The sequence below is a fragment of the Lathamus discolor genome, chromosome Z (genome assembly GCF_037157495.1).
Source record: "Lathamus discolor isolate bLatDis1 chromosome Z, bLatDis1.hap1, whole genome shotgun sequence".
Taxonomy (NCBI): Eukaryota; Metazoa; Chordata; class Aves; order Psittaciformes; family Psittacidae; genus Lathamus; species Lathamus discolor.
In genome coordinates, this window is record NC_088909.1 from 49843313 (window position 1) to 50092912 (window position 249600).

The 249600-nt window shown below is 40.5% G+C and overlaps 3 protein-coding genes across 6 annotated transcripts; all 3 read right to left on the bottom strand.

Moving 5' to 3' along the window:
• Positions 1 to 43517: 43517 nt before the first annotated feature.
• COMMD10 (COMM domain containing 10) lies at positions 43518 to 165255 on the bottom strand. Its single transcript, XM_065663327.1, has 7 exons — positions 165046 to 165255; positions 164807 to 164897; positions 162159 to 162269; positions 160858 to 161013; positions 137834 to 137944; positions 44667 to 44726; positions 43518 to 44034 (listed from the first exon to the last, which is right to left on the bottom strand). The coding sequence occupies exons 1-7, from the start codon at positions 165075 to 165077 to the stop codon at positions 43996 to 43998; spliced, it is 600 nt and encodes a 199-aa protein (XP_065519399.1). The 5' UTR covers positions 165078 to 165255; the 3' UTR covers positions 43518 to 43995.
• A 4459-nt stretch (positions 165256 to 169714) lies between these two features.
• On the bottom strand, positions 169715 to 176571 carry ARL14EPL (ADP ribosylation factor like GTPase 14 effector protein like). Its single transcript, XM_065661968.1, has 5 exons — positions 176396 to 176571; positions 175465 to 175562; positions 171881 to 172002; positions 170304 to 170440; positions 169715 to 170014 (listed from the first exon to the last, which is right to left on the bottom strand). Exons 3-5 carry the CDS (start codon positions 171989 to 171991, stop codon positions 169792 to 169794), a joined length of 471 nt encoding a protein of 156 aa, XP_065518040.1. The 5' UTR covers positions 171992 to 172002; positions 175465 to 175562; positions 176396 to 176571; the 3' UTR covers positions 169715 to 169791.
• Positions 176572 to 183447: 6876 nt separating this feature from the next.
• Positions 183448 to 218079, bottom strand: LVRN (laeverin). 4 transcript variants are annotated; one of them, XM_065663081.1, is made up of 21 exons: positions 217475 to 218079; positions 210967 to 211109; positions 209578 to 209717; positions 207294 to 207420; positions 203488 to 203642; positions 202077 to 202190; positions 201268 to 201411; positions 200883 to 200948; positions 200681 to 200746; positions 199443 to 199612; positions 197917 to 197993; positions 196954 to 197093; positions 195427 to 195482; positions 193427 to 193580; positions 192361 to 192455; positions 191298 to 191405; positions 186850 to 187020; positions 186375 to 186515; positions 185086 to 185161; positions 183808 to 183968; positions 183596 to 183683 (listed from the first exon to the last, which is right to left on the bottom strand). In XM_065663081.1, exons 1-20 carry the CDS (start codon positions 218077 to 218079, stop codon positions 183843 to 183845), a joined length of 2874 nt encoding a protein of 957 aa, XP_065519153.1. In that variant the 3' UTR covers positions 183596 to 183683; positions 183808 to 183842. The 4 variants fall into 4 exon arrangements, with proteins under 4 accessions (XP_065519151.1, XP_065519153.1, XP_065519154.1 ...); XM_065663079.1 differs by lacking the exon at positions 183808 to 183968 and having other exon boundaries at positions 183448 to 183683; XM_065663082.1 differs by lacking the exon at positions 183808 to 183968 and having other exon boundaries at positions 183619 to 183683; positions 185047 to 185161.
• Positions 218080 to 249600: the final 31521 nt, after the last annotated feature.

The window sequence follows — 249600 nt, forward strand, 5'->3', positions numbered from 1 at the left end:
AGTTAATTTACTTAAAAGTAGAAACTGCGTTCACTCAAACATGATAGTAAAAGCCAAGGAGGTGGAGATCTTTAAAAAGAGACATTTTAAATAATATTTAACCAACTTCTGAAATTCTTCAGCCAACATCAAAATAAAAGTTAAAGAAAAGGAAGAAAAAAATACCAATTCTTTTGAAAATTTCCTTGAAACAGCCCCACTTTCATTCCTAGCTTGTTACACTTCACAACCATCTTGAATTAGCTCTTTGTTAAATCGACTGAATCTTTACTGTTAGACCAAAATGATGGGTCAGATGTCAGGATTCATCCACCTCTTTGCTTTACAAAACAGACCATTTGCCAAATGCTGTTGTATTTAGCAGGCTTAATTTTGGTTCATCATCTTATTTGAATTTTGTTTGAATTGTAGAAATTCATTCTTTCGTCTTCTGCAGTTCAGTATATGCTTCAGGGCTTGCGTGTATGATTTATGTGCATGTGTACACACTCCCAGCACTGGCTCGAGTGTTACCCCATCTCTGCAGCTTGAGCTGCTGCATTCACATCCCCCGCTAAGCTGATGGAGACCAGAGCAAACAGACGAGAGCAAGTGATGGTCTTCTGGGGACCACTCTCCAACAATGGAGCCTTGGGGAACAGAGAAGCTCTCCAGGAGGACATTTTCTGCCTTAAATGCATCCATTATTCAAGGAACCTCTTTTGTATCCTGTTTTGCTCTGAAATCTCTTAAGCTGCTTCTGGTCCTCCACAGCTCCAGGATGTATGGTGTTGTGGGATGACTGCTTGCAGCCTGGCTACAGCCCAGGACACCAGGTGGTTTTGATCCTCTGTAGCCTAAAGCAGAAACTCTAGTAACTGGCAAAACCCTTCTTGAGCACAAATTCCGTTTTGAAGATTAAAGAATACATCTACATGCCCCATTGACTCCCCTGATTCCCCATCTCTTTTGAAATCTCATCTGAAAACATATATTTTCTCCTTCATCTGTACCTCTAATTTCTCACTCACTCAGGTAATATTTATGTTTCTGCTTTACAACTGCATCATTTAACTGTACTGAAATCTGTAATTGAGGTGTGCACAGAAGATTATAGATAAAATAAACCAGTATTATATATGTTAACCTAGGGAAATATGTTAAAGATAAGCACATAAAATACAACTCCAAATGTACTACACAGCCAATTGACTCGTGGCATTCTTAGTCCTGGTGAGGTGTAACATCTTGGGCTCCTGAAGTACACGTGAGCTGGGTGAGCAGCTCAGGGTAATGAAGAAATCTGGGGCCAGGCTTGAGGGATTACTCCACCTATGACATCTCTGCAGGTGAAAGGACCGTATTCTGGCTCTCCACCAGAAGGATACCTTTGGGACCAAATTCCCCATCCTTCCATGCGCTGAACTGATTACAGCAAAGCATGAACAGTGTGCTATGCAGTTGAAGAGCAGCTGAAATATGCCTTCAGCAAACACATGAAACAAAACATTAATGGGGAAAAGGGTAATTTTTAATTAAAGGAAAAGGTGGAGTGGCTAGCTATCTGGAAGCTCTGCTTTCCTTAGGGTTGTATTTCATTAATATTTGTCTCCCATAGTAATGTGGGACCTGTGTCTATGAAATTTCTATAAGCTTTATTTCTACACCAAGAGCCATATCCTTACACTTCAGCCTACAGGACTGATTTTATACAAGCCTCTGATACCCAGCAACAACTTTGAATAGACTCACATTAGATAATTAAATGGTTTCTTTCCTCGTGGAATCCAACAACTTCATGATTCTTTCAATGGACTATCTCTTAACAACAGCTTTTGAGGCATGAAAATGCTGCCCCATTACACGACCAGGGGAGCCAGCCAAGGAGAAACCAAAAAGAAAGACAGTGCTGGAGCAGGATTTAGAGGCAGGACACAGCCCAAAGCTGCCACTTCTCCTATGGCTGACAAGATCTGCTGAGCTCACAGAGGCATGGGGGACGCAGCACGACCTGACCAGTGTGCATTAGCTAATTCAGCAGTCGTAACTTGGCATACCTCTGCTGGCTTCAGTGGTGCTCTTTCAGCCTACATCCACCGGGGCTCTTGGATCTATGTCTAAAAAGTATATATTTCATCTACCTTTGATAGTTGTTGTAACAGAATACTGTAAAGTGCATTGCTGGAACCAAATCTGCCCCAACAGGACACCAGAGTGGAAAACCTAAGATTTCTTTCTGTCTCTCTGATAACTACCCTCACTCACAGATGTGATAACATATACCAGCAAATGCTTTCTGCATACCTTTGCATTTCTCTGAAGGACAAAAATATTTTGCAATTCATTTCTATTGTTACTATTCATTATGCTATTCAATTACGTTAAGTGCCCTAATTACTTATTTACAAAGGGTTAGTAACTCTGTACTTTGTACCTGACCTATGTACTAAGCTTGGAGGCGACAAATGCTTCTATGCATTCATCTCTTGCTAGTAGCTGTTTTCAATAGCCCTTTCTTTCCCACAAGGCATGAGGTCAGCAGAGTCTTAGAGGGAAAGTACAGCTTTTGGCTGACAGTGATCCCAGACCTGGGTGAGCCCGGGAGGTCTGGTGCTTTCCTGCACTATTGTCACTGTGGTCATACTTATCTGCCTGGCTTGTGTTTCCAGCAATGTCATGTGTAGACTGTGGGATGTGACCTCCTCAAGATGCCCACAGACAGGAGGCTGTGAGGAATGTTGTGTGCCAGGGCCACCACTGGGAGACAGCGGCCTGGTAGCACCAGCCCTGGTGTACTGGAGACCCCACTACCCCCATGGGCTGGCAGCCTACCCCATGGCCTCATTCATTCCTCCTGTTTCTGTTCATTTAAGGCGTCCCTCAAGGTTCCTTTTCTTTCTATGTAAGTAAGGTATGTTGGGTTTTAGGTGAAGTGTCCAAAATTGGACCCAGATAGTTCAAGAACTGTTTTCTGTGTAAAGCAGAAGATGCATATCCTGTACCTTGGCTTCTTACAGTCTTGTTTGTGTACTGTAGGCAAATGGGTTGTCATTTAACACTATGTCTGTATACTACTGTCCATTTCCATTGAAAGTCATATTTTCCTCTGCTGCTGTTCTCCAGCTAGTGTGTTTCTTATGTGTGTACCTTAGAGTCATCCCTATTGAGTTATATCCTTTTTTTTTTCAGTCCATATGTCTAATTTGTCAACATTATGTGGAAGTCTAATCCAGAATTTCAACTCCCTTGCAGTAACACTGATAAGCATGATCACTACTCCCATATTCAGGCAATCACTGAATTACTGAATAGTCCAAGTGTTCAGAGCTGCTGAACAGGTAGCTTGACAGCTGCAAGGCTGCTGACACTCTGTTCCCAGATCCGCACAGCAGCAAGGCTGAACATGTATTCCCAATAGGGACAGAACAGTCATCCAAATCGGAAGCATGCAGATGGCCCTATCGTGTTCCTCCTCTCCTTCCAGTAAGTGGCCCTAGATGTGCAGTCTCTACAGTAGCTGGTCCTGGATTCCCAGGCCCCATCTGCATTAGAAGCCACAGTCCCACCCCAGCTCCTGGTATCCAGAGTCCCTCGCACACACAAGTGTGTGCATACTCTGATCTCCGCATGTGCCTGAATCTCAGACAGGAAAGTGACCCCTTGACCACGGTCTGACTCCCACAGGGAGGTGTGACTCCCACTCACACCACGTGCATGCACAGGCATGCAGAACAGAGGCAATCACCTGTAAAAAGTGCACTCACTCTTCCTGTTCACACACACTTGGCCCCTTTCATCCCTTCTGTTTTTCCCACAATTGTTCCTTTCTAACCCATTTTGGTCCACCCCTTTCTCTACCTGTGTTTCTTCCCTGATCACAAGTCTTGCACATCACTGCAGCTACCCTGCAAATATCCCATAGCAAGTGTTGCACAATCCCTACATGCTCTGCCTCAGCACTCCATTGCCTCCAGGCAGCAAGGGAAAGGCTGTCAAGGACTCCAGGGAGCCTCTCCCATCTACCAGCAGGTCTCACTCTGCACCCCGGGGCCCATTGCTTGCCAGATGCTTGATTATCTTTCCATCCACTCCATAGTAGACCATGATTTTAGCTTGCCAAAGACAACTACTATGTGATATAGCAAATACTGTACATACTGAGACACACCTGTGAGAGGAAAAGGAGCCAGATACGTTCCTCAGATCAAACTGTGACCTCTGCTCTGCCTAAACCAATGCAATTTTTGCCTTCACCCCTTGATGAACAAAATCTGCTCTTCAGCTCTCACCATGGGGACTGGAGCCTCACATGGGTCCATGCACATCCCCAGGGATAGCCAAATAGAAGGCAGACATTCCAACAGCAAGGGTCTCTTGTCAGTTTCTGGCAGTCCATGTGAGGCACAAGCATGACATCTAATCACAAGCTGAGATCTATGCTAGGCTTGGCTACTATGGGGCTGTCAGCCCGGGAAACTCAGTTTCTGTCTTGGGGAGAGCCCCTGTGGTCAAGCAATGCCACACTGAGGGCATGGATGCACACACATCAAAGAGGTTTGTGATGCCAAGTGTCTCCTGGATTTGGCCAGCTAATCACCTACTCCTGTAGCTAAAGAAGCAGGCAACCCCCAGCCCCCAAAGTATTCACCTCTCAGCTTGAGACATCTCTCCCCACTTGCACATTAAATTTGAAACTAGTCCATATGTCCACAAATGCACTGAAACATCAATATCCATATGGGATAGATATGCAGAGCACAAAGCTGGCTTGCAGCCGGCCACAGCTTTAGTCAGCCACTCACCAGTGTGAGCTTAGCCTCCCACAGCAGCTTTCCTCGGGCCAAACCAAGGCAAGAGGATGAATGAACATTTGTGCCTCCATAGCATAAATACTCACAAAGCTCGAAGAGCTGGAAAGGCCCCTTTTTGCTGGAGCACTGGATAAAATTCGGAGGGCAGATCACAAAGTGCTGGCGGGGAAAAGCTATCGGCAGGAGAAAGCCCATCCTCATGCATGTGATGAGAGTGCTAGCTGCATTTTTCACATCTCTGTAAATATTGCTCTAAAGAGAAAGTCAGTTTATTTCCACAAGCATAGGCTGTTTTGATGTTATTACCCAGCATGTGGTAGGTGAACCGGGAGTACAGATCATCTTGTGACACGTCTGTAAAGTTCCCTAAACCAATAACACATGTTATTGGAAGAGTGGAAGCGAGAATATAGAAAATAAGGGCATGAAGTGTGACACCTAAGCACCACAGAAATGTTAAGGCATTCTAGAAATGCTAATGCTAATTTTAACATAAATCTACTGAAACTGACATTATTTCATTATGTGGTTTTGTGTTGTGAAGAGGATTTGACTGGCAAAATAATTATTTTGAGATGTATTTAAACCCTGTGTTCAGAGTGAAGCAAATTAAGACCTATCCAAAGAGCAATACTTTTAAATGAGAAAACAACTTCCCCACCATGCATCCACGCATAGCAAAGTGAACATTGCCAGCTAGCAACATCCTTCAGACTTGCTGGATATAAATCCATGCAAATAGACAAAATGGCATACACCTAAATGCAACATATAACCAGCTTAGTTATAAAAATAAGTATCAGCAGAATTCTAATTCATGCACGATGCTACCAAAAATGCTAATTTGAGAAATGTCTGATACCAGATTACAACATATTTAAAAGGTCTTTGCTTCAGCATGCACTGGAGAGGTGTGGGAAATTCAGAGCAAACTGACAACATGTTTGATTTATTTTTCAGAAATCTCTGGAGCTCTGTCAACTTACCACAATTAATTCCAAACACAAAAAGAGCTTAATACGGTGTCCGAGGAAAGAGTTGGATGCCATCTCTGACTACCTTCTGACAGGAGAGAGAGAGAGAGAGAGAGACTATTTCCTACAGCCATTTGAGGTATTCCAGTTTCACTCCTCAGTTGTGATGGGGGAACACAGAAAAAGCATCTTGGGGTGGTGGGCTGGCTTGTTTTATACCACAAGCAAAGTGCAAAATAAATTAGAAATATTTTTGCCTTCTCATCATCAACAATGACAGCTTAAGGAAAACACGAGCAACTCCTCCAAAAGCTCTGTGCACCATTACTCCATCATGCCAGCAGGCTCGCACACGTACAGAAGCAGAGCTCGCTTATGCTGCACGAAACACTCTTGCATTCTTGAATAATTTAGACAAAAAATGTAGACATGCTGAGCCTTTCACTGTAATTATTCAATACTGATGCTATCCCTTCCAGAAATCTCAGAAATGTTGGCAATGTACACTGGGAGTTCGGGTAAGGCAGGAGTATCTAAATGAAGGAACTGGCCCAAAGAAGTTCCTTATACTTGCATTATACAAATTGCCTGCATCCTTTGTGGGCAGAGGACATCCTGCGTACTTACAATAAAGCAGTCAATAGATTTAGCTGGCCTGACTGGCACTCAGATAGAAGATCACTGCAGACCTTGACAGTATAACAGAGGTCATTAAGAAATAGAAGAAACAGAAGGAAAACTCTTTGGAAAAGTGTTCACCATAAGCCTGAGCAGGCAGGTAGGTCAGCCTTTTCTGCTCTGATTCCACATCAGGGGAAACACACCACAAGAGCAGAATTTCTGGGTTCCTGGTGCTCCAGGATTTATCTTAGGACAGGAAGGTCAGCAAGGAAGTTCAGGTTAAGAAAGGGTCCTGTCTCTCTTCAACCTCTAGTACTCTAATATTACAGACTGCTTTTCGTATAGTGCCACTGCTGTGGGAGCCATTGCTATTGATCATCTCCATCCTCACACGCAAAAATCTGTATTATTATTTTGTTGGGTGTCTCCAGGGAGGGAAGTGGCACCAGGAGCAGATGGTAAGGGGGTAGCAGCTTTCTGAAAATCAAAGGTGGCAGTTTTGCATGACTAAAATTCTGAGAGAGATTTCTAGCCTGCATCTCTCCCACAAATGCAAATTATTCCCATAGCTGGGCTGGCATCTCTGTGGGTAAAGCAAATCCAGAGAGCTGGGGGTGACAGCACTCGGCCCCTGCATGTATGGGGACAAACAAAGCCAGGCTGTGGCCTTTGCCAGCTCTCTGCACTGAAAGGAAAGTGCTCCCCTTTGGGCAATTGAGCACAATTAGTTCAAATCTCTCAGATTTCCTCTAGTGGAAGAGATTACCGGCAGGCCCTGCTGTTTAGAAGTGCTGGGCAGCATAAGGAGAGGGACTCAGACAAAGGGTGCATTCATCCACTGGGGTCTCCCCATATACACTTATCCCCCCAGTGCCCACTCCTGCACACGCCTTGGTGAAGATCAACTCTGCTGCAGATCGAACAGCACAAGGGCTTGAAACATTTCCTTCCTGTTCAAGGGCACTGGCAAATTCAGATGGCCACTTGGTCACCAGCTCTGCTGGCGCTGAGCACCTTGACGAGGATGCTCCAAACCCGGTCTCCACACTCTCCTCTCTGCACTGCCTCCAGGGTCCCCTGCTTCCCCAGCCAAATTCCAGCCAGCTTTGCCCCTGCTGCGGGACAGTTCCTCTCCCTCACACACAGACAGCACCAGCTCCCACCAGCTCAGACGGCACCTTCCTCCATGCCACCAGCCCCATCCCTGTCTGTGCTGTGGGCACTGCATAACCTGCAAAGCTATCCTCCTCCCCTTCAGCTGAGAAGCACTGGACACAGGGATGTCATCATCCTCCCTTCCCCCTCCTCTCTACTCTCAGAGATGGCTGAATCCCAAATGTTTGTTTCCCAATACTACCCTCGAAACACAGTCCTGACAACACACCCCTCAGCAGCAGGAACGCGCCTGTGCTCCCTTTGCTGCCTGCCTCCATCTTCACAAAATATGAAACTACGACTGCGCCACTGATGTCTGTCAAGATTATGTGATTACAGTAACCGCCTTAATATGTATTTCTTTTCATAACAGCTAAGCAGACAGTTCACACTCCAGCAACCATTCAGCGGAGATGAGGATCTTAACATCAATGCAGATTAAACTTGGAGCACCATAGAAAAACATCTCATAATTGGTGCATCTCAACCAGTTTCAAAAGAAATTACCTCTGGCCCATAAGATACAGAGAGGCTGTGAAATGGATTAGCTGAGACGAGGGAGGAGAGGCAGAAAAGGAGCGAGGAACAAACAACAGCTCAGACTAAGCCAGGCGGCAGAGCTGAGACAGATGTGTTTTCAAGGGAGCAGAGCAAGCTCCAGCAGTAGTCCTTGCCTTTTCCCACAATAAGCTGTTATCTGCAGAGGGGAAAAAAAGCCCCACCACAACAAAGCAGGCATAAATGTGCAGCTCCTATTCGATACCAAAGCCGGTTATCAGCACCGAGGCCCCATGTCCCACGGAGTACTTGTAAATTTACCGTCGGCTTTCTCAGATGTGCAGATAGGTTCATTGTGCAATTATCTCAGTAAAGACTGCCACAGGTTTGGGGGCTTTATGGTGTTGACTACGAGAATAAAATAAAGGCCCTGGGCCTGAAAATATTAACCCTTTATTAGCCAGAAGGACCACTTTCTGTTTCTGTGTAGGCTCCAGTGCAGAAGGAAAATTATGTGATCCCTGCACAGGGATTAATTTATGTAAACACAGCTGAAGGTCTAAGCCTGAGACATGACTGGAGCTGCTGCTTCACACCAGGAATGGTGAGGTATGGCAGTTGTGCCATGAGCAGGATCAGTGCTTTGAACACCCAGGGCCTGCTGCAGACATATCTTTCCCACCTTCTGGGCATGGTGGTTCCTGTGGCTGAAACCACCAGAGGTATTAAAGGAGAGATATTAAATGCCACAATATTTGTCAGAAAGACCCAGGGCTTCAGAAGAGACCCATCACCTTCTCTGCTGCTCCCCTCACCCAGGAGCACAGAGGGAGCCCTGATGCCCACTCCTTGTTTGGTATCAGGCAGTCTCCAAGCCCCTGAGCCAATCTCCCTTCTCCAGGGATGCTCCTACTACCTCTACCTCGCAGTAAGGGGGAGGTGCTGAAATACCAGCAGGGTACCTTTCATCAAGGAATGATATGCAGACAGAGACACTCCAGCACTATTTTCAAAATGAAAAACAGAGTTTACTTAGATTTGCAAGGAGTGTTTGTAGGCGATATAACAGCCGAGAGGAGACAACATGGAAATACTTTCTTTCAACAAGAAAACCCCAGGCTATTGGCAGCCTCTGACACATTAAAACATCCACAGAGGCTTTTCCCTCACAAGTATTAATTTGAATCAAATACTTAGAACATATCCTAATAGAAAGGTATACATTAAAAGGCAATGGAGAACATCACATGGCATGGACGCCTGCAAAGGGAGAGATCTCAGTAACCTTCTCAGGAGCATATGTACCAAAGTTGAAGGAAAGATGTAAAAACAGGCTATTTCTAGAAACATTGCTTTATCTTCATATTCTTTCATAGGAGAAGAAATACTATATAAACGGAAAGCTTGAAGAAGTCTACCAGGGAAGTTGTCTTTAATGTCTACATTTGCATTTCATTTCAGTATTTCCACAGTACTACCTGCAGAACTACTTTGATAATACAAGGAGGAATGACAGCTCTCTGAAAATGCCTCCCTGAGTAACATCTGGGCACTGGAAAACAACGGTATAATGAAAATGCAGGAGAAAAAGTGATTTTCCTATTGATCTGAAGTTACTGATCTGCTCTACAGGGCTACAACTTTGCTGGTGCCTAAAGTCATACATGGCATGTGACATGGCAGCTCTACCTTTGCAACAGTCTGATACTTAATCAATTGGCAAAATGTTATCCGTCAGCCACAGGAAATGAATGCAAAACTTCTATGGAGAGCTCCATGTTATGCATAAAACCTAGCTACTAAGCAAAGTAAAAATGCCTAGCAGAAGAAACCGAGGAAGTGGGTGAAGTGGGAGAACGACATCTGCAGAAATTCAAAGCAATGAGGTCCCCACCAGGGAAGGCGGGGTGAAAGATGCATGTTAGCTAACTGCTTAAAGGAGCCTGTGGGAGAAGGATTGTTCAGGCAACAGTGAAGGGGCATCCACAGCTCAGTAAGAGGCTATGGGGGACCTCATGAGGAACCTGCAGCAACTCTGACCCATGCCAAGCCCTCCAGTCATCAGACACGGTTTGAACACTTTCAGTTCTCACCAAGAAAATCTGGCACAGTGGTCTCTTTGGTGACCATCCCCATGAAAGCAGAAACCTGTCAGTCCTGCTGGTCCAGTGGAAAGTTTACAGCTCTCATTCACAGACCCATTCTGCTCTGAGGAAGGAAAACTCTGCACAAGAAGGCTGACTTGCTAAAACAATCATTATCAGGGGTACAGCCTGCGATAAATGCAGGCAAGTGGAGTCCAACCACTCCTGACTCCAGTAAGCAAGATATTTTCCTCTTTTTTCTTCCATTTTCCCAAGGAGAGACATTTACCAGCAGGCCCCAGCTCCCTGCGAGGCAGCCTGCAGGGAAGGGGAGCAGCCGTGGCTGCCCGGCAGTGCCACAGTCAGCGCAGATCCCGCCAGCCTGTTCACAGTTTGATCCCACTTAGCACAAGCAAATATCAAAATATTTTGTTTCTAAACAGAAGACTGAAGACTGTTATGCAAATCATTCTTATCCTAATGCACAGGCAAATGGCTGAATTAGAGCAATAGGATTAGACGCTAATTTGTCAATATTATAGTTCAATTTAGAATATATTAAAAAAGGAAAAAAGCTGACACTGGAGTTTCTGGTCTACCAGTCAAACGTTTCAAGGGATGACGTCTTCTCTTTCTGGAGAAAATTCCCCTAGAGGTGGGTAATGGACTAATTAAGGCAATTAAGGGCAAAGGCATCAGGGGCTTCCCTCCAAATCGCAGTGAGAAAGTCGCCAAGGCATTGAGCCCTCTGCCTCCCTGAGCCCACGTTGCCTGCAGCATGGTGGGGGTAGGAGGTACCCTCTGGCTTTCTCTCCCTGCTGAGACCTGTTTTCCCCCATCTGGGCAGATGGAGTTGTCACCTTGCCCATGCCCAGCTGTCTTGCAAGGAGATGCCCCTTCTCGGGCACCACACTGTGCTAGAGGAGAGCTGTGCAGAGCTTACCCCCACCACCATGCAGAGGGCACCTGTGGTGTTTACACCAAGGCCACAGTCTGTGTTCCCAGTGAGGAGCCCTCTCCCACTCTTCTAGCCCTACAGAGGAGACAGCAACATTCCCCTGTGGTGCTACAGTCCCAGGCCAATAAACTCCACACTTCTCCCTATCTCACCATGCCTATCTCACCATGTCTTTCCCTTTCTATTGTCTCTGGCTGCAGAGCAAGCCCAGCCTGCTGTTTCACCTCCAGCAAAGAAAGATCAGTGGAAATGCCTGATTGCTTAGAGTACAGTACAAGTAGCACCAGCCTTTGATATAGCAATTCCTGTCTGAGACAATTTAGCTTTTGATCTCTGGATGCAGTTAATTGCTAGCTATGCAGACATTTGTGGAGGAGAAAACAATCACAAGCAATTTTAGAAGTGAGATGCTTGATGCTTAATCTTGCACCTGTCCTAAGAAATGAAATGGGCTTTTCTTATTCTGGATCATGCTGCACAGAGCTGCAGATCAACCAAAGGCAAAACATTTCAAATGTCAAATAGATGCAAATCCACTGCTCCCTCTCAAGATAAAAGGAGAAAGTCACCAGGATAAAAACAATAAGCTGTTGCAACCAATATACCCTCATTAACTGCATTCTTCATGTCTTGAAAATAAGGCAATACATCATATACAGAATAAGTGGAAAAAGCAGCTACATTCATTGTTCATTTTGTTCTTCTTTTTTTTTTTTTTTTTCTTCATGTGGGTAATACAAGGACTTGTATTACAATACAAGGACAAGCAGAGAACCAAGCCTCACCTCTCCAGGGTGAAAAGCAATGCTATTTTCAGATGAGGAAGGGAGGAAGATTAAACAGGACACCCTGGAGTGCACCTAATCTAGGTTCAAGTCCTAGCATGTAAAACAAATGCTGGCAAAAAACAACCCTGTCTAGGAGCTGTTTAGGTATGTCTCACACTCCTTCTCAACCATAGCTGATACCCACCACCAATTTGCTTCTTTCTCCTGAGTGTTATAATGACTCATCTCAAACCCTTGAAAGCCTGATAATTTGGGATTGCCTTAAGAAATGTCACACCACAGTCCAGTTTAGCCCACACACTGCAGCCAGATGAGGCTGGCAGTGAGGGCTTCAGACTGCTATGTAGAAAAGGGCAAGCACCTCTCCCTCACTCACTTGCTGCCCCCCTTTTAGGATCTCGCTGTGCTGGAGGGTGTAGCCATGCAGCCCGTTTGACTTGCCCCCTGCACTCCTTTTTGATTACTTACCCCTCCCTGCACCCGCTGGTAGTCTGGCATCCCCAATACACAGGAGCAACAGTGCAGTTCTCCGTTGCGTGAAACAGCACTTCCCTGTCTCTGCTTCAATCCGATAACCAGCTTGCCCGTTGAGCAGCGCTTGGATGCTTTTAGCAAACTCTCCACAATGACTCAAGCTGTCTTTCATTTTTTCCTGAGCTAAGAGATCATAATTTTGTATATGTAGTCACTTTTCCCCTGGCAGCCCCAACACAGAATTTCATTTTAGTGCAATGAGCTATTTCAGCATCTTTTCAGAGTCAGCATTAGCTTTGGTTATCCTGAATAACAATTGAACAGTTGTAAGCATTGCCACTATTTGCTTGTACCACCTTCTCCGGGCCACTTAGGAAGATGCTGAACGTCAGACCCAGGACTGGCGTTCGTAGGACCTCCTCCTGATGTACAAGGTGACTGTTTCTTCCAACCCTCTCCTTTCTGGGGTTTAGCCCACAGGTTACCTCTCCTGGGTTAACCCAGAAGGTAACCTCTCCCATTCCACAATAAATGTCACACGAGCCTTTCTTGCTTTCCTAAGGCCGTGTTGAAAACTGCAAAGCCCAGACAAGCATAATGTCTATGCTCATGAACTCCTTGCAAAAGTTCATGTGGCTCTCAGGCTTGATCTTCTTCTCAGCACCCATGTTTGGTCTCAAACCTCCAGCCAAATCTATGAAATGAAAGCCTTGACTGACTCCTAATGTCCAGGATCACCCCTGCAACTCTGTTCAAAGCCTGGCATCACTTTCCCACTTCCATCCCTCTAAACCCGGAGCTGATCGTAGTGCCAGATTACACACAGTTAGTAATTCAGAAATTTCTTATTTGTGGCGTGTGTTTTTTCAGGACTCCTGGGTAAACACCATATGCTGCTGAGAATTTGTTAATGTTTAGTTTATCAATTTGTTCTAACATGCCTTTTCCCAACACCTCCATTTGAGGTGGTTCCTCAGACTCCCTCCCATTCACGGTGTCTCCATCGTAGTGAATGCCAATGAAAAGAATCTGCTCAGCTTTTCTGTGATGCACTTGCTGTCCACTAGCAGATCTTTTCACACAGGGGTCATTAATGGGCCCCACGAGCTCCTGGTCACCTCTATCAACTGTGGCCTGGTGTTGCACAACCAAACTGATCATGTTAATATTTATACATCAAAATAGATTTTGAATAAATTTATACTTAAAATACACACTGCTGAGTTTACTATGAAAATTTCAGATGGAAAACACCAAATGTGATCTTGGTACACATCCAAACACAAATGCGTATTCTTTTGAGTATTTCCCAAACAGGAGCAATTTTTATCTTAGGGATCTACCAAAGCTTTCTGATTACCAGCCCACAAGCACATTGTGTAGCCTCCAGTCACATCAAGTGCTCGCTATTGACAGAGATGAATAGAGCCTGGAACAGCACCTTTCTTTGTGTTAAATGTTCCATTCAATCCCTGAAAGTACTCAACAGGAGAAAGAGAAACCAAATACAAGATGACCCTTGCCTAGCCAGCCATAGGGCTTTTGAAGCCCTGTTTATGTGAAGAGTTGTTAAGAAGATTTATGTGAGGTTTCTCATGAAAATTCATAGCAAATGTTTCAGTAGTGGAAGGTAAAATATTTATTAAAAACAGTGGATTGAAGAGAAAAGCTCATCCCTGTGATCACTTTGTCATACATAAAATAAGCAATAAAGATGACTGCCTAGCAGTTACTTACAGTCCCAAATTAAGCCCTTAGAAAAAGAGAACATGGAGATAAGGGGCAGCAGTTTCTACAGCACTGAAAGAGAAGGGAGCAGCTTTGGTGCAAATGAGAGGGAGATGAGGAGAATGATTTATAAGTTCCATGATTAATCTTTCACTTTATGTGGGAACAGTCTTGGGCATTTGATTAAATATCCAAGGTAGGAGAACAACATCTAATAATGTAGAATCTTGTTTTGCAGCTGCTTCCAAGATCTCGCTCTTTCTTCTGTGAAAGTGATTTGAATTTCAGATTATTGAGGTTTTGATTTGGTTTGGGTTTTTTGGGGGTTTTGTTTTTTTTTTTTTTTTTCTAAATTAAAGCTGACATCTCTGGAATAAATTTAAGTGTAGCGGTGTGGAAAGGACAGGAAGAGTCCTGTTTACTAACTAGCGCAGTTTCTCCATCTTCTCCTGGTTCTGAAAGTAAGGAAAGCAACCATAACAATGAGGAACGTGCTTTTGGTTCTGGGGCAAAAGATCATAGCAGACAAATTAATTGGGATGCTGTTTACAGCTGAAATATATCACTGTGTATTCATTAGTACTGGGCATAACGACACATAGGGAACATTACTCACATAGATGTGGTTAGGATAATAAACCAGCAACCCATATCTGGGAACATAAAGCAACCCTTGCAGGTTCATCTGTCAGACTTCTCTGGTACTTAAGGCAAGGGGATGAGGGGAGGAGCCTGACAGAACTTGAAATAGCATACCTTCATGTGGGAAGATAGTACCATCACACAGCTCTGAACAATGGAGACAGAAATCTAAAATTCTTTTCCATTAAAGAACATTTTTAGGTGCTATTGCCTTTCTCCTCTCTGTTTTCTGGGTATCATTTTAATGAATATGTATATTCCAGAATATTTTATTTATATACTTTCACTCCTTATCATAATCCTACCTTGTTACTAAGTGACGGGGCTGTGCTGTTGCTATGTATTCTTCCTCAATAACCCTCCTCATTTGGTGCTGCCGTTCTTCTCCCTGTCCAAACAGGCTGCAGCCAACAGCCCGGAGGAACAGCTAGCTTTGTTTCAAGGCCCCAGGTTTCACTTGTAGTGGTAACTGCATGAACTACGCTGAGTTCACAGACGTATGGCCCCACGAAACTGTCTTGCTATTGCTACAGCACAACTTGCAGCCTCGCAGACCTCTACCCTGCCAAAGGCAACCAAACCAAACCAAACTGAGGAGCTGAGTGATCTGCCAGTGTTGGTGGGACGGTTTACCCAAGAAGGAGACTCCTCTTGCAAGTACGCCCATCCTCAGGCACACGGCTCTATCATGAGACTATGTCCAAATCCAGGCATCCCACCGGAGTCCACCAGAGGTCTCACAGGGAGACAGCCCAAACAGACAAAGAGTTTAGACAAGAGAAGAGATAACTCATTCGAGATTAACCAAATTGGAGGCACCTATTGTGCTGGAAAAACAGGATAGTGCACTTTGATAGGGGTGTTTGACCTAGGGGTAGCTGCAGCAGATGTACTGCCACTCCCACCTCACTGCCCAGGGAAAGATAACACCATGTATGGGGACCACCCGAGGGCATGTCCAGCCTTCTGGTGCTCCAGGGATATAAGGCTTATGAAGTGCAGCTAAGGCAGAGGTGGGGGTGCCAGTTCAGAACCAGGCTGAGAGCACCAGTTCCAGGCTGCAGCCCCAGCCCTGGACACTGGTGCACTGAGGTGTTGTGAGCTGGCTTCACCTACACCCCTTGTGGGGTACTGACAGGGCGAGTGGAGCCCCTGGCCCTGGGTGAGGATCAGGGCTGGGGCTGCAGTGGATGCTCTCAGTGCTCTGGATCAGCCATTGTGTCAGTGGGAGGACAGTGGAGCTGCACTGCACAACACAGCCTTGCCTAAGACCCAGCCTGTCCTCTCGTGCTGCAGGGCTCCCTGAAAAGGAAGGGAAACTTCAGACAAATGTGCATTTGAAAGCCAGAGAGATCATCTTTATAATCTAGTGTGATCTTCCAAATTCCCTGGGAATAGTGCCTCACCCAGTAATTCCTGCTCCAGATTTATTTGGATGTTTTCAAACAATGTTGACCTTCGTAGTGTATTACAATCTGCATACGACAAGAAAATTATAGCTCCATGTTTATAAAAGCTTACCCTGTAGTATCAATCAATTTATTTTTCACTAATACATTCACACTTCCTTCTCACATATCTCAAATTCTAATTAATGACAACCAATGGCTTCATTTAAAATACAAGAAATATCCTGCATGTTATGCAACTACAACTAGGGAGGGAGGGGAAGGGAGAGCCAGAAAAAAACACCCATTTGTTTACTCTCTGTCTGCAATTTGCAAAGCAGATGATCTGGCTTTTTAGAACTGCTTTTAAGAGCATAGCTTTGTCAGCCAGGCTCCTTATCCAAGCCAATTTTTCCAGCTGATTTGCAGACCCCCAGAATGGGTGTTCCTAATCCTGTCATAAACATGAAAATGACAGATACTGTCCTGGTGGATAACTCTCCAGCAGTGACATCCACTGCAGCTGCGAGAGGCGAGCTTGCCTCATCCCACAGCATAATCCCAGGTTTTCACAAACAATAAACTGTTTTGTATCCTAGCCCAACAGTCAGCTCACTAAAACACCAGACCTCGTTTTTCCTACCCTCACTTGACTTCCTGTTATTTTTCCATCTCTGATAGAGTCTGGTTCACTGCTAGTTACCCCTTCTCTACCCTGTCCTATTCCCCCGTTCCCTCACCGAGAACCCCCACGTGGGAGCTTTCAGGCCCTAATTTCTCTAGTTTAGCATGGACAGCAATTAATCTTAGCAGGAAAAATGGGGAGCCAAAATTCACTGATGCAGACAGGGATTTACATTGTGGAAACAACGAACTTGCCTTGATCTCCTTGAAGTCCGATTCCTGGCATGTTTAATTTAAAACAAATATATCTCCTGCTGAGCGGATAGTCGGCTTGAAATTTGGACTGAAGTGGTGTCAAGCTGCTCAGTGGTAATAAGTGGCACATTTGCCTCAGCTTCCTCTCAAAAGGTATTTATTTTTGGTCTGAGAACTCTGAAGTTAATTTGGCTGCTGGTCCAAAGAGATCCCACTCATGTAAAGGTTTTCATGCTTGAAAAACATGTAAGAACATAGGTATTTATGAATGAAGCAGCAATGGACCATAGTCAGTACAGCACTTTACATTGTGCAGCCTTTTGCTTTCCTTTCAAGCTGAAGAATGCTTCAGTTTTTGTTAGTTCTCCTCTCAAACACACCCTGTAGTTTATTTCTTCACTCAGACATAACACACTGAGTTCAGCTGGCATGTTTTTTGAAAAAAGCACCAATTATTGCCCAGGATAAAGCAACAATTTTACAGCATTTTCTAGAAGAGAAGAAAAAGCCTAATGAGCTATTTCCCAGCTTCAATCTTGACAATGTATCTATGACCTGTTTATCTCATATTCGCCAGGCTTTCCCACCAGGCTCATTATCGAGGTATAATAGCACCCATCAAGAATAATAGGAGCAAATATATAGAGTGGTCAATTCAGATGTAATACTCAGCCCTACAGAGATGCCTCAAATAAACTGCCAAGAAAATTGCAATTAAGTTTTGACAGAAGAATTTGCATGCAATAGTTAATAAAAAAATAATAAAAAATCACAGACTAAACCTTAATATCTTTAACAATGACAAAATGACAGTTAAAAGTGACCTAATGGTATGAATATTTAATTGGGCTTAATAAAATGTACAGTCAAGACCAATACCGATAACCAATGCCAGGGACTAGCTTATTTTTTGTGTGCTTTAAAACCATTTTGCTTGGTCACTGTGGGGGGAATAAAAACAACAAAAAAAGTGTTTTACAGCTCATTGCTGAAAAGAAGTTGGAGTTGGCTGCCTCTTTTCAGGGAAGACACTGCCAGGTTGGTACACAAAACATAACTTTAAGGAGTTTAAATATTTCTTTTCCTGAGGAATAGTAAAATCACCTGAACAAATACAATTACTTTCCAAGAGGCAGCACTTTGAGCCACATATACGGGGAAGCCAAGCACTTTTTTCCAGTTGCCATTACCAGCAGACCTGCCCAATCCTGCTTTGCAGCCTGATTTGGAAACTCTTCACAGGGCACCAGCCTTTGATGCCTTTTTTCCTGGAGCATCCCACTGCACTATAATGGAAATGATGGTACGTTTGTGCCAGCCCACAAAAATGATGCCAGCTGTTGCAGAATGGGTGTTAGCAGGGGAAATGAGGCCTCAGTTTTAAGTGGGAGAGGGGAGGGAGCCCACACAGCCACGACCCAGGCTGGGGTCTGTCCCTGAGGACTGAGGTAAGTGCCACTGATCAATGCCAGTGGGTCAGGGGACAGCCAGCGCTGCCCTAGTGCTGGCATCGCATCTCCATCTCTGCCTGAAGGTGGTGAGCGCTGTCCACCCACCTCGTGCAACCCTCTTGGAGCCATATTTAGATGTGGTTACCTGGGAGTAAGAGCTCCCAAACCCCAGTACAGCTCTGCCCAAATTGCACTGGGATTTATTCTGATTGGGCTGTGCATTAAGCACCGTGCGTACTCCTGCTGCACAGTGCCAGGCATCAGGGGGTGAGCAGCCTGGTCGGAGGCTTACTAACAGCGCGGTACGTGGAAACAGTCTGTGCTGGCTGTTTTTTGACTGACAGGGCTAACGATTCTCTTGGCTCCCATTACCTCCATCTTGAGAAGTCTGATTCATCACAGGGGTCGCCCAAGGGAGAGGGACTGCTGCAAGGAGCTGAAGCATTACTGGAGCGGAGCGAAGTGCTGTGAGCATGTGAAGAGACGGCAGCAACTGGCGAGAAGAGCTGATTGCTTTAAGAGAACACACAGTGTGAAAGACAGCACTAAAACATCCATGCTGTGCATCACAAGGAGGTGCAACAATACTTTTAACAGCAGCCTGTGCTCTTCAGTGGGTGGGACGCTCTCAGGGTCGGACCTGTCAGCGTGGCCATACCACTTAGACCAAGGGAATGAGGCCAGCTTTGTTTCAGTTTGTGATTCACACCAATCACTGCTGCTCTTCCCCAGGACAGATCCCTTCCACTCTTTTGGGCTGCCCTAAATTCATAACAACAGTCCTGGAGTTTCCCTCTTTGAACAACCAAGAAGATGCACAATGCAAGTGAATTCATACTGGAGACAAAGCATGCAAATAAGATGCAGGGTCTTCTCCCCAGTCAGGGTCATACTGGGCTGGGTCACAATGGGGAAGATATTTACAGAGTTCTGGTGACATCTGACTGAACAGCCTTTGGGGAAGAGACAGTGTCTACCCAGCGCAGACTGCCTAGATGTGCCTAGGGACTGAGCTGCTATTCAGGAGGGTTTGTAAATGGTCCTTACCTAAAATCCACTGGAGACGAGCAGTCAGGTCCTTAGCAGTTATCTCCCTGTGTTAGGACAGCTGCTACTCCTGGGGGAGAAAATGCACACCTTTCCTCCCAAACGGCATCTGTTCCTGGGCGTGAGAAATGACGGTGAAATTCTGCATTGAAAATTGACTGCAAACACAGCACCTTCTCACACTGCTCACTGTGAACTGTCACATCTGCTGACTTCAGGTGACTGAAATAGATTCTTATTACCTTCTGCTTGTTGGTTCCATCAAACCAACACCATTGAGGGAGAAGGAGGAAAAAGCTGGACAGTTTTCCCTATTTCGTCAGCTTTCACAATATTTTCTTTACCAGGACAGTGAAAAGCCACAGCCTCACATACAGATCCCAAATAATTATGAAACACAATAACTATGGAATCCTACAGCACAATATTTTCAAGGTTATTTTTCAGAGCAGAGCCATACTCTAACCTTTTATAGAATTACTTCCTGCCGAATGCATTTTTTCAGCAGCACCGCTATTTTTAGCACCCAAAGCAGATTCTGGAGCCACCAATCTAAAAAATACCACAAGGTACACAGATACCAGCTCTCCTGATATCCCAGACCTTGACTCTGCACTTACACTACCCCGGGGTCTTTTAATCTTTCTGATCTGTCAGGGAATATCCCAAACAAAGCATTTCTGGTAGCACGCCTCCTCTAGCACCATTCAGATGTTTTGGATCAGAGCTAACATGGAAAGGAGAGAGATATTTAATGAATAACAGACACCACAGGAGCCAGGTTTTACTTAGGGGCTTTCACACAACAGAAGAAAAAATGAAGTCCTAGGGAAGGGAGGTCTGATGATGTCTTTGTCATCATGCAGCCATGTCAAATCACCAGCTCAGCCTGTGTAGATGCTCCTGGCTCTACACAGAGAGTATGTGCCCTGGCTGCAGAAATGGTGCCGCTCTGTTTGCTGCTTTTCAGTGCAGGATATTTATATGGTATAGACAGTTCTTCAGGCATAACAAGGGGAAGAGCAAGTAGACAGATGATAATTTTGTGCTGTGCAAAGAAACATCATGAACAAAGCCCAGTGAGCATATAAATCCCAGCCTGGTCAATTATGAAGTTACATCTTTATCTATCATTGTTACCCAGAAGAGGGAAACATCCAGCTCTCTGGCAGTTTTGCTCCGGCACCAGCTGCAAGGCATGGCAATAGCTCTAATTGCTGAAAACCTTGTCGCAGTGACGAAATCCATGCTTTCTGTTCACTCTCAGGGACAGCCAGGGATACTGATCTGAAGCCAGAGTCTTTTTTCCCATGGACACATATGGCACTGCAGTAAACCAACTTGCTTAATCAGCCCTCTGATTTACATGGTCTCGGATCAGGTCCTCTCCGACTCTTCACACACCTGACACTCAAAGTGCAGATGCCTGTCATTTAAAGGCCTAAAAACCACCACAAAAATCATTACAGCTTTTTTTTCCAGACTCCTCACCTGGGGGAAAATAATTCCAAGTCCTTAGACATGGAGGCAGCAATGCTGAAACAGCACAGCAGGTCAAGCCAAGCTTGCCCATGCTCCCACCTCTGTGACCGGCTCTGTGGCAGCTGTACCTGATGGGGCCAATGCCAGTCCACCACTGGCCACCTTCACTGTGATGCTCCAGCACACGCAGAGGTGGGGAGGGGGGAAAATAAATAAATCACATCCTCACACTTCTGCTTTGTCTTCTCCTTATGATGGGGTGAGCCCTGACCGAGGCAGCTCTACTACAGCCTCCTCTGCTCAGGGGCTTCAGGAAGGGCTTTGAGAGCTTCATGGGTAGGGAGAGGGATTTTCCAGCCCATTTGTGCCTGGGAAGCAATCTACAGCTTCCAGAACTGATGTGTTCTAGCTCTGGCACTGGGTGAACAGACTGCACCTCCACTGTACAGAGTGGCCTTGCCACCAGCAGGACATTGTGTCCTCCTGCCCGCATCCCAGGCCAAAGCAACCGAGAATCAACCCATTACCTCCCCAGGGACATTTCCCAAACATGACCAGTAACCAACTGAGCTCCTTCAGAGCAAACCCCTGGTTTACATGTTGTAAGATGTAGTGCAAAGCCATGACCAGTCACATTGACACCTGAAAGAACTGCTTCCATATTGATCCTTCTGCTCAGCAGCTTGTGGGTTACTCAAGGACATCTGAAATAAAACCAGGCAGAATTTTTACTGGGAAGGCTGACTCTTTCACCAAGAGTCAAACACTCTGTGGTGATGGTGAAATAATTTTTTTACACATATATATGATTTTTTAAAATTATTTTTACGATAATGAAGATCATATCCCCAGGAGAGTGCTTCTTTTGCTCTCCTTTCATCCACATGCAGAGACAGGAGGGAGAGGTAAGGTACAGAACTGAAAGAAAGAGGCAAAAGGTAGTGCTGAAGCAGCACTGAAGAAATAACGTGGTGATTGGTATGAGGGGCTAGTTTGTCAATTTGTGCAAGTCAACATCTGTGAAACAAGAAGTGAGCTGTATCTGCTGGCAAGATGACCCCTTCCCTGCAGAAACTGCCTAATTCCTGGCTGCTAAAATGAGGAAGCAGCAGGCGAGTTATATACCCTTCTAGGTGACTGCTTCCAAATATTGCCAAACAGTTTAGTGTTCCTTTCTTGATTCTCAGGGTTACATATCCTTGGACATGGTTTCTATAACGGGTTTCTAGCATCCTTTTGCATATCCCTAAAACGGTCTGTAATGTTAGAGAGCACTCTAATTTTGCATAGTTTAAACCAGCCATAACTACAGAGCTGTTATATCCTGTGCATCTTGCCTCAAGGCACAACGTAAATGAAAGTGCAGCTAAGAATAGGGCCTCATGTCTCAGCTGAGGGGAGAAGCATGTGCCTGCCTACATAAAGAGAAGTAGGTTATGTTTGGAATAGCAAGAGACTTTTTTTCTTTCTTTTTTCCTCAAGAAGAAAATAAAGTGTCAAAACTATCAACTAAGCAGAGCTGAGCTATTCTCCTTGCCTCATTCCTAAGCAGGTAAACTGTATATATAAGAAAAACAGACAGACAGAAAACTCCCCAAGGAGAATCTCATCTTAAGACATAATGAATTCAGTCTTCAGAGACCATGAAGTCTGAGTGTTTTTAAGCTCTGTAATGTCAGTCGAATAATTATCTCACAAAATGTGTTTGTGTAGGTGAGGTCCCTGTGGTTTGGTTGCTTTCCTGCTATGAAATAGAAAGCTGCTAACCCCTTGGAAAAAAAAGAAGAAAATAAATACAGGGAAATCAGAGAACATAAGGTTTGCACAAACACCGCTTTCCACTTGTATTCTTCATTTAAGTCCCGCTGATAGAACACCTTAGAAATAATGCATCCATGCGATATAGGCTTCTCTCCCAGTTGTATGTGCAGGCAACCAGAGTGAAACATTAAAATAAAGAAAATTAAGCACACTGCCAAACAGTTAAGTGCTAAACATATCATTAACTGTAAATTTTATGCTGAAGAGAAATACAGAAATTTCAGAAAAACATCCTAATCAAATGCATTTATTTTATTTATGTTAAGTTAATTAAAAATAGAGTATTAATTCAGTTGCAAAGTGACTATGTCATTAACCTGATTAGATATTTTCACATGTAGAATATTTTACATTTAGGAGATAAAATCTGGCAGCGTGGCCCAGTGGATATGGGACTGGATTAAGAATTAATCCATTAATTGGCTGGGCAATTGGGCAAAGCATATAATCCCTCTGCATGCCTCATTTTTCTTCGTCTTTAATACAGAGTTTTTCTGCTCTCCAATTTTCACAAAGTGCTTTGATATACACAGATAAAAGGCTTATATTAATTATTATAGATGAGTACTGAAATGCCATAAAAGCATTGCTTAATGAAATATTGATTTAAAAAATATCAAGTGGGAGTAACTCCTTGCCTTAGATATTGAGGAAACGCCTGTGAACTAGGGGTCTTAGATCCATCTCCTCAGAGTTGATCTGCTGCTCTGAATGGGGGAGCAAACAGAAAACAGAAGTATTGCGTCGCTCAGTGGAAAAGCCAGGCCCTGGGTCCCCCACATGACCAGTTGGGAGTGCCATTAACAGCCCTACCACTACTCATGGGAAGATCCCTGGTAACTTCCGTGTCTTTGGGCTGGGATTTTTGAAGTGGAAATGCAGCTGAGGGAAGTTAAAGATATAATTTTCACCCATTGCAAAAAGCTTCCCAGTTTGTGCTCTTTCAATGGAAAGTGGTCTGGACATAAGGGGGTGGTGGTAGCATCTAAAGGTTAGTAGCTAATGAGGATGTGTGGAATTGGAGAGATCAGGGATGAGAGGAGGAGGAGGAGGCAGGGGTTTCTGCTAACTAAATTAGGGCATCAACAGAAAGCTGCTCAAGCTTACATGTGCAGAGACATTTACAGGATCCCACAGACACCTACAGTTTAACGTGTGTTGGGTATTTTAGGTGACAGTGGTATGTTGAAATATTTCAATAACACAGTAAGACTGCTTCTTAACTGCGAGGACAGTCTGACAACAGCCTTGTAATCCATGCTTTATTGTTAGAAGTGCTTGGAAATAGCTTGGAAAGCTATCTGGAGCATCTGGGAGGTGGAAATGTGTGTGAGCAGGATGCAGTGGGTTAAACTAAATAATCTGATCTTTCCACCCTCACAGTCATAAAACACAGAACTTTTATTTTATGTTCGTATTAGCACCCTTCTTTCAATTCTGAGCTTTTTTCATGTTACTACATTTTTCTCTGACCATTCCACATTTTTCCCAAAAGCATTTCCCCACCTCTTTCTTTATGCCATTTCACGGACCAGACGGCACCGAGTTAGAACTGACCACAACTGTGTTTTCTGAAGTGACAGCGAACACTGATGAAAAGTTCACCAACTAACTCAGCTTTGCTTTCCTGCCAGAAAATCACTGAGAAAAGTGGCGGGGGACAAGCAGGGTGGACTCAAGCCCCTTAGCTGATCTGCCCATGAGTGTCTGGTCACAGAGCCAGCGAGCTCAGTGGTGCTGCTCACCCACCAGAAGAATAGCAGAGACACATGCAAAGCTGTGCTCTCACCTTTGCTTGTTCCCCAACCTACATCTGCAGTTTCTGAAAGCAAATCAGGCTGCAGGAGAGGCTGGTGGCATGGCACAGCCATTAGTGTTAGCACCATGCCTGGGCTGCAGATGAGCCCCTGGACACCATGGAGGGGTTTGGGCTGCATAAAGGCAAAGTCCTGGCAATCTCCTGACTAGACTGCAGTGCAGACAGATATTTTATCACAGGTGTAATTTTAAGCGCGACCAGAGCTTTGCAGGGCTATTCATGCCTCCCCATTTAGGCACTTTGTGTAACTGCTTTGCTCAATCTGTCCCTGGAAGCTTATTGATTTGTTTTTAAGCCATGTTTAGACTGCCTACCCCATACAACAGTTTGGCAAAGTCTCATTAACAACACCACCACCACTTACATGACCCAGAAGCACAGTTTAAAGCACAGATGGAAGTGAAGACAGATAAAAGTTCCAATAAGATGAAATTCAGATAACCCTGTATCAAATGCCTATGCCACGAGTAGCACCGCCTGCTTCCATGAAACCCCTGCAGAGGTAAGGTGATATTCAGTGGGAATTGGGGTATTGGTGTTTGACGTTTAATAGCAGAGAGAGCACATTTCGACCTGAAAACACAAAATGAAGAAAACATTGCAAGCAGTGGATGCCTGGCCCAGCCCAGCCTGCAGAGCCCTCCTGGGATGCATTTGAAGGAAGCCTGTAGAAAAGCAGGATGACTGAGCTTGTAACCTCCTGCACCAGGGGACGTGTGCCCTGTGCTCAGCCTTCTGCAGCCTCTGTGCATTAAAAGAACATTAAAAGAAGCAATTCAATACAGCAGAAATAACAGAAGCCAGCAAAAAGCTCCACCACATTTACCGGTTTATGGCACGGGGGCTGAGGAAATCTCTCATCTGCAGCAATGCATTTCTGGCTTTTTGTTGGTCAGTGGCAGAACTGCAGGTGCAGAGGCTCAAGGTGCACTAATGCATTTCCCTCTACCCTTTCAGGGCACTCTGCACCGAGTACAGGAGCCACCATTAAAAAGAAATCAAGCTCGACAGAGAGGAGCTTAGAGTTCAGTTTTGCCTTTTCTCCTGGGAGCAGGAGTGTAGAACTCTGCTTCCACAGCTGCCCTGTGCCAGTCACTCTCTTGGGTTAGCCGGGTCTGTGATCCTGCAACAGCAGACAATACAGCAGCATAATAAGAAATATCTCCACAGAAATAATTTAAAGGGATGATCTAGAAATAGACTGAATCTTCAGCCAGGGCTTTGGTTTTGTTGGTGACGGTAGCTTTGATGTGCCTTCTTCAGGTGTCATGCTAAATTCATACACCCATCTCACTTTAAAGAGTGGGAAAATTAATTCTTATTTTAGCTCCGTCACTTCAGAGAACGTACACCAAGAAGGAACCAGCCTATTAAAATAGAACTGAACTCAAGTCAGAGAGGTGAAAGTCTAATGCTTTATGAGTATCCATTAAGTATCTGGTAAAAGTGCAGAATATTCCAGATTTTATCCGTCCGATCTTTATAGTTATCCGACTAATGGAGACAAATCTGAAAGCTGGATCTACTAAACTCCTCATATAAAAACAAAAGCTGAGAATCAGCAGAAAAACTGGAAAGTGTGAAAAGTTTCACTTCAGTTTCCCTTTTTTTTTCCCCAATGTAACTTCTCTCCCACTATCACTTCAGTGATTCAAATTCTACTCCACCATCTGTTCTGAAAAGAAACAAATGGAGTGCATCTGATTTCTGGAAATTCTGAAATAAGCTGGGTAATCTGGTTCCAACAAAAAAATCTGAGTACAAGTCAGCTTTCCCGTCTTCATATTGCACAAGAAAATGCAGCAGAGACTGGGTCAAATGAATGCTTATAGAACAGAATGCAGACATCACAACGGAGTAAACGAGACCCCAAAAGTACATCCACTCCTTCACTGCACTTCTCCAATTAAGGTGCCCGTTACCTCAAGTGACAGGGTAGCATCTCACATAAGCTGCCGAATTGTGTAACAAGTCCGTAGGACATTCACAGCAAAGTTACTCAAGAAAGTTCCCCTAAAGCTCTGGATTAACAACTAAAAGTGACCATCAAATCTCTAATCTAACTTGGCAGATTTGAAACATATGTTTTTAACCTTGTCAGCTGCCCATGAGTTATACAGCATGAAAAGCATCCCTTCCCCTTGATGGTCAAGGCAATTGTACATCAACTTTTCACTGTGATATTTGAGGGAGATGAGAGATGAGTCTCCTCCAGGTTCCTGTTCAGTGCTGACAGATGCAGTATCAACGACAATTCACTTCAGCCCCTCTCCAGGAGTAGATTGATGGGAAAAAAATGCCTTTTAGAAGAACTCCTCACTTTTTCCATTTGCATTTCCAATTTATCTTCTTTCCACGTACACACGGCTAACAGCCAGCTAAGAGTCAGAATAGAGCTGTTATTTCTCCCATTAGAGATACACATAAGTAGTTACACGAGCACCTTATAAAGACTGCTAGTTAAATGTGCAGTGCCTAACTAGACATAACAGCATACAGTCTTTACCTCCAAACACCACATATATTGAACACTGCAGACTTAACCCTATAATGGTTTGTAAAACAGACAGGCTATTAAAAACAGGCAACTACCTTTCAGATTCCCTCTGCAGAAGAGCTTGTTTTGTCAGCCGAAGAGGCGGGGAATAAACTCCAGGTGAGGGCTTTGACCACTTCTGCCAGATCTTTCTGTTTGGTCTAACCATAGGTAGATGGGTTTTAAGGGACTATCTAGTGTGGGCAATATCTAGCATGCAGATATACAAACACAGCCAGTGGAAGTCTGAAATCTCTGAAGTCTGAAAGCTTTCTTCTTTAGCTACATCTGCAGATGTACTTCAGAGTCTTCCAATGGCCAACACACACCTTAGTTTTTCTTTGCTATGATGTGCGTAAGATCCAGACAGAAATGATGACAGTGCTAGTTCTGGAGATTAATGGGTACCGGACTCACCTTAAGAGTGCGCTCTGTGTCAGTTCATAGCAGAACATTATCCTGATGAATGGCATCCAGGTGAAGTTTAGCAATCAGAGCCCTTGCTTTTGCCACTTTCCCCTGGGAAGCTTGACAAATAAGCAAGCAGTATCACTGCAAAACAGAATTATTTCAGCATTGTTCACAAGACAGTGGTACCCACAGGCCCCTTTCAGAATCAAGACTCCCTTGCTCTGCCACTGTACAAGCAATTGTATCCCAAAAGTTAAAAAAAGGAGTCTCATAAAAAGACTACGAGCCAGAGAAAATCAAGTGCAAATAAAAACTGCTCCACACAGCACCCTGAATCCTGTATTAGTGACAAGCTTTGTAAGGAAAGAAAACTGAAATTATTTAAAAAATATTTAAAAAGTATTAGATGGGGCTTACATATTTCTTAGAAGATGAGCCCAGCAGTGGGAGGGAGGAGTATGTAAATAATTCCTGCAAAGTGCTAAACGATGAACCCTTTGTAAGCACTGATCACCAAAAATTTAGAGATCTTAAATCATTCTTTCAGATAAAACAGTATCTTTGTTTCAACAACAGCATTTTCCAGCCTGCCAAGACTAAATGAACTCTACACCCTCACAGCACACGAAAAAATGTCACGTTTTCATGGACCACTGCAGGGCTATGCAGAGCCACCTTCACCTGCCTCTGTAGCATTCCTGTGTTACTCAGTCTGCCTAATTAACGCTGCTGAGAAGCACACTATATTAGACTGGGTCACGTGCTGCTCTTTTCAGCATCTCAGCCAGCACAGATATCTCCGTTTGGACCTGCCCATGTTCCCTTTCTTTACTTTTGGCCACTTTTATCCTTTCCTCAAGAAATCTCAACACCTTCAACACCCCAGGTTCCCCAATTAGGATAAGACTGGATACAAATGACATAACAAACACTAGAAAAATAGACTCTTTTGCATTAATGAGCTCTATATAACAAATCTGGACCTCAACTGAATCTAAGTGCCATGGTCTTAAGATTCATATTATAACAATTTACATTCTTAGATATGGCTTTTGTATTTATTTTTTTTTTTTAACATCATTAGCTACATTTATAGTATGATTTTGAAACCAGAGTCTTGGGAGGTTACAGCTATTCCCTTCATACATCAAATAGAATATCCAGAAGCCAACCTGCTTGGTCAATCTCCCGTTAAAAGGATTATCAGCATTGAAAGATGTACTGAAGCAAACGAACACTTTGTTTCCCTCTCAGTTTAGGCTCCATTTTATCTAATGAGGCAGACACCGAAGCTGTGCTTTGCATATCTGGCTTTTATGGATCAAAGAATAAATATTGCCTTGCGTGTGGATTTTATTACTGTCAGGGAGTAGTTCTTGTTCATTTTTGCTTACATTACTAGACACCACTGTCACATACTGACTTCTAAGGTTTTTACAATGTGTTAAGATGGGTTCACAGATGAAGCTTGATGGAATTCAAAGTGGGAAATAATTTTTCATCTGCTTCCTTCCTCTGCTGACCATTTGACTTTCTTGATCCAACAGGGGATGTGAGTGAATGCTACCAGTATTTAAGCTGATGTGCTGACTTTAAAATGCATCTTAGCAGAGGCAGCAGACAAGATCCCGTAATAGTTTCATTCTCTGTTCAATTTATTAGCTTTCTGTCACCATTTTAGAGATTGCCAGGCTCTTGTAACATTACAGTTCTTTTCCCTGCACTTTATATATGTGACACTTGATAAATAATTTGACAGCAACTTGCGGTGAACTCCCCTCAAAAATTCTCTATCCTTCCACCTCTGACCCTACTCCCAGCTCCAAATCAGCAACAGACCCAAAGGACTAAGGTTATGAATACATACTAATTTGACAATTTAAGTGAAAACAGGAAAGTATCTGCCCTTGAACAACAGACAGAAACTTAGATCTACTCCAAAGCAATTTCAAACACTTGTTATGAACAAAAGTTATACTACTTGGGCATCCCAGCAGATGGATGCACATCAGATATCTTTAAACTTCATTAACAAGGGCATTTTCTGAAGATCTGTTTGTAAGCTGTCTGTAACTGTGTGGCTATAAATTTAAGATTCTGCTTCATCCTTCGACTTTGTTTTAGGAGAGCCAAAAATCCTTGGGACTGAAATTTGATGTGGCTTAGCTCTAGTTTGTGCAGCCTTTGGCCTCTCTTTTAAGAGGAACTCCCTATCATTTTACAACCTTGTAAAAATTTTCACAGCCTGAAGATGTCTGTAAGGAAAAAGGTGAATTAAGAGGCATCTTTATCTTTAGTAGGTATCACATTTAAAGCAATCCTTCTTTTATGGACCTCCAATATAACAGAGGCACTATAGAAGTAACTGCAGTCTAACACCTGATACTTGGGATCCTGCAAAAATTTAATCCAAAAATTTAATCCAGCAACTGAATTAAAAACTAAGAATAAAGGGCTGTATAAATACTAACACTGGAAGCTGGTAAAAAAAAAAACAAAAAAAAACCCAAAAAATACAAAAGCTCAACAACAACAAAAGCAACCAACCAAAATAAAAACAACAAAGAGAAATGAAGATAGGGAAAAAACCTCCAGTTACGCTGCCTGGATGTTAAAAAACAACCAATAGGAGAAATAGCTGGATGAATAAAGGAGGACATGCTTTTCCCCCTCCCACTCTCCTGACAAGGGAAGAAATCCTTGCCCAAGAGCTGAGATTAATGTGGACCTCAGAAAGATCCCAATTATCATGCTGGTTCTTTTTTACAACACAGAACTGCTTAATCAAGTAAACTTGGAGGACCAGAGGTTTTATCCCCAGCAATCTCTTACACTGTGCTTTCCTGAAAAATGATTCTAAGACAAAATAAGAACTATATATGGAAATAAGTAATGTGAGAACAAAGTGAAGATACAATAAACTCAGGGCTGGCATACAAAATGTACTAAATGAAATTAATCAAGTGAGAGAAATGAAGTGTTAGCAGCTCTCCACGGGGATAAAGAACAAGCAGGTGTCAAGAGAGCAATCTGAGAAAGGTAATTAAAGACTTTTAGCCAGGGGTTTATGCAGAAGACACACTACTGTAGTTTATTCTCACCGCAAAATGATGCTGGAAGGAGCCATGTCCCCACCTGCTTGCTCAGCTCCCTCCTCGTCTTGAGCAGCCAAACCGCAAACCCAGCTCCTGAGGCACCACCTCATCTGCCATAAAGAATAGGGCAACATCGACCCCTTGAAGCCCAAGAAGCCCATCCTCAGTTGGAAGTACCTATATGGTGAATACGGAAACAGGCAGCTATGAGGTGAAGTCTGGAAAAAAAGAAAAGGGAAGATGAACTGCGAAAAGTGGGTCTGGCAAAGATAGGACGAATGATAAAGTCAGAGCTGACCACGTGGTGAAGAAGCTCCTGAAGTGCTCTTAAAATTTGTCATTTTATGAGTCATCCACTTCCAAATGCCAAAATGACTGTGTTCAAAATGTGGTTCATTAGGTGCCAGGTAAACACTGAGATTTACTAGTACTCCCCTAGGGAGACCATGAATGTTCTAACATCTTCTGCCACTGGTTAATTCAATACAGATGGATCCCACTGGAGAAAGACTAAGTACCAGGACACACCTCTGTGTATAGATGTCCACAGCCCTGAGTTCACCCGCCTCTGGTACGGGTGAAATAGAGGTTGCTAAGGAGTGAACAGACTCTGCCTGGGTGACATTCAGTGTCCCAAAGAAAACATCCACTTTAAGTTTTGAGTGGTAGGTCAGTAGAACGTTACCAATTTTTGTGACTTTAAAGTAATATAACTGCAATCAAAACATCAAAAATAAGTTTCAAGTGACCAGACCTCTGCCATCCTGAGCAAGGAATGGGATGTGAGTAACCTGAGATTTGACATCCTGATGACAGGTAAAAGAAGACAAGGTTTGAGGTAGCTCCTGCAAAACATTTCCTCCACTATCTCCACAAAAGAAGGCTCAGTAACACTGGGAGGAACCTCTGGGCTCAGCTGCCACCCTAAGAAGAAGGTGCTCCAACTTGCTGAAGCTGAGGAGGGCAACAATAGAGGTGGGCTATCATGGTACACACAAAACTGGAATCAAAGGTCTGCAGAGAGGAGTTTTAGGACCAAAGTGCTGCGACCGATAGCAAAGCATCCCTCTCTGGAAGCTACAACATACCTCCTATTAGAAACAGGAGATGAACTGGATGAAACACAGTCTTGAGCTCTTGGATTAGCACCTGAAGTGATACGCATCAAGGAAAACTAGCTAGGGACTAAATGTAAGTTTATCCCCTCAATAGTCACATCAGTAGACAGGTAACTACACACAGACCCAGTTCAGGGTTCAATACTGCTTGCCAGCGTGGTGACGAAGTGGCAATCCAGGTGTGCAGATTTGGGCTTTAGACAGTTTTGGCAGCTTTCTGAAGAACCACTGTATTTTTGAGCATGTCTTTGTTGTAGCCCATGTTACTGATGTTGTCTTGATCCTGAAAAAGAACAGTGTGAAGCCCTCTGCCTCTTGAATACCATGTGCTACTGACTGCACAATAGGGCACAGACCACTTCACATCAATACTTGAAGAAACACTCATATTATAAGCAGTAGGACAGACCTTCCAGCCACACACAGCAAAACTGCAGATGCAGTCTGTTAAGGAGAACCTGAGTTCTGTCGATACAAACAGGGTGCTCTTCTAGAGATGCTCATAGTGAATTCATTGGTCTCCATTGCCTCCTGGCCAAACACGTACAGCATGGAAACTCTCAAATTAAAAGGTTATCTTATTCTACGAACAGGTTGTCTTATTCTGTAAAAAGACCCCAGCATAGGCAATACACAGTCAAAAGGAGTATCCCAGTGCACTGCTCCTCTGAGGCTGCTGGCTATGATACCTGAAGCACTAAAATTTGCTGGTTTCTCAGTGTTCAGATGTTCCATATCCTGATAGTTAATAGGTTAATTTACATTCAATAAAAAGCATCAGAACAATGGCAAGCTGAGACGTAAAACAGTACCTACATAAAGTACATATGCACCTGAACTAGCTTCCTACTGCATGATACTAGACATAAAAGGATTCAAGGCCAACAAGCACACAGTGTGTCACAAATTCACTCTAGAAAATTAAGCCATTCAAACTTCCGAGTGCCACTCTTTGTTTCATTTAAAGCAGCAAATATTTTCGGGTTTTAAATTGGGAGTACACACAAACCCTCTGGAATATGGGCAGAGACTACTTGATAGTCTGCTGTGATCTTATCAGATCCTTCACAGCACAGCCCATGAGAATATTTTGATTCAGTTCTGCATGTTTCTGGTAATAAAGAATTATTTGTAGCATAAATCCGAAGATGTTCTATGTTCTTACCTTTTGCTGATAAGAACACACCGGTCTTGCAAGCTCAGCAACTAGCATTTATGTATATCTTGGTTTTGATCATGAACCTTATCTTTTAGCAGGAAATTAAAATCTCTTGTGGATTAGTATCAAATCCGTGCTTACAAAACACATCAGTGAAAAGCGTTACTGATGTCTCTTCAGAGGATTTAACTTGACCGTGTCACATTAATCACCTCTGAAGCAAAGGAATGACTCATAATTGTTCTCCATTACCTTGTGTTTGCTTTTTCAGCATTGCAAAAATGCCTGGCCCAGGACCATGGATCATAAATCTCATCAGACTTGTGGACAAGTGTTTTTTGCCATGCTATGTTATGTGTTGGCCTTTTTCTTCTGATTATAAAAATCTGTTTTAAATATAGGTACTTCTGAAGTATCGCATTTTGAACCTTCTGTTCCTTTGAACACAATGCTCCTGTCAGTCCTTATAGAAGGTAAAATTAATCTATAAAGCTGTTCTGTATCCTCTAGGATATTTGCTTTTCAAAGAAGTGACTGAAAGCTACTGTGTACTAATACCCAAATAAACAGATTGCATCTGCAGTGAACAAAAAGATCTTTTTGCTAATGCAGCAAAACCTCTACAAAGAAAAAGTTTATGTGATCACTCAAACAAGCAATGGAAACAGGACTGATCTTCTAATAAAGGTAGATTAAAAATGAGCTTAATGTGCCCAGAAATGTTTTGTTTTTTTTCATAAGAGGCTTTTTTCCTGCATCTTACTGTTTCCTGATCTTCCCTGTTGTTTGGCTGGTTTATCTAGTCACTTCCTTGTACCAACAGTACTGACCTTGGGTGTCATCATGATGAACAGTGCAATTTTACAAAGTATAATCAATTTGAGAATAGTGTTTTACTGGCTTTAAGACCCATACCGAGTCCTTCAGAAGTTCACACCAGCAGAGGACTCTTGACAGAAAAATGGCATCTCCTGATCCTCTGCTGAAAAGTGGCCATGGTACAAATGTTACAAATGAGTAAAGAACGTAGCAAAACATCAATTACAACTTAAAAGTGTAGGGCAAACTGTGGGCAAAAGCAGTTACCTCAAGCTGTACAGTGAGCCAGGGTAGAAACAGTAGAAGAATGTCAGCAAAGAGGTCAAAGAAGAAACGGTCAAGTTTGGAGGAAAGTTTTCACAAAATCCAAGGCAGCACCAGAAGACCAGATCATGGTTTAGTGGAACGCATCATTCTTACTGGGGCTTCAGAACTCTTCTCAGAGATCATGTTCATGAAATCAGTGCCTTAAAGACTAGAGACTAGGGAAAGGTATCTGCTTTTCAGAGTCTGTACTGTTAGTCAGATCCACATCAGGATTTCAGCCAACCTGCACCTGGAGTGGCATAGACAGCCATTCCACTTCAAATCAATTAACCCAAACCTTTGGAAATCAATTGGTGATTGTTTTTTCCCCAATCAGACTCTTCCTTGCAAACAAAGTGTTGTTACAGGTTGATGCTGTTGCATTTTCCTGCTCTTCCTCATGCCTGCTGCAGTTACCAGGGGGTTACTGCAGTACCATGTTCCCAGACTGGGAAAGGATCAGCCTTCAAATATTCAAAAAATATAACGAGAAAAAGGAGAAATAAGGAAACAAGATTATGCAAAGAAATTGATAGCATCTTCTTCCAGTCACCAAGTGTCCTGGGTTCAGCAGTAGCAGCCATTTTTCTCCTTCTTAGTAGCTGGTGCAGTGCTGTATTTTGACTTTTGGTCTGGGAACAGAGCTGGTAACACAAATGTTTTAGTCTGACCAAGGACTTTCTGAGCCTCATGCTCTGCCAGGGAGGAGGGGAAGCCGGGAGGAAGCAGATCAGACACCTGACCCAAACTAGCCAAAGAGGTATCCCATACCACAGCACGTCATGCCCAGGATGTAACCGAGAGTTACCCGGAAGGGGCTAAGACTGCAGGGTTGGCCGAGGTATCGGTCGGTGCTCAGTCGGGTGGGGTTGGGCGCGTTATCGGTCGGCTGGTTTTGAGGTGCTGTGTTCTCTTCCCTTGTTATTTCCCATATCATTATTATTATTGGTGGTAGCAGTAGTGATTTGTGTTATACCTTAGTTACTAAACTGTTCTTATCTCAACCTGTGGGAGTTGCATTCTTTTCGATTCTCCTCTCTGTCCCTCCGGGTGTAAGGGGAGGGCAAGAAGGGGGGGAGAGAGAGAGTGACTGCGTGATTTACTGTTGACTTGTTTAAACCACGACAGCAAGTCATCAGAAAGATTGTCAAACCAAAGAAAACCATCAAATGCTTTTAACCAAAGCCAGTATAAAGTATTCACTAAATATATGTACTGAGAGTTAAAAGGTAGAGTAAATCTTCATACAAGTGATATGAAGATCTCTTTTATCTATAGAAGAGATACAGCTACTTTATCTGGAGGCTGGCAGAGCTCTCTCACGGTCTGCATTTTCAAGGGAGGAACTATTACTTTTGATGCAGAAGTGGGCTAACACAGCAGCTGAAGGCACAATCTGATTTGAAACTACCAAAATCACTTCACTGAAGATGGCTACGATGAGGGGGCTACTCTGGCAAACAAAAACCACAGTCATCTGTAGCCTGGGTTTGATTTAGGCAGGGCTATGAAATGCAGAATGAGGTTCCAAGTTCATGCATTGTGACCTTGTGCGTAGGAATAAGATTGATTAATAGAAAATTTCCTTTCTTCCAAGATGCTGAAATCATTATACAACAGGGATATGACCTTTTGCTCAGATACTCTTACACATTCATATCCAGGTCTGCCTGGAAGGAGCTCAAGCGTAGATTTTATTCATCTAACATAGTAGTTAAACCATGAACTTTGCTCCAGGCACCAGAGTAAGCTCCACCTTCAGCTTCTCTCTCATATTGACGATTTCAACTAAATATTCATTTAAAACTTCTCTGTTCCCAGAGAGATGACTGATCTCAAAACTTACCGACTTCAGTGCTATGTAAGAGATATTCACCAATCCGAAATTTCATCTGTCAATCCCAACAGACTTTTTAATGTCTTTCTGTTCAGCCAGAAAGACATTAAATTTACCCAAGGTGATTTGCCTTCCCAGTTGGGCACTGTTTGCAGAGGCAGGCAAGAGCAGCACTGCCCAGGTACGCATGAGGGCCTTGTATGCTCTGTCCTGACATACGGAAGGGCTTCAGGGCACTCCTTCTACTGACTACAGACATAGAAGAATCAATCAGTAGAATACCAAACAGACTTTTGATTGGCAGATGCAGGGTGGTATCTGGCAGGGAAGCTGCAGTTCAGCTGTAAAAGGATATTAAAGGCTCTCCAAGTTACTTACTGACCGTTGCAATAAGAAGTGTACACAGTATCTGTTGCCCAAATAAGAACTAAGAAAACTCCATTTCTCTGCACATGTCCTTGGTAATACGTAGTGCTCTCTCAATTAAAGGAGATTCTGCTCTGTTTATTTTCTCCCTTTTGGCTCTTTACAAAATTCTTTTTTTTTTTAAGATTATCAGATTTCTAAGAAACTGGGACCACTACAATTCATCCTGTGAGAGAGAGAGTGAACCCAGCTCATATCTATGGGCTTGTTTTCTCTACATTTATCTGATGTTCTTCTGTTGCTCTATATCAGATTCTGAGCATGATTTAGCTTACTGCAATCCATAAGGATGATGTGGGGAAACAGAAATGATTTTATTCATGTAGCCAGTTTGGCTGCAAAGAAGATACTGAATCACTCATAGGCTGGAATGAGAGTTTGCTTCAGAAATGGCCACATGGTTAATAATTCCCCTGCCCTGAAAGGCTGATCATGTTCTACCTCCCTTTTCACATAAACCTTCCCTAGCTCTTTCTCAAAGTGAGTTCCAAACCTGGAGTGCTAGGACAACATCCACAAGAGATTTACCCTACCTTGAGCTGTGCTGAATGATGGCCTGAGATAAGGGAAGGGGTCTCCCTGCGAGCAGAGATAACGCATGGGAGGAGAAAAGTCCATTTTGTTCTTGAGGTCTGTGGTGCCTATTTCCAGGCTGTGCATCATCTGGAAGTAGTATGAACGTGTTACGAATCAGAAGAGGAGATGGCAAAGACCCACTATCACAAGGCATAGTTCTTGACTGCGACACCAGGGATTCATCTGGGATGCAAGGTGCTACTCCTTTGACCTCATTTGTCATACACACAGTATCTGAGCAAAAGTGCTGCTTATGATGAATATAATACACATCCCTTCCAGAGCAAAGAGCTAAGCTAACAATGTTCAGTCCAGGCTACATTTGCCCAATACAGTCAACTTCTTTAATCTCATCCTGACTAACCGTTATCCCAGGAAGAGGCAGACCTCACCTCGTTGGCAGTCTGAGATGCAAACCAAGACTTAAAGCCTAAGTTGCACCCCAATGCAGGGAGCAGGTCCCTTCCTCATTCCCCTGGGCTTTACTCGGATTCACCTGCTGTTGCTCATACTGCCTGTGGCAAATACTTCAAACAAATTCAAGCAAGCAAGCCTTCTTCACAATGCTTCCTAAATATATTAATCATTCTTAAATTAAACAAGGGTTTTTTTGTTACCCCCCCTCCATTTTCTTTATTTTGCATGTGACCAAAGCTGCATTTCTGAACGCTCTGGAGGCAGAAAAATAAACAAGTGGATGACAGAAAAAGTGCAGAATTCCACACTGCGTGTGAAATGCAATTTAGTTCAGTTGCCCTCTATTGAACCTGTGGATTGGAATGAGAAGAAACAGCATCAGCTCGCCTGTATGCAGAGGTCTTCATGTTAACCCTCCTGGGATGAACCTTCCAACACAGTGCAGATGCGAGGAGTTTGGTTAGCACTGACCAGAGAGTACTGCTTCTCCTCCCTTCACATGTCCTGAATGACTAGAGGGTGAATTCCAAAAAAGACAGCCTGGTGCTCCAGCATGCCCAATTGTATAACTAACACTCTACAGAGAAGGCCAGTTTCCTGCATATGTGAATCTTCATAGCCATCTCAGAGACAGATACCACATTCATCCCAATTTCCTTGAATGTGTGCTGTATATCTCCATAGAGGGACAGTTAATGTAAGAGTGATGATAAAAAGTTAAAAGTGCTCTTGTGGAAGAGGTATTTTCTCTAAGAAGGTGATCATCAATTTGATGGATGGACCACTCGGTGGATAGAGAACTGGCTGGATGGCCGCACACAAAGAGTTGTGGTCAACGGCTCAATGTCCGGCTGGAGACCCGTAACGAGTGGTGTCCCTCAGGGATCGGTGTTGGGACCGGTCTTGTTTAACATCTTCGTTGCTGACATGGACAGTGGGATTGAGTGCGCCCTCAGCAAGTTTGCCAATGACACCAAGCTGTGTGGTCCGGTTGATACGCTGGAGGGAAGGGATGCCATCCAGAGGGACCTTGACACGCTTGTGAGGTGGGCTGATGCCAACCTTATGAAGTTGAACCACGACAAGTGCAAGGTCCTACACCTGGGTCAGAGCAAGCCCAGGCACAGCTACAGACTGGGTAAAGAAGAGATTCAGAGCGGCCCTGCGGAGAAGGACTTGGGGGTGCTGGTTGATGAGAAAATGAACATGAGCCAGCTTCAGTGTGTGCTCACAGCCCAGAAAGCCAACCGTATCCTGGGCTGCATCAAAAAGAGCATGACCAGCAGGTCAAAGGAGGTGATCCTGCCCCTCTACTCTGCTCTTGTGAGACCTCACCTGGAGTATTGTGTGCAGTTCTGCTGTCCTTAACATAAAAAGGACATGGAACTGCTGGAACAAGTCCAGAGGAGGGCCACGAGGATGATCAGGGCACTGGAGCACCTCCCATATGAAGACAGGCTGAGAAAGTTGGGGCTGTTCAGCCTGGAGAAGAGAAGGCTGCGTGGAGACCTCATAGCAGCCTTCCAGTACCTGAAGGGGGCCTATAGGGATGCTGGGGAGGGACTCTTCGTCAGGGACTGTAGTGACAGGACAAGGGGTAATGGGTTAAAACTTAAACAGGGGAAGTTTAAATTGGATATAAGGAAGAAATTCTTTCCTGTTAGGGTGGTGAGGCACTGGAATCGGTTGCCCAGGGGGGTTGTGAGTGCTCCATCCCTGGCGGTGTTCAAGGCCAGGTTGGATGAAGCCTTGTGTGGGATGGTTTAGTGTGAGGTGTCCCCGTCCATGGCAGGGGGGTTGGAACTAGATGATCTTGTGGTCCTTTCCAACCCTAACTATTCTATGATTCTATGATTCTATGTGTAGAGCTCCACGTTGCCTTCCTATAATGTCAGTAAATGGAGAAAACCTTGGAAAACCATGGAAAATCTTTTAGCCTCAGTAGAGAAGGAACTAATCTTGCAAGTGAGAGCAACAAGTACTTCCTAGATACACAGCTCAACGCAGCTGGACAGCACCTGATTTGTAACAGACCAATGTCTTCTCCTGTCTCTTGAGAAACAAAGAAGGAATAAAGGGATCATCTAAGCACTTCATTTCAGTTAAAATTACACTATATAATTTGGGATGATCAACACAATTACAAAGGTCAAGGGAAAATCCACTAAAATTGAGTCATTACTGTGGAAATTAGAAATCACTTGTTGCATCTTACTACTTTATGAGACACCATCAAGAGTGAGTCAGAAATCAGCACCCTAGTTCATCCACCTAAATGAAATCACTGTTATTCCAAAGGCCAGTTTGGCTGGTCCACAGAAAAGGAACTTTCTCACATTGGCTCAAAATGTTGTTCATTTTCACTAGTCAAATAAGCTATCCAAGGGTGAAAAAAAGATATGATACTTACTCAGTGGGCAACAGGCATTACTAAGGTCTGTGATTTCTTTACTGTAATGTGAATGAATTCATAATCTTTGAAGATATGACATGCCAGTACGGCCACTGAAATGTTACCAATGCCGTTGGAAATCAGAGAATATGAGATGGAACAAGTGTGAAGAGGAGCTGACACTATTTTATCACAATTAACACTTTTCTTCCTTTGACCAATGTAAGACTTAGCATTTTCATAAATTCTTTGTGCTTTGAAAGAACAAGGCTTCAGTCTTTAGAATCAGACTGCAGAAAATTAAGCTGCAGGTCATAACTCAAAATTGATATGTCAATAAACCCAGGAATTAAAGGGGAATTTGAAGGCTCCTCTGGAGAGCCAAAGCAGGTTTGGAAATCAGTCAAAATTTGAGATAGCAAAGTTATATTTGTCTGTCTACCTACATATTTTATTCCAACAAAACAGAATACAGAAATTTAGACATTCCATGCTCTGTTGAGAACCAAGAAGCATACGCCTAAGGTTGATTTGGACAAAGATAATCTAATATATTTCTACTCAACAAGCATTAATGCACTGTTGATATTGTTTCCACTAAGTGATGTACAAAGGCTTGCTCTTCAACAGTAACTTGTTGTTTCCAAGGTAGTTCTCACACTGGTTTTCATTTTAGGCCCAGAACTCCAAGTCTTCATGTCAAAACGATAGTGGTGCTTGTTTACTCCAAACTGAAAACTTATTTCTTTTGTCAGTAGTCCATTTGAGGCAGATTTTGATACTATGAGAAAAGAACAGTCACAGAAAATATGGTCTTTAATGCCCCAGCAAAGATCAATCAAATGTTTTTAAAATACACTGAAAGATCTGAAAGTACATTTAGTAATTCTTACTTATTCAAATATCCCATTTTAGAGTTTAATAAATTTCTCAAATATCTTCCTTCAACACAATCAGAAGCCTTTGTAATTTCAGTTCTGGCTCACCCCCAGGGGATATTAAAGACCAACCCTTTGCTAGGACCCTGAACTGAAAATAACCTGGGACATATCCCTTTGCCGCAGTAAGAACTTCAAAATACCCACAAGACTCACTGTTCAAAACTGTGTTTCACCCAAATGAAAAACAAAAGCTTTTAGACCTTCAGCATGCACACCCCTGCCTATGACCCCACACCACAAGCTGGTGTATTCAGTTCTGAACAGGCTATGTGCCCCTTTCCTCCCAGAAGTGTTTTCTTTACACTGCCTCTGCAGTATGGCATTGCGTGTAGTCACTGCTGCAGGCAGATCTCCTATTCTCCAAAGGGATCCCCCAGCCCATGCTGGTGCCCGTTTCTCTCTCATTCCCTGACGCTGCTGAGACACCAAGACTTCAACCAAAGTAAGCAGGGGCAGTTGCCCTCAGGGAAGACTAATCTTCTCCTCTCCAGTTCCACTCAGGTACACACAGCAGCAACTAGAATAAAAGCCTTCTTTTCTGCAAGACATAACACAGAAACCCTAAACAGCTCTGCTCTTCTGTACTCAGCTTTCTTTCCTTATCCAGGAACACTTAAATAAGTGACCAATGCTGCTCTCTCAGACAGCACTGCTTTTGCCATCACTTTCCTAATAATTTATAACCCCAAGCTTCCCATTATACAGCAAATTCTTTCAAAACTAAGAGTTAATGTCTGAGTGTTCCTCAAAAAAGATAACAACTATACTTCTTACCATGAGGTATATGCTGTTTTTTATTATGGCTTCTGTCAGCAAGACATTCAGTACATTCAGAAAAAAAGCAATCGCAGCTAAAGAAATCATAACCCTCTTCATCCATCTTCAAACAAGGATAAACACTATATAAATTTTACAAAATCTTTGCAGTCTTAGGGTTTGATTTTTCTATTTTTCCTTTTAACATTGTTTTATAACTTTATTTCCTATTAAAGCTAGATTTAAAATGCTCTTTTTTTTGTTATCCCACAATTTTCTTCAGTTTTGGCCAAATCTGCACCAAGGCTGACACTTACGTGTAGGTAGTAACACAACTGGCCAGTTTTCATAGTTAACTCCGATTTACTTTGTTTCCCCACTTTTCTTCCCATTCCCCTATTATATAAGGTTTTTCTCTTCCTTTGCCTTGTATTTTCTTTGTGTATATACTTTTGCCATGCTTTCCAGTGTTCTTCCTCTTCCTTACACTTTCCCAACTCCCAGATTCCATACTTGGGAATACCCATGACTCTATCCTCTCTGTCCTTTTTCCCCACATGCAGTTACTTCCTACTTTGTCTCTGACTTCTTTTTTTTTCAGATGTGCTTGCTGATTTGTCCAAACTTTGCACTCCAAACTTGTCCTGCCTTCACCCCCTCCTCCAGGATTCATCAGTCACCACCTATGTTCACAAAGATAACTTAAATCCTCTCCCACACTTGGACAACTGCCTTAGTATGTCCTTCATCTACATGGCAGAGTCTTCAACTTACTTCAGACCTGACTTCCAGAACTTAAGCTCTGGAAGCTGGAGAGAAAACACTCAAGACCAGTGTCCTGGTACGTAACATACTATCCTATGGGACGAGTAGAGAAGAAATGACCTAAGGGTCAAGAAGAAGGGCATTTTCCTAATTATGAAGCACTGTTAATGCTGGCAGGCAGAGCGAATGGTGGGGATGCTTACCTGCAGACACACACCAACCCATACAGCCTGAGATGAGCAAGCCAGCAACCTGTCGCTGAATAGCCAGGCTCAGTATGTGATGTCTTTGGGTGGGAGTGTTTTATCCCCAGAAAATTAGGTACATTTGCCAGTGGCTTAAGACAAGGCAAGATCTTAGCAGCCAGCCTCACAAGGTGTGAAGGGTAAGATTCTGCTGTGCAGTGATGACTCACTTCTTCTTTTCTACAGGGTAATAGTGTTACCTTACCAGAGTGGTACAGTATTGTCTGGCGTTTCAGTGAAGAACTATGATAAATGTGTTTTTTCTCTCCAGTGCCCTTTATTCACATGTAGGCTGCTAATGCCTTTTTCTTCTAAATCTGTTCTCTCGCACCTCAAAACAACTGGTGCAAACCCCTTCAGCAATCTTGAGGCAAGAGCACTATCCCTAATAAAGCAACACAAAAAGCCCAAACCAACCTTCCAAAAGCAACAGCGCAAGAAATCCAGCACAAGAGAACCTAACCACCACCTGTTCAAAATATACCTTTAGGCTATACTTATATCTAGTGTTGCAAACCTCAAAAGAAAACTGGCTGGTTGGCTATTGACCATTCCTGTTTTAGGCATCAGGAAGAAAAAAGCCTTGTTCAGAGAATCCCTTAAAGAGAAAGAAAAACAAGCTAATGTCAAAGATTTTTATTTTCTTTCATTTTCTATTAGCCTTGAGTAGAGAGCTGTACACTGTGCCCACTATCAAGGTGTAGCAATGAAGTTGCCTGTTCAATGAATGGCAACAAACAAGAACTTTAACTTCTCACACTGCTCATGAACTTCCATTCATCTAGAACTGATGAGTGAAAATATGACCAACTTGGCCTTATGTCACTGTACCTTATTTCTTCCTGCTCCATGTAAGAACAGCGGTAGACTACATCAGAAAGAAACAACAAATAGCTTTCAGAAATCTGATCGTCACACTATTTCAGTGGTCTTTATTATACACTCTGAGATTTGTCCCCTCAGTTATACACCATACTACTTAGGTTCATTGGTATGCATGCGGGGCTAAGAAGCTGTATTTATTCTCAGTGACAAAAGTAAACACTGAAATCAGAAACATTTATTTAGGGAAAAAAAAAACCAAACCAAAACAAAATCAAAACCCAAACTAAACCAATCTATTTGTAAATTCAGAATTTATTTTGACAAATTTTCAATAAGCATTATCAATTGTGTGAATGACAATTCAAGATTATAAGAGATTTTACCAGCTGTGCATTTTCTAGCTACTTTTATATTCTCTTTATGTCTAAAAAATAGATTTTATTCCTGGTCCCTCACTATTATGCAAATTGATACCACAATCAAGTAACACTCATAACAGGACAAAAAAAAATATCTGAAACAGGGTAGCTTTCTTCTCCGCCTCCCATAAGCAACGCTTTTCTTCTCAATAGCTCAGAGAACAAGAGAATGTCCATCAGAACCTTCAGACTCTTAACAAAGACTCTCTGCTAATGTTACTGGTTTAAAAAAGAGATAAGCCATATAATTTTACAGGAAGTGACCCACACAGCAAACACAGCTTGGCAATCTATCTTCAATTCAAAATAATGAGGTGGCAGGAGCGTGATGGCGAAATAAGTCTTCAAAAACATCACGTAAGGGAATCCAGCTGTGCTTGTATAGTTTCCAGCTATTTAAGGGAACAAAAATGAGAGAAAAAACTTCACTCATACAAAATGTTGTTTAGAAACATGCAAACAGCAAAAAAATCACATTCCAATATCTTCAACTGTGCATACTAAATCTATTCACATAGCAATAAAAAATCCTGTACTCGTGAATACTTGTTTTTACATGAAGCTATTAGAATTCATTGCTGCAGTTTAAATATTCAAATTTTAAGGAAGCAGTTGTCTAAATACTGCCTTTTTTACACGCACAGATGTTCTGCTGTGAATTTCCAATGCATAATAACAAGGTAAAAAAATAACAGAGTTCATTTTGACTGGATTATGAGCCTGGCATTTTGACTGAAGATGTTACACAAAGATGCTGTTTCCAGAGAGCTCCTTGTTGTTAATCATCAGCAGCTCCTCTCGATCTAACCACCAGGTATGCTTGCAATGTCCCAGGCCCTGCCAATTCCAAATTCGAATGCACAGACTCCTCTTGAAAATGTGATCAAAGAAATCCAACAGCCTTAATTAAAGTTGGATCCATTTTCCTTCCAGTTTCATTAGATTAAATTCACATAGGCAACACTTCCTGCTGAGCAGCATAAGGTGTTTACAAAGAAACTATAGTATTGTAAAATCTACAGACCTTGTTATAGAATTCAAACAGCTCCTGATGACTAAATTCTACAAACACTTTCTTCAGGTTCTGTGAAGATAAAAAGAAAAAAGAAAAAAAAAAAAAAAAGGAAGAAATAAGAATACTTCTTTTTTTTTTCTTTTTGGCACTAATTCCTGTAATTCAGAATATGAGATTTAAGCTACATGAAAGACACTGGTTGCAACAGTTAGTTTTCCTCCTATCCACTATAATGTCCCACATATATGCATATTCCATTTCAGTGAACAATTCAAGTCTACAGGTACATCTATTTTGCTGAAAATAGTAAAATATTCTATGAAAATGATTTTGTTACCTTATTTTTCAGTCAGATAAAAATGAAAGATTACATTCATCTTTCTCAGCAGCCCATCTAAGATCTGGTAAATACCATCACACAATGACAAAGTCAGTACTGTATTTGATTGAACTTGCACAGCTATTAATGTACTGCACCAGCAAAAAGCTAATACTTCCATTCATTAATCTAACAGTTATGATCTTAGCATGCTGACACTGCTATAGGCATCTGTGCACAGATTCAACCTAAGTTAACAATTAACACAACAACTTCAAAGCAGTGCTTAAACACTAAAAAAGCAAAATAACATAACTGATGGAAACTACTGTAGATAAAACAGATGGTGGTAATAATCCTCTGCATGCATGTGCTGATGTCTGTGGAGACAGGGGCTAAATTACGTTTTCTGTCCTGCTTGAAAGAAACAGGTAGTTTAATTCCTGCTATTTTCAGTCACAGTGGAGATCTATCCAGACTTTCTAAGCTTATTTCTTCTACGTTGCTTTGTCACTTTACTTCTTTTAAAATAAATTCCTATTACTGCACAGCACATTCTTTGTATTGTTGCTAGACTTTCCAAACTGGGAGGCATTCCTGAGGATAACAGCTGCACTTCCACAAACACTAACAAGGCTCTGTGAAAACCAAATCTGGACACCACTACTCACAAAACACTATCAGCTGAAATAACGTACACAAGCAAAGTTTGTTTAATGGATACCAGTGTCATGTACCTCTTAAGTCAGTACAAAAACGCTTATTTATCAATTCTGCTTAAATAAGCAAGGATACTTTTGCATACAGACAAGGCCAGATTCTGTGTACTCTCATACCAATGCAAGTCTCGATCTAAGTCAATAACACTGCTGAATTTGGCGCACCAAATGCACAAGAGCAGCAGAAGCCCTGGGAACTCAGGATAGGTACTGCCTGGTGCCTGCTCCTCAAAAGGAGCTGTAAGACACAGGAAAGGGATGAAATGTCTGGGGCCAGCCTGTCTGGTGCAATTCCTCCTACCGACTCTGCAGAAAGAAGGATCCTTTCCAACAATTTCAGGAAGGCTACAAAAGCCTAGAAAAGGACCAGTGATTTGCATGAGAGACCAATCTTCCCCCTCTGGGAAGGAACAATGCAATTCTGGGAATCGTATGGTGAATACAAAATAAAACTACCACTACAGCAGTTCTCTTTGCCATGACTCCAGCTGATCCCCCCTCCAAGGAGCATAATACCGTGACAGGGAAGTAAAAGCATTTTTAAAGGTTTTCTAATAGCTGAGAAACAAAGAGAAAGCAAACAAGTGGCTTCTTCAGAAAAGAAAGGGGATAGAGGAAAGAAGAAAGATAAACTAACAGCAAATGGAAATGGATCTACCATTTCAGGCTGGACGTTTGTTTGGAATCTGCCATTCCAGAAGGATTTTGGTGTTTGAATGAAAGGAAGTGAAACCTAAAAGAGGAGGTTCAGAATAAAAGGAAGATATCGTGTATCTTAAAGTTTATCACTCATACTGAATAGCCAAGGTAATCTCTTGCATTGTTTCTGGTAGAACAGTCTGCTGGATTTCAGTAAAATAGTTTTGCCATGCCTCCAGAAAGGGGCAGTGGGGGTGTGACACCTCCAACCACCTCATTTCTCCAACCTCTGCGTCTCATGCAAGATGGGCATCTTCTGGTACTCCTTCAGATCAGCAACCAAGATCAACTACTCACACACACAAAAAACTCCCAAAAATGAAAAGCTGGTCTTTCATATTTTCCCTAGCTAAGTTAATTACCATAAGATGGGGTATGCTAACGAAAAAAAGTGTGGCTCTTTTAATTCACGTTCTCGTTATACTAAAAAAAAACCCCAAATCACTCCGCTTTATGAACAGGCTGAGATTTCTCTTGCCATTATCATTTAATAATCACAGTCTGATAAATAAGACAAAATTTATATTGCACTGTGGCAGGCAAATGCCTGTGGAGATCTAAAAGAAAACATACCATGTCAGGCTATGTTTGTGATCTGGGGGTGGGAGTGTCAAAGGAAGAGAGGATATAACAATCTTTTATGAAATATGTTGTTTATCTGCACTTAATCCTCTGCTGAAACAGAATTGTTCTATGTGTGAAAACCTGGTCCATCTACTACATCACTTCAGCAGAGAGCACTGCCACAAAAATACATGCAGAAGTTGGCATCAGTTAAAAATGTGGGGTTTATAATACTCACTAGTATGAGCCCCTTGGGGAAGATGCGAAATGATCATTGTTTTGTGCTCAGGAGTTCCATATATAGACCACAAAAACATCATATCATAGCTAGGTCCCTACATGAAAAAGCTACATTTGAGCAGGCTGATGGGCCCCAATTTTTAGCTGAGGTATCTATTCTTCATTTATTTGCTTTATTCTGTGTGAACACAAGCAACTGTAATTAAAACAATGTGTCACAGGACGAGGTTAGCATCCAGTTCTTTAATGGATGATTAAGTGGTATTAAAAATGACTGTATAGATAAAATACTGCTAAAGCCCCTAGAGAAGGCAAATTCCTGATATACTTTATGGCATTTTGATCAGATAAGAATACAAGGTTAAAAACTGCAGTAATTTTTCAACCATAACTAAAACACAGGAAAAAAAAAATCACTTTCAGCTTACTGACTTAATTAAATGTCACTATGTGCAGATAGAGTCTCAGCCTATTTATGTAAAGCTGCCTCTTTTATCTGAACATGCAGGTTTTCAGATGTTCTCTAACCTAGTATGTATTTCCCAGAACGTAAATAGGAAAACAGCAATTTTCTGGATGTCTAACTTCTTTCTTCCTTCTATCAAGTATATAATTCCCTTTTCCTCTTTATTGTTAAATTTCCTCCTATTTCTCACCTTTACTCTACTCTTACCCTCATTTCTGGCATTTCATTTTCTCTTTGCTATTATCATCTTCACATGAAAGAAAATTGAACACAGTAACCAGAAAAGTAAACTGAATTTATTCCCATTGTCACCATCAGTCATTCTAATACTTTTTCTTATTACGTCCCAAACATTGTCTCTGTGGCAACAGAAGTCCTAGCTCCTACTTCTAAGAGTTTTAGCCTTGAGGGTTACAGATTCATGGCACCAGAGAAACACAGTTGTATTCTTACGAAGACAAATAAATCTGTAAAATACCAAATGCACATTCTTTGGACATCTTTGAAAACAGGCAGACAGGCTTTTTGTCTGATCAATACCAGTGAAGAGTGGCAGGGACAGCACTGGAGTGATACCCTCAATAAGCATAGCTAAAGAGGTGATGTGCAGCATCTTCAGCTAAATAAAGTTGCTGTTAAGTTCAATGTGTTCATCTGCTGTTAAATATGACAGAGCACTGCATTTATTACTGGGAAAGGCTGTATGAATTGCAGGTGTAGCCCACAACAAATTTTTACATTACTCTGAATCCATTTCAAAGAATATGGTAATAAGTTTTCCAAAATACATGGTTTACCATGTTTGGCCACATATCACTACTGAATGTATTTTTCACTGTTAAAATTAATTTTTATTGCCATTTTGCTTTTATAGATCTAGATGGAATATGATTTCATTCTACCTCTCATCTCACCCCAGGGCTATATCAATTTACAGTTTACAGCCTCCTGAGAACTGTGAAATTCTAATAAGTTTAACTGATTATGGTCGCTTTCTTACCTATCTCTCACTTACTGTCTGGCATCATTGTAAAAACATCTTCACCAGTCTCTAAAAGAGCAGTTCAAAACCAAATTTTTTTTGGGGGGGAGGGGAAGGGGAAAAAAGGAGGAGAGAAAAGGGAAAGGAAAATTAAGATAAAAACTTCCTGTTCCCAGTAAACATTAATACACTATCCCATCCAAAACAGGTATTCTGAATGTATGGCTAATTCTACAAAATAGCCACAATCACTTAATCAAACACTCAGCTTACAACCACCAGCAAACGATTAGGCAAATTTTGAACTGAACATGGTCATCGGCATAAAATGATGAAAATTCAATGATGCAAGATGTAAACAAGTCTCCAATTTCTCATTGCCTCAGCTAACAATTTATTTTAAACATGAATAACTTCTTGCTGCAAACTGTTTCTGTGGAAACCATGCAAAAAATGTCTCCTTAAAACACTTCAGAAAGCAGAGGTAAATTCCTGGTTATAATCAAAGTATTTGGGGATTTTGTTTTGGTTTGTTTTTTAATCCAGTGCTCTAGTGACTTCTATTTTAACATACTACTGCAAAAAGCTTTATTACTAATGACAGAGTTCTGCAACCTTGTTTACTGCCCAGCTGCATTCCACACATTTAACACCCTTTGCCCATGCATAAGGATAGAGCAAGGCACTGGGAGTTATAAATAAAAGGCAAACTAATGATTTTAAAGCTAACTTGAATATGAAAAATTGATATTGCTGTAATAGTCAACACTGCAAAATAAATGCCAAGTATTCTGTAGCAAACAGATGGAGGGACAGGCTGGTTTGTATATCTAAATGTCTACCGATAATGATAATGTTCTATGACTGAGCACATGTAAAAAAATTACAGTACATTCAGCGAAGTTAGTTAATAGTAACTAGGTGAAGCCCCATTTCCATATTCTAACATAATGCTTAATACTATCTTGAGGAACACCTCAATTAGGTTTAAGAAAAGAGTATTTTCACATTTGCTTTCCATTCTCCAATTTATTCCTAATAGACATCCTTAAAATCTCAGATATAATGGAAGGATATGGGTAATTACACTTCATCAGTTTATGGCCAAATTCAGGCTCATTCCTAAGCAGACCCCAGTTGCTTCTTAGTTGCCTGCATTTCCCTCTCAACCTGTCAGTTTCTCTGCTACATCAATTCAGATTTCCTTTAAATTTTCTTGGACCCTAGAGAACTATACATGGCTTAGGCACTTACAGATGGGAAGAGTAAGTTGTATCTCACAGAATTCATCAGCAAGTTTAAGCTGCATGGTCAGACAGATGAATTATAGTGTGGTAAGAAAAGCAGATGTGTTAAAACAGACCAGTATCACTTAGACGCACACCTGTTCCTTAACTCTCTGCGCATAAGAGGCAGCAATTAAGACTTTTTTGTATTCTTACAGCAGTAGACGGATGTAATTCAGCAGAACACAGGGAGTTAAATATGAAGTTATGCATCCCTAATTACACTTCTTTCACATCATCAGAAAATGTGACCTTCAAACTTCATTCTTCTTCCAAGCTTATTTCCATTTGCAATACTAAACGATTATTTTCATCGAGAAAAAAAAAGATAATCATGCCTTATGACTGAACTACATGCATTTTCAAGTCTCAGTGTGCAATTGCTATAAACCAGAATATCTTTCATACTAACCCTGTCTTTTCCTGATCGATATGTTAACATTTAGTTCGTACATATACTGCATGCTACCTTTCAAAGTTGCATTCCTTTTTCATATAAGCTTAAGAATTTCAAATTCCCTGTGGTATTTAAGCAGATCAAAATCAGCAGCATACTAAGGATGTCTTTTCCTCCTTCCCTTTACAATATATTTGTAAGACCCCTGCCCAATAATCTGTGTTGATTCCTGAGATCTAATCAATGTGTTACTGGAAATACATACAGATAATCTTACTCCAGCAGAAACAGGATCATCCAAACATGTTTTCATGGAAAGTTCCTAGAATAAATTCATTGCCCAGTCTAGTACTGAGCCAACAGATTCTGCATGCATTTGGAGGCCTGCAACTGCAGGCCTGACATACTGCAACCACAAGAACGGTCAGTTATTTTCATTTTCACACCTCCTATTGCCTGCCACCTTCCTGAAAATACCCATTACTGGCTGGCTTAACTGGTGCAAAGCTACAGACAAAAAATAGGACACAGCTACTAAGGAAGACCACATAGGCTGGGAAGATCACAGAGTATTTACAGGCAGACAGAACCCTTACTTCACAGTAAGGCAGAAAAATGCTTTTAAAACTGAGACAATTTTCTTGAAACAAAGAACTACAGTTTTCACCTTAATACACTGAGTCAGACTAAATACCATCTTGCTAAAGAAAAGGGAGATAGCAAAGCTTTTTTTTTTCTTTCCCAGCAGCCGTATCCAGGCAGAGGATTCCTTTGCCTTGAATACACTAGGAATTTACATTCCTGTAAATAACACTATTAGGTTACTTGTTTTTTTAATGGTACTTTTCATGGAAAACATCTCAAAAAAAGAAATACGGAGTTGTAGGGTTGTCACTTATGTGCCAAGAGTATGTTCAAAACACTTTTACAAAAACATCACAGTGAACACACACACCTTTTGGGGACATAGGTGGTAAATGCGTACCAGTGCATGCTCATTGCAAGCAATATTTAAAAACAGCTAAGCAATATTTAAAAACAGCTTTTTGTGTACTGATACCTCCCTGTATGTCCTACACAAGGAAAATGGCTGACAGAATATCTATTGAAAAGCTGACTTACTTCTATGCCTGTTCTGTATTTTGTATATACCTTCATATGCCCTTCCCTTTGAGTACAAGCTCGTTATTGATTCCTCACTAGTCTCTGCATGGGATCAAGCCGCTAACAGCATGAAGCATCCACCCACACAAATGTATCTTTGTAATTTCAGGATTCAATAGAAAAACATGTAGGTATAATTTCCAAATACAGTGTCTAGGAAAAGATGTGTGTGAAGACTTCATTTCACTCACCAACAAGCTGACACACAGTTACTGAGAATACCACTGATTAATCTAAGGAACACAAGTCCTAATAATGACAACTTTCCTATTTCATCTCTCATGTAATTTTGCAAATTACACTGAAGTCCTAATACTGTAGAAAGCTCTCTGAAGAAGCAACCTTGCTAAAAGTTTAGAACAAATGTATCCTTCCTTCCTATTAAATTTCACTATATCAAGCATGAAAAAGACTCTCTGGGAAACACGTACACCCTAATTGCTGCATATTGCTTATACAGTGTACTGTCTGTAACTATCAGAATACAACTTTTTCTTTAGTCAGAACTCTAATGACTAAATAATTTTATTTCTTAGAAGAAACTAAATTCTTTGATCTTTCCAGTACAACTTGTTTGGCACAGAAACTATGATACAAAAAAAAAAAAAAATAAAGTTCATGAACACTGCAAGGAAAAAAAGAGTTACAACACTGTTTCACTTATTTTCACCAGGGCTATCACGTAAATCTTTAAACACCTTGAGTGAGTTCCAACTTCTATTCTAAAGGTATCTCACATCAGGACTGATTCAGCAATCTTACATTCACTTTAAATGACAAGGAATTTACTTTTTGTCTTATGCTTGTACTTGTAGAGAATTACCGCTGAAGAAAGAACCCAGCAGTAAGCATGCCGCCTCCAGAAATGCTTTCAAGTTTTCTACTTCACATGTTCACCAAATATGATCACAGGCAAAGTAATTTTTACAAAGTATACATGAAAAAGATGTTACATTAGCATGGTTGTGAACTATTTCCATTATTGTACACAGAAAACAATCCAGTTCTAGGAAGCTAGCGGTACTGACTGTAAGTATTAATTGCAGTATTAGCCCAGTATTGGCATCTGAAAACTTAGTAATATGGAGTCAAATGGTAAACACTGCAACTTGGATAAGTATCTTAGTTCTAGACAAACTGAAGTAGTTTTCTATGTAGATGTACAATGGTCAACCCTCCAACAGCAAGAAGAGCAACTCAACAACATACACAGAGTGTTTTGGAGAGCTTCTCACACAGCTTGCTTGCAGCTGATGTTATTAAAAATGAGTTGCAAATCCTTTATGTTCAAATCAGATACACATTTAATGCTGGTCTGAAGACAGCTGGACTTGGAGAAAACTCAAATTGTGATCCAAACTGCTCAGGAATCCACCCTTTTGGTCTCAACTAAACCTAAGAAGGGGGAAGAATCTTAGGTTATTATCTGCATTCACATCAAGAGCTACTGCTCGGACAAGAATTTATGTGGTATAGTCATGCAGATGAATAACGCTTTAAGAAGGCTGGTATCTTTTTGATAGCATTAGCTTCTGAGCCTGCCTGGTTCAATAAGATACTGCAACACTGCATTGTTTTACCACAAAAGGCCTTTCTTCATCACCTGAAAACCTGAAGGTATCTATTGTTTCTACTAAGGCTCAAGAAAAGAGGCTAGATAAAAGATGCCAGCAGCAAGAGGAAAGATCTAAGGAAGCTCAGATCCACATGAAATCAATGTAACTGATGTGAAAACACCCTTTCAAAAAAATCTGTTTGAATATTTACAAAATGTCAAGATTAGATAATTTGTAAATTACTTCTTTTGTTTGGGATGGGTCACTCAGAGTATCACCAATTTAGATTTTGTTAGGCAGACAAGCAAAGATAAAATGCTTGGGGTTTTTTTCTGCACTAAAAGGGTGTTAGTGGCTGTCAGCAAGCATATCTCTGATCTCCAGCAAGCAAATCATTCCAGCAGCTAGCAAATGGGTGCTTGCACACAAGTCTCAGCTGCTGAAAGAGACTGGAAATCCATGAGGGAGTGAGGGATGTTAACCAGCAGTCTAGTCCCCAGCAGGATCAAAGACAGAGCTCTTAGGGAATAAGACTGTTAGAAAATTAGGGTGTATTTTATTTTTTTTTTAATTAGGAAGTCACCTACTATTTTCACTGTATTCTAAGAAATAGACCTACACTTTTTGCTACAACACTCACAATTTACAAGTAAATGCCAGACTCCTAGCCAGCATCTCTTCCTCACCAGAAGTAACTCAGCAAGGTCTTGAACCTGGGCTACCCATCTGGATCAAAGACACACCAATGCTGGAGTGTGATAAAAAAGACATGGCCACCCTGACACAAGCAAACCTGAATATTTCTCAGGCACCATAGCACAGTATAAAACTTTAAAAGGTTTTTAAAAGCAAAGTTTCTCAAATTAGGAAAAAAATCTTTTCCTTTTTACAAGGATTTAAAAAAGACTGGCTGGTATTTTCTTGATATTTTCTGATTATGACTGCGAAATAAGAGGAATGTGGAAATAACCACTTATTACGAAGCAATCCAACAACAACTTCTCTTTCTCAGACTTAGGACAGTCACTGAAGGTTACAGATGTTCTAATTATGCAAAAATTAGCTATTTCAGATTTCAGACAATGCAATTTCAGTGATCTTCTTGCTTTGTTGCTTTTGCTAAGAGTTATTTAAAGCTTGATGCAGTGGTGTGGTATGAATTCTCACTACTTACAAAGAAAACTGGACATAGTGCTAAGGACAAAAAGCACTACAAGTGCTGTGTAAGTGTTTTCACACACAATGAAGATGAAATCAAATCACACCCCCACAGTTTTCTTTAAAGCCAGAATATGAATACATGTAAGTAATACCCTCTCAGGAAAGAAAGCAAAACAACTTTTGGCTAACATAAGCAATTTGAAAGAGGGTATCAAATCCTTTTTTATTTTCTTTTAAGTCTCATGCTACTGAATTACAGGTCATGTAAGTATCTTTAGAAGAAAGTGAGCATCGTGAAGGAATACAATAGTAGGTTCAGATTATTCTACAGATGGCTGGAGTACAATGCAGTACTCAGGATGGCTGCAATGTTTTCAGTGAGTATCAATAATGTGATGTAAAACTAAAATGGTAAAGCCAGGAATACAAATGGTGTTCCATGACATAAGCTCTTCATAGACACAAAATAAGTATTTTAACTATGCTTATCTTCCAATTTTTTATTTAACATGCATGTTCTTCAAAGGGAAAAATAGAAAAATAAGGTATTACAGGTAAGTTTGCCTCTATGAACCACGTTATAAACTGATGTTTAAACCTGTATTTAAGATACTGACTTTTTCTTAAAAAATAAAAATTGAAAGCTTATGGTTTCTTTAATGTCTTGTCTACAATGATTTAACACAGGTTGCAAGAGTAACATATGGGTTAGTCACTGATATTTAGATTTACAATCTAAGAAGTCATGAAACTTTTAAAACAACCTACTTCCAGATTTTTCTTACATCTCCTCTTATATATGGAGGGAATGCTAAGAATATATTTGCTGACAGTCAAAGGTTTTAAGTTTAAAAGCAAAGTAAATAAAGAAAATGGTTTAAAATATTTTCTCTTTAAATAGTATTTAAATACTGCAATGGAAAGAAATTTATCACAAATTTTATTCTCCTTTTAGACACAAGAAGGTTTACAAAACACATAATGTTCCCAATAACATTCTTTCCTCTAAACTGGAGATACAGATTTGATGATGAACTGGTAGGTGGGTAAAGAATTGGCTGAATGGCAGCATCCAAAGAGTTACAATTAATGGCTCAGTGTTCAAGTGGAAACCAGTAATGTGTGGTGTCCCTCAAGGGTAAGCTCTAGGTTAAGTACTATTTAATATCTTCACTATTGTCTTCAATAATGATAATGGGCCTGAGTGCACCCTCAGCAGGTTTGTGGGTGACACCAAGTTGAGGGATGTGGCTGGTAAACTTGCAGGAAGGGATGCCATCCAGAGGGATCTTGACACGCTTTAGATGTGGGCCAGTGCGAACCTCATGAAGTTCAGCAAGGCCAAGTGCAAGGTCTTGCACCTGGCTTGGGACAATCCGAAGCACAAATACAGGCTGGGTGGAGACTGGATTGGGAGCAGCCCTGCAGAGAAGGACTTTGGGGTGTTGGATGATGAGTAACTGAACATGAGCTGGCTTCAGTGTACGCACACAGCCCAAAAACCAACCGTGTGCTGGGCTGCACCAAAAGAAGCGTGACCAGCAGGTCAAAGGAGGTGATCCTGCCACTCTACTCTGCTCTCATGAGACCCCATCTGCAGTCCTGCGTTCAGCTCTGGATCCCCAACACAAGAGGGATGTGAACCCATTGGAGTGAATCCAGAGAACGCCATGAAGATGCTCCAAGGGTTGAAGCATCTCTTCTATGAAGAAAGGCTGAGAGAGCTGGGCTTGTTCAGCCTGGAGAGGGCTACAGGAAGACCTTAGGGTAGCCTTCCAGCATTTAAAGTTGGTCTACAGGAAAGTTGGAAAGGGACTTTGTACAAAGCTCTGTAGTGGTAGGACAAGGCGCAACAGTTTTAAACTAAAAGATGGGAGATTTACACTGGATGTAAAAAAGAAATTCTTCACTATGAGCGTGCTGAGACACTGGAAGAGGCTGCCCAGAGAAGCTGTGGCTGCCCCATCCCTGGCAGTGTTCAAGGCCAGGTTGGATGGGGCTTGGAGCAACCTGGCCTAGTGGAAGGTGTCTCTGTCTACGGCAGCAGGTTGGAACTGGATGATCTTTAAGGTCCCTTTTAATACAAACCATAATCCCATGATAAATCAAAGATAATATGCTTTTTTAACATGGAACATTATTTTACAGATAAAAATACATCTTAATACTTGTATTAAATATTCAGACAAATTAGAATTATGTCATTTAACACTGAAATATCTTGGGTTTAATGCTGACATTCAAAATATTCAATTCCAAAACAGCTAGATTTTCTCTTCTTAAGACATAAGTAAATAGAATAATGAAGAATGATACTCAGGTATTGCAAGTTAAAAAAATGTGATTTCTAACATGACATAATGGCATATAAAATACGTGATTTCTAACGTGACATGATGACATATACAATGTTACACAGATAAATGCAGGTTTTACATGCGCTGGAGAGTTTAGCTTAAAGAAAGAAAGAAGAATGGAGAGTTCAGCTTAAAGAAAGAAAGAATAATGTGATGGTGAAGAGTACTACCAGGAAACTAACTGCTTCCACACTGGCTAAATGTGGACTGTTAAGTCTGGCTTTCCTTTATACAACAAAAATATCTCAGGGAAAACTTACCTATCTTGAAACCACTGTACTGTCCATATTATGGGTTGTTAGATGCCTTTAGGATATGACTATCTATGTACAGTAAATTGCTTTGCCTTTATCTTCCTGATTCACGCATTCTTCTATCTAAAGCACTTTTGGGTTTTCGCTCTTTTTTTCCTAAGAAAAATTAGGAAGTGAGGGGGGCTGAACTATTCCAAGTTTGAATTAAGTGTACATCAGAGAAAAAATGGAGACTCTAGACTTAATATTTTCTCCTGTTTAGTACCAAGGCAGTGCTCTAGTTGCATTCAATATGTAAAACTACAATGACTGGTAGAAAAATAAACTGGGAAAACATATAGCTGACGCATGAACTGAAGAACCAGCAACAAACCCTGATTAACCTGGTCAGGTACTCATCTTGACAGCAGTCTTATGAAAAAGCATATGAAGAGTATCTGTATTCTTACTGGTGAGTGAGTGAATTAAGAGTTGGACACACACACAAAATGGAGATGCCATTAGATTCCAGAAACAAAAAAAGTTCTGTGACTGCTGAGAAGAGAGTAGTTCCATAGCCCTAAACAGAAGTGTGAATTACCAAAATTGCAAATGAGTTGCGTTAATGAACACAAATAGTCCAATATGCCCAGGACCATTATTTTTAAAGGATTTAAGCACTATTGTGCAGGAGAATCAATTCTATTTGGACTGTTTCGTTTATCTTGGCAATAAACAGATTAACTTGTCTGCAACCGTAAACTAGCCAGAACCCCTGCGCTCAGGCAAAGGCAGTGTGAGATCAGAGGGCATCTAAGGAATATGCAGGTCAAACACTTACAGTTTGACAGTAGGCAATCCATTGGCATTAGTTTTCCTAAAGCTGAAGCCTACAGAAATACTAAAATCTGGAATGCTAGAACACAGCCTGCGACTGCAAGGGTAAGATTCAACTGAATAAACTGCATCTCTGTATCAAGAAGAACTTTCGTAAATATACAAAGTGAGTTTTCATATTTGAACTGAAATGTTTCTTTATGAATTATTCATGTTTTCTGTCTGTTGGAAGCATCGAAATGTGAAAGGGAACACCCGGGAGGTCAAAAGCTCTCCAGTTTCCTGTTGTCCTATTCAACAACAGCACTTGGTACTGCAATGAAAGAAAGCTTTAGGACACTGAAAATGCAGAAAGACTTTCCATCCCTTTTATCTCTGGGAACTAAAACCTCATGAAGCTTCACTGAGACACTGCATCCAGTCCTGCATACCATCAGAACAGGGGGAGCTCAGCATCACCTGGATGGTTATCATCTGGATGCACCACATGTGAAGACATACTAGAAGTTGGTCTGCTTAGTCTGAAATAGGGTTAAGAATGGTGAACCTAACTGCAGTCTTATCTGCAACAGTTTTAGCATTAAACTGTACCTCTGTGTCAGGCAATTTCAGTTTACCTTACTAAAGATTACAGGTCTTTGTTTAGAAAACCCACTTCTTAAAAAAGAATATTTGGTAGTACATAATAACCATACCCTTGCTGAAGAGTTGATAAGGAATAGTTTCAAATTATCCACAAGGATTCCATTTCTCTGAGTATTTTTTGCAGGGAGTTGATTCAAACGAAATCTCTAGAAGATGGCAATCACACCTTTTAGATGGCCACTGTTCTTCGCTCTTAGAAAATAAGGAACTGGATGCACAAGTAACTTGAACAGATACTGGCTGATCAGCAGTGGCAGTAGAAAGAAAGATGATGTAGGTAGGTTGGTAGTGGGCCACTGAAATTCACAAGTGACAAGGCTGTCTAATGGTCAATCTTGGGATCCAAACTTTGGTGACCTCCTGCTTTTCTATCACCATTAGTTTAAAAGTGCTGTAACTGGAGTATGATTAATTATTTTTAAACAATGCTAAAGTACTCCAGCCCAATTTCCAATAGCTCTGAGATTATTTGAAAAAAAAAAAAATGCTGCTATTCGTCAGTTCTGCTTCTAGACTCTACCATTCTGAGCATCACTTAGCCACAGAGATCTTGGTGTAGAACCAAAATGCTATGCTCAGATAATACAAGCTGCTTAATTCACTTCAACTGTTAAAACGTGTTTAACAGAAAGTCAATAGTTTAATTTTGCATTAATGGTTGCATAACCCATTTCTCAGAGTAAAAAGAGCATAAGCACATAAGGCTGGCATAAACTCTGTATTAGTTGCATATATTCTATATCATGTGACAGAATGGCAATCATGTACCCAACATTACAACTCTTCTGTGAGCAATCTGGTAGTGCAGAGATACGGTATTAGTGACTGTGAAATCGTGCCTAGACTCCATGGCATAAACTTAATTGTGAAACCATGGCATTAGACTTAATTTCTTCTCCACATACTGACTGGCTGTGAATTGAACTGAAAATGCTATTTACATGCTAGTATGTGGCAGTATTTCCAAGCATTGTTTACTTGGAGACTGAAGCTGTGAAGATAAATATCAAAATGGGGTCGGAAATCACCTTGCTGAAAGCTCTTACCCAAAAGCTCCCTGGCATATTTCACTACTTATAAAGCCACGCCACAAGGAATCTCATAGAGTATTACTGAGAGTATAATAATAATGGTAACTAGAAAATGCTACATTTTCTACATTTCTGTTTAATGCAGCATAGTATCATGTTCTTAGTAGTTGCATTTTCCTGTATGACGCATTTTGCTAACACTGTGCTTGCAGAAACCAAGACACATTAAACACTGACAAAGATCTATGTTCAAAACCTACACAAAATAATGGAATTTTAAGACAATTTATATTGGCTACTCTATAAAATCCCAGCATTCCACTGCTTCCAGTTGCTGACTAGAAAAAGCACCTAAATGCTCTCCACTTAAATGACTCCAGTTGAAAATGCAAAATAATGCAAGAATTTTAAAACAAAATATGGTTTTGTCACAAAACCTGTTTTCCACCCTGACCACAGTGGCTTAAACACAGTAGTGTCACAGCCTAGAAAATATGTGATATCAACTATGACTGAGGATTATAAAGTAATTAGCTCACAGAGAGCAATCCAGAAATCAACACAGACCTTGGAAAGTGTAGCCTCAGGACCAAGAGCCTGCAATAGCAGCTGCTGTCCAGTCCTGCCATCATTCTGTGTTCTAGGCGCCAGGACGAAAAGACAGTCCTCCTTTCACCATCCTTGTAAGTCCCAACCAGGTGATACCGGGGATTTGGTAAAAGGCTGTCCCCATATTTTTTAAGCTACTGTGCTGGCAGCTGTGTGAAATGAGGTAGGGGATCTCAGTCATAAACCCCAATGTGCAGAAAAAAGACAACTGGACTTCATGTATTTTATTGGTCTGAACACTTAATCAGTCAGAAATAAACTACTCGCTCATCCAAAGAGATAGCCATGACTGTCTTAGTACAAAACAAAGACTGTTCTTGCATATCCATATTGAAGAACAGTGCATGAAGAGAAGTGCAGTCTTGTTATGTATTAGGAACAACAGAACTGCAAAATAACAAAGTGCAACACAGGAAAGGTGGAAAGGAGACCTTTCTCACAGCAAGAAAAGCTTATTGTTTTCTTTACTGCAAGTGACTGACAATGGCAGATACCACAAGCAGATTTTCCCTACTGTTAAAAAGGAATTTTGACAGATTATGGTGACAGACCAATATAAAGTCTATGTGTTAAAAAAAATACACCTACAGACAGCTTATTCCTACTGAACAAGATTTTGACCAGAGTGGTTCACTAGTGCCATAAAGAAAAAATATAAAATAAAAAAAAAGTTAAATACAGACGTTATTTTTTCCATTAAAAAAAATTCTGCTCCATGAGTGCAGTAAGTTTATTTAATGCCTTCATCTACATAAAGAAATTTTAAGAATCTGCAGACCTCTCAATCAACTCTATGTTAAAGACTCAAATTATGGCCAGTATTTTTGGCAGTATAGCCACTTTTCAGCAAACTGCAGTGAATGTTTTATTATGAGTTTTTAGCTGCTTTCCAGTGAATTGCAGTGAACATATTACTATTTGGGCTTTTTAATTTCTTTCTTTTTTGTTGCCCTATCAGGGATCCTATTCACTGGCGCATCAGAAGCAGTTCCTTCCCCACTACAGTAATGTAGAAAGTCTAGCATCAAAGGAAAAAAGTTACCCTAAAACCTGTGGGTAAATACTAGATGCATATATGCAGCATTCATTGTTTACAATCTTGTATTCCGTCCTTTTGAACATCTTTTTTTTTAATTCAAGGTCTTTTGAATGATAGGGAGGAAAAAGTCACCTGGAATAAGTAAAATTATTACAGAGCATTTTCTTTTAACAACAATGAAACGTGCGTATCTGCTTTATGTAAATGCTTAGCACAAAAGAATTTTATTATGGTTAAGATATATTTCAGTGGACAAAAGATAAGAATAGAACAGAGGAAAAGTAAGAGCTTTTAATGTATGAACTGAATCTCACATCAGTGTAGATTAAAAGAGCTACAGTGATAAATGAAAGTCTATGAAAACACATACATTTGAGCTTTCCAGCATCCCTGAGAATTTACCCAATATATACTACCTTTGTTCGCAGGTTTGTGTGTCATCTACAGCACAGCATGAAATGAGATTGGCTATACAGCCTAATGCTTTTTTGATACGTTTGCCTAGCCACAGCTCCAATGTTCAGCTCTCCCTTCCTCTGAAAGATGAAATAGCTTGCAAATGCTTCCGCTGACTTCATTTTCCCCTTGATCCTCAACACTAAAAGCTGGAGTTTTAAAAGTGGCACTTCTGAAAAACCTTAAGAGACTGTAAGAGTAGTAACTTGCTTCGTACATAATTTCGTTGTGGCAATTTCTATTTTTTTTATTAGGCGTAAAGTGCAGATTTGTATAAATGAGTGGCAAATTCTGTTCCCTCATGCTGCAGTGAAGAGCAGTAACAGCTTGACTCTTGAGATATTTTTATTTATTTTTCAATCCAAGCTTGGACATGTTTTGCATGAGAGATGATTTGAATTTGAATTTCTACACTACCTAAGCTCTACTTTCACATTCCAATAGAAAATTTCTAAATCACACAAAGCAACATTTTCTTGTGGCCCTCTAAAAGAAAAAAAATAATTAAAAAAGAGATGCCTACAATAAAAAAATCTTTCTACCAAAGAATTAAAAGTCTGAAATCTCATTTGAAAATTACGTGCTTTAAAAAAAAAATCCAATTAATTAACAAGCAGGTTTGGGGCAAATCTATCTGTCCATTACAAAAGACAATTAATATCTTTGACCAGAATATTAAATCTTACATGGCCACAGAAGTTCTGACACTTAATTCAATACTGTATCATCTTGCTAGAGGGAAAATGTAGAATAGCTCTTTTGTAAACCCTATTAAAAATGTATGAGACATTTTTTATTTTGTAAAATCTAATTTTTAAATCCATAACCCTTAAATGTCATGCACATTAAAAACCAGCATGCATTCTAAACAAAACAGGTCAGAAACAGGCAGCATATATTAATAAGAATGGGCAATTAACATAGAATCAGAATACCAGTCTTAACATGAGTAGGTCACACCAGTACAGTGAGCTGACTGACAATATGCAAACCTTTACTCCCAGGCTACTTTTCTGGCAATTGTGATGCATGTACTTTATGCAGCCATGAGAAAACAAGCGTCACTATTTTTAAAACACATACCTGTAGTTGGTTTTGCCCAGAAGAGTAAGAATTGGCAGAGGACAGAAAAAAAAACTACATGGGGAAAAAATTAAAGAGATTAAAGAGCTCTAAGATACAAAATGCAATTTTTTTCCCCTATGTTTGTCCTGGGTTCAGCAGTAGCAGTCATTTTTCTCCTTCTTAGTAGCTGGTGCAGGGCTGTGTTTTTGACTTTCAACCTGGGAACAATGCTGGTAACACTGATTGGTTTTAGTTGTTGCTCAGTAACGTTTACTCTTACCAGGGACTTTCTGAGTCTCATGCTCTGCCAGGGAGGAGGGGAAGCCAGGAGGAAGTAGAGACAGGACACCTGACTAGCCAAAGAGGTGTTCCATACTACAGCATGTCATGCCCAGCATATAAACTGGGGGCAGTTACCCGGAAGAGCGAGATCACAGCTCGGATCGGGCTGTGTATCGGTTGGTGGGTAGTGAGCGGTTGTATTCTCTTTCCTTGTTATTTCCCTTATCATTATTATTATTATTGGTAGCAGTAATGATTTGTGTTATACCTTAGTTACTGGACTGCTCTTATCTCAACCCGTGGGAGTTACATTCTTATGATTCTTCTCCCCATCCCTCTGGGAGCAGGGGGCAGGAAGTAAGGGGGAGTGAGCGAGCAGCTACATGGTTCTGGGTTGCCCGCTAGGCTTAAACCACAACAACGTTTCAATGTCTTCACGAGACTTTAAAGCATGCCATTGGACTATCCAGTATAGCCATGGAAGTCAGAGATACAACCCTGGAGAAATACACTGTTTTTTGTTGCAATACTACAAAAATCAAATTATTCAGAAAATGCAGGCATATTTAATGCTAGACTCCACTCCTAATCCAAGGTAATACCAAAGACACAGTAATACTCCCTTTAAAACTTCTCAAACTTGAAAACACCTCAATACTCCAGAAAGAAGCACCTTTTGTCACACTCTGCTACCCATAACTTCAACTACATTTATATTCCATCAATTTCAATCAGTAACCTCTCTTCAGACTTTCTCTTCTCCCTTCATCTGTATTTCAAACACTTCGGGATTGTGTCAAAGGTCTCTGAAAGTGCCTCTTGAAAGAGAGTGCCTGGCCTTCAGTATTCATCAACCATTAATTAATTTTTAACGAATCTAACTACAGTATGGAAAGAACCCTTGCACGCAAATCTGTTTAACTGACAAAATAAGCCTGGAAATATACTCTTTGGCATTACAATTTTTGTTTAGTGTTAAAGTAACGACAAAACTGGCACTTTGGTTTAATTCTTCCACAAAATACAAAACCTAGCAAGTCACACAAGAGATCAAACAGCAGTAATTATGAAACAAATATCTGGAATGAGAAAGGTAGTGAAAATGAGTAGGCAAAGCTTCCCTTCTTACCTTAAAGATAATTAGCTTTCCAGCTGAAAAACCAAACCCAACCACCTAATATTTAGGTTTCTTCTGTTTCACTGTGAACACCCTGAAACCCACACCTTCAGAGGTAATTGTTACCTACAAATGCATGTGCATTCCCACCAGATTCCAGCTGGATTTCTTGAGCCTCATGTGGGTTTGTCTGTCCAATAACCCCAAACAGTCCTGTATTCACAAGCTTGTCCCATCTTCCCTTAAACCCATGAAAAATGTTTGCACCCACATTTTTGGGCAAGGCTTTTCCAAAGGGCTATTACTTTTTCACATGAATATATCAACACAACAGTTTTGATTAAAAAAAAACCCCAACCTATCAGCTCCCTCTATAAAACCAGTATGACTCAATGACAGTTGTATTGCTAACCTCAATAAACGCCTTCCCACCATCTGTTAATTGCCATTCTATTGTCAAATTGAGGGGAATATATTAAGATGCTACTTCAAGGTTATACTACATTTTATCCACTCGGTTTTAGAAAGACATATTTTATAATGCAGTAGAGAAAGGGATTTGCTTTAACTCCCGATGCACATTACTTCAGTTTTTCTCCACCTTTAGTACAGCTTCCCTTGACTGAAGAATTCTCTCTACACATAGAATTCACAGTCTGGGAGTCTTTTGAGTTCCTTTCAGAAAATAGAAGATTCTTAACTCCAGGTCCAGGCAAAAAATTACTTCAGAATGGAAATGAACTTTGGAAAAGCAAGATTTCCTGCTTTTTAGTTGTAATCAGTATACAATTATCAAAAAGTAAGAACCGCATGTCGATTCTGAAAAAAAAAATATTTTGGAGATTGATAATGAAAGAGAAATACTGCTCACCATCAACCATCCTGCAAACATCCATTCTTTTCTTGATTATTTTTTTCAGCAGCTGGATAAATCCTTTAATTTTGCATTCCCATTCATAAAGCTGAACCCTCTCTTTTTTTTTACAAACAGGTTGTTGTCCCTTAGCTAGGAATTTCAAAACATTACATATTTTACATAAACACAATTACAAAGCACAATGACTGATCCAACTGCAGTTTCTTCAAACTAAGTATATATATTTTTTTTTACACTTACACTTTACAAATATAACAACCCAATGATTCCTTTTTCTATCAAATAATAAATAACAATAAATGTGTTAACTACTAATAGATTTATGACTTCATAGAATCACAGAACGGGTTGGGCTGGAAAGGGTCTTAAAGCTCATCCAGTTCCAACCCCCTCCCATGGGCAGGGACACTTTCCACTAGACCAGGTTGCTCAAAGCCCCATCCAACCTGGCCTTGAACACTGCCGAGTATGGAGCAGCCACAGCTTCTCTGGGCAACCTGTGCCAGTGTCCCACTACCCTCATAGAAAGAATTTCTTCCTTATATCTAATCTAAATTTCCATGATTTTACTACAAATTACTAAATTTATAGTAAAAATAATACATTTAAGTAGCAGCAGGACTAACTACTAAAAATACTAACATCTAAAAGTCAGTGTCAGATCACAAAAAGGATGTCATTTACATATTTTTTTTTTTTAACCAAAGTGCCTGCTTCATTTCTAGATAGTAAAACACCCCTCCTTGTGCAAAACCCCTATGCAAGGTTATCATTTCAGTGCATCTGCTAGGTCCCCCAATTCACAAAAATGCTCTGCTGTAGAAATGTCCCAGCAACCTGTTACAAAAAAAGTAGACTCTGCCTAAACATGTCTAAATACACCTCAAAAGCTCACATACCTTTAGGTGACAGCGCATTAATGTAAAAAGGATTTCCATCCATCCAGATCTGGTAACGACTTTCAATATTTGCCAACAGCTTACCAGCTTATGTTAAAAGCACAGCTGATTTCTACGTGTATACAACTGGTTAGGGATGCAGTTTAGCTGACTTTTTATCCATAAAAGAAAAATGGGTAATACGAGTAAACTTCTCAATCCATGGAGAGTGCAGACCCTTTAGCAGAATGTAGGTGTTACACTCTCATAACAGATTACTGTCTTCTAACCATTACAAAGTTGATACACTTTCACATGGTATGAAGTACTGTCACCTAACCACTCCAATATTGAACCATCCACAGATTGTTTCTCTTTCCTCTACCAAAACTTCGGAAAGAATTCTTTCAAAAATGAATTAACAACTTCTCTGAGTTTACTACGTAATTTGTATTTATTGAAAGCAAAATTAAAGTATTTAGTCTAAAATATTGCTTCTAGAACTCAGAGCACTGGTACCCATTAAACTGCATTATCTTTTTCATACAGTCAAGGACAGTACTACTGGATGGTAGTTTTTTGTTTGTTTCTGAACCTTAGCACATAAATTAGACATTCAGGACAAATGAGTAGACTGCTGAGATTTCTTAGTCATAGTTGGAGTTTCTAGTAAGCTAAACAAGAGTAATATTTAATAATTCATTTATGTCCAGATTTATTTACTTTCTAAGATTGTATCTTTTCCCCTGCCACACGCAATGTGATGTGCATCACTAGTGCTATGTAAAAATTCTAATTAAGAACAAAGAAATATTTTCATTGCCTTTAACAGAATTCTGTGATTTTAGGCTGCAGTTATATTAATATCACTCCAACTAACACCATCCCAACAAACAGTAAATTATTTTAATACAGGCATACGCTTGACTTATGTCCATAGATTTTTAATAGACAATAGGCAAGACTTCTATTCTCCCAATATGAAAAAAAGAACAACACTATAAAACCATAATTGCTGTAATGACTTAATGAATCTTGAGTCATGAAATAACACCCATTGTTTAAGTACTATGTTCTGTAGGAAATCATACTCTGTGTGGCAGCAGAAAAAAGATATAAAAGAGGAAAAAAGTCTACAAGATACATATTCTACATCTAGGGATATATTTAAAGATACCGAAAGTGATTTTCTCTCCCTGTATTTGAGTATCTGTCACAGCATTTTCAGAAACAGCATCTATACTTATGCAATTGCTAATATTAGCATAACAGTTCTCTAAATTTATTCTGGCTCATGCTTGTTACGCTTATAAAATTCAACACAACAGCAGCACAGTCCTAGCTGAAGATCTTGCTGTGTCTCCTCAGCCGCCTATGCAACAATCTCGAACACAGGCTGCAGAGACAATCTTTGCTCTTCGTTTAACAAACCTTTATTCATTGACAGCTCTGTTTTTTTCTTTTTATTTGCACTAATGAAGAAAACAAAGAACTTGCTGAATGCACACACTGCCTTAGTTCTTGTGTACAGAAGCAGTTCAGTATTTGGTAACTGCAAATTTACTGGCATTTGTGTAATACAAATAGCTCAACGTTTGTACGGCTTATGATTTCATAGTGTATCTGCAGTGTTCACACATAATACATATTTTTCTGAGATTCATCCAAATGAAAAGAACTGAACAAACAACAATCTGTGATGATCACATGGGCGTCATCTTAGCTGGAAAATTTAGTGCTCCTCAGAAGTAAAATAAGTGATTTTACCACGGCATTGAATATCACTTCAGAATTATATTGCAATAACTATTTTTAACATTTAGGAAGGCCAACCCTTTGCAATCCTAGTGCCCATATATGCTGAGAAAGACTATATTTAGTCTTCTAAATCTTTAAGCATGAAGCTGTGCAAGACATCTAGAAAAAGAAAGGGAATACAGATCTTAAGGAGTACTGAACATTTTGTATTTAATACTACACCACTGCTGTAATCCTACACCACTAAAACTTGCATTTTGTACAGACCAAATATAAAAACAAGTGACAGGTATAAAGGAAGTTGAGAAATCAGAATTAATTATTGGGATGCTTGAAGATGGTTTACATCAGCCCTCCAAATTATTTTACACTGCATGATTCCCTTAAGTTTCTTACAGAGCATAAATACACCAGGAGTTTAAACACTATTGAGAGAGAAAGCTTTAAGGGTAAAAGAATACTGGAATGAAAATAAATGGATCAAAATTATCCAAATACTCGTCTTGAATTCAAATGACAGTTCCTAAACACTGGGACAGAGAAGTCTCAAGAGTGTTCCCACCAAAGTAATGGGGCCAAAAGTGTGGATTAATTTTACACTGAAGATCACAGAATTTATGAAGGAGCGATATGACATAGCAATCTAATGAAAACAAGGAAACAGTAGGACTTTTATTTCCAGATTCTTACATTTTCATCGAAAGAATGAGGCACCCAAAATCGGAAATCACCTCTGAGCACTGTTATCACTGTATAAAATAGACCAAAGCAACTCTCAGAAGTATCAGAGAGTATCAGTTTCATAAAGCACACTAAATATTAACCTATATTAAAAATAAGCAAAAATTCCATTGTATGTTGACAGCTAAAGTCAGCTAGTGTCACAAACCTCCCTTCAATCTTAGAAGATTGACTTAACAAGCAAGCAGCCTCCCACGTATCTTGCTCTCTGCTCATTGTTTGCGGTGCTGTTGGTAATATGCCACAGAACAACACAAGGCTTTCAGTTCCACATCCAACACATCATAAATAGCACCATGTACCTTAACTTTTTCACACCTATGAAATCTCAGAAGCAGCTTTCTACTATTGTGAAGCAACAGAATCTTATATCAGATTGCCACACAGTCCAATTGTTTATTTTGCTTTAGTATTTGTGACAGCTAGTAAGACAAAAACCCACTCTGCCCAGACTCCCAGTCTAGTGTAGTATCCCCAAGACTACTGGGTACTCTAACCAGCATCTCTCCCACACCTAATTTTTCCATCAAACATCCTAAACCATGTTAGACTCAGTAATATCAGAAATAGCTTCAGGGAATATAGTATATTGTCACTGTGAAACAGGCACAGCAGGTTACTTCAGAGAATAATCTCTTTCATTAAATTTTTAAGAAGTGAAATATCATTAGATGATTCATTCCCTGGAATCTGTATTGTTTCGTAAAATAATTGAAAAAAAAGAGTTCATTGATCCACGTTTTACTTTTTTTTTTTCCCCCCTTTAATTCTTTTTGGCACAGAAAAAGCACAAGTCTTCAAAATTCTGAGAAGTAGTTTCAGTTTCATTCTTGCATTTGAGTCAAGCCCCAAAAGGGCCAATCTGCAGCTAAATGAACATAGGCAGAATGTTTAATTTTGTTACCATCATAGGCCTGACTTCCACACAACAAAAAGAAAACATTCCCAGTCAGCTCTCGTCCAAACTGAACCTCTGCAATCTTCATATCTGTTTCCATAATACGTCTGCTCTTAAAGCATACTGCTTCTGCACTAAAAAGCCCTGAAGCTTTCTTTATTCAAATTTTTCTTTAAACACAGTCTTTTGATGCTTGTTTCAGATACACAACTGAAACTATTTTTAGTTTTCTCCTAGTGCCTTTATTCTGCTAACGAATATGTAAGGAACATTTAAACCATACTGCAGAATTTAGGGGATTTTACATACCTAAACAATACGTACCTGACTGAAAACAAGTTTCATTCTTTTTAATGAAAGTTTCCTCAGACAGTAAGGAAAGTTCCTCATTTCTCAAAAATCTCTTTTCAAACTGAGGACCTGACTGAGGCACGTCCTGATTTCTAAAAAGTGAACTTTAAAAAAAACCAACAGTAGTATGCAGAAGTATCTTTGGTATCTTTAGATACTGGTTTAGAGAAAGAGCAGCTATGAACAAAACAGTGACAAAGCTTGCTGCAGATTTGTCAGGTGTGTGTTTGTATGAACATGGAGTAAATAGTAAATTCACGTATTTTTATATACAGCATGAGCACTAAAAAAAATTAAGTAAAAGACACTATGGAAATTCAAGCTAAGCAGTTCATGGAAGCCACAGCTTAGGATCTAGCCTGAATGGCTTATTTTAAAGGATGTAAAATAAAATGGACATTGTGCTTTCAAAAACACTTTGAAAGGAGCAGTATTCCTCACACAGGGCAATAGCTAACTCTATATGGAACCACTAAAAGAAATGTCTAGCTTTACATGTTACTTCTGCTCTTCCTTGCTATCTTTGCCTCTTTGAAAGATATATCTGCTCTACCATGCTACAGCACTCACTTTTCAAAACATCCACTTTGGGGTCTAGCATGTCCAAATAGAAATATCAATCTAGACAGACATGGGAGGAGAAAGAAAGGAAGACAGTCCAATGAGTGTAGTGATTCATTTGAGTTTTTATTTGTTCAAATATCTGCTCCAGGATATATTGTTTAATTAATATTACACAAAGATAACAGCAGTGCTCAACGTAATCCTTGCAAAAATTCAGTCAGGAACATGTGCAATGATCATGCTTCGTCTGCAAGCAGGTCTCATCAAGCTTTATGATATACACAGAAACAGCACAAATGACTCCATCCTCCTGATATGCCAGTAATTAAAATACAAACAATTAATTGAGATCAAGTTCTTATTATTAAACACTGTAACTTTTAAAGAACTTTAAACCAGGAGCTTAGAGGTTGAACAAATATTCAGGAATAAAAATGTAAGTACGAAAATGTTTCAGATTTCAACTACTTAATACATAGAATCATAGAATCATAGAATAGTTAGGGTTGGAAAGGACCTCAAGATCATCCAGTTCCAACTCCCCTGCCATGGACAGGGACACCTCACACTAAACCGTCCCACACAAGGCTTCATCCAGCCTGGCCTTGAACACCGCCAGGGATGGAGCACTCACAAACTCCCTGGGCAACCCATTCCAGTGTCTCACCACCCTCACAGGAAAGAATTTCCTCCTTATAGCCAATCTAAACTTCCCCTGTTTAAGTTTTAACCCGTTACCCCTTGTCCTGTCACTACAGTCCCTAATGAAGAGTCCCTCCCCAGCATCCCTATAAGCCCCCTTCAGATACCGGAAGGCTGCTATTAGGTCCCCACGCAGCCTTCTCTTCTCCAGGCTGAACAGCCCCAACTTCCTCAGCCTGTCTTCATACGGGAGGTGCTCCAATCCCCTGATCATCCTCGTGGCCCTCCTCTGGACTTGTTCCAACAGCTCCATGTCCTTTTTATGTTGAGGACACCAGAACTGCACACAATGCTCCAGGTGAGGTCTCACAAGAGCAGAGTAGAGGAGCAGGATCACCTCCTTTGACCTGCTGGTCACGCTCCTTTCGATGCAGCCCAGGATACGGTTGGCTTTCTGGTCTGCGAGCACACACTGCCGGCTCATGTTCATTTTCTCATCGACCAGCATCCCCAAGTCCTTCTCCGCAGGGCCGCTCTGAATCTCTTCTTTGCCCAGTCTGTAGCCGTGCCTGGGATTGCTCCGACCCAGGTATAGGACCTTGTACTTGTCATGGTTGAACTTCATAAGGTTGGCATCAGCCCACCTCACAAGCTTGTCAAGGTCCCTCTGGATGGCATCCCTTCCCTCCAGCATATCAACTGGACCACACAGCTTGGTGTCATTGGCAAACTTGCTGAGGGCGCACTCAATCCCACTGTCCATGTCAGCGACGAATATGTTAAACAAGACCGGTCCCAACACCGATCCCTGAGGGGCACCACTCGTTACCGGTCTCCAGCCGGACATCGAGCCATTGACCACAACTCTTTGTGTGAGGCCGTCCAGCCAGTTCTTTATCCACCAAGTGGTCCATCCATCAAATTGATATCTCTCCAATTTAGAGAGAAGGATGTGGTGCACAAGTCCAGGTAGATGACATCAACTGCTTTACCCTTATCCATCAATTCTGTAGCCCCATCATAGAAGGCCACCAAATTGGTCAGGCAGGATTTCCCCTTAGTGAAGCTGTCACCAAGCACCTCCTTGTTTTTCATGTGCCTTAGCATGCTGTCCAGGAGAATGTGCTCCAAGATTTTACCAGGCACAGAGGTGAGACTGACTGGTCTGTAATTCCCCGGGTCTTCCATTTTCCCCTTCTTGAAAATGGGGGTCATATTTCCCTTTTTCCAGTCATCGGGAACTTCACCTGACACATCTTCGGTGGCACTCAACCTTGCAAAGAGCAGTTATGATCTGCTACAGGATTAAAATGTGAAGAGGCTAAGAAATCATGCACAACCTCAACTCTTTCTTCTTCCTCAAATTTTCAAAAACAAAATCATAAATGAACTGCAAAACCTCTAACAGTGTTTCAAGCTCCTTCTTGGGAACCAAACATCCAAACCCTTTAATTTCTTTTGGATATTATTCTTGTCTCAGTTTTCCGGCTTCACCAGAACAGTATCATAATCACAGAGATGCAAAGGAGGTATCACCAACTTGCAACCTCCTCAATTTTCTTTTAGAGGCTGAAAGAATTCAAGGTTTTAATAAGTCTGGTTAACATCGCTTCAGTATAGCAACTATCTGCTAGAAAGCACTGAATTTGATCTGTTCTAACAAAAGCTTAGCTAGAAACCCTCCTGCTTTTCTGGCAGCTCCTCTGCCTGCGTCCCTGGGCCTGAAGACGGTCAAGGACAAAAAGGCCAGTGAAGGTCTCATATTTTCCACCAACCTGTCCACCAACCTGCTGCAGAGCAAAAGTACCAGGACACCAGCAGTTTGGGATTTTCAAGCCAGTGCTATCCCTGGCTGATAAACGATTAAGATATTGGGGTTTATGATCTTCAGGCCTAACAGCAGCACCATCAGGAGCTGTTGGAAGCTTTGGCATCCAAGATCTTACCAACAGGCTGTCTGATGGCCAGCCAGACCCTCAGGGCTACCAGTGTTTCTAGGTGGCAGCTAGCCAAACATCTGCTACTCTGTCATACAGCCTGAGGTACAAAGTCGTCCAGGTTATCTCAGAGTCTGATATGTTCCTTGGCAAGAAAACAAGATCCCTATCTGCATGTAATTTTCCTACATCTACTGTTAGACAACAAGACTTTGTAGTTATTACAGTCCTCAGCCTGCTTGATAGCAACTGTCTTTTATTGCAAAGGATAAAGCACGGTAAGTACCTGTTTTCAATTTGTGTTGCTGGTGGGTTTTGCAAGTATACAAAAATCATATAAAAGAACATGTAACAAACTAATCTTTTTGCTTCCTCCCATCCCTAGAACTTCTTTGCTACTCCACAATGCTGTGGATTGAACCACAACTGTGGTATCACCCGAGGGAAACAGTCTGACACTGAAAATTTGGTTTTGGACAAAAAATCCAGGCTGCTTTTAATTACACTGCAGTTAAAACATTTAAATAGCAAAAGCCATTAAATATACAAAGACATGTTGTATCCTGAAATCCTAAGCCATTCTGTGTGAAATATACAGCAACCAAATCTGAAGGGTAAAATCTAAGAATTGATGAATAAGCAACTATTCGTTAAATAATAGATTACTTTAGGCATTAGCATATAAAATGGACCAGATAAGCAGAGGAAAAAAGCCTCATAGTCAAGCATTGTATCTGTTGCAATGTGAGCAACATATAAATGGGTTTAAAAGAGTAGTAAAATCATCATTTTCTGAGCACAGCCGGTAAACCAGGAAAAAATAAAGTGGTTTCTTAAGTAAAATAAGCTTTGAAATGAAGTAGAAGTACACTGTGCTGAAATGGATGAGAAGCTAGTGAAGTGTCCAGTAATAACGCATTTAAGTAAGCGATTTGGCTAGAATTTGAAGTCATCTGTGAATAATTTATCAAATTGAGTAAAGCAGCTCAAAAGCACATGCTGGCTAAAAACTGCTGAATATTTCTTCTGTCCTGAAATTCAGTCTCCCTCAGTTTTGGTTCCTTTTCTTCTTTATCCATTAAATGGATGAGAACATTCCTGTATGACACCCAGGTGACTGCTGATTATAGAATATATTTTTCCTAAAAATATTTTTTAATAAAGACGGTAAAAATGGTCACAGACTTTCTTCTTTCTCTGAGAAAAGAGAGGAAAATTACAACTCCTAATGCATTGTGCCTGTTCACACTGACACAGCATGCTCTCCAGCAGCAGATTTCTACACACTACACAAAATACAATCAGTGCCTGAGACTCAGGTACACTTGCTGATACAGGATTCAGACCAATTTATTTTTGGGTTCAACATCTGAGTATTTTTAATTCTAGCCTCACTAGAGAGAAGAAATGTTGCAGAAGAGCAATAAATTCTAGCTAGCTGTGAAAGAACTCATTCTCTAAGACAGCTGTGAAAAACTTTTGCATCATACCACTTTCCTATGATTAGGAATAGCATATTTATCACAACAAACTGTAAAGTCAAGGGCCATGACAAAGAGGCCTCTGCGCCTCTAATTACAACACACTTTGTACCGTAGAGATTCTTGCCCTTAGCAAGCATACTTACCTCAAATGCAGTGATTAAGAGCAACCTATCTCCAGCAATTCAGTACTGGGTCCCTCCTTTCCTATCATATGTTTTTACTCATATACAAAAAGCTCCACTTTCTGTCACCCTGCCTCTAATGTGGCATGACATTTTGCTGTACCTCAGTAATGCTGCTCACAAAAAAACAACTTATTTCCCCCAGTTCCAACATAGGCTGACTTGGCTCCAACTTCTAAAGCTCCCACCTCCAGCCTCAGTATCCCAAACACAGCTTCCAGTAAGAGAATCCCTTCATCTTTTTTATTGTTTAGCTAGCTCTTGTAATAATCAAACAGAAAAAAAAAAAATCAGAATTCAACTCTCAAAATTCAAGCATTCTATTCACTTGAACCAAAACCTTGATCTTCCTGCCCAATATGGAAAATCCCTGAAAAAACTATCTCTACTTGATGAGGCTCATGGCTGCCTTAGTTGTCATGCCTCTCCCCAAAATACTGAATATCAAGGAGAGCAAAGAACATACTGACATGTTCAAAGTATTTAGCTTGACCCCAACTAAAAAATTTCTAGACTATTTATAAACAAAACAAAATGGCACTGCACATTATCTCACAGAAGAAATGTGTTGTGAGAGTAAAACAAAAAAAATAATAAAAAGTTCCTAATTAAAAAAACAGCAAAACCCTTCCACTTTACAACTCTGAGGATAGACTATTACTGAAAAAGAGGTCTTAAAGCCTATTAATTAAAATACTTGGGTTCATTTTGTTGAAGAAAGCATTCAGATTAGTGAACCCATGTAGAACTGATCACTATAATAATATTGAAGTTAGTGAGACAGAACTCACATTAGCACTAGGAAATGCAGGTTTCCTGTGCATTTTTGGTTTGGGGTGTTTTTCTTGTTGTTGTTTGTGGGGTTTTTGTTTTATTTTGTTTTTTTATGTAATGATAGAAAAAAACCCTATTTGCTCAAGAAGAAAATACAGCTTGCATTTCTTCGTGGATCCCAAAAAAAGTCTGAAAAATACTCTGCTGACTTAACCTGGTTTGACAGTATAGATCATTGCAATGGTTTAAAAGAATGTATAAATATTATATATTCTGAAATGCATGTATGCTACTAAAAATAATATATTCACACATTATTTCAAATAAAGTAAGTTCTGCTAGGGCAATACATATTGCATCATTTAGGGTATAACAGAATAGGAGCATGATGTAGCACCCCTCAATAGCTGCTCTTAAATTGTTGTATTTGAAATGCAACAAATGGAATAAAGAAGTGGAGATAAATACAACCTTAACTCATGGGTACATAGATCATCAGTTAATTCCATTAAAATGTGAATAGAATTGTGTCAAAATGAAGTATAATGCTGAACAAACTTCTTTGGTCGTTCTGGTTAAGTGAATTAAACTTTGCTTGATATATTCTCACTTGAGGCTCAAGAATCCATTACAAATGTCTAAACCAAGACTGGATAACATATGTCTTGTGGCTTTTTCATATTATCATTTTAATTTTCGAAATATCTCAAGAGGTGAAAAAGCACTAAAGATGAAAGTACTTCTATCAAAAGAAAAGAAGAAAGAAAACCCACACAATTTAATTAGCTGAGAAACCAGAGCTTTGTTAAAAGTTGTAAATATAATAAAGGAGATTATCACTCAGCCACAGAAAAAATCTCCCAGCATGCCTTTCCAGAAAGATATTTAAATTCAACGAAAGATCAATTACGGTTTATAAGGATAAATATGAAAGTTAATAGAGAGCGTTGGCAAGCGTTGTTCTCATAGTAAGCCAGCAAAGTACCACGGATAAAGTAATCCAAAATATTAAAGCTTTAGAGACTATAGCTCTCCCAAAACACAACTCAATCACATACAGAAAATGAACAGAGAAAGAGCTTATCTAGGACTCTGGAAAGACACAGTTCAGAAGTTAATATTCAAACCCTTGCTATGTTTTGGCATTACTGAGTACTCAAAACTCAAGTTCAACAAAAGTATTTTTCCTCAATTGGCTGCTCTTAAGGTTTCCCCTTAAGGCACCTCATGTGCTAACTCGTCTCCGTCTGAGTTACAGCCTGTAAAGGCTTGATGAGCCATGTACACAGGAATGAAGCAAGAGAACTTTGGCGATTTTATACCTGAACCTAAAAAGCTTTAATTAAAGAATCCCAGTGCCCTCTTCCAGGTTTGTCTATGACAAGTGAAGATGGAAAGAAATATGGAAACCCCACTCTTTATATGTTTTGAATGTCCCAAAGCTTAGTTAGCAGTTCAAGTGTACCAGTGGTGTCTCAAATGCTTCTGGACTGTGCCTCAGGCAATGAAAAATAATGTACTCACCACCTCTGCAATGTCACCTTGGTTATGAAGTCAGGGAACTGCCAACAGTCCCTGGGAATGGTTCAGTGACAAGGGTTCACAGAAAGGAAGACCTCTGCAATTAGTAGAGGTTGTCCTCTTTTGATTTTTTTTTGAGCTTGAAGATGAAATCCTGAAGAGAGCTGCCATCTGAGAAACCCATACAGGAAGGACAGCCAAGAGGCTGGACTAGATGATGGTTCTCAGGGGTCTGAAAATTGCTACAAGATACATGAATAGATATGTGAATGAACTAGAACAATGTGTTATTGTTTATGCTCTATTCACACATTTACATTCTGGCACATATTTGCAAACACTCCAGCTGCATTCACTATGTTAACACTCAGTGTGGCAACCAGTGGAGTTGTTAGTGAGAGCAGCCTGGAAGAGTTGCATCTTGTGAGTTGAAAAGAGTATATATTTATCCCAAGGAATCAAGAATGCCTCCTTTCAGGGCTGAACTGAATTGATTGTGTGGGAATGATTCAGCTACAAAGGCTCCCTAGAGATGAACAAAAATGCATTCGTGTCATGGAATTACTAATAACCTACTGGCATATATGACAATGAATCCTGAAAGTATAGCGAGGGGTAAATGAAAGCAGCATCTCAGAATGAGACCCCAGCAAGTCTGGTGTAATTTGTGAAGAGTAAGCCCAGTGCTGGGAAAAGCCCCTACTTGCCATATCTATTTAAAAATTCAGATTTTTGCCAGGGAAAGAAAGACGTGTTAGGGTTTTGCCCTACAGAACCTAGGTGTTCTGTGCCCAGAGCTGTCAAGGCACCTGTGCATGAGCATGTGAAGATACAATACAGCTAGGCATTATTCCAGAAAACCGGAATTAAAATCCTGCAGTTGAAGCTGAACACATTAAATCATGCACTTTCTGGTTTCTAGAGGCTTTGTATTAGCTGTGCACTACATCCTCAAAAACTACACAGCACCAGTGAATAATCCTAACCTCGTGTTGGTGAAGCTTTTATACATTTATTTCCTTGGTCTTCAAAGCAACAAATTTCCTGGCAGGCCCTTAATTCACAGGCCTAAGCCTTCTTTCCATTTATGTGGATTCTATGAGGAGATACTTCTGAATGCAGAACACTCTAATTACTCCTTTCATTGCCCTTACACCATCCTCCCATTTCTCGGCTGTTCTGCACAGCCTGGTTCACACTCCTGAGGTATCATCCCAGAAAGGCAGAAATTACTAAAGGTATGTATGGGGAACTGAAGACCAAAGGATAAAAGAACAGCAAAGGGCCGGTTCAGAACACAGCTGTATTTACAAGGTTATGAAAGAGCAGGAACCAGCAGTATGAGAGGAAACTGAGCGAGCCTGGGGAAATTCTGACTTCATATTCTGCTGTTACAAGTTTATTATGCAGTTCTAGGGAAATTGCTTAACACTTACCTATGCTTGAAGTTATACTGAGAATTGACTGTATATAAGCCACTACCATTAAAGTTCACAAAGAACCACGGAAATAACCCAGCCACCTTATCAAGGCTTGGAAAAAGTCCAAACTTTTCCTGAACCACCCAGATTAATAATGTCTTTATACTGACAAACATAACCTTCTTGCTGGTACCTTCCTTCTCTAAATCAGGAATTTCACACTAGTAATAAAGGATATGTCTGCGGGATCTAAACTGCTTATGGTCTTCAGGTGCACATCTTCACATCTGGAAGGCCTGTCTAAACCACATATGATTCAGTGTACAAGCTGTACATGCAAACCAGAGGCTGAGTGCTGTCTGTAAAACAAAGTTAGCCAAAACACAGAGCACTGCTCTGTGTGAGCCCAGCTCTCCCTCCCAGCGCAGGGACTGTGCAACCAGCAAGAAGGCAGGCTTTCTGCACTACACAAGGGAGGTGCATGCTGATACTTCTCTGACATTTGTCCCTGTCCTTCAGAGAACAGCACTGGACTGTATGAGGGAAAAAAAATTAATGAAGCCTCTTAGCATAAAAATAAATCCTACTGGATGACTTCCACCAGACTAGTCAATGTCTGTGCAGGAAATCTGGCAGACTGTTGATCACTCTTAGGAAGTGACCAGCTATGTGGAACCATCAAGTCTCAGAACTTTAAACCTCCAGAGGTGAACCAAACAGGTACTCTGGGGTTTTTGAATAAGAAAAGGGGAAGTGTTGTGGTATCCATATATATATATTAGAAGCAGAAAATACTGTTGCCACATTTCTCATCTTACTTTAAAATTAAAAACACTGCAGGCATCCTCATTTAAAAAAAACCCAACAAAACTGAAACTAAAAACAACCCAAAACCAAACAAAAAAAACCATAAATGTGAACTGCTAGCACTCTTTCACAACCAGAAGTCTATCCAAGTTCCATATTTTAGAACATTCAGGGTAACTGAAACAAAAAGTAGCTTAATTATGGTAAGTTGGTGTTCCAGAATATTAATTACTGCAATAAAATACAGATATATAGATCAGACAATTATAACACAGGCAAAAGGAAAATTATTCTTTCTTCGATGATTTGCTATTGTTAGACTTTGTCTCTTCTGACCTGCACAAACTGTGTGTTCCTTCCTTTTGAGAAGCCAGGAAAAATTTCTCTACCAAAAGGGTTGTCAAGTTTTGGAACAGTCTGCTCAGGGAAGTGGTTGAGTCACCATCCCCAGAGGTATTTAAAAGATGTGTAGATGTGGCACTTGTGGACATGCTTTAGCAGCAGACTTGGCAGTGCTGGGTTAACAGTTGGATTCGATAACCTTAAAAGTCTTTTCCAACCTAAACAATTCAATGATTCTATGACATTAAAAGAAAGTTTCTCCCTTACTTTTCTTCCACAGCGGATAAACTTTACACTTGAACAGTAACAAGAAAAACTTGGAGTAAGTTCAAACTGCAGCACATGTTGCAAACAGAGAAAACACAGTTTCTTATTACACTGAGCTATTTCTGTTCAATTTTAATAAATACTATAATTAGGAAAAAAATCTTCGCTACTGTATAAGGCTATTACCCTCTTCCTGTTTTGTAGAGTTTTATAATATTTGGAAATCAATATGACTCAAGTAGCACACAAAGTACTGAAAATAGAAACACCAATGGCTCAGCAGGATGCAGCATCCTTGAACTTTCAAATGAGATTTACAAGAAAGAATAATTCCTGTAAAATATAGCACTTTCATCCAAACTAAGTTTTGTAGAGTTCCCAGAAAACTTTTATAATTGTCATTATAAAATGGCATTAGGGGAAGCAGTATTCTGCCCGGTCAGTGTTAAGAGGCACAGTTCTAGAAAAAAATTACACATAATGGTGCCTACTGAACTTCATCCCTCACAAAGATTACTGCTTTTTTGGAAGTCACACAAGCACGCAGATAACTATGCAAAATTTCTCATGAAAATGTAATTCATTAAGGAAATGATTATTTTCTGACTCCCTGATCTTTCATCCAATTTGCGGAAATTTTTCTGCTACCAGGACTTGCATGAGACAATCTCCTTAAGATATAAGCAAAGTTGTCTATTTACAGTTCAGCCATCCCTACTGTCCTGTCGACATTTCTGTATCGCTCAGTCTCTTGTGATCCTAAGGAGACTTGTCACTCCACTACTAGAGGATAGTCATAGTCTAAAATTCACCTTTATCAAAAAGCTTCCATGGAAAAGGATTTGATTCACCATTTGATTATATTACATTCGATGCTAATGCATTTGATTCTATTGATCATTTGATTCTATTACAGCCATGCCCAGCACCATGTTGCTCAGAGAAAAATGAAAATCCCAGTGCCTGAGTTTACTCAATGGAAGCTTGGGAGCTGCAGAGTGGGCAAGTAACAGTAACAAATTGTACAGAGGGGGACATTCAGGCTTGCTGAGGTAGGGACAGCATTGTATTGAAGAAATACTGCCCCTCCTGTTCTATCCCATGAACTCAAGATGTTTTCCTAGGCAGCAGGATTGCAGCCAAAGGCTGCTCCCATCAGCCACACACCTCCCCAGCTGCTTGTGAGAATCACAAAGGGGATTCAAGAGGAATTCAGGCTGAACTGAAAACTATTTCTACACTTGGGAAGGGGACACTTTTAGCAGGAGTTCTTGGCTCTGCTCCGTTTTCATTATTTTTAATCACTGGACTTAAGGTACTTCTCATAAAACATCCTTAGAAAGGCAGTCAGTGTCCAGGGAAAGGTTAAACAGTAACAGACACCAATCATTCACACCATTCCTTCCACACCAGTGAACTTTGGATTTGCAACCCGTTGTACCTTTCTCTTCTGAATCAAAGAGGTATCTTTTTCAGGAACAAGCAGCAATAGTACTTTATCTATTCAGTCTGCTTCAAGTTTCCTATAACATTACACAATAAAGTTAACTTACAGTTTTCCCTTTTATCCTTGGTTCATTCTTAAATCAAAAAATGAATCATGGGACCTACAATATGCTGAAGAGCAGACTGAAAGCCAACTTAAGTATTACAAACTGGGGAAAAAAGTTACCTTGATTTGTATGGATATTAAAGAAAGGCTTAATTTCTGAACATAAGAGATTCACAAAGGTAGGGCAGATTGATATCTTTAATATAATTTAAATATATAAAATGCTAAGAATAAAGAATGAAAATTAATAATAATAAAAAAAATAAAATCATTTAGAGGGCATCATATATATTTAAAATAATTCAGAAACTGAGATATACTTGTAGTCCACTTTCCCCTCAGTAAGGCACTGATACAATTATCTCCATAGCAAATTTAAAACACTGATTTTACATTTATGCTTAAACTTTCCCCAAGGATAATAATATCCATGAAAGACATACGCGCTAACACATCTTAATGCTTATCTTGCACAAGGAGCTCCTGTAATGCTACTGTTCCCAAATTTTACTTCTGAAAAATTGCCAACCTCACGCACTGCTTGTTTTCCTAAGGCCAAAAATAACTTCTTTTGTCTTTTCTTCAAGGAAACAGCTTCAATCAAATTTCAGTGAATAGTGTGACTTCTTTAATTAGCCTGCTTTTCCAATATATTTAAAATGGACTTTACATACTGGTCTATTTGTTAGAGGAAAAGGGAAAGAAAAAAAGCTACCTGTATTGTTCATTCATTCAGAAATTTCAGGGAAAAGCCTGAGTCTCTGTACGGCTGGTGAGCCAATACAGTCTCACACATGACTGGAAATTTGGCAGCAGAGATGTAACTCTAAGACAATTTTTCTGGAAATACAGCAAATACTTAGTGTACTTTCATAAAACCATCTTGAAAAGTGGTAGAATGTGCAAGAAAGTGCAAACAGATGCAGTTGCTGTTGCAGCAATAATATTGTATATTAAGTACAGGTTTTAATACCCCATCACCTCTAACAGAACAGTTAGGAAATTACTTTTACCGAAGTATGCATCTGTTTAATATTATAATTTGTTTAGACTGACAATTCAGCTGACCCTAAACTGCTTTGAAGCATATGTATTTAACATCCAAGTCTTTCTTGCCTTCAGTTATAGGAGTAATAATAACAATAACAAAATAACACCCAAAACCAAAGACACAACACCAAAAACTCAGAAAGCATATATCAGTACTCTCATTACTCCACTGAGGGGACCAATGGATTAACTTCTGGCCATTTATGAAAATGTGAAATGTGAACATAAATCCCCATGCAATTCTGAGGTAGATACAATACTTTTTATTTTCTGATCCTGGTTGCTTGATTCCAACAGAGTATACAAATCCAATCACTTTTAAATACCTGAGTAGACCATGGAAGATAACAGAAGTATTACAGATGTAAAGTTAAGCATATGTAAATGGTCTGCTGGACCAGAGCTCCCACACAGTAACACTTAAGATAAAAACAACTAAATCCTACTAAAGAGCTCAAGACTTGAATGGCAACAGCTTGACTTTTCTTTAAGACAGATCAGGAAAACAACAAAAATACTTGAGAACTTGTATGGCAATCAAATGAGGAAAGCAAATCTTTCGTACCATTGAGTGAATAAGTAATTTTCTTGAAGCAGAGAAACTAAAACTTGAAAAAATGAACTGACAGTTATTATGTATGGTTCTTAATGGACTGCGCGCCTGTGTGCCCAGGTAAGACAGAGGCATTCATGACTCTTTCTCTTATATGGACTCTGTCAGATAATGTATGGGCTCATTCTGCAGCTTTTCATTTAGTCAAGGATCTACATTTAATCAAAGATCTACATCCTGCACTCAAAATAAGCAGGAAAGAAATTATCTTTGGTACCTCTGTTCTTCAGTCTTATTAAAAAACACCTAATAGGTTCAAATTGCTAGGGGATGAGAACACAAACACTGACTACACAGATGATGCAACCCATACTACTTTAGAGAAAAGGAGAAGAGCAGGAACCCAGCTATTAAATTGCTGGAACACTTTGCAAGCAACATTACTGGGTACCAGTAAAACCTCATCAGAACTGCTACATGGAAATCTGGTCATCTGTTTGCAAGAAATATGATTCAAGTTGGCGCAAGAACAGGAAAAGGTTGCTAGGAATTGCAGGGAATGGAAAGTTTACTTATAAGCAACAAAACCAGCTTGGCTTTCATAAAGGATTGCAATACAATGACAATTAGGGAATACTATTGCTCTTTCATTGTCAGAGGAAGTGTCATAAAAAACTCTTAAGATGAAAAGTAACTCTTACACACACACCACAGGAGAAAAAAAAAAATGAGGATAAGCTTTGAAAAGAGACCAAATATTAGAAAGTTCATTGTCCTCAGCAGATTCTGGTCAACACTCAGTAAGCAACAGCAAAGTTAAACCACCTAACTAAAGATGCATATAACTGTATCATACAGCTACGAGACGTCTTTCAGTTTCATTCTACACCTATTCATTTTTTCCCTTGGGTGACATTTTGTTTTCAATATGACAAAGTGTACCACATAACTAGTGTAAACATTCAAATATGTAGACATAAAAGCTGTGGCAGTAAATACAATAAAGTACCGTGGCTTTAGTCACTACACCTATTCTGCTATGAAAACAATTAAAGGCTATGCCACTAGGCCCCAAGAGAAAAAGAAAATTGCGTATTTATTTTAGCAACTCTTGAATCTGATTACTAAACCAGAATAACAGTAACAAAAATAACACATATTGAATAATTTGGGGTAAGGGGTAGGAATCTGACTTTGGTAATTAATTTTTTTAAGTATTAGGCTTTAAAAAAAAAAAACATAGAAAATGGGAATAGGTTAGAGAACCCTACTAAGTAATTCCCAAAATGTATATCAAAGTTTCCAGATAATTGCCTTTCAGACTAGGTTCTGGAACTTATAGGCATTAGCAATGAGAAGTGTTATTCCAACATCTGAACTATTTTAGATCTAATGAATCAGCAAGAGTTATACATACGATGTTGATATACCAGCCAATTCCTCTCCTCTGGGAATGGCAAAGTTCATGCAAAAAAGCTGAACAACTCCTTAGACATCCACTGTTTAGCAAAACTTTGAGAACTGCAAAATAAGGTATTGTTCAGAGTGGCAAGGCTTCACAAAATGAAAACACAAGCATTGCAGCTGTCATAATAAAAACCCTGATGAAATCTCTTTGCTCTTGGTTTCTGTGAAGAAATACAAACTTTCAAAGCCAAGATTTGGGTAAGAACTTTGTGGACCCTATTGAGTCTCTCAAATTCCTGCATATATTTCCCTGCTCTGTAACAAAGGTATTACTGTTTTTCTCACACTTGTGTGCATAGTAGCTGGTAGTGCAAATAATTTCCATAATCTAGGAGTTCAAGATGTCACCTGAGTCATTCTATTATGGTGACCATACATGTTCTGAATTGTAATATTCAGCAACTCCTATTTATCTCCTGTTTATTGTTAAATAAACAACCTAGTTTATTTAAACTCCTAGGTTTAAACAGAGATCTTATTTAAACCTGCTTTTGAAAGAGGTGAAAAATCTTTGCAACACAATAACTAAGAAACTACTGAAATGCACACAGTTTTTAGGGGAATCTGTTCACTTGTTTTAAATACATTCCATTGGGTCTTTCAGGCTAGTGTTTTCATAACCTTTAATGAAGGACCGTGAAGACTGAAGAGAAAAACACCTCTTACTAACCTTCAAAAAAACCTGACAGGCACAGTTCAGGGCATATGAAAATTCAGATCCTGGCAGCTGTTCCTAATGATAAATTATAAGTTATAAAGCAGCATAGGAAGAGATTTTCTGGAAAAGAAGTTGCATTCAATCTGGAATTCCAGAACTCATCTGAAACTAAAAGTATGCCCGAGGCATATGTCAGTTTGTTTGGTTTATATTTTAATTAACTATTTAACTTATTTTAAATCTGTTTTGCATGCGGGCAAAAGGTGGGGGGGAGGGAGGGAGAAATTTCCTGTAACTGTGTTTATTTTTTGCAATAAATACCATGTTGATTCTTAACACAATTTTACTCTCATAACAATGCCATTGTTTTGTTATCCCTTCTCTAAACACTAGTCTCTAAAGTGATTATAGTTAGATAACAAGCTTTAAAGGCTAGGAAATTCAAAGACCTTTTTAAGAGGGAAACAAAAATAAGGCTATTTGAGTGTTCAGTAAAATGTCTGCATTCAGACACTTTTTCCACGTGAAAAATTAACAATTTTACATCCTCAAACAATGTGGCTTGTGGCCACAGAGAAGGCAACAAGCAAAATATTACCGTCTATTGTGAGTTTAATGAAAACTCCAAACACAATTACATTTCATTTTTATCCAAACTAAGTTAACCACTACTTATCCTTGGCTTATATATCCAGACTAGGTTCTTTAGATCTTTTTCTAAATGTCTCAGCCACTTGGTAGGTACAAATCCAAGTGGCTAAAAATGCCATGTGCCTTGTAGTCATTGTTTCATGAGTAACAGTGCTCAGGGGAAAAAGCATCTTACAAAGTTAATACAATGATGCATACAAGTGAAGTCAATTGCATATGGTTTTTACTGGGGCTTACAAATCTTTATTGCTGCTTTCACTTTAGAGTTATATCACATTTGAAATGCAATTAAGACAAGATATTTACAATAGTAATTTCCACCCTTCTTGTTTTTTTCCCTCTTCTGCAGTATCCATGTAATACGCAAACATTTTACCATTTTTATTTTTCCAAGGTTCCTGCCAGAGAGGATCATTTACTCACAGTAAAGAAAACCCGCACAGGATGCAAAAAATACGAGATGCTCTAGAAACTGTTGAGTTGGCTTTGTTTATTATTTTTAATGACAATTTCTTATACATATGGTAGATTCATATATAGATTTATTCATTCCTTTTCACAGGTTTCTTTCGGAAATATGATCTGAAACAGAATCCACCAAATAGATTCAAATGCTTGGGGCGGGGGGGGGGGGGGGGGGGGAGTGGCAGGAAGCTGTATTCTCTTCCTTAAGCTCTGACCCTAAGACTAAAGAGCCATCCTTGCTCCCATAAAGTCAATGAAGAATTCTCTGATCTTCCTAAGCCAGGTTTTATCCTTTTCAGAGACTTTCCAATGGAAAGATTTGCATTATGGCACTCTTTCCTGAAACTCTTTTATTTTTGCCTTGAAAAAAAAAAAACAAGTCTTAGGATTTTTTTCTCTATAGAAGAGTGACCTCTGCAGTCACTCTCTGCAGAGCTCTCCAATCTCTTTTTCAGTGTCACAGATTTGGGGACATAGAGGTGAGGGGGAATGGAGAAGAGAGGGAACAGGAAATAAAACTATCAACCTCTCAGAACTCTGATATCGAGCATTTCAAAAGTAGATCGTTTCCTTCTCCCTCTTCTTTGCTGCCGGATGAAAAATGGCTCCGGATTTTGAGGAAACAAAAACCAAAACCGTCACCAACAAAGAAACCATGCCATCATTCCTTCTTCTGCAGTACTGGAAGAAACTTAATCCTGAAATGTTCACTCCAGAGATGACCCCTCTGAACCTGTAGAAAAGGATTCAGAACCTACTGCAGACCACAAGTTGGATCAACAGTGGGATGATGCTGCCCTCTCTAGTGCATTAGCAGGAGTGCTGTATACAAGAGATGAGAGTTTTTGCTGGGGGGGATGGGAGGTACTGGTAGAAGTAAAGCATTAGCCATGTCCAGTCTCAACTACTTTACTCTAGACAAACTGAAAAGAGTTCAGGCAAAAGCAGCACATGAAGTAACATTCAGAGAATGTGATTCACTAAAAAATTGAAAAAAATTATTTGTTCAGAATAAAAGAGACGATCAAAGGCATATCATTTACATCTTGATATTTATAAAAGAAGCTGTACTCCATGGCTACTTCATACGGTAAAAGCAGGCAGACCGACCAAGAGATTTAGTGTCAACATCAATATAGCTGGAAAGATTTCCTTTCCAGCTATACGGATAAGTCATCCCCGTAGAAAGTATAAAAGAAAATTAAACAATCTCTGCCACTGGGAAATTGAACAGTTAGACATACCTCCTAGGGAAGGCTTATGATGCACAATGATGCACAAAGATGCACGATGCACAATGCATCTTTGCATCTATTTGCTTTTGCTTTCGAGGCTGTCAAGGTACACTCTAAGTTCAAAAAGACAAACACAGGTACTGAGAACAGAAACTCCTTCCTACTAGCCACCTTCTCTATCTGCACTGAGAGCAGTGTGAGAATGCAGGGTACCATAGCTAGCTTCCAGCACAACTGGGATAGTTAACATAGATATCTTTACGTCCAGCCCAAAGTCTCTACCTTGCTGCCTGCAAGATCCTTGCAGCACTTCAGGCCAGCCCACTACAGGTAGCTGCAGGCCCCTATACCTATGTCTAAAGAAACAATCATCAGAAAACCTTCTGCAGCAATTCAGAATAAACACAAATCCAGCGACACTGAGCAGGACCCCATTTTGCATATCCTTCATGCTTTTTCACCTAAGTGGGCAACACAAGCCTTCACTTCACAGAATCATGGCATGGGTGAATATGGAAGGGATTTTGGAGATCGTACAGTTCAACCTCCCTGCTCAAAGCTTCTCGTTACCACCTGTCAAAAATGGATTAATCTGAGTGTCACTACCTGCCTGTTTCAAATGAAGGATCTGCCATCAAGGAGCAGCAAACAAAAGTTTGCTGAATAAATTATTCGGTTAATATATTATGAACTATTTACAAAGATGTCCTATGAAAAATTAAGAGTCCTTATGTCTTCCTTGTCCCCAAATTAACATAGCTTTTCATATATACTACAATTTCGGGCCACCTTTGATTAAATGAATGACCAGTAGCTAAAAGAAGAAAAAAAAACAAAACACCACAACCTACTGTCATGAGGCTACAGTACAAGAAAAAAAATTAAATAATGCATTCCTTTTAAGTTCCATCAACAAACCGCAGTAAAAAACAGCACTTAGTCCTCTTCAGAAACTCTTACTCAACATCAAGAAAAATTCAAAACCAGAATAATCATTTGAGCTTATGCTGCCCAATTTGGAAACACAGAAAGGCACAATGCATGAGATGAACATAAATGTTAACTATGCATTTGTTCAATATCACGCTTACCATACATGGTACACAAACCACAGATGTTAATATAGGATGAAGAAAATATATCCTAAAGGCTTTTTGACACATAACTGAATGAAAATAGAAAAGCTGCCTTGCACTTTCAGTATTTCTGATCTAGAAAGTGGTGTATCTTTCTGATACACATCTTGTCCTAAAAGGAGTCTGCTCCTAAAGAGAAAAATCTGAATTTTGAAAGAATGGGTTACAAAGGAATAATAAAGCAAGTCTAAACTTATGTTTTGTAAACCTCCTAAGGACAAAGATACTGCAAGTACAAAGTACTGCATCAGTTCAGAATTTAGAGACCAAAAACATAGCTTGGATTTCTTTGAAAATCATCACACAAATTGTGTTGTGGCCAAGCTGCCCCTTCATTTACTCAGCTTCTGTCTTTCACTCTCCTGTAATACTCTGCTATCTAGGGATGCTCTCTTGTATTTTTCATCCTCTCTCCTATAATGTATCCTTGTATGTCCCATTATGTACATAACGTCATCATGAGATTTTTAGTCTAAATTATCATCCAATTTATCCATTCTTTTGTAAGAGACTGAAATACCTGAGTAATTCCTATAGAGATGTAAGAGCTTTATGGTCACACCAGTAAGACCACAACAGTCAGGCATCACTATGAGTTTCACTAGATATAGCTTTCTTTCATAGAAAGCCTTTTTTTTTTTTTTTTTTTGTGAGAGTAATCGCACGACTATGATAAGGAATGCCATCCACTTTTTAAGTCTAAGCATCCATCTCAAATCCAAAGTGAAAAAAAGTCAGGGCAGCTGAAAGTGCCAATATACAGATTGCTTATTGCTAATTTTGTTCTATTTGATACATTATCTATAGTTTATTTGGGTTTCCAGTTCTACAGGGAGAGACTTTCGCTATTTTTTTTAATTTAGTCTTTTTCTAAAGCAATGTAACAAATGGGATAGTCAAAACAAATACCACTAAAAAAGAAGAGCGAAGAGGACAAACATGAAGATTAAATTATCTTAAAATGTGCAGAGAGAGAGTTTTAAAGGAAGATCTCTCTTCAGTGATAAACTATTTGTTATTTATTGTTCCATAAAAGTCATAAAAATGAATGATGCAATAGTTATGAAATAAATAAATGAAAGGCAACTATATTTATAGGTATGTGTCTATTAGGAAGCATTTTAATAATCGGGCAATATTTTATCGCTATCAACTTCAAATCTATTCTAGACCTGTATTTAAAATGAATATTCCACAACTACGACACTAAAATCCCACATCTCACAAATCACAATGCACACTAAAATCTCTTCTGTACTAAGTCAATTTACAAAACCTGAGGCTTTATTTAGAGCTTAGCACTATTTCTATGTGAGAGGAAAAAAGTAAAAGATGTCCCAATTAGATTAAAAAAATATATATATGTATATATATATAAAAAACAATCCTGCCATTCTAAGAATAAAAGAAAAATAAAACATGATTGCAACTTAAAACTAGAAGCCTTGTGCCTTCCTCGGGGTTTTTTTTAACCATGTTTTTGAAGTGGTAAAACCAGGATGTAAGTATTTCTGAAACTTTCTGCAAAGCTGTTTAGAAGTGTCATAGTCACTACCTGCAAAGCATTAAGTCTCAGCAGAATACGATGCATTGTTCCCAGGGAGTAACAGCTTCTCTCTAAACTGCAAATTTGGTCAAGTTACAGTAAACATTATAGAAGTACTCAGTAAACTTCTTTCAGAAAGCTTCTTCCTTGTGATGTATACAAGTTTAAAAGATTAATAGTTAAGGGAAAGGGTGCTTGCTGGGAATTGAACAGACAATGTTGATGTCATTTTTTATACTTCCCTACATTTCACCTCAGGGTTTGGTTGTTCTAGAAAAGTACCCATTGTCTAGAAACTACATTCATCGTTTGCTCGCAGATTTTATTTTATGGGTGAACGCTGAGAAGGGTGTAAACAAAAGAATAACTTACTCAAAAGGATAGTTTCCAAAAAGACAGAGCTGTACTTAAAATTCTGAATTTATAATTTGAGAGAGGGAGAGAGAAGATAATATCAATTTCAAAAGTTCTGAGTAACCAATTACAGACAACTATACAAATAAAATCCTTATAGTAGATGTATTCAGGTACTAACAAACACAGAAATGGTCAGAGTGACATATGGATAGACAACAGTGTAAGCTCAAGAGGAACAGACCAGAGTGTAACACAGTTCCTTTCTAACGAAAATGTAATGTCTTAGACACAACGTAACTAAATTTCCAAGGTATCAGTAATTTGTTGAAAATTACTTCAGACCTGCTGACCTTTGAATTAAACAGATCAACTTCTTGTAAGACTACCCACCACGCATTCAAGCTACCTGTATCTCATGTCTCTCATGTCTCTCTCTATATACTCTGCATTACTTCATCCAATCCCAGTTTTCACAAGCATGTATGTGTGCGTGTATATATATACATACATATATATATATATTTTTAAGGAGAGTTTTGGCAACGCTGCCAAAACCAACAATACTTGAGGTAAAATTTTCCATGGCGGCATCCGCCTCAGACTTTGCTTTTAAATTTACTTAACTGTTAGCAAAAATTAGCTTTATCGAAGAATTCTTAAGGAATCTCCCAATATCTTTGCCGCAAGACTTTTCCTGCTACCATTTGCATTACTCACTAATATAGCTTCTACAACAAAAGAAATGCTATGAATAAACAGTATATTGCGCTGTAGTCAAAGAATGTAGGATGACAATAGTTATAAGACACATCCTCTAACTTGCGTGCTTGAACCTTAAGCTAAATAATGCTATACGAGTAATTAACTCAGGATCATTTATTAAACATTCATCGATTCTACAGACTGCTCTCCCATCAATCCACAATTAGATAGTCAACGAAATGACACCTGAATCTTCCTTATTACAACAGCAGCACTTCGAACAAATGCACTGACTCTCAAGGTTGAGCATCTATGGTGAAAAAAAATGCAGTCATTGTTACAAATAACAGTTTCTCATATACGTGCACCTTGCATGTGGCATTTTACTTTCTCCTTTGTCTTGCTGACATTTATAAAAGATCAAGTTATCATTGTGAAAAAGTACCTTGAGTTTCATAATTGATTTTGGCCCAGCATAACGTCTGGTTAACTACTAGCTTGCAAACAATGATGAATCTGGATTATGAAGACTAATTTTTACTACTCCTGTATTTTTGCTGGGGGTGAGGGGAAGGCAGTAGTAAAGAACTCTTTACTACACAGTAGTAAAGCCTGGTTTTCTCATCATCAAATGCTGATGGTAGCAGGGAAGCCTAAACATCACCAATCAGGCTACTGAAACATTTGCTAACATGCTATAATAAAAATACATAATGCTGTAACAAATGTCACAGATGAGACCACAAAATATTGGACAAATCAATTTACATTCATTCATTTAAAATTATAAATCTCTTTCACGTTTAGGTCAGTCACATCTTCTGTTGATAACCAGTCTACTACCCTTGAACTTAGACTGTCTTGACTGCAAAGCTAGAGATGCAGTTAAATACAAAAAAGCTGCTGGTACTCTCCAAAAGACAATTTATCAGTATTTTTGTACTCAGAAGGAAAGAAGGAAACAAAAGTAAACAACAGCCATTAAAAAACCATTTCTATTCTTCGAATGTCACATACAGGCAATGCATAAAGGTATCTGTCTTATTCATAACAGAGACAACTTTTAAAACTTGAAAACAGTTTTTAAAGTCTTGAAGGTTTAAAGCAAATAATTCAGGTAGGCTTTTTTGAAATTAATACTTCAATAAAAGACAATAGCAAGGAAACAATAAAAGTGGAGCAGTGCTTCTAGCTTCTGCAAGTCATGGGTAAGATGACATGAGCTTTTAATTGCTGCATGAAAAAACATGCCACATGAGTATAATTCGACTCAGGGTAATTCAGTCCTCCAGTAACTAACACATGAACTTTCAAATTACAGAATTGAAATCAAACCTGAAAAAGTAGGTGCTTCCCTGCAATCAAACTAGAAGCTCTTTTCATCTCTACAAAGCAATGGACTCAATTAAAATAAGTACTTGCATCTGATTCTGTGACAGAAAGATGAAATTACAATACTGCTAGCAGCAGCAACTGAATGGCAGACAGTAATCATGACACTAACATCGCAGTACATTGCAGGATCAGCAAGTAACACATAACTAGATTAATTTCAATAATTTAGTGAGCAACTTGGAAGCTAGTTTTTTTTTCCATCTGCATTTACAAGGAGGATGTTTATTATAGGAATGCTTAACAGTGTCTACAAGTACCAAGTGGTTAAATATCTAAAGTACTAATGAATACTTAAGCCATACGGTCAGCCCAGAATGCATACACCATCTATACCTATAATACCTAAAAATGAATACATTGCTGCTAGACTGATTTGTATTAACTATTTTGTGTACATGTGGACTTCTTTTTTATCTGTGTGTTAAGATTTCCAATAACTTAATCTAAAACCATACAAACCTACAACTATAAATGCTTTGCATATCTCTTAGCTTTAAAAGCTGTATTTCAGCAATTCCACTGAAATGTATTTCTCTTTATCAAACATTTATATAAAGTGTATACTAAATGTCAACTACAAGGATGACTGGAAAACAAGACGAAAGACAACACTGATCCTCGGACCTGCCAAATGGAAGAATAAAAATGCAAGTACACGCTGTACTACTTTATTTGGTGGATTTTTTGAATATAGTTATGATGGTCAATATCTTAAATGCTATGATCTATGCACCTACGATTAGACAGAGACATAACTCAGTATTCCCTAGCTACATGAAGAGTGATAGCACGTCCTTCAACTCACAGAAAAACACAACTGGCCTCCTCTTCTGAGTTACAACAGTATAAATTTCTTACAGCAGTAACTCTAGGAAGTTAGTTGTGTTCTATAATCTCAAGCTTTCAGGGGAATTAAACATTTCTTAGATGTCTAAACTAATCCCTTGAATTTTGCAAGCTACCCATTGAGTTAGGTTCTTCCAAAGCATATGGGTGATAGCAGCAGTAAATCTTGCAGTTCTGCCACACCCTGACTCATCTTCCCACCCTACTCATGAGACAGCCTTATTCTCTATGCACCCACCGCTTTTACTCCTCTTAGTTTTCTTTTTCTTCATTAATAACAATTCTCCAAGGTTTCATTTTATGATCTAGGTGTAACTTGTCAGGACTCAAGATGCTACTGTATTAAAAGGAGATACACAGTCACTCCTGGTTTTCACTGCAAACAAATGGCATGAACTAAGCTCTCACTGGTCAAGCATATCTGAGTAATAACGAATAAACACCTCCAAACACATCATAACTAAAAAGAAAAAAAATCTCTTAAAAATAACATGAGAGATCTTTGGGCAATTAGGCCTAATGTGACTACTGGCTTTTTGGTTGAAAAAAGACATAAAGAGAGACAGACACTGAGTTTCACAGTTTAAAAAAAAAATATTAAGCAAACCAAACAAAAAAAGAGTCCCATATTTACATCTTCATGCACAACCTCCTGTGCTTCTGAAGTACTAAAAAAAGAAACGTGCTCTATGCCTATAAAACACAGAAACAACCCACTGATTCTCAGCTTCCAGAATCTCCCTTTTTAATCTTACGTTTCTGAGGACACCAGGGCATTTCTGTAAGGCAGGACAACACTATTACTTAAATGCCTATGACATTCTGAAACCTAGATATAGAAGGGTTACGTGCACCACTTTGAGGGGGTTATTTAAGTGCAGCATCTGCAAAAGTTTATCAAAATAAGTATTTTCAACCTAAGTCATTATTATAGTTGCACATTTCTTCTACTAAATGAAATTTCAGGTTGAGTAGATTTCAAAATTAATCTATTAACATTCAATTCCAGTGGCTAAAACAGACTTGCTAGAAGATATAGCTGGTCAGGCTTACTCCCTGCTACACTCAGAAGAATTTTCACAAAAGCAGGGTTACTAGTGAAGGTTAAATTGAGCTTTAACACCCTAGAAGTTTGTCTGGTATCAATGTAATGTCTTCCCCATTGTGTTCTGGGTCCTATTTCCCATGAGGAAGTATCCAGGTTTCCTTCTTTTATCTTCTCCCTATTTAGACTGTATTTTGTAATTGCTATTGCAGCTTCTGAAGCACCACAAACTGCCCCGACTGAATAGGAGATTTCTTCATAGAGGTGCAGGGTTACCCAGCTACTTGAAAGACCCTCTCATGGCAAAAGAAAACAGCATATTTGCTTGAGCGAAGGGAGGAGCATACATTGACAGTATTTATATACATAGCTTTGCGTGATACATGCACTTTTTTTTTTATTGTTTCTCTCTCAGAATGGCTTTGGTTTTAAATGGTGCCGTCTGTGCTGTCTATGCCCTCCAAGCTCCAGAGAGACCCTAGGCTCACAGTATCACATTTCCACCCTTCCAAGGATATCAAGGTGAAAATACATCTTTTTAAATAGCTTTGGTTACTAAAAAATACAAAAACCTGCATTGCTTTTGCAATACAGAGAGCTCAAAATGAGACGTTTATTTGTAAGTTTATAAACAGTTTAGGTTCCACCTCTTTGATCATAAGCTGCTACTAGTATCACGCCAAATCACAACACTCTTCTGCCCACAAAAAAAAAAAAAAAAAAAAAATTAATCACATGAAGAAATTAAAATAAGGTGGAACAGAGCCAGACAGAGAGTAATTAGATGTACTATTTCCAGTGTTAAAAATAAGAGTGAGGAGTCATGAGAAAGGACAAAGCATCCACTTTGTTTTCTTTGCATAGGATCACTACAGCATATAGAAGAAAGAGGTACTTTCATGCCCCTAAGAAGTCCTTCTCCTTTTCCCCTTAAATAATATTCAGTGCTAACAAAATCTCAGTCTTTTTACTTAGCACAACACCTATCCCACCAGTTTCTTTTGAATAATCACTGAAAAGGCTGTTTCATAGATGCATCTATGTTCTCCAAATAAGCTTGTATCTCCAGTGTTCCTTCCCTGCTGCTTAGCATCACTATGGTGTCAGTTTCACTAAACAGTTAGGACAGTAACAGGAGAAAATCACTCACAGCCATCTATAACTCCATCTTTAACCATGACAGAGCAAAATACTGTGTCACGTACACCTGACCTCCACCCTGAATTATTTAAATCACTGTGCTGCAAAACAAATGTGAGCACGTTAATAAAAATCCAGCTCATATATAACTGAGCCTAGAAATCTCATATGGCAGGAAGGTCACCGCCCACTGCTCTAGTGTAGGTTTTGCTGTGTTCTGACCACAACTCTGAGCATCTCCCAGTACCCAGCGTTTCCTACTGCACCGTCTGTTGGAGGGGGCATTTCCCTCCCTGCGGCTCACTGCTCTGTCACCACAACAGCTATGCTCCCCAGAGAAAACTGCCAAACAATAAAAAGCACTGAAACAAAGACTTTAATGTGACTGACAAAAGTGTTCGCTCTTGGAAGAACAATGGATCTTAACCACATTCAGAATGGGAGCCTCAACCCTTCAATTTAGCTCTTCCCCCAAGTGTCTCACACCTTCAACTATGAACTAATCAAACTAAAAAGGCAGACAGAGAGATTGTCATTTCTATTTTTAAATACAAAGGAGACAGCCAGGTACTATCAAGATGAAGGCTAGCAAGATTGACACAAGTAGGATTTATGTCTAACAATTATGTTGGTTGAGGAAGGCACACACCACTGCAGACCTTTTCCAGCAGATTTACAGAGTATGTTTCTGTAGGAGAAAAGCAGGCTTGAACACTGTATTTCAGAAGGACTTGGTGGTGCTGGTCGATGAGAAAATGAACATGAGCCGGCAGTGTGCGCTCGCAGCCCAGAAAGCCAGCCGTATCCTGGGCTGCATCAAAAGGAGCGTGACCAGCAGGTCGAAGGAGGTGATCCTGCTCCTCTACTCTGCCCTTGTGAGACCTCACCTGGAGTATTGTGTGCAGTTCTGGTGTCCTTAACATAAAAAGGACATGGAACTGTTGGAACAAGTCCAGAGGAGGGCCACAAGGATGATCAGGGCACTGGAGCACCTCCCGTATGAAGACAGGCTGAGGAAGTTGGGGGTGTTCAGCCTGGAGAAGAGAAGGCTGCGTGGAGACCTCATAGCAGCCTTCCAGTATCTGAAGGGGGCCTATAGGGATGCTGGGGATGGACTCTTCGTCAGGGACTGTAGTGACAGGACAAGGGGTAACGGGTTAAAACTTAAACAGGGGAAGTTTAGATCGGATATAAGGAGGAAATTCTTTCCTGTTAGGGTGGTGAGGCACTGAAATGGGTTGCCCAGGGAGGTTGTGAATGCTCCATTCCTGGCAGTGTTCAAGGCCAGGCTGGACAAAGCCTTGAGTGGGATGGTTTAGTGTGAGGTGTCCCTGCCCATGGCGGGGGGGTTGGAACTAGATGATCTTGAGGTCCTTTCCAACCCTAACTATTCTATGATTCTAAGATTCTATGATTAAGATGCTCTGTAATACAATATCTGGCCTGTTAGAGTAACACTACTAATTTTTTTTTTTTGTAATAGCTTTGAAATTCTTTTTCCTCATAAAGAGGAAAACTTAGTATGTCTCCCAAATTTTTTTCACAGCATGAAGCAAGCATCAAAGCAGAACTCAGTGTAGTTCTGAGTCAATATATTAATTTCCAGAATCCAAAGATGAAATACCACCAGGGTTCCAAATTACTTGCCTAATACATTTTTTTAAAAGTAGTCTTAGACAGTCTTAAATAAAGGCCTTATAAAAAGGCCTAGACAAGCTTATAAATAAACGTATTTTACATTCAGAAAAGTTTACCAGAAATTCAGGCAGACTGCTAAGAGTCAGCAACAGTTCTTTTGACACTGAAGACCCTCATTTTCTTCGTTTGGCATTATCATCAAGCCATGTTGTGTTTTAATGGACAGATTACCAAGTAAACAAAAAAGGCTGGGTTTGTATTTGGTCACATTCAGAAGCAGATCCTCCAGGCTACCCTCCTGTTTAGATCACAGCAATACATGTCTTAACAACAGGTACTTCACTAAGTCCTACAATACCAAACTGTACCAACAGTAATAAGTAAGAAAGAAAAAGACAAACAATGTGAAACAGCAAGGGCTTCACTAAGAAAAAGCGATGCTACAATGTGGAAGGAAACTATTGGACTAAAATGAGATTAAGAATGGAGTTCCTTACAAACCATTCTAACAACTGACCTTGTAGCAAAAACAGGAACAAAAAAAAATGGATCACATTAATGACACTTTATGACAGAAAAAAAAAATAATATTGGAACTGCTATCAATACAGAGGAAGATCAGAACATCACATTGCAAGAACTGAATATCCTTTGAGGACCAAAGTGATAGTAATGAAAAAATGCATTAGCACAAAGTCAAGGTCAAGTTTCTGGGAAGAGGAAGAATTTCTATTGTAAGCTAGAGGATCATCAGCTAGAAATAACAGAGAAAGAGAATGACTTGGATGTACTAATCCATCAGGATGAATACAAACTGTCAGAGAGATACAGTTGTGATAAACACAACTGCAATCTGGCTGTATCGAGGGAGGAATTTTCAGTAGAGATGGGGACGTATTAAAGCCATTTTACAAGAAACTGGCTAGATCTCTACAGGAACTCTGAATATTTCTGGTCACTTGTCTTACACAAAAATAAAAAATAAAAAAAAAAAAAAAGAAAAGAAAAAGGCTACAAAAAACCAAACATGATTTAAGCTCAAGCATATGAAGGCAATGAACGTGCTCTCCATAAACAAATCAGGGATGTAAGAAAACAAAAGGAGAAAAACTCTAAAGCTGTAGGCTGCATTATCACACAGAAGTGGCTATTAACAAGCAGAGCTGGGAACTGGAAGCCCTTGTCACCGAGTAGACAATATTCTCAAGAGTTTTTAGTAGCAGTAATAGGGGCAAGAAGTGTCACAGGAGCAAGGAACATTTTATTTGGTTATACACAATACTACTATTGTTGAAGCCAGAAGACCACAGGGAGTCTTCCTTTCTAAAGGCCTTACTTATATTCCAACCATTCCTTTGCTCGCTTTCTCTTTTCCTACACACAGTACAGAAGCACAAGACTATTTGCACACACTTCCCTGTCAAATCTTCTCTCACTGAGGTATTCCTCTGCCCAAGGACTCTAGTCCAAAGGCTAAAACAACAACATTTTCTGACATACCCACTAGCATACCTAAAGGAGCGGAAGCAATTTTGTCAGGCTCTCCCTTAAACAAAAACACAGTGCATTTTTAACGTTTCCAGTACATCCCAACGCAGCAGCACCAGACAACAACTTTATAGATCATGATGTTCTGCATAATTAACCAGTCTGCCAATTCTAACTTTCCCCCCCCATCCTTATACTGTAATCCCAACGGAAAGCTGGCAGTAAGGTAACATCTGTTTCATGCTGCATTGTAGAACAAACTAAATCAACTACTCAATCACTTTAACCATGCTATTTAATAAGCAAGCTTACATAAAGATTTCAATCTTTAAAGAAACACTTAACTTCTTACGTAACATGACAGTAAATACAAACACAAAAACTGAATCATACCAACAATAAATATTAGTATTTAAATGTTAAAAAGCAAATGCATTTTTAAAATAAGGTTCCAATCTGAAGATAAATAAATAAGGGTGCTTAAAAGTAGTAACACCTGAAAAGAGTGAGCTTTCTTCCATTTGTTTCATAACTTTTCATCATTAACTAGAACCAGCTAAGATCATGCACTTGAGCAATCAGAGAACAAACAACAGCTTGGTACGCACTGTCACAATACACCTCACACCTAAATCTTTCCAATATAGTCTACATTCCACACACCTGTAACACACAAACATAAACTTGCAGTTAGCAACCTAGAAGGTTTATTTTCAAGCTTTATTTTCAAACATGGGGACAATGGACTGTCAAAACACTGCTTGTCCTACCCAAAAGCTGCATATTATCTTAAGGAAGAGGATTTAGCTATGAAAAGCCGTAAGTTATGAAAAGCGAGAGCCAGAAATCCAGAGCTGTCTAGCAGTAGTTTTCTTCAGTGATGACCCTGAGTATCTAGCATACTATTTACATTAGTCTGGCTAGATTATGAGTGTGCATCCAAGCAAAGTAAACATGTAGCCACATCCCAAATCCCTTGTGTTCAGAGCCTTCATGATTCTTACCCCATCAGCTGTAGGAAAACACACATATCCTAAGACCATGGAGTTACTGACAGAAGACTACACTACTTAAACCCGGCTGCAGACTCAGAGATCAGGCTAGCATGCATTTTTGTATTTTAAAAGTGGATGGTAATAGAATTTGGACATATCTAAATACAGAAGTGTGTATTTAGTTACAAACGTGAACTATTTGGACCACTGATACAACCACAAGCCTCTTCTTTAGGTACTGTCCATGGCTGGCAGGAAAGGTAGTGAGTTCTTTACCTAGGGATGGGGAGGCATTTCCAATTCAGTATGAAAATAGGACAGATATATTTTTTTGTCTAGCTCTGTATTAGCCCTAAACTTCACTTAAATTGCATAATTGCCCCCTTCCTTCCCCTCCCTGCCCCACAATTTCAACCACTGTTGTACTGATCATATGAGCAGTTAGGAAGCACTTTCCCTTCCAGTTCTCTAGAGCTTGCACTTGCAGACACTGTGCTAACACACTGAACCTAATTACTGCTGTTACTTGTCCTGGGTTCAGCAGTGGCAGTCACTTTTCTCCTTCTTAGCAGCTGGTGCAGGGCTGTGGTTTTGAACTTCAGCCTGGGAACACTGCTGAGATGATTTTAGTTGTTGCTCAGTAACGTTTACTCTGACCAAGGACTTTCTGAGTCTCATGCTCTGCCAGGGAGGAGGGGAAGCCAGGAGGAAACAGAGACAGAACACCTGACCCAAACTAGCCGAAGGGGTATCCCACACCACAGCAAGTCATGACCAGCATATAAACTGGGGACAGTTACCTGGAAGGGAGATCACTGCTTGGGTCGGGCTGGGTATCAATCGGCGGGTGCTGAGCAGTTGTATTATCTTCCCTTGTTATTTCCCTTATTGTTCTTATTATTGGTGGTAGCAGCAGTGGTTTTGTGTTACACCTCAGCTATACCATAGCTAGAATGCAACCCATAGGAGTTACATTGTTTTCATTCTCCTCCCCATCCCTCCCGGAAGGGGGAGGAAGTAGGGGGGAGTGAGCAAGCGGCTGCATGGTTCTGGGCTGCCGGCTGGGCTTAAACCATGACAGTTCCTTGTGGAGCCCAGCGTGGGGCACAAAAGGTTGAGATAACCACAGATCTGATTGGAGTGTGTCTAATCGTATTTGTGATAAGTATTTATTGTTTCGGATTAACAGTCACTCATCACAATGCTGATTTATTGGAGGCTGTAACTGCAGCTCAACAAGAAGCCATGGAAGAACTACAGAAGAAGATTCAACTGAAGCATGATGAAACTAGTAGAAGGCACATGGAACAAACTGAACAAAGAAAAGAGAAAGCAGCTGAATTAAGTAGTGGAAGACATGCTAATACTGATTATGCACTGAAACTTACACCATACAAACGAAAAAAACAGCAGTGTAACAGCGCTGTTCTCAGGCTGAAAGTCAAAAAAGCAGCACTACACCAGCTACTAAGAAGGAGAAAAATGACTGCTACTGCTGAACCCAGGAGATAGATATATAGACAGATATATAGATATATATATACATATATATATATACATACACAGACACACAAAGAGAGAAAGATCATTCCTTAGTGCATGGACCAATCCCTATAAAGCTGCTGAGTTCATCCAGTCCATGATGTTGGGCTCCATCTCTTGTAACAGTCTTTCACAGCAGGAGAGGCTGTGTACAGTGTTGGATTGTTGCCCGCTGATGATACCGCAGAACTCGTCTGGTTTCATCAAAGTTCACTCTTTGTTGGGATGATGGTCGGAGGGAAGTCAGGGCCAGTCACTGGTGACCTGAAGACGTCTAGTTGGTGGGCTATGAAAGTATTACACAGCAGGCAACAGCATACAATTGAGTTCATTGGCTGTTTTCCCCTAAAATTAAATCCCCTTGAGGTATACATCGGACTTCCCCATCTTCCCGCATTACCCATCAAGTATATCCAGGTCCCTGCGCAAAAGCAATCCCACGAGTGGGTTTGCCTTTACCTGAAGCAGGAATAACCCAGACTGTCTTCCCCAGCAAATTCTTCATGTGCGCCACAGGAACTTTGTCCCCCTCTACAATATGTAAAAGTTCTGACTGGGCTGGGCCAGCTCTGTTGTCAGATCCTCTGGTGTTGACCAACCAGGTGGCCTTTGGTAAATGTGTATCGCAATGCTTGAAATTCCCACCACCCACTGCTCTCAGTGTAGTTTTTAACAGCCCATTGTATGTTTGATTTTCCCAGAGGCTGGTGCATGGCAGGGGATGTGCTATACCCACTCAATGCTGTGCTCTTTGGCCCAAGTGTCTATAAGGTTATTCCGGAAATGAGTCCCATTGTCTGACTCAATTCTCTCTGGGGTGCCGTGTCGCCACAAAATCTGTTTGTCAAGGCCCAGGACAGTGTTCCAGGCAGTGGCGTGGGGCACAGTGTATGTTTCCAGCCATCCGGTGGTTGCTTCCACCATGGGAAGCACATGGCGCTTGCCTTGGCAGGTTGGTGGGAGTGTGATATAATCAGTCTGCCAGGCCTCCCCATATTTGTACTTCAGCCATCGTCCTCCATACCAAAGAGGCTTTAACTGTTTAGCCTGCTTAATTGCAGCACAAGTTTCACAGTCGTGAATAACCTGAAGTCATGAATTGTTAAATCCACCCCTCGGTCACAGGCCCATCTGTATGTTGCATCTCTGCCCTGATGGCCTGAGGTGTCATGGGTCCACAGGGCCAAAAATAATTCACCCCTATGTTGCCAATCTAAGTCCATCTGAGCCACTTCAATCTTGGCAGCTTTATCCACTTGTTGGTTGTTCTGGTGTTCCTCAGTGCCGTGACTTTTGGGTACATGGGCATCTACATGGCATGCCTTCACCACCAGGTTCTGCACCTGGGCAGCAATATCTTGCCACAATGCACCAGATGGGTTTACCTCTGCATTGCCGGTTGCTCTGCTTCCATTGTTGCAACCACCCCCACAGGGCATTTGCCACCATCCATGAGTCAGTGTAGAGATAAAGTACTGGCCACTTTTCTCATTCAGCAATGTCCAGGGCCAGCTGGATGGCTTTCACCTCAGCAAACTGACTCAATTCGCCCTCTCCTTCAGCAGTTTCTGCAACTTGTCGTTGAGGACTCCATACGGCTGCCTTCCATCTCCGATGCTTTCCCACAATACGGCAGGACCCATCAGTAAACAAGGCATACTGTTTTTCACTTTCTGACAGTTTGTTATATGGTGGGGCCTCTTCAGCACGCATCACCTCCTCCTCTGGTGACATTCCAAAATCCTTGCCCTCTGGTCAGTCCATGATGACTTCTAGAATGCCTGGACGACTGGGATTTCCTATTCGAGCTTGTTGTGTAATTAGTGCAGCCCACTTACTCCATGTAGCATTGGTTGTGTAGAGGAGACCCTGCCTTTGAACATCCAGCCCAGCACAGGTAGCCTAGGTGCCAGGAGGAGCTGCGCTTCAGGGCCAATTACTTCCCAAGCAGCTCGAACCCCTTCATAGGCTGCCAGTATCTCTTTCTCAGTTGGGGTATAGCTGGCCTCAGATCCTCTGTATCCCCAACTCCAAAAGCCGAGGGGTCGACCTCGAGTCTCCCCTGGAGTTTTCTGCCGGAGGCTCCAGGTAGGACCATTTTCCCCAGCTGCAGTGTACAGTACATTTTTTACACCTGGCCCAGTTCGGACTGGTCCAAGGGCTGCTGCATGAACAATCTCACGTTTAATTTGCTCAAAGGCTTGTTGTCGTTTTTCAGGGCCCCATTTAAAATCATTCTTCTTCAGGGTCACATGATAGAGAGGGCTTACAATCAAACTGGGATGTGTATTCTCCAGAACCCCACAGCACCCAAGAAAGCTTGTGTCTCTTTCTTATTAGTTGGTCGACACATCGCTGTTATCTTGTTGATCACATCTGTGGGGATCTGGCGGCTTCCATCTTGACATTTTATTCCCAAAAATTGAATCTCCCGTGCAGGTTCCTTGACCTTACTCCGTTTTATGGCAAAACCGGCTTTCAGCGGGATTTGGATGATTTTCCTCCCTTTCTCAAAGACTTCTTTCACTGTATCGCCCCACACAGTAATGTCATCATTGTATTGCAGGTGTTCTGGAGCTTGCCCCTGTTCCAGTGCAGTCTGGATCAGTCCGTGGCAAATGGTAGGGCTGTGTTTCCACCCCTGGGGCAGTCGGTTCCAAGTGAACTGGACGTCCCTCCAAGTAAAAGCAAACTGTGGCCTGCACTCTGCTGCCAAAGGAATTGAGAAAAATGCATTGGCAATATCAATCATGGCATACCACTTGGCTTTTTAGTTGTTGCTCAGTAATGTTTACTCTGACTAAGGACTTTCTGAGTCTCATGCTCTGCCAGGGAGAAGGGGAAGCCAAGCGGAAGTAGAAGCACAGCATTACTGAAAACTCAGTTTTCCTAGACACCTGAAGCCAAACTTCACATGAGCAGTTATGGCTTCTGTATGTTATTCCCTTGCTAGCTAAGGTTTACTCCCTTTCAGCTAAACTCAGTCTCTGCATGAAATGAAAAATGAAAACCTAATGAAAACATCGCAAGCAGGCATATGTCATTCATTTTTAATAAAATGTAACTGCATCCATCTAATATGTAGTCGAGCCAGAAGCATGCATAGAGTAAACAGAAAAACGTATTAAGGAGGACAGTATGGCAACCAGGGAGAGAAAAATCTACTGTAAATACAGAGCTGGTATGAGAGAGAAGATAACTTGGAATGGAAGGTGCACCTTTCTGTTTGGAGAACTACTTTCTTGGAGAGAAATAGCAAGCTGCTGCTCCTTCAGGATCAGGTATAGTTAGAAGTCTCTCTGCATGGACGATATTGATTTGGAGACATTCCTTATGTAATGGCCATCTGTAATGTTATAATTAGACTAAGCAGCATACGTGCTGGATTCCTTTTCAACTCTGCAGGCATGCAGTCCCTTCACCTACAATGGGCGTATTAGGTGTCTTTGGCAATGACCTTTCACTGTGTCATTTGTCCTTTCAGGCTAAATAGCATTCTCTGCTTAAACACATTTAGTCTTCTTTGCAAGAATACAATAATCTACAAATTTTCACTGGTTCTCTAAAAATCACTCATTTAAGAAGAATTTATATGATTACGTAATTTATTTGATTCACTAATTAACATTATGAAGGATTCCATGACAACAATGAAGAAGATGTAATGATAATTTAAATCACGGAATCACAGAATGGTTTGGGTTAGAAGAGACCTTAAAGATCTACTAGTTCCGACCCCCTGCCACAGGCAGGGACACCTCCCATTAGAGCAGGCTGCTCAAAGCTCCATGGTTTTTTTCTTAAAACCCTTTAAAATTAACTTTAAAAAGCACTAACACCATTTGTTTTCCGTTCATTGTAACTTTTCCTCCTGCTGCTAACCAGAGGAAGACATTATTGCTGGTGTAAGAGCTACAAAAAAGACAGTATTCTATTTCCCCAGTGTACAGTTTGCTAATTAGTTTTGAAACAGATCAAGAAAAGAGTTCTTTTAATGGTGCAGTCCTTGAAAAAGATTGAGGAAAGTGGCTAAAATAATACATCAAAATTCTGTATAAAACATGACATTGAAATCCTAATAATTCTTTGTGTAGCTCTTTCCTTAAATTCCAAGAGAGTATCGAGCATTTGGGGATAAAAAACCAGGCTACTAATACAAGAGAACAGAATACCTTTTTTTTAGATTAGTATTTATATAAGAATAACCACAAGGTTAATAACAAGCTGTCTATGTGGAAATCCAACTAGGCATTTGTAACGATTTAAATCACTGCATGCTTCTGCAGAGCATCAGGAGTGAGCTCCACCCACTGGTGGCTTCTGCTGTGTGCCTCAGTTTCTCAGTGACGGGAGAAATGTGCAACACAACTGCAGGACAGCTTTACCTGATCACAGTATCAGTTAAGAATATCCAGGTTGTTAACATACACAAACTACTGGTGGCTATGTAAAGCACAATCTCAGGCTAGCTCCCTAAAAATATGTACCTGCATCTCAAAATGACAGCCTTCCCACAGATGGTCTTTCTGTTCTCTTTTCTAGGTGTAATGCGTTCTGGCCAAACTCCAGACTTGAAGCACAAGCAAGAAGCTGTGAGAAACTATCCAGAGCCTACATCACCACTATAATTTTCAAGTTTCAATGCCTTCTTCTAGGTCCCTGATCACTTAGCACTATGTATACCACTATATGAACCATCATATATTCACCAGCTGAAGTGATAAAGGCACAGATAAAGCGATAGCTTGTTACAAGCAGTAGAAGTGCACAGCAAAATGCCACGATCTGCTACTCTACCCAAAGGAATCTTTCAATAACTTCAGCATACCACATGACCAGAAAAAATTCATCATGTCTTTTTTCTGGAAGACCAACATGACTATCTGTGGTAAAGCCCAATTACTATGAAGATCATGGTTCAATATTAGCCTGAATAAAAACGTGCAATAATGCTGTTCTCCCTTTGTAGTACTCTTTCTTCTCAAGATGGAATACAAAAGAAAGATAAACCATCACAGAAGCAGGAAAGCTGCTGCAAACAGCAGAAAAAAATGTGCCAATGCTGGCTCAGTTGATGGTGCTCAGGTGATGCCCTGAAGCCATCCAAGGCATCACCTGAACCACAGGAAGCACCAGGAAAGCAACCTCACTGGGATGAGGTAGCTAACTGGACAGCATGATGCATCCTACAATGTCTGACTAGGACCTTACCTCTGATCTAAAGACTTGTGGGAAACTTTTGAGATAGCAGAGAATGGAGATCAACAGTGTGTTGCAAACAGGATCCAAACCAGTAATCTTAAACCATAACTCTTCATGGAGATGACAGCTGTTTAATAACAAATACCTTAGCACCAAGGTATATTGCACAATACAAACAAGACAAAACAAATAAATTCAATACCACTGCTTCCTGGATGCTATCAAGAAAGGCTTCCCTCCTAGGATTCTTCCTTCCGAAAACATAAACACCATAATGATCCTTCCTCCCTGCACTTAATATGAAATTAAATTGGAAGCCGTGACATTTGACTAGGAGCACTAAGCTTTTCCTTAGATGAACTGGAAAAAAGACCAAAACAAAACGAACAAAGAACAAAACTAAACTTTTTAAAACTAAAAGTATGTTTAAGCTGCTGCTGTTTCCTTCAAAAAAAAAAATTGTATGGAGTTAAATTCCAACAAATTCATCATTAATAGGAAGCTGAACTGAAATAAGAACACTATAAAACTAATTAAAACCACTGTTGTACTGAACACTGGACGTTCTTGCTGTATTTCAAAAAAAAAATTTTATTATTCACTCTTAATAAGGTATTGTGGGTCAAAGGTACAATCCTAAAATGCACACATGAAACAAACAACCAGCAAAAACACCCTTTTTCCCGTCATTACTGAGTTTATGAAATATTTTTAATATTTTATTTTTGTTGCAAACTTCACAACGCGCTTCTTTTCTCACTCTTTAGATACTGTGAAAACTTCAAAGGTATGTGAAGACTTCAATGGACATGAAATATAGCTGTGTTCTTTTAAACAGAGTTCTGAAACTAATTAAGGTGAAGTACGGGAGAAGATGCTACAGTAGGAGAAAGCTGATGAACGTGTAACTGCATTTCAACTGGGTACACTGCGGGAGAGTATTTTTTTTCCATATGGCAGCCAATGCTTACAGGCATTTAGAAAATTGTTAAAGTAATTGGAAGAGGTAAGTAGGCCACAACTGTAAGCATTTGTGAAAGGCAGACACTGAGCTATGAAGCTTAGGTGTGTTGATAAACCTGCCTAAAAGTGGCTTTGCTTTATATCTCTCTTTTTTTCCACAGCCACTGTTATTTTCTGTGTGCTGAAGCCTCACACTTTGATTAGAAACCACCTTCTAATCATGCTGAACATATTTTAAAACAGGAGCATTTTAAATGCACCATTCTCTCCTTCCTATATTTAGCGGCTCTAGATAATAAAGTTCATGTTCTTCCGCTTTACCACCTGTAGGGTAGTGACAGTAGTGGTTCAAACAAGGAGAACAAATGCCTGGCTGAAACATGCATTAATGAAACAGAGACAGTTCTCTGCTGCACAAGGGTGCAAGTGAGAATACCAGTTCTCCAGACTAAAACTGCCCCTTTTTTGCAAATAATTAGCTGCACTGAAGTGAAACGGTTGTACATCCAAATTTCTTTACGTATTGTTCAGTATTTCCCGTGTGCAGTTCAAACTTAAGTACCTAAGAAGTCCCTCGGACCTAAATCGGAGTTTCACACTTCACAAGATTAAACCCAATTAAACACAAAATACAAAAAAGCAGAAGAAACTCTAATACACAGAAGAAACCAGCTACAAGTTCCACGTACCCTTACTTCTTAACATGTGCATTTTTTTTAGCTTTTGCTTGTTTTCACTTTTTAAAAAATGCTGATACAGTCTTATGTATTACTTATTGTTTAATTAACCGGGTTGGGGACTATTTTTTCGATACTGTCCTGACAAATTATAGTAAGTACATTTCTTCCAACAAGGCCACAGTATCTCTGTGGAAACAGGCTTCACGTGTAGACTACCTGCACATTAAAATATGATCACTTCAAATTATAAATGAAAATAGTTACATCAACACATGGTGGACCTACACACAAGAACATTTGATTAGCTTTCCAGTTATGTTTCAGTATTTTATCCAATTTCCAGACAGCACAATGCTCAAATAATCAAATATTTATTAATATACTTCATAAACACATTCTTTCTTGAAACAAATCAGAGACAACATGTAAACAGAATCTCTGATCAAGCTTCAGGGGGCGTTTTTTAAAGCTGGAATAAATTCTGACCTGAATTTTACCATTTTTTTACCCACCATTCTCTTCATACGAGGAAAGATTACTATTCTCCAACAAATAATTACTCCTTATGAGTAATCCAGTAACAGCAATGCAGATGTCACCACTCAAAAGAAACACTGTACAAGTACAGAAATTCATTTATTTCTCTCTGGCAACCATGGTGAATGCTGTCCTTTTGGACAACAACGAAAGGCACTTAGGTCTCAGTTCATAAAAGAGCTCACTCCTCTTTATACGAAATGAAACCTAAGATTCCACATGAAACCTGACAGAAAAAAGCAAATTTTAGAGTTCATATTAAAAATACTGAAGCCTGCATGTAACACTATGAGCTCTAAATACAAGTGTGGAATTGCTATCCAAAAGCACATCCAATCACACCGAGTTGTACTTTGCAAGCATGGCAAGGTGAACTTGCTCCATGCAAAAATCTCTAATCAGTGCAAAATGCTCCAGGATTCTCTGATACAATCATGTTTTTTCGGAAATGTCTCCAAACCCAAAAGGAAGTTAAAGGCAACAGATGCAAATGTTATCCTAGTCCTCAATGTTCATCTGTTTTTCAAGGGTTAGGTTTTTGGTTGGGTTTTTTGTTTGTTTGTTTGAGGGTTTTCTGGTGTTATTTTATTGTTGTTGTTGGGTTTAAATACTTCCACGCTCAGGTATTCCAGCAAATTATGAAGGAAAATTTTGTATCTTGTAAAAACATGAAGTACTTCGAGCTTACCGGGACAAATTCATAAGAGACTAAATCGATCCCAGCTGAACACAAAAACTTTTAGCCTTCATCTTTAAGCTTTGCTTCATTTTACTCCATGAGTTTATACAAAAGCAAGTTTTAGTGTTCACAGTAAACTGGCAACTGTGAGGAACTACTTGTATACTTGGTCCTCTTACAATTCTTTCCTCCTACAGACTGAGTTAATTAAAGCCAAGACACTTCTAAAACATGCACAATGGATACATTTGAAGTTTATGAGGAAGGAAAGTGGTAGAGTGCTTATAATGTCTTATGACCAAAGAAGTTGGTGTTCAATAAGCAAACGATGTTCCACAACTTGGCCTTGGTGCTACCAGATCTCCAGACTATGACTACAATGTTAATAGGTATCAGCTTACACTTCTCTTTTTTTTTCTTTTTAAACCCCTCCTGGTAATTAAAACACCCCTTGATTTAGAGTTTAATTAAGAAATAAGATAATGGGATAATAAAAGCCCTACTTAAAAAGCTTAATGTTTTTAGTCTGATATCTCAAGTCAATTAACAGACTACACTGTGCATTTTTTAAAGGAGCACTGCCAACCCTTATTGTTTGCTGCCCACATACTTCTTTAATTAGCTTCCTTTTCTGGTGCAGAAGTCTAAAGTAACTGATTTTTTTTAAGTTCCTGAAGCAAGGAAATTAAAACAATCCAGAAATTTGGTGGTGGGTTCAGTTCTATTTTTTTGTTTTATTTACCTAAGAAACATGACTAAATATTTGGCAGCTCTGAAAAGCCAAGTTACCGGAGTAAGTCACATGATATGCAAATGTCATCATGTATTTTAACATGAGATCCCTCACGGGTCATGTTCTATTGAAAAATCCTGCTCCCTTTTGCTCTGCACTATCATTGTCCACTTGTACTGTACCCACTGCAGCAACAGGGTGCTGCATGAATACTCCATATTGTGGCTGGGTCAGTCAGCACATATGGTACAGACATACCTGTATGCTTTATGGAATATACCCCAAATAAGAAGTCATTTTCAGTAATGTCTTTAGCATGGTAACAGTAATGAATTTTTGCACCTACTCAGCATTTTCTGCAAAATCACAACAGAAAACAATCGGCCTCTCTGCAGCTTCATTAGTGCTAATGCCAAAGCTGAATTTATGTCTACTTAACTAATTACATTAACCAATTGTTCACTGAAATATGGATCCTGATAGGAAACCATGCAGGGAGAATCCCAGAATACAGCAGAGGGGAATTCCCAGTGGTTTCCTCTTAGAGTAATTCAATGTAGAACTGGGGAAACTGTTTACTTACTGAATCACAGCTCAGCCTGCTACACAAAGCCAAATTTCACAGTTTCAATTCAAATATTTCAGTATTTCCAGTATTTTAGATTTGTGTTGGAAAAATAAGTTGAAATCACCAGACTTTCAGGACAAGATTCATGAAGCCAGAACAAGGAAGGGAATCTCAGAAAATGTCAAATTTTCAAACTTAACATTATTTTATAAAAAAGCCACATACTGAACCTGACAACCCAGACACCTAAGAAACCAACACACACTCTAAGAAACCAACTTCTAAATTTAAACTGATAAGCAAGTTAAAATAACACAAAAACAAAACAAAACACCCCCATGTAAACAAATAATAAAAATCTGGGACAATCATTCACAATTAGTTTCTGTAAGAGTCCAAGTTCTATATTGTCTTTGCCCTGCTTTGCCTGAAGGACAGAAACAATCAGAATTGCAGAGCTTTAATTATCAAGTGCAAGATTATGTCAGTATGTTCTACTCCTCAGCAGTGCATTCTGGAGTATTTTCAAGCAGTATTATAGAAGTGATCTGCATGCTCCCCATTTTACACTGAAGGTTCCATCAGTATGTAAATAAAGAAGGCAGGTCTTTGTTTGCAAACAGTGAAGGACCAATGAAAAAGTAAAGCACGAGGCTCCAAAACTTACTCTTCTTATAGCATCTACTATCTATCCTCAATGTAATGTAAAAAGAATACAAACAATAGCAGGTTATATCTTCGCTCCCTCCTCCTCCTTAAGCCCTACCCACAGTATGTGGGGTCACACTGTAGGCCTACTGAAGTGACAATTTTTTTCTGCAAACACATCATCATAATGATTGCTGAATTCCCAGTGAAATCTGAACTCAAGCAAAACAGTTAAGTTCTCAGTAAGACACTGGCTCAGTTAACACCACCAATGCCACAGTCATTAGCCATAAGCTGTGGTCTACAGCCACTTGCCACAGAAAAGCCACACTTTTCAAACCCATGTACGTACTAAGGATTCACAACCACACACTACTGAGACTGAGTTTTATTCTTATGGACTTGTAGACTTCTTCCAAAGCCACAGAATTGTTTTCCGTGGACACAATGGTTTGCACACAGAGCACATTTTCTCTCTCCCTGTCCACCCTTCACCTCCTTTTCTTGAACTTCTTGTCTATCTGCTGCTCACAGAAAAATACCCTGAAGCTAGGATAATACAAACATTGCACTTATCTGCCTTTTAACTAAAAAGATAGCATGTGCTAAACCACTACTATAGATGAATTTCAATTGTGTGGTTGTTTTTTTTTAAGTTTGAGAGTATGCAGAGAGAAAGGAGGAAGTATGCTTGCTTTTTTTGTATTTACAACTCTCGAAAACCAGAAAACACAGGGGAAATCACAAACTCCATACCAAAAGAAAACAATTTATATTGCAAGTCATTTTGGTATGCGAAGAGGAGTATCAGACAACTTCTTCCCTACCTCTAAAGCATCAAAGATGCAGGTCGGTCAGCCAGTTATTAAAGGACTTTTGAGACAGTAATGTTCTCTGCAAAACAGCACACAGACGATTTTAAGTGTCACTACAGTTCAACTGTTGCCACTAGAGAAAGCAGAAATGCTTTGTTCTACTTTGTCTAGTGTGGTTTTGCTGGGGGGGGGGGGGGAACCAAACCAAACAAATTAAAAAAAACCCAAACTACAAAAATTTTATTTCTCATATAACCTGCTATGATAAGCATAGATTAATTTTTTCTCACCTGTCTCCAACTAATGCTTCACTCATTTGAAAAACCTCAATCTTCTTGACCTGGGTCTTTCTGCACTTTTTCTTCTCTTGAGATCCATTTGGAGATGTGGAGATGTCCCCCCCATTTAAGCCTTTTATTTTATGGCACTTACCTATTTTTAGGACTTAAGTGTATCAGTCAGTATGAGACATTAAGGTAGAAAATAACTGTTGCGATCTGCTCCTCTGTGTTGCTTAATGAAGTAAAAAGGAAAGTTGTATAGCAGTTTGGCAGTCTTACTGCCTGTAAAGAGTCATTAAGTATAAGATGGCAAGTTTTATCATGCACCTCTGACTACTAAATTCACAAAACAAACAGAAGGTTTACCACGGGAGGTAGAGAGAGAACAGGCAATATCCTCAAGTCACTCTTCCAGTAAAACAGCGTGTGGTTACTAAAATTGCTATGGGAACATGGGAGTTCGTCAGAAACATACAGTTCTAGGTGAAAATGTTCCTTAACCTTTTACATTACCAGTATCGCTACCAAGAAGAGGGAAAAAAAAAAAAAAGCGACACCAAAACCCAAACAACAAGATGTAGAAAGTCTGCTGCAGGTACACAAGGAAAAACTAAAATATTAAATTTGAAACTATGTCATGCTAAAATCTTTTACACAGTCTTTGTTGTTAAAGCTGTATTATTTGGTTTAGTAAAAAAAGTTTCCATATGTGTTCTCCAGTAATGCACTTCGCTTGATTTTAACACATTCTCTAATTGCAGCTGAAAAGAAGAGGCCACAGTGAAGGGGTGAACAAGAGACAGCTGTTTTCTTTTGAGCCAGTGCTGCAGGCAATTACTCTGCTCAATGGATTTTGGAGGGAAATATAGCTGTATTTGGCTATCTCCATTGTCCACACAAATTCTGCTCTGACTTCCCTGTTGTGTGGCTCCTTGATAATCAAAAGGTATTAAAAAGCCCCACAATCCTTTAGCCAAAAGAACTGCTAACGTCACCAGGATTTAACTAATGTCTGTCACATTATTCATAGGTCCTCTTAGCCATGTATCCTGTTTGCAAATATCCACAGCTTGGGAAACAAGGGCTCACTCCCTTCAAACACCAATTACATTGTATCTTTCAGGGCAAAGTGAAACAATATTCCTCCACAGATAGCTAATACATCACATCCAAAAATATACTTGTATTTTGAACCACACTCGTAATTGTTGCACTGTGGAAACCTTAGTTGTACTCTTTCTGCAAAAGGGCCAAAACGTGGTCTGGAAATTAATACAAATGTCAGTTGTTGAAACCAATGTTCCAGATGCATAATCAAGGCTACAAAACCTAGCTTCTCAAAATACAAATGAAGTCTTCTAAGCTAAATATAACACCAAGATAAAACAAATGAACAAAGCATTTTAATTGTCCAGGTAGCGTATTTTTTTCCACTTCCTATAATTTACCCCATTAAGGCAATACTTTAAAGTGACACAAGAGAACAGTAGAGAGTATTTGAAACTTTTATGAGTTTTCCAAGGTCATAGGCATCACAGACATGATTTAAGGAAAGAGACCATGAGGGCTGATAGAGCACAAGAAATTAGTTAGGTCCTTTACCATAAAAATTATTAATCAAGAAAAAAATAACATACACAAGCTTTTCGCTTTCAACAAGCAAGCTATCTATCAGATGATGAGGTTAAAAAAATGACTACCAGAAATACATAAAACTGATCACACTGGTAACTGAATATATCTGGGCTATGCTAAGTATCCAGTCTGGTCACAAAGCCTTGGCAAACATGAGAATGATCAAACCAAGAATATAAGACTAATAATAATGCAAAAAGATTCCCTTTACACAGGGAACCTGTCTCCATAAGAAACCTTTTCTGTAGCCTTGATATCCTGATGAGAGTGTATATTATAAATTATTCAAGTAATAATGAATGTGTTTACCTGAGAGACAGGATCATGTATGTGGTTAAATCTGTCCACTTGTTCATTACCGTCAGAAGACACCAAACTTCTAAGCCACAAGAAGCTCTAAAACACCTCCTGCACGTCTGCCACACTGAGGTGGGCACAAGTGGCTAGTGTGAAAGCAGCTCTTAGAGAAAGCAAGGTAACACACCCCAGTGATTTCAGGACCAGCCCAGATCCATCCTCTACCCACCTTTTCCCTCACTTCTCCATATTCTCTACTTCTAAAAACTTTCTGTTACAAAATATAGCCATACTGAGATGCAAATCTGAAGTTTCAGTTACGCTGTTTCTAACTATGCCATAAACATCCTGATTGTTGAAACCCACTCATCCACTCACCCACCAGTCTGCTGTGTGTGACATATTAGTATTGCCAAAAGTAAAACATAAAGCAGCAAACTGCAATAATACAGTCCAGACCTGCACAATGGCTGCAGCACAACATTAAAGACAATGAAAGAATGTGTGCATTTCTCACTTTGAGGTATTGGCTGTGTCTCAGACATACTTATTTACTACTTCAGAGTTTCTGAGAAAGTAAGAATAGTTAAGATTGCGTCAACTGTTACAACACACATTACAAATATCCTCGTTCCCCTCTGTTCACCAGAACCAGAATTAAGACATCCTGCTTTCCAGTGGACAGTGCCTGGGCTCTGATCCTGAACATACTGTCTGGTGCTTGGGCTCTGATCCTGAACATAGTGTCCGGTGCTTGGGCTCTGTTCCTGATCTTATTGTCACTGTGCAGCATGACCTTTTGCTAATATTCTACCTCCATATATATGTCTGTTTCAGATTAAGGAATTAAAGTATTTCTTTTTTGTTCTAAAGTTTTCAACAATTTAGAAATAGAAATCACATTGGAAACATTCATTTCCAACACAGTTGTCGTGGTTTAACCATGGCTGGCAGCTAAGCCCCACTGAGCCACTTGTTCACTCTCCCTGCAGTGGGATGGGGGAAAGAACTTGAAGACTGAAAGTGAGAAAACTCGTGGGTTTATATAAAGACAGTGTAATGAGTAGAGCAAAAGCCACATGCGCAAACAGAGCAGAACAAGGAATTCATTCACCACTTCCCAGGGCCAGGCAGATGTTCAGCCATCCAGGACAGCAGGAATCTATCACACTTACCAGTGGCTTGGGAAGACAAACGCCATGACTCCCAACGCCCCCCCTCTTCCTTCTTCCCCAGCTTTCTATGCTGATCATGACACCATATGGTGTGGGATATCCTTTGGAACAGCTGGGGTCAGCTGTCCTGGCTGTGTCCCCCCCAACTTTTTGTGCACCCCCAGCCTGCTTGCTGGTAGGGTGAGGCGCAGAACAGGCCCTGGCTCTGTGTAAGCACTGTGCAGCAATAAGGAAAACACGCCTGTACCATCAACAGTGTTTCCAGCACAAATCCAGAACCCCATACTAGCTACTGTGAAGAAAATTAACTTAATCCCAGCCCAAAGTAGCACAACTGTATGCCAGAATTCCAACACTTAATTTAAAAAAAAAAAAAATCCTTTTAATAATGTAATTCCATTCCTAATTCAGAATTGCCAGCTACTCTTTAAGCTGTTATACTGAAAAGGTCTGTCTTGTCTTTGACAGCATCGACAGAGAAAAAAAATACCCACATGCCTATTTCACTGCAAAGACTGTGTGTTTCATTATGATAAAGAAAGGGTTAATTTTGCATTTCCAAAACCTTTCAGAAGTCTAATTTAAGAGTTGAGCTAGTAAAACAGACAAGACTCCAAGGGGAGTGGGGCACATATAAGAAGCAAATGATGCAATGCTCAGTGTGTGATTTTTTCCTTTAAACAAAGCATAATTTTTAGATTAAATAAGTGAGAAAGGCAATAGCGTTGTTACTCCCACTATGTTCTGCAAGCACAACATACTTTTATCACAGTGAACACTGCAGGTTAGGATGCAGTTTCATGTGAAATTTGGGCAGTACCTTCCACTGGCAGAATATCACTCTCTAAAGCAAAAAAAAAAAGTGTTTGAGCAAAACCCTGCTTAGCCTGACAATAATTATGTTTTATAATATGCTTTCCACAAACTTTTCCAATTTGCTAAATACAGCAATAAAATGTTTTACTGCCACCTTTCTGTTCTTTACACCTTATGAAAACTAAATGTGAATTCAGCTTAATAATTGGCTTGCAAATTTCGTTTTTTTGTATATTTTGGTTTTACAAACCTTCACCTTCTAATAGGTTTTAAAAAAACCCAAAACATATGTACACAATATAGCCATACCACAGAAATGCAGCCATTCACTACTCCCCTTTCCCTCACTCTCCACAACTACCTGAGACTGTAGTAAGGTGGGGGCTTGTCTCTTCGCCCGAGTAACAAGAGGCAGAACAAGAGGTAAAGGCCTCAAGCTGCATTAGGGGAGGTTTAGACTGGAGATTAGGAGCAACCTCTCCACAGAGAGGGTGATCAGGCATTGGAGCAAGCTGTCCAGGGCAGTGGTGTAGTCACCGTCCCTGGAAGTGTTCAAAAACCATGTAGATTAGGCCCTCAGTGACATGGTTTAGTGGTGGGCTTGGAAGTCCTGGGGTAAAAAGGTTGGAACTGATGTTCTTAAAGCTCTTTTCCAACCTAGTTGTTTCTATGATTCTACGATGTCCAACTCCTCTATCCTCATTCACCATTCTCATACTAGTGTTTGCAGCTTACCTTTAAAGAAGGTAAGTGCTTTTACTACCTCAAATGGAAAACACATCCACCACCCCCTTACGCCCAACTGACTCATAGAGGCATTGCAAACATGAAGGTGCAATGCTCCAGGTGCCAAAGGATGGCATACCTTGTAGTACTGAGGACTGTGCATCCTAAGGATAGCTTAGCACACCAGCCTGCTGCCTGCAGACCGGTCTGCAAAGCAGCACCGAGCCAGCAATGGACCACAGATTTACAGACATTCCTGTTACACATCAACTTGGGCGTAGGTGTAGCTAGGTACACAGCCTGTCACACTGAAGCAGAGACAACGTGCAATTACAGCACGCTATCAAAATAAAGAATACTGCTCTTTGTCACTTGTGAAGAAGAGGGGCAAAGCTACATAAAATACAAATCTTCCACAGCACTTCCACAGCTTTTTCTACAGAGCCTTAGCCCTGTACTAAAACTAGTATCTAAAGAAAGCACTGCAGAATTACAAGGCACATCAGTTAACAGGCTAAAATACTGATATGAGGAAATAGAAAAGTGCTAAACTAAAATCAGGAACTGCGTTTTAGCAGCAGTCTGATCATTTGCCAATTCTGGCAAAATCTGCTATATTTAAGTACAGCAAAAATGGATCCTGGCTGCAAGGAATTTATAAATCCATACCTTTTTCAGACACAAAGCAACAAGTTACAAATAAACACCGAACAAACTACTAATTTCATACTTTCTTAGGGAAATTAATCATAGAAGTTACCCATCACCATTCTGTAACTTTTCAATGCAGAACACTACAGATTTGAGAAAAGAAACCCGCAGCAAATTAAGCTCAGCATTTAAAACATTGAAGCTTTTCAGAGATGCACTATTAATTAATTTTAACATATAATCTTCACATCACACTCACCAAATCCTACACTGTAAAATGTAGAATCAGATCACATATTCATAGAGGAAAGAACAAAAAAGTTTCTTTGAAATGGTACTCTGCTTCTTGGTCCTAAACGAGCTTAAATCACTAGTACTATACTTAAACTAAACCAATAATCATAATGACTGACAGGAGATCAAAATCCAGGTCTCAGACTATTGGTTTCCTGCACTACAAGTTCTGCCCAGGGCAACTGCAACCACAGATATATGGCCAAATGCAGTTTTAATATTTAATTAAATATGAAATACCACAAAATTTGCACTCCAAGCACAGAGCTACTACTGCCTCTGGTCCTTTATCTTGCATATTGGTTTTACCTCATTTCAGTGATTTCACTCTCATCAAAAAGCTCCTTATTGTGCATGTTTCCCATAATTAATATAATGCCACATTATGCTAACTTTAGTAATACTGGTTAATGCTTGACATAAGTCCCAAGTCTGCCAGGTTATGAGAAACTCATTATTTTCCATTATCTAGTAGAGACTGAGTGATTTTAATGAGAATCAATTTCACTGAAGAACTCATCTGCAATGCTATAGCACTTTTGTACATTTCCTGTTAAGTAGCATTTCTAACGAAAATTCACTTGGACATCTTAACATAATACCCAGAATGGAAAATGTGACAAAATCACTAAAATCCTGTGGTTTTCAGAAAGGGCCAAAGCAAATTAGAAACCTTTTACAAAAGCTAAGTGCAATTCTGTCCAGAAAAGAGAATCTGACCTGTGTATTTAAAGTCTCTGTTGCTTTCCTCCCTTGAAAGTGCACTCCCACTTCTGACCCTCTCTGGAACCTGGGCACTCTCGCTTGCCTTTCTTGTTTAAGCAAGAAGAAATTAGTGACGACTCTATTCTGCTTATTTTCCAGGACTTTGCAGAAGAGTCTAGCTACCCCTTCATAACTGAAATCTCTCCATAATGGCAGAATAATATAGCTTGAATGGTGACTCAGAAGGTTATGTGGCCTAACCATCCCCACCCTCCCTGTTCAAAGCTGGGGTAACTCTGGAAGTCCATGTATTTTCCTCTACAGAAAATTTTTAACACAAAGCTTCCCCAGAAATGTCCACTTCTGACATCTGATTGGAGGACAGCATTCTCACAATGTGTAAATTTAAATACCTTCTAAACTTTCCAGCTACAGAAGTACATAAACTGTTCCTTCCAAATTTATTTTCTGTGATGTCCGCAATTTTCTCTCCTCTACCTTGAAAATCTTATTTAAAATACTAATTGAATACAGTGAAATCCTTTTGATAATAAACACTATCATCTCTGACAAGAATCTCTGAATTTCAGTTGAATTTCCTTCTTCGTAACTATCACTTTTTGTATCACTGCACATTACAGGCAACATCCTTCTGTGATTTCCTTAGCTAGGTACATGTCAACTATTAGTTATAAAAACAAAGTGGCAGGCTAACTCCTGCAGCCCAAAGAGGATTTTGCTCCTCAGCCATTCATTTCCTGCCCTGGGACAATTCCATACCTTCCATATCTCTCTGGATCCCTTAACCAAAACTGTTTTGGCAATTTTATCTTATCTGTTACTAATGTGCATAAGATCTATTCTAAATGTGTTTCATATTGACATTTCTGTAGTTTCCATTCTTATCCCTTTCCTATTTTCTCTTTCATAATGTATGTTGATTACAATCACGTTAACATTCTTATCATTGCTATTTTATACCTTTTAGTTATATATACTTTACTTACAAATCAAATTCTTATTATTATATTCTTTGGTTTATGTCTGAACATGAGAAAATTATTTTAAAACTGATACAGCAGCAGGAGACAAGCTCACCATCTCTAAAATTTTATATGCAAACTTTATACATAAAGGTCTTTAAGACTGTGAATTGCTTGGAGTAAAAATATTATTATTCTAAGGTTGAGCATATGAATGACACTACTAATAACAAAAAAAAAAAAATCTAATCAAATAGTGCTTCAGACAAACATGTACAAACATGATTACAAAGAAACCCCAACAAAATGCTTAGCAATTTCCTGCTTTTTAAACTTGTAGGAATTCTGGAGATATTTAATTGTCTCTCCATCTCACTGATTTCATTAACAAGAAATGCAAATGCATCAACCTTAATATATTCCATGCAAGTAATTTCTCTACCAAGTTTTATGAGCTTACCAAAAATCTTCCTGACCTTTGTTAGTACAATATGAAAGGCACAACCATACATACAGAAGAGTCTCACTTTTATCTACATCGTAAAGCAAAATGTTAGTCTTAAGACATCTGCTAAAATCTGGGAGACAACTGCCATTTTGGCAAGCATGAGTCCAGCAACCATGAAAAAAAAAAGCATAACCATTAAGAACACGGCATACTTCGAAGTTGCATCTCCTTTCCCACGTAGGAAATAGATCGGTTTGCCAGGGCAATTTTTTGCAAGGAAGGCCCATTGGAAACTTAAGCATTCATGGTTTCTAGAAACCTCCAGGATATTGGTTTCATTTCATTTTCTAATTCATTTCATGGATCCATTTCACAGTGCAGCTTTATAAACATATCAGCAGAACTGAGACAGTGGTGAACTCTCCCATAAGAGAGTTCAATCACCAGCCTTTCTTCAACCTGCTCCAGAAGAAAACACACACTTGTAGTTTCAGTGGATTTAGAGGGAGAATCAATACACTTCTCAACAGACAGTAGGAGTAAGAAGAGTGGGTTTGGTTTACTTTTATTTCCAAGGTTTGTCTCTGCAATCACAGTTGTTCTATAGCTTTTGTGTTGCTGTGAAGGACACTTGACAACTATCGACATACATATCTATTCACATGCAAAAAAAAAAAAATCCCACTTCAGTTAAGCCACGGTAAAGCTTAAGAGTCTGTATGAACAAATTCAAGATGAAAACATGTTCAACATTCTAACAAAAACAGCCAAGGAAATACAATCCCATGCTGTGCTATTCCCTGTGATACTTGTTCCAAAGGTAACCTTCTCCTTGTCCTTGGTCAAGGACTTTCTGCCCTTTTCCAAAATGGTTTCCAGGCTCCATGCAGCCCACAGATGGAATAATGGAACTGCAAGCAAAACAGATTTTACTGCTAGTCTCACATCTGCAGTCTCTCACTATATACAGTGTAATAAATTTACAAGTTTAAATAGGAATTTTTATTGGAATAAAAAAAAACTATTGGAAAAATCCTTTCAGTCACCTCACCCATCCTTCTGCTAGTACGTGAGTGTATTCTATCTTATATTCTCTGGAAATCTTTTTATATTTTCCATTTTCTGTAGATAAGCGATTTACCTGTGGGGAGATAAAGTCACCTTCTACATTCTTTTATACACCACCTCCAGACAGCGGGGAGTACACAGCTGATTCCTTGTCCTAGATCCAAGACTAAAAGGAATCCCAGCCAAGTGCTCTCCTCCCAGGGGCATTTTTTCAGCACATGGACTGTGTGCTCTCCACAATTCCCAAGAGCATTATCTGCCTGGTGTTTAATGACAGCAAAGCCTGACCTCAAATCAGAATGCTCATGATCAGCTAGTGTTTCAGGCAAAAAATCCAGGACTTCTATGAGAAACAATCAGCAAAAATGAAGTGGTAACTTCTATACAGTTTAAGTCAACTAAACTTGAAAGGGATTCTGTGGGACAAGCTATAAGACACTGTTCCAGCCCAGAGGGTTTCTTTTATATTCCAAAGATGTCAGTATCCTTTAACAAAAAAAAACAAAAAAACAAAAACAAAACAAAACAAAAAAAAAAGGAAATGAAAGAATTAGATGCAAATGATAATTTGGTGATTCCATGTAGCTACTTTTTAAAATAAACAACTTTATTTCCACAGAGCCACAGAATAATTTTCTCAAGCTCTGAAGTATTATGAAGTTATTAACATACCTTGTGCATGTACAATGGCAGAAGATTAATTCTGCACCTGTTCCAGGCCTGTTGGTGGAACAGCCCATTACTGGATGCTGTTTCAGTGGCAGCGACAACTAGCAGCCTTCCTAATAATCTTGATGAAATTTAACAAGGGCAAGTGTAGAGTCTTGCATCTGGGGAAGAACAACCCCATGTACCAGTACAGGTTAGGGGGTGACCTGCTGGAAAGTAGTGAAGGGGAAAGGGACCTGGGGGTCCTGGTGGATAGGAGGATGACCATGAGCCAGCAGTGTGCTCTTGTGGCCAAGAAGGCAAATGGCATCTTGGGGTGCATTAGAAAGGGAGTGGTTAGTAGGTCAAGAGAGGTTCTCCTCCCCCTCTACTCAGCCTTGGTGAGGCCGCATCTGGAATATTGCGTCCAGTTCTGGGCCCCTCTGTTCAAGAAGGACAGGGAATTGCTTGAAGGAGTCCAGCGCAGAGCCACAAAGATGATTAAGGGAGTGGAACATCTCCCTTATGAGGAGAGGCTGAGGGAGCTGGGTCTCTTTAGCTTGGAGAAGAGGAGACTGAGGGGTGACCTCATCAATGTTTACAAATGTGTAAAGGGTAGGTGTCAGGATGATGGAGCTAGGCTTTTTTCAGTGATATCCAGTGATAGGACAAGGGGCAATGGGTGTAAACTGGAGCATAGGAAGTTCCACGTTAACATCAGGAAGAACTTCTTTACTGTAAGAGTGACAGAGCACTGGAACAGGTTGCCCAGGGGGGTTGTGGAGTCTCCTACACTGGAGATAATCAAGGCCCGCCTGGACAAGTTCCTGTGTGATGTACTGTAGGTTACCCTGCTCTTGCAGGGGGGTTGGACTAGATGATCTTTTGAGGTCCCTTCCAACCCTTGGGATTCTGTGATTCTGTGATTCTGTGATTCACATTGTCCCTACCCCTGCAACCTTTTGTGAAAAATTGAAGACATGCCAAATCCACATAACTCTGAAAATGGAAAGAGCTCATTTTTATATATAGTATTTTTGCTTCAAGCTGCAAAGCTCTGTCTGCAGTTTTATAGGCTGGCTCATGTTTGGTCCACAGTTCTTATTTCCTTCTTTAGTTAAAAAATAAAAAATAAGAAAAAGACAGAAGCTAATGCTGAAAGCACATTACCCAAGTGCTTCACAACACAACGGGAAAAACAGAATGCTGATTTTTAATTCCATTGTCTGATACCACATGGCTATAAAAAGCCAACAGTTTCTCAAGTTTTGAGCATCTTTAAAGATGCAAGCTGAGCATCCAGATGCAAGATGCAAGTTTTGAGCATCTTCAAAATAGTCATATTAACACAAACATTCAAGTTACTTCAACAAATTCAAAACCAGATTATGTTGGATCAGAATGTTTTGAAAACAAACTTATTGCAAAGAAGGGAAGAAAAGGTTTAGAACAAGTATCCACAATCTAATGCCTCACTGTGGTGCTGCAGTTACAGCACTGCAATTCTTATGCTCAGCACCGACAAGTATGATTCCTCTATCTATGAAAAACAAATACAATAGATGTCTTTTTTTGTTTGTCTTTCTTGCTGTTGTAGTTATATTCCTATTATTTCCACAAATCTTTGTAAGATCGGCTTTTGGTCTGTGGCTCACTCCCTTAGCTAAAGATGTGTCAATGTCTTCTCTTCAAAAAACAGTAAACACAACAAGTGTACAACGTCCTAGACAGGCATCATAGGCCTCCATCTTAAAGTCAAGGATGTCTCCAAGTTCTTTGTGACTCTCCCAGGGCCACAGTAGTATACAGCTGCAGTCTGAAATAGCAATGGGAATTTTAAAGCACCTCCACTAAAAAAAAAAAAAAAAAATTAAAAGAATTCAAAATTCAAATTACACTACACTTGAATTTTCAAGAGCTTTCAGAATGGCTTTTCACATGCCAGGTTGAGAACAAAGCACTGCATCATGTGGCATACATAACACTTCTAACAGTGCATCACTTCCCAGCATGTTAATCATCCTCAGCCTTACCAAAAGCAAAAAAAAATCTACAGGTTCAACACATCTTCAGTTAGTTTTCAATGAAGCTTGCTTCTTTGTCGCTGTTAACTGCCCTTACTGCCTCCACCTCACCATATTTGCTCAAATGCAGCTCTGCTCTGTGTTACAACCTTCTCAGACATCACTCTGTCAGCTTACCTGAGTCTGCCTGACTACAGTACCCTTGGCAAATCAGTGCCCTCCAACAGAGAAGCTCCTTGATGCAGCAGCAAAGCAGTTCTCCTGAAAAGGTTTAGCATTAAATGTTTCCTGCTGTATATCATCTCAAATACATCTGCATTTGGAAAGAAATCAAACAGTACCAATTTCAATACTAAAAAACGGCTATTCTTGATCTCATGCATATTATCTACAAACTATTTTGGTCCTCATCAGAGTGAGTTTCATTTTCACTCAACGCGATATAAATTTAGAAAGAAGAGACTAAAATTGCTCACTCAAGAATCGGTTAAATGTCAGCCTCCAAGAGAACAGATACGAATACACTGCCATCCAGGGACACTCAAACTATCTGAACAGTGCCTAAACATTTCTTGCATTTGTATCGTTCCATGCTACCCCTCTAGGAGCAGATGACATCCTACAGCACAAGGGCTTTAAGGCCTGAAGAACAAAGGAAACCAATCTAATACAGAATTATAATGGTATCTTATTTAATCAACTACTGTTCTAAAATAAAAAGAAGTGTCAATAAAACAAAAAGATACCAATTACATGATGGCAGCAAATGAAAGCATGTATTAGAACTTCTTAGACACAACACCAGCCCCAGGAATTCTGTCACGCTGGTGACAAATTTGCTGTTCAAGGAATTTCAAAGATGTTTTGGAATCTGTAGCATTTTTCTGAGATAAGCACAATGCATTTGTTGCTATGAAGATGGGGTGACAGAAAGGAAGAAGGAATGAGAATATGAAAAGGCAACATGATCTAGAAACTATAAGAAAAAAAACAAGCTCAGAAATTCTGCTTCCCTGCGGTCACAAGGACTTTCCTGAATCTAGATACCTTTCTTCCTGCCTCTGAATCGCATTTTCAAATGAACCTCCTACTCCTGAGTACTCTTAAGATCTTCTAACAAAAGGCACTTCCTTTCCAGTAATGACTTCAGGTATTTACAGGCAATATTTGTAATGCTTATGCACTTGATCTTGAACAAAGATATGTATTTGTTTTCAAGTGTGTATGGTTAGATTATGAAATTCCTTTATTTAGAATTCAGATTAGGAGAAGAAAAAAAGACAACATGACTTTGAACTCCTCTGTACAGCTAATGAATCCTATACTCAGTTCCAGGCTGCGAGCCCCCAGGACTACTAGGTACAACAGCACTCCTGAAGCATAAATGGGCAGCCCTACAAGGTGTGCGTGCTTCTCCAGAAAGCAGCTTAATCCCACGACTCTTGTATGCTAACACAGAATAATGCTTTTCTCCATCTCATGAAGGAAGCAAATGCACCCTTTAGTACTGAAGTACCTAATCAAAAGAAATATACACCGACCAGAACTAGCGGCCTACAAATCTGGCCCTTGGCAACTTGTTTTACTGTCAAATTCCCAGTCTTATAACATTACTTATTCCCAAGCATAAGCATCTCTCAGCTCCTCATTTCTGTTGATGTTAGAAAAGAAGACGGATAAACAATCCAGCACTTTCAGCCTTCTTTAAAACCCTGATGCCTGCCTCTGCACACCAGAAGTAATTCAAAAACCCTCGAACCAAGCATTATAGAAAAACTCAGTGCCTAATCCTTATGTTGTTGAAGGAGGAAAGCATCTACAAACACCACTTACAAAGCAATTCTCCTAATATTTTGATTACAAGCACAGCAGAAATTGCTATCCCCTTACAACAGAGACAGCTATAACCTCACCAAGAAAGCATCACAGTGCAATTTCCATTTTCCTTTGACCCACTGGTGTGGTTCCATGTCATGGGCTGGCTGAACAACTTAGTTATACTGATTACATACATGCAAGTACAATGCTCAAGGGGTTAGAAAAATAAGCAGCTTTTCTTTGCATATATTTAAAGCAAGACAAGCATATTCATTAGCTCTGGCTCTATTTTGGGGGTTTTTTTGTATTGCCCTTTCATGACTACAAGTCTTCGAAATGTATTCTCAGGAACAGGATCTGTTTCTATAACAAAAAAGAAGTATCTTCTTTTCCCCAGAATCTCTTCTATCACTGCCTTGCCAGTGAGTGCATTCCTAGAAATACGTATTTGTTGCTTCACTAGTACCGATTTTATGCAATGATGCTGAACAAGATTTGCTCAGGGGCTATAAGGCCATGCTGTGGGTTGTGGTTTTTCTGTGAAAGAGGTCATATTTCATGTATTATAACCAGTGAAAAAGGTCACTTGTCATAGCAGCTTTTAACATTTGCAAAATGTTCATACAAAGCCAAGTAGCACAAATTTGGATGCCACACAGTTCCAGATACCAAACTCCTGTCATTTGTAAACAACAGGAAGCAAGATGAGTAAAAACTGCCGCCCTTGCATATAATTGAGGTGATGACCTACCTCTTCCACCTGAAGCGGGTCTACAAAGGGTGTCAGCATTGCTACAGACACCTGTTCAATGCAAAATGCACAGCACTGATACTGTTTGACAGCAAGTACTGTGTATTTATTGCCTCAAGCATGACAGATGTTCACAACGCAGGAGATGCTCACTTCGCACTCTTTCAATATACATACTGCTCCAGGAAACCAGATCTGGCAATTTCACTAGTTTGCGTATTGACAAAAAAATTAGCAAAAGTAACAGGAAAATAAGCCCAGTGATTCTGCAAAGCAGACAGAAAATACAGAACACTCCAATTGCTTTCAAATTCACAAACTTGCTACTAACCTACAAAGCAGCTTGGTTGGAAACTTGTAATCACAGAGAGGATTACTTTTCCCTGACAGTACCATCTTGTATCGAAACTCATGAAACAACGCATTTAAAGAACTGACAAAGGAAAAGCAAAGCACAGGAGAATCACAACAATGGTGAACACAAATGTAAACTGAAAGCAAATGAGGAAGCGTGGCTTCCTTCTGTACTACTTTGAGCAGACTTAATGAGATGCCTGTCACATAAAATACCTAATTAGTTTGTAATAGTCTATGTAATACAGAGCTACTAGCAAGGTATGAACCAACAGTGTAACTGGATACGGCTCTCCTCACCATAATGTCTTTTAAACGTACATGAGACAAAAGGAAGGTGCGGTCTGCACAGTATGTGAACTGGTCTGGCAGCTGCTCCTTGCCACCCTTTCACCCCCAAACAGCCTCATCTGACGTAAGTATTGACATGGTTAGGAAGAAAAGGCATGAATGTGTGTCATTCAACAGGACACGTGACAGGCTTTGTATCCGAGGCAATTGGGAGTGGGCGGAAATAAGACTGGGTGCAGGATGTACAGCCTCAAAGTGATTCCATAGTAAGCTGTGGGACCTGAGCCTGGCAAGACGTAAATACTCTTACACAGATCAGCTTCTCTTCTTTGGGCTGCACAGTAAAAGTACTGTGATAGAAATCTGCAATTTCCCAATTTAAAGTTTCACACATTATGTCCTCGCTTTTTAGTACTATAAGAGAGACACTCCGTTCAAATGCTTCCAACAGTTAATTTTTGGTTTCTGTGGCCAGCCCTGCTCTTGAAAGGATTACAGAGAATGTCTGAAAGGAAAATACTGACAAGCAGTCACATTATGAAGAAATTATTCACACATGTGTGGAATATTTGGGAGGAATCTCACAATTATGCAACTTCATACTGACAAGAGTACTCATGGCACCATACAGTTAAAGCTCCTGTATATTTACTGAAAACATCCCTCTGCTCTCAGACATGCATCAGTGCTTCTTCTGGAAGAAGGTAAGCTGCCCCACTAAGTAAATTTAAGGGATATGACCAAGTGTCCCAAGTCCTGTGCAGATACTTGACTGGAAACCTCTACCCTTAGTCAAGCAGTCTCTCTCCCCCTTCCAGTCCAGAAGTTGAAGTTACTACTGCTGCGGTCAATATGCCAAGGGAAAAGCTGGCGCTGTTCTGAGGAGAGTTCTCTGGCTTGCTTCCTCCCAGGACTGAGACCTCTCTGTTACCTCTCTAACACGTCAGTATACACTTAAGCAGCAGAAGACAGCTTACCTGAAGCTCCCCACTCCAGCAGTGCACTGCTGACCCCCAAGCTGATGCCGTTTTCCCCCCATGCAAACATATTAGCTACTCAAATGCAGCTCTGCACACCCATTCCAGAGTACATCCTCTGGTAGTGGATGTACTTTGAGGATGGTTTATTGAGGAAGACAAAACAAGTTAGAAATTAATTAAAAAAAAAAAAAAAAAAATCTGACATTTAAAATCCAAGTTAAGGAACAGTGAAAGTTAGATTTGCTAAAATTTTCCATATTTTAGAAATTAAATACTGCGAATTATCTATGAGACTTTTAATCCATTTGGCCCAACTTCCCTTTTGCATTTCAGAAACGCAAAAAGGCAAAAATCATACTTGTTAAATGTAATTCATTTTCAGTTATTCTGCCTATTAAGACAGACATCTTACAGCATCTAAGGGCAGTCAAACACATTTTAAAAGCATGTAATTATACTCAGGCTTGCTATGGAGTTCCATAATTTTAAATATCAATTCCAGCCTGCAGAAGGTGGATATTATACACAACTTTAGTGTCAGGACTGCCTTAGAAAAATCCATGTCTTAACTGGATTTAATGTTGAAGCTGGTCTTACTTTGTCGGGACACGAAGAATTACTATATTTTCAAGGAAATCAAACTAATATTCAGCCCAAATATGCAGAAGAAAATACAAAGATAAGAACTGGAATAACTAGATCTACCGCAACTGATGATCAAGCAAGTGATTTGATACTGCAGGAAGAAAAGCAGAAAACTAATTAAAATGACCCTTTTGATGTGCATAAAGATGTAACACAGGAAAATTCATTTAAGCAATGTGATAGTAAAAAAGCAAATACCCCAAATATTATGGTAATTCTAAAAATGTTTATATATATATAATGTTCTTACCAAATTTGCCTATAAAAACCTGCCCTACAGCAATACTTAAGCAAGATGGGTTGAAAACAGCACATTTTACAAATCAGAAATTAGCTATAGTTCTAGACTACAATATTTTTTTATGAAGATAACAATGAGTTATAACAGATGAAGAGCAAGATCAGAGTGCCTGATGTGTTAAAATATGCCAGCCTGCACCTAGGCTTTCCAGGAGCTGAACAGAGAATCAACATAAATGAGACATTCACAGGCTGAGTGACTCCTCCATGCCTCTTATACCTTCCTGTTCACCTCCCATCCTCCTAGAATATATTTCATATAATTTATAGAGCAGTGTAATATTGCATCCTCCAAGCTAATCCACCCATTTAACTTTTTAGAAGGTGAAAAAATACACAACTTCAGATAAATAATCAAGGTCATCTTAAAAAATTTATTAATGTCTTATTTTGCTCCTCTCTGACTAAAGATCTCCTTATATTCAGAGAGTCCCTCCAACACAGGACACACTGACAGAAGACAGGGCATTAAGAAGAGTGCACCTGTCCCATTCCCACCCAAGAAATAAACAGCAAAGCAAGAGCGGTCCCAAGCTACTGCAGCAATAACAAGGAGCAAGGCAACTGCTTCTGAAGTGTCAGTGTAACTGGAAAACAGGCAGTAATCATGGCTGTAGAAGACAATCCTACCTCTTCCAACAAGCTCTGAAGGTATCCCTTGCATGGGAACCAGCTACCATAAAATAAAACACTGTTGGCTCTTAAAGATGCGAAGTACTTTATAGCATGTCTACCGAGAAAACACATGGAAACTCCTGTTTTAAAATTCCACGTCTCTCATAACTTTCCTTGTTTAGAATCCCTCAAAGGAAAAATAAAGGATTAATGGATAAAACTTTTTGCAAGTCTCTCCTAGCTGCAACTGCTGAGCAGTAACGAGTTAGCATTTTTACAGATGGAAGAACTACAAAGCTAAAGATGGAAAACTTAGAAGCATTTCCAGCGTACTCAGAAAACATACAGACACATGTTTATAGGCAGTTCTGCAAAGCTTCCCCAACACCAACGCTTTCATACAGAAAAAGTTAATCTCTACTTCCATAAAGAACATATTCCACCTCTTCTCTGCTTGCTACCAACTGTCTGACTTAAACGCCATAAAATGTTACTCACTCAATAGATCTAAAGGCGTTATGACCCTCTGAATTTTACACTTTTTAATGGTTAGGAAAAATGTGGTTTATGCATCTATACATAGAAGAATTATCTATTATTAAACATCAACATTAGAAAGCTGATGACTTGGAGATCAAAGAATCAGAATAGTTTAGGTTGCAAAAGACCTTTATCAAATCCAAAAGTTAACCTAGCACTGCCATATCACTAAGCACCATATCTACGTGTCTTTTAAATACCTCCAGGGATGGTGACTCCACCACTTCCCTGGGCAGCCTGTTCCAATGCTTGACAACCCTTTTGCTGAAGACATTGTTCCTAATACCCAATCTAAACCTCCCCTGGTGAAACTTGAGGCCATTCCCTCTTGCCCTATTGCTTGTCACTTGGGAAAAGAGACTGACCCCCATCTCACTAAACCTCCTTTCAGGTAGTGGCAAAGAGCAAAACAGCCCTCACAACCTTTCCCTTCTTCAGACTAAACACCCCCAGTTCCCTCAGCCATTCCTTATCAGACTTGTGCTCCTGAACCTTCACCAGCTTTACTGCCCTTTTTGCCACTACATGTTGTCTTCCTCTACCTTTGCCTTCAGTTCTCAAAGACAGCAGTCGACTTCATTTTAATCGAGTTCACATGCAGAAGTGTGGTTAATCAAGGACACACACAGTTATGCTTGCAAGACTGAGCCTTGCTGTTACAGAAAGTTCAACTTTTGGGTTCACCTCTGCCTAATCTTACTCATTCCTTACACTACATTATCTTTCTACCTCAGAGTCAGGATGAAACAGACATGGAACAGATGCCAGTTTTTAATGCATTTGTGAAGGGTTTTATTGCCTAAGTAAAAGCAGGGGCATCAGTACTGCCAAAAAGTGCTGCAAAAGCACAGCAAAAGTAATAATATAAAAAAAAGGGGGGGGGTATTTTCCACTGCTACACACAAATGAAGACAACAGTTCATTTCCTAAAACACTGCATAGTTTCTGAAAGCATACAGATGCCTGAGAATTTGCAATGAATCCCACAAATCTTTAAGGATGAACCCTACAAAACCAGCTTAAAGCAAACAGGAAGCAAATTTTGTAAGGAAAAAGGTGTCATACACAATTGTATTAAATGAGAAAAACTTACCATATCGTGTTTTTCGAATGCCCTCAAGTTTAACTCTGCCTCACAGTGAAATGAGTCACCAAGTTTTAAGTTAAAAGTCAAGTATTTCAGCTACTTTTCTGCTGCTTATTTGCATTGAGGATGTAAAGTTACACATTAGAGACAATTCAGGTTACTCCTGTACAAAACAAAAGCTTCAGTACTAACTGTAGGCTGAGGTTGCCCAAGGCTGCAACCAACTGTAAACTGCAACAATTTTCTTCTTTATTTCTATGACACAAAGACACACAGACAAAGCCATATGAGTGTTTCAGTGGGAAAAGAGCATGTGCAGAGGCTGTAACCAGTTACAGGGTTTGTAAATTCATGGTTGTAGACTGTATTCATAAATTCTGTATATGGCCAGGTGAAACCTAAGAATGCTGTAAAGAGATCCCGGTAAAGAGATCCTTACTGTAAGCTGGGTTAACTAAATCGTGCAAGATCTCAAATGGAGTCAGACAATTAACTACGCCCTGCAGCAGAATTGCCAGAAGTGAGTGCACACTCCTGGAGTCACACCATCTGGCAAATGGATTCTAAGTAAAATGTCAAACTACGCGCAACCTACAGGACATGGTTACATTCTCATCCATTTCGACACTGGTAAGAAAACAAGAGTCTGTCCAGCATCTTGAAAATTCTGGCTGCATCTTTGTTTCTTCCCCTAATTAAATGAATTTAATCAGAGATAATAGATACAATAGACCAAAACCAGTCTTATGCAAGAACTGCTGTGCGCTGCAAATCCAGAGTTTCTGGCTCTCATGGTTAAGCAATGAAATTGCTGACAGCTTTCTGTAGCAATCTGACAGCCTCGAAACAAATTATGAATTTCAGTCTCATTTTTCTGAACTGTTCCACACACTGAAGATTATACAGTCATTCTTACTACAGCTCCAACAAATATGAGGGCTTTCATCAATATTCTGAAACTTCCCCTTAGGAAATTTTCTTTTTTCTGATCAGCAGCCGTATTTATTAGGTCTGAGTTGTCAGAACAAAACTGGTTTCCTAATCTACCTTGCCAAATGCAGCAACCTTGCTTGTATACAGAAGTTCAGAAAGACCCTGAACCAGGTCTGTGCTATCTGAGGCTATTCAGGCTTCCAGTTACTTTCTCTAAATAGGAACGAAAAAAATCTTTTCCCTCAATCTCATTTTTGCATTCATCCAAGGCCTGTCCTACTTAATTTCTGCAATTGCTAGAGACTTGTAAATCTACTTGATGAGAAGACTAAATTTGGCTCAAGGGTGTACATGCAAGCTAGCCTGTTTGTGTTCCGAGAAGGAAAATGGTGATGTCCTCATCAGAGCTGTAAACGGTTGAGAGGCAGCTGATGAATGCAAAAAACAACTTACAATTGTTTAGTCTCTGCACCTCATCACAGTTCTTTCAGCATCATGTCGTTTAACTGTCCTGTTTTTTTGAGGCCCTACAAATTACTCCTTTATTTTGAAAATCAAAAATGGCACTGAAATGCATCACCCCAAAGCTGAGACCTAAGAAGGCAAATGAAGGGGGTACATCATGGTAGAGATACTCCAACTTCTACCTCTTTGGAGTGGGAATACATCATTCACATTCACCAACTCCAATTGTTATGCCACACCTTTCTTCTCACAGGAAAACAAAAGGCTAAACTGAGGGGAAGCATATATGAGCGTATATGAGCACCATATTTGCTTGAATATAATCCAAGTTCATGTCCTACCTGCATGCCATATAGGCTTCACAGAATCTACAGCCTTAATCGACTGACTGATTTAGCCCTCCTAGAAGAAAAGCTTTGTTTCTCATCTACGATGCTTTGCTGTTAAAGATGGGGAAAGTATTCACAATGGCAAACTTAGAAAGCAGAATGGCATACTTAAAGTAAACAGAGCAAAACATCTAAGATCTGAATTTCTGCACAGTCTAAAAATGTATAGAAAGCCTGTAAAAAGTAGGGTGGGGAGAAGGGAAGGGAAGAAAACCATACCCTGTTATTTTATCAAGTGAAAAATAATCATTTAAGATTTCCAGACTTCTAGTTACACTGCATAATGACAAACATGTATTGCAATCTCAGTTTCTAACACAGTCAGCCCTCTGTTTTGCTTCTGAACAGTTATAGAAAAAAAATTGTTTAAAATATTTCCACTGTAATATTTCCCTTTTAAAGCATCTAGAAGTTAGAGGAAATTAAGTAAAAAGAAATAAAATTCTTTTAGTATAGTAACACTTTCATTATATCTGTCTTTTGTCAAATGTATTACACTAGCAGGCTTAACAAACCAGGACATTTATCAGTTACCTTTTGTCGTGAATTTGCAGATAAAATCCTGTAACAAAATTCTTCAAACACATGTATTAAGAAGGAGCAAAACAAAGTATTGAATTCTTACAAGGAATCTATACATAGCATTCACACTGAAAAAAAGAGCTCTGCCAAGAAGTCTTTAATGGTTAAGAATAAAATCATAGATTAAATAGAGAGAAGGAAAACCCAGAAAAAAGCAAAGCCTTCCATAAGACAAACTGTAATTAGGTAACTGAATCTAATAAAATATGTGGAATGGAGTTACAGAAAAAAAAAATTGATAACTATCAAGAGACAACACTGGGCAAGAACAGTTTATTTATCTTAACAATTTTCAAGTATAAATGTTAGCTACAGATCATGTGTAAGAATACACAATAATAAATACCTTTTATAGTAATGCACCTTACTGGTTCTTCCTAGTAAAGAGTTTCTCCTATGCCTTTTCAAGAACACACTGCTACCTCTTATGTCCCTCTGCAGAGATATTTGGCATCAATGATGTGACATTTCTGAAGGCCTAAGACTTAATCTTTTTTTATATGGTTCCTTTGGTTACAAAAAACTATCACCATTTATAAAGATCTGGACTAGATGGCCTAAGGTATTACTGCTATTAACAGGGGGGAAAGAACACGACGGGGGGTGTCTACGTGGCTGATTATTAAATAAATTAATGAAGAAAACAGATATTAAAACACACACAGCACTTTCTGGGAACAGTCTTTGTTTGCAAATCAAAATCATAATTAGTAGCACAGATTATCAGGACTGTTAATTTGTGCTCCCTCTACCGGTTAATTCACCCTATAGACAGAAAAATAGTCAAAAAAACCTAGACTGCTACGTTGCAACTCAGTGGCCCCAAAAACCTGAAACCAAATTATGTTATTAAAGAAAAGCCTCATATGCAGCTGATGTTTTCACACATCAATCAGTCCTAAATGTTACCTTAGCCCAGAAACATCAGAATGGAAGCAAAAAGGATCTTGCCGTTCAAATGTATGTGTCTTATCACACCAGCTTGTTTTGTGCGCTTAGTTCATAGAAATTCCACTTCCCTTAGACTTAGAAATGCAATTAAACATTTCAAATTATGAATCATTGCAAGAAGTTGCTGTTAATTGGATTTTTAATTGAAAGCTCCTTTTTTGTCTCCTTCTTATACAAGGCACCAAGTGCCTTCTTATACAAGGCAACTAAGTGGCGCAGCAGCCTAGATCAAAAGACAATTTGGGCTGGAAGGCAAGGGTTTGGCAGCCCATCTGATCCAGCCCCTGCTCATAGCAGGGCTACCTCCATGCTTCAGTCTGAATGCTCAGGGACTTGTCGCTTTGACTCCCGAGTATCTCCAAGGCTGGCAACTCCGAAGCCTCTCAAGGTACCTCATTCCATACTTAATAGCCTCCCCCCCCACATTGTGAGAAACATCTCACAGCATATGCAATATGTTTGTTAGATACAAATCAAGCATAATTCAGAATATAATAAGCAAACAGCAAATTTGTAGCAAAACCCAGGAAAAAACAGTTTACGAAAAATCATGGGATCTGATCACCATTACTACTAGTCACAAGCAGCGTACTTCCTGGGCAATGCAAATGTCACTAGCAGCTTGGATCACCTTTAAGAACCAAAGACCACTTTACTTTTTAATTTTGATGTTATAATACCTATAGGATTCTGCATTTCATCTGAAGCTTACAAAATATACTCTATAAATATTTATATAGCATATAGCAGATCCTCTGACTCTCTTCGTTCCATGAAGCACAAATAACGTTCACATATCCACAGGTTTTCTCATTACTTCTCCTGGAGAGATAATTTAAATACTAATTTAAAATGTCAAATTCTGACAGAGAACTGTTTAAATAATCTTTAAGTGGAGTGAGGTGTAGTAAGCACTAATGTATTAGTACAATTACTTTTAGTTAGCAAAAGTGGAAATAATAGCCATTTTTCTTTACCTTGTGAAGTACTGGGTGGTTTTATATTAATAGGCCTCGGATTTTTAGATGAGCAAGACAAACTTCTATTGTTATGTACAGATTAGAAATGTAAACACTTAACACTTCCCACTACGATCGACTCCACAATTGATTCAGAGCATTATCTCAACAAAGCAAAGAGCCAGTGTGACAAAGAGCGATACTGCCCTCTAATGAGCCAGACGTCAAAAGCTCCTCTGAAACAGAATTTCCTGCCTTTCCTGAAAAAATTCAAGTTGCTACACGCATGGATTATCAGAAAACGTAAAAAAAAAAAAAAAAAATAGAAAAAAATATATATAAGCTAAATTCATGCCAAATTTCTGCAAAAAAGGTACACACAAATTTGGGGATAAAATGTGTCTGTAGTGTGAGAGCACCAGTACATTTTTCTTAGAATCATACAGAATCACAGCGTCAACTAGGTTGGAAAAGAGCTTTAAAATTATCAAGTCCAACCTTTACCCCAGGGCTTTCAAGACCACCACTAAACCATGTCACTAAGGGCCTCATCTACATGGTTTCTTAACACTTCCAGGGATGATGACTACCACTTCCCTGAGCAGCCTGTTCCAATGCCTGACCAACCTCTCTGTGAAGAAATGTTTCCTGATATCCAATCTATAAACCTCCCCTGGCACAGCTTGAGGCTGTTACCTCTCGTTCTATCCCTTGTTACTTGGGAGAAGAGACTGATCCCCACCTCACTATAACCTTCTTTCAGGCAGTTGTAGACAGCAATAAGGTCCCCCCTGAGCCTTCTCTTCTCCAGACTGAACCCCCCACCCCATTCCCTCAGCCCTTCCTCATCAGACTTGTGCTCCAGACCCTTCACCAGCTTCGTTGCCCTTCTCTGGACAAGCTCCAGTGCCTCAGTGTCTCTCTTGTAGTGAGGGGTCCAGAGCTGAACACAGGATTCGAGGTGGAGCCTCACCAGTACCGAGTACAGGGGATGATCACTGCCCTGGCCCTGCTGGCCACACTATTGCTGATACAGGCCAGGATGCTGCTGGCCTTCTTGGCTGCCTGGGCACAAGCTGGTTCATGTTCAGAGGCATAAATCATCACCTCCAGGTCCTTTTCCACGGAGCAGCTTTCCAGCCACATTCCATGGGGCTGTTGCCCAAGGGCAGCACCCAGCACTTGCCTTGTTGACCCTCATACCACTGGCCACAACCCATCAATCCACCCTGTCCAGATCCCTATGCAGAAAACTTCCTATCCTCCAGCAGATCAGCACTCCCACCCAAGTTGGTGGTGTCTGCAAATTTACTGAGGATGTGCTCAATCCCCTCATCCAGATCATCAGTGAAGATACTAAACAACACTGGCCCTAATACCAAGTCCCAGGGGACACCACCAGTTGCCAACTAGATATGATGCCATTTACCACCACTCTTTGGGCTTGGCCAGCCAGCCAGTTTCCAACCCACGAAAGAATACACCTCTCCAGGCCATGAGCAGCCAATTTCTCCAGGAGAATGCTGCGGGAGACAGTGTCAAATGCTTTACTTAAGTCCCACTAGACAATGTCCACAGCCTCATCAACCAGGCGGGTCATCTTATCGTAGATGATCAGGTTGGTCAAGCAGGACCAATATTACATTGTTCAATCTACATGCCAGTTACAAGTCTATTCTGGGCTTATACTTACTGCAACATAATTCTGATCTTAGCATCTAATTATACACACAGAAAGAAAGAAGAAATCAAAATAATCCACTTGCTGAATTCTGTTTGTAAAGGAAACAGACAAACTTTCTGTGTGATTTTTCCCTTTTTTTAAAAATTATTTTGCCACAGAATTTAATCTGTATGCAGTGCTGCCCTATGCAGCTTGGACATAAAATTCTGTCTAGTTCTTGTATTTGCATTTCAAAAATACATGTTGCAGTGAACTGCTGAAAAAACACACAACTGCTGCAAGTCCTGGTGAGAAGTACGGACATAAGCTGTGCATTCTATTATTCTAATATCGATCAGAAATTTCACTCACATTAGTAAAATTACTGTTTTTTTATTATTTGGCAATAAATGCAGTGCCAAAGCAGAACTGAGTTCTGATTTTTCCCTTCAAATCTCTTATAATGACTTGTTCACAGATAAACATTCTGACAGACACCACAGAAGTAAAAACTCCAATTTTTGTTAGCAAGATAAGGTTAAAAACAATTCATGAGTTTAATTTAAAACATGCTAGCTAAGAAAAGATATAGATCTTACGAATAAAAAAGTATGTTCATTAGTGGGCTTTGCCAACAAAACACCACCACTCACTAAAATCCTCGAACTTAAAACTGTACCTTAAAACCTCCAAATACTGCGTTTCTGTGGCCTCACATACTATGTCATCATTCATATAAATACATCATTAGCACAGAAAGGTTGCAAGTGATGACTAGTATCTTAACTGCACACATGGTAGAAAGTTGCAAGCTACTAAGCATTAGAGGTGTAAGAGGTACCAATCACATGCGAGGTGATAAAAATAAATTAACTACAGAGTTACAGAGACCTAAAATAACCATATTCATATTTCTGCATTATATTACAGTCCAAAGAGTTGGTAACGCAGCTGTCAGGCTACCCAATATATATACTATTGCATCAGTACTTCACAATTCCAAGTGCTTACTATAATTTTATAAAATACAAAAAAGAAAACACAGGCAAGGCTAACAAAGAACAAGAGTTCCAACTGATGCCTCAGAACCTGGAACATAAGTGCTTCACCAGAACTCACTCCAACTCTGTCAGGCATGCATTTCCTACCTTTGAGTCTTCATTGTTCACTCCCAGTTCTAGGACAGCTTGAGGAGACTTCAGCTTTGCTTGCATGGATTCTGCCAGTTGAAGATTAAGCTGCCATCCAATTGTTTCAAGCTATAAAATACAAATTCAGATTACAATCGGTGCAGAGCCACTCAGGTCAACTTTCAATATTGTGCCAGTGAACACAATGTCAGGCTCTGCAAATGTTAAGCATTTTTAAGCAATGCATATTCTGCAACTTCTCCTGGATTCCAAGACAGATTTGCTTCTCTCTTACGCTATTTATTGTGCCTGTGACCACCCAAAATAAAGCAACTTCATATGCTTCAGATCTGCTGGAACCAATCCACAAAACACAACTAAAACAAGGCAGTTTCCCCTTCTTCTGGAAGTTTATCAGCAAAGCTGCAGATTCAATTTTATTTCATATTTATTTTTCTTTTAGGAAAAAGAAAAAACTACCAGTAAATGGCAAACCAGCTAAAAATCGTAAGTTCTCAATCAACAGATCTACTCATGTGTGTTCTACCATATACAGATGTTAATGACAAAAGTAATTCTGTTCTGCTTTTTAAATTGTTACTACTGAAAAGCCAAAAACAAACCAGTTAAGCATGTCAGCAACAGAATTTTAGTAGAAAGCTACACAAAAATACATTTTAAATTGGTTTCTAATCCATTCATCTAAAATTAAACATTATCAAGCTACATCTCATGCATAAATGAAATACACAAGAACAGAGCTGTAAGTCACAGAATCACAGAATTGCTAGGGTTGGAAAGGACCTCTGGAGACCACCTAGTCCAACTCTTTCATGAAATAACCTACCAGGCCTTCTCAACTAAAGCAAAGCAGAAAACTAGTCTCCCCATCTGGCAAGTTAATTTGTATACAAATTCTTTTTCATCTTGTGTCTCCCCTCTGCTAGAAAAGACTATGTCTGACTTGGTAAAAGTGAAAGCGTGCCACATCTCAGTTAACCACTTACCAGTAGAACAATTCAGCTAAAATCGTCAACAACATAAAGTCATCCCAGATGCACAGCTATAATACTGTAAATGTGATCTAGCTCATTTTGTGGTAGCCATAGTTTCAGTATGCCCACAGCCAATGAACTAAGTATGCTTTAAAAGACAAGTTTTATAAATTCTAAAAGCAGATTTATTTTTAATCATAATTCTCTGGTTTCATTTCCTCTAAATAAAAGGCCATTGCCCAGCCCAAAAGTACAGCACAGTACAAATTAGATTATGTGGATGTGCCCAAGTCAGTCACAATAATAGGCAAGTCTGCTAATCCCCTGTTCTGGTCAGTATTTCAAATCCTCCAGCAAATCACACCAGAATCACAGCTGCAAAATGTTTTTTCTCTCCATGAATTTCAATAAAATCAAGTAAATAAATCAACTCTGGTTCTCTAAGGAGCACAAAGGTCTGTGCATCCTGCCTTACTAGGTTTTTGATCCAAGTTCAGTTCATAGAATCATAGAATGGTTATGGGTGGAAAGAACCTTAAGATCATCCAGCTCCAACCCCCCAGTCATGGCCAGGGACACCTCACGCTAAAGCATGCAACGCGAAGCTTCGTCCAGCCTGGCCTTGAACACCACCAGGGATGGAGCACTCACAGCTCCCCTGAGTAACCGATTCCAGTGCCTCACCACCCTCACAGTAAAGAACTTCTTCCTTGTATCTAACCTGAACTTCCCCTGTTTAAGTTTATCCCTTGTCCTATCACTACCGTTCCTAATGAAGAGTCCCTCCCCAGCATTCCTATAGGCCCCCTTCAGGTACTGGAAGGCTGCTATGAGGTTTCCACGAAGCCTCTTCTTCTCCAGGCTGAACAGCCCCAACTTCCTCAGCCTGTCTTCATACAGGAGGTGCTCCAGTCCACTGATCATCCTCGTGGCCCTCCTCTGGACTTGTTCCAACAGCTCCATGTCCTTTTTATGTTGAGGACACCAGAACTGCACACAATACTCCAGGTGAGGTCTCACAAGAGCAGAGTAGAGGGGCAGGATCACCTCCTTCGTCCTGCTGGTCATGCTCCTTTTGATGCAGCCCAGGATACGGTTGGCTTTCTGGGCTGCGAGCGCACACTGCCGGCTCATGTTCATTTTCTCATCAACCAGCACCCCCAAGTCCTTCTCCACAGGGCCTCTCTGAATCTCTTCTTTGCCCAGTCTGTAGCCGTGCCTGGGATTGCTCTGACCCAGGTGTAGGACCTTGCGCTTGTCATGGTTGAACTTCATAAGGTTGGCATCAGCCCACCTCACAAGCGTGTCAAGGTCCCTCTGGATGGCATCCCTTCCCTCCAGTGTATCAACTGAACCACACAGCTTGGTGTCATCAGCAAACCTGCTGAGGGTGCACTCAATCCCACTGTCCATGTCAGCGATGAAGATGTTAAACAAGACCGGTCCCAACACCGATCCCTGAGGGACACCACTCGTTACTGGTCTCCAGCCGGACATTGAGCCATTGACCACAACTCTTTGCGTGCGGCCATCCAGCCAGTTCTTTATCCACCAAGTGGTCCATCCATCAAATTGATGTCTCTCCAATTTAGAGACAAGGATGTTGTGTGGGACAGTGTCAAATGCTTTGCACAAGTCTAGGTAGATGACATCAACTGCTTTACCCTTGTCCGTCAGTTCTGTAGCCCCATCACAGAAGGCCACCAGATTGGTCAGGCAGGATTTCCCCTCAGTGAAGCCATGCTGGCTGTCACCAACCACCTCCTTGTTTTTCATGTGCCTTAGCATGCCTTCCAGGAGAATCTGCTCCAAGATTTTGCCAGGCACAGAGATGAGACTGCCTGGTCTGTAATTCCCTGGGTCTTCCATTTTCCCCTTCTTGAAAATGGGGGTTATATTTCCCTTTTTCCAGTTGTTGGGAACTTCACCTGACAGCCATGATTTTTCAAATATGATGGCCAGTGGCTTAGCAACTTCATTTGCCAGCTCCTTCAGGACCCGCAGACGGATTCCACCAGGTCCCACGGACTTGTGCACATTCAGGTTCTTAAGATGGTCTCGAACCAGATCCTCTCTTACAGTCGGCGCTAGCTTTTCATCCTCACAGTCCCTGCATCTGCCTTCCAAGACTTGGGTGTTGTGGTCAGAGCATTTGCCAGTGAAGACTGAGACAAAGAAGGCATTCAGAACCTCAGCCTTCTCCAAATCCAGGGTAGCCAGTTCTCCTGATAGCTTCAGGAAAGGGCCCACATCGTCCCTAGTCTGTCTTTTACTTGCAATGTACCTATAGACCCCCTTCCTGTTATCTTCAGATCTCTTGCCAGTTTAATTCTAACTGGGCCTTAGCCCTCCAAACCTGGTCCCTAGCTTCCCAGACAACATCCCTGTATTTTTCCTGGGCAGCCTGTCCTTGTGTCCACCTTTTATTAGCCTCTTTTTTCATTTGAATTTTCCTCAGCAGCTCCTTATCCATCCAAGGAGGTCTTCTGGCCCTCCTGCTGCACTTCCTTCTAGTTGGGATGCAGCACTCCTGAGCTTGTAGCAGGTGATCCTTGAATATCAACCAGCAGTCTTGGGTTCCCCTGCCCTCTGGGGCTATATCCCATGGAACCTTATTAAGCAGGTTCCTGAAGAGGCCAAAGTCTGCTCTCTTGAAGTCCAGGGCAGTGAGCTTGCTGCATGCTCCTCTCACTGTCCTGAGGACCTCGAACTCGACCATCTCATGATCGCTGCAACCAATACTGCTCTGGAGCGTCACATTCCCAACCAGCCCTTCCCTGTTGGTGAGCACAAGGCCAAGCACAGCACCTCTCCTTGTCAACTCCTTTTATTACTTGCAGAAGGAAATTGTCTTCTGCACAATCAAGGAACCTCCCAGACTGCTTCTGCTGGGCCGTACCGTCCCTCCGACAGCTACCAGGGTGGCTGAAGTCCCCCATGAGGACAAGGGCCTGCAAGCATGAGGCTGTTCCTATCTGTCTATAGAGCACTTCATCCAGAGAGTCTTCTTGATCAGGTGATCTGTAACAGATCCCCACAGGAATGTCCCTCACAGTTGTTCTCCCTAAAGTTTAGTTCAGTTAAAGAACCCTATCAAAAGTGATAATGATCAACAGAGAAGGACCCAAATGCTGATATATGGGCTAATGGCAGGAGCATCCCAAAGCAGGCATCAGGAAACAATACCATCTATTTTGAAAAAACACCTCCTCACTAAGGTCACGGAAACGGTGAGCAAGCTCTGGAATACGACGGCTCTTCATATCACAGTCACTAAGGTTCAAGCCCTACACTCCTCAATTCAGAAAAGACTTTCTCTCAGTTACTTAAACAGTTCATTGCAGTAACACAGAAATCAAGCCTTAATCAGGTTAGCAGCTTATCCAGAGTTATAAAAGAGTGCTCTAGAGACAAGAACAATATCCCAGGAAGCCTGAATTTTAAAAACTTTCCTAAAGCTCCCAAACAGTGTACTGTATGTAGCATAAAAACCAAACCATCCAAAGTAAAGAAATTCAAATTTCTGCCTTCTATTTCACTTTCAATACATATCTGTCCAGGAATATTGTAGAAGGCTCAAAACAAATACTATATATGTGGCAGCATAGTGGCCTGAGAGTTTATAGCTGAACAGCTGCCATAACTCTTTTTTTATACTGCTTTACCTTAAAATGAGTTTGTTTTCCTGTATAATTCATGCGTTGTTTCTGTTTTAAATATAGTTGTATGAGAACAAGTTTTGATTAACAATGAGCATGCTTCCTCAGACTTCAAAATGGTCTTATTTGTTTTCTTGAAAGAAAAACGTATCATGTATTTTGCTATGGTCATGTTTAGCTAAATGACATTCAACATCCCGAAATACCAATTACCTTTTGAGAGTGGTGACATGCTTCTATACAGCATTTGTGTTGAGGCATAGCATTTGGTAACCATGAAGTGGTACATATTCTAGAGCCTATTTTTTCTAAAATGAAAGGACTAAAAAATTATTTTAACTTCTAATATAAAATTTGATACAGAAAACAAATGTTGGGAGAGACCATATGGTGCCAGAATCTGCAATACATTACCTGAAAAGCATTTACTGGGGAGGGGGAATGTATTTCTCCATAGCTAGCATGAAAACAAAACCATGGTTTTAGTTACTGTCTTAGCTTCTTTTTTACAATTTCTTATCAGTAGCTTAGAAATGTGCAAGCTACCTTGCCACTACAATAATAAACACTTCTGAAAACGTACTGTAATTTAATGCTGTAAGTTGTCACTGGTATCTCTGGCACTTACTAGACCTCAGGGTTACACTTAGGAAACAAAAAACAGGTACAAGCAAGGAAAGGAATAACATAAATGCTAAACAAAATCAGTATCAAGCACATACGAAAATGCTTCAGATATGCCCCCTGAACCCTAAGGCAAATGATTCAGGGCAATAAAATGTGAGGAAGCTTTCCACAACCGTAGTAACCCTCAGTTCCCATGTCCATTTTGTTCCACTCAGGCTTCTGAAGAGGATACCATGACAGCTGGGGGTAACAGGCATGCAAGACCCAATGCACTTCTCCCTTCCAGCACTCACTCAATACTCAGCCATAGAAAACGTAAGGTGTTATACCTACTAAACCATCCCTATATCCCTTACATAGTGCTTCCCAGTGGCCATCCATGCTTGTCCCAGAGGCAGATCCATGCTAAAGAGCTGTCATATCCCCTAATTTGACAGGATATGACTCTCTATCCATAGATTGCTAACACCTTTACAGGTATATAAATACATCATCTCTGGTCTGTGATATCCACAGTCATTCTCCTCCAATGTAAAACAAGTGCTTTCAGCTCATGCCCACTGTCCTGTCCACCAGACTGTTTCCTATACTAAATAGTAGATAAGTAGTAAAGCATAATATTTTATGTATTAGGATAAGATGATCAGCAATTTAACATAACTGTACTAAAATGTTTGGATCAAAGTCCCCCTCTGCAAAAAGCCTATGTACGCTAAATGTCAAGTCAGCTTTCACAGCTTATCTAATACGAACTTTAAGCATGATCTCCAATCAAATAAAGGATTTCACATAGCCAAAATTAGCTTCCACCATTCTGTCGTCTCTTTCTCACGTATTTTCATCGGTTTCTTCCTTTCACTTTTGACTGTCCTTAAACATACTACAAATTACACCAAATTGAGAAGAAATTCAAGGAATCAGATAAACATGGCAAGTTTCTATATTATTGCCAAAAAAAAAAAAAGTCTTCCCCTTCGTCAACTACATAAAGATACTCATTTTATAGTCTTCAATAAGGAATCAAAAACCTGTTCTTTGGCAAAGGAATTCAGGATAAAAAAAAAAAAAAAAGTCAAGGAGAAAACAATCGCCTTAGCTATACAAGAATCAGTGTCTCAGTCTCAAAAACTGAGAACTACAATTTGAAAGTGAAAGCAGACAGGATGTCCAGAACAGGCATATTGAGGGGCTGCAACCAAACGACCAAAACCAGAGCTAAAGTGACTGAGAAACTCAAAATGAAAAAAAAAAAAAAAAAAGCAAAACATAAAAAATGGCAGGGACTTTAAATTAATAAAAGAAAATAAGTGAGAATACTGTAAAAAAAAAAAAAAAAGACAACAAAAAAAACCCACCAAACAAAAAACAGGGTGGGGAAACTCCAAAGAGGAAACAGAACTTCAGAAAATACATAATCACCTGAAATGTCTTCCCAATTCTTTCAACTTCAGCCTTTAAAAACTTCTGGAGCAGGGGTTCAGTATTTTTAAGTAAGGAGATGGAAAGTCAGTACTGAAGCAGGGAAAGGGGATATTTTATTATTGTACTTACGTGTACCTGTCTCTACACTCATGAAAACTGGAAGCTTGTTTTAATTTTAGAGGGAAAACTGGAATTTTCATACAAGTGACCCACTTCTAGAAGGTGAAGCTTCCAAAAGGCTATCTAATATCATGAACACATCATCACAGGAACTATAAGAAATTAGTACTGCTGCCCTCAGAATTCACTGAATGTGGCACAAACAGCTTATTTCTTACCACAGTGCAAGCACGATGCCAGGCATCACATAAACCACTGTTTGTCATCCATGGATAATTCATGATTCGGCATCTGTATTTCCCTTAGAAAATGTTGTAAACATTCCAGTAAAAAAAGCACTGAACCTGCAAGAATTACAGGATGGATATACTGCCTGGACACACAAAATCAACATGACTGAGGTTTTTATAAGTGCCAGACATTCAGGCAGGCATGAAATAGCTGATCGTATTACAGCTCAAATTGAACATATTAAGATCTAATTATTTCATTTAGATTCTTGCACTCCATTCTCTTGCAAGATTTTTGTTTTCAGAACACCTAGCTTTCCCTAAATAGAGTATTACATACTTCATTTCTGTGTAATACTAAAACATAAAAAACAGTCTTCAGTTAATGAGAGAATAATTACACTATATTCAGAACACATACACGATTTGGAACACGCGGGCAAATGCAATTAATCAGAACTGTAGGTTAAATATAATTTAACAAGGCACTATAGATACACAGAAAAGATCATGAACATCCTGAAATATCCACTATTAGCCTCTCAGACAAAGAAAAGGCTGGTTAGAACTTAGCAAAAAGCAAGAAAAAGAATTCTCAAAATTAGAGTTTCATCCTGACGTCTAGAAGGAGATTCAGAGCAGCCCTGCGGAGATGGACTTGGGGGAGCTGGTCGATGAGAAAATGAACATGAGCTGGCCTCAGCGTGCGCTCGCAGCCCAGAAAGCCAACCATATCCTGGGCTGCATCAGAAGGAGCGTGACCAGCAAGTCAAAGGAGGTGATCCTGCCCCTCTGCTCTCGTGAGACCTCACCCGGAGTATTGTGTGCAGTTCTGCTGTCCTCAACATAAAAAGGACATGGAACTGTTGGAACAAGTCCAGAGGAGGGCCACGAGGATGATCAGCGACTGGAGCACCTCCTGTACGAAAATAGGCTGAGAAAGTTCTAACTTCTCAGCCTGGAGAAGAGAAGGCTGCATGGAGACCTCATAGCAGCCTTCCAGCATGGGCCTACAAGGATGTTGGAATGGGCTCAAACTTAAACAGGGCAAGTTCAGGTTAGATATAAGGAAGAAGATTTTTACCGTGAGGGTGGTAAGGCAGTGGCACAGGTTGCCCAAAGAAGTGGTAAATGCTCCATCCCTGGCAGCATTCCAAGGCCAGCCTGGACAGAGCCTTGGGTGACATGGTCTAGAAGTGAGGCATCCTTGTCCATGGCAGGGGGGTTGGAACTGGGTTATCTTAAGGTCCTTTCCAATCCTATGATTTCCAGTTCTATGATTTTATGATTCTATTTCTCCCTTTGTCAATTGGTTATGGTTGAGTTTGTCTGTCTGGACTTTCTCTTTAAAGGGAAATAAATAAATAAATAAGGAAAACATGTGCCTTTTTAGAGCGCAAATGTCCATCACCCTGAAGTTGCTAAGGGGCTGTTGAAGCTTTCCAACCTGAGTGATGAGAGTTTTAAAGCAAACTGAGTTTGTGGCCACAGTCAGAAGTAGAAGCCAGGAAGTGTAACCTTTAGAATAGCTAGGTCACACATTGTAAATATTGAGAAAATAAACATGTATTAAGAAAATTATGGGATGATACTAAATCTTATTCATCTAGTTCACAACACATGTATCAGTTTGGTTGGACTGGCCTCTAGTGACATTACTAATGTGAGCACAGCTGAAAATAAATCTTAATATTCCTTTAGAAAATTAAAAACTTTGCACAAAACTGAATGTTTCTAATAATCTACCTCTTGTCATATTGACAGTGCTGAAGGACTTGATTAATACAGACATCTCTATTCTTGATTGCCAGCAGCTTCCTAGGGCACAGAATGCGTGTTTAGACTTGCATAGCTGAGAAGTAACATCCAAGCCTCCTGATTGAATCAATACTCAAAGAGGCACTTCAGGGTAGTTTAAGTGCATCTACAGTTACTTTGCTTCACAGGCAGTGTGAGGACAGGCTAAAGCACTGCAATTGACCTCTTTTTCATGCAGTTTTTAAAAACTGCATAACAAAACATCAAAAAAAAAACTTCTTACTCACTCTCTTTACAAGTACCACAGAGAACAGTGTCCTGTTAGGCAGCAGCCTAAGAACCTATTTCAGATAAAGTACGATGGTTACAGTAATACAGAAATTGGTTTCATACTCCATGGGTACTGGCCCAACCATTATTTTCGAGTACTTCACTCCCTATTTTGAGAGGCCATTCAGTTCAAAATTATCATTATTTGTGGTAACTTAGATGTTACTGGACATGAGATTATGCCTTTCATATCCTGAGAACAACATCTATATGCTTGTTTCTATAAAGCTTTTTTTGTAAAAAGAAAACAAAATAGTATTCAAATGTAATGGCACTATTTTTCAGACTTACACTCCCCTCATCTATTTCTATCAAAGCTGGCATATCTGTAAGAGCACTGTGTCAGTTCACACAGCAATCACTCTTACAAGTAAGTTCTGCTTCACTACATCAGTGCTGGAGTGCTTACTTAGTTAAAAGGTTACATTAACTCAGCATTGGTAATTAAAGATTCCAAAGTCTAAACTTCTATTATTATTCTATTAAGAGTAACTAACACTACAGAAAGATGCATAACAGGGGCATTCTGGACAACCCAGCCTTCAGTCCGTTCTTGAAGAAGTAGGTTTATGACAGCTGGCAAAATGAGGTTCAAGAACTACCCTCAAACAGGCTTAGCTTGAGCAAAAACTATTAGACAGTTTAAAGACAGAGCCTGACAAATTCAGAGAGTGCACTGGACGATGTGACTGCTTGAGGTAAGGGGGAAAATTAAGCATGTCTCTGCCCCCATGTACCCTGGAAAGAAACCGATCCTGTCCCTGAAGGTAACGATTACAGAGAGAGAAAAATTAAGTTCTGTTATAACAAATGAGATTAGAGATTTCTCTGATTAACTGAGATACTAACTCATCCATTTTAGCTATTTTTCCCCTCTAATCTGAGAGGAACAGTCCAACTTTAAAGATGAAAACATTTCCTGGAACAACCGGAAAGAGGTATTTATGTAAATATTACTATCATTGATGCTGTTATGAACAGTGAAGGGAGAGATAATGGGATATAAAAGACATCTTTGGCAAATCTTCTTCTCATATGATTAAAACAGTATGTACCACACTCACACAAAACATTTAAAAATGTTTTCCAATTAACGAAGTATTTTGAGAAAATAATCCATTACGTAAGGATTTTTCTGGTGCAGATCTTTCACTTACAATACACTTATTTCAGCTGTTCTAACCAAATAACCTGAGGAAAATGAGTATCGATTATCATTTCACTCAGTTTAATTCTTGAAAGAGTAACTCCCTCAGCCCCTCCACTGAAGACCAAGTATTCCTCATTATGTTAAAATAAAGTCAGAATATCCATATTTTAAAGTTTGGGGGGTCCCCTCCCTTCATCCTGCAACAGACAAATTGAAAAAAAAATGTACTTAGAATTACATAAAGAGCTTTCATTTAAAGAAAGTACTTCAATACTTATGTATGCTCTTAATAAATTAACTATCAGTTTTGCATGGATGAGATAGGACTGTAAGTGTATTTCACGTTAAGAAAACCATTGGTCTACACACACTAACTTCAGACCTATGTCACACCAACATAAAGCTAGAGCAAACCAGTAAGTCTGCTCTTTAAAATTTACAGCCTAACATGCTAATTCCAGTTGTCATCAGCACACTCAGCACTGCAGAATCTAAACTCCAAATTATATATGAAAATGTCAATTTTGCTTGCTGTGATGATGAAAATAATTTAGGTAAGAGGCCAAGGGAAGGATGACAAAACATGTCTGACTGTGAACTCCTTCAAAAACTCTCACCATCTGCTTAAGGAAAGCATGCCAGTGCAGAGGAGACACCAGCATGATGAAGCCAGAAGTGTACTCAACATAGCAAACAACTATTAAAACAGAAAAAAAGGTGCATGTTTTAAGAGATAGCATAATCATCACAGGTAGGGTCTTCATCATAGAAATATTCTGTAATCAGGAAGAGAGTGTTTCCTTTAACATGAACCCCAGATCAAACACCAGCTTCCTACTGATGGGAAACTCTAGCACTGGGGACACTGGAGATGACTGCATGAACATACTGATTTCTATTCTTTATTGTTAATACTGACTTTAGCTGTATTAAGATGGCATGAATATCTTCGAAGGAAATTCTGGATGTTGCAGCTTCTTTTCAGCAGACCTCACTGTACCTTCCTCACCTACTCCGTGGGTGAGGAAGTCTGCAGTGAAGCTGATGGATTTTAACACTGGCTGCATAAGGTTTCTGACTACCATCCTCTACCACATTTTTAATAGCAACAGAAAAACATGATGGTATACAGTATTTCAAACTCTGTCCCCCCTACAGCACATATTCAACTTTAATATAAGTCAGTATCCCTGCTTTATAAATGAACTACTGAGGCATTTTGTGGTTCCAGTGAAATGTACTCTTCAATGGCAGATTTAAGACCTGTAAAACTTAATTTTTATACAGATATACAAGCTGCAAATTCTATCTTCAGCTGACAGTACTAGCCAAATCTTCAAATTAAACGCAACTCAGAGTAGATACTATAAAAATGCTATATAACAAGCAAAAAAACCTTACCTACATCCGTACGTGCACCTATCCATAAAACAAAGTTTTTTCTGAAAGTTCTTCTGAAAAAGCATGGAAGTCTGTAATAGTCACAACACATGCACACCCAAGTTAAACAGAGGTTGCAGTCAACTACAGTGCCTATTACTAAATTTTAAGACCAGACTTTGCAACCTTAATGATAGTTTTGCAATGATGTATCTTAGTCAGGTAGTCATAAGAAAAGAATCATTGGATGGATTTTATCTGCCTAGTCACAATACTGTAACGCAACATCAAACGTGATTCTGCCTTAATCCTACAGCTACTGCAAGACCATAAGCAAACAGACAAATAAAACAAGAAGGTAAGAAACAACTATGTTTTTCACTAATAGACAAGAATCTTCTAGGCCCTTTTGTAGTACCACATGCTATGATTGTCTCTAAATAGAAAGAGTCGCAGCTGTAAGGTAAGACCAAGCAAAGGGTTAGACTGTGTCAGGTAGATGGACAGTGAATTTACAGGCTCCTGTAAAAAGACTGACCAAATACAACACAATTTTCAAAGCAAAAAAAATCTGAAAGCTTAAAAAACAGGGAGAAAATATTTATATGGTTTTGTCTCTTAGTCGCAAAAGAAGGCACTATAAGGCCAAGGGACCAAAGGCAGATTGGGCCAAATACCCAGCCAAGTGGCTAAACCAAGTGAGTGGGATAGAGAGGCACTGACAAGAGCAACAGGCCATGCATTATGTTTGCTGTGCAACTCTTGGATCCCCCACCAAAACTTTCTCTAATTATATCAGTATCTTTAGGAGGCAATAAAATAAAAGCAAAAAGTGTTTTAACTTCATAAACTGGGAGTTTCAGCTTGTAATTCATGCTAGAAAAAGCAAGAGGAGCAAGCCAAAAAGCCAGTACCTCAGTCACCTCTCAGACAGAATTTGAATATTAGAAGTGTATTAAAAATATAGACTGAGATTAAATTCTACAAGGAAAAGCTGCACAAATTACGTAGCTAAAGCAATCTTATTTGGTAATACGTAGGATGAACTAGATTCTTCATCCAAGATCGGCTCTTTCCTGGAAGGTTAACTTTCTCTGACTTCCCATTCTTTTCTGCAAGGATCAAATCCTATATCTCTCTTCAGCAAACCTTACTTGCACATATGTCAGCAAAAACGGTATTTTCAGACTTCTTCATTCAACATTGAAAACAAAACCCCTCACATCTTTGAACTTGAAAAAAGTAAGAGACACACATGAAACAGTACCGGTGTACTTCAAAAGGGAGGAAACAAAAGAAATAAGACATGAAATGTGTAGAATAAGATTAGTTCTGAGAAGAAACAACTTCAAAAGACTTTCCCTAAATGAAGTTACTGCAGGTTTTCATCTTTACATGTATTTTAACTGGTAAGAAGCTAGCTTGAAAGCAGACAGAAAGGAACTATATGACAAACATCAGATACAGCATTCAAGTTTCTAAAACCCTAGTATTCAGTGATTCACTTTGTGCAAAAGGTAAAAGAGGTGTTGTGCTCTATCTCTCCCTCTCTCTGGGAAATTTGTGGGCACAGAGTTAGAGTAAATATATGCACCATTCTAAGAGCACTTTTTAATGGAGAAGACATAGCTGACTGGCTCTTTTATCTAGCAAGAGAAGATACAGCAAGACCCGATGGTGGGAAAATGAAGTTAGACAGATTTTAATTATAGACAAGGCACACATTTTTATTAATCATAAAAAATACCCTAGAAATTACCTGTCATTTCATGCCTTGAAATCACAATAAGATACTTGTTTCAAAAGCTCTTTTACATATTGAAGAAAAATTACAGTTTGTATTACAGAGAAAGTTGCAAAAGATAAGCACGGTACCCTCTTATAACCTTAAAATATGGTATTTAGCATGTAGAAAAAGAACAGATGTTTCCACTGTTTTTAAATATTCTCAAAATTCACCTTCCAACCTTTATCATTTACATGTTCTTGGTAGAAGGCAGAAGAAGATAAGAGGGTTATGAAGAAACTCATTAAAAAAAAAAAACCTCAAAATGTAGTAACTAAAAATTATAAACAGAATACCTACTAACAAAGCTGGGTGAAGGGAAGATTAAACAAGATTCATTTGTGCTGTAGCTGGCTATTAATAAATCTCAGTATGCATAAAACTCTGTCTTTACTACATCTTTCAACATTTGCAATCTCTTTGCTACTGTCTGTGATGGCAACATCTAATGCAAGTTGGGTCACAATTCATTGTGACAATGCCCACTGTCTTTGTGGCCTCTCTTTGAGACTGTAAGAATGACTAGTGGACCAGCCGCTAACAAGAAACTGAAAGATTCTTTCTGTTTGAGCTGTGTTCTTCCTTATTTTGCATTTATTCTGGTATCAAAAAGAATTTTTCTCCCATGACACACATAGAGCACACCAATTCTCTTCTTTTTTCTCATAACCACCATAGGATGCATGTGTTTCAGAGCATTTCTGTAGATTTGCCAGCATTTAGCAGAGGGAATTTAGCATATCTGCATTACATATACACCCCTTAGCAAGAAAACCAGTTTCTGAGAAAACTACTTTCAGAGTTTTCCCATATGGCTTCAAACAGCCAGTCAAGATACAGAATTGACAGCTCTGTCAAGAATTTTAGGTACGAAATTTCACTAGTTGCATTCCCACGCATCATTATATTAAGTAATGCTATCTGAAGGCTATAAAAAACTTCTCCTGCTTGGCAACATAGTATTCTCATCTTTTCTGTTATATGTATTTCAAAGATGCCCTGAACAGTTTTCCAAAACAAGAAAGCTATGAGGCATTTAGTTTGACCTGTCTTTAAAACATAGATATATGCAGAGTACAGTTATATACATAACATAATGGGGATGGGGTTAGAAGCAACAGAAAACTGATGAAAAATTGCCATGATATCCCAGAGTAAACCCTACTAAAAATCTAGCTCTTCTTCACACTGAAAAAAATACATTTTAATCTAATCAATATGTGCCCTGATTTCTGAACTGATACGTTACCAAGCAAAGACTTGAAAACTGGATCAGATTGATATCAGACTATTACCACTGGCCTACCATTCTAGAGGCCAAATTAAGAATGCATTCAAAGAAAACCTCTAATTCAAATACCATCATTCTAATTGACTAGGATTGTATTATATAGCAGAAATAATTTAATAAAGGGACTGCCATGAGTAAAGTCTCAAAGAACCAATCAATGTAACAGAATAATAAACATAATTAATAACCCTGTGCAGCTAAAGACTGCCTATAATTATAAAGTGAAGAAAAATGAAAAGATGGAATGAGAAAAAAGATACTATTAAACAGTGCAGCCCTAGTTTAATGCTAATTCCTATTCATTTCTCAAGACAGTAAAGCCCTACCAGCTAAGCAGTCTGGGGGAAAAAAAAAAAAAAAAAAACAAAAAACCTGTGTTCAAAAGAGAACATTTTTTCTCCAACAATTAGAAATATTGTTCAGCATACCAGAGAAAACTTCACCTAATCCGTATTCTGAAAAAATACTTATTCTGTTGTTACTCTAACAAACTCAGTTTGGCTTGTCATCCAGAACTATCAGCCAGCACATTACCACCTACATCTCCTGCATGTAACTTACAGACTCAGAACAGTAGTTTTTACCAACTTGTAGTCTGCAGAGAAGAATCTGGATTTAGAGAAATAACATGGTAATACAAGCAAAGTATCTGTAAGAAATTGCTTCTCTTAGTGGTCTGGAGTCCAAACCTGAGCTCTTCAAGACAAAAGATACACTGGCCTACTCGCTCAGAAATGGAGATAAGCCAAATTGATTAGTAATACAATGAAGTAATAATCCTCAGCAGTCAACTACCAACTAGATTTGGCCATGCTAATCAATCCTCAATTCTTCCTTCTATTTGCCCAAAGGCTCCAACATTTGCTCAATGTGTTGTCTTAAAACAGAAATGAAAGATTACTACCTGGTCCTTTTTGTCTACACTACAGAAATAGACTTAATAGCACCATTTTGGTACTTTCAAAAGAGACAACATCCAAGTACCAGGTGCCAGAAGAGACTTGGGAGTTATTTTGCCACTTGGATTTCAGTAAAACACTTTAAAACAAAGAAAAAATTCCTATTATCTCTTTGTCCTGGGTTTACCAGGAGCCGTTTTGGTCCTTCTTAGTAACTGGTGCAAGCTCTGTGTTTTGACTTCCAGCCTGGGCAGAGAGCTGATAACACCGATTGTTTTTAATTGTTGCTAAGTAATGTTTATTCTGGCCAAGGACTCTGTGAGTCTCATGCTCTGCTGGGGACGAAGGGAGGCCGGGAGGAAGCAGAGACAGGACACCTGACCCAAACTAGCCAAAGAGGTATTCCATACCACAGCACGTCATGCCCAGGGAGGTAACTGGGAGTTACCCGGAAGTGCACTCTCTCTCTTCGGGGGGGTCGAACTCGTTCGGCGGTGGTATCGTATTCTCTTGTTATTTTCTCTTATCAATATTATCATTGGCGGTAGCAGCAGTGATTTGTGTTATACCTTAGTTACTGGGTTGTTCTTATCTCAACCCGTGGGAGTTACATTCTCCTGATTCTCCTCCCCATCCCTCCGGGAGTGGGGAGGGTCGGGGGAGGGGCTGAGTGGACGACCTGTGTGGATTGGTTTAAACCACGACACTCTTTCTTAGTTATACTGTAAACTCTGTCTCATACAGTTTCCCTGGACACCCTCTCTTGCTGACACACAACTATTAGGACTTCAATAACACTAATCATGACCCCAATTCTGCATTTGGACCCAGACAAGCAATTCTATGCACACACCCACTAATCCCAAGATCAAGAAAATTCAGAATTGATAAGTGTACAGAAAACCACATGGCAAGTAAAAGCATGAAATAGTCACACATACTTCAAATTCTAAATTAATACATAGGCCAGCACACCATCTAAACAGGTCAGTAAAGTCCCTACTAAATATGCAGTGACAATCAAAAACCCCTGTATATATTTTTAAAAGGGGATGAAAGAAAAAGCTCTTTTTTCATAGAATCATAGAATGGTTTGGGTTGGACGGGACTTTAAAAATCCCAATCCCTTGCCATGGACAGGGACACCTTCTAGAGCAGGTTGCTTCCATTCAGTCTGGCCTTGAATACTGCGAGGGATGGGCAGCTACAACTTCCCTGGGCAATATGCAGAGGAGTACTGCCAGCAGGCTGATAGAGGTGATACTCAACAATGGTGAGGCTTCACCTGGAATACTATGACCAGTGCTGGGCTCCCCAGTACAAGAGAGACATGGACATACTGGAGACACTACAGCAAAGGACACAAAGATGCTGAAGGGACTGGAGCACTTCACATATGAGGAAAGGCTGACAGAAGCAGGACAGTTCAGCCTGCAAAAAAGAGGACTTACCAATGTATATAAATACACGAAGGGAGGGTGAAGAGAAGGCCCAGCCAGGCTCTTTTCTGTGGTCCCCACTAACAGGATGAGAGGGAAGAGGCACAAACTGAAACACAAGAAGCTCTGCCTGAACATAAGAACACACATTTGACCTTCAGGGGTGACTGAGCACTGGTACAGGTTGCCCAGAGAGGTGGTACAGTCTTCATTCTTAGAGATACTCAAACACTGTCTGGACAGAGTCCTAAGCAACTGGCTCTAGGTGGCCCTGCTTGAGTAGATGGGTTGGACCAGGTGACCTCCAGAGGTTAATTCCAACCTCAACCATTCTGTGATTATGTTGCTGGCAACTGTGACAACAGAAATTACATACTATTTTTCTGTATCTAATATTGCTTCTGTGAAGAAGTGAACAGTGCAAGTCAGGAACTCATACATGGCCAAGTAAACAAGAACAGTGGGCTCATTTATAGTATCAGTTGTTTTACATCACAATGAAAGGATCATACAGTCATTACTGCACTCATATGACATTACAAGGAGATTCATAAGATTATAAACAGATGGCAAATTCTTCCATTAACTTACGCAATTCTAAAAATACTTTATCTCTGTGTGCCTTCTTAGCAGAAGAATACACACTTTATTTAGCCATCAGTTTTGTGAACTTACTCTGCCAATTAAGGAAAAGTTATCATGAACTTCAAGTTTTTCACTCAACTAAAACCTACAAGATTAAGATTTTAGAGGTTTTCAAAACAAACCAAGAAAGTAAATTCAAGTTAAAACTCAAACATCTACACTCACAATCAAACTGACACTTAACTTGTCATCTGGGCTAGGAAAAGGAAAAAAAGAGGTGAGGTGAAAATGATGATTTAAGAACTACACGCCTGTATTTAAACCTGCTTTCATGCTTAAAAAAAAAAAAAAAGTAGTAACTTGCACTATGATATTTTTGCACTTGTTTTTCTGTAAGTTTTATTATAAATGACAGTTTAAAACTGCCTTATATGGGATGTAATTTACTACCAAAATGTCATTCCATTATTTGAGAATCTCCAACAGTGTAACATACACCAGAAGCACTGTATGCTCTGCGTCTTGTCTGCAGCCCTGCAATAATGTCACCCCCAAACCAGGCCATCAGAAGGACCACAGGTGCATATGGTACAAGCTCCATATGAAAGAGGATCAAAGATGCTTTTATTAGTTTCCCATATGCTGAAGACCCAGCAGTAAAATATGATCTACTGCATAGTCTGTCTGAAGAAAATTCTCAGACAGCTGCTTTGTAGGGTATCTATCTCCAGAACTGCCTTCTATTCTGCACACATATGCTGTATTTTGGAAAGTTAGCCACGTAACCTCCTGCAATTTCACTTGGTTTTCAAATTACCCACATCCTCCAATGGACAGCAATACTTGCCTATATACTTACCATATTCCTGACCTTTTAAACTTTGGAACTTGTATGCTTGAATTGGGAAATACTATCTCAAAAAGTATTTAGGCTCTGAAGCCTAAAATATCTTGTTCAACTCAAACTCAAACCGTTTTTTTGCATACTTACATTATCAGCCACTTACTTGTTTAGCCAAGGACAGGCGGCCTGGGTAGAGTACAGGGATGTTGTCCGGGAAGCTAGGGACCAGGTTAGGAAGGCTAAGGCCCAGTTAGAATTAAACTTGGCCAGGGATGTTAAGGATAACAGGAAGGGATTCTAAAGGTACGCAGCAAACAAAAAACAGACTAGGGACAACACAGGCCCCCTGAGGAAGCTTTCGGGAGAACTGGCTACACAGGATTTGGAAAAGGCTGAGGTTCTGAATGACTTCTTTGCCTCAGTCTTCACCGGCAAAGGCTCTGACTGCACCACCCAAGTCTTAGAATGTAGATGCAGGGACTGTGAGAATGAAGACCTTGGGCCCACTGTAGGAGAGGATCTGGTTCGAGACCATCTGAAGAATCTGAACGCGCGCAAGTCCGTGGGACCTGATGAAATCCATCCGCAGGTCCTGAAGGAGCTGGCAAATGAAGTTGCTAAGCCACTGGCCATCGTATTTGAAAAATCATGGCTGTCAGGTGAAGTTCCCAACAACTGGAAAAAGGGAAATATAACCCCCATTTTCAAGAAGGGGAAAATGGAAGACCCAGGGAATTACAGACCAGGCAGTCTCACCTCTGTGCCTGGTAAAATCTTGGGAGCACATTCTCCTGGAAGGCATGCTAAGGCACATGAAAAACAACAAGGTGCTTGGTGACAGCCAGCATGGCTTCACTGAGGGGAAATCCTGCCTGACCAATCTGGTGGTCTTCTGTGATGGGGCTACAGAACTGACGGACAAGGGTAAACCAGTTGATGTCATCTACCTAGACTTGTGCAAAGCATTCGACACTGTCCCACACAACATCCTTGTCTCTGAATTGGAGAGACATCAATTTGATGGATGGACCACTTGGTGGATAAAGAACTGGCTGGATGGCCGCACACAAAGAGTTGTGGTCAATGGCTCAATGTCCGGCTGGAGACCAGTAACGAGTGGTGTCCCTCAGGGATCGGTGTTGGGACCGGTCTTGTTTAACATCTTCATCGCTGACATGGACAGTGGGATTGAGTGCACCCTCAGCAGGTTTGCCGATGACACCAAGCTGTGTGGTTCAGTTGATACACTGGACAGAAGGGATGCCATCCAGAGGGACCTTGACACGCTTGTGAGGTGGGCTGATGCCAACCTTGTGAAGTTCAACCATGACAAGCGCAAGGTCCTACACCTGGGTCGGAGCAATCCCAGGCACGGCTACACACTGAGCAAAGAAGAGATTCAGAGCGGCCCTGCGGAAAAGGACTTGGGGGTGCTGGTTGATGCGAAAATGAATATGGGCCAGCAGTGTGCGCTCGCAGCCCAGAAAGCCAACCGTATCCTGGGCTGCATCAAAAGGAGTGTGACCAGCAGGTCGAAGGAGGTGATCCTGCCCCTCTACTCTGCTCTTGTAAGACCTCACCTGGAGTATTGTGTGCAGTTCTGGTGTCCTCAACATAAAAAGGACATGGAACTGTTGGAACAAGTCCAGAGAAGGGCCACGAGGATGATCAGGGGACTGGAGCACCTCCCGTATGAAGATAGGCTGAGGAAGTTGGGGCTGTTCAGCCTGGAGAAGAGAAGGCTGCGTGGAGACCTCATAGCAGCCTTCCAGTACCTGAAGGGGGCCTACAGCGATGCTGGGGAGGGACTCGTCGTCAGGGACTGTAGTGACAGGACAAGGGGTAATGGTTTCAAACTTAAACAGGGGAAGTTTAGATTGGATATAAGGAGGAAATTCTTTCCTCTTAGGGTGGTGAGGCACTGGAATGGGTTGCCCAGGGAGGTTGTGAGTGCTCCATCCCTGGCGGTGTTCAAGGCCAGGTTGGATGAAGCCTTGGGTGGGATGGTTTAGTGTGAGGTGTCTCTGCCTATGGCAGGGGGGTTGGAACTAGATGATCTTGAGGTCCTTTCCAACCCTAACTATTCTATGACTCTGTAATTCATGAGTTACCATAATTTTGCACATTAAAATTCTGAAAGTTTTGTTTCAAAAATTAGTCAGTTTTACAAAGGACTGAGTTTAAATACTTCAGAAAAATCAACCATAATGCAATTCTGGGTATTTTCAGTCTGTTCCACAAACATAACTTGTCTTTTTAAAATGTACATTTTACACCTAAGTGAAATTCTAGGTTTATCTAGGTTTAAACCTGATGGTACAACTTATGACGCTCTATTTCAGTCAGTGTATCAGCTGTTCCTTTTATACAAAATAAATTTTATATGTATATTTTACTAACTAAATCATAAAGTAAGAAATTGAATCCTATCCCAACAAGATATATAACAATAATAAAAATAAAGTCAGAATAATTAAATCAGTACTCCACAATTCATTTAAACCATTTGATCCTGGCTGACACTGCTGTGCTCTGTATACATCTCCTTATGCAGCTGAAGACTTACTATCAATTGACAGATATCTGCACCTTCTCATAAATGCAAATATCCAGGCCTCAAGATCCAATGAGACTTCCACACTATGTACCAAAGTTTTAGCTGGTAACAGTCACATATGAAGGACAATTATTATGTTATCACAGAAATGTAACTCAGAATTGTAGTAAGTACCTTACAAAATGCACTACCCAGCCACCTTACAAAATTAAAGACAGCAGGAGCTCAGGTACACTTCAAGGACAGAGAATCAACAGGCTGATGAGCTAAACCACTAAAAGTGTTCATTAACACATTTTACCCTTGCCCTACTGCAAGGCATGTTCACAAATATCGCCAAATGGTATGTACGTTAGTGGAGTCCCTCAGGGGTCGGTGCTGGGACCGGTGCTGTTTAATATTTTCATCAATGACCTGGATGAGGGAACTGAGTGCACCCTCAGCAAGTTTGCTGATGACACAAAACTGGGAGGAGTGGCTGACACACCAGAAGGCTGTGCTGCCATTCAGCAAGACCTGGACAGGCTGGAGAGTTGGGCGGGGAGAAACTTGATGAAATTTAACAAGGGCAAGTGTAGAGTCTTGCATCTGGGGAAGAACAACCCCATGTACCAGTACAGGTTAGGGGGTGACCTGCTGGAAAGTAGTGAAGGGGAAAGGGACCTGGGGGTCCTGGTGGATAGGAGGATGACCATGAGCCAGCAATGTGCTCTTGCGGCCAAGAAGGCAAATGGCATCTTAGGGTGCATTAGAAAGGGAGTGGTTAGTAGGTCAAGAGAGGTTCTCCTCTCCCCTCTACTCAGCCTTGGTGAGGCCGCATCTGGAATATTGCGTCCAGTTCTGGGCCCCTCTGTTCAAGAAGGACAGGGAATTGCTTGAAGGAGTCCAGCGCAGAGCCACAAAGATGATTAAGGGAGTGGAACATCTCCCTTATGAGGAGAGGCTGAGGGAGCTGGGTCTCTTTAGCTTGCAAAAGAGGAGACTGAGGGGTGACCTCATCAATGTTTACAAATATGTAAAGGGTAGGTGTCAGGATGATGGAGCTAGGCTTTTTTCAGTGATATCCAGTGATAGGACAAGGGGCAATGGGTGTAAACTGGAGCATAGGAAGTTCCACGTTAACATCAGGAAGAACTTCTTTACTGTAAGAGTGACAGAGCACTGGAACAGGTTGCCCAGGGGGGTTGTGGAGTCTCCTACACTGGAGATATTCAAGGCCCGCCTGGACAAGTTCTTGTGTGATGTACTGTAGGTTACCCTGCTCTTGCGGGGGGGTTGGACTAGATGATCTTTTGAGGTCCCTTCCAACCCTTGGGATTCTGTGATTCTGTGATTATTTTACGTTGCTAATAGTACACATATCACAGAATCATAGACTGGTTTGAGGTGGAAGAGACCTTAAAGACAGCTAGTTTCAACCCCCTGCCATGGGCAGGGACACATTCCACTAGACCAGGTCGCTCAAGCCTCATCTAACCTGGCTTTGAGCACCTCCAAGGATGAAGAGGCCACAGCTTCTCTGGGCACCCTGTGACAGTGTCTCATCACTCTCACAATAAAGAATCTCTTCATAATATCTAATCTAAATCTACTCTCTTTCTGCTTAAAGCCTCCCCGCTTTGTCCTGTCACTACCTGCCCTTGTAAAAAGTCCCTCTCCAGATTTTTTGTAGGCCCCTTTAGGCACTGGAAGAGCAACTCTATTAGCCTGTCTCCATAGCAGAGATGCTCCAGCCTTCTGATCATCTTTGTGGCCTTCCTCTAGACTCACTCTAAGAGGTTCATGTCCTTCTTATATTGGGAGTCAGGTTCCAACAGCTCAGATAACAAATAACATCTCTTCAAAGGGGAACTCCACTGCTCCAATCACGAACTCTGCACCTTAATTTAAACTCCTTGCTTTAAAACAAACCTACATAGCTTTACTCTTTGTTAGGAAAAAAAAAAAAACCAACAAAACAAAAGCATTACCTTCTGAGGATTCAAAACCCTCTGTCTGAACTTTTCAATTGTATCTTGACCTGCAGCTGCCCATGCGCTGGCAAACGCTTCAGCTTTGTCTTGATCCAGGTGAATGCTTTGCAGCTGTTGTTGCAATGAAGCAGGCTTCAAATTATGATAAACTGCCTGTTAAAGGAAAAATAGCTGCTGTTGTTGAGTACTATTCTACAAGTTGTGCCAGATATACTCTACCACAGGTGGCCACCATGTTCACATACAATTTTTACTAGCAACCCTACCGCAGGACTGCAAGCATCCTGCTAGTCTTAACCCCCTAACTGAGAAGATAGAAAAGTGTACCTATCTTAATTGTATCACAAAATCTAATATTACAAATTACTTTTCACAAGATAGAAGAATTATGGAAAAAATGCATAGACAAGCTAGAACTGAGTATATGTTTCTACTGTACATACTATCAAACTAGCTATCATAAAAAAAAGGGGGCTTTGAAGTCAACTGTGAAGAAAGAACAACTTTTCCAAATTCCACATTGTTCAAGTACGCCTGAACTACAAGGTAGTAGAAAGCCTGCTTCTTTTCTAATGCTGTGAAAAGTGTTAACTAAACGAACTCATCGTAAATTGACATGTTAAGAAGAACAAGATTCAGATTCCTCAAGAGACCACCAGTATGCATGCCCTCTGCAAAGACTAAACTTATTAAGTTTCCATGAAATGTATCAATAACATTGTGACTGTGACAACTTCTAAATTACCATATTTACCAACCTGAGTAGTGGCAGAATGTAGAATCAGAAAGCCTTCTATGTTTAGAACGTAATTAGCTCTATACCACACAGTAACTACTCATTCAGGCACTAATGCTACACCAGGTGTGTTTCTTCACCAAAGTAAAGGCTGCTTCTGTGCATGAGAACTCTCCATAATTGGCACTTCACGTAACTTAAGCAGTGCTCATTATCTAATATTTTCCTTACAGGAACTAAAAAAATGCGTAGCTGGCCTGCTTACAATGACTAAGAGGAAAGACTGTCTCTCATAATCATTAACACTTCCTCTCAGAGTCATGCAGACCTTGCTTCCACAACCTATGTTTAGATCAGCTGGTAACTCATTCCACAAATGCAATGAGTCCAATGCAAATCAGGAAAGCACACAAAGAAAAGCAGTAAAATCATACCTGCAAACCATACATAATATACTACATACACGTTTTCCCTAATTCCTTTTTAACTCACATTCTATATTTTTTAAATCTACAATGGGATAAACATATATATTTATCAATTCATAATGATAGAAAGGTACCTGTTCCAAAATGAATGATATAGTTTCAAGAACTAGATGAAGATCCTGCTTTTCCAATGAAAAAGCTATCTGAAGTTTTTCTTCCTCCTCTTCACTGAAGGTACTCTCAGCCTGAAGCACAAAACCAGTTAGTTCTGACAGTCCATTCATCGACCAAGACCATGCTTGCCAAAATAAAAACTTTCTCCTCATTTTTATAAGCATAGTGGCTGTCCAGTAGTTCCTGAATAGAAATAAAGTAAAGCTTTTTTCCAACAGAAAAACACAATGCAATTCCTCTCACCGAAAATCAAGATTAAAAGCCAACAGCATCACATGAGAAGTTATGAGAATTACTTGAAATACATCGAGAAAATACTCTCTCTTTGCACATGAGGAACACTAAAGAAATATTTTTCTTTCAACTATCAGATCACCTCCAACAACCTTTTATAAATAAAAATGAGAAAAGTATTAAGTGTGTTACTTGAATCAGATCTCAAAGAAAACAGAAGGAAGAACTGTAGTGGAGTTAGTTACATAAGCTTCTTTCACTCTGGATACTCTCCTGAAAACCCATGCTTACAAAGAAATTAAAGGCCTAATGTATGCTTATTTTCACAGTCAGATTTGAATCAATAGCCTGTACTACTGACAATTACTGAGAATGTGCTGTACTTTCAAAATAGATCAGTTACTATTTAATTTGCTGCTGTAAATATAAATGCAGATATTGCCATCTTTTAAAACTTAATTACTAGCAAATCTATGCTACATAGATCAAAACACCATATTTAGATTACTTAGCAATCCAAAACTGCAAAGCTACACAAAAAAGCAATTTGGCTGTCAGAATAAACAAAATAAGGCAATTACACAAAAACTTAAGTGATCACAATATTTGTAAACAAGAATATCAAATTGGAAACATTATTTGAATCACTGGCTGTTAGAAGAAAATTAAGAACTCTGAGTATCTGCTTTGCTAAGTAAGTTTATTTAAAGTTTCCAGCAATATAACATGTCCTAGAGTCAGAAAATTTGGAATGAGTAGGCTAAATTACAAAGACCACTCCAGCTCCTGTTAATGCTGACTGAAATTCAGAAAAGCTATTAAACTGCTAATGACTAGTAAAAAACAAAAACAACAAAAAAAAACCAACCCACACACAACCAAAAAAACCCACTTTGTGACACTTTTCAGTTGCTAATGAGCTAACAGCCATGCAAAGCAATGGAGACAATTAACAGCAATAACAACACATCCAAGCTAGTAAGTTTGGTAAAAAATTAAAAAAAAAAAAAAAACAAAAACAAACAAGACAGTCAAATAATCAAAACAGTCCTTATAGTCCCAAAATTATGACCTTTAATACATTTGCATTTTCTATCTGTGCCATTGTATTATTTTAATATTTGTGTACAGAAAACAAATTCCGTATTTCTTTTTATACTTTTTTAAACTCAAAACAAGGGAATAAACAAAATCTGACACTGAAAGATAGAGAAATTCCACAAAATAACTTCCAATGTAGCATTTATCTTACAGTTTCCCCAACAACAGTTAGCGCCAAGGTTAGATTTAGTATCCATTTGATTTTTTGGTATAGTGCAATGAAATTCACTATGGCTTTATTTCTTTGTCATTTATTCTGCAACTGAAAAAACATTAAAAAAAAAAGAAAAACCAAAACCACAAGCTTCTGTAAAGATAAGAAAAATATTCACTAAAGTTATGGACTTGATTTTAACCTGCATTCCACAGATGGCTTTGGCTGATGTACATACAAAAGTGAGAAACAAAAAATAAATATATGAATCATAGAACAGTTTGGGTCAGAATGGTCCTTAAAGCTCATCCACTTCCAACCCCCTGACACGGGCAGGGACACCTTCCACTAGAGCCCTAGAGCAGGTTGCTCAAAGTCCCATCCATCCTGGCCTCGAACACTGCCAAGGATGGGGCAGCCACAGCTTCTCTGTGCAACCTGTGCCAGGGCCTCACCGTCCTCACAGGGAAAAAACTTCTTCCTAATACCCTCTTTCCGTTTAAAGCCATTCCTCCTCATCCTGTCACTACATGTCCCTGTAAAAAATCCCTCTCCAACTTTCTTGTCAGCCCCATTTAGGTCCTGGAAGGCCGCTTTGTTTTTGCATTTAGCGTTTCCCTTTCAAGGTCAAGTGGCGTTTGTGCAAAAATCCAAAGACCTCGCACCTCCTCGGAGACCATTCTCAGTGACGCCAGCACATGGAGGTGATGGAACCAGGTTCTAACATGCACAGCTGGTTCCCGCACTATTCACCTTTTGCCATTCATTCACCTGAAACAGTTCTTAACAATTAATGATGAATGAAACGACGATTAACATGTACCTACATATAAATGGAAGTAACTGACCCTTTTGAAAACAGTGTGTGGTACCTGTCCCAGAAAGAGGACTCCGCAGCACCTGCACGCAGAACGGACTCGGCCCGGCTCCCTTCCTGCCCCTCGCCGCGCGGCACGCAGCAGCAGCAGCAGCAGGGATCGGCAGGTCAAGCTGCTCCGCTCCGGGCACACCGGTACCGCTGACCCGGCCCCGCCGCTTCGCCCGGCAGGCCCCGGCGGAGCCTCCGCGCCCCACATGGAGCCCTGCTCCCCCTGCCCGCCCGCCCTCTCACCCACCTACCTTCAGGTGCAGCTTCTGCAGAAGGCGGGAGAGGAGCAGCGGGAACCGGCCGGAGTCCATGGCACCGAGCAGCGACACGGCCCTGCGGATGCTGCGCGGCAGGAGAGGAGGCAGTCAGGGGGCCCGGGCCGGGCCGGGCCGGGCCCGCCGCGCCCCGGCACCGCGGCGAGGCCCTGCCCCGACCCACCCGCCTTAACGCACCGCGGTGGCAGCGGCACCACGGCCGAGGCAGGACTTACCTGTCAGTCTCCTGAATGACGGGCGCCGCCATAGCTGCCGCTACAACCCCGCCCCACGACGGCAGCCCGGAGGAGCCAAGCGCCGCCGCCCGGCCCTGGCGCAGCGCGGGCACGGCGGGCAGCCAGCCGTCTCGGACGGCGCAAGGCGGAGGAGGGCCGCCGTGGCCTCGGGGCGCGGTGAGAGGCAGGCTGGCAGCGTCTCCCTCGCGGGTTTGTAGCACCCGCTGCAGAGGCTGCGGCTGAAGTCCTCGGGTTTAAAGGGTTTAAAGACGGGCTGGCGCCTGGCGCAAGGCGCTTCGCGGTGTTTCCCGGTCCCTTATGTCGCCTCAGTGCTCATTTTGCTCTGGTGTGGGTTGTGCGGAAATCCGCAGCCCCCCACAGAGCATTTTCGCTCCCCCGTGGTACCGGCGCAGCCAGCTCCAAACCACCGGCCGGGGAACTTGTTAGTTCACCGCGAGCTTGCAATGAAGTTGTCACACCTCCAGCTTGACACAAATGGTTCCGGAAGCCATGGAACTAACAGTGGCCGGAGGCTTTCCCCTCCTCCCTAAATAATCAGTCCCCAAGCCTTGGCCCATCCCATGCACAGGACCTAGCACACTGTGCCGAGTGTGTGCTGGCTGGCGAGCTGCATGGACAGAAAGGCACTAACATAGGAGCTTGCAGGGAAGCAGCGTTGGATTGGGTATTTCCACTCCTTGAATGAATGCCGTGCCTGTGAGACCGCTGGTTTCCAACAGCTTTGGCTGAAATTTAAAAAATTACCTAAAAGTCAATGGGACAAGCAAATAGGAACGGGCAGCATGACTGTGTAAACCTTATTGTCCTAGGAACCCAACTAAAAACATGTAACATCTGCGAAAGACCTCTGAATGTGGCTGTAAAGGTTTATACGATACCTCAGAAGGGTTAGGTGAATGGTACTCAATTGTGACAGGCTGAAGAGGCAGGTGTAAACTTGCTGGAAATACGGTACTGTAAGGAAATGTTTTACAGACATATATACTGAAATGTCACCTCTATTGAAGTGAGGGGAACTTGGTCCTTAATTTCAATAGCACCAGGATTTCAGCCAGGACATTTGAAAAGGCAATGTATTTTGAATAAACTCGGCCTTAAGAACCAACTTCAGGGAATAAGAGTGAAAAATTTGGCGGTATTCCAACAGAACTTGGAAGCAGAGAATTCCTGGCTGAGACTTTAACAACTGTACTATAGCTCTTACCAGAAGTTAGACCCACAGCCACTGTTACAAAAAACTGCTGCATTTTTCAAGCTATTGCTCTGCGGTGAAATATAATTACATTTGACTGCTTCATCTGTTTTTCTGTACTCTTAAAAAACATGAAAAGACAATATTCTAGGAAGAAATTTATTTGGCTGGAAAAGAGAAACAACTGTTTTACTCCCTGCTGCAATAGCATAACTTTTTTGTTCTAGGAAACCTCCCCCGAGAGCAGAATTTATTGCAAAGTTTGCACAGTCAAAATGAGCAAGGGCGACTGGAAGTCTAGACAATTGCTTGCTTACTTTAAAAAGTCCCAGCTGATACAGGTATTGGATGGGCAAGTCAGGTTTTCTGCCAGTTCTCTGGTTTTATAATCATGTGGACCTATTTTTAAAATTTTTTTTTCACGCTTTTACTTCATTAAATGACTACTGAAAGTGAATAGTCAAAATAATGAACATTAAAAACTCAACTGGACAGGATCGTGTTATCTTTAGCACACCTTTGTATCTTAAAAGTCATAATATTTAACGGCCTTCACTTTCATTGTAGCCTCTTCTGAGCCACATGATAATAATTTTATTGATATTTCCTTTAAATTGCATGTTGTTCTAGGAACAGCTGTAAATACCCAATGCAATATGCTACGACAGCTGCTGTGTTTTTTTCTGCAGAGCTGTGACAACTTCTGGTATCAAGAACTATAGACAAATTGTTAAATAACAAGGGTCTTTAGTGGACAGCTTTCTGGCTTTAATGAAGCACACTGAAGGCAAACAAGATGCTGTGCACAGCTTTGATTTTGGAGTTTTCAAGTTTGTAAATAGCAGGAGATGCACAGTGGAGTCTTTGAAATCAAGAGGATCCAAGTAAGACAATGCCCAGGCACATAGGAGGTTAGTAGAGAAAGAACCATCTTTACCTACACAAAAATCATATGGGAGCATGTTCATCATTTCCATGAGATCAGTTTGTTGTAATAACATCTTAGAAAGCAGAGGATGAGTATCTCCTTCCAGATAGGTATGTATTGTGAGCAAGGGAAACACAGTGGAAGGCACAATGAATTCAAATTAAACAATCAATTTTTAGGCAAGGTACTAAAAGATGGTACCTTAAGTAGGCTATAGTTTAATATGTACCAGTGCTTTCATCTGTCCTTAAGCTACAGTGGGAGCACTGGTAGCCATGAGCAAAGCAGCCACATGGGACAAGGAAAAGACAGGCAAAATTGATTCACAGTGTCACAAACTGTTTAACCTGCATAATCCAGGACAGGGGGGCAGAGAGGGGAGGAAGAGAAGAAGGACCAACAGACCTTATAGAACAGTTCACTCATTTGCTTCCCCATATTTTAAACAGCAACTTTCTAAAGCAAATTTATTCCATAGGGAAAAACATACTCTGTTTAGACTGACATGAGGTAAAAAGGTGATCTAGTGTCATCTGGAGGGTGGCGAATGTCATAAGAGGCTAAGAAATGTTCTCTGCCTTTTCTTCTAAGTGATTTTAATTAAAACTACAATGTCATGCAGTGTGGCATTATCTAACTGCCTAAAAAAACTATCAGATATGGGCACTGTTATTTTTATGTACATATATCTACGTCTAAATTTCACAGTCAGTATAAACATATGTATGACACCAGTCTTTCTCTTTTTTCTCTTCCCTTCCCACCTTCTCCCCTTACATCACCCCAGCCCTCCCACCACCAATGTACAAGTGCCCTAATCTGGTGGTTTTTTTCAGGTTTTGTGCTATTATTTTCAAGGTTGCACTGTGTTTGTGACAGAGTTCTCTTACACTTTGCATTTAGCTATGATTGTGATAGAGGCACAGTCTGTGTTAAAAACCACAGAGTAACACTAATGAATTCAATAATTGGACGATCTGGGTTTAATCACATTACTCAAAAAATTTAACATGTAGCTTTACCACAGGAATCCACTTGAGAAACTAATCGTCTTTTGCCTTTAAGTGGCAAGAGAGTGAAGCTAATTCAAACCTGACAAATTCAGATATTGAGATTATTTCAAAGGAAGGCTTCCATCTTCCTGTCCATGTAAATCAACAATTGTCTTCTTGAAGAGTTGCTTATTTAATGAAGTCCAGAATGAGTCTGACACACCTGGACCAAGAACTCAGTCCCTGACCACACTAGAAGGATTTCCATCTACCCAAAGAAATACAGGTCAGAGATTATATGGGCTATTTGGACACCCAGTACAAGTCAAAGGATACTTTGGGATCAGTGGGGTGTATGAGAGAACACCACCAGATCTGACTGCCACACAGAGAGTGTTTTAACCACCACAGCAAATATTCCTGTGAAATTTTTTTTGGCACTGAGTGTTTTTATGTTACAAGCTTAAGTACTAAGGTGTCACTAACTGAGAGGTGCAACAAATCTTTCTGAGGTATCAAGTCTGAAGGAGGCTGTGGTTTTAAGGCATTACTGGGATCTGTACCAGGAAGTTTATTCTATAGGGAGATATCTCCACATGGGAGAGGAGGTCTTTGCCTGCAGAGTGGCCACTTGTAGGGGAGAAAAGTGGTCCCGCATTCAAAGTTGGGAGAGTCTCCTCAAAAACAACAAGCAAAGTGCCCAGGCCCAGAGAATGATTCCTCCACTAGCAGCACACTCCTGGAGTTTGCCTGCAGCAATTTGCAGCCTTCCCCCCTTCACAATCCAGAGATCCCTCACTCCTCAGAAAGTTTGTGCATGCCCATCATGAATAAAAAGACCTACTTCATAGAAGGCTGGTTGCAAGTTACGGTATTTGAAATCTGTCATGCCTTGCATGAAGAGGAAACTCCTGGAAATGAAGAGACTTTTCTGTCCAAAGGCATAATTAACCAGTCCATTAACCTCTAGCTATATAATTAATGACTGATCAAGGCTGAGTGTTCCATACGCTGTAAAAAAAAATAATAAAAAAATAATAAAATCCTGACCGAATATGTTGGTTTCAGTCCTGCAGGCTAAGCAGCAAGAAAGAATTGCAGAGTTGTTTCTGTTCTCCTCGGCTTGATTTATGGAGGGACATGGAAAGTGGTGACCTAGTTTCAAAGAAATGTTATCTCAAATGACTCCTGCCTCATGTTATGCAAGACATGAATGCACAAGAAAGAAAAGACACTTGCACAAGCATTCATAAAAGAGCTGTGTCACACATCTACGTAAATGAAAAAGAGAAATCAGCAAGAATAAAAAAATTATTACATGTAACGTGGTTCAGCTTCCCGGGGTCAGAAAATTGTCTTCCCACAGCCCAGATACCTTCAGCTTTAGAAAATCAAAAGTACTGACTAGGTATCTCAGTAAAGCACACAAGGATGAGGAGTATGAAATAGATACTTTCATGTAATGGAAAAGATTAAAGCCTGCTAGGCAGGCAGCAATAAAAAAGCATTGACAGGCACTTCACTAGAGACAATTCATAAAGCCAAGATTTGCTTTAATAAAATGTGAAGAAGGAAGAACTTTGTCCACGCATAAAAAAAGGATAAGAACAAAGTCAATCAGAGTCAAGAAATGGAAATACACTGACCACATTCCCATCTTCAGTCTCAATTTTCTCATAAAACCATTTCCTATTGCAGCGACATTCCACTCCACATTTTTTTGAATTGCATTTGGGGCAAGGATAGAAACAACCCATGCAGGTCTCTTCCAGGCAATCACACAAATCAACGTTATTACAAAGCAACCTGCCATGTTTGTCATATTTCTTTGCAGATCTGCAAAAGAGAAGAAAAAGTGATTCTAACAGAATGCTTCAACATGTACAAAGACTAAACCAAAAATTGTGGAAAACATTAAACATTATTAAAAATTAAAGGATGCTAAGGAAGTAAATCAAAACTCTCTCAAGTCACACAGAAAGCTTGTTTTCCCAACACAGCTTTCATTTGTAATAAGAAATTTTGCTGCAAAATATTAATGCTTTTATTAGTTTAATTTATATTCGGTAAAGAGCATATCAGCCATTTTTTTAAAGTAAAGTACGTAATAAATTAGCCATCTTACTTGGGCTTCTTAAAATAATCTTGCTTCATCTGCAACATGTATGCTTTCTTTTTCTGCCGTCTAGTTTCAGGATTGAAGTTAGCTACTTGAGGTCCTGGATTTTGAAAGGCTAAGGATTTTAATTGTTTCTCAAGTTGCTGATAGAAATAAACAAGAGAAAGATTATAATTAGTGCAACATTTATTAGCTGCCAAATGACCTCCTGGCTTTCAAATTACATTAAAATTCATATTCTTGATAACTCAAAACCTCACAGTAGGAAAGTGAAGCAAAACTCCACCTGAATTAAGATCACATTATTTAAAATGCTTTCTTGTCTGTTAATTGAGTATTCCTTTGCCCAACTGTATATCCTGACAGGAGAGGAAAAACCATGACTCTGCATACATGTGACTGGTACAGTAGCATGAAGTTTGAAAGTCATCTTGTGGGAGACAGTATCATGTATTTTTTTCTTCAATTTTATCCATAATGTAAAGACAAGTATTTGTGACTATAAGCATCACGACTGGATTTGCCTGTATCTTAACTGTTCTCTCAGATACCTAGAAACCATCTTTGTCCAAACAATCTGGGGGCCATAGAAATGACTGGCAGAGAAACTACTGCATGAAGGGAGCATTTGCACAAGTGAGAAGTATGAAAAAACAGACAAAAATAAGGAAGCTAAACTGAGCAGAGATTATGTGAAACAGGAGTAAGCATTTTCTTGCCTATTTTACGGAATTCATATTTGTAAATAGGTAAAACTGCTGAACAGTTCTGGAAGTTAGAACATCAGCTCTATGTATTGCCATTCCACACAGCCAACGTATGTTGACAGTCATGTCTAAAGTCAATGCAAAGAAACATGGGCCTTGTGTCAAACAGTTTCTCTTTGGACAGTGACTGTGGACATCAAACATACACTTGTAATTCATTATGCAAGGGCACAAACATACATGCAGATTTATCTTTTCTCCTCTTTGGTAAATGGTGATGACTTGCCACCCCTCAGCTTCCCTACAGGGTGTCATCCCTTTCATAGTCCACAGTGATTTTTCACAAACAACTGATCCCCTTCATTGCTTCTCGGGGGGGGAAAGTTCAGTCCAATCTGCTGATACAGTGATTTAGAAATACTCACTTGAAGTCACTTGAGTGTACTTGTTTACAATGTAGTTGATGCCATGCATCTTCAGTTGCATCTTCCCGAAAACCTACGGGGCAATCTCATGCACCTACATTATTCAGACATTTCTTTTGCTTTTGAGTATGGGGGAGGTCTTCAGTGCAGAAGATATGCTTCAGCTTCATCATTGTCCACAATCTTAAATTATGCAATTTAAGTTGAAACATATAATAAACTATGGAGATAATCCTTCCTCAAAGAGTACTCTCTATTTCCCCACTTACTGTTATCATTGAGCTCGGAAGTGTTCTTAGCGCTCTAAATCACTGCACTGCAAACCTGACTCATTTCACTGTTGTTATTACTGATATTTCCCTATTGACTCTAGCTTTTTATTTCTGTAATTATATAAGAAATTGAAGGCAATAAGTATCTTGACAATAAAATGTTACTGACAAAGTCATACCAGTTGTTTTTGCATTACTGCAGCATCCTTCACAGGAGAGGCATTTCCTTCTGCAGATGTTTTCTGGGCAGAATTGCTTTTCTTGCCATTTTCTTCTGTAAGATCACTCATTTTTGGCCACCCTTGTGAAACACATACATACATGTGGTAAGACATACACAGAAGTGTGAGATCCACAGAATTTTAAGTGAAAGTTTTAAGGTAAGCAGGTGATATCCATACTAGGCTTTATGAATTCTTAACCCACAGCAAATGCAGAACAAATGTTGCTCAGTATCAGCCTCGATTAAACTGTATTAAAATAATGTAACTAACAAAACAAAAGCTGTATCACCAAAGCCACTCTACAATTGGTTAAGCAAACCTCGGAAAATCTCTAGTGTTTAAATAACACAAAAACTTAAAAGAAATGTTGTCATCTGTGATTCTGTAGCTGACACCGCTTCAGCGCATTGCCAGCTTTACCGTAAAGGTGAGAACGGTATTCTCACAGAACGCGTAAGAGCAATAGGGGACGGACGGTGGAAATGAAAACAGCACGCAGGAGCAGTCATTTCGCTTACCAGCAGGCGACACTCTTGTCCCAGCTGCCGTTCTTTTTGCAAGCATCCGAAAAAGAGCGGCCGCGGCGGCGCTGGGGGAAGCAGGAGGGGTCTGGCCATATTCTCTGACATTATATATAGACACCCAAAGCGTGTGTGTCAGAGTTGTGTCCCTGGCAACGAGGCTATTCCTCACAGATTCACAATTTTCTTTCTGAGGATTTCAACCAGTGGGCTAAGAGTAAATTTCTTGGCTTTTACATCTCAGTCCTGAAACATTTTGTGTATAAGTAGAATGTGTAAATTCTAGGATTAGTAGAAAAAAGTGAATCACTCACTCTATTAACAAAGCACCTGCTGAAGACTTTGAATGGGATGGAAACTGTTCAGGATGGATTTACCTACTTATAACCCATCTTGTGAACCTACTTAGTTAAAACTTTTTTATGCAATATGTGCAGTGCCAGTGCCTCACACTTTTACCCCAAACACCACCAGAAATATTTAAGCTTTTTTGGAGTTCCCTTAACCCTTCCCAGGTGCTGCCCAGTCACTCCCATTGCCTCTCAAAGGTAGTGCAGTTGTCTCTGCCAAGTTATCCTGCACTTTAGGATTGTTACCCAAACACTGTCCCAGAGATGATCTTCATTTCACCACTGCTAAAGGACCAGCAGAAGAGGAGAAGCAGGAGAGGAGTCCAGGCCTTTAATTCCTTCTGTTGCAGCCCCTCCCTGCAGGGTGCCAGTCAAAGCGGGAACAGCAATGAGAAGAGACCTTGTAGTAACAGGAGGGGATGCTTTTTTTGAGAGGTGAGAAAAACAACCTTCAGCCTGTTTCAGACAGGGTTTCCCTTTCTCCAGTGACTTCAAGAATGACTGAAGACTGTAACAGTTTAGTCCTGGGACTTCAACATCTTTCTATAAAAGCATTATAAAAGGAAAGCTATTACCATGCAATTAGTATTTGCTGTATGGAGGAGCTTGCTTTCCCACTAGAAATTTGCAAGGGGCCCACAAAACAAGAATGAAGGCCACTGCTCCAGAGAAAGTGAGTATTGCTCTTCCTTTCCACTCAAGTTGAAGTCCTGATAAGGATTTGCTTCCTACATCTCCTCTTATGTCCAAACCATACATCCAGCATTGTTAAAGGATTTCATGAGTATGTGAGTATGCATGACCACCATCCATGCCTGTTTTATTACAGTGTACAGGGTTCAGGAGCAGAACAGCTATCAGGAGCTACCAGTGTAAGCATGCAGAATTTCCATGTATCCTCTGGTGGTGTAAGTATTTGACTTCTTTGGCAGCTAGGTCCAGATAACTACCAGTTATCTGCAGCCAACTGCACAAAAATCAGAATGCCACTTTTTAAATACTGTCAGAAAAGGAATAAGCATCTTGTTCCAAATGTGTTTCAAATGCCCTTGCACCTCAGTGGAAATGCCCCACACAAAACATTTGGCACATTTCTGTCTCCATCTGTATTGTAAAGTGTTAAATTTTAACCTCCAGGAAAGATACTCAAAAATGAGGCAGAGTGTGACTAGGAGACTGTGCAACTTTCAGAAATTGGTGAGACTCACAGGACTGATTACCCTCCAGAGCATGCTCTGAAGGGGAATAAGAGAACAAGGGAGACTTGAAGACTTACACATCCACTCTCACATCTGCAAAACCTAGTTATCCAAAGGAAAGTATTCTTGGCCATAAAGCAGAGTTTTTTCATCTACTATTTTTGTCTGGCCATAGTGATAATTCAGGAGCAATGCATTGATGCATAGTCTCTTCCATAAGAATTTCAACTCTGTGAACAACCATCCACTGCACTGTTCCTCCACGAAACCCTGTGTTCTCCCACACCTTCTGAATACAGCACATAATTCCTGGAGGCGATAATCCACATTTTAACATCCTACCGTGGCCATAGTATATGGCTGAGAACTTGCAGTTTCGGCACAGATCACTAGCACAGCTGACAAGGCTAAAAGCATATTAAGGGAGGAAGAGAATCAGAGCCTGTATTATATTAAAAGAGACTTGGTCTTTTCCAAGGGACAGATGTTTCTGCTCAGAGAACACTTTCAGAAGATGCTGGGATGTGGAAGGAACAGCATTTGTTTATGATTTTCATAAGAGGAATATTTTCCTGTCTCTGCTCTTTCAAGAATTTAATATTCCTATTATGATCCTTGCAGATTGCACTGCTGAATATTTCAACTGGTGTGAAACATGGTGACCAGCATTCCAGATACTTCTGGCTGCTTGATCTCAGCAGCCTAAAGCTAGTACCTCTACAGAGCTTGCCAGAGTGAATGCACATTGTTTTCAAGTTGTACTTGTTCATCCCATTGGAAACGTTCTGGCTGAGATCTGTAAGTATGTTAATCACTTTCACCAGGGCAAAACAAGATGCTGTCCCTACAGCTTTAATCCCCCTATGCCCACACAGATTAGACTGACCCATTGCAACAATCCCATCTTCCTCATAGCCTAGCTCTGCAGAGATGTCAGTGTGCTCAGAAACCAGCAGTCAGGCTTGTGACACATCCTAGTATGCATCTTGAAACCTCTATAGGACATCTGGCACCAGCCAAATTAAGACTGAGAATAAATTAATCTTTCTCAGGATGAAGTATGGACTGAGCTGTAAAGATGTGGAAAGCACACTCACCAACTAGTCCATGCCTTCTCTCATAGCCCTAAATGTGCCATGTGTGGTCAGAAGGTGGCTTTGAAGCCAGATGGAGACACAGACAAGATGAAGAAATAGGTCTCATCTCTTGTGACTCAGATTGTTTCACAGAAAACTGATAAACATGGTGACAGAGCAATGGCCCATTCTGTGACAGGAGTCTGGAGGAATAAACCCTGCCCTCTCCCAGTAAAATAGAACAAATCCTCATGAGTTTTCCCTCACAAACCCAGAGCTTTTCTGCCATATCTGGAAGTGAGGGATTCTTTGGCTTGAAATCTAATACAATTATAAAATCATGTGCATCTTATGGTTGTCATGCAATAGGAAGAAGTGATCTGCCAGACTTACCTCCTGAAAACCTACAGTTCTGAAGGGCTTGGCACAGTGTAGGTTTATTGCTGCACAGTTCCTCTAGTAGTAGAAATACGACATCAGCCCTAGAGCAACTGAAAGAGAAGACAAATAATCAAAATAGTGCTCCCCAGAGAAGGAGGCTGGAAACAGTGCCAGGTAACTATCTTAAAGGACCTCACACTTTCTGCCTCATTAATTATGGCTTTAAAATTGTACAAAGAGTGGAAACAGAGAAATTATATAAACTGGGGTGAGAGTCCTCATTTATTACTTGCACCTGTGGTATGTTCACAGAGCAAATGTACTTCTTAGAGCTTTTTCTTGAAGGTAAGTAAACAAAAAAAAAATTGTCATAACTACTGCATTGTACAAAAATTAAGATTTTTTTTTTTTTAATAGTATGGATGTAGTGAAGGAATATTTTACCACATCAGACAAATATTTTGGATACCGTTCACCATCTCAAACAATCTCCTAGGTAAAGTGACACTGCAACCTCACCATTGAGCTTACTATCTTTCGGGATTGTTGCATTAGTGCAGACAACTCAGGCTCCTCCTGATACCTCTCGATGCCAGTTTCCAGCATGCCACAATCACTTACGGCTTTTATTACTCTTCAGAACACAGCTAAATCTTAATAAACATCCTGTCGTGATTTAAGCCCAGCTGTAACTCAGCACCAACATCATGTGTTTGCTCACTCTCCTCCTTCCCCCCCTCACCTCACTGCCCCGGGCGGGATGGGGAGCAGAATTGAAAGAATGTAAACCGCACAGGCTTAGAAAAGAACAGTCCAGTAACTAAAGTATAATACAACACTACTGCTACTACTACTAAGGGAAACAACAAGGGGAGAGAATATAAAATTAAATAAGGAAAAAAAAAAAAAAGACAGACAAGTGATGCACAATGTAATTGCTCACCATTCACCGACGGACACTCAGGCTGACCCAAGCAGTGATCTGGGCCTTCAGGTGACTCCCCCCAGTTTATATACTGGGCATGACGTGATGCGCTATAGACTACCCCTTTGGCTAGTCTGGGTCAGGTGTCTTGTCCCTGTTCTCTCCCAGCTTCTTGAGCCCCTCCTCACTGGCAGAACATGAAAGAATGAAGAGTCCTTGACCACGGTGAGAGCAGCTCAGCAGTAACTAGAACACTGGTGTGTTATCAGCATTGTTCTGACTAAAGCCAAAACATAGCCTTGCGCCAGCTACTAGGAAGAAAAATAACTGTTAAAACTGAACCCAGGACACATCCAAACCCGTCAAGTTTTATGAATTCTCCTGTTGTGCTTAGACAAATAGTCTTAACATGTCTAACATCCATCCATTGTCTGGGGCATTTCACACACCAATCTGAGGGCAAGTAAACTTACTATTTACCATTTATTTTCTTTCCCTCAAAACACTTTTAAAACCAAAAGCTGATGGGACATTCTAGCAGCAGACCTTAGCTAGGTGATTTAAATGCTGCTACATATACCTCATTTTGTTTCAGAAACTGTTTTTCTTCTTGTGAAAATCAAACGCGAATGTCTCAAGGGGGAAAAGAAAAAAATTAGTCTCCAAGGTACTCATACAACAGCAAGCCACAAACAAAAACCTACACCTTACAAACTGCATAATGAAGAAAAATGAATTAACTCTATAAATACAAAATTTATAATTAAACAAGCCTACACTTACTACCTATTTTTCTTCCATTCTGCTAATACTTACACCGATGCATCTCAACTTTTTCTATATTGTTTGTGCATGAGTTATATTTGTTTATCATGGCATGCATGATAGCATGAAGCCTGCAATCTCCTCAGAATAGTTTTTAGTGAGTGGATGTTAGGCTATGAAGAAGTGAGGATGTACAAGTAAGATTAAAATCTTGGGTGACATTTATAGAGACTGATGCTGGTGGTTCAGCTCCTAAATGGTTCCTCCAGGAACAAGACTTCCCCACCGTGAGCGTGCGACTGTAAATACACCTCCCGATATATGGTACAGTTGTACCTAAGGGGTTTGCGGGGAGAAAAACAGATAAATTGTTAGGAAGATTTCTTCTAAGCTTCCTGGCCATCATCCAATGTCAAGCTGCTTGCTCCTTGTACACCTCAGTGCTCTCGGCCGTGCAGTGCACTCAGTAGCAGCCTGCAGCCAGCACAAACAGGGCAGCTTGAAGAGGGAAAAAAAATGCATTTGCAACTATTAAAAACTAATGTGTAATGTTCTTATCCCACTGGGACACTGGTCCCTAGAACCCTTTGTTAAACATTAATACAGAGTAAGGTCTTAGAGGTGTTCCTCTTACAGACAATTCATTTTCCCCTTTTCCTCGTCCTCCCTACACCCATTTTTTTCTAAACTGCCAGGTTTATCGGGTGTTTCTGCCTCTGGATTTTTCCTTCCTGGATTTTCAAACCAGCAAGGACCGAGGATGGCGGGGGGGGGGGGGGGGGGGGGGGAAGGGAACTGACAGCATATGGAAAGCAGGGGGATAATTCGGGTAATTGTACTGGCAGAGATGCCAAGGGAAGAGGCTGTGAAACGTTTGTGTGAGACACACGGGGAGAACAAAACACCTTTCTCCACAGAAGGCTGTCAATCCTCCTAGTCGACCAGCCCGGCGCCCCAGGTGCTCACAGACCACCTTATTATGGCTTATTTAGCGACGAGTCTTACACACAGGCAAAAGACAGCAAAAAGAGTCTCTCTCTCTCCTGTCCACCGCTCTGTTACCGAGCCCGAGGGTAGGCTCTGCTGTCGTTATCATTTATTATGGCCGGCTTCAGGTGGGGCCGCCTCAGCAGCGTACCCCCTTCTGCTTCCACCCCTGTGCCGGTTTTGTCCCTGTCCGTGTTTCCGGCCCTCAGCAGCTCGGTGGCGAGGGCCCCGCCTGCTCTCTCTCGGCCGCTGCTGCTAAATGTAGGGTACAACGACGGCCCTTCCTCAGCCTCTGCGTTCTGCCCGTGCCGGCTGCGGGGCTGTGAGGAGCCGAGAAGCCCGTGCTGGTCGTAATGCTCCGATCAGCTGCGGGACACGCCTTGCCTCTCGGCCAGGGTGGCGGCGCCCTGGAAGCGCTAGCTAGCAAAGGACTAACATGCCGGCGAGTAGAGAGGCTAGGGGAAGAAACACAGAGCTAGGAACAGCAGTGCGAGCGCAGGGGCAGCGAGGCAGGCGGGCAAGGAGCTGCTGCGGGCCCCATGGCGGGCAAACCCCTGCACGCCCTGGCCAGGACGGTGGTGGAGCAGGTGCACGTGTCCTGGGGGAACTGCGGCTTGCGGGAGGGACCCCGCCATGGGGCGAGGGGAACATGAGGGGGGAACGAGCGGGGGAGAGGAGCAGCTCGATGACCTTCACTGCCACTGCTCCTGAGGAGCGCGGCCTGACCTTGGCCCACATTACTTACTCCTCCCCGCTAGGCTGCTCATGGCGGGGAGGTGGAGTTGGGAGTGAAGATGAGCCTAGGAAAGCACGGGGGTGGCAGGTGGCAGGAAGGTGGTGGTTTATTTTCTGGTTGTTTTCTTGCTACCCAAATTTACTCAAATTGGCAATAAATCAAAGTAATTTCGCCAAGGAAATCTTTTTTTCCCATGATGTTAACTGGTAAGTGGTCTCCCTGGCTTTAACTCAACACACGAGTGATTTTCTCCCCCCATTCTGTTGAATAGGAAAGCACCAGGATGGGCTTCCTGCAGCCAGGTAAGGTCAGGCCACCATCACTGCTTAGGTTCCTGCCTCAGAGAACATCCCGTCACAAAGAATGATAATCATGAAAGATCTCAGTGCGCTGTAATACAAAGTTAAACACAAAATTGATCACTCACAAAGACGCAGTTGGCAAGCATCATGGAGTAACCCTGAGAGGTGTCCCCGCTCAAGGGGAGATCACCACCATTGAGTAAGCTGCTTAGCAGGGAGTGCTCAAAGAAAGCTCATTTAGGCTGTCATATTTATGGAATAAAGTGAGCCAGCCAGCTCCTAGCCAAATACCATGCAGTGGGAAAGATAACGCATGGCACTCCTTGTACTCACAACCTCCCTTGTTCCTTGACAAATGAGTCCTGAAGAACCACCTGCTTTCCTTTGTATGAATCACATGGTCAGTGTTCAGTTTGCAAGCTCGTATGCACCAATGCTCACCATGTCACCCTGTTCCTGTGTGGGTTTTCAGAGAACAGGTTGGAGTGAGAGAAGTTCTTGGTGTGGCTGTTTGCTAGCCCTTTCCTGCCTTTGGGACCTGCACCACACTACCACTGGTCTGGTCAAAGAGTTGGGTCCAGCCATCACACCCCTGAACCTCTGCACTAGAGGATCCACATACAACAGCTCTTTTTGTCCTCTCTTAATCACTGCACAACAGGAATGCATTGAGGCCACATCTTGGTTCATTTATGGCACTTTAGACTCCATTCCTTTTCCCCTACCCCATACTTGCCCTGCTGGGACTTGAAACAACACTGAAAGGAGCAGGCAGCTCTACGTGCCTCATTCATGTGTGCCATCAATGGAGCCAGGTGGCATGGGGCTTGCACCTTGACCACCCAGGCCCCACAACCAGCTGCTTTCTCCTAACCTGCCTGGGAGGCTTCTTGTGTTGCCAGGGAGAAAAGAGTGGGATGGCAGGGCAGCTTTACTGTGAGGTGCAGAGGAGCAGTTTGCTGGTGCTCTTTGGATCTTAAACACTGCTGAAGTCTCTCTTCCTACTTGGGAACAGCTTGGCTCGCAGAGAAACTGCATGGGCAGCGCATGCCAGCAGGAGGACACAAGATTTCTTAGGGCCAGCTGTGGCATTTGGAGGGAAGCCGGAAGCTGTGTGCTGTGGGGCAGCTGGCGATGGTGACTGCAGGAGAGACTGCCAGGCTGCATTGATCAGCACTGTCAGGGTTTAGGCAGTGGCAGCTGCTGATGGGCCCTTCAACCTACTCTGTGCTATTCCAAGCCAGCTCAGAAATGGACAAAACCAGCCCAGAGCAGTACAGAGGCAGGAGAAGATTATGGAAACTGAAGGAGACACGTGGAACATGCTGGGTCACAGCTGAAGATACACACCTGGGAGATGGGGCTTGATGCCAGAGGAAGGATGCCCCCCCACCCCAGCAACTGCAGCCCATGGGCAACTCATGCCAGGGCAGGGACACTGGTGAGGAACTGCAGATGACCAGCGCTGGGGCAGGGGCACACACCTGAGGAAATATCAACCCCATTCTAGATGAACAACACAGGATCCAAAAAAATACAACATAATCCTTAAAAATACCTCAGGCTGAGTTTCTTTGAGGAAAGGAAGTAAGGCAAGCAATGCACTTAAGAGGAGACTGAACTTTTCGTTCTTTACACTGTTCTTCTCATCTGTCTTGGATCTTGCCTTGCTCCTGCAGCTTCCCTCATTTGCTCATCCTGTTCCCAAATTTGCTCATTTGTTTTTATCCTGCCTCTTCTTTGTATCCCTGCTCTTCTCAGCCATTTTCATCCTCCCTTCCCAACTGTTCTGGACTAAACTTCCTGTAACAAGGTTTTACCCTTAAGCCCAGTAGGTGCAAACCATTTCCTTCCAGTGATGAGTAACCACTCCACCTTTCCCTGTGACCCTAATGCTCCCCCACTCCTTCCACTGTACAATCTCTTCCCCATCCCTGCTGTCCCCAGAGTCCCCTGCCCTGTCATGCATGCATGCTGTAAAGGCAAAACAAGTGTAACTTTTTGATTTCCACACTGCCAAGGCAGAGAACAGGACTCAAGTAAAACAGCTGGTCTTTCGCCATCATAGATACTTTTTCCTATCATAGATACTACTAAATGCACACCTCCTCCCACTGGAAATTGTCATCACAATTACATGCCCCATATCAGCTTCACAGTGTGTGTAAGTACTGTAAAAGCTTATTTCCTGGAGTCCATCCATGTCCTCATACTCATTTTCGATAAACTTTCTTTTACCCCAACTCCACTTGCAATAAAGCAGCTTTCCCAGCTTGCCCTGGATTCCTCTTACGCCTGTCTCCTTGCCTTGCTGCACCTCCCATCTATCACTCTCCAGACCTCTGTGTTCAATTTGTACTCAGCAGCAAGAACTGCCACTGAATAGCTGCCAGTATTACATGCCACCAAGTGCGAATGTGTGAACTCTGGAAGCAAGAGTGATTCAGATCTGCTCCTACTCAGGCCGCTTACGTAGCAATCACCTTCACCATTTGCCTCTGCCACAAAAACTGTGCTGCTATTCTGCAATACAGAATGTCAGCCAAGAGGCATGCATTAGTTAGGAACCACTGTTCGAAAACAATTTATTATTTAAAATTGCTTTACTGGTTATTTACATATTGGCATTTGTAATTAAAAGTTTTCTTGCAGTAGAAAGAAGAAAAATATTTTAAAAAATAAGGAAGGGTAGTTGGAAAGGAAGAGTGGTTACTCATGGTTAGAAAGAAATGATTTGGACCTATTGAGCTTAGGAGTAAAATGTTATGGGAAGTTTAGTCCATAAATCCCATAATAATGACTTTCTTGAGCTTTGCTTAGCCCGTCTGATGAGACATGCAGAGTCAGTGATTAACTGGTGTTAAGTCAGGAAATGCTGAAGCAAAACCTGCCTAATTCATCATAGCCCCGATGAATTCCTCTGTTTTCTGAATTGGCTTGACAAGGACTGTCAAGAATGCATACAATTTTCTCTGGCACTACCCTTAACTGGATCAAATGCTAAAGAGGTCAAATGATTCCATCACAGACCTGGCTACACCAGTTGGTAATTCCCATAAAGGGAGCCTCTGAGAGTCTCAAAATAGTTACCATTTTTCTTTGCAGCCATCTGGGAGCAGAGGAGATTCATTGCAGCCAATATGGCAATGTTTTCCTTAAATGTATTTAGAGGTTGCCAGTGAAAAATTCTTTTTATTAACAAGGCTGCTTTTTATTCCTTGTCTCCTCACAGTGTGGTACTTTTAACTTCTTGGGTTTCCTGCATTCCATATAACTTTGTTTTCTGTGTTAAACTGAGCACCAGTACAGTAATTCTGTCATAATACTGTTACTCCACAAATAAATAAATTGCATGGACTAAGGATCCCATACTTCTTCAACCACAAGCTTCTATGGTTTGCTGATACTGATAGACTGAATTCTGTCTGTCGTCTGCAAAATGCTGTGTAAGCATGTAAACCCTGTGTCTACATCAGAGAGCAGCTCAGTGCAGTAAGAACTTGGTGATGTTCCAGAGGGCTTAGTTTAGAGTAGTTGCATTCTAGTGCCACAGACAAAATGACCATCAAATGGTGGTGTCTGTCAGTTGCACACCAGGAGCTCATAATCTCTTAGATAAATTTCATCCAGAAAGAATACAGTTCAGCCCACTCCAAGACTGTCCTTGGGGGTTAAAGCATGCTAAACAGAGACAACTGGGAGGATCTCTTCAAAAGCACATTCCTAATCAAACACAAATGTGAAGGTAAACAATGCATTGTAAATGTACACAGTAAGTACAGATCTGCTAAGGAAAACTACAGTTTGAAAGACAAGACATTCATTTGTTACCATTAAAATTTGAGGTTTCTTTAGTCCTTTCCTCCCTACAACTCTGGAACCATTCTCAAAACTTATGCTTCATGGCACTGTTCTGAATTACTGTCCTCTTAGCAATTTACAAACACAGAAGTGGAGAGAGACAGATTAAATGACTTGCCCAAGATCACAGTACAAATCATAAGCAAAACAGAATATAAAACTTTTCCAGCTTCCTTGTGTGGGTTTGCCACAAATTTGTACTACACTTTTCATTTTGATATACAGAAAATGACAAAGGATTTAGGACTGAATCTGTATGTTAGATTATTATTAGCAATACATCCTTACTAACAACTCATCCAGTAGGAAATTAATTTAGTCACAGTATGAAAATATACCTCTGATTTATTTTGCTGAACTTTGTGAATTATTTTAGCCTTACTTTCCAGTTGGGAAGAAAACCAGAGGACTCACAAAAATGTGCTTTATCTTTAATTACATCTTAAAATGAATACCAAAATTCTAGTGAATCACTCCTTAAAATATACTGAAAATTGTTTTCTCCACATCAGTCATCCAGATTTTTCTGTAACCAGTTGGCAACTTTGATTAGCAGTTTTCTCCTTTCCATATTTTCATTTTTTGTGAGCTCCAGTAGTAGAGTAGTAGTCACTCTCTCATCCTCTTCCAGTGTAGCATTATAAAAAACCTGCAACTGAAGAAATAAACACAAGCTTGGTTCCTGTAACTTCACATGCAGCAAGCAACTGTGTACCTGACAGGTGAGTTAGAAGTGCACAGAAAAGGGAGAGACTGAACAGAGGATGGGGTGAGCTTACTGATTTGCAAATCCTTTCAAATGCAGCCAGCTCAACTAGCAGTGATGGCAACACACAGTGTCTAGGACTAGTTGGGTAACAGAATCCTCTTGTGCTGCCTGTTCTACAATCACAGAACAAAAAATCTTTCCTATCAGTCTAATGAGCAGACGACAAGAGACCTGAAGAATAGCAAAGAAACGTGGGGGGGGGGGGGGGGGGGGGGAGTGGGAAACAAACAATAAGACAAATTATATTGATGTCAGCACAATAACCAGCAACCTGATATGCCAGCAGCCCAACTTTTGGTACATGATCATGGCAAAGGTGTCTCTACAGGCAGATTTTAAAGAGGAAATTAAGACAGCTTTTGATAATATTTATTGGGTCTCAGTTCCAGATCTGAAGGTTAATACAAAGGCTGGCACTGGGCTATTGCTTTTGCCATCCCAGGGAATTAACTTGTCCCTAAAGAATAAAAAAAAAACAACTTACAGTTCATGAATGTTGAAGAGCTATTTCTTTGACTTTAGGAGCTAACTCTCAGAATTGCTGTCATTAGCATCCCTTCTCAGTTACTTGCTGTATGCACATATCACTCAACAGCAAAAAAAGGAAAGCAAAAGTTTTCTTGCAATGACAGATACGAGCTGTACAGGCCTGGCACAGAAGCGTGGATCACATGCAGACAGCACAAAAGTTGAGTTGTTGAGGAAAGAAAATAATATTTTGGGAAAAAATCTGAGAAGACTTGGACTGGAGGCAAAAGAGCAAGAAAAGAGTATGAGATGAACAGTGATTTGTCACAGGCAGTAATGTGGATTATTGCAGGGAACAAAGTAAGACAGCCTAGAGCCATCTCACATAGATTTCCACTCTTCAGCAGGTTTCCCAAAGCCCATTCCCTTTTTCCAGATGTACAGCAAACCAATTAGAAAATACTGTTCATGGGCTTATCTGGGCTGCCGCACAGTGAAAAGGAAAGAACTGTATCACAAGTGTAGGACACTAGTTCAGCACACAGGCAGGCAAGCTCTTACACTGTAGCCACACAGAGCAGGACATCTATCACTTTACAAAAGCTGACCTTCATGCCATGCTTAACAGCCAACTGCACACGCAGACTGCAGTGCTGTGGGTGCATGTTCACATGCTTATTTCTCAGATGAGGAAGTATAATTTTTCTGTCTTAACACAGCAACATTGTACAATATATTGTTATTTCTTTAAAAAACAAGAAATTTAAAAACCTGTACTTACAAATTGGCAATAAAGTTAAAACTGACTCCTCTGATTTACCTCTTGGATCTGTACATCCGTATTGACAAATCTTCCCATGACTTTTAATACATCATGTAATAATTCCTTCCCGTACCTGTAACATTTAGATGAAGGTCCTTCAAACAGCACGTTAGCAAACATACCAAATTTTATCTCATTTGAAAATATTTTCACTATTTAGTTATTATTTACCATGCTGGAAATATCAACTAAGCTGAAGTTTGCAACTGTGTGCTCTTTTTTCCCCTTTTAAAGAAATTAACACTCAATTTAGACATTAAAGCAGGATGAAACACACTAATTACCTTCATTTTTATTTCACAGGAAGATCTGGTATTCCTACTTTGGTGAAGTGAATTCTTTGCTTAAAATCAATAGTCTTTGTGAGCCCATACAGCCAAACTGAGCTAGAAAAGCTAAACTGTATAATTCTAACAACTTGGCATTTCTGTTGGTATCTTGAAGATAATGTATAAATTAACACCCACGCTATTCTTTTAGTTTGAAAATAATGGGTCAGTTTCCCAGCAAATTTCTTATCAGTATAGAACACAGAAAAACTCTGTAAGGGAACAAAGTGGTGTGACACAAATCTGCTACAACATGCCTTTTCTAGTGTTAGCAATAAAGATACACATTTGAATGCTCCTAGATTCTTGCTTACACTGCCACTAAAAACTGCTGATGGACTCCTCTGCCACTGAAGACAGCAAGAATGTACTGTCGGAGCCCAGCTGCTTTTCACCATTGCCAAGGAGAGAGGGAGTCTTTGAACAGATATGAAAATACTTGCTTTGCTTGAGACAAGTAGCCCAAGTTCACCTGCAGTTTACCTGCATTAGTTCAGGGAGGCTGGAGATGGGTTAGGACTTAAGTCAGTGAATATTAACTGTAGCTGCTCTTTGTAGTGCTTGCAAACCTGTAAGCTCCAATCCCCCATCTGTCCATACTTTTCTTTGGTTACAATCTTACTCCAGCATTTTACACACATGCTTGTGAAATGGTAGTGGATAAACCCATTTCTAAAGTCAGATTTTCCAGGAAATTTAACATTTTAAAGCACTAAAACAGCTATGGACAGGCTGGTTTTTTAAGCACTGTGTCTTCTCTGACATTAAGCCCTTATCAGAGTTGAATTCTCTGAAAACCCTCCTCTGCATACTTATGGAATTGCATCAACTATTACAAAAAAGCCGTCTCTGGAATGAAAATCTGCACCTGGATTTTACAGCTCAAACATAGAGATGGAGGAAGAAGCCAAAGAGCCACAGAAATAAAGTCAACCCAGAGCTGGTTGCTTACCATACCTTTCATTTAAAAGTGGCCAATTTTCTGTAACAAATTCCCAGGCTATACGGTGCCCAATATCCTTAGCCACTGCATATAAGATGATGACTGAAGTGTAATTGGCAGAAAGTAGTGTATCACTGAGTCCATACTGCAAGTATCTGTTAGAAAAGAAGGTAATAATTGTACCTATCACTTGTTGTTTAACAGTGATGATCTGGAAATACTCAGTTCAGGAGAATTCCTGCTTCAACAAATACCATGATGTGGAAGGTTACACCAAAGTTGGTGTCAGTCTGAAATGTGTACTCAGCTTGGGTTTTGTCCTTACATCAGTGAAATCTCCTGTTCTTACCCAGTGACTCTTCACTTATCAGTAAAATTAGGGTCTGTCAGGATATATGTTCTTTTCTTATCTGTGTTACAGATAGACAACCCCTCCACCAGACAACACTGTGTTCTATATACACAAAGATATACTTTGATCAAGGTCACCTGTAAAGTAACCACGACTCTTTGGCACAGCTCATGGCAGACAGCAGGATATCTTTATCTTCCTTTGTGGAGTCAGTACGGTTATACATTTCCCATGCAAAATTCCATTCTTTATCACTTCCCACTGCAATACCATAGCAGCAGATAGTTCTTCTAATTAAAAAGGGAATTCTGCAAAGCAAAATATGATTAAGAGGTACTGTACTGCTGTAAAGTGAAAACCGACAATTAACCCATTAACTGAAAAAACACTTTTACAGCTAAAAGTTGCACAAGAAAGGAAATATAATATAGCAATCTAAATAAAGCCAGGAAATTTGATTGCTTTATAAATTAATTAAATGTTTTAAAAGCATGAAGTTTAAAGGCAAACCAAAAATGTTTTTTAGAACAGTTGGACCAAGCTATTTTGTGTATGTACAGTGTCAGTGCCACTCCTTTCACATCACAGTCTAAGACGTGGATCACATCATTAGAGTGTATGGCTGCACATACCACCACTCCAGACAAGCCTTTTCAAAGCTTCTCCTGTGAGTGCATTCAGAAGGAAGAGCAATGTGCAGCACAAACAGAAACATAAAGGACATTTCTCCATGCAACAGGCAGCCTCCTGTTTCTCCCACACCAAGGGAGAGTCCTCAACATGCCCATTTTCATAACAGAATATAAATGCAAACATTATCAGTATAATACTCCATGTGCAAAGGCTTGAACAGAGGACTTCTCTTGTGGCAATGATGTATCTCTGATACTAAGACATTGTCAGTGCTTTCCAGTGACAGCAATGTATTCTACTGTGCAGGTGGCTGAAAACAGTTTAAATTAATGACATTTTTTACTAATTCTGTGTAGGAGAATGAGTCCCATTGCTACAGATGAAACATTTAACTTCCCAAAGGTATGCTGTTAATCTGGTTAGTGTTACTTAAGCCCAAGATTGTAAGTAAGAGGTATAAAAACTATCTTCCATTAGGTGAGAAGAGAGACTTGGAAAAAGAGGTAAGTTTCTGGTCACAAAAGCTGTTCTTCAGGCCCAAAACTGGAAGCAGCACATTCAAATGTAAATGTAATTTGAGAAAAATTCCTTTGAATTTCAGCAGACTATCCTAAAGAAAATGGGAATGATACCAGCAGAAAGAGGAAAAATATTATTCAGAGAGAAGTCTATAGCACAGCAGTCTTCACAGCAAAGGCAGAGACATGTAAGTTATAAACTCTGGAAACTTAAAAGAACTACTGGAAAGGAGGGAGAGAATTAGGTGTTTTGCATGACAGACATTATTTGTTAAGAACTGAAAATGGAAAATGTAGGGATTTTGATTGTCCTTTTGTGGATGAAGAATTTCGCTGGCATAATAACTGAAAACATGGGCAATTTTTGTGTTTACTGGAAAAAATTAGTTTGGATTCATTTACCTGGGTACGTGCTGGATCATAAGGCATTTCTCACAGAGAATGATGGTTGCCAGTATTGAGAGATTATGTCAAGGTAAAGAATAGTCATATGAGAAATCCTTTTATGATAGATCTTATTTGAGTAAAAGGTCTAGTAATTTGTTTAATAATCATTTTCTAATGCTGCAGAAAGAGGCCACTGTAGGGTAATACAGGGTAAAGCTGTTTTGGCTAAGATACAGCTATTTATTTTGCTACTGCAGCTGGTCCAATAGTTTCATGAAAATACTGGTTGCTGAATGTGAAGCTCTTGTGGGTGAAGAGCATACAGGCTCTCTGTACCATTTGGCTGCAGCTCTGATGTTCAGCATTCAAGGCAGGCTGTACGGGCACCTTATTATGGGACAATGGTCTACTAGCTGGTAACACCTGTGGTGGTTTATGTTGTATAGCTCACAGAGGAAGTCCACTGTGGACCAGAGGGACTTTGGAGCTTCAGGTTATATTAGATGAGGGGTGGGGCTTATTAATCTTGATATTTTTCCTGGGAGTTGTTGTGTGGTTTGATATTACTGGCTTGTCAGGATTCTCTTATTTCTGGATCTTGGGGAAGATACAAAAAGATGCTGGGAAGAATGGTAGATTATTTTACATTATTTTCCTACAGCTAATGCAGAAGTGACATGGTGATTTCTTAAGTTTTGAGGACAATGGCCGCACATGGTACCTTTAGTAAATAACTAAAATGTACAGCAACATTCTCCCTCCCTCAGTAGACTAATTTCCTTCTTTCAAAAGAAGATGAGCCAGAAACAGCACCACAGAGAATACATTAATTTAGCTGGCTTCACTTCACTCCTATAAGCAAAAAAGAGTAAAACTGAAAAACTGGCTGGGAATCACAGCTCTTGGCTTGTTATCTCTGTGGAACAGATAAAAATGCACCGTATCAAGTCCAGTTAAGTTCTACCAGGAACTATTTGGAAATGTTCAGCTAAAAGTTGGTCACTTTATCTGAAAGGGAAAAGCATTGTATGTGTGCAGTTCTAGTGTCCTCAACATAAAGACATGGAATTGTTTAGGACATGGAATTGTTGGAGAAAGTCCAGAGGAGGGCCACGAGGATGATCAGGGGATTGGAGTACCTCCCATATGAAGATGGGCTGAGAAAGTTGGGGCTGTTCAGCCTAGAGGAGAGAAGGCTGTGTGGAGACCTCATAGCAGCCTTCCAGTATCTGAAGGGGACCTACAAGGGTGCTGGAAAGGGACTCTTTATTAGGAACTGTAGCAACAGGACAAGAGGTAATGGGTTCAAACTAAACAGGGGAAGTTCAGATTGAATATAAAGAAGTTCTTCACTATGAGGGTGGTGAGGCACTGGAATGGGTTGCCCAAAGAAGTGGTAAATGCTCCATCCCTGGCGGTGTTCCAGGCCAGGCTGGACAATGCCTTGGGTACGTGGTTTAGTGTGAGGTGTCCCTGCCCATGGCAGGGGGTTGGAACTAGGTGATCTTAAGGTCCTTTCCACTTGGAACCATTCTGTGATTTTACAATTATATCCTTCCACAGACATGAGAATCCTGTTGGGTTCCACATGTGGCAGAACAGCTATAGTGTGCTGTTACAAATTTTCCTTTCAGAAAGGGGAATGTAAGAGCATGTATTCATAAAGTTTACTGTGCCCTATTCCTATCCAGCATATGAAAAGCTTCTTCTTTAAGTGAACAGGAATTATGATCTGTCATTTGAAACATAAGAAGTGTCCTATCTCCTATGTTTTCTTCCTTTAAAACATGGTCTTTTTTTTTTTTACACTTAATAAAATTTATAGTTGCATTTTCTTCCACACTTACAGCTATGTGAAGTGTGAGGCTGTAAAGTCCCTTTGAACTTATATCAGTGCCAGAAGGACAGTGAAATTAGTCTTCTCCGTGTAATTTAAAACCAGCTCAGCTGATACATTTCACAGACTTTTCAGCTCTTCAACTCAGATAAGGTATGTAGTATTCCTCCAGGAAAAAAACATTTCAAATATTATTAATAGGGGAAGATCGGTGTCTGTTTTGAGAACAGCCTGAGAATTCAGCATAGCATTGTTGCTTTTAGTATTGGATAGTAAGAATATTCTCTCTGGAACATAACAGCATGACTTTAGGCTATTTGAACTTTTCAGCTTAACCTCAAAGTAAACTTTGTTATTTCATGAAGATGGTCACTATGAAGCTATTTCAAAAACCACAAACATAAATGTACAAGTTCATTCTGCTTAGCCAACTACATATATCAACACATATACAAGTAACAGCTAATTATTTATGACAACAAATAAAAGTAATAATAAATTGAATATTCACTTACCAGTGCCAATACAATTTGACTATTGCATAGAAAAACATCAAAAGAAAGGGGGAGGAAAAGAGAATAAGAATTTCAATACATCATAATTTTTCTTTAACAATGTAGTGCTCATACAGAAAATCTGCTCCTGGTAGAGCCCAGGCTCTATCCTCACAGACCAGAAACCTGACCACCAGGCTCCAATATCAGCGTAAGAACTGACAGCTGTTCCCAGCACCTCTTTATGCAAACACAAAACATGCAAGGCAATTTGATGGGCTCACCATGGGTAGATGCCTGTATCATACAGACATCATTTCACTCAGCATTTCCAAAAGCAGCTTAGAAACTGAGTTGGTATATGGTACACCTAAGGCTGTACTGCAGCAAAGGGACAGGACAGTATGTGATAGTGGACATAATCTGATCAGCTGTTATGTGGCTAAACAGATTTTGGTCTTCATGGCAAAAAAAGCTGTATCCTCCAGCCTGTAAAGTCTATGAAAAAGCAATAATTATAAAATCATCATAAAGTTTGGATCTGGGGAAGAGGAGGAGGCTGGGGGGCACAGCTAGGCATAAATTCTGTCCTTCTGTCAAGAAAGAAAAGCAGTGTACAGGAGCATTTCTCTTTCTGCTTCCCCTGTGTAAGAGCCCTTCAACTTCCCACCTCACTTACACATGCACACCACTTAAGAGCACATCATCATTCTTACTTGTACTCAGGGTTGTCCATCCACTTAGCATACAGTTCAGATGACAGGTTCAAACAGTCTTGGAGACCCAGCCAGCACGCTGTTGCAAAAAGCTTTTCCAAATACACTCTTGAAGGGAAGCCAAAATATCAAGAATAAAAGATACGTATTCTGCGTTTGGAGTACCTGAACTGTACTTGACCAGCACAGTTTCACAGAACCACAGAATCAATCATTAGGTTTGGAAGGGACCTTTGGAGATCATCTAGTCTAACCCTCCTGCCAAGCAGGGCCACCTACAGCAGGTTACACAGGAATGTGTCTAAGCGTGTTTTGGATATCTCCAGAGAAGGAGACTCCACAACCCCCCACTGGGCAGCCTGTTCCAGTGCTCTGCCACTCAGTGTAAAGAAGTTCTTCCTCATGTTGAGGTTTCAGCCATTAACCCAGAAGAACCTCTACTAGGAACAGTTGAGGTTTAATGAAAAAGAAGAATTCATAAATAAATAAATAAATAAACTACTAATAGTGGTTGCAACATCAACATTCATGGACATTAATGAGATTATGAATGTACTATAATTTTTCTTATTTGGGTTTTTGGGGGGGTTTTTTGTGTTTTTTTTATTTTTGTTGTTCATTGGTTGGTTGGTTGGGGTTTTTTGTGGTTTATATCCCTCTTGGGAGTTTTAAGAAACTAATTGCACCTAGTCCAAATCATTCTTACATTCAAGACTGTGGCTGCAGTGGCCTTGCAAAATGAAGTGTATTAAAGTTCTAGTGATTGACCCATAAATCACATCTAAAGTTCATTGCTGTCAGGTTTTCACCAACTAGCAGGAGCCTGTTGAGCCTATTATCAACAAAAGCTACCACTTAGATCATTAAACTATCATCTTTTATGCTCACTAAATAGAGCATCATAAGTAACACATTCCTACAGGACAATAAAAATAAAAATTCAGTTACATTCAAATCAATTTCACCATTTTTCCTGTATCCTGTATTGAAATTTAGAGGCAAACTACAGTGTATCAGATCCATTCACACCAGAAAAAAATTTTAAGAAAAGCAGAATACTTACTGAGCAAAATAGTCATCTTCCAAAGCATCAACATTTTCACGAATAAAACCTGCATAATAATGGTATATTGGCAACATTCTCTTTAAAAGGTATTTCTTTTAAAAGAAGGGAAAGAAAAATTAATTTAGATGCAAGTTTTTATTTTACTGTATTTTTCCTTTTTTTCTCAGATTTATCTTAAATATTTACCACTATTAATTTCTTAACAAAACACCACATTAAAATAAACTATATAAATTGGGTCTAAAATTCAATACACCTGCACATCCATTCAAACTGGGAAGTTACCATTTCATATCACTAGGACCTGTAAATTTGTTATGAAAGAAAACAAATGCTCATTCTCAGGAAAAAAAAAAAAACTGGAAAAGAACATGTCAATACTTTAGAAAATACTTCTCACATATTTTAAACATACCTTTACTTTAGAATTTAAGAGAACTACTACTGTGGGGTTGTACTTAAAACAGAAGTGAAATCTTCAAGTAGAAGTGAAGGAAATAAGTAAGACAGTATCATCTCAGGTAGCTCGTTTATATTTTTATGGCTTAAACAATGTGAAAGAATCCTCTCATTTAGTATCCAAACCCAATCCCTTTTTTCTCTCTATGAAGACAAACTGGAAGGCAGTACAAACCATACTATACTATATGCTAAAAACCATACTATACATACATACTATATGCCCTTTATACATAACGGTGTTACTCCTGTTACTTCCCACTGACTATTTATTACTGACTGACAGCTGTATTTTCCAGATGCTCAGTTTTTCAAAAAACCAGGGTCAAGGTTAATAAAAAGAATTTTATATATCTCTGCTTTATAATAAAAACTGCTTGAAGTTCAATGATATTTTTATCACTGACTAATATATACAAATAAGTACCTCCTTCTGTTAAAAAAAAAAAAAAAGAAAAAAAAAAGAAAAATCATGCAAAGGGAGCAACAAGAACTATCACCCATCATAGTCATCATTACTTTCTTGAGAATTTAAAAAACATTCATTTTAGTCAATTTATTTAAAAGGTCTAGTATCTTTGCTAACTAACAAAAAAGTTGATACCTTTAAAAGTGGATATACTTCATAGTTTTTCAGAGTACTTTCCAAATTCTCGGGTACTAGGTTTAACAAAACCATATTCCATATGAAGAGTTCATCTTCTCTGGCAAGGTACTTTGTTAGTTCAAGTGCTGTTTCAATCTGAATATATCCAAACCTGTTTGAAAATAAAAAACCTCATACTTGAGTATATTTAACCACATTAATCACCTACCATGAATATCTGTTTATTTGTGAAACTTACAATAAAACATCAGAAAACTGCATGGAAAGTGACCTAGAAAAAATGTTGGAAAAATAGAGCTAACTCTCACGTTTATTACAGTACCACTTTCAAAGTAATAGGACAATCACGGCAGTAAGCATGGCAGCATGCAAACTATTCCGCTTGTGCCTTCAGGACAGATCATAAGCACATTTACAGCACAAGCACATTTACAGCACACATCAGTTTCACTAGAACAAAATGAAGTAAAAGAGCACTGGTATGAGTTTTAATACGTTTATATTTTTATGGCTTAAACAATGTATTTTCATTACAGGTTCTTTTGCAGAATATAAATTATTCTAAAAACAATCAATTTCATTCACATGCACATTATTTGTAGAATGAACAGCTTCAGTGTGGCATTTCTGTGCCTCAGTATGGAATAAGCACAGAATTATTTTTTTCCCAATTAAATTCCAATTCAAGCCCTCTCCTCCAGGACTGAAACATTTCTAGTTTATTTACACAGAAGCACAGTTCTATACTTGACAGTTACATTCCTTATTAAATACTAATTTTTAGCTCCATTATGAGAAAGGGCATTTGTATGAGAGAAGAAATGGGAATTTTTACTTTCTCCTCCCAGGGCTACCTCCACAGGCCCTGAGGGGGTGCAATATACTTTGGCCACCTCCTCCCTTAGCTTGCACATCATAGGTGTCTCATGCTTTTGTGATCTCTAGTACATTTAAGGCACAGACATATGCTGCTTCTTCAGCCCCCTACAGTACTGCTGACCTCTCTAGCACCATGACATGAACAACGGAGTGTCCTGGATTCAGCAGCAGCAGTTATTTTTCTCCTTCTTAGTAGCTATGTTTTCATTTTTTGGCCTGGGAAGAGAGCTGATAACACCAATGTTTTTAGTTGTTGCTCAAATGCTTGGTCTGGCCAAGGACTTTGTGAGTCTCATGCTCTGCCAGGGAGGAGGGGAGGCTGGGAGAAAGCAGAGACAGGACACCTGACCCAAACTAGCCAAAGAGGTATTCCATACCACAGCACATCATGCCCAGGATGTAACTGGGAGTTACCCGGAAGGGCTGGTGCTCTGCAGGGCTAGAGGAGGTATCGGTCGATGCTTGGCTGGGGGGAGTGGGGCGAGTTATTGGTCGGCTGGTGGTGAGGTGTTGTATTCTCTTCCCTTGTTATTTCCTTTAGCATTATTATTATTGGTGGTAGCAGTAGTGGTTTGTGTTATACCTTAGTTACTAAACTGTTCCTATCTCAACCCGTGGGAGTTGCATTCGATTCTCCTCTCCGTCCCTCCAGGAGCAGGGGGAGGGCAAGAAGTGGGGGAGTGAGTGGATGAGGTGTGTGGATCGGTTTAAACCATGACACGGAGTCATCCATCAGCCAGGGAAATTGAAGAGTTATTAACAGTGATACAGGACATCATAGCTGAGATAGCTGAGAATAAATTAATGGAAATTCAGAATTTCATTCAGAATCTTTCTTCTGTTACAACAAATATAGGTTAGTCCTAAAAAAACTCATGACAGTGCCATTACTTGAAATATTTTCTAAGAGTTGGAACAAAACTTTGAAGAAATTTTGAAAGAAATCGCTCAGCACTGACAGAAGAATGGATTAAATGCTTAACTCCCCAGTGTTTTGTCAAAACAGCTGTTGTTCTTATGAGGCACATATGGGCAGGAAAGAACAAAGCAGAAGTAGCAATGTTGAATGCAGTCATGTAGTTTAATCATTTTCTATGACATACTCGAAACATACTTACTGTGTCAATGCAAAAACATCATCTATCAGCTGGAACCTGCTGACAGCAGGAATAGCCTGCAGAGAGTATTTATGGTGGTGTTAACAGATCTAAAAGATGTCATTAAGAGTTTAAAAAAGCTTTACGATGTTTCAGAAGGATAAAACACTTTTTCTAAGCCAAAACCTTCTACAAAAAGTCATAAAATGGATCCTGCACTTTAAGCTGAAATTATGTATGTGCTCTTAGGGATGTTTGTACATATACATATATAGCTACATAACACAAATATACAGCTACAGTACATTAAGCATGGAATTTCAAGACCCCTCTTACTTGCACGCTGAAATTAAAATTAAAATATGGAAATGCTACATTTCCTAAAAACATGCTAGTTCTACCGTTTTAATACATTTTTAACTTCTGATGCTTCAGTTCAGAGTGCATCCTCTAATTAGTCCAGAGCAAAGTGTCTGGCACTATCATGAATTAAATGACTGAGGCAGAGCTATGGCCAAACCCCTGCCTACATTTTGTGCTCTTGTTAGGACTGCTGGTCCCTCCTCATCTCCTCCCTGCTTCCATGCGCTACAGCTTGACCGCTGCTCGAGAGAACCTTCCCACTGAGTGGTGCCAACCAAGTCAGCACACACCTAATTTCCCACTGCCTTAGATTTGCTGTGGAAGAAAAAAGCCTAGAATAAACAGTGTGCCATAAAAAGGTTTAACCACACCCCATGTTCCTATCACCCTCATTTCCTGACCTGCCTGAAAGCTTAGACTTCTCACTGTTCTTAACAAAACCAACGAGTTGACATTACTACTGGAACCTCTGGCTCACTCCTGGGTGAGGCAACATTAAAAGCCATCCAGCTCCATATACAGCCACAGGTATAGGCTGTTCTCTACCACTTTCACCTTCAGCCCAAACTGTGGCAAGTCTGGTGGTATCTATAATGTCTATAGGGGACTGAAAGAGCACAAGTAGAACTGATAAGGACTTCTGAGAAAAATCTAAAAATAAAAAAATAAAAAATACCCAAAACAAAAGCAACAAAAACCAACAAACAAAAACCAACACAAAAAAAAAACAAAACCACTCAAGTCAGATGATTTTTTTCCTGAAATTACACTGGTAGAAATACTGTGATTTGTGGAAATGTGGAAATAAAAAGCTTTCTTGCGGCTTTCCTTCTCCATGGTTACCTAACAGCAGATAAAGCTCAATCACACATGCATACCATAACTCTTGAGCCAAATTTAAGATACTGAAAGAACCATTAGCTGTTAAGACAACTTTGAAGACAGAATGCCATCTCATGTCATTATTTTTCATGCATATATGAAATTACTTGGGGCCTGTTCCTCTCCCACTATGAAAGGCTGCCAGTGACTTCAGTGGTGCAACAGTGGGTCATTTCTTCTTATTTGATACACAAGTTTCTCACTATTCCAGGTTTTCATCAGTGTGATTACTACTAAGAACTTCAAGAAGAAATACATGGAAAGAGTCTGTTTACAAGCCTGAGAAGAGAAATGTGATCTTACCTTTGGATCATTTTCAAGCAAGCGTGCTAATCTTTTTAAGTTTAACTGATCATAGTTTACTCTGTAGTATCCATTTAAATTTACATTCAGCAGGACCCAGTCATATTCTGATTCTGATACTTGTATTTCAGGAAACGCTTCTGTAAAGTGACATTAAAGTGTTTCATTTTATTTTCTGTGCACTGCTAAATTCTCTTCACAAGTTAAATGAGACGGAAAAGTGGCACATGACAGGAGCTTAAGCATTTAAAACCAGCTAAAATATAGCAGTAGCAGTACTTCCTCTATAATAGCATGTTGGTTCAATGCTGTGCTAATCATCAAGAGCACTTTCAGATGCAGCTAAGACAGCAAAACTATTCTCCTCCACTACCGAGGCTGAGAGAAATATGTTCTATATCAAAACCATCCTTCTAAGGTACCTTTTATTGCTGCATGGATGTCTCAGGGACAGTGACCAACACTACTACATGGGCAGAAGCTACAAATACAGACATTGCCTGAGGGGCCCTCAACCAGCAGGACAGGCTTTTAACACTGTACAGTGCAGCGCTGAATGAACACACTTAGCACTGCTTGGAGCTTTGAGTTTTAACACATTTAGAAGTATGATTCATTAGCTCCTGCAGAGCTATTTACAGCAACAAAACACATGTAAAATCACTTTTGAGATGTTTCCTCTTTATGTATTGTTATGCCACTGCAGCAATTATTCCTAAATTCAAGTTAACACTTTGTATTAAATTCCTCATTTTCATTTTCCAAAAGTACTGGGATGAACACCTCTTAATGACAACATAACACTTCTCCACCAGAAGAGAACTCACAGGAGTTCTCAAAATAGTAACATAATAGTAATGTGTTTTATCTCCTTGTTTGATTCAAATGCATTCCGTGTAGAGAAGAGTTAGCTGTGTTTTTAGTAGTTTGGTTTTAGCATGCATGAACAAATACATTACTTACTGCTGCTTTTATCTAGCCACATTAAGGGCTGTGATGATCCATTTCTCATCCAAGAAATAGGAATAATCCATGTGTTACTTAAAAAAAATATATATATATATAATTAATTCTTAAGCTTAAAAATACCCCACTCTCAGCTTATGCTAAACTAGATTGCAAATGAGTTCCTCCTTACAAGCATCTTCATCTACCTTCTCTCCTCTGACACACAAAACTTCATCAGATGGTGGTACCTACACTGAATCAGTACTTAAGATCACCAAAGGTTTAAGCGTATGGAATACTGCCCATATTTGAACACCACTGTATCTCTGTGATCTGGCTTTCCTTCTTCAGGCAATAATTTTATTCTCAGTTACAGCACTTCATCCTATTTCTGGAGAATATAAAGCTCTTTTTCAGAAGTGTGTCCACTACAAAAAGCCCCCAGCCAGCAATACAACTGTAATTCTGACAGCTGTAATTTCCTTTCTGAGGAAATGTAAAACTCCTGGTGAAAACAGAGGAAAGCTTCAAAACCTGAAAAATTCTGCAATACATAAAATCATACAAGCATAGAATCACAGAATGGTTTGGGTTGGAAGAGACCTTAAAGATCATCTAGTTCTGACCCCCAGCCATGGGCACGTCCTGGGTTTTCTTACATTCACTTCATTCAATTCATGGTATTGCCTCTTGCTAACTCAGTAAGGATTTAACATTTGTAACTTGGGACTCCTTCTTTGAGCTGACCACAAACACTGAATGGACTCCAAATCCTGGAGCCTGGGAGCAAACAAAACTGTATGGTTCTTGTTAAGATTTTTTCTGGCTGTTTGTATGACCAGCAGTAGCAGCCAGGTGAAAACTGCTTTGGGGTTTGCTGTCCTTTATAATTTTTACCTATGTGAGAACTCATCTCGTGGGCCCTGTCCATTCATCCCAACACTGATGACAACTGCTGAATTTCATGAAAGTTCAGACTTTAGCCATAAGTGTCCAAAGCAGGCAGCTCCTTCTATCACCACTTTCAGACATCTAAATAAGCAGCACAGCTTTCAAGCAGACCAGGCAACGCTCACTGACAGGAACTTCAGAGCTGTGTGTCAGGTACCAGGCACTGTCCTAGAAAGTGCTTAAATGAAACCCCTTTATCTTTGCCAAGCTGAAGAGACTGGGAATATGTGCACTGTAAAGAAGCTACAGCATGGTTCATCCAGGTCCCCAGTCTGCACAACCGAAGGAGGAGGAAAGAAGAAAATGGCAGGCAAAACTCCTGCTCTGCAACCTGTTCTGCCCTGTGTCTGTCCTTACAAAACCATTATGTGGCTGGAAATGTCGCTACTCCAGAGGAATGCAACCTTTTGGCAAAGCAAGCAGCTTGCAGAACTGCTGCAACCTCCAGTCTCCAACAGATTTTACCTAGTTGCTTGTGATAAGAAAAAAAACATAAAAAATCAGATAGTCAAAACGTAATGTCCTAACTGAAGAGTTTCCTGCAAAAAAATAGCGTATAAACATACAATAAAAACACAAGCTAAACATACTTGTAAGAATCAGTGCTGTTTTCATTCTTTTTATTAAGAAATTGTTCCTGACTGATTGTGCCAGTGGTTAGATTTAATGTTAAAACTGGAAACCCATTTTGACATGTCCAGGAATCCATTATTTGTTTTACAGATGCTGGCAACTGAACTTCATTCTGTGCATCTACAACCTGCAAGAGAAACAAGAATTATGAACAGTTACGATAAAAAGGTAGTTACTGATATTTCTTCAGCAACGCTCTAGGGGTTGTTCTAAAATATTAGAGAAAATATAGCTGCTTAGCAGTTTACTGGCCTTTGATTCATGCAAAAAAAAAACCAGTATAACAAAGTCCAAATGACATTATTGACATTGTAACACAGACAGAGTAAGCCTTTTTAAGGATTATGAAATACTGAGATGATATTTCTAATTGCTAACCTACATTCTGACTGCTAACCTTTCTCTTCCTAGTGTTAATATATTTACACACCTCTACGGCTATGACAGACCTGATTTATTGATTTCATTCAAATAAAGCTGCCATAACAGAAATTTTTAAGTGACTACCTAATGAACAAAATTAATAGTAAAGGCAAATTGAAAAATCTACTAAGCTGTAGTCCCAACTAGCGTGAATTGGTACAAGCTGTTAGTTCACAAGATGTGACAGCCTTGCATATCTGAAATTGTGGCACCCTAGTTCTTAACCTGAGAACGAGTCTGCGACACAATGGAAGCCTTCTTTAGAGGACCAGGAAACTGGGATTTTAATAAATAACCCTATTCTTTGCACCTGTTTTCCTATTCAGATTTCTGCCAAAACGAGCAAAGGGTGAAAATGTTGAACTGCTGCCCTGGGTATAGACTTTGCTGGATCTGTGACTTATCAGCATCTTAATCATCAAGCCCAGAGCATCACACACTCTGATCTGGCAAAGCTTAGACCCCAAAAGAATAGGCTATGCAATTTCATGTAGGCTTACGCAATCTCCATGAAACCCAAAACTCCACCTGGCCCTGAATTCCCATCTCATCCCTCTGCTTCTGCATTTAGTTCCACTGATCTCAGGTGCAGTAAAGCAGCCAGATAAAAGCTTTCAAAGACATTAGCCAAAAGAGACAGCAAAGCAAATGTTATGCAACAGACTGAACTAGGGATATCCAAAATCCAGTGCAGTCTTCTACAAATAGTATATGGCCTAAATTTGGACTTTGCCAAATACCAGAGCAAGAATACTAGAGAAAAAATGAGTACCATCTGTATGTGGGTCCAGAGATCATCTTGGTTAGCATTTGAGAAAGAAAATTCTTTCAGATACGACTGTACAGAAACAAACAGAAATATCAGAATTCATGAGGGTTCAATGAAAAGCATCAACAAGACAAACAGGTATTTGTACAGTTGTAATTTTTCAGGCTCATATATCAGGATGAAGACATTAGCTTTTCTAACTTACAGTCAGTGCTCTGATAAACAACTTCTCAGTCAGAAAACCAGAAAGCATCCAGGTAATAGAAGCCCCCTGGAGTACAAACAAAAAGATACGAGAAAACATGAGTTTTTATTGTGATTATTATTCCAATATTTTTTCAAAGTATATTCCAGAGAAATTACTCAGGCTACTATGCTTCATATTTCATGGAGGTTAAAAACATTTTCACCATTTCTTTCACAGACAAACACATCTGCAACATCCAATAAATTTTCGTGTGAAGCAGAAACAATTCTGAATGCCAAAAAAACCTACAAAAAGCACTATATTTCAAAGGTTCATCTCTAACTTACTTTGTACCGTTAGTTTAGAATATACAAGAAATGGGAAGAATTTTGTATCTTTTAACCTTGCTGTAGGTGATGCTGTCAAACAGAGATATTAAAGAAAATGATCCTTTGATCTTTTCTTCAGTCTCTGACAGTGATCGAACTCCTCTTTCATTGTCTTCCCTTAAGACAGGTTGTACAACATGATCATAAAAGATTTTATCCTGCAGGAAAAAGGCAAATCCAAGTGAGATGAACAGAAAATACTTATTCTCAGGAGAGAATACAGATTATGGGATTAGCACTAGTAACAATAGTTATCAATAAAGAAGGACCAATCCTTTTCCCCCCTCCTTTAATTTCCCATGAAGTAAAAGGGACCGCATACCCAATCCACATACAACATTAGTAATCAGGGAAGATTTTACATCTGAGAAGACTGAGCCTGACAAAGACAATTACGGTGTGATCCTCAGGTTAAAAATAAATCAACTATATTAAGCAATAAGTGAACAAATACTGGAAAGTGACAACCTGTATTGGATGCTTGGAAATGAGCTTGGACAGGCAGGTGGGCAAACCATCAGCTACAGGACCCAGGAGTAAAAGCTGGATTTGCTACATGACAGACCTAGGGCAAAACTCCAATTCCTTGTCACTGCAGAATCACAGCTGTCTAGCCATCCTCTGTGCCAGCTGCAGAAGAGCTCAATGGGATCACAGTAGATGGAGACCCTCCAGGGAACAATCGAGACCTGCTGGTCCTTCCCAGGGGAGTTAAATTGCTAATACTATTGTTTAATTAAATCCCATCTCCTTCACCTGCCTTTTCTTTGTACATGCTGGAACTTTGCTACTTTAGTTTACTTCAGTAAGCGTTAGTACTTACCAGTGAAAGCTTGGGTTCAACAAAGATAGCTCCCAGGTACTCAAAGTAAGACGCCAGTCCCTCATTAAGCCACAGATCATTCCACCAGTTCATTGTAACCAGATTTCCAAACCACTTAAGCAGAAAGAAAAAAATGTCTCAACATCTCTTTGGACTGCTATTTTAATTTTTGCAGGTTAAACACACATACCTATGCTGAAGTAATTTTATTTAATGTAAAATAAAATGTTGGATATTCCTTCAGACATTGAAAATTGAGTAGAAAAAGATGCACCTTAGAGAAAGACACATGTTCTGGGCAGTTATTTTTTAATTTCATACCATGAGTACTGATGTCATTCTTTTACTCTATTTAATTTTAAATACTTCCCAATAAAATATAAGTATCTAAAAGGTCATTATCAGGCTATGGTTAAAAGTAGGGCTTTTATCAAGCAATAATAAAAACATTTTTCCATGCTCTTAACAAAAGAAAATTGTCAAGGGAACGATAAACATAACTGGGGAAACAACCATTTCCAAAATCAGCAAATCCTTACGCTGGCAAGCAATAAAACTTCCATCACAGCTGCTATGTACTCATATTTGGCAGTTCATATTTAACAAAAACCTGATTGCTTGTGGATTTGTATTTTATTTGTTAATTCTTGAAAACTTTAACTACAACTTGGTTTTAAAATAGTGTTTAATTAAGTCCGGACGTTTGTTTCATTTGCTTGCAAGAATAACACTGCTCATCTGAAGGACTGAAAAGTTACAGACCTTGTCCAAAAGGCATACAAGTGCATTAGAGAAGTTAAACTCTTTCACTAACGTTGTTGACTAAGTGCAAACAGTTGTTGCTTTGGCAAACAACAGTAAATTAAGCATAGACAATAAAAAAGTGAAATTGCATTATCATTCCAAACCCAGTAAGAAAAACTTGGAAAATCTCTATGAAAACTGAAAAAAGGTATAGTGTAAAATGTTAATTTTCTTCTATCATATCACAGGGTGTTTCTTACAGAAAAACAAATACCTTTTGAATTCAGACAAAAGAATACTTATGAACTCCATTAATTCTCCCACTGAAGTACATTGTATTTAGAGAGCACTGCGTCCCCCCTACGTCCCTACAGTATTTTCTAGAATGGCATTCAGGTACTGTGTAAAATAAAAAATTAGTAGTCCATTAACAGTTTGGTATCAGTGAGTCCTGCACAGTCAGTATGCAGTCTGCAATATGACAGAATCTGCTTTCAGTATTGATTTATCAGCAGAACATATATTCAAAGTCTGTCAGTACTCTAGTGCTCATACCCCCTATTGTCAAGCCACTATTTCTCTTCTAATAATCAGTGACCACAGCAGCAGCAACCAGAAGGAAACAACATCAGAGGCAAATAACTGTACGGAATATTTTACCACGTGCCTGGTGTCCTAGCTCATGTGACACAATTATGGCAATCATTGCCTTTCTGCCTGTGAATTTATCACTTGGTTGGTACATCAATGATGATTCTTGGAAAGTCATTAGCCCCCAGTTTTCCATAGCACCTGCTCCAAAATCAGGCAGTGCAACCAGATCTAAATTGATTCAAACAGAGAAAAAAAAAAAAAAACGTACCTTTAAAATTTTCAGAAGTAAAATGCTCACATGATTTTAATGCTCACTCTGGTCCAGCGTACAATTATAGAATACTATGTCTTAGTGGTTCTTTGTGGTACTATGGCAATGCTCGCGCAAGTGGTCTGTGAAATTTCTTCTTGTCGTACGTTCCATCTATGATGGCTGCTCCTTCATGAAGCCATATAATAAATTCCCATGAAGCGCAGATCTGTACTGTGTCTTGTACATGCAAATCTTTTGAACAAACATGAATGGTTGTATTCTGCCAATGCTAGGAGAGAATATATTCACTTCTGGCTGTCAGAAATCTTTTTCTGTTTAAGTGTCTCCTCTGTTTGGAAAAGATCGTACTGACCTCTTTCTTGAAAGCCAGACTAGGGACAACGTGAGCCCTCTCCAGAAGCTATCGGGACACTGGCTACCCTGGATTTGGAGAAGGCTGAGGTTCTTAATGACTTCTTTGCCTCAGTCTTCACTGGCAAATGCTTTGATCACAACACCCAAGTCTTGGAAGGCAGACGCAGGGACTGTGAGAATGAAGACCTTGGGCCCACTGTAGGACAGGATCCGGTTCAAGACCATCTTAAGAACCTGAATGTGCACAAGTCCATGGGACCTGATGAAATCCATCCGCGGGTCCTGAAGGAGCTGGCAAATGAAGTTGCTAAGCCACTGGCCATTGTTTTTGAAAAATCATGGCAGTCAGGTGAAGTTCCCGACAACTGGAAAAAGGGAAATATAACCCCCATTTTCAAGAAGGGGAAAATGGATGACCTGGGGAGTTACAGAGCAGTCAGTCTCACCTCTGTGCCTGGCAAAATCTTGGAGCACATTCTCCTGGAAACCATGCTAAGGCACATGAAAAACAAGGAGGTGGTTGGTGACAGCCAGCATGGCTTCACTAAGGGGAAATCCTACCAATTTGGTGGCCTTCTGTGATGGAGCTACGGAACTGATGGACAGGGGCAGAGCAGCTGATGTCATCTACCTGGGCTTGTGCAAAGCATTTGACACTGTCCCACACAACATCCTTGTCTCTAAATTGGAGAGACATCAATTTGATGATGGACCACTCGGTGGATAAAGAACTGGCTGGATGGCCGCACACAAAGAGTTGTGGTCAATGGCTCGATGTCCGGCTGGAGACCAGTAATGAGTGGTGTCCCTCAGGGATCGGTGTTGGGACTGGTCTTGTTCAACGTCTTTGTTGTCGACATGGACAGTGGGATTGAGTGCGCCCTCAGCAAGTTTGCCAATGACACCAAGCTGTGTGGTCCGGTTGATATGCTGGAGGGAAGGGATGCCATCCAGAGGGACCTTGACACGCTTGTAAGTTGGGCTGATGCCAACCTTATGAAATTCAGCCATGACAAGTGCAAGGTCCTACACCTGGGTGGGAGCAATCCCAGGCACAGCTGCAGGTTGGGCAGAGAAGAGATTCAGAGCAGCCCTGAGGAGAAGGACCTGGGGGTGCTGGTCGATGAGAAACTGAACATGAGCCAGCTTCAGTGCGTGCTCGCAGCCCAGAAAGCCAGCCGTATCCTGGGCTGCATCAAAAGGAGCGTGACCAGCAGGTCGAAGGAGGTGATCCTGCCCCTCTACTCTGCTCTTGTGAGACCTCCCCTGGAGTATTGTGTGCAGTTCTGGTGTCCTCAACATAAAAAGGACATGGAACTGTTGGAACAAGTCCAGAGGAGGGCCACGAGGATGATCAGGGGACTGGAGCACCTCCTGTATGAAGACAGGCTGAGGAAGTTGGGGCTGTTCAGCCTGGAGAAGAGAAGGCTGTGTGGAGACCTCATAGCAGCCTTCCAGTACCTGAAGGGGGCCTATAGGGATGCTGGGGAGGGACTCTTCGTCAGGGACTGTAGTGACAGGACAAGGGGTAACGGGGTAAAACTTAAACAGGGGAAGTTCAGGTTAGATATAAGGAAGAATTTCTTTACCGTTAGGGTGGTGAGGCACTGGAATGGGTTGCTCAGGGAAGTTGCGAATGCTCCATCCCTGGCGGTGTTCAAGACCAGATTGGACAGAATCTTGGGTGGGATGGTTTAGTGTGAGGTATCCCTGCCTATGGCAGGGGGGTTGGAACTTGATGATCTTAAGGTCCTTTCCAACCCTAACTATTCTATGATTCTATGGTTCTAACATTCTTTCCTAGCAACTTATAAAAATAAATATGTAAGGGTGGTGCTGAACGCAAGGAAAGCTAGATTGCATCTCGGTGGGGCTTATCGCCTCAGGCTTACCTAAAAATGTATTTCCTTTTCAGTGGGGCAGCCCCCACCTAGCCAGCTTGGGGGAAGAGAGCTCACTTATAACTGCATTAAAATCAGGTGAAAACATACTCTTAATAATTCTTAATTTCCTATTTTGAGTTTGGAAAAGAAGTATCCACAAGTAGCTATTTTGGTTGATCTAATCCTACAGATGTTTAAGCAGAACTTCAGAGAAAGTCTGTGGGAAATGCAGTGTGTATTGCATGACATTATGGCGGGACTGTAATGGTTTTACAGCACTCTGAGAAAGTGAAATCTTACAAGAACCCTGCAAGAGTTTCTTCTACTTCAATTTTGTAAGACTTTTATACTAATTAATGTATTGACGCTGCTGCTACAGAGAGGAACACAAGCATGGAGCAGAATTGTCTACAGCCCTTGAACAGCGTCCATGATTTCTAAGATAATAAAATTTAAAGCGATGACTGCATGTATTATATTTTCCATAAGAAGTGTAGTGAGTAATTATGCAAGTTACTCTATACACACTGGGAGTTACTATATTTACACAGATGAAAATTTATTTTATTTCAAGTGCCAACATGCAGGTCTGACAAACCAGCAAAAATGAAAGGAGGGAAATTCTTCCCCCAAAGTCCTTCTGTCTGCTAAGATCATGGGCAGGTCCAAACCTCATTTGAAATAAGAACTGCCTCTGTGCTCTCAATATTCTACCGATTTGTATAAAGGAGCATGTTTCCCCATAATATTCATGCTGAAGCCCTCGCAAATCCAAGTACAAGACAAACTATGCAGTAGAACTACAAAAACCACGTGATGGCGCCCTTTTTTCTAGACTGAAGCTTGATTTGACATACCTGATGACCATTTTAAACAGAAACACGTTTTCCTGCTGGAGTGCTTTTTCTGAGGAGGAATGTGCAGGAACATACAGACAATTCACAGGTAAGACAAGAACATACTGAAGAAAGCAAGGAATGCTTTGGGGAGACATGGGTTACAGCAAGCACGGATTTCCTAGGAGGACATAAGAACTACAACATTTGCCTGGTATGCTCTATACATCCCAGAAATAGTCATGTAACTGAACAACTCTTTTCTATCCACTTTGTAGTCCATCAGCCCCTCTATTAGGAAATTATGGTTTAAAAGAATGAGTGTGATATCAAGGTAATAGTTCTGAGTTAGGAATAAATAAGAGCCACGATATGGAAAGGAGAATTCAGTGGGAGAGCTTAGGGTTTGGTTTTTTTCCCATGAATGTGGTAAGCCATAGAAAGAGAATACTGCAAAAGAACCCATTGCCTCTGTGAACTATACACCACCAGCAGGCATTTCTGGTCCATTTAAGAAAATTAGTAATCTCACCTGTCTTTGGCAGAGGATAGCTGACATTAAGTAAGTCTTCCAGAAATGAAAATATTGGGCCTGTGATATTTAAAGCATAGTCAACATACCCATTTTTAACTGCTTCTTTCCGAGCCCAAATACGTATCTGTAATACAGCAAGGAAGCATTATTTTAGACATCCCTCATATTTTAATTCTCTTCTCTTCCGTGAATCACTGTTCGAAAATGCTGTCTGCCCACAACAGACCATACAATGAAGTTTTTAATGAAAAAGATCCAAACTCAAGTTTTGCTAGACCTAACAAAATGGGACACAGAGCCTAATCCTGCTAAAATCTAGGAGATTTCCAGTACTTCAAAACGGCCAAGATCTGAATCCAGCTATAAGCTGCTGGAACAAATGGACTCCTAGTTTTTCTTTTATTAAATGGGAAATGCTGTAAAACTATTTAGAATCACATATCTTAAGCCAGTGTTTTCCATCCAGTGAGCTGGGGTGACAAACTTCCCCACTCATTCCCTGAAGAGAGAGAAATGGATGTGCAGACAGCATTTTCAGTCCAAGCATACACATTTCTCTAACTTTCACAGGCTGAAACAGACCACTGGCCTCCCATTGTTGACGGAGAGAGCAGGCAGCATCTGAGCAGATGACATCTGTACCTCTGAGTAATGAAGCCAGCAGCAGCAAGCAAAGCTTTCCCCTCCCATCCTGGTTTGCTTTGTCACGGTACTGAAAAGGGCAACTGCTTGCCCATGATAATGGAGTACACTGAGAGAAGGTTTATGTCTCTCTCCATCACATATTTTCAGATGTGAGATCCCCTAGGTGCCTAGCAGCTCAAGCACCCCTGCATTTCTTGCATCTAAATGCAGTATATGGTCTCACAAGAAGCTGCACAGCCAAACCCTAACAGCACAGTTGGAAAGCATTAGGATTTGATTTATAAGGGAAAAAATAAAGCATATTCAGTCAGTAGAGTATCCTCTGCCTCTGAGCCTCTCTTTTCAGCCAAGGCTTCAGAGGAGATTCAAAGACCAGATCACTTCATTTTGCAAAACCTAAACACAGTGGACAGCTAAATATCCTAATCCTAGCAAAACCTAAACACAATGGACAACTAAATATCCTAATCCTAGTATGAGTTTTGAGTCATAATACTGGTGTTTCGGGTTATGAATTACTCACCTGAAATGACAAAACAGAGAGCATAAACATGCTCACACAAGTACTGCGGGGGCACAAACTGACCATCTCTGTCTGAAACCAAGGAGCAAAATGCTCCCTCCCCTTTATCTCCCAAAAGGAATAGAGTTCAGTTTTCTGTCTGAGAAACACTTGCTTGAATGCTTTGATTTGCTAACTCCTGTCACTATAGATCAGCCCAAGAAAAAGGCACCACTGAGAGCCTAGGCATCCAGCACATTCTATACAGAGGACAGCAGGTATGACATACCAAGCCAAATCTTCACTTTAAAAAGGAGCTAATACTATGCTACAGTCACCTTCACACTGCCCTGTCACCCTGTCCCACCATTCCCCAGTAGGATGACAGTGAACTAACCATGAAATTAACACTGTGCTCTCATTTATTAACAACAGCAAGTATATGCTAGCCTTAATAGCTTTATTCTTATTTTGGAACAACTTGATACATCCTTTCCCTGTTGACTTGGAGCAAAAGAAGGAAAGCGGAATACCTGGTACTAATGGAGTAGATTTTTTTACAGCTTTCCTCAAGAAGATTTGGCATTGTAGTGTAAGAGCAAAACTGAATACTCACTGATTAAGAAGCTTCAAACACAAAACAGTCAGTTCTGGAGTCTAAGAAAGTGTCCACTGGAGACTAAAAGGTTAAAATGCTACATACAAAATGCTTGGGGCACAGTATTGCTCCTAATGATGTCATGAGACTGCTCTTCAAAGGACCTTGATGAACAAGGCATTGAACTTCATATAACTTTTTACAACTAAGACAACTAAGAAGATAAGCAGACCCTGAATTATGACCAGTACTTTCTGCAGAATAGGTGTGCCTGAAGTTTTAACGTACAGAGCCCAAACCTACTTGTGGAATTGTATGAAACTAACAGAACAGGGCAAAAAACTAATTATCGTAAAGGAAAGCTTTCTGCAGAAATATCTGCAGGATGAATATTAGCAGTTTTGCTACATAAGCAGATAGTCTTGGAAGGGAAATCACAGTTAATTTCTGTGATATTGTCTATAAAGCACATGATGCACTACAGAGCCAACTTCTGTTGCTAACTGCTGTAATGTGTTATGCAGCCTTATATTTACCTCATTTCCCCGCTCGGTTCTGGTGACATAATCAAAATCACAAATCACAAAAGCAGTCAAGTAAGTTGACATTTTCAGTGAAGTGTTAAATTTGGTAACAGTCCACAGGCTTCCATTTTCATCCTTCATTTCTGATACATCTAGAAAAAATATCAAAGACACACTCAAACCATTGCTGTTCCATAATAAACAAGGAATTTTGTGTTTTCTGCACTTTTTTTTTTATATGTCTCTTTGATATACTTTATTTCTGCACTAACTCCACATGTTTCTGGTAGAAGGCAAGCAGCCAGACTCATTGCTACTGCCACGTATCAGAGTCGTGACCTTCTATGCAAAGACCAAAAATCCGCTCTTGAGCTTCTTAACTGAAGTCTTGGAAGGATATCAAACTGCATCAGTTTGAGGATGTGGGCAAACTGTAGACAATTTATCCCATGCTGCATACCTCTCTGCTGCATAGATCATATGATCTATTGTGATTGAAATATAGGTTATGTGTGCCCAAGAATTATGAAATCCTGTATCAGATACTTTCCTTCTGAGTAAGGTGGACATGGACAAGATTTCCAGAGGAAGCAAATGCTTCAAACAGTTCTCACAGAGATCCCGCCTATTGTGATTCCTAAGTTGCATAGCTTCCATGCAAATCTCATAAGACTTCCGTGCTATGGCTGAAAATCATTTAGGGGAAAAATAGAGATTCGTGGCACTAAACTGCAGAAAAAAGCAATTAAAAAGGAGGCAAGAGATCCATGAGATTTCTCTGAGAACACTAATTCGCAGAATTTTTATGGATTCTTATACTCCCCATGCTTCCCACATGAGATTCCAGCAAGGGATATGAGACGCGTCTCCAGAGACTGAAAGTCTTCTCATTTTTATTTTGCAGATACCGAGGAAGCTAAAGTGTCTCTACCTGGCAAAACAATTCTTTGTATGCTGTAAATATATCTTCAAATCTACTCAGAATGAAATGAATCCCTTAATACCACAATTATAGGCTTTGCATACTGGGACTGCTGTTTTGTTTTAAGCAGCTGTCATGCAGTAAGACAGACACACTGACTAAGCAGTAAATGCCAGGAATCAAACCCTATGCAGCCTCCAGCAGTTAGAGGAGAGCACATCACAACTGGAAAACTATGGAATTACTGCCATCAGAGACAGTAATTATGAATAACTGTTTCCAAATTTTTTTAAGTTCACAAGCACAGATTTTCTGTGTGTTTTCAAGGTGTTAGCACGCAGACAACAGAACACTGCTGTATCAGATGATATAATCTGTTACAGATATATATAGATAGATAAACTACAGCCCTTTTAAAAGTAGGTTAGGAAAAAAAAAACAAACAAAAAACAAAACATGTCTACTTGCTTTTTACCTACCAATAGCAGGCATGTTGGAAAGAGCCACATAGCTGGGGTCATGGACAATTGTGATATTAAACGTGGCTTTCATGGCAGGTTCATCAAAACATGGGTAAACCGTCCTGGCATACGTTGGTTCCAGTTGCGAGGCAATCAGCATACTGTATTAAAAATAAAAGTACGATTAATCCAGCATGCTAGTGTTGATAAAAATCATACAGTGCATAAAAACACGAAATCAGGAAACGCAAGAAGTGAATCACACAGATATGCAGATTTGGAAAAGGTCTGGTTATTATTTAAGTCCCTAATGAAATCCCCATGCCCAACAGACAGTTCAGTTTGGATGCTTCTAGAGAAAAGCAGCCTTTTCTAATTAGGGCTTTCATTTTTTTATTTATTTATTTTTTCCTCACCGGCCTTTTCCAGATATCAAATGTTAAATATTTGAACTCTTCTGGTTTGCTTATTAAGAGAGGGTTGATTAATTAAAGTTTTGCACACAACAGGCTAGTGCTCAAAAATGATACAATGCCCATCTTTAATTTCATAATCAGGATCTCTCTGTACACCTGCTCCTCTCTCTTTAATGCATGTACTCTTATTTTAATAGGGCATTTTAATAAAAAATTGTAATAACTGTTAGGTAACTACGTATACCAGTACTTGCACACTTCTCTCAAACCACGTAAAGAACCTCAGTGAGAACAGCACCAATGCTGACCCAGTGCCTTGGCAAGCCCAGGGAAATATTCAAGAGGACTCTTTTCTACCTTGTGCTCTGGCACCTTGCCTCACTCAGGGCAGAGCTCTGTGACACACAGTGCTGGATGCAGTCCTCCTATTTGAACTAACTGAACTTGGATCCAGGCAGATGCTCAGCAACCAAGCCAAACCAAAGTTAACCCTGTTGTGTGAGGCTATCAATTAGGACTTGGCACCAAACCCAAAAAATGGGTGTGGCTGGAGACTGGGTTGATGAACAGCCAAAACTGCATTAACAGCAGAAAATCCAACTACAAATCAACCACTTCAGACCATAAATATGGGCAGCCAACAGGGTCCATTGAGCTCTTCATCTGTAGCACAGTAGTGATCTCCCCTTGTATAGGGACATCCTTCCAGGTTACCCCTGAGGCTGAGAGATCCTTTTCCTGACACCAGGCATCAGTGAGTTGGTAAGTGGCATTTTCTGTAGGCATGTAACATTTAAGATACATATAGTAAACTCATGCAATATTTTCTGTATCCTGTACTAACTTTAAGTGTAGTTAATATCACCAGTCCATCTGTGCCTGTTAAATGTTTTACATACCTAAATTTACTGATTAGAACTCAATAAACTAACTACCAGATCAAATCCACTTGAGTGATCTCTGACTCTTCTCCTGCAACATCCACTGGCTGGAATCAAAAGATAAATGACCATGTCCCATGGCCAAAGTATCAAATAAGAGCTGGGCTCTTCACTATAGGATGTCTGTACTAGGAATCAGGAAAAATACACATGCAAAGGTTCTCAAAGCTCCATACCTGACAGCAAGTAGCAGCCAGCAGCTGGGCATACCAGAATAGCATAATCTCCTGTTTCAATGACCTCAAGGCTATCGCAAGGCTAGTATTTTTCAGCTGTAGTTGAGGTGTTCCTTGAAAATGTATTCACACCAGGTCCACAAAGACTTATGTTTAGCAGAGGGACATCCCAAATGATCCAGAAACCATCAGGACAACACCCATAGAGTAAGTAACGATATGTAATAGTCAGAACTGCACTACACTGTGGAGTAACAAGTCTGATCTACACTACAAGCACAGCGTGACTGCAGCTGATTGTGATCTGTAGGACTCAACCATGTCTGAAACCTAACTTTCCATCTTTTCTTGTTACGTGAAATTAATGGATTAGCTTTCCATTGATACTCACACCATTTCACAGAAGACATGCATTATGTGAGATTAGATCCTGCTTCCATTGTGAGCAGTGTTTTCCGCTGAGTTCCAAAGGACAGCCCTCTAGGAGCCTTTTCTTTTGCAAGATGTTTGGCTATTGCCATTTTAATAGCTGTGCTATCTAGCCCTGATCAAAGCTGATCTAATCAACCCAGTGCTGAAAGCACTGGCAACTAATCTACACTACATCATCCTCATGGCTGATGTTTGGGAACAGAGTTAGTATCAACAAGACAACTGCAAAAACACAGTATTCTCAGAACATGGTACATTTTGCATTTGACAGATGTATCTGATACTGTACCATAATGCAACTTAATGACAATTCAAAGAACACATGTTGAACACATGTTGATACACGGTGACTACTGGGACAACAACATCTACTGTGAAGTGGGGAATGGCGAGAGAGCGAGCAGCACAGTGTATTTGCTTCCTGCCTGTGAGGGCAGGAAGATTTTCTTTATGGACTTGATTCCCTGTAGAGTCAACAGTGCCAGCCACCAGCTGCATTCCTGAATGCAGCTGAAGCTCCACCTGCGACAGCAGTATCACCTCCTCTCCTCCTTCTTCCTGTCCAACAACAGAAAGTGATTTAAACTTCTGCCAGGGCTGCACAGGAGCAGCAGAAGCGATCGGCCACTTCACTGAGGGAATACCCACTGAAAATACTCTATCTCTTTCTTCCTGTGCAGCTGAGTGTTATTTTGTGCAATCATTAGTTCTAGGAAACACTGAGCAGCCCCACAGCTGCAGATTACCCCATACTGGTGCACTTTCCTGACCCAGGAGGCTCCCTACCAGCAGAAACTGGTGCAGACACTGGTGCAAATATGCCCACAAGAAATTCTTGTTCAAGTATACAAAATAGCATATATCGGGCAAAAGCATCATGATAAAAAAGAAACATTAAGATGGATTAAATGTCATTTTTCAGCAGGACTCCAAATAGAAAGGGAAAATGGGAATGTTTCATGCATCTTACACAAATCACTGGTGTTTCAAACACACATTATCTCATATAATTTGTCAGAATGAGTCACTGCTGGGGCTTTCTTCTTAGCTGTATTGTTCCGGGGTTTTTTTCAAGGTGAAGGTGTTAGCATGAAATTAATTACTTGCAAACTTTTTTCCACACTGAAATATTGTAACAAAATAAATTACCCAAAAGGAAATTAGTTTTTTTTAAAGCCTAACACTGCCTAACCAAACATATAAAGTCTTCTCTTAAGCCTACAGTTTCGTGCATATATTTCATTTTCTTCTTTCATAAGTATCATATGATGTCTCCTTCCCCTAATAAAACAAAATTGAAGCCAGAATACTTTTAAAAAATGAGAAACAAACAGATAACAGGATCTGTTAGCCTACATATTTGACAATTCACACTAAATGGGTTTTTTGTTTGTTTGTTTGTTTTTAAGTTAGTCTCTGAAAACAAGCACAGGAAGATGAGGAATGCATCCTGTACAGGACATTAACACCTACTGGACACCGTGTCACATGATTAAAAAAAGCTTCATTATAGAAGAAATGCTTTATGTTGATTCAAAAAAGGTTATTCTTCTAAAAAATGCCTTCTCAGTGAAATAATGTTATTGTGATACTGCTTGCATAATGGGCATTTGTGTTAATATCTCGTATAGCTGATTTCTCCCATTTTAAAAATAGGAAGCAGTAAACTGTCAAACAAACCCTGAAGTGGCTCAAAGTAAGGGATTTTCACCATGGGGATACCTGACCAAGATAAAAAGCCTGTGCCAGATGGAACAAACATTCCAGGGACTTTGCTTCCCTTTAGGACCAACTGTCTATTGAAAGCTTGCCCTCCTCTGCTTAAACTCTTCTGAAACACGAGGCATCCTGTGGTTCCACAAGCAGCAGCTACAAAAAACACTGAGACTTCTAGTGCATGCCAGAGATACAGGAGTATTCATGACCACCGATAAACAGTACATTGTCTGTTAGAGCTGGTGGTTTAACTTAGGTGCTGCAGTCAGAATCCTTCACAGGAACCAGATCCCAAAGGTCTGATGGAGCCAGGTGCAAGTCACTTGAGAAGAGCTACAGGACAATCTGCTGGAGATCCTGGTTTCCTCACAGGACAGTAACTGGCTTTGTACTGACAGCTGAAGGGCACTGAATGTTTTTAAGTGGCTCCTGATCCATATAATCCATTAGAACCCAACTTTTTCCATCATTAACAGTTCACTAGAGCTTACAGACTATATTCCTCAAAACACACCTCTTCCATAAAACAGGAAGGCAAAACCCCTTCTGTGTAACTGGACCCCATCAGATTAGGAAATGGCTGGTAAAGTGATGACTTAATTCTTAGTGAAGGAAAAGGTAACAAGATATTGTTGCATACTCTTGACTCAGAGAAAAGACTCTTCAAAGCAGAAAAGATATTCAAAATCTATTCAAGAATATCAGGAATGTGGGCAGTAACAAGTAACCAAACCAGTACATTACATCTGGAGTCACTGGCTTTCCTTTGATTTATTTCAGTGCCTGAACACCACTGACATCTCTTTAGCCAGACTGCAGTCTCACATTTCATTAGTGCTTCATGATGAACTAAGAATGAAACAGAACAATTGTCATAAATCCTTTAAACAATTGGAAATTGAAATATACACATTATTTGAATGATTTAAAAATGTTTCCCTCTTATTTTCTACTGTGGCAGCACAGCAGACAATAGCTTTTGTCGTTTTTTCAGATCCTCCAAATTTTACATTGTCTGAACCAAAAATCGCCATAGTCTAATTCACTGTTTCTTAGATAGGACTTGATTGCATGAATACAGCACCAGAGAGCACACTGACACAGTATTAAGTAGTTAAGTGCTTGTTCCTTTCTTACTTATTTGGATTTTTTTTTTAATCACATAAATTACACAATGTGCTCTGGATTTTCCTTAGCTCAAAAGTTGCATAAATAATCCTGTGAATGAATGAATGAATGAATGAATGAATGAATAGAAACTGAAGAAAACCAGAATATATTTCCTAAATACACTTATTACCATGCTGCATTTTTCAGTTGGGCTAACCAACTTACATCCTTTTCCTTAAAAAAATCAATGTCTGCATAAGTTAAGCTTTCCAGATGTGGCAGACAGTTTACACAGGAGCTGGCACATGAAAATCAACTCCTCCACCTCAATAAAAACTATTATTCTTGCTTTCCTATTATTAAGGCTTATACAGGGACGTATATATATGGATCTTGCAGGTAACTGAATACTACCTGCTTAAACAAGTAATCTATGAACTGCCAAGATACAGTTTATTTTAGTAAATTCCTTGATAGGCTGGGAGCCAAGAATATGTGAATTTTAACTCATTTTCCTTTTGATTCACTGATTGCTATTCCTCAACTATTCACTACACCTTTAATTATTAAAAGGAAATCATTTTAAAATAAGCAATTTATCTGCCTCTTTTTTAAACACCCTGTCTTCTAATGGAACTATTTAAATCATAATCTTAAGTTTCACTTTTCTTTGCCAAGTTTCACATCCAATTCACCTTGAGAATATTACCAATAAAGAAAAATTAACAAGGAAACATTATTGTGAGGGCAAAATTATGTTTAAATGATTGTTTGGTAAACTCGCACTACCCCAGTACTGATTCTGCAGTTCAAAAGAAAAGGAAAGCATCCTAATAGCACTCACTAAGGAAACGACTGGTTGGTTGATGACAGCTAAACAACTTCATGTACAATAGCACCTACAGTCCAGACTGCCTGAAGCAGCCACCATCCTACTCCACCGTACTTCTCAAACTGCATGTGGTCAACTCATGCCCACGCATGATTTCAACACATCTGAAATGCTGGGTTCTAGATAAAGACGTGCTCCCCACAGACACAGTCAGAGGAGACAACGAGCTGTCACTGCTACACTGCCATGTGTGGGGCAAGGTTGAAGACTCAGCTGGATTGTGACTCCCAGGAACAGGGTGTTGTCTGACGCCTTGCTGCCCATCAAAGACACAGAAAGACTAGAAGTCATCCAGAAAACGTTGCCTTCCCGGTGGAGATACTCTTTCATCTGCCACAGACAGACCTCTGGCTGACAAGCCCTCAGTAAACCCTCCAGACTAACTCCTTGGCAGCAGCTCCTCACCAGCCCCTCCAAACAAGGAGGTCTCCACAAACCATCTCAGCAAGGGTGTTTCCAAGCCGGTGTTGTGGATAAACTCGCCTGCGGAAGGAAAGCCAGGGCAACCTTGCTGGTGCTCGCTGCAGAGGAGAGCGGCCACCGCGGTGCACAGGGCTGAATTTCTGACAGCCTATCTTTGCAGCCCGCAATGTGCACCCGGGGAGAAGGTGCGGACTGCGCACAGCCCCTGCCCCGTCCAGGGCAGCCCCGCCGTGTGGAGTATCCATCTCTCGCTAACCAAGGCAGCGGGTGCTGCTCAGCCCCGGCACCACTGGACGCGCAGCAGCTCCCAGGGTTGCGTCCCACCCCTCCACCCCACGGGTGGCCCTACCGCGGAGCCGGGACACCGCCGGTGCCGTCGACAGAGGGGCGCTGGGTGGCCGGGCGGCCGCCGCAGCCTACCTGCTCAGTCCCTGGTCGGTGTACCGGGTGAGGAAGAGCCCGTCGAGGTCCTCCTCCAGCCGGCCCTGAAAGCCCAGCTGCAGCACGTAGCGGCGCCCGGCCCGCAGCCGGCCGCGCAGCTCCAGCACCGCCACCTCGCCCGCTGCATCCAGCCGCAGCCCCGCCACCTCCACGACGGCGCCTGCCTCGGACAAGGGGCCGCGCACGACGGCGGCCCCGCGACTCCGCAGGCCGGAGCTGTGCAGCACCGCCGCGTCCGTGTCCTGCAGGCAGTGCACCGTGATGTTCACCTGCCCGCGGAAGAAGAACGGTCCCGCCCGGCCCGGCCGCACTCGCGGCCACAGCTCCAGGTCGTAGTGCAGCGGCAGGAGGTTGCGCGGCAGGCGGCGGCCGGACGCGGCGCCGGGAGCTGGACCCGGCGGCGCGGTGAGGCTGGGGGCAGCGGGCGAGGGGCGCGGCGGCCGCGGCGGCGGCGGCGGCGGCTCCTCCTGCCGGCAGCGCCCGTAGAGAGCGGCGAGCGCCAGCAGCGCGGCCAGCAGCGCCAGCAGCAGCGCGGCCAGCAGGGCGGCGGCGCGGCGCCCCACGTACAGCCCCCGGGCACCCATCGGCCGCTCTGCTCCGCCGCCCGCCGCCACCGCCCGTACTTAGCGGCGCGCCTGAGGGCGGGCCGCGCGGGGAGGTGGCTCTCCCCTCCCAGGGAAGCCGCTCCTGGCGGGGCGGCTCCGGCGCGGTGGGCAGCCCGGCGGCCCGCGGGCGGCCCCCTCCCCGTCTGCTGAAGCAAGCAGCCTGCGGGGGTCGCGACGGCAGGCAGCCGCGCAGCGGCGGCTGGAGTCCCGGGCCGCGGGGTGGGCGGTAGTGCTGGATGGGGTCCGTGCCAGGGGATCGCCGCGGGGCAGTGGTACCGGCACCGCCTCACGGACGGCGTTGCACGCACGGGAGGGACGGTGTCGGCAGCCCCCAGCGCGCCCCGTCCGAGGCTGGGCGCAGGGCAGCGGTGTAGGGCTGCCGAAAGCAGCGGTAGCAGGGGCAGCCGTCGGTACGGGTTGACGGCTCCCCGCGGGAGCGGCAACGGGGAGGAGAGAAAACACCAAACCCACAAATACTTTTTTCCCCACCGTGGCAGGAGAAGGATGAGGAAATGGGGGCGGGGGGGGGTCACTGTTTGAAGCATGCAGTGTTAGAGCGGATGGGGCTCTTGAGGGAAATCTAAGTGCTGAACAGTTCGGTAGAAGACGTCGAGCCTGGAAAGCCTCTGGCACATACGAAAAAAAGTACTACCAAAAACCAGTGGGTTCCTGACAAATCGTCCTCATTTAGACCCGCGCTTCGCTGCGTGGTTCAGTTGAGGCTATTGCAGTCTGTAATACAGCTAGTACAGTCTGGTTTGTTGCCAGAGTTGCAGCTAAACCGGCTAAAAGAAATTCACCTCAATGGCCTAACACTAAAGGTTATCCCTTCAGCTGATACATTTGTGAACTGGGAGAGATACCTTTTCCATGGTCGTGTACAGAATACAGCTGTTGCTTTTCTCATGCTGAGCGCAGCAGGGCTGACTGCTGCCGGTCTAGGCAACAGCTCTGACCGCTGAACAAAGAAAGTTTCTGGTTCCAGCAGAAGATCATGATCTGTTGTTTTCCTGTCACTTGAGGGATGGGGGGATCCCTTCTGCCAGCCTGTCCCTCTGCTCCTGGGCTCTCCCACTTTTCTTGCCTCATCTGCTGCCTGCCCCAGTGTATTTGCTGCTGCTAGCCATCAGCTACCCAATCGGCTGTCTTCTGGCACTGGCCCATCTTCTGCTGCTTTCTTTCACACAGTTTGACTTGTAATGCTTCTGTTTCTGTGCTTCTTGCTCATTTTGTTCTCATTTACCCCAATCTTCCCCACCCATGCCCTGGGACCTGTGTCTGTTTCTCTGGTTCAGGCCTCTGTACTCTTTCCACTCCACCCACCATCACTTCACCCTTATGTCCCTGCACATGCCTCACATACCTCTACTCTTCATCTTGCGTATCAGCAGCTTCTCCCTTTTCTCCTGTCATGTTTTGTAACATGCATTATACTGCTCTTGTATTAAGACCTCACAGCAATCTCCAACAAACTTCTTGGAGGTCGCTGGACCTGCAGCCACACCACAGCCCTGATGAACTAACTGCCCTCAAACAAGCATGGCCTGCTGCATACCACTTAGAAGACTTCACAGAAAATGTTCTCAAGCTTTAAGGAAAATATGTTTTTGCTCTGTACGTTTGCGCAGCAGTTTGTGTGTCCACAGAGTTGCTCCATTCCATGGCAGTTCTGACACTACAGAGACTGAGTAAGATGAATGATCAAGAGCTGCCCAAAGATGCCAAAGACTGGGGATGAAAAGGCAGTGCTGCAAAGGAGGTGACAGAAAGAAGGAGTCACAGAGTGCACCAGTATTCCTGAGGCAAGTGCCCAGACACCCGAAAATTATGGAGGATTTCAATGCCCTGCTGTCCAAATGTTTTTCATACACTCTCGATATTGTTCAGCAAAACCATGCTCATCCCTTCACCCCCTCAAAACAAGGCACAGGCAAAATCAAAACTGTGAGGCATCTCATGCCATGCCTGTGAAAACAAGCAGGATTGCTCGTTGATCAGCCTGTAAGTAGTGCAGACCCCACGGGAGAGTTGTCCTTCTTAATGGTGCAGGATATGTTTTAAAGTTTGCAGTTCATATCCATAAAACATACTTTATTTTCTCTTGCTTGCAGTGGAGAATTCAAACCTGCTCCTTTCCTCAATTAACACACAATAAACCCACAGCAGTTACGACTTACAATAAATACTTTAAGAACTGTTGTTTAACTACCTTTTCCTCCCAGATAATTTCTAGCAGTTACCTTATAACGTGACTGGTGGGCGATGGCTTTTACCAACCCACAACTGTGGATTCCCCTCATCGGAGCACATACACCCCTGTGTTTGCAATGGGAAGATACTTTGCATACAGTACAAAATGTCTGAATAGGTTCTATTGCAGCTGTTGCAGTTCACCATCCTGCTAAACTTTGCAGAGTCGAGATGTCTGAACAACATGTTTCTGAAGCCAAACCTGCAGGAAATCCTGAGCCAGGACAGGCACTCTGGACACAGTCTTATGCTCAGGCCGCAACTCACCCCAAATCCTGACCTTGAATGGAAACAGGAGGGTTGTATTTGAGTCAGCAGAAGCCTCTAGTACACATCTGGAGGCAGAAACAAATCACCAGTTACAAAAGAGGTCAGACAGCTGTGTCACTCTGAAGGACACCAGAGCATCCGACAGCCTTCACTGTCTTGTTCCAGACAAAGGGGTCTGTGCCATGCTCACTAGCTGTTCAAAGTCCTGTCAGTGTCCACTGCATTTCAAACAGAGAAATGTCACATGTAACAGCCTGGGATCCACTGTCCGTCAGGGTGCAGTAAGGAAAAAAGGCACTTCAGGTGGCAGCTGGCCAGGAAATTTGACATGAAATTCCAATTAGCAAAATATTACAATGACCCATCCTTGAAGTTCATCAAGCTTTTCAGTTAACAGTATGGTTTTCATAAAAAATACTGTGATATCGTAATAAATCATATAGTCCTGAATGCTAGGAAAAAGGATAATAACATGCCTAAGCAACATGAAATTAATTGATAGGCTGAAAGGTGATTCCCTAAATCACATTGTTAGTGGTTTGTTCAACCTAATTTGAGAAGTTTTGAATGATGGAATGTAAGGCAATTCCAGCACTGAGAGCTCGGGGTGATCAGCACTCCTGAAAGCTTATCAGAACCGTCGATCTTATTTCCTCTACAGCTTTTAGGGAGGTGCCTGTTTTTCATTGTATTTACAAGGTCAGATCAATGCTCCTTCTAGGCCTTCAGTGCACCACCTTCATCCATGAAATCCCTAGATCTACTTTTTTTTAACTTGGTCTGCTCATTTTATGCACTGTAATTTGCTCTACATCAGTTACTTCCCTTTTTCAATAAAGCAATTAATGTACCGGAGCTGAAATGTTGTGATGCCTTGCATTTATCTGTGACAGGAGCTATTCTGCGAGAGATGCTGAAGGTACAGACTTTTACTATTGCTCTGACGGTCTGATTTAGTGGATACTTCAGGTTTCCTAGCCATCTGAAATAAGAAGTACAAGCAATAGGTGGAGATACATAGCATAGCTGCAAACAAGTGCTGTACACATGGGCTAAGCATGAGTAGTTGAGGAGCGTTAAGTTCTCACTGCACACATCAAAGAAGTCCTCAGCTTTCCTGCAGCTTCAGGATGAGTACCTTCTGTCATCTCTTACGGAGTATGTATCTTCAGTATCAAAGGGAACACAGGTGATACTAGTTACCAAATAGTAGGAATTAGACTTGAAAGAACAGGGTTTTCTTTCCCTAATAACATAAAAAACCCACCACCAAAAATGCTGTTTCAGCATTTCTGTCCTAAAGAGACTTCATACACTCCCTTACAGATTTTTTCAGTGGATAGAAAGTTTACAGACTGGCACAGTAGCAACTGAGCATGGATCTGTATTTATATCAGCAAAATTGTCTTAACTGGCCTGTACAGAAAGGGAATGTGGAAAAAACTTCCAATTTAAAAGGCTCAAATTTGACCAAGAATTGGAGTATCATCGAAAATCCTGATATTGAAAACTCAGAGTAACATTTTGGAGTGAAGTGTCATTGCATGGTGGTCACTATCTGAGCAAGGAAAGTGCTTTCACCATAGAGAGTCATACATCTAATTAAAAGGTCGCATGTCTGGAGGCATGCTTGAAATGTGGCCATTATTGGTAATGATGCCTGACACTGTAGTTGAAGTAGTTTTTCAGTCGTGCTTTGAAAGGGTGTTCCTGGATGTTTCAGACCAACAGGCCACTGATAATCCTCTGTCTTGCAGACTACCAAACCACCAAAAATGTGTAACATTTGTTCTCATTTGATGTCCTGGCTGTGAACCTTTTACCAAGGCCCTGCTAACTGCTTCTGTGGAGCTATGAACCAGCGCATGGTTTGGATCTACACACCGGGCAGTGAGTAGCAGCAACAATTCTAACCAATGGACAAAGCAACTGGGGCAACACCAAGAGATTTCTATGGGCGCTTCTGCTTGTGGAGGACAACAGAGTAATGCCTAAATGGTATGGGTAAAATAAGGTAGTGATGAACCATAAAACTGGGTGTTGTTCGGTGTGTCCCATGAGCAGAGCTGTGCTCAGAGCTGGGAAAGACTCGTTCCAAACAGCTCAGGGAGCTCAAAGGGGCAAGAGAGGCCCGCAGCCCTGTTTGAAGGTATGATACCTGGTAGAGCCACCTCCTCGGAGCGCAGGGTCAGAAAGCATCTCCAGGGAACAGGAGAAGATCCACAGAAGAGTGTGGAAAGTAACCGAGAAGTAAGCACAGCAGACACAAAAGCTACTATCCAGAATATAAGCAGGAGATGAAAATTACACCATAGCTGGAATTAAGGAGGGCTGCAGTTTCACCACGATTTTTTTTATAGAGTTGGTAATCCTATCCGTTGGCTTCTAAGCTGTGGCAGGCAAACAAGAGACTGATAGACCAAGTCTTGCAGCTGAGGATATGTGAGAAAGAAATGTGTCATGTTTTCACTAGTTCGCCTAGTAAGAAAAAACCCACCCTGTAACAATGCACTTTTGATTGGAATGAGGTTTTGAAAAACAGTTTTTAAGGACTTAATCAGAAAAGGATGAGTGAATGCATGAATCAGTTGCAGCATGTGAAACCTTGTTCCAGATGGCGTTTAACTTTTTCTTTTGTGAAGTTTAATGTTTTCTGGTTGTTCCTGTGCTTAAAACTGACTTGAATAGGTACCAGCTTTTCTCCAAATACGCCTAATTTTCATGCTTGTGCATGGTGAGACTGCATGAAATTGAGCCAGCATTTGACAGGAAATAACTTGCAAGTGGATTTTTTTTTTAATGGCATTAAATGTCAGTAAATTGATATTGCTTAATATGACGAATGGTGGCACTTTAAAAGTTGTTGGCCCTTTTATTAAGTGTTTTACAAGCTTTCAGATGCCTGGTATTTTTCTGGCAGCTTCACTGAAATTAACCAGGAATGTGGTGTTTGTCCCTTTAGTGCTAGTTGTACTGAGACTTATCAGGTCTCTAGGAGGAACAGTAAGTCCAAGTTTGAAGAACTGACATATTGGGATTCTGTAAACTATTTCTCACCCATGGAGTTGGACCAAGCACACAAGTGTCTCCCCTTGTTTCATCTGCCTTTGTTGCAAATAGGGTTCTTGGATGGTATGCAAGCCCAAGATTGCAACAGACAAGTACAGGAAATGTTTCACAAAGCTTACTTCAGCCCTAGAGCTGCTCAGGGAGCTGAAAGGGAAATAAGCAGAACCTTAGAGTATCTGGCTTGCTTTCCTGTTTGGATAGCAAAAGAGGGCAATGGCTGTTCCTGCTGGAAATAACCTGTTTATCCACACTAACCTGTTCAATCACACAGCCAGCCAGTCTGGCTGTCCAGAACAGTGGGCAGTGTTCAGTCTTTGTCTGGGCTTTTGAAGCTGGTCCCTTGGTACACCTCATGCACTCCAACCACTGATGGGCACTCAGTCCAGACAAGAAGGGAGAGGTCCAGGACACCACATCTAAGCTGAAGTTAACTCCCTGGAAATGCATATGCTTTGAGGACTGGCTCCTCTGTACCAGTTCCTTTGTTTTATAGATCCACTTATTTTGGGCCACCCTAACTGTATATCTTAACCTTTCTTGCCTCACTGTCCTAGGAAACGCCTGCTTTTTCTGTGCTGAGACTTAGCCCCTGCAACAGAGCATTCTTATTGCACATCTGGATCGTCATCATTACAATCATCATCATCACTATCCTCTGAAAAAAACAATACTTCAGATAATGAAAGATTGTTTTTAAATCTGTCCTCTTAGCTCATCAACCAAGATATTTACTATGTTTTGTGATGTGCCAGATGATACTCCAAAATTGCTGAAAAATGAGGACAATTGCTTCCTCATACTTGTTGTGTTTGGTTTTTTGTTGTTTGGTTGTGGCTTGCTTTTTTTCCTATTAAAATCTTCATTAAGCCAGTCAGACTACAGAACACCTGAAAATTACTGGTGTGAATTCACGTGCTGGTAGAGAACTAAACAACCAAAGCTTCAACAGTTTTAAAGCTTACAGGTTGTCCTTATCCCCAGAATCTGGGTATTAGATCTTGTAACATACTCTTCTAGAATAAATTCATAAAACACTCCCTGAATCTTTATCAGTCCAACAAACCTGTGCTTCATTGCAGAATGTGGCTATGTGTCAGCTCCCAATCAAACTAGACAGAGCTCTGTGTATCCCTACAGACTAGAAAGTGTGTTTTCCAGAGCCTTTTTCTGGCAAACCCTTGACAGAAACATGCTAAAGCTTGAGCCTGATTTATAAGTGGAATAAAACAGGTCTCCAAACCCAAAGTTTAACCCTTTGGAATGTTGCTCTTGCACCTCAGAACACTGTGCTTGTTTAACATGCTTGTCTTGGTGCAGCCTGCAATTGTAGTTCTCCATTCCTGCTTGCTAGATTTGCTCTTCAAACCCTAAATCTGATCTCATCTGATCCCTAAATGCTCTGATCCGTTCAGACAAAACAGAGGAAGATCTCAGCTGAAGCCCATATGATTGGCAGGCAAATCGTTTTAATATTTGGGGCAAATCTCCGTATGTGGTGGCACACAACACGGCACAAGAGAAAACCTGTGTGTGACAGAAGTCAAGGAAGTGTTTCAAAATGCATGAATGAGAAATTATAATTCATAAATCTTTTGTGTGGATAGACCTGGGAAGAGAATATACCCTGTGCTGTTGTGCAATTTGGTTTCCTACAGAGAATATGACATAGAGTAGGATACAGAAATTGGATGTACCTGCTCACAGTAGGATAGGAATAAAGTCTGCACCTAAAATTAATGTGTACAAAACAATAACGCTGCTGGCTACTAGACCGAATCTGTGGTGCAGAAAAAATCATAGCAGAATAAAGGAAGTGGATCAGCCTCTGAATGACTCCTTCTATTAATGTAAAAAACACTTCTGTTCATTTGTCTGTGTTTTAAAAACTATCATTACAAAACACAGAGCTTCTTGCAGGACTACTGATACAGCAGATGCCCCTGAGGATAGCTCAGCCGCAGTAATAGATTTGGGGAAGTAATTCTGATCTTACTTTTTTGCAGGCTGATCCATGCCACTGGCTCCTAAGTGTGCTGTGGTGGCTTCTGAGATGATATTAGAAAGGTGTTAGGAGAACACAGTCAGGATGCACTTCTGCAAAGATGGAGTTGCTGATATGAAGATCAATGAGAAGACAACTCCCAGCTGATGACAAGGTGAGGAGAAATGGTGGAAAGCCTCAGCTCTTAGAAGGCAGAAGGCCATATCACTAGTTTATTCAGGGAATAGTTTCTGATGGGTTAGAGTCTAGCTGCAGGAATGCTACAGTTTTACTAGAAAGTGTAGATGGGGAACTTGTGCCATTTATAATCAGCCTAAAACATAAAGTAATCGAATCTCTGTGAGGGACAGAGGCATGTTTCACAAAACCAAAGATCCCAAATTCTTCGTGTCTGCTATGGGGTGAAGAAGCAGAGTTGCCATGTCAAAAATGAAATAAAAGAAAAAAAGAAGTGACCAAAGGCTAAGGCAAGTTCAGCCTGAGAAAGCTTGAGTACATGCAACATATATTATCAGTTTGCTCTGAGAACAGGAAGAATGTTGTCATACAGAAGTGGGCCGATAGACACACTGTTCACTCTGAAATCAGCAAATCTAATTTAGTGAGGAAAGAAGAGAGGGAACCTTAGCAGGCAGATAAACCAAAACAAATACTAAGGCAAAGGGAAGCAAATGGACAGAGGCCTTGCCAGGGGAGCCTGCAGTGCTATGATAAAAGAAAGGGCTCCTGCGTAAGAACAATAACGGACAACAACAGAACATATGCACACATTTTTAGTCCCTGCTTCAAATGCTACGAATGGGTCTTTTTTTCTTCTCTGGAGTCTCTCCTGATGGGAATTAAGTAACCTTATGATCACAACTGCAGTTTTAAACAGAATTTAAAACCTGGAGTCCTCAATATCTATGTCCTAGCCCCTGAAGCTGACCCCGAGAAAGAGATAAACCTCAAAGCCCGAGCAGATGTCCGACATAACTATACCAGGATTATCATGGTCTCACTTCCAAAAAGGAATTTTTTAATAACTTTTGTTCTGGGGACCTCATGGGAAGCTATTGGAAGCTTTTCAAGCAAGCTCAGTTTTTATTACTAACCCCACACCCATTTTATGGACACACCAAATGATGTCCAGGATGAACAGCCTATGCTTTGTAGTCTTTCCTTTTCTGAAGTATCAAACACTCCTGGTTTTGATTACGGCTTTCAAGCACCCCCTCAATCCATCTACTCATTTAATATTCCCTCAGTCCCTAGTTGCATGACTTGTTCCCTCACCATGTGCTCAAAGTTGTGCCTGTGCCAATAAAATGTGAACTCTGAAGTGTTTATTTCTGTAATACAACAAAGTAAGTGTTCTCTTTCCCTTTCAGATGGCTACTGTTCCATACACCAGCCGATGGCATCTCAGAGGTTATAAACAGACATTTCATAGCAAAAGCTTTTTCCTGCTGCGGTTGATACACAAAGATGAATCCTAGCATAGAGAGTGTATGGCTTCACATCTCAGAAACATCTTGAGTTTATAGCCACCTTGAGCCTCAATAGGCGTTTTTCCATCAAGGCATTTCAAAATGAAGAAGAGTGAGTAGCAAGTAGAGCTACTCAAAATATGAAAAACAAAGCATGATTTTGACGCGAATCATGGAAGGCAAGAAAGTCATTCCAGGGCTGCTAAAAAGTGATACCAACACTGGCCTTCTACTGCAGCAAATTTTTTGAGACCACTGTATAGAGCAACATCACTCATCTTTTGCTGATACTCCAAATGCTTTCTCTGCATCTTGATCAAACTGAAGATAACATTTTAAAGATGACTCACAACATGCGGTTGGGACACCCCTATTTTGCACGGATTACATAAAAGTATATTCAATAAACATTTCCCCCAAACATTGCACAAGCAAAAGCTGAGACATATCACCTACACTGGACAAAGAGTATTATTTTTCTTGTCTTATAGCCATTTAGACATATGTATCCCATTTACTCCATCAGATATATTTCTGCTGTCTACAGATACGCAAAAATAGTATGGACTCTGTAAAGGATACAAAAGCACTGGCCAAAACAATCACTTTGTGTTTTATGCATCGCTTTTGTTCACCACTTTTTTCTCTCTGCTCACCTTCGAGCATGCTAATCCAGGGGTTAGGTCCTGAGAACTTGTTTAGACAGACAGCCCATTATGAAATCTTCAAAGGCACCATTTGCTCCATGTTTGTGTGAGGAGATCTTTGGGATTCACAGAACTTACAGATGGAGCTGGAGAATCCTGATAACATGATCTGAAAAACTCCAGTGTCTTTCCTCTGGTTTCCTTACTGGCACCATAGAATGTGGACTAGCCATTACAGATGTTTCTTCAATTCCCATGATGGCTGACTTTGCTAAACATTAACTCCAAGTGCGGCCTTTGACCTCTCTGCCAAATCTGGCTCCATTCTCTTTCATCCTTATTCTCCTTTTCATATTTTTGTTGTTAGGGCTGTAAGTATTTTCTTTTTTAAAGTTGGATACAATAAGAGTACATCTAACCTAAGCTTTTGCAATAGTTTTTCCAATCTCATTTCAAAAGACATGGAAATCTCAAACGTTGAACCCTAATGACTTGTCTCCATTTGGGTTTTAGAAGCACAAAGGACAAAACACAGACCTCCCATCAACTCAGTTCTTTCTGCAAGTCTCTGGATCACAATCCCTGGCCAATGCTGTCATAAGATACAGAGTGGGTGCAGACTACTCAGGAAGCAAGTATAGACAGCAGTGCAATTAATACGGCATTATATGGTTGTACAGCATTTAACCACTGCTTCTGGGGGCCAGAAAGATGTTGTCAAATGGAAAAAGCAGCATAGAGCACAGCAAACAATACAGCTTCCAAAGAAATATCTGCCCTCATCATAATCTTCCATTACCCCTTTAGGAGCTACTGCTTCTCATACACATTACTTTCTCTCTCCTTGATAATTAGATTTCCCTTGAATAATTTTGTTTGAATGGTAAAACACACCAAGTTACAGTGCTTAACTCCGTTCTCAGTTTCTTTACTTCCCTCTGTTCACATTCTGTACATTGTAAAATCATTCTATTGGTAGAGAATCTTCTCAGACAATGAGTAATTTTTCAAAATAGTAAAAAACGCAAAAAACGCGTTGGAACAAATGAAGCTATCAGGACTCTGAGTAGAACAACTCCATATATTCACTTTGATGGCTTTTATTTCTCAAACTGGAAATATTTTTAAAGTTTAGTCAATATAATTGTGTTGTTTGAGTTTTCTCTAAAAGCAAGTGAGCCAAATCCCTGGCAGCCTGCTACTTTTGTTATGCTGCTTAATCATTCTTTTCCTTCATTCATGAAATAGATACTTCAGTTGCATAAGCATATCTTATTGTATCATAAAATGACAATTTGGAATCACTTCAAATATCTTAATGGCTCCTTTTTGTGGGTAGTATGTAGCAGAAACAATAAAGCTTGGAGTTCATCCCAGTAATTATTTCAGTACTCTCCCCAAATTCGTTGTGTCATCCCTAAATGAAGTGGTGTGATCCTAATAGGCAAGAACTACAGACTTCACCGTGGGGACCGGTGACCTCATTTTAAGATTATGAGCTTCCTGAAACTGCAACCGAGCTGACAGTTGCCCGACGACTGTTATTGCCGTCCCTATTACCATGCTCTATCTATCTCTTACTATCATCAGAGAGTGTTTATCAGATAGGTTCCCTAATACCCCAGCACCTTGCAGCTCAACGGACCTGTTGCTACCACAGCACAAGGAAGATAGGGCCAAGCTGAAATACCACGTTGGAGACATCTTCCACTTGCACAGCCATCAGTTTTTGTTGTCTGAGCTCTCATTACACTGTGGCTTATATATTCAGTAGCAAAGAGTAACTCAAAATCTTTATCATCCAAGTATCTATCCGGCAGTTGTGAAATAGCGATACTCACCAGCAGTCCAAAGCAACCAGCAGGACTCAGGTACCAAAACGAGCCTATTGCCTCCTTTACCACCAAACCTGCCTCTGAAACGGTATCTAATCACATACGTGTGCCTCACATGCAGAAATCTGAGGGAACCCGGTATGCGAGGTATAGTGGTTCGCCACACCAACACTTGCCGTTTTCATGACTGTTGTGCCAAACAAAGAAGCTTTTCTGAAATTAGCAGAATGGAAACGGCATACTGTGGTGGGAAGAAGTTTGGAATTGGAAAGAAGAACGGGATTCATACCATAAAAGTTTGAATTTTATAGGTAAAAGGAAGATGTCCACATATCTGTAATTGGGGAATGCCATAGATATTGCCAGTTGATATAGCATTAAAAGAAATGTAATGAGAGACCCTTTTTAAAAGTTTAGCATTGCACCACTGTAAGTATATATCCATTATTACTTTTCTGCTGGCTGATCCTGAAACAGACCCCTGGATACCTGTAGAAAATACCACCTCTTTTGCACACAATTGGTTGTTTAGAAGGAAAACATTGAATGTGAACATACACAGCTGGTTACAGGCATTTGAAGATTCTCTTATTCTGTATTGCAGATACTGTCAGTAAAGCACTTTAGTTTGCAATTCCAGAAGAAAGAAGCAGACAAGCAGCAAGACAACATTTCTGGAATTTTTAAGTTAAAAACAAGAATTCCAGGAATGGTCCAAACAAGCAGAGAACTGAAACAATAGATTTCCAACAGGAGGGGTAAAAAAAAAGAACGAAAAAAAAAAAAGGAAATTACAAACTTCTGCTCAGTTATTTACATTACATGTTTTAATATGTGTGAAAAGATTGCTGACTCAAAATTGAAAGAGAAATTAGTGAAGGCCTGTTATTACATCTTCTATACTAAAAACTTCAGAAAATTAGCCTAGAGAATCCTTCTGGTTGCTTCCAAAAGTATCTTACCTTTTCACTTTCGTATAAAATTGATCATCACAACAATACAACTGCAGTATCAGAAAATGCACACATAGAGAGAGCTAAGCATCCTGTCATACAGAAAGGCCCACATCCTCCAATAGCCTCAGAAATCAGATCATGACCACGAAATCCACTGGGACCATCTGGTAAAATGATGAAAACTTGTGCAAGTGGAGAGCTTACTAGGTTCCAGCAAAATAAGTAAGTATGAAACAGATCAGCAATACAGCCCTAAGTAGCAAAAAAAAAAAAAAAAAAAAAAATACTAGGGGCTTGCTTCTGGTACTGCAGCTTTTTTAATTCTATTTTGATAGAATCATAGAATTCCAGGTTGGAATAGACATCAAGGGTCAGCTGGCCTTATCTTTCTTGGCAAAGCATGACCTAGACTTGGTGGCCCATTACCCTGTCCAGCCAAATCTTGAAGGTGTCCGTTGTTGGTGAGTCCACCACCTCGCTGGGGAGATTGTTCCAATGGCTGATTGCTCTCAGTGTGAAAAATTTCCCTGTTATGTCCAGTCAGAATGTCCCCAGCAGCCACCTGTGCCCATTAATTACCCCAGGCCTTTTCCACATGACTCCTTGTGAAAAGGGAGACTCCACCTTCTTTGTAGTCAGCCTTTAAACACTGGGACATGGTGAAAAGGTCTCCCCTGAGCCTTCCTTTCTCCAGGGTGAACAAAGCCAGGTTTATCAGCCTTTACTCACACAGCTTCCCAGCCCTTGGATCATCTTTGTGGCCCTTCTTTGGGCCCTCTCCAACCTGTCCACATCTTTTTTTGTGTAGCAGGACCCCAAACTGAGCACAGTATTCCAGGTATGGCCTGAAAAGTGCTGAACAGATTGGGACAGTGACATTTTTATCTGCTGGTGATGCCCTTGTGCGTGTAACCCAGCATCCCAGTGTCTTCCTTTGCCACAGCATACTTCACTCATACTGAGCTTGCTGTCCACCAGGACCCCTGGTCGCTTTCCACAGAGTGGCTCCACAGCCAGGCAGATCCCAATCTGTGCTGCAGTCCTGGACTGTGTTTTCCCAGGTTCAAGACCTTACCCTTGTCCTTGTTGAACTTCATAAGGTTCTCGTTAGTCCACTCTTCCAGCCTATCCAGCTCATCCTTCAGGGTGGCTCTCCTCTCTGAAGTGTCCAGTTCCCCATGCAGTTCAGTATCATCGCCAAACTTCATCAGGCTACGTTCAGTCCCATCTTCCAGATCATTTATGAAGACACTGAACAACACTGGGCCCAATATTGATCCCTGGGGGACCCATTAGTGACAAGTCACCAGCTGGAAAGGAAGCTGTTCACCACTACCCTCTGGGTGCAGCCACTCAGCCACTTCCCTACTCACTGCACAGACTATCCATCAAGACCATAACACATTGGTTTCTTTAGGAGAAACTAGGAAATCTTATCAAAAGTCTCAGAGAAATCCAGGTAGACATCACCCACCACTCACCCCAAACCAACTGAGCAGGTTACTTTACTGTATTTTTTATTTATGCATTTTTATTCTATTGTGTCTTTGCTTACTCTTCAAGATCCTCTCAAAACTCAGATGGTAATGCTAAAGGTTCAATCCTTAGCTTTACTCTTGCCAGCTGTAGAGAGAAGCTCATAGCTGTTAGTTAGCACACGTACTGAGGCAAATCTTGCTACATAGTCATGACAGAATATGCGTATATCTTCAGCAGCAAACAGGAAACATTAATTTTGGTGGATAATATGAAAATGACACTTTGAGTTAACGTGAAGTAAAACATTTTGAAAGTATTGGACTGTACAACTTCAACATTATTTTCATGTTAAAGTGTGTTTTAAATTATTCATATTTTCATTTTACACAGTAATTGTCTTTGCTTTATCGTTTTAAACATCAGTTATGAAATAGTGAACAATGAAATGCCTGACTATAATTTCCTAACTTCTGTAATTAATTTACTGAGTAAAATTTAATACACTTATTACCAAAATACCTAGAGTAATTCTCACAGCCAAATTAATTAGAAACAGATATATAATAAAAAGAAAACAAAAATACATACAATAAAAATAAGGAATAAAATCACCTCTACAAAGCTCTAAACTTGAAGTGAAACATTTAAAGTTCAGCAAAAACTTCAATTAAAGAGAAATGAAAAATACGTAGAAATGTAGGAATTTTTCACCAATTTGATTTAATGCTGCAGCCAGCTCTGTGCTTTCTGGGGATGAGATATACACAGGCAAGAATGTCACCAAGTGACTTTGGATATGTTAGCAAATCTTCAGCTCTCTGGTATCAAGGAGGGTGCAATTTCATCCTACATGTCTCTAGCGGCAACATTGGTTTATAGGTTCCTCCTTCAGTCTTGGCTGTCTCTTCCTGCCCTGTGCAGCTGTTCACCCCCTCCCATGCTGAGCCAATGTTATGGTCTGTGAGAGCAATGGGAAAGAATATGAAGCCACTCTGTCCCTTTAAAGAGGAAATGAAGAGAGAGGAAGAAGGGAAGCAGTGATGAAGTGGCGTGGCATGGCACTTTTCCTACCTAAAATTGAGACATCTGAGAGCTGACAGGCCAGAGCAAACCCCAGATTGGCTTAACAAGACTGATTTTTTATCAAGAATACTAGTATGAAGACAAATTAGTGCAAATGGTACGACTTTGCCTCCTAAACTTTGCGTTTATACTCTGTCGAATTAACGAACTAATGACTTGCATGGGGGTTGCACCCACTTTTCTCACACAGCATTGGCTGAGGAAGACACTTGTCATAATAACATTAAAACAAAGAAAACATTCTCAGAGGGGCAGACAGGAGTGGAACCAAATCACCTTTTTCTCAGCTACATCAAGATTGCTTTTTCTCTTGAGCCCAGAAAAGTCAATTAAAAATACTGTCCTTCGCTTTTGAGGTGTTTGGCTGAGAAACAGTGTAGGAATCCAACATAAATTATCATTGATTCTAAACTTACTGTATGCTGTCATAGAGCCTACAATGTCAAAGAGCTTTACATAGTCCTAGGATTTCTAAGGCAAAGGTAATAAGCTCAAAAGAGCATTTTGCAGAGTATTTCTCAACTGAAGAAACATGGTGTAATGGATGGCTGTTTATTTTTCAGTTGAAGTCATTATAAGATAAAAGACTTTATCCCAATGCAGATATAGCAGAGAATGGAAAATGTAAACCATCTGCCTGTGAAAAAATGTAAAGGATTTATGGAATGGTTTGGAAGACTTCTGCACAATGTATAGCCCATAGCAAGCTTTTGTTTTTGATCAAGAGACAGGATATGCTGCAACAGCCACAGACTCTTTGTAAGCTCATGGTAAAAACCCCACAGCAGTCAGTGGAGACACAATTCTGACTTTAGCATGTGTAAGGAGACACAGTCCCAGACCTATTCACTTTAACATTTTACCACCTTTGCATTTATTGTCTTAGGCTATTTAACAGAGAGAGCTTTACCCTAGACTTAGAGATATTTGAATAAGCCAGCTATACGCCCAAATTTCTCAGAAAGATTATGCAGGATATACTGTCTGTATACGCCATAGGAGCATCAGAAGAAAGCCCACCATTTGGCTCTCTACGTACTAACTTGGTGTTGTTTGAAATGGAAGTCATAGAACGTATACGAAGATTCAGAAAACCACCTAAAAATTACTCCAGTAAAATGGTTGATGTAATCATCAGATTCATTCAATTGTAATACCAGGAAAGACAGAAGGTCCCACTGGGTTCAGTTAATTCATCTGGGTTTGACAGGTGAGAGTAAAACTGTGGTCTCAGGCAGCAGGAGGTTTTGCAGACAGGAAATCACAGGAATAGAAAGTTTTGGGGAGAAAGCTTAGCCCAAGGTTTATGTTCTGTTATTGTTTTTCAATAACCAATGAAGCCTAACCCCTCAAAACATAGCTAAACTATGCAGTTATAGGGCACACTGTATTTCACAGGCCAGCAATTCTTTTCTATGCTGCAGGATCATGGTAAAGCAGAGATACTCTTTAAGGGCACATCAGCATGCTCCAAGTCCTATAAAAAACTGAGGAGCAGCACAAGGTTGTTGTATTGAATTACCCTTTCACACTTTTTATACTGCACCTGTCTCTGCATCTCCTGTCAGGATCCCATTTTCCTTTCCACTTCTTGCAGTTTATCTGTCTTATCCCTGCACTTTTTAATGGACTGCTGACACTGAATCCTCTCAAGACTGGAGAAGAGAGGCAGGAGACACTCCTGCACAACCAGGCAGCAGAGATCCTGAGACTGATGAGCAGCCTGGCAATCCATCATGCACATATGACATGGAGTAGCCTATAAAGGAATAATGTCATGTGTTACGGTAAAATCTGTCTGGTTCTAAAAATCATCTTATGATGCAGACAGAGCAAGCAGCTGCCCCTCTCCAGGAAGGTAAGTCAAGGTAATAATGAGTAGAGGCTACAATTACTGAAGCCTACTAAAATGGCACAATGGACATGGATGATCCATCCATTTGCCAAACACAAAATATCTGGTACAAAAGGAAAGAGAAGGACAGAAAATAGGGGTGTTGAGCATTAGAAAAAAACGTAATTTTTCACCTGCATGGAGCAGTCAATTTTACTGTAGTTTTATTCAGAGAATGAATTGAGTATCTTACTTGAAGTAGATAGATACTTAGTTGTCTACACAATGAATAGATAGATAGATAGATAGATAGATAGATAGATAGATAGATAGATAGATAGATAGACAGATAGATATTTAATTCTCCATAATTTTGAACTCCGGTGATGGTGAAGGGCTGTCTGTTAAGTACGTTTGTAGTAAACAAATGGCTGAATCAGAAAGACATTTTATATGTAACTGCTGTAACAGCAATTGTTAAAAGTTGTTTTCTGACCTGTAAGATACCCATCTATCATTTTTAATATTTCAAGTTAGCTATTTTTATGTTTCCATTACATGGCATTTGCTTGTACTAAATAGGTTATATTTTTGGATCCAGTTAAAATAGCCACTTTTTTAAACAGTCTTGTTTCTTGAAACTTGAATATAATTGCCCTAGCCACATGAAGAAAGCTCTCCTGAGATGAAAAGACCTCTTGAGAGTAGTCAAGTTACATCACTTACTGTAATGTGGATTATATAAAACATAGGAGTTAAATTTTAAGTTCTAGCAAGAAAGAGTAGAAAGGATTGCAAATAAACCATTTTCTTCGACACATACCCATAGTGGCAGCAAAAAACACGGAGAAAGGGGGGAAATAAATGCATACAAGAAGAATCAGGATTAGCATTCATGTAAGGGCTAAAGAACTCTTTTTTTTACTCCTGTGGATGGAGACCCCATGATAATTACATACGCATTGTGGTTGTGACATCACAACTCCCATAAACATAGCCTCTTACAATTGTTATTTGAATGACTACATATACCAGTGTTGATTTACTTGAATACAGTTGGCATGGCTGGGTGACGGAAAAAACATAAAACTTTCCAAACCCTAAAAAAATTTATCCAGTCCTAAATAATAACTTTAGGGAATTTAGGGAAGTGAGAGATGGTTTTGGTTACTCTATTAAAGAGGGCAAAAACTTCAAGAAAAGGATCCGTAGAGTTTGAATTTTGTTCTTTATACATCATGTAATTAAGACTGAGAAACAGTCTTATTTAAGACTCAGCTGACTCTGAGTCCATTTCCTAATTTACAAAAGAATCCTCCAGCTCAATGGCATTCGGCTGGCTTTTAACCTAAACTTCATTACCCAGTTCTGGTAGATTACTAGGTTTTTAAATTTATCTGTACTACAATCATGCCACCCAAATGTCTCAAACAGTTTATGCTATGCCTATCAATGGTAAATGGCAGATATTCTTAACTAGCATTACAGCATACCTATCCCAGGAAGAAAGCTTTTTCAGTCTCTTCTTCACACTTTTGTACCTGTTGATCCATTTCAGCCTGTGTGGCAGAACTAGGCACCTCAAAGATATTTAATTACCCAGATTTTACATATATACAGTGAGAGAAAATAAAACCTGGCATTTGTACTGAAGGCAAAGCTGGGGAAACAGCTATTCCCCATTCCCTCTGGCATAGGGTGGTGGGCTGTTCATCCCATGAACATTGGCTAACCCCTCGGCACATTGTACTGCCTAGTTCATTAGGTCATTCTGAACTCTAAGAGTGTTTCTCCCCTCACCTTAGAAACACAGGGAGGAGAAAAAGAAAAAAACAAGAACACAGAGGCAAATGCTGAACTGGAAACACTGTCAGCACAGGAAGATCTCAAGTTACTGAGATGCAGATCTCGTGGGATGCTGGAAGGGAAACTAGCTTATTGCGGGGAGAGGTGATGGGTGACAGAGTGTACAGATCTGCAGATCTGGAGGAAATCAGGCTTCATTAGTTCTGTTGCTCATGGAATAACTTGTCCTCCCTTATCGTGTTTCAGCAAGCATATGGAGCATAACTATTTTAATAGCATCTTCTGAACTGGGCGAATACTTAAGGGCTACATTCTAAGAAAGGTTCTGTTTTTCTAGTTGTTATGCATTAGATGAAAGTGTTATGGGATACTGCTGCTCAAAAGTAACACTTGGCTAAAGATGTCCAGATAAGAATGGGTAATCATTCCAGTTACAGGACACAACACATGTGCCCAGCAGGGAGGAAAGGAGAAGACAAATTTCATTTACAAATTCCAGATAAGGAAGGTTTCAGCTGGAAAAATGTCTCTGTTGCAACATGTAGCTGCCACCCCACACTTAAAAAAACCCCAGACAGATAGTTTGTCCCTTTTGTAGTCATCCATTTACTTCTATTTAACAGGAAATCTGAGACTATCATGCAGCTGTCTGCATTCCCCTTGCAGCTGGAATAAATTAGTGTACATTTATCCGGATTAATTTAGGACTAGAGACATCAGTACACCTTTACCTGTCTCAAAATCCAAGCTAATCAGCTTGGCAATGATCTAAATCCCAAGACAAGATGATTCAGTCCTCAGTGAACCTGTAAAGGTCCCAGGTCACTGAGAGCTTTGGGGTATGCAGCACCTTCCAGAATCACCTGTTTGGGGCTGTGGGTGTTAACATCTTGTCATAGCGTGGTTAACCAGGGTATACTTGATCACACGATATCTCAGGAAGACACATTCACCCAGACATTGGTTTCTGGGCTTTACTTAACACTTCTTTCCTCAGCACCTCTATTGATTATTTTTGCGTGCATTACCCTGCTTTGGTGGCTAGAATCTCAGAAGCCCGGCTCTCCACTGGAGAAGAAGGTCACCTGTGAAATCCAGGCAGCAGGAAGGCACTCCAATCCTTTTTTCTTTTTTTAAATCTTGTTCGACACTTTGTTTTTTCTGAACTTTGGAAGCTAATTTGCGTAAGTGGGTAGAGGGAGATCTGCAATTCCTGTATTAAGGCAGAGCCTCTTATTAATGCATTTATCTAAAGCTAGGCAGATTACAGGCAGGGATTTTTTTTTTCTGTGTCAAAAGAGAACTTTAATTTAGACTGCTCCTGGGAGTTTTTACTGTTTGGAAACAGAAACTGCTACCTAGAAAAAAAGAACACCAAAAGCAGACGCTCAAAGCTACTTTATGAACCTAGGCTTATGGGCAAAAGTATTTGGGTGTTCAAATGCCCTTTAAACATGGCCTTATGGATCTTCTTGTCTGTGCACATACAGCCATATTTTGAACCACTTGGGAATGTTATGATTTGTGGTTTGATATGGCCTGTGGTTTCAAAATGATGCTGAGCTTGTCATTGAGGTTACCCTGGAGAGACAGACAGATTTGTTTACACCAGTCTTTGCCAGTCTTTGCTAGTCTTTGCACTCTTTAGAGGAGTTTGTGCACACTGTAACATTTGAGAGGCTTCCAGTATTAGAGGTCTCCAAAGAATACAGGAGAGTACAAAAATGCATTGAGCAACACTGGCAAATTTGATCATGGGGTTCATCCCCCCATCCTACTTTCAAGACACTTTATGAAACTTGTATAATGCCTTAGTGCAGTTAAATAAATACTTTGTTAAATAAAGCTACTCTAGCTTCACAGCAAGATCTACCTTTCAGTTTCCATTGTTCCTGTCAGTCCTATGCATTGAGGTGCAAGGATGGGAAGGAAGCTGATTTGATCAGTACCGTTTCGCCTCAGAAACATAGATGACAACTTTATTTGTTTCCTTCCCAGTGTGCAGCTGTACAGATTGATAGCTCGCACTGATTCTGGAGTCTGGAGTCCCACTGAGTCTGGAGTCCTGAATGGTTGGCACTGCTGAAAAGTTCAGCTCTGTATTTTGGTAAAACTAGCATGATTGTTTTGAAACCCACATTCTCTATGGTCACTGCGCTGGATTTCCATTTCCTGCTACCAAAGACTAAGAAGAAAAATCTGCTCACGGTATTAACCAGCAAAATCAATAAAGAGTCTGGCTTGTGACAGCTTCATACAACCTTCATAACTTCAATTAAGTTGGAGGGATATGATGAATGATATGAAGAGATAATGTTTTATATAAAGAAATAATGATAACCATAAATATAGGCATCTTTCTCCCTGTATAATGTTAACTGCAACCTGAAATTAAGACTCTATCTTTTGGAAATGTTAGATTTTTGCTATTGCATTATACACAAAATAAAAATGCTTTACTTCTATTAGTTTGAGATGTTACATACTAAAACAATAATCTTTTATAACGCTTTTAGCAGAAGATAGATGAATGTGTTGGATGTTGTATGTTTTCAAAACAAGAAATAACCCATGCAAATTAAGCGAAGGTCAAATTTCTTGTGGTTGAACCCATGAAGTAAATACAGAACATATTTTGTTTGTATCTTGGGGGAACAAACTTTTTATGGTGGAGTAGTTGTATTACACTAAAGCAAGCAACGCAAGGTATTGTATTTCAAAATCACATATTCGTAAAGTAGGGAATGTACTGACATCCAAAATAATCAGTCTCAATCACAAAAACTGGAAACAATTCTGAAAACCGAAAACTTAAAAAAACCTCACCTTTGTTTTCAAAACAATGGTATACAAAGGAGGAAGAAAAACTGCACTGAATGCTGGTGTAAACCTTCATATCACTAGGCTCTAATAGTGAAAACCTGTTTATCATAGTGGCTTTCTTACGTGAGTCTAATTCAAACTGGTCATTCAAAACGGTTACAGTGGAAACATCCTGTCTTGCTAAACCTCAGTAACCTTTTCATGATCCAGGTCTCCATGATGCACTATTTTACCTTAATCCCCATACTTGTGTTTCACAAGGAAAACGTATGCTAAAAATAAACATTGTACAGCATCTTTATTGAACATGACCTGGCAGGTATTGTGCAAGTTTTACTAGTAAAATTTAACAAGATGGTATCTTAAGACAGTAACAATTGAGAAACAGATAGGAGGAGTGTCTGGAAACCTGTCAGACTTTGAAAACTGTTCCTGTTCTATCCAAGGAGAAAACCAAGATCCTTTGAGATTTACTGCAAAGAATCAGAGAATGAGGAGCTCAGAGTAGAGAATAACATTCTGTTACTGGAACTACTATTTAACTGCAGGGCACTGGCAATTCATACACAGGTGTTCCTTTGGGGGCTCCTTTGGATTTAAGCAAAAGTTGTATGCAGCAAAGACCCTCAGCAAAAATTCTTGTCAGCTCTGACTCACGCATTAACAGCTGTGGCTGAAACTAATCAACATCCTTTAAATCCCTGATTTTGCAAAATACCTAACCTACTGAATTGATGCCTCTCTCCCAAGGTAAGCAGGCTGCTCTGTACTATGAGTAGTTGCATTTGGGAATTACTATGTGGTAGGAAATTATGACATTTCTAAATAAACAATGATATTGACCATTAAAATGATAAGCCTCCATTTGTGATCCACTGAAACATAAGATGGATCTAATATTCCTAAATGAGGAGTTAGTTAAGCTCATTAGTTTTAGGGAAACAAATAAACAGTGTGTTTCTAATTATATCAGTGAGTCACACTGACTAATATAATTGCACAGTAGAGTGCAGATTTAATAGGATACTTTTGTATGCCTGAAGTCTGTCAACCTTTTCAAAGAACAATGTTCTTGTCACTTTTCCCTTTCCCAAGCGCAGCCGATCACTAAGCAGCATTAGTGTCCACCATCACAGCCAGGACAGTTTAGGTCACAATCCTTAATCTTTTTTATATGGGGACATTCATACTGTCACTACACAAGCACTACACAAAGAAGTAACACATTCCTCTTCGCTGGTTGTGCCAATTAGCTTAAACACTGTGTGCTGGTGGAGCTTAAGAAGTGCGCTACTACATAAGCAGATCTGAAAACATCTCAGTCACACCTACTCAGGCTAAGAATATTTAAAAATCTCAAGGCTATCCTCACAATAACTGGGACAGAAAAGTGAACATATTTAAGTAAAGCCCAAATTTCAAATCAGGGATTCAAGTACGATGTCTTCACAGCCTCTCATGGATCAACACTTTGCAGGCTATTACTTCTTCATTATGGAGATACGATTTTTCAGATTAGAGGTGCACTTTAGGCAGCTACAACTCTAACTGAATGGGTGCTTAACTTTTCTAAAATTCTGTTCATTAAGAAAACAGGGGAAAGAGAACGGACTTTACCTAAATTGGAAGTTTTGCGTGGGGATGTGTTGCGGGTGAGGCATTGCTTTAAAATGCAGAAACACCATGAAAAATTAAGTTTAATTATGACAGTTGTGATTATACTTCAATCACCACAAAATTGTAGATCATGTGTTCACTGCACAGCCATCTTGGCAAAACTGCCATGTAAGTATGGCTATGGTTTATTCAGCTTGGAGAAAGCATCCTTTCAAGTTTAAAACAAGTGTTTAGAGAAGTAGTAGAAAAAAAGTATTGTACTTTGTCTATCTGTCTGTCTGTCTGTTCTATCCTCCCTCCTGCACTGATTCCTGCATATTAGCTTAAAATTTCACACATTAACAAATTTCTAGAAGATCTCTGAACCGATTTTCCTCTGTAAGCATCAGCAGTAACTCCTAAATCCCCTCCTTGATTTACATTCTTCCCTCTGCTAGTCCCTCCACCCAAACAGTTCCACAACCAGAAAGGCACATGCAGTACCATTTAATTGTAAGTTAGTACTAAAACAATACACTAATAAAACCAACACAACTGCTGTGTATTCATTCCAAGACCAAGAAGTTTTATAGCTCTCTTTGGACCTGTATACTTTGGCAAATATGCTAGAGTAAGTCATGCAAGTTCTCTAGCATGAATAAAATTGATTTTATTCTGGAGCAATTTGTGTGCACGAAATAGAACAAATGTGGGTTTGGTATTGAGATTTCATTGATGGTGGAAAAATCTGTCCACCTGGAGAAGACATTCCAGAGCAGTCTGAAAATTTCCCCATAATCCTCCCCAGTGGCTTGATAGGATCCATATTGTTTATCCAGTCAAACAGCTCTGCAGCAAAGTCACAGCCTTTCCTGATTTTCCCATCTGGTGGTCCTCCAGCAAACTTTACCCTGTGCAGCACAGTCTCCCAGTAGCATCTTTATTCCCACTCTCCCAATCCTACATTTGTGAGTCATCTCTTTGGTTTTTCTTCAGCAATTTCCTCATATGCCTCTGCGTGCCTGTTCTCCTTCCCATGGCTTTCTCCACCACATCTCTCTCAAACTGCTATTCCCAAACGGTTCTCAACTCATTCTCTCCTTCCCAAGAAACTCCTTTTTGTTGTTTCTACTCCAATACCAAATTTTTCCATTTATGTTCTTTGAATCCATTAACTTAATGGATGTCTTCAAAACCAGACTGATTCCAAGCAAGAAAGCTAAATGACTTCTCATGCAGAAAAATGGGAGTTACAGTTGCTTCTCCAGTTAAACAGGGGGTCTGCTGCTCCCCGTGTGTGCTGTGAGCCAATGGATTAGTGGATCTGCCTAAACATATAGCTGTGAACCCTAACTTTTATCACACCACCCGTAAGCCACTGCTCCACTTGAACTGCCTCCCCAAAACTCTCACTGCAAAAACTCTGAAGGAGGACATAGATTTTTTTATATATATGGAAACCCAGAAACTCTAGGGAAAGCAAAAGAGAAAATTTTGTTAAGGCAAATAAAATATATGGTGTAATAATTAACTTGGGGACAACAGAAAATTGTATTGTAATACACTTGTGCTGGCCGTATGCTGAAACTCTGTGTGCTAAATAGGTCTTTGTTTGGTCATTAGTCACTGAAAACTCCTAATTCTTTGGCACGATGTTCAAACATAATAAAAAGACTAAATAAATGAAAAGCCACTCACAACATGTCTTCTGGCGATGCATTGTCTCTCCTGCCTTTACTGTTCTCCTTAACCTGAAACACCCCACATTCAGCCTCCCCTCTGCAGTACAGACACAGCTCTGCTTTTGCCATGCGCTGTGGGGAGGGTCTGCAGCCTGAAGCCACAGCAGCACATCCTCAGTCCTTGTAGGGCTCCCAGCACCATGGGGCTGCACAAAGTCCCCATCCCGACTGAAAAGAAAGGGGAAGGCAGCGCAATCGCATGACTGAACCACAAGAAGCAGACGCACACATTGCAGATCTCATTTCCTCAGCTCTTCTAATGATTGAATGGTGCTAATGGTGCCATCTACAGCTACCAGAGATACAATCTGCAGGAGCAGCCTGGGAGGAATTGTGTGTCTGCACTTTGAAACTTGCTTACAACCTTTCTTATCTCCACTAGTGATTCCAGCCTTCCCAAATGGTGTGAACCTCCCAGCATACTTGAACTGCTGTTTGGAATTTCATTCCTAAAAATTTATGAGAAAGGCCAGTGGGAACAACGAGGAGAGACTTTTGAAATTCCACAGGCATGTCCTCCTAAGAGCAGTTTTACTGCTACAGTGCACATCAAACAGTGCAAGGACATTATTCACCATTACAGTGAAACTTGGAGAGGAACACCTAACTGCTGAGTTACTAAATACATTTCTAAAGTATGAAAGAAGCTGTTATTATCACTCTTGGTTCTGATCAAGAGACTTTGTGTTGCTTATATGCATTTATATTTCAGTTCTTATAAATCAAATAATACCTGAAAACTTTGAAAACTCTAAGAAAACTCACTGACTTAGGAATATTATTCACCCTTTTGGTGGGCAGGAAAGAAACTTTCTTGAAAGAAGCTTTCTTAAAATAAAATACCTCTGGGAATCTTTTGGCACTGAAATTAACATACATACTGATGGAATCCAACTCTCTACTTTTAGCCTGTCATTTACTCAATAAGTAGTACTGCTGTGAGTGGACTATGGGAAAGAGGATGCGAGGGAACTCATCTACACACCTTGAATATGCACCCCCGCAGCAGCCCTATTACCTGTTCTGTGCCAGAAATCACACAAACATGGTGAAAGCAATTTCTGGTATTTGCAAATACTTTTAATACTATATAGCACTTACTAAGACACAGCAAGTTTTTTCTCATATTCAGATCCATTTGCTTCCTTCTTGTACCTTTCTGTTACTGCTTCCACATCACATCAGCTTTAGATAGAAGTTTGTCAGAAAAGTAGAATTAGACCAACCAGCAACTGTCAGAAAAAACACACATATTTTAGAAGCAGTTTAAAACTTGCTACCTTTGTCTTTACCTGAAAAATACCTGGTTTTGCAAAGGCTTGTCCATTTTCCCATAGTTAACCTAATAAGATATTTTACAACTCCGTCACATTTTTATCCCTAGGTTATAAAATAACCTGTTTAGCTCCTTCTTCTTTTATAACCTTCCTTATCCTTTGTTTTCATTCCAGCTTTTCTTTTGGGCAGCATTTTTTTAAGCTGCTCTGCAAACTACCAAGTCTCTTCTGAACATTTCCCTCCTGGGAAATCTAAGTGGGATTTAGCAGGAAGCCCTTCTTCATACATACTTATAAAAGAATGAATTTAAAATAACAAGTTCATGCATGAAGCATCCTTCTACCTATTTTCTTGGGTTTGGTTGGGATAGAGTTAATTTTCTTCACAGTATCTCATTTGGTGCTGTGTTTTGGATCTGTGACCAAAACAGCTAGATAGCACACCCATGTTCCAGCTGCGGCTAAGCAGTGCTTATGCAACTCCAAGGTCTTTTCTCAAGCTGCCCTGTCAGTGAGCAGGCTGGGAGTGCACAAGAAACTGAGAGGAGGCACAGCCAGGACGTCTGCAATTTGCATTGTGCTAACCCACACTGCTTGGGTAGGAATATTTTAGTAAACTGCAATCTAACTTAAACTAAAAAGATACTATAGTGGCATTAAACTACTTAAATGGGCTACAACAGGCTCCTAAGAATTGAAACTTTCAGGGCCAAGGGGGTTTATTTAATGGGGTGATCCTGTTAAGCTTTCGGAATCTGTTGCACTGATACCAGGAGGAAAAGGACGAGCCCTGTTTCTCACCTTGCTACAGATCTCCTGGGTGACTCTAAATTGTGAAATGCTTTCTCTGTTCCTACTTGCTCCTGCTTTTTTTCCTGAAGATCCTCTCAGCAATAGCACCTCATGCTGGAAGAGTTGCGATTTAGGCGTTTCATGTAGCTTCATACCATGCAGGAGAACTGTAACACCTCATAAGGCTTCCTCACGCAAGCAGTCCTATTTGTTAACAACCTTTCACATTAACTTTATCCCTCCTTTGCCTGCACCATGGCTCCAGCATGCAGGTCTGTGTAAGGGCTTGTCCCTAACATTTTTATGTCCTTGTTTTGAAGCTAACCTGAGCCAGGGCGCAGATGACTGTATTAATGTATTTTTATGTAGGAATATATTCTGGGAACTGCCAGGGCAATCACATCTTGAATGAGTGCACACCATCTTGCAGAGGGACAGCAGCCAGGACGTGCCCTGAAGGACTTCACTGGAGGGATCCGTGACAATACCTGTCCTGAAAAGACACAAAAGAATGACAGACAGCCCTCCCTGGTGAAGGAGACTTTGTACAAAGATGTAGGCAAGCTAGTCTATAACACACAAGACATCAGGGTGTCTCAGGAAGGAACGGAACCATAAGTTCCATCCTGGGCTGACCAAAACAATTTCTGACTTTAAGTAGAGCAGCACCTCACATTGGAATGGGATGGCTACTTGAGTCATGCAAGATCTTTGCTGTCCTGAAACACATCAGCACAATAAAGACCATTTTGAATGCAGAGTCCATTCTGGTTTTGCTTTTCTCCATGCACTTTTGTCAGATTTGTTGGGATGGGCCTTTGGAGGAGGAGGTGTGAGTCACTTACCATGGCCACACCAAAGGCAAAAGTTTCTTAGATGCGCACACAGAGCATTGATCATGTAGGCATCCTGCCATACATGAGTCCTGCAGGTGCCCTGAAAACATCTGAAGCTGTGAAATTCAACTTGTGTCTCACATAAATTCTGACAAGTGCTGAAAATTATAGGAGCAGAAGATACATGGATCGGGCTGTGAAAGCCAAAATACAGCAGGGATGCCATACACACATCCATCCAAGCAGCTCACAGCCATGCTCACAGGCCTGCTTTCAGCTCTAGCTCTGGTGACCTGTTTGTAGAGAGAATTTGGAATTGGATTTGCTCCACTCCCGGTGCAGTCCTGTTGGCTGGCCGGACAGCAGAGCCGGAACACCTGGAACCTGTGTGTGCTGCCAAGCCTCGGAAGTTTTAACCTGGGCATGAAAGCAGTGGAATATGGCATGAGTGCCTCTCACTGTGCCTTGTGGGATGGATGACAGAACAACACAAATGCATCCAGCACTCCAGCCAGAGACACATTCAGTCTTCACAGAGGAGATGTCTTGACCCATTCAGACCACACTGTCACAGCACACCTAATGCATCACAAGGCCAAAACTTCTGCAGGGAAGAAATGTGGCTGCTAAGCTGGCATTGCAATGTGACTGCCTTTGTGATTCCAAGCACAGAATGGAAATAATAACATTACCTGAGCTCCTTCAGTGTTTTGCAGTAAACACTGAGCAACAAAAATTGCAAGGACAGATAACTTCCTTATCTGAATAGAGGAAGAGAGATTTAGAATTTGTAATGATCATCATAAAAGTAAATAACAAAATACCTTTTTTGTATGAAATGAGCTGTTCACCTTTAGTCAGTTTTGGGAGTACTTGGCTGCTTTCCTTGCTCCTAGTAAAATTGTAAGTACTCTGCGCAGAAGTTGAGAAAGCTGTCTTGTGTGAGACTTAGGCTGTTTTTCTTCAACAGTTATGAACACAATATTATTTGATTTGTGACATTTTAATCTCCAGTTCCTCCAGTATTTTATGCCCCACCATACACTATGATTCTGTATCCAGGGGGCTTTATGAAGTAACCCTTAGAACGTTAGCAAGTTCCCATTTGACTGTCAGCATAGGCCTAAGTAAAATTCAGGACTAATTTTAGCATTTATTGGAATGTGCTACTAGAAAGGAAAGTTCATGTGCTCACAGGAAGACAGTGCCAACCTGGGTTTCTGGCTTGAACATGTTTCTCTTCAGCAACAAGTGACACTTCCCTCCACCCTCTCCTGTCAAGCAGAATAAATCATGGCAGCAACATCTGTTTAAGAGGAGGAATTCTGTATACACTTGTAGTGTATAAAGTACTCCCTCTTCCCAAAATATATTTAAAACAGTGCTTAGCTAGCCAGGGAGGAGAGGGGAGCACACTGACACAGTACATGTATTGTCTGTGTTGTCAATACTGCAGACAGCATCCTCAGCTGATTCTAACGTGAGATACTGCTCCTTTAGTGAAGAAGAGTCAGAAGATTTTTTCAGCAGTACTCACTGCCCCTGCCCCTGTGGGAGAACTAGCTGCTCTGTTTCCAGTCTATGGAGGCAGCTGGGCACTCTCTGGAACTTCTATGCCTTCTGCCCTTTCTCCATTTGTTTACAAGAACCCATCTTGCAAGAAGGAAGAAAATCATGTCTGTTCTACCTTGGCTTTCAGAGAAAGTCTTCGGATTCTGAAGGAAAAATATTTCCAACACCTTTCTCCTCAATACTGGAGAGGGAATCTGTACCCCAAAAAGAATTCTTTCCAACACAGAAAAATTAGTTGCCAGAACTGGCAGTTGCTCTCGCAGGCGAAGCAGACTTACTCTTCTCCCCATTACTAAGTTTCACAATAAATATCTCTGAATTTGAAAGGCAAAATTCATAATGAGACTGTCACAGTTTGGAGACAACCAATCCAAACAGACACGACACTCAAACCTTGAGCTTGCTTCCAGAGGGTACTTCACCCTGCATCCCTGCAATACAAACAAATGTGGAAAATACTTGTGGAATAATGAGACATGTGATACAGGGACCTTCTGACAATACAGAAGCAAGAGGTGTGAAGAAATGTAGGAAAAATATATTATGACATCCTGAAAGCTTAATTGCTAATTTGTGTTAATTTTACAAAGTCTCCTTAAAATTATCTCTGTGCATGATTTATCAAGGAGTATCAAAAAGTAGTACAGATAATACTTACTTCAGTTAAGTTGCCATGATCACATGTGATCACATGCCATGATCACATGAAATTCTCTGCCCCAGAGAATTTCACTAGCAGGAAACTGAATTGAACAGGAAAGAAAACCTAACGTGGGAAACCAATAAATGATGTGTTATCTCAGGTACCATACATACCAAATAGTCTCAGCTATTGTTTAATAATGTTTCATCTGCAGTTCTAAGAAATACCCAGTTAGGAAAAATGGATGTCAATGATTCATTTACACACGCTGGCACCCTCATGAATGTCACTAAAAGGCAGGCCCTATGGAGATGGGAGTATTGCAAATTAGTTGCTTGGATTCTGCAGCTGAAGGATGACTCAAGATGACCTCTTCTTTTTAACAACAGTTAGTGCAAAAGGTTGATATTTTATATATACATATACACACATAAATGTATATTAAGGATTGGGGGGGTGATTATAAAAGCATTCAAACATTTAAATTTATAATCAGGAGCTTAATCATTTGCAGCACATAGCTAACTTCCATTTTAAATCCCAAGCACTAGTTAAGAGGACACTGAAGAAATAGAAAGAATTCAAGAGGTGTATCATTTTCCCAAAAGTGATGAATAGAAGCAAATCAGCATTGTGGAAAACCTCCGAACATTTGCAATACAAATGAAGCCCTAGAAGGCAGAGTTAGAATACCACTTCTGTAACTTCTATCAATCAAGAATCCCATCTTTCTCTGACTAGTTTAAGGCCTGCCAGTGCCAAATGATAAGGTAAAAAGATACGATCTGAAGATCATATGGCAATCTGAAAACAGTCCCCTGGCAGAGGGGTGGCCAATAGGTTCAGCTACCCTGAGGAAGCCCACATTCTCATACCACCTCTTTTTATTTAAGTTTAAAAAAAAAAGAGAAAGCCACCATTCAGGCTTTCTCTATGGTACCTCTTCTGCACGTGAGAGATCTCTCTTTGAAAGCAGTGTGGCTTTACTGTGAAAATCTTACAAAGAATTTCTTCCCATCCAAGGATTTTCTGAATAAGGAAGCTCCAGCTGTTAGCCACAGCCCTGCATTAACCAACCAGAAACAGAGAAGCTTCTTGAAAAGTCTGGTTTCTACGAGCTGTCCAGAGAAGAATCCTTTCTGTCAGAAGCCATGTTGTCAGGTAGGAGAAAGGTAATGAAAACAATATTAATGCAAAACACACAGCTTAAAACAAAGTCATAATTACTAAGATCTAGTTCAGAAAAATGAATGAAAGCTTAGCTTTCTTAGATAAGAGGTGAGAAATGAATCTGAAATATGCTTCATGTCAAGATGCATCTCAGACATTTTCTCTAAGGATTTGGGAAAATATTTTGATTCAAGCAAATTCAGACAAGATTTCTCTGCAAGGAACAAAGTTTTAGCTACATAAGATTACAAATCTGAAGAGAGGGAGAAAAGTGAAACTTGGAAGAATTTCTGAAACTGTGAGCTCCTCTCACAAATAGCCAGAACGCTCCACTCTCTGTAAGAGTACC

Coding starts and splice junctions, on each gene's coding strand:
- COMMD10 (XM_065663327.1), bottom strand. CDS start 165,077: ATGGCGGCGCCCGTCATTCAGGAGACTGACAG. Junction 161,014..162,158: donor TATCATTCATTTTGGAACAG/GTACCTTTCTAT, acceptor TTCCTTTAACAG/GCAGTTTATCATAATTTGAA. Junction 44,727..137,833: donor TGAACAATGAAGACTCAAAG/GTAGGAAATGCA, acceptor TTATCTTCACAG/AACCTGAAGAAAGTGTTTGT.
- LVRN (XM_065663079.1), bottom strand. CDS start 218,079: ATGGGTGCCCGGGGGCTGTACGTGGGGCGCCGCGCCGCCGCCCTGCTG. Junction 203,643..207,293: donor CTATCCTCTGCCAAAGACAG/GTGAGATTACTA, acceptor GAATCAATTTAG/ATCTGGTTGCACTGCCTGAT. Junction 192,456..193,426: donor AAGTATATCCACTTTTAAAG/GTATCAACTTTT, acceptor TTCTTTTAAAAG/AAATACCTTTTAAAGAGAAT.
- ARL14EPL (XM_065661968.1), bottom strand. CDS start 171,991: ATGAGTGATCTTACAGAAGAAAATGGCAAGAAAAGCAATTCTGCCCAG. Junction 170,441..171,880: donor CAGTAATGCAAAAACAACTG/GTATGACTTTGT, acceptor TATTTCTATCAG/CAACTTGAGAAACAATTAAA. Junction 170,015..170,303: donor GATTATTTTAAGAAGCCCAA/GTAAGATGGCTA, acceptor TCTCTTTTGCAG/ATCTGCAAAGAAATATGACA.